Source organism: Zonotrichia leucophrys, chromosome 4A, assembly GCF_028769735.1.
Source record: "Zonotrichia leucophrys gambelii isolate GWCS_2022_RI chromosome 4A, RI_Zleu_2.0, whole genome shotgun sequence".
In the NCBI taxonomy this organism is placed as follows: domain Eukaryota; kingdom Metazoa; phylum Chordata; class Aves; order Passeriformes; family Passerellidae; genus Zonotrichia; species Zonotrichia leucophrys.
In genome coordinates this window covers 15,110,640-15,354,432 of record NC_088174.1, presented here as the reverse complement: position 1 = coordinate 15,354,432, position 243,793 = coordinate 15,110,640, and the positions used below count along the sequence as shown (strand labels likewise).

Here is a 243,793-nt window from a genome sequence, read left to right as displayed (position 1 = left end):
GCACTGCCCCTTGTGCTGTCGCTGGGCAGAGCCGGCACCACCCTCTGGGGACATGTACACGGATCGCGGGCTCCTTCCCCGTCTCTGCCCCCAGCTCTCAGGGATGGCTGTACAGGAGCACTCGCAGGGTGCTGCGGGCCGGGCCCGCGGCGCGGGGGCGGTGCGGGGTCCGGGGGCGGTGCGGGGCTCCGGGGCCGCAGCGGGGCCGGCCCTGCGGCCGCCCCGTCCCCTCACGGTGCCGGCGCTCCCGTGCGCGCCCCCCCGGCGGGCGGCGGGGGCGGGCGCCGTCCGGGCCGCGCTGATCGCAGCGCGCCATTGGCCGCTGTCTGCGCGCACGTCACGATCATGATGAGAATTAATGATCGGGGCCGCTGATTTCATTGTGTGACGCCGGGACCGACCCAGCCGAGCCCGGCCGAGCCCGGAGCCCCCGCGCCGGCCCCGCGCTACACGGTAAGCGCGGGGGAGCCCTCCCGGGGGGAGAGAGCGCGGCGGGGCCCCGAGCGGAGGGGCGCGGCGGGAGGGGAGGAGGAGGAGGAGGAAGATGATGATGGTGATGATGATGGTGATGATGATGCCGGCGATGCCCCCCCCCTCCCCGGCCCGGCGGTGGGGGTGGGGGGAGGCCCGCGCGGGCTCGCGCGCGCGGACCCGCCCGGCGGGCGCAGGCGCTGCTGCGCCTCCCGCCCCCCCCGGCGCGGCCCCGAGCGGGGGGGGCAGCGCCGGGCACGCGCCGGGAGCCGCCGGGGGAACTGCGCGTGCGCGCGCAGCCGCTCCGCGCGCGCCAGGGGGGCACCCGCGCGCCTGCGCCGGCCGGAGCCGCTCTGCGCATGCGCGCCGGGCCCGGCAGCGGCCCTTCAGCAGCGGGTGCCTCAGGCACAGAAACACCGCGGGCACAGGGACAGGGCAGGGACAGAAACACCGCGGGCACACGGCCTGGGAAACACCCCGGCATCCCCAGCACATCGCCCGCTGAAGCAGGCACTCAGTGCCATGTCCAGCCTTGCCTTAAACGCTTCAGGGACGGGTCTCTGCCACCTCCGTGGGCAGACCTTTGCAATGTCTGAGCACTCTTTCTGTGCAGGAATTGTTTATAATGTCGATCCTAAACCTCCCCTGGCACAGCTCCTGCCATTGCTAATTTCCTCATCCCCTGGTGGAATCACAGAATCCCAGAATCACTGAGGTTGGGAAAGAGCTCTGAGATCACCGAGTCCAACCTGTGCCCGATGCCCCCCTTGTCACTGAGTGCCACCTCCATCCTTCCCTGGCCACCAGGAACGGGGACTGCAAACCTCCCCGGGCAGCCCCTGCCAATGTCTTCCCACCTGTTCCATGAAGAATTTCTTCCTAATGTCCAACCTAAACATACCTTGCCAAAACTTAAGACTGTGTTCTCTTGTGTCACGGGTGCCTCAGTCCTTAGTGCCCCGGTGTCCCCAGTGGCTCAGTGTGCCTGTGTTGGCTGGGGTGTGGAAGAAGATGAACTTTAAGGTCCCTTCCAACCCAAACCCTTCTGTGATTCCATGATATCGGCCTGCTGTGGTGCCAGGCACAGCCAGTGGTGGAGAGGGGCCTTGTGCTGCCACACTTTTGCCCCTCAGGTGTTTGAGGATGAGGAAGAGGAGGATGTGTCCATGGCTGTGCTGTTCCTGAGGTCTCACCCCTAGAAGTGCCTGTGTGGCATTCACCTGCCCGAGCAGACCCAGCCCTGTCCCCTGCCCGCTTAGCCCGGGGTTTCTCATTCTGTGCATAACTCACCTAAAGTAGTGCTGTGTCCTCCCAGCTGCAGTCCTGAAGCAGCCCACATGTTCAGAGTAACACTGCATTGTAATGCTTCTTCCCTTTTTTCTGACATAGGCCTTACAAAGCACATACACACTTTATTTAAAACATGTGGCTAATCCAGCTGCAGTCAGGAGTCTCATTTGCATCAATACAGCAGGATGGGATGCATAAACCTGCAATGTTGTGGTCATGGGTTATTATGTTATTAAGTTACTGAGGGCTGTCTAATTTGTCCCTAATAAAGGGCTGCATTTTATAGGTAGGGCTGTAATACAATCCTGCAAACGCTGTACTTAGAGGAGAGGGAAGCAATTATGCTGCGAGTCACGGATATTTAAAGGCAGTTTTACAAGCTGGTGTGTACATTACACTCACCCAAGCATCAGCCTCATCCCCTGCCCTCAGAGTGAGTGCTGGTAACTGGTTTGGCCTGTGTAGGAAAGAGGCACCAACCTACAAATTCACATTATTAAAGGCTGTTCCTTGATGTGTGTCCAGTATCTCCACATAGTGTGTAAGTTGGGGGGTTGGTTGATTGATTGTTTTCTTTCCATTTGGGTTGTGCAAAAAATGGTGAGTTTTTGGCAGAGATGGGAAGTGGATGAGATGGTTTCAGTTCAAGTTTCTAAAGCTGGAGGAATAGTGTCACTACTGCAGTCTTGTTTTATTTATGTCTATAGTAGTTTTCTTACCATAGTTCCAGTTTTGTCTCACATTTATATTGGCACTAAGACTTGTTATTTTTTGCCACTGGAGATCTGTGGAGGGAACAAAAAAAACCCATAAATTTGGAATGTGCCAATTTTCTTGTACCTCTTACAGATGGAAGGACTAAAACAGAAATAGTCTTTGTAAGGTGACTTTTTTCCTAGGAAAATGCATTTTTGGAGCTGAAGTTAAAAAAGAAAACTCTCAGAAACTGATTGCTCCCTTTTATCATTCTGTGTTAATCCCTGACAGTTTTAGAATGTGTTATACCATACATATTTTTTATATTTAGTTACTTCCTGGTGGCTTGTACTCCTGAGTTAATTGATTTATTTATTATTGATTTGATACCAAGACTAGTTTCTATTGCTTTTTGAAGTGAGTATAATTATGGGTTTGTTTCCTATCTTTCAAATTAATTAGTATTAGCATAAAGATTTACCTTGTCAATGTTTACTTGATTCAGGAATGCAAACATTTAAGGACTTTTGGAGGCTAAGGCCATACTGCTGTACATTGTAGGCAGAAATTATTATTCCTTCTTATGCTGCTCCGTTATTTTTTATTTATTTTCTCCCAAGATCTCTCAAGTAACAGCTCAGTAACTCCCGAATTATTTGATTCCATTGTTTTTCCCCATTTCTTTATAGTTCTTTCTTTTATGGTACTCCTTGACACTGAGTTGTTTCCATTAGTTGCTAAAAAGGAATGACCTGGCTTCACCAGGTCTCCCTGGAGAGATGCTGATTTTGGAATGTTGGATGAAGTAAATGGGTTGGAAGGGCTGGGTTGTGCGCTGAGTCCCTGTTCCATGAGGCAAAGCACGGCTTCAGGACCAGCTCTGCTGGAGCTCTGCGTGCTCTCACTGTTCCCAGAGAAGGGATGGAAGGGAAATACTGGGGAGAAGTTGCTCAAGCCACTAAAGAAGCCTGAAAAAGTTCAGCTGTAAGAACAACCCCAATGGCATCTGCTGGGGAGCTGGTGACGGTCACAGGGTGTCCATGGAATTGTCCTTGGGACAAACTGAAGGCCATGAGTTCCCTCTGTGTCCTTTTCAGTCACAGCCTGGGATCTCCCAGTGTCCCCAGTGCCTGACAGCTCTTGGACTCCATTCACACCTCCCAAACCACGACACAGCAGAGGGATCTTACAATGAGCAGATTTTTAAATTGGTGTTCAGTTCAGAAAGGCAGTGAAAAAACATCTTTATATTGCTGGGTTCACAGCAGGCTGAGGGGTGAGACCGTGGGAGTGCAGAGTTACCAGTGATGCTTGGCCTGGGACAGGTAGCAGGGCCAAGGGGAACTTTGGAAACCCTGCTTTTGCAGCTGTCCTGGCTTCTTCTCTGCACTGCCAGAGACACCAACACACTTGGCCAAAGCTGCTGCATTTTATCACAGCAGGCAGATGTTGAATCCTTAAATACAGCTTTGCCACCTCTGTCTTTTATTAAAGTGAAAATTCAACTTACATTCATGGAACTTGTTTGCATAATGCTTTACCTGATTTTTATTAAATTTCACAGAGTTCTTTTCTGTAACAAACTCTCTTTTCAGTGCCAATGTGTTGCCAACCAGCTGGACACCTGGCTTCCCAAAAGCTCACAGGCTTGTTTGCTAAGCTTGGCAAGTCAAGATCAAAATGAAATTATGATAAAAATCCATGTGGATTTCTAACTTGGAGTCTGAGGTTCAAGACAAAGGTGAGAAATCCTGAAGAGACTGGAGTGCTGTGTAGGTGCACAGATTGGGAAAAGGAGTTTATTCCCTTGGACTGAGGTTGTTTTGGATAATAGTCTGTGATGGAGGTGAATGACCTGCTCATTCCTTTCATTCTGATGCCTCAATGCTCAGTTAATTTAGCACTTTGCAAGTTACTTCCTGTGTTAAAGAAAATGTAAGAGCTCATTTCTTGTTCTAATTATGAAAACTGATGCTGAACATGTAATACTTCCCCAAAAAATAATCAGTGTAATCCTTTGATGAACATATCCTGCATTAATTTGTCTCAGAGACAGTAACATTCTGTTCTTACAGCTGTGTGAATATTCTCAGTGTAGGTGAATTCCCAGGTGTGTCAGGCACAGGCAGTGAGCAGAACTTGTTGCCTGTGCAGGTGGGATGTGCAGAGATAATCCAGCTTTTCCTGGATGAATGGCATGGCTCTGGACTCTGTGGTTCTCCAGGGGAGCTCCCAAACACCTATCCTTTGGTTTATTCAACACAGGGTACTGCTTTAGATATTCAGAATCAGCACTTCAGAACTGCTGATAGCAAACTGATTTCCATCTGCATTTACAGGTGACATAATACCAATCAGAGAGCTTTGAACCTGCCAGGGACAGAATATTGCCAGATATCCTTCACACTGGTGTGAAATTGGTGGAAGTGGTACAGAACTGTCTGTTGACTAAGGTTTGGTATATCCATGACACAAAAAGCTTTAATAAATCTCACCTGCTTGTTTGAAGGTTTAGATGTTGTAATGTAAACTGCAGTTATGACTCAGTTCATAACTCTGTGGCTGGAGGATCCTCTAATCTGTTTATTTAAATCAGTTTCTAATGGTCTCTGCAGGGAACCTTTGAGTTCTGCTTTACTGGATTCAAGGCAGAGGCTACCAAGCAATGTTAGCAGGACTTTGGTTGGCAGGTGTAGTTCCTGAGTGATTAAAATGCACTGTAAAAATGAGTTATTAAAGCAGAGCATGACCTCTCCTAAGCTTAGCTGGACCAAGCCTGTCATGCAATGCTCAAGGGTTTATCTGAAGTTCAAGTGATTTAATCAAAATGCTCCACCCTGTCTTTATCTAAATTACAGATGTCAAATACAACAATGAAAGCATTTTAACACAGAAGTGACCTTGGATACAGAAATCCACATAATTAAAAAACATGTCAAGGACCTGACATGGGTCTTCCCTCTCAGGTCATCAGGTCTGGCTTTAAAAATTCATCTTGCCATTGGAGAGTCTCCAGTGCAGTTGGTGAATTGTTTGGAGAGCAGGGTGTGGTGGGCCTGGGTATGGAAATGCTGGAGCTTGGGGTGACTTCAGCAGGATCTGGACAGATGAAGTTTCAGAGCTGTTTCTGATGAGGTCGTTTGTGGGAACTGAGCTCCACTAAATAAAACAGGAGCACTGAAACAGGAGTAGACAGGAGTGGAAGCTGGGAGCTGCCAATTGTGCAGGAGGAAAAAGAATCACAAAATTAACTCTTCTGTGTTCTTTCAGAGTGATGTAAATCATTCAGTGGCCTTGTCATTGTGTATCCACATGGGAGATCTGGAGGCAGCTCTCAACATGAGAAAGTAGATTATGATGAACTTTATTGATTTGTTAATGGACTAATAATTGTCTCCTCTGTTGCTTGCTATAAATTTCTTTAAGGAGTAGATTATTCAGAGCAAGAGTCTCCTTTGGCCAGCTCTGGCTGTGACTGAATAAATGTTGGGGGGAGGCAGAACTTGGGCAAACCTGACTTGTAATGCAGCTGGTGCTGTGTTTAATAATGCACTGGATTGAGAGGGGGAATAAGAGTTGAGAACTGAGGTAAAAAATGTAATTGAAAAATCATCTTCTATTTTATCTGTTATTTCAAAGAAACAGCAAATTATACAAATTGGTAGTTACTGATTTTTCTATTGCCTGTTGACATAGAGAGGAAAGTAAACTCTGAAGTCAAAGCTCTGGCTTACAAGCATTTTACTCCAAATTCTAGATAACAATCTCTTTCTTTATACAGGCCTGTTGAACTCTTAACATCCATTACCATTACATGGTATATCATCTTGGAGAATAAAGTGAAAGCAGTTGGATGTCTACTTATGCTTTTGAGCCCCTAATAATTTTATTTGCTTTATAATAGGAGCAGCTCTTGTGCAAAGATTCAGTAGATCATCTCTCTCCTTTCCATTCAGAATTTTCAAAACTGCTTGCCTACAAAGGGTTCCCTCATCCTCATTATTTTCCTACTGGATGTTGGCAGGTTTCTTCTCCTTTGGTTCATTCTGTATTCTTGTGATTTATGCACTGCATTAAAATAACTTGGGGCTGGTGACGTTTTTGCTTCCCAAGGCACCATGGTGGATGCAGGCTGTTCCTGGCACTTGCATTGTCTCAGCTGCTGGCCTCCTGTCTAGGACAAAAAAAGGCCCTGCCTTGGAAATCTGTGATGATGAGGCTCTTCTTGTCTGATATCTACCCAGAGGATTGCATTCTTTGCCTGTGTAGATTGTGTAACAAGAGCACCAAGCTCCAGTTTGCTCTTAGGATTCTGCTGTGTGCTTGATAATATTGATAATATTGGCAATAATATTTGCCTTTCCCAAGCCAGGGCATGAATTTTCACACATAACAAAGCAATGTCTGGTTAAATGTGTTCATCAAAGTGCTGCCCTGTCCAGCCAGCTCCTGTGTCCTCACAGTGAAGCTCAGGGGGACCCAGGGCTGGGAGCTGACCTGAGGAGTTGCTGCTGGCCCAGGAGGAGCCCAGGCCTCTTGTCCTGGTTGACTTCTGAGCACTGTTGTGTAGAGGTAAAACCTTATAAAAGAAAGGCCTTGTAAAATCAGCCCTTGCTATTTCAGCTGAATTAACAGCTACCCTGTTAGGTTCCCATGAGAAAGAATCATAAGAATGGGAATCAGTTTGCATAACAGTCTATTCTTGCAAGAAGGCATCTATGAAAAATAAGAAGCCTATCCCACGAGAATGCACAAAGAAAAGATGTAAACACCTGTGTAAAGAGAGAGCCTTAGCTTGTGCACACACAAGCACCAATGAATTGAGTGGCAAGAAAGTTCCCAACCAATTAGAAAGTTCCTAACAATTGGAATTAAACACGATAACTGGGAAAACAGGATAAAAATAGGCTGTAACATTAAAGTGGGGTTTTTGCTGCTGGAACTTTGAATATCCATCGTTATTCACCTCTGCTGTTACAGAACACCACTTTGGACAGAGCCAAGGAGCAGGAACACATCCCAAGGTCCTGAAGCCAGCATTGGTTATATCCCAGGAAAACAACCCTTACATGTTCTTAAAAGTCCAGATTTCCAGTCTTCATGGGGTGTCACAGCAGCAGAGCCTGGGACATGGGTGTCCCTCCTCTGTTAAACTGGGTGGGCAGCACCAGGGCTGCCCAAAGCCCTTCCCTGGGGGCTTTCCCCCAGATTGGTCTTTGGTCCTTGATCCTTGTGACTTTGCAGCTGGAGGTGCCAGTACTGACACAGCAGGAGGTTTGGCTCTTGTGGAGCGCAGGAATTGCTGAAGTTGGAGACAGTGGAAACTTTACTCGTGTCACTCACCTTCATTTTATACCAAATTGTATCTGGTTTTTGTTGTTAGGGGTGGGAAACAGACCTGCCAATATTGGAGCTGCTGATGTTTCTCTGTTTTGCCTAATGCCTTTATTTCATTTACATTTTTAAGGGTGAAACTTTCTCTTTCAAACTAGAGCCTCATGGGCTTAGCAATACCATGTAATATTTATTTATTTGTGCAAAGCAGTCTCTGTTGTTCCAAACATCCAGTTCACTGTTCAGCTTGACACAGCTCTGATTGCAAGAGGCTTTCCTGGAAAGTCAGGAAGTGTTGGTAAAAGGTTCTGTAGAGAAAACATGTCAGTCCTGAGCGTTATCACAGGCACAGATGAGAGCTGTGCCTCCTGCTCAGCTCAGTTCCCACCCAGCTTTCAGTGTCTCCTTTTCCTTTCAGATGAATCTGCGCTCTGTGTTTACTGTAGAACAACAAAGGATATTGCAGCGGTACTATGAAAATGGAATGACAAATCAAAGTAAAAATTGCTTTCAGCTCATATTGCAGTGTGCACAAGAAACTAAACTGGATTTCAGCGTGGTCAGGGTGAGTACTGAGGCCTTCCAGATTTGTTAAGCATACACATTCATTGCTTTACATAAAATATAGAGAGGTCTGGAGTCTCTAACTTTATCCTTGTCGTAGATCAGACTTCAGTGTGTGTGTGTGACATTTATTTATACCCAGAGAGCCTATTTAGAGTTTGTTTTCACTGAAATATCTTCACATGACTGTTGAATTTAGCAGGGGCCTGGGTTGCACAAAGAGTGATTTTTGTTGTCTTTTGTTGGGATTTTTTAAGTTATTATTTATTAAATTATAGGATGGCTTGCCCTATAGAAACTTTGTATGATACATTATATCAGAGCAAGGTAATGTTATTAAGAAACTACTTTTAAGCTAAATAAGTTTCTATAAATTAATAATTTTGGGGGAAACAATTATGGAAATATTTCTTTTGATGCACTCTGTCATACTTGTATTCCACATCACAATCATAAATATTGTGATCCTTTGTGGTTATTCACAGTGAGGACATTCTTTTCCTATAAAACAAGAATGTCCCAGTGCTAACAGGAGCTCTTCCAGAGTCTATGAATTCCACAGAAAGGGAAATAATAATCCCTTTGTGAAACACTAGACAACAAAATGGCTGTTGTCCGAGAGAGAGCAGAAATAGAAATCCTGAGGCATTGGATGGAAAAATAACAAAGGGCAGTGGAGCTGCTGTGACACTGAGGAGGAGCAAGTGGGGCCAGTCTAGGTTGGTTTTTAGTTGGTTTAACAGTGACACATTGACAATAACAACCCTGCTCCTAAATCCTTACCTGGATTCCCCTCTCTCAGAACTCTGGGCACATTAAAAGTTGCTTTCTCAGCTGGAGGTGGTAGAAGCTGTGAAAGTCAGGCAGGGGTTCAGGCTCCTGGGGCGGGCAGGCAGTTGAAACAGGAATCTGGATGCTGATGGTGCAGCCGGGGCTGCTTTGCTATTTTTGTGCTGATTGAATGTCCTAGAGGAGGCAGCCCAGCTCCCCTCTCCTTGCAGTTCTCTCCATCTTCATGTTTCCCTTCCCTCTCCATTTCCCTTCCTGCAATCAAGGATCATTCCTTGTTTTCTTCCTGAGCCCTGATTTGCAGCACTTCAACTTTTTCTTACTTCAGAATGGAAACAGATCCAGTGTCTGTCCTGCATTTGTCACATTTTAGCACCATCTTACCTTTCTCTTCTTTACACCCATCATTTCTGCTTCTCCTAAATGCCCCCCTTTTCCTTTTTTTTCTTTTTATCCTGTAAAACTATTGGTCAGTGATTAGTTCTTTGCAAAATGATACTTGAGTTGCAGCTGGCACTTGCAGATAGGATTTTAATAGGCACATGAATTCCCTAAGTACAATTGGTCAGGAGAATGGGACTGCAAAGCTGACCAGTAACTGACATTTTACTGCATGTTACAAATTGTACCTCAAATTAGACATTTTGTAAAATTTGCAAAAAATTAGTAGAGTAGAATAGTGTATGGCAGGGTGTTTTTTTTCCTGTATGAAATCAGTCACAGTGGTGTCAATGAAATAAATCTTGACACTTCAAGACAGGAGGCATCAGGATTTTTGGGAAGCTGGGGTTTTGGAATTGAGGCTGGGCTTGTCCTGTGTATGAGTTGTGGATCCCAAAGAGGAGAGGCCTGGATCTCTACCCTGTATTGTTCAGGCCTGTATTTCCACCCTGTCATGTTCACTGCATAATCAGTACATGATTTACATATTTGTAAACTTACATCTCAACTCGAACATTTAACATGTCATCAGACCTGCTTAAAAATGGAATTGCTAATTTCTTTCTGCCTCTTTGACACCCGGTTTTGTGTTTGTTGGCGTTGCTGCCTCGTTTGCAGACGTGGGTTGGCAACAAGCGGCGGAAGATGAGCAGCAAGATCGCCGTGGAATCTGGGGGCACCCCCCCGAGCACTGCCCCCGCCACTCCCTCCGTGCCCCCGGAGGCAGCCGTGAGAAACGTGGTGAATATTGCTCGATCCCAAAGCCAGCAATCCTCTTGGACCTCTTCTAACAATGATGTGATCGTGACCGGGATCTACAGCCCCGCCGGCTCCTCGGGCCGCCCGGGAGCCGCCAAGCACACGAACGCCGCCGTGGCGGAGCTGCACAAAACCTCCGTCCCACGGCTCCCGGGCAAGAGCGACGCGGACTTCCAGCAGCAGCACATCCCTCTGGGACGGCAGGTGCCCCACTGTAAAAACGCTTCCCTCTTGGTGGGGGAAAAGACCATTATTCTATCCAGGCAAACGAGCGTGCTCAATTCTGCGAACTCCATCTACAGTCACACGAAGAAAAGCTACGGCAGCTCCTCGGTGCAGACGGCGGAGCTGGTGTTACCTCAGAAACCCATGATCTGCCACCGGCCCTGCAGGGCCGAGCCCTTGGCGTGCCAGCGCTTGCACAAGGCCGAGCCCGCGGCCCTGGCGCCGCACGTTCCCCCGGGGCCCAGGGCTCACCCCCGGGAGCCGGGCTGCGGCACCCAGAACCTGGAGATCCGCGAGGTGTTCTCGCTGGCCGTCACGGACCAGCCGCAGCGCCTGGTGCCGGGCAGCGCCGCGCAGAAAGCGGCCTCGCTGGAGGGCAGCTGCCTGTCCATCGCCATGGAGACGGGCGACGTGGAGGACGAGTACGCCCGCGAGGAGGAGCTGGCCTCCATGGGGGCGCAGATCCAGAGCTACTCCCGCTACTGTGAGGGCAGCGGCTCCGGCCGCAGCGGGGACAACCAAAGCACGGCCGGGCCGGGCCGCAGCGGGGGCTGCGGGGCACAGCTGGGCCCTGCCCGCGACGGGCCCGACAATCTCCTGTACCACAGCAGAGAGTTCCACCTGCCTGCACGGACCTCATTGCACACCGCGTCCAGCACGATTTATAACCCTGCCAACGCAGCCAGAAGTACCTTTTCTCCTCATTTTACATCTTCAAGTCAACTGAGGCTGTCACAAAACCAAAATAATTACCAGGTAATCCATCAGTTTCTCTCTGTCTTCAAACCTCAAAGCTGAGGTTGTAGATAAATGCTGTTTCAGAGTTGGTGGCACCTTTCTGCAGGCTGTGCTCCTTTTATGCCTTCCAGTGGAGATAATTCCTTCTCAAACCCAGTGCAGGCAGCATTGCAGTGTGGTAGCACTTCTGCCTGTCTAAATGAACCCCTGGTAGCCATATGGTGAAGATCAGTGAGGATTTCATGGGTTCCAGGCTAAATTTTGGCTGCAGGAGGGTCATACCCATGAGCTGGTGGTTGTGCTGCCCTGGCTTTCCAGCACGTGCCATGGCCATTCCCTGGGTGTTCTCCTGTGGGCACACATCACACGTGGCACAAGAGCACATCACACGTGGCACAGGACGTGGTTTCAGGCTGACATTTGTGCCTTTGCTCACCCCATTGATGTCAGCCTGGAATCCTGTACCCCCTGTGCAGGTGGCAGCCTCTGTGTTCTGTCAGGGATTAGGATCCCCTGTGATGGAGTTAACTCAGCTTCCTTTCCCACAGCATCAATTCAAATAATCAGTTTTACATTCAATCCCTTTATTCCTTTTCCTGTACTAAAATCCCTTTAGTGATACTGAGGGGAAATTAAATGCAGATCATTGAAGAACTAAAGGATGTTTAGGAGAAACTGCAGCACTTGACACATTTTTTAGTTTTTGGTATTACAAGGGGAGAGATACTTGTGCAGGAAACATCCAGATTGGTATTTTTTATGGATTTTTACACCATCTGGCATGACATAGCCTGGAGATACTGAGGTAAAAGTCTTTTAAGGCTGACAGAATGTGATTCTGTGTGTGTCACCTGCATGCACTTGCCTGTTATTGCCTTTTTATTTTCTCCTGAAAATAAACCATGTCGACAGCATATCAGCTTTCCCTGTGCTTTGCTCACCAGGGTAGAGAACGAGACTTTGTGAATCATGGTTTTTTTTAGTTTTTTTTTAGTTTTTCTTTTCCTTTTTTCCTGACTTGTTCCTATCTCATGTGACATTTGAAGGAAAACTTCTGAGTCCAAGTCAGTGCCAGTTTTCACCTGAATTATTACTGCTCTGGGTAAAGCAGAGGTTTGATGGACAGAGGGTAAATTCTGGGGAGTAGATTCACATCAGATGAGCTGTTCTCTACTCTCACACAGTCTCTCAGTGTTTGCTGTTACTTTTCTTACTTGCAGGAGTTATAGGTAGTTATAGGAGTTATAGGAGTATACTTACTTCAGGAATTATAGAATTCCTGAAATGCTGTTTAGTTTTGCCACCCCAGTTTCACAGGAGAGGAAAAGCTGTAAATGTGCAGATCCAGTAAAGGGTTGGTGAAAGTGCTTAAAGGCATTTTATAAAGTTTCAGGAAGGGAAATCCATTACTGATGCCTCCATCAGCTGTATGCTCATAGTGCTTTATTTCACTCTTGAAAAAGCATCAGAGAGATTGATTTCTTCTATTTTAATTTTTTTTAAGTGAAATTAAGAATAACTTTGTTTTGGGGGTTTTATGGGGTAGGAACTGAGTCTTTTTGAAGAGCTAGAACAGTTCATGGTAGATGATATTTTACCTGCTTGTGTGGTGTTTTATGGATCAGAATAAGATCTCTGGAATTTTGTTTTGGGGTATTTTTTACTTCCCCCTGTTGTAACAACACACCTGGTTTTCTGATAAGTGAGGAATTCATCTGTACCCCAGCTGACCTCCATGCCTGTCTGACACCCTGCTCTTTGGATTTGGAGCTTCTGTTTCCTGTCATATCCCTTGTCATTCCAGTTTTAAACCTTGTGAGAGCTGAGCAGGAAGCTGTTAATTCCCTTATTGCTGTGAGCTCACACCCTGTGAGCCCCTGAGGTGACACTTCTGGGTATTACAGACTTCCTAAGGTGCTTGAATCCTTTTAGGCTTGTACAGGATGACATTTCATTTTTTGTAGCCAGTTTATGTTAATTTATTGCCCATGTTTAGCTAATTTATCCATCAGCACAGAGATGAAAATCCTTAAACTTGGGGAAATCTTCTTGAGTTTAAAAATAGATTAAACCTGAGCTAAATGATTATTGGAGTAGTTGAACATCCAAGCAGATGCTTCTTCAAAGTCAGGACTGTGTGATTCATGTTTTGATGAAGCAATTACTGTCATATATTGGTGGGGTATCTAATTAGCAATTAGTTATAGCTTCCTTACTGGTTCAATTAATCAAATTCATGTTAGTGTAACTTAAGACTAAATTTAATTAAGTGATCAATTTTAATGCCTGAGCAGTTTCAGTAAACAAATTCTTCACCCTACTTGCTTGCCTTAGTTTGACTTTGGGTGTGTTGGAGTGCAGAGGTTCCTGTGCTGTCCTCCAGGCTGAGGTGGGAGTTAGTCTTGGTTTCTCCCCCCACCCTAAGGGACAGCAGCACTGCTGAGAATCTGTATTTTTATTTACTCTGTTCCCAAGCCCAGCCCTTGACAAGGGCAGCTCAGAGCAGTGCTGTGCATGTTGTACTCCAGGGAGTTCTCTTGAGATGAACTTGGCTGGTTTTGGCCCTGTCCCTGTCAGAGCTGAGTGCATTTGTCTTCCCAGCAACCCTTAATGCTCTGCCAGGTAGATTTTGCTTTATTCCCATAGAAAATCACCTTTTTTTTTTTTTTAGCCCCCTTTAAATGAGTGAAAAGGAGCTACCTGGGTGATTCCTCAGGGTGCCTTTGCAGTGGATTCTGTGGTGTGAAGCTGTTGTGTGGGATACAGGGGTTACAATAGACAAAGTGTGTGCAGTGCAGAAATTAATATTTTAGGCTCAAACCCTAATGGTCCTTGAGAGGGGAGGGTGCTCCTTTCGTCCCCCTCAACCCTCCTTGTGCTGTCATGAGGAAGTGTCTGACTTTGGGTGACCTCCAAGTGCTTCCAGCTAAAAGCTTGAAGAATAAAAGTGTTTTCTGTGTTTGTACAGCAGCCACCTGTAGCAGGGCTGCTGTGCTTGTTGTGCTGCAGGAGCCTTCAGTGAGGAACTCTGCAAACACAGAAACTCTCAGAGCACTTTGGGTCAGTCAGGAGTGCACAGGTTTTTTCCTCACAGGTGATTGATCTCTCCAGAGCTGTGTTTAGTCTCTCAAGCATTGCTTGTCTGCAGCAGGAGATGAACGTGGAATCTTAAATAAGCCTGAGATATTCCAGGCTATGACACCCCTCAGATGGTCAGGGAAAACGCTCTGAGATTTATTTAGTACAGTCGTACCTCTGGGAATGATGGAGAAGCAGCAGGAATGGAAGCAGCTCTCCTGTGCCTTCACACCCCTTCTCCTTCCTTCTCCATCCTGAAATCCCTGTAGTTTCTGCTGGTACTCAGACCTTTAACATGAGACATTGAACAGCTCAGTGACAAACACGAGAGCATTTTTTCTGGAAGTTGAAGTGAAGCAATTGGAAAAGATGTGAGGGCAGCTCAGTCCTCAGCCCTTGTCTGACTCCAGTCTGCTCATCCTGCCAGATGGAAAAGGAAACTGCTGTTGTGAAATCCAAGTTTTGGGGTACCAAAAGTACAGGAACACCCCAGTTGTCACTGTGTTATCTTGCCCTCACCCAAAGAAACAATGTTTTATTCTTAGCAGTAAAGGTGAGTGGGACTTTGGTTTTCAGTCTTTACCTGTTTACAGACATTGGTGTCAGAATTGAATGCACAGTGCTGAACTCTCAGTATTGGCTCTCACATCAACCTAAACTGCTCTTGTTTTCTGTTCTGTTTCCTCCTTCCCCTCTGCAGATTTCAGGAAACCTTACTGTGCCTTGGATTACAGGTTGTTCCAGAAAGAGAGCAGTAAGTACATTTCCATTTAAGTATCTAATGCATCAAGTGAAGCAATGAAAAGTTGATAAAAATGCATTTTTGAAAATGTCAGTTCTATTTACCTTGGGTGGGTTTTTTCCCTTTTTTCCTTTGATACAAACATTGTCTGCAGGTGCAGTGTCTCAGTTGAGGTGAAGATGATGTCTGTGTTTAAAAGCAGGTCAAGGTTGTAATCCAGTGTGAGGTGATGCCCAGGTAGGAATCATGCTCTTAGCTCAAACACAACATCTGAGTTGATCAGGACTGAGAGGTTGGAGCTCAGATGTGTTTTTTATATTGAAGGTGAAATGGTTGTTAATTGAGGCAACTGAATACTTCAGAGAGTAACTCCCTCTGCAGCTTCTCTGCACATGCACAGAATTAGTCAGTGCTGGCTGTAGGAACTTGATCAAGTCTAATTTTATCCACATAAATGTCATTTCACAGTAGCAGAATCAGCCAGTTTGGTGTCCTCAATTCACAGACAACTCCAAACCATAACACAAGGTATGAAACAACTTTTGTCAGGGGAAAAGAAACCCAAAACCCTGCCCAACTCTAGTTAATGCTCAGCATTTGCAGCTTGTCTTTGAGAAGGTGTCAGTTCTGCCTCCTCACCAGCAAACCCAGCCTCAGGGGGGATGGTACAGCCAGGCCCTGCAGGGCTGCTCTGTCACCCCAGCCCTGTCAGAGGCAGCAACTGGGGAAGTGTCTGCCATGGAAACCAAACTCCCCAGTCTGTGGAGCTGGCAGTGCCCTGGCAATGCCCTGGCAGTGTCCTGGCAGTGTCCTGGCAGTGTCCTGGCAGTGTCCTGGCAGTGTCCTGGCAGTGTCCTGGCAGTGCCCTGGCAATGCCCTGGCAATGTCCTGGCAGTGTCCTGGCAGTGTCCTGGCAGTGCCCTGGCAATGCCCTGGCAATGTCCTGGCAGTGCCCTGGCAGTGTCCTGGCAATGCCCTGGCAGTGCCCTGGCAGTGCCCTGGCAATGCCCTGGCAATGTCCCGGCAGTGTCCTGTCAGTGTCCCGGCAGTGCCCTGGCAGTGTCCTGGCAATGTCCTGGCAGTGTCCTGCAATGTCCTGGCAGTGTCCTGGCAGTGTCCTGGCAATGCCCTGGCAATGTCCCGGCAGTGTCCTGCAATGTCCTGGCAGTGCCCTGGCAGTGCCCTGGCAGTGTCCTGGCAATGTCCTGGCAGTGTCCTGGCAATGCCCTGGCAGTGCCCTGGCAATGCCCTGGCAGTGCCCTGGCAGTGCCCTGGCAGTGTCCTGGCAATGCCCTGGCAGTGCCCTGGCAGTGCCCTGGCAGTGTCTGGCAGTGTCCTGGCAGTGTCCTGCAATGCCCTGGCAGTGCCCTGGCAGTGCCCTGGCAGTGCCCTGGCAATGCCCTGGCAGTGTCCTGGCAATGCCCTGGCAGTGTCCTGGCAGTGTCCTGCAATGCCCTGGCAGTATCATGGCAGTGTCCTGGCAGTGTCCTGGCAATGTCCTGGCAGTGTCCTGCAATGCCCTGGCAGTGTCCTGGCAGTGTCCTGGCAATGCCCTGGCAGTGCCCTGGCAGTGCCCTGGCAGTGCCTGTTCTGTTGGCAGTGAGGTCCAGGCAATGGAAGATCCTTTCCTTGCTTTCTGCTGCTGTAACCAAAACTTTCTCCTTTATTATTTTCAGTTCTTCAGTCTCCCAAAAGTGTGAGTGTGGCAGTGTTTCCTGTGTAAGTAGGAATCTGAGGACCATCAGTTAATGGTGTTTTCTCTCAGACTTTTTCTAGGTCTCAGCTGAAGCACTTCCCATTTCTGCAGAGTTTGGTACAATGACTTCTTTTTGTACAGAGAGCACTTTATAAGAGCATCTCCCAGAGGAACTGGTACTTTTGTACAAATCCTGTTGTGCTCAATCCATCTTCTTTCTTTCCTAAGTGCTAATTCTCTTGAGGAGGCTTTTTAAAATGCAGCTCTTTTCTGGAAGGCTCATTCCCTCTATCACTTAATGACCTTTCAGAGCATCTCACCAAGGAGCTGGGGAGTGTCCTGGGTAGAGTTTCACAGCTAAATGGGGAGGTTTCAGCCAATACCCAGCTGTAAGGTAATCCAGGTGGGGTGTGTGACCTGGCAGCTACAAATTCTGCTGCTGAGGTTGTTTTTAGAGTTCAGTGCTGCTCTGGGGTCAGGTGTGTGCCAGAGCCAGCTCAGATTTGGCAGTGGGAGCTCAGGGCTGGGACTGGGGTGATGTTGGCCCCTGCCTGCAGCACTGGGGGTTGTTGGGCATTGTGGTCATGCTGGATACCTGACCCCAGCAGTAGAAGGCATTTCTGGAGTAAATGTAAACATTCAAGGATGTGGAGGTGCCTGTTCATTAATCATAGAGTCCCTGAGGTTTGAAAATACCTTTCAGATCATTGAGTCAGCCCAGCATCAGCAGGGTCACCACTGAACTGTGTCCCCAAGGGCCACATCCACACTTCCAGGGATGGTGATTCCACCCCTGCCCTGGGCAACCTGTTCCAATGCTTTACAACCTTTTCAGTGATAAAATATTTCCTGATATCCTGGTTTCCAATATTTCCTGATTTCCTGACTCTCCCCTGGCCCAGCCTGAGGCCGTTCCCTCTCCTGTCCCTGTTCCCTGAGCAGAGCCTCCCCTGGCTGTCCCCTCCTGTCAGGAGCTGTGCAGAGCCACAAGGGCCCCCTGAGCCTCCTTTGCTCCAGGCTGAGCCCCTTCCCAGCTCCCTCAGCCCCTCCTGGGGCTCCATTCCCTTCCCAGCTCCCTCACCCCTCCTGGGGCTCCATTCCCTCCCCAGCTCCCTCAGCCCCTCCTGGGGCTCCATTCCCTTCCCAGCTCCCTCAGCCCCTCCTGGGGCTCCATTCCCTTCCCAGCTCCCTCAGCCCCTCCTGGGGCTCCAGACCCTGCCCAAGCTCCATTCCCTTCTCTGTCCCCATCCTCTCAATGTCTTCCCTGCAGTGAGAGACCATTAAGGATGGTAATTAGAGAATTCTTTTTCCTTAGACCTTTACTCATTTGTCTTTTTAATCAATACAAGGTATAAAACCCTTTGGTTAATCCAATCTGTTTGACAACATCTGTGTCCAGATCTGTGGATGCACTTTCCCAGCCTGAGTGCAGATTCAGCCTCCTTCAGGGGGCAAGTGGAGGACTTGGCACTCTGAAACTGCTGTGTACACACAGGGGGAAGACAAGCAAAGGAGAAAAAGCTCCTACTTCCTAGAAACTTTGGTTTCAACTGTGAAATTCTTCTGAATAAAGAGTGTGAGGGAACAGAAATAGAATGGATGGAGTTGTAGAAGTGCCATTATGGCAATTACTGCCATTCAAACAGGAAAAAGGCTAATCTGTATTTTGGTTAAAATGGAGAAGATTGTCTTTTAGATGCTCTGAATTTTTAATCTTCTGCCTTGATGTTTTGTTTCCCTTGCCCTGTCCTTCAACTGTATCAGGAGAGAAATAAAAGCTGTGCAGTTCTGCAGAAACTCTTTCTTGTGTGCTCAGCTCTGCTGTAGGATGATGTAATCCTGATTGTTAATGAATATTAGTCTAGAAATATCACCCTGTCAGTAACTCATGAGAGTGTCTTTGGAATGCCAGAGCTCTGTGTCCTGGTGCATGTGCAGTGGCCTTTATGAATGCATTGATTTTTGGTTTATCACAGGGTGGTGGAAGGATAACAAGGATTCAAAAATAGCAGTGAAGGTACCAGTTAAGGAGAATTAAAAGGGAGAAAATATCTTCACTTCTGTTCTTAGGTCTTGAGTGTACTGACTGTGCTTCAGTTCTGTGTCAGCTGGGGTCTGAGCAGGATGGGCTGTGTTTGGGGTAGATTTAAAGGAGAACATTTATCACACAGGTGCTGGCTCTGGGTAAGCTGGGCTTTAGTGGTGAAGCTCCATTTTGGGGGAGAGAGGGGGAGCTTGTCTGCCCTGAGCTTCACTTTGGGGTGTCTGGGCTCTCAGGCTGTTGTATCTGGGGCCAGGAAAATACTGAAATGGGTGGAGAGTGCTAGATTTGGATTTTTGTGTCACTGTTTGCACATTGGCTATTTGAGTAAAACTGTCACAGGAGTGCAGGCACACTTTGGGCAGGTGGAGGGGCTGAGGTGTGACAGCTGCCCCAGCTGTTCTGGGCATGGGAGCACAGCTGGATTTTTGGGGCAGACACATCAGAACAACCCTAAAGAAAGCTCCTCCTTGGCCTGGGGCGTGCAGGGCTCAGGAGAACCAATGTGAGCTGTGAGCAAACACCTCAGAGCAGCTTCAGAGAGCCCTGGCAGGGATTCATGAAAGCTCCTGCAGTCAGGGCACCTCAGGGTGATTTGTGGCACTGTGCTGGGAGCCTGCAGGCAAGGAGTGCATCCTGCCTGAACTGCAGAACCTTCTGGTCCAGTGTGAGGGATACATTGATAGATAGGGCTCAGAGTGTCATTTCTTTGCTAGACTGTTCATTGCATTGATATCTCTTTTTGGTTTTTTTAAATCTTTTTAGTTGAGTTTGATTTAGAAACAGATATTAACAGAATATCTGTAATTTTGGCTGTGTGCTGAAGCAGTTACAGCTCTTCTTACAATGGGATGCTATGAAATATTTATCACCTCTGCTTCCATCAGAGCAAACTTCACGCTTACCCAGCCAGTGGGGAGAGATGCAGAAAGTCTCTGCTGCAGGAACCTGGCAGGGTGTGAGCAGGAGGAGTGGAAGGGTGTGAGCAGGAGTGGAAGGGCGTGAGCAGGAGTGGAAGGTGTGAGCAGGAGTGGAAGGTGTGAGCAGGAGTGGAAGGGTGTGAGCAGGAGTGGAAGGTGTGAGCAGGAGTGGAAGGTGTGAGCAGCAGGAGTGGAAGGTGTGAGCAGGAGTGGAAGGGTGTGAGCAGCAGGAGTGGAAGGTGTGAGCAGGAGTGGAAGGTGTGAGCAGGAGGAGTGGAAGGGTGTGAGCAGGAGTGGAAGGCGTGAGCAGGAGTGGAAGGGTGTGAGCAGGAGGAGTGGAAGGTGTGAGCAGGAGTGGAAGGTGTGAGCAGGAGTGGAAGGGTGTGAGCAGGAGTGGAAGGTGTGAGCAGGAGTGGAAGGTGTGAGCAGGAGTGCAAGGCTGCCCTCAGACCCCTCAGTGCCTGCTTTGTGCAGCTGTGTGAGCAGCAGTGTCCAGCCTGAGCTCAGCATGGCTGTCGCTGACAGGGGGCAGCTTTGTGGCACTGGTGAAACCTGAAGCTGAAACCTCAGGCTGAGGGAATGTATAATCTGGAACAGCTTTAATGAGGTTAAATATCTTGGTGTGTTAGGGGAAAATGCAGGCCTTCAGAATTTGTATGTGGGAAATCAAGAAATGATAAACTGAAAAGTAAGAACGATACTAAATGGCGCAGATGGGAAAGGAGAAATGTAGTGGAATGATTCAGAAGTCACCGTCAATACATACAAATAAGATCTTGAGGTGGGAATTGATAATCCCTGAAGAAAACAGGTATTAATTAGTGTCAGGGTTCAGAGAGCTCCATGCTGGTGTCACTGGGAAAGGTGAATAAGGCAAAATGAGACTGTGCTTGTACAGGAGAATCTGGGATTTATTCATACCTTGAATACTTTGAGTGCTTCTGATCTTCCCATTCCTCCCAAAATACAACAGAGAAGCAGTGACAGGTATCAAAGGCATGGCAAATTTGTTTGTGAGAGGTTTGTTTGCTAAAAATAACCATTACCTCAGCCCAATTCATCAGCAAGTATCAGAACTGAATGTTGATTTAATATGATTTCACTGCAATTGAAATGAACAGCACACACAGTGCTCAGCTGCAGCATAAATGCAAGTTATGTATAAAACCTCAAGTTCTTCCATTTTTTAGCATGTCTTTGATTAATAATCTGAAATTTGTGGATAGCTTTGTGCACGTGGCCTGAAACATTTTCAAGTGCTGCGTGAGAGCCGCTGTGGAAGCGCAGGCTCTGAGCAGAGGCAGGATGAGGACACTCCACTCTGTGCAATTATTCACCCCAATTATAGACACCGGATTTGCACCACAGAAATTGCTGCTCTGTGGGGGATGAGGGGCTGGCAAAGAGCCAGGAATGTCTCTGATAAACTGGGTCATCTCCTCCAAGGATGGTGTTGTTCCACTTGGGAGGTCGGGGATAAGCCGGGTTTAACCCTGCATGGCACAGCTGCTGATTGAATTTGCTTTTCCTTGGGAATGCACAGGCTGGGTTCTGCTGGACAAAGCCTCTGCTGCTTCCTAAACTGTGGCCAGCAGAAGTGGGAAATGTAAAGGATTCAGCCAACAGCCAGCACTATCAAAGCCAAGCCTTGAATTAGCAAGCTGGCTATCTGAAGAGAGGAAATGAGAATTGTATTCAGAGCTTAATGATGTAAAAAACAAGAACTGAATTACTGGCTTGCCTTCACCTATAAGTATTGTCATAGATAGGAAGCTTTCCAATATTATCTTTTGATATTTTCTCCAATTATGATGGATATTATGATATTTGTAGGGCTCTGAGGTTTTGCTCTTGGTCCCTCATTTCCTCTGATGATATTAAGCACGGGAAGGTTATTAACTAAATTGATGGAAGCTTAGTTACATGCACAATATAGAAATTCTATCCTTTATTTTCTGACAAAAGTCATTATGTAATTTTTAAGCAGTTTATAATGCAGGAGTCAAACTTGGGTATGATCCATGTCAAGGGGATGATCCTGTAATTGAAGGGAGTTTGTGATTTCCCTAAGAAAGTGCTGATAAGGCCCATGGCACAGCGTGTTACAGAAGCAGCTAATCTGGAGCTGAGATTTGGCCATGCTCAAGTGTCATTTCCATCTGCTGAGCTTGGGAGTGACGCTGATCCCGTGATGCTGGTGCAGCTATTGAGGGCAGGGTGTGTAAATGATGGTCCCACAGAGCTGCTCTCACTTGGCAGAGCACTGGGGCTCCTCCGTGCTGGCCTTGGGAGAACAAAATGGCTAAAATGAGACAGAGACTCCAATCAGAAAGTATAAATTACATTAACATCATTATACAGCAGTTATGAGGTGAAAACCATTGAATAGTGATGAGATGGTGGAACTACAGCCAGGAATAGCTCTGAGTGCCTGGTGGGCACTCAATTAATTCGGGATTCATCAAAGATGGAAAGGCCTCCAAGGTCAGCAAGTGCAACCAAACCACGTTTGAATTTATCTGGTGCTTTTTTTTTACTGGGATTAGTTCAGGAAGACAAAAGTTTGATGCCTCTATTTTGGGTTCATACATTGAGGAGACTCAAGTGCTTCTAACATTTTGAGAAATAGTAATTTTTAAGAGAGGAAAATTGCAACAATTACAATATTCTGAAGATTAACAAAAGCTAGAACTGGGAACCGTACAAGATTGTCAAATGATCCCAGTTCTGTAAAATTACTTTTTATTCCACTTAAAATTATTTCTTTCTAACTTTTAACGGTTTTTAAATGAGCAAACCCAGAATTCAGCTATTGAAATCATGAACACAATTCAGCTACTGAAATAATGACACATGTGGCACATGGGCTCGAGTTACCAGTGCAGACTTTGTGGTTGATTTTCTGTCCTCTGAATAGCAGGAAAAGTGAAAAGCATGGTTTGGTGTAATGAAACTGTAGATTTTAGATAAAATTCTGCATGAAAAGCTTTTGTTAAAGCTTGGAAGCTCTACCAGAGAAATACTTTCTGTGCTCACACCAGTTCAAACAGTGGTGAGATGTTTAGGAATTCTTTTTCAGTGTTACTCCTTTTATCACTGATCCATTATCACATGTTTTGATAAACGCAGACAAAGAGTTTGGGAACTCACAGATAAACAGTGGAACCAATTTAAACTCAAGCTCACCACATAAACATTAAAGTATTCCCTTTAGGAAGTCAGAATCCTTTGAATTATGCATGTGTTGTAGTTTGCAGTAAGATAAAAGAACTTTTAGGGGGGAGGGTGAGAAACTTGAAAAGCCTTTAAGGAGTAATTTGCATAAATTGGGTGGAGAGAGTAAACAGCACAAGGGGGAAAAAAAGTTATTTTCAGTAAGGCCTTATAGAATGAGATAAAACAAATTACCAAAGAAATCAGGTGGAGTTGAAACAAAGCTGAAGTGCCTCAAACTTTGTGTTAATGCTGCCACTGCCTTTACAGCAAATCCCAGGGAACTCTGAAGTGCCCTGGATAAAAAAAAGAAATCAAAAAAACCCCAAATTCTTAAGGGAGACTTAAAAGAGAAGAAGAGCCATGGAGACAGTGGAACGTGTGTGTTGCTGTGTGGGAGACCTGTGGACATGAGTGCTCAGGATAAGCAGATTCCTTTTCAATCTAACAGTATTTTTTTTATCTTGCAGTTACAGGACCGCACACAATTTAGTGACCGAGACTTAGCTACCCTAAAGAAATACTGGGACAATGGCATGACCAGCCTGGGCTCAGTCTGCAGAGAGAAAATTGAAGCTGTGGCTGCAGAATTAAATGTTGACTGTGAAATAGTTCGGGTAAGAAATCCAGAGTCTTCCCTTATCTTGTCGCAGGAGCAAAAATAGGACAGATGAAAGGCTTTAAAAATTTCATGAGGAAGCTTGAAATAGATTTCACGTATTACATAATGAATGACCATGTTGGGAAGTTCTCTCCTGCTCTTTCTGCAGTCTATATTTAGTAAAAGCCCTCAGGTCAGGGTCTTATTGATCAGCAGCAGAAGCAGCACTAGGAGCTGTTTGACATTCTCTTGAGGAAGATTTTAAGTAAAAGTGTTACATTTTTGAGGGAGATCCTAGAAGACTGAAAGGTACTATTTACATTGCTAATAAGATACCAAAAAAGGGCTTTTCTAAAGATACAGGGAAAATACTTCTCATTCATGCTTATAGGGAAAAATGTATGAAAGAAAATGCTCCAAAATAGAAAAAAAAAATATGTTACCAGACTGTCTTGAGGGCAGGTTGAGGTGTGATGGAGGAATTCTGGGTCAGCTCTGTTTGATGGTTGCTGTAGGAGGCTGAGGGAGGCCCAGGTGTGCTGGAGATGACCTGGCTCCCAGAATGTGCACATCATCTCCTCCAGAGGCTGGGCTGTGGTGTCACTGTGTCACTGTGTCCTGGATGAGCACACACCCAGCAGCACCCCTGGGGTCTCTGCCCATCCCAGCCTCAGGAAATGGCCCCAGTGTTTGCAGTCAGACAGGGACAGGAGCCCTCCTTTCCCTTGTGACAGGTGTGACAATTGGGATTATTCCTTCCAGGCTTCATCCTCTTTGTGCACCTGTTTCCTGAATCCCTGGCAGTGCTGCAGGAGCAGGGCTGAGCCCGAGACCTCTGCCTTGGTGCATCCACATGGTCCCAAAGCTGCTTCCAGGGCTGAACACCCATCTGGTTTTTGTTTTTGTGGCCACACAGGGATTCTAAAAAGCCCAATTGCACTTTTGGAGGCTGAAGAGAATCACTCTTTTCTCTGCAGAGAGCAAAGCTGCTCCTTGTTTCCCTTTGCTCTCTGAAGGGGAAGCTGTTCCCCCTGCAGCCCCTCCTGCACAGCACAGTGACACCCTTGGTTTGATCCCCCCTGGCACACAGGGCTGTCACTGTGGGGTTCTGTGCAAACCTTTCCTCCTGCTGGAATGTTTCTGTGCCCAGGGCAGGGACCAGGACCCCCCAGAAGGTTCTGCCATCACCTGCACCACAACAGACCACAAATGATGCCATCCACTCACAGACCCTGCTGGAAGGGTTTAAGGATGTATTTTAGATAAAGGATAAGAATATATTATAAGGATAGAGCTCTCCAGCTGATTTCCCACATGGCAATCCCAGTCTGCTCTTGCCCTCACTGTTTTGCTGTTCCAGAATGTTCTCTGTTCAGCACAGCACACAGGATGTGGAACCTTCTCTCCCCCATTTAATTTGAGACACTATCAAAACATGTTCATCTTCTCTGACATTCTCAGTATGTTGAATGAAAGATTTTCTGCTTTGAAAAGCCTGTGAAAAGATCTGCCTTTCCCAAGTGCCTTCTTTACTAAAGAAGAGATAGATTGAATTTTAAATTTTTGTTAGCGCTGTTTGGTAAAATCACAAGATGATGGAAAAATTTAAAGAATGGCAATACACTGCTTGGAAAAAGAGACTCAGATCTCAAAGGGCTGCTTGTGTGGGGGGTTTTCTTTAATTTTTTTTTCCCAAAACTGTAGGTAATAGAAAAAAATGATCTAGGTAGTTCTCTGCATACCTGTTGTGCATTCTTCAAATAGGAAAATCAGCAAGCTGGGAAAGCAAATACCAGCCAACAAAAAAGATTTGCTAAAAATAGTGTTCAGCATGTTATCTTTCAGCTTGTTAGAGATGCAGCTTTAAAAGGCTTGGTTTTTTTTCCAAGGCTGGCACAGCATGAAACTGTGTTTAGTACTTGGGACTGCTGTTAATATTCCTTTACTTTTTCTCTTTGGTAATCAAGGTATTATAAGCAAAAAGTTTTTTATTCAACTTTCTCAGAACTCTAGGAAGAGGAACAGGGCAGGTGTTTCTGAAATAAGGCCAGGGTGATGCTTAGTGTGTCTTTAAAGAAAATCCTGAAACATTTGAATGTCTTGGGTTACTGATTTGGAACAGAGGCCTCATGGAAAGGATGTGCATTTTGCCATGGCCTGGTCGTGTTTCCAAAGGCAGGAGCTGCTGCTGTTTCTGGGGCTGTGGGTGGTGGGAAGGGGATGAGAGCCAGCCCCAGAGAGTGGGAGGGGCAGTTGGTGAAGAAGTGAATTCCTGGCTCTGGGAAGTTTTGGTTGCCAGTGGAGGCTGCTTTGGTGGAATGGAGGGTCTGGGGTACAGGGGCTGTTGAGCAGAGTTGAGATGAGGAGTTGAAAGCCTGGGTGACACAAGGGACAGGAGAGCAGCAGGAGGTGAAGAGTTGCAGACAATTCTTGTTACATCGTGTTAAACTCTGAATCTTTAATAATTTTTTAAGTAAATGTTTCTTCATCAGAGAAGGCAAATTAATGACCAGGTGTACAAATCCACTTGGAGAATTTAGAATGTGGGTCTTTTCTTCTTTTTATTTTCTCCTTTGAAATTCAATTTTATTGATGCAAGATGAACTTAAAGCATCCATCTCCATCCACCATGGCAGGATTTCCAGGTTTCCTGGGCTGGTTTTATCTCCCAGACTGTTCCCAGTGTGCTCCTCTGCACTCACTGCAAACAGCTTTTCCTAAAGCTCTGTTGTACAGCCAAAGGGGATGAAGGATGAGCTGCTCTGAGCTTTGTCCTTCCAGGTTCCTTTCTGTCCTCCAAGGGGAGTGCTGTGGATCTGTCACCTTGGCCAGCTCCCTCTGTGCTGTGGGAAATCCTAGAACAGGGGAGGTGTCTGGGTCATCGGGAGTTGCAGAGTAGGAGAACCTGGACCAGAGATCTTATGTTAAATTTGTTGAATAATTTAGGGGGGCAGAGACCTTACAAAGTCACTTAGTCCTGCTCTTTGTCTGGAGCAGGATTTACTTTGGAATCAAGCCAGGTTTCTCAGGAGGTTGAAACGTTGAGTACCTCAAGGCTGGAGCTACCAAGGCTTCTATGGACAAACTGTCCCTCTGAATCACTGTAAAACATTATTTTTTCTTTTATATTCTCAACTCCAATCAGAACTTCCCTTGCTGCCACTTGTACCTATTGCTTCTTTTCCTTTGCTGTGCACCTTCCTGTTTCCCTTGGAAGGCTGAACCTGGCACAGGATTTGGGGAGCAGCCTCAGGAGGGGGAAACACTGGGGAATACTGAGCTCCCTGAGCTGCTGGCTGCACCCTGGCTCCTGTAGGGCAGATGTCTGATGTCACTTGGTTGGGGGCCTGTTGCTTTTGTCATAGTTTCTGATATCATTCATGTTTATTTCTCTTACAAGACTTGGATTGGGAATCGAAGACGGAAATATCGTTTAATGGGGATTGAGGTCCCACCCCCTAGAGGAGGTCCTGCTGATTTCTCTGATCAATCTGAATTTGTTTCTAAATCAGCACTTAATCCAGGAGAGGAAACTGCTACTGAAGTGGGGGATGATAATGATAGGAATGATGAAGTGTCAATCTGCTTATCTGAAGGAAGCTCACAAGGTATTTGGAATGCAGTTACTACTGTGCCTATATTTTCAATTTTGTGCAGTGTGCATGCTTTGGATTCTGTTGTACACATTCAAAAACGTCTGACAGAGTCACAAGTGCTCCACCCTGCCTGGGCTGAAGGTACTGTTTGGTCTCTTTCTTCTGCCTCTGTGTCTCTGAGTTTTGTTGGGTTTGTTGTACAAAGATTGGAGAAACCTTTGATCATAAGAGCCCCATTTCTGCCAGATTCACCTGAAACAAAGTCAAGAGTTCACGTTCTGCTGGTGCAAGTGAGAGTCAGATTTAGAAAATGCTCTGTGCCAACTGCTCAGTTCTCCCCAGCCAGCTGGGATGGCATTCCATTCCATTTGACACCCATCCCTGGAGGTGCCCAGGGCCAGGTTGGACGGGGCTTGGAGCACCCTGGGACAGTGAAGGTGTCCCTGCCATGGCAGGGGTGGCACTGGATGGGCTTTGAGGTCCCTCCCATCCCAACCCATGATTTCACAGTTCATCCCTGTGATCCTGAGCCACCCCAGACACTGGTGGGGCTGGAGCTGCTGCTGGGACTGAGCATTGCCATTTGTGCTGGCAGGGAGCCCCTCAGCTCAGCTGAACACAGAGCTGCCCCGGCCCCTGCTGCTCTGTCTGACAGACAAACACAACCAGCAGATCAAAGCAGGAGCAGGGCACAGCCAGGAGCCCTGGAGCTGCACACACAGGGGTGTCCTCAGTAAACTGCAGGGTCTGGAGTGGGAAATGCCTCCAGCTGAATTCCCTTTCCCCCCAGGAGCCCATGGGATCGATGTCTCCCTGTCCTCCTGTCCCTGAGCCCAGCACATCCCCACCCACTGACTGCTGCCAGTGCTTGTGCTTAGAGATCAATGGAGCCTTTGCTCTGCAAGCTGAGTCTGACCTTGGGCTGCTGCTGTGCTCTCAGTGTGCCAGCCTGGTCCTGTCATTCCTCAGAACATGAAGGGAAGAGCCAGGGGAACAGGGGCAGCTGGGAATGAGTTTGGGAGCTTTGTCACACTCGAGTGTAGAGGGAATAAGATGGTAAAGAAGTGGGTCAAGTGATTGAAAGCCAAGCGAGATGAGGAGTCTCAGAGTCCTTGATTTGCCTGAGGTGTGGAAGGAGCTGATTTAAGTCAGATCTGCTTGAGAGGAAATGGTGACAAGGAAGAGTCTGAAGTGTCTGCAGATCAAGTGAGGAATAACTCTGTGTTGGCTGAGCCAGGCTTTCACAGGCAAGGTGAGGCTGAACATTTGGGAGCATTATTGGTGCCAAAGCCTAAGGAAGTGCAAGGAAACAGCAGGATTTCCCCAGCATCCAGGAATCCCACCTTCAATCCTTTATTCTCCCACTACAATTATTTCTGTTCATTTCTCCAGTTCAGAGGAGGCTCCACTGCTGCAGCTCAGCTGGGTTTGAACTTCCTGGGAAGATTTCCCCCAATAGCCATGGGTTATGTTCAGTCCCAGATAGGGAATTGTTCCAGTGTTTGAGAACTGTAACTTTTGGTCCTAATTTATTAAAAAAACAAAACCACAACAGCAAAAAACTGCTCTGAAAGACAGACAAAAGCAATTTTTGGTCACCTAATTAGAATGATTAAAGTTGATGGCTTCTGCTTTTAAAATGTAGTGCATAAATATAAAAAAATAAGCTGTGCTGTGATGCAAAATGGATCATTAAAGCTCTCATATTGCCTCACCTTTTTAAATTGTGTGTTAATTGAATCCACAGTGTGTAGGTGGAGGCCATTAGGGCTGTGCTGGTTCTGTGAGCTCAGGATGAATATTGAAGGGGTTGGGAATGCTGTAGGGAGCTGCTTCCTTCAGCTGTGGAATGCAGGGGGTGATGGCAGGGTGACAGAGTTCCTGTGCCCTGCAATGTCCCTGAGCTGTGACCTCACCCTGTCACCTCCTCCCTGCCTTGCTCCCTCTGCTCCCGTATGGAGCTGTGACTGCTGGCACACTGAGCTCATTTGAAACAATTCCCAAGCACATTTGCTCAGTGCAGAGATTTTTAACTTCAAAGTTGTTTAAAACCATGAACTGGCTCTCTATGGTCTGGCCTAAACATTTCCCTGTTTTTGGTAATCCCAGGGAAATCCTGTTAACCCTGTGTTTGTGTGGAGGTGACAGACCCTGGAGTCACCAGAACCTTGCTGCCCCTTCCCTCTTTTTATATTTAAAATGTATCATAGATTTATGTTTTAATATGCAGAAGCCAAGTAAATATGTGAAATAAAGTTCAATTTTAGGGGTAAATAGACTTAACTTTCTTTGGGGTTTGTGTTCTCCTTGGCCTTTAAGGTCAGTGGAATCATCTCATGCTTTGTGGTTGAAACACCAGGATAAAATCTGCTCTGTTTTCAAGTGTTTATACATAAAAAAGCCTTTAGGTTTACTGGGGGTAAGCATTTGCCATAATCTGATCAGGTTTTGGTTCAAAACCCATCAGTGTCTGCAAGGGGGAAGTGGGATTTAAATATGTACCCCAGAATTTCAGGGAATGCAGGATTTTTCATGTAGGAATTCATTTTCATTTAAACAAACCCAACTTCTGCACGTCTCTGATGTGAAACTCTGCATCACCTTTGAATATTCCAACCTGAACCTAAAAATGGGAAGGTTTTGGTGCAGAGAATAACTGAGAGTTTTGTTGTTGTTTCAGGGGGAAGGTGGTTTGATGTTGGCCTGAAATGCTTGTCACAAGATGTCTTTTTAATAAGGCAGATATTCTCTTTATGATTAGACATTGATACCATGACTTTGCTGTTGGATTTAGCAGCTGTGACATTTAGTGGTAAACACCATTAATGGTCCTTCAGCATAAAATTGGAATGAAACCTGACAAAACCAATTTATTTCTGCAGAAGAGACAAATGAAGCTCTTCAAAATGAAGAAATTGGCCACAAAGATGATGACCAGAATCCAGTTTCCACTGATAATGTGGTATGTTTACCTTTCCTTTTCCACCAATTAGTAACTCCTTAATTAATGTTGAGGTTGTTGTCCAGCACTTGTGCTTTTCACTAGGTGACAACTTCAGCTCTGTGTGTTAAAAGTCCTTCCTATTTGAGCTTTAAAGATGTACTAAAAATTCTAAAACCTAGCAGGAAAAACCCTGAAACCTTCAGTAGAAATGGTTTGAAGAGATGGTGCCCAAGAGACTCAGCTCCCCAACCTGCCTGAATTTTGTCATTTGATACAACAATGGAACAAAACCAAGGAAGAGTTTCTGCATACTTTGTTGTGAAACACTGTAACAAAACTTAGTAAAAATGCACTTAAAATTGGACTAAAATACATTGTATTTGCATAAGAGGTTTTCCTATTTGAAATTCTAATCTGTTCCTTCCCCTCCTATTTTAAAAAGTGTGTCTGAGAAGGGGAATGTGAATGTTTGGCGGTTATTTAGGGACTCTTTTCCTCAAGCTGAGTCTGAAACCAAAAATATTGGAGACCCAGTGTTCCTGAGGGTCTGATGGAGCAGCAGAACTCGGGGACATCAAAGCTCTGGGCTGGTGTCACTTCAGCTGGGCTGGCAGACACTGAGCACACAAAATGGGCTTTGTCCTCCCTGCCCTCAGCACAGCCTTGGGAGCTGGTGGGTCCTGCCAGGGAGAGCTGGGAATGCCCCTGGGAGGATTTCAGGGATTTCTCCTCAGTGATTTCAGGGTGTGCAGGCAGGAGGGGCCACATGCTGCAGGAAAAACCTGAATTAACACCTCAGGAATGACCCATGCACATGGATTGGGTCAGTGGGGGCCCTTCCATCCTAAAAAACAGGAAAATTGCTGTAACTTATTATGGACAGGTTCATAAATGTTCACAACTGTCAAAACAATTGAAAACAGTAAAAAAACTTGGGATGTATTTCTGAGTCTTAGTGTTAAGCTTGACCTTAACACTGTGCTTTAGATATCTTTAGAAACCCAGTATAAAAAGCTCCCCAAATTTTTGTGAATTAGGTAAAAATGTCCATATTTATGCATTTGGAAGTGTCCTTTGGACCAGCACCCCTACAGCTGAGGGGATGTGGCCAGGCAGGGTCAGAGGAGAATCCTTGATTTCTTTAGGCAGGAATAGCTGAGGACTTGCTGGTTTATCCAGAGGTTTATTTCCAGACCCTCCTGTGCAGCAGCAGAGCAGAGCAGGGGCTGTGAGGGGATAAATGTGCAACTCAAATTCAAAAAGCTGGGCCAGGGAGCTCCTCCTGTGTAAACAGCTGAGTCTCCATGGCAGCAGCTCCCGCTGGATTCCTGCTGGCTCTCCTGGCTGAGGTGCATGATTGCCATCTAATGGGGCTGCAAGGCTCAGAGCTGCTCAGGAGCCAGCACTGAGCTCTCCTTCCTTCCTCCTTCCTCCATCATTTATCCTTCATCCTTCCCCCTTCCTTCTTCATCATTTACCCATCACAATTTTATCCTTCATCCTTCCTCCCTCCTGCCCCTTTGGGATGTGGCTCCCCGTTTGTTTGTCTCCTCTGTGTGTTGGAATGAACTGTTTGTTTCTGTTTCAGAAAATAGAAATTTTAGATGATGAGGAGAGTGATCTGATCAGCAACTCTGAAGTGGATCAGATGAGTTCTCTTTTGGATTACAAGGTGAGTGGCTGGGCCATGTCAGGGACAGTGGGACAATCCCCAGGGATTTCAGGGGGTGGAGCTGTCAGGAATTCAGCAAAAGCCTGTGGGATCCTGAGCTGCTCTGCTGTTTTCCCAGTGTGCACATCATGCCCTCATCCCCCCTCCAGCCACTTTATCCATGTTTCAACCCCAATGGAGGCAGGAAAACCCCATTTCTACAGAGCTGCAGCTCCACCCCTGTGTCCCAGCAAAGGCATTTATGGAGCCACCCCAGCAGAATTGTTCTTGAAATTCTGCCACACTTTTTCTGCAGTGTGGTGCTGCCAGCTTGGAGCTGGAAGGAATCCTGTGCTGGATTGGGGGGATCTGAGGAGAAGGATTCCCCAGGACATGCTGGGAATGGTGCCTGTGGGAGGGAGGAGAAGCAGCTGGATCCTGGCAGCTCCAGCCCAAGGCTGAGGCTGTGTCTGTGCTGTTCTCCCAGGAGTAACCACAATTCCACCTTGCCTTGAGCTTTTACCTCCACTGCTGATTTTTTACCCATAAGAAACCAGACCTGTTCTCCTGATAATAATCAATTACCAAAATAATGAACAGATCATCTCTTCAGAACAGAAATTCCTCCTTCCAGCAGCGTTTTCCTGCAGAATGAATGAGGAGAGGGAATGACCTTTTCTTAATGTCACCTGTCAGCACAGTGAGAGCCTTGTTGTGACAGTGCCCTGCAGAGCCAGGCTTTGTTTGACAGCCCTGATTACTCCCTGAGTTTTCTGCCTAAATCTGAATTCCTTCCTGGGCTGGGCAAAATCCAGAGCTAAACAGGCAACTGCAAATTATCCATAGGGAAGAACTCAGCTGATTTTTTATGGAAGCTTCAGAATTGCAGCCCAAATATTCTTCTGTCATTCTCAGAGCTGTTATCACCTGGAACAGTGTGGTGAGCAGTGCTTTCACTGAAAAAAATGAGAATTTTCTGGGAAAAAACCAACAAAAATACAACCATTTTTAAAGGGTTGTTGCAAACCTTCAGAGCATCATGTAGTCACAGCTTTTCATGTCAACTAAAGCTGACTTCCAACCAGTGTGAGCATGAATACCATATTTATTTTCATTATTCTCTCATGAGTTGGTGCTATTAAGCAGAGCCCTTCTGCAAAAAATGAGCAATGCCTTTGATCTTGTAACCTAAATAAACAGTTTGATTTTCATGATCTTTGCAAAAGTGAGTAACCAGAGAAAATGAATTTTAGCTCTGCACTAATCAACAGGTTTAGCATTTTGATCCAGTAACTTTGGAAGAGAGGAGATACTTAAAATAAATGGAAATACTTATTAAATCTGAATTTTTAATTAAAGAGATTTGCAAGTATAGATTGGGAAAATGCTTTCTTAGCCAAAGCACACAAATTATTGATATTTCCTTACTTTGTAATATACTACATTCAGTTCCAGCCCAATAAACAACTCTGGAGGTTGGAACTGAATGATCTGTAAGGTCCCTTCCAAACTGTTCTGTCACTCTGAGATATTCCTGTTTATTCTGTAACCCGAGGGATCCTGAGGAGCTTGGTGAGCTGACACTTGATCCACATCAAACCCAGCTGCTGGAGGATGTTATCTTTTAATTCGTGGTAGCTTTGAGGAATTTTCAAGTCATTTTCCCTGATTTTTGTGTCAAGCCTTCTGCTGCAATAATGGAATTTATTTGCTGTCTCTTCTCTCAGCCCCCTGATCACTTCTAGAAATCTGGGCTTTGGCTGTCATTGTCACTACAAATAGTTGAGTTTTAACCCAGGGCTGTTCAGGTGTGGTTATTTCAATGCTTTGTCCTGTCCCCATCCCTGGAGGGATTTAACAGACACGAGGATGTGGCACCTGGGGACAAAGCATTGTCCCCAGGTAAGGGGACAGTGGTGGCCTTGGCAGTGCTGGGGGATGGCTGGGCTCAGCCTCAGGGGGCTTTTCCAGCCCAAAGGATTCCTTGGTTCTGAGATCATTCCCAGCCTCTCTGGTTTCCCCACAGAATGAAGAAGTCAGGTTCATCGAGAGTCAGCTGGAGAGCCACAAACAGAAATACTTTGAGCTGCAGACGTTCACCCGCAGTTTGATACTTGCAATTAAAGCAGATGACAAGGAACAGCAGCAGGTAAATCCTGGAGCAGGTTTAACATGTGTCTTTAATACCAGAAGATGTTTGTCCTTTTGTGTTGTGTCCCTCTCTTGGGTTTATTCCAGAGGCTCAAATTATGATCGAAAAACTCAAACAGTTTTCTCACAGGTTCAAATTATGGTCAAAAAACTCAAACAATTTTCTCACACTTTGTTTAAATCACTGCTGACACAAAACCCACACCTGATAGTGTCTATAGCAGATATTAGAAATGTTTTTCCCTTGTAGGCTCTGCTTTCAGACTTACCTCCTGAGCTGGAAGAGATGGATTTCAACCACACCTCCCCGGAGCCCGACGATACCTCATTCAGCCTCTCGTCGCTGTCGGAGAAGAACGCCTCAGACAGTTTGTGATGCTCTGGCCTGGAGACCCAGCACACACCCCAGGGAGGTGCAGAGCAGAGACAGACACACAGACAGGCTTTGCTCTGCAGTGTTCTCAGCCTGGCTCCTCACAGCCTTGCAGTGCCCAGGAGTTGGCAGTGCTGGCTTTGGGAAATGGAAGAGGTGAGGGAAGGGTGCACTGGGAGCAGCTTGGCCTCGGGTAGGATTAACTTTGATCTCCAGAACAGCTCTGGCTCTGTAGCAAAGTCTTTTTTTGAGCAGGGATGCAAGTGTGGGAAACACACCCAGTGAATTCTCCAGCTCCACGTGCTCCCCAGGCCTGTTTATTATATTTTTCCCCATTTTTACTCAGGTAGGTGGACTAAAAATTGGGGATCCAAATAGAATAACGGGCTTTCTCTGAGTTGTGCTTGAAAACCTGAAATTAAACTGAAGTGGTTTTTGTTTTCTGATTTGAGATTGTTAAATCTTCCATTTTTCTGACCAAAATAGCTGAAAAAACTTTGAAAGGCTAACTGAAAAAATTGAATTATCGTGAATAAATTATTAATGCAAAGAAGCAGTGATAAGTGTTGGAAGAAATGAGGTGGAAATGGGAACCCTGATAGCTGCAGGATACAACTTCCTAATACAGTAGCAATGGGATTGGATGTTTACACTCTTTAGAGTTTAATGATTGTAGTCACAGTTTTTATTTGTCAAAGCCTAAATGCTAAAGTACTGCTTATTATTTTAATTCTTGGGTATATATTTCTCCACAAACTTTGCTCCAGTTTACCAAGCCAGTGAGAATTCCCCAGCTGTCATTGCACCCTGCAAGGTTTCCCGGTGTTGGAAGTGATCTCTGCACATCTGCTTTGAAGCTCTGCCTGGTGCATTTTTTGGCAAATGCCATTTCTAAACTGTGATCTGGATTGCAGGCAGGGGCTGAACTGAATTTTCTTCTTTCCCAGAGCTGTTGGCACTGAATGCCCTCAGTGCTGTGGTGGGATGGCTGTGCAGGGGTGTCCAGGTGGATTCAGGGGGAGTGTTGGGGTCCAGGGAATGCCTGGCCAAGGCAGGGGTGCTGTGCTTGAGCTGACAGGGTGGGGACCAGTCCTGGAGCTCTTCTCCTCCAGGGTGGGTCTGTGGGATGCTGCAGGTGCCTGCCCATGGCATTGATGCTCCAATTCCAACCTGGATATCCCTCAGCAAGCATTTTTCACACAGATACTTCAGTCTGGTAAAAAACCTGATCTTCCCATTTTATGCCAAATAATAATTGTCTCTGAGGAATCCTTGTTCATGCAGTGAGTAACTCCCTTAATTTCAGTGGGAGGTCCAAGATGTAGCTCAGAAAATCCAAAGTGTTGGGGAAATAACACCTTTTGTTCCTTTAATTCTGGGGTTAGACTCAGGTTTTAGGGTTTTCTCAGCCTGATCAGTTCCTCCCTAATCACTTGTACAGCTCTTTCTGTTTAGTATCAGTAGTGAGCTCTGATCTTTCAGGTTTTCAGTCTCTCCTCTCCTTGGGCACGGGGAGCTTTTAGCAATACTGTTCAACACCAGCTGCAGAAAGGGCAGGAATGATTTAAAAGGTGTTCTGAGAAACCAAAATCTCACAGTTCTGCCCCCTGTACCGTTCTGTACAGTTCCCAGCAGAGCCACCCTTCCACAGGGAAATCCAGAGTTCCAGGCCTGTGTTTGAGCTGGGCATTAAAACTCAGAGTGGGAATGAGGTTTGTGAGCAGAGCTCCCAGTGCTGTCCTGCACAGATACACAGGGCTGAGCTGGAATTCTCTGCAAAACTCATTTATAAAGGGTTTTCTGTGCCAGGCTGACAATGGTTTCTATTGCTGTTCTCTTTAGACAGGAAATCTGTGCCACTGACAATGAAACCTCTTGTTTTTTGTGAAATTAACATAAAATAGTGCTGGGAGCTGCCACTGTTTGGCCCCTGTTTTTCTGCTTCTTCCACTTGAATTCCCATGACAGAGAGCAGGATACTCTTTAACAGGACTTCTCAATTTCATGGTCAATTAAATCATCTGCCTTCCTGCAGGAAAAACTTCCATTGATGATTCCTACTTTGCTGTCTTGCTGCTATTTCATACCCAAACAAATGGAAGGGATGAATTTTGAATGAACTGTTTGCTAGATACAAGCAATGATGTCAGTCCCTGTTCTCCAGGGAGCTGGGATCCTCTTGGATTGCAGCTGAGGGGAGCTGCACTCAGGGCCCACCCCATCCCTGGGGAGACAAAACACAGCCTGGCACACTTGACAGCACTACAGGGTAGCCAGGAAAAAAAAAAAAGAGTATAAATTCTATCCCTGAATAAGAGAATCTGGGGAGGAAGATGCTCCACAGCTCCTTGGCTGGGTGTTTTTCAGCAGCAGTGGGTATTTCCAGCAGAGATTGAGTGACTGTGACCATTATTGGTGGTTAAATGTTGGTGCAGAGCAAGGGGGTGGCTCTGGGCTGGGTTTGGGTTCAGGGTGTTTCCCCTGAGTGTAGGATGGTGACAAACACCTGCAGGAAGTGCAGTTCAGCATTCCAGAACCTTCCACAGGAGATGGAGCTCATCCTGTGCTTTTCAGGGTGCCAGAAATCAGCCCCCTGTCTGTCCCAGTGAGTGACTGTAATGTGAATTATCAAGGGCCTCGTGTTGGTGGTGTTATCACCTTTCTGTGGCCAGGTACCAATGTTTGACCATCCTGCAGAGTCTCTCTGTCCATGAACAGTGACTTCCCTGGCATTGTTCATCCCTAAGGCATCCATGGCAGCATCAGTGATGTTTTTCTGAAGGTGGGAAGGCAGCCCAGACACTTCACCAGAGGCAGCACAGGCTCTCCCTGGGGTTTGGATACTGGAAGGTTTGCTCATGGTTAAATTCCCATTTCCTGGAGCTCTGCCTGCTTTCCTCTCCCTGCAGCTGATGCCTCAGTCACATCCACAGGTCTGACAGGAGTGACAGTGGCAGGAAATACTCCAATAAAACAATAAATACTCCAGGAGGTGGATTTGGGGCAGATTTAAAGGCACCTGAGCAGATGAACTGTATGAGGTCTCTGGAGTGCCCAGCCCTGGAGGCAGCTCTGCACTTTAATCTCTCCAAGTATTTCTTTTCACTAAGGCAATAAAAAGTGTGAAATGAGGAGTTTGGGGCTTTGCAGCCGTGAGTGAGGAGAAGAATGTCCTGGTTCTGTCCTCACCTGAGCTGGGCAGCAGCTTGAGAGAGCCTGTTCCCAGGGGCAGAGGCTGGGGGTGCTGCAGGCTCAGGTGAGTCCTGAACAAACCAGCAGCACCCTGGGCATCCTGCTGGGAATGGGAATTGGGGATGGGAGTGGGAATTGGGGGTGGGAATTGTGCTGCAGATGGATCTGCCCTGTGTGCCCTGCACTGAGCACAGAGTCCTGCTCACACTGACTGTGAGGGGGGACAGGAATGTGCACCAAGGGAACAGCACAGAATTCCTGGGGCAATTCACACCCAAAGCTTGATGTCCAAGCTCCAGCCCTGCCCAGCTCCCCCAGAGCAGGGGCTGCAGGGCTGGAACCTGGCCAGATTCTGCCTTTTCTGCCCCAAATCCTCCAGCTTGGCTGGGGTGGTCAGTGAGCAAATTGCACCTGGCTGCAGAGAGCACAGCTGCATTGTGGTGGTTGGTCCCTTTAGTCAAGAATGTTTTCACAATGACCAAATGTGAAATCTGAAAAGTTTGAGGGGAAAAAATAGTCAAAGCAGCACTATAAAATGGGTGTTTTCCATGGAAGAACAGGAGTTTAGAGTGTGAGTGTTTATTGCTCTGAGAAACAGCAGCTGCTTTGGTCAGAAGGCAACAGAAACGGGGCAGAGCCTTGGGCTTGTGGGGCTCTTTTCCCACAAAAGAGAAATCCTCCTGGCTGAAGGAGCTGTGCAAGGATGTTCCTGGAAGGAAAACAGTTCAGGTCAGTGCTTTGGCTCTGGGACAGTTCCCCGTGTCACTGAACTAAGTCAGGAACTCTTTTCCAGCTCTGTTTTACATTTTACACAATGCTACCTCTGAAACGTGACACCCCTTAAACCTACACAGAAAATGTGAACTTAGGAATTTTTTTTTAACCTTTTATAGGCAATAAAGTATTCCCAACATGCATCCTTCAGTTTGTGTTTGGTTTTTGCTGAGTGTGAGCCATCAATTTGCTTTTATTTTAATGCTCTTTTTCTGTATTTGTGCTCATCACAATCTGTGGAGAAGGAAATGATGGAATATTAGGGAGAAAAGCTTAGCATGTGTTAATGGGAGAAAATATTTCTGTTACAGCTGAAGGATGGGGTGGCTGTGCTGGTTTTGGTGCAGTTCCTGTGAGAAATGGGTGAAATCCTTAATTCTTGTATTAATGACATTGGAACATTGCTCAGTTCATGAGATGAGTTAATCTGAGAGAGCAGTCAGTGATCTCAGCACTGCCAGGAAAAGGTTTTACACTTTCTGAGACACCACAGTTCATAAAAACCTCCTCAGATTTTTGTTTCACTTGTTTCCTTTTTTTTGCCATAACTTTATAGAGACCTTGTAGAAAGAATTTTGAAGTGTTAAATGAAAATTGGTCAGTAACAAACTGAGGTCAAAAGTAGATTTAGACCATGTTTGTATTCAAGTTTCATCTGAAAAGAGTTCCTTGAATTTCCCCGTCACATTTCTCTCCCTGGAGCTCAGGGAGGGGTGGAGGATGCACGAGGGGGATGGAGGGAATGAGGCACAAGGAGGCAGAAATGAAGGTTCTGGGTTTTAGTCAGGAAAATCTCAATAAACTGAAAGGTTTCTGTGCTGTGGAAAACAAGAACTTCTGCTTTATCTGCAGATTTTGTGAAATACAGGTCAAAAAGTCATTGGCAAATCCACTGAGTTGTGCTGGGGGAAAATTGTGTTCTCCAGTAGGAATTTTATCATTTCTGGGGTTATTTCTGGAATTACTGAGTGTGTGTGAACACACAGATGCAGATTTACAATGTGCACAGATACACTGATCACAGTAGCTCTACAAAGGTATTTTAACTTGAAATGTTAATGGAATTCTTCTCAAATATATTTCATTTGCTCTTATTTTTGTGTCTTGCTGCATATCAATTGCATAGTTCTGAAAATTAGTCAAATACACCCATACAAATATGGTTTATTGGTTATGTCCTTGCAACTGGTAACTTTTAGGCTTGGAAATTTATGAAAATGCCCATAATAATGATATTTTTAAGTTATCTTGGCAAATAAACCAACTGCTGTATTTATGAAGAGATAATGATAATTTCTGCTTTATTTTCACTGTAGGAATCCGTTTCATTTAAAAAAAAAAAATTCTGAAAATTTAAATATTATTGTATAACTTGGATGCTTTCCTTCGCCTGCAAAACAGAATAATTGATGATTTTAAATCTTTTATCATTTCCTTTTGGGCCAATTCCTTAAGCTTTGTAACCTGAGCATATTCCTAAGTTTCTGTCTGAAATCACTATTTATATTTCATTTTTCTGATTTGTATCAGAACGTGTAGCAAAGAAACTACTACAAACCTTCAACGGAGATACCTCCACTATGGTCCAGGACTCCTGATCTGGGCACTGCCAGTGCCAGGTGCCCAGGGAAACGGTCCAGACGTTTGTATTGAGTTGGTTTTCTGTATATAAAGGGTATTTATAATCTTGTATTAACAGAGTCATCATTGGAAATGCTGATTTCCTGCTTTAGAAGCCTGCTCAGCTATTTTTATATAAAATGTTGGTCTTCGCCTTAATTTTTTTTTTTTTTTTGGTGAAAAGTTGTGCCATAGATATTTTAACTTATCCACAGATCCTTTACAGAGTTTGCTTTGACTTCTCTTAATTAATAGTTAATTTTTTTTCCTGAAATTGTCCTAATTTGTTTTCTCCTCCAAATGCATCTCAAGGTTGGTTTGCTTTCTTAATTTTTTTTTTTTTTTTGAATTTTTGGACGATCCCTTCATCTGCATGCTTTGGTAGCTCAAGTTTTTCCTCTGTAGTTTATTGTTTATAGTTTAGAAGAACCTTTTATTGAAACCCCCTGAAGTAATGCTTGTACAAATGTATTTAGGGTGGCCCAGATGGTCAGAGAAAAGGGCTATTTAGCATTGGTAAATTTGTCTACTGACTCAAGGATATTTTTCTACGTCTGTCAAGTTTGGGACTATGGAGAAATGAAATAAAGGTGAACTAACTCCTTTTCCTATATGAACTTCTCTGTTTCTGTCTTTATTAATGGCTTTGTAAATGCTCAGTTCTGTTCAGAGCAACAAGAATTAAATCCACGTTAGGGCTCAGCCTTAATTCTTCTATTCTCACGATATAAATTAATTTATTATTTATGGAGTGGCTTTTCAGGATTGGAATTTTATAGAGACCACTGGAATTTTATAGAGCACTTGGAGCCCTCTGTCCCAGGAGCAGTGAATGTCCCTTCCCAGAATGGGATTTGTTTCTGATGGAGGCGCTGCACGCCCAGCGCTGACCCAGCTCACCCTGGGGGTTTTTTAAAGCTGTTTTAAAGCTAAACCCGAGCTCTCTGTGCTCTGTTCATCCCATCCCTTGGCATTCCCTAAATTAATAATCTCCAGAGCGAAATCCCATGACCCGTAGCCCGCGCCCCAATCCACTGGGGCTGGGAGGATGGGACTGGGGAGGGTCCCCGGAGCCGGGGCTGGGGAGCAGCGCGGCTGTGCCGGGGACGGGACCGGAACAATTCCAGCCGGGAGCGCTGGGAAAGAGCCGGAGGGACCGCACGGGAAGGGCCCGGTGCGGGCGGGGATACGGGAGCGAGGTGCAGCCCCCGGATCCCGCAGCTCCCGCATCCCGCAATTCCGGATCCCGCAAATCCCGGATCCTGCAATTCCCGGGTCCCGCAACTCCCGGATCCCTCATCTCCCGGATCCCGCAATTCCAGATCCCGCAGCTCCCGCATCCCGCAATCCCCAGGTCTCGCAATCCCCGGGTCCCGCATCTCCCGGATCCCGCAATTCTCGGGTCCCGCAACTCCCGGATCCCGCAATTCCGGATCCCTCCTCTCCCGGATCCCGCAATTCTCGGATCCTGCAATTCCCGGGTCCCGCAATTCCTGGATTCCGCAATTCCCGCATCCCGCAATTATCGGGTCCCGCAATTCCCGGGTCTCGCAATTCCCGCATCCCGCAGCTTCCACATCCCCCACCTCCCGGATCCCTCAATTCCCTGATCCCACAACTCCCAAATCCCGCCATCTCCGCATCCTGCAATTCCAGATCCCCACCTCCCAGATCCCGCAATTATCGGGTCCCGCAATTCCCGCAACCCGCGATTCCCAGGACCTGCAATCCCCGGGTCCCGCAGCTTCCGGATCCCGCAATTATCGGGTCCCGCAATTACTAGATCCCGCAATTCCCGCATCCCGCAATTCCCAGGTCCCGCAATTCCCGGATCCCGCAATTCCCGCATCCTGCAATTCCCTGATCCCGCAGTCCCGGGTCCCGCAATTCCCGCATCCCGCAATTCCCAGGTCCCGCAATCCCCGGGTCCCGCAGCTCCCGGATCCCGCAATTATCGGGTCCCGCAATTCCAGATCCCGCAATTCCCGCATCCCGCAATTCCCAGGTCCCGCAATCCCCGGGTCCCGCCGCTCCCGGCCGCCCTTGGTGGCCGCAGCTCCCCTGGCTCCTCTCCTCCGCTGCCGATTTCCACAATCCCGATTAATTCATTAAACTCTGAACGCTCCAAAGTTACCCAAACTCCGAGCTCAGCCCACCCAGCTCTGGAATTCGGCTGCAGAGAGAGGATCAAACCAGAGAGGACATAGATGGAGAGGAGTTAAATCTGCCTGACCCGAAAGATTTATTAACAAACGTTCCTGGGACCCTGAACTCGGGTGTTTTGGGAAAAAACCAAGTCGGGTTTTTGGGAAAAAAGTGAGCCGGGCGATGCTGCAGCTCCATTGCCACCTGGTGGCAAAAACCCCCGGAACTGGAGAAAAATGCCTTAAACTGTCCCCATACCTCGTATTTCAGAATGAACAACTATTTTGGTCTCAATGAAAAATCAAATATTAAAATAAATCTGGCATTTAGGAAAGAAGAGACTGAGATCAGACTGAAGGTGCAGCCATAAACCAGGAGCATATTCCAGTTTAATTTCCACACGTGGATTTAGGTTTGGGAGCACCAAAGCTGCTCCACGGGATGAGGTGACCAGCAGGGACAGCTGGGGTGGCCCCTCCAGCTCCACGTTCGTGCTGCAAGGATTAAGGGAAAGAGCCGTGAGAGGAGAAAGAAACTGAGGGAAAATGGTGTTTTCTGGTTATTTACTTGCAGTTTTTATTTTAGTGGGGAAGGAAGGGGGAGGAAAGGGCAAGAAATGTGAAAACTTTCATATTTCACCTACTATTTGATCTTGCTTTTTGCTTATTTCTTCCTGAAAATCTGGAATAATCTTGGACTATATAGAATTTTTTCACTAGAAAAAGCTCATTTGGCTTTTTTTGAAGGAAAAATTCTGCCCAGCCTCAATCTTCCCTGGCAATCTCATCTTTTCTGTTAAATGTGAATTTTTCAATTAAAAGCCTTTGACTCCCTCTTTCTTCTGAAGGTTTTGGGCTCAGTCAGAATTCAGGGGAATTTGAAGTGAATTGAAGGAATCACCCAGAAGGTCCCAGCCTTTAAGGATGGACAGAGCAAGGGGAGCAGCAACCACACCTTTCCAAAATACCACAGCCATTTTGGGAAGGCCAAATCCTTGGAGTGGCACCTGGGCACAGACACCCCATCAGGTCAAGGACCTTGAGTTAATTAACCTGAATTTAATGTTCTGTTAATCATTTCACAGTTACAAACCCATTCCCACCAACCCCCCCAGGCTTCATTCCCATAATAGCAATAAATGGCTCACTGTGATCTGAACTATAAACAGATTTCATGAATTCTGCCAGAAATTGAATATTGAATTATTTCTCTATGCCCACATGTCTTTCCTGGTTTGCTTAATTCTGCCAAATATTTAGCTCAGCCTTCTCTTCTCTCAGCAACCCACACTCTCCCAGCTACATCTTCCCATTTTTGGACCATTATTTAAAATTTCAGGCTTTTTACAGAGCCTGGCCAAGGAACCAAAGCTGATCAGGGAGGAATGGAGCAGCTGCAGGATTTCAGCTCCTGGATGGGGATCTGGCTGTGGCTCCTCCTGAGACACCTGCAGGGTTTGCCCCAGCCCGGGCTCCTTGCTTTAGCCCTTTTTGGGAAAAATCCCACTGGAATGGGAATTTCTCATCTGGGCCGTGGGAACAGGATGGACACATTTTTGCATGTTCCACAACCACACTTCGGAAATATATGATTTTCCATTCTTTAAAATATTAATTAATCTATTTTTTTTCATACAAAACCCCAGAGTGTGTGGCTGAAAATGCCATTTCTTGCTGCCCTGGGAGGCTGTGAGCTGGCCCAGGGCTGCTCTGAGCTGTGGCCTCAGCAAGAAGCAGGACTGGCGATTTTCAAAGTGCTGCTGATGGCCTGGAGACAGGCGGAAAATACTGACAAAACAACATCAGCAATGAGCAGCAAACCCCCTTAATTTGTGCAAACATTCCCAAATAAATGGGAATGTTCCCAAATAAATTCCCAAATTAAGACTCCTATCTGTGGTGGTGTCACAGGGGTCTCAGGATGAGGGAAGAGATGAGAATTTTGACTCCATGTTTCAGAAGGCTGATTTATTATTTTATTATATATACTGTATTAAAAGAAAATGCTATACTAAAACTATACTAAAAGAATAGAAGGATTTCATCAGAAGGCGAAAGGAAAGGGAAAGGGAAAGGGAAAGGGAAAGGGAAAGGGAAAGGGAAAGGGAAAGGGAAAGGGAGGAAGGAAGGGAAAGGGAAAGGGAAAGGGAAAGAGGAAGGGGAGACAGGGAAGGGAAGGGAAGGGAAGGGAAGGGAAGGGAAGGGAAGGGAAGGGAAGGGAAGGGAAGGGAAGGGAAGGGAAGGGAAGGGAAGGGAAGGAAGGGAAGGGAAGGGAAGGGAAGGGAAGGGAAGGGAAGGGAAGGGAAGGGAAGGGAAGGGAAGGGAAGGGAAGGGAAGGGAAGGAAAGGAAAGGAAAGGAAAGGAAAGGAAAGGAAAGGAAAGGAAAGGAAAGGAAAGGAAAGGAAAGGAAAGGAAAGGAAAGGAAAGGAAAGGAAAGGAAAGGAAAGGAAAGGAAAGGAAAGGAAATCTTGTGACTGCTCACAGACTCGACAGAGGTGGCTGTCATTGGCCATCAATTAAAAACAATTCACATGCTGGGTAAACAATCCTCAAAATCACATTGTGGAGAAGATGAAGCTTCCCAGCTTCTCAGGAGAAAAGATCCTGGCCAGAGGGATTTTTCATAAAATGTGTCAGTGACACCAATCACCTTTGCAGATTATTTTCAAAGGGTTTTCCCCTCTTTAGTTTAGCAGCTGAGCTGATATGAACCCACGGAGTGCCCTCCCTGCTCCTGCCCTGATGTGCCCTGTCCTGGGCAGCAGGAGCAGCTGGGGCACCCGGGGCCATTCCCTGCTGGGGACGGGGACAGGGATGGGGACAGGGATAGGGATGGGGCTGGGGACAGGCTGGGGACAGGGATGGGGACAGGCTGGGGACAGGGATGAGGACAGGAACAGTGCTGGGGACAGGGCTGGGGACAGAAATGGGGACATGGATGAGGACAGGGACAGGGACATGGATGTGAGGACAGGGCTGGGGACAGGGATGGGGACAAAGCTGGGCTGGGGACAGGGATGGGGACAGGGCTGGGGACAGGGATAGGGCTGGGGACAGGAATGGAGACAGGAACAGGCTGGGGACAGGGCTGGGGACAGGGACAGGGATGAGGACAGGGCTGGGGACAGGAATGGGGACAGGGATAGGGCTGGGGACAGGGACAGGATGGGTACATGGATGTGAGGACAGGCTGGGGACAGGCCTGGGGACAGGGATATGGATGTGAGGACAGGGCTGGGGACAGGGACAGGGCTGGGGACAGGGATATGGATGTGAGGACAGGGCTGGGGACAGGGATGGGGACAAAGCTGGGCTGGGGACAGGGATAGGGCTGGGGACAGGAATGGAGACAGGAACAGGCTGGGGACAGGGACAGGATGGGGACAGGAACAGGCTGGGGGAAGGGATGGGGACAGGGATGGGGACAGGGCTGGGGACAAAGCTGGGATGGGGACAGGAATAGGGCTGGGGACAGGAATGGAGACAGGGACAGGGCTGGGGACAGGGATATGGATGTGAGGACAGGGCTGGGGACAGGGATGGGGACAGAGCTGGGGACAGGGATGGGGACAAGGACGGGCTGGGGATAGGGATGAGCTGGAGACAGGGACAGAGCTGGGGACAGGGCCAGGCTGGGGACAGGGACATGGATGTGAGGACAGGGCTGGGGACAGGGCCAGGGCCAGGGACAGGGAGGGGTGGCAGCAGCAGCTGCTCGCTGCTCCCACGCCACAGCCATGTGTTGATTCACTGTGAAATTGATTTGGGCAGCTCGAGGCAATCGGTTTCCAAGATACCGCATCCCTCAGATATTTCCAAGCCCTCTCTCTCCCTGGCAGGGTATTATATTTAAATTTAAATGTCGATGGATGAGCCGGGCGTGTATTTATAGCCAGCTCAGATGGGCTCTGGAAGGGCTGCCCAGGGATGGGTGTGTGGCTGGAATTCTGAGGGGGAATTCTGGCAGTAGGGCCCCTCTGAGTCACCAAAAAAGTGGAAATATTGGTTAAATTGGTTGAGTATTATGAGACCTGGAGCTGCACACTCATCTTGTGAGCTCGGGGTTTCAATGCATGGAAAGAAAAGTTGTGAGGGTGCAAGAGGGGACAGCTCTGAGCAGGCAGGAGGGCAGAGGTGCCCTGGGAGGTGGCTGGGACAGGGACAGGGACAGGGACACCCCATCGTGGGGTGGCTCTGAGCAGCAATGACTGGAAGTGTCTGGAGAGTTCCCAAACTCCTGCTCAGGGCTCCTCCAGCAAGAGGAACACCCACCCAAATCCCAAGGCCTGGCATGAGCCCAGCTTGGGCAATGCAGAGCTTTCCTTGTTTTAGCCCAAAACGAGCTGTGAAATACACCAAGAATGGAGATAAAACAAAGGATGGGATTTGTGGCCTCCCAACTTTGCCGCTTAGAGGGGGATCCAAGACCCAGGATCAGCCCAAGGCTGGACTCAATCACCTCAGAGCTCTTTTCCAGCTGAGAGGATTCTGTGAAATCTCCCTCTCATCCATCCCTTGGGTGTGTGCAGCCTCAGGAGGCCACAGCAGGAGGGAAACAGGACCAATCCAGCTGGGAACTGCAGGTAACCAAGGTTAAACCGAGACACAAAGGAGAAATGGGAACAGGAGAACAATGAGAAGAGCTGGGAATGCTCAGAGTGCCCACCACGGACACCTAGAGACTGATTGCAGATTTCCCTCACAAGTGATTCCAGATTTCCCACCCAGGGGCTGTGACTGGTCCAGCCAGCTGAGGGACATTTTGTCATTGTGTTTGCTGTTCCTGTCCTTCCTCTGGGGGAGAGAGGAGCAGGAATGGGAATGGGAGCAGAGCCCAGCAAGGCTGGGGTGGCCCTGGCTGACCCTTCAGAGGGCTCGGAGCTGTCACCTGAGGTGTCCCTTGGTGTCACCCTGGGAAGTGTGACGCTGCCAGCACTGCCGTGGGAGGAGCTGTGGGCTGCCATCACGGGTGGTTTTTAGCTCAACCAGGGAAAAAATAAACCCAACCTGGCTTTTTTTTTTTTTTTTGTTTGCTTCAAGCCTCACTATGAGCTGCATATTGTGGAGTTTTCACTGGGATGTTTTAGGAGCGGAATGCACGCGAGGAAAGGAAGATCCGTGCACAAAATCATTTGTATTAAAAGCAGTGTAGTAATAAGCAAAAATTAAAATACAATTCATTAGAAAATCCACTGCTTTAGAGGTTTTAAAAGCTGTTTTTACCTTTATCTACTAATAATGTTCAGTTACTCTTTTTATTTATTTCCTAAAGGCTTTACAATGATGAGTATTTTTGCTGGAAAATGTATGAGAGTCCAGTGTATGAGAGCTTGAACAGATCCCACTCATGCTCTGGATAAACTGAGTCATTCCAGCTTTCTCATGCCAAGCTCTGACCTTTGATAACTTTAATTCACGCTTTTGGGGTGACTCCTTGAACTGCTTCAAGGTTTGTTGTCATTTACAATATAACCAATGAAGATTATAAATGTGGTCAGGGCTGATCAGCCTGCTGGGCAGTGAGGGGTTAAGGACAATGTAAAAGTTCAGACCATGATTTCCAGCTCAAAAACATCTCGAGGGAGGAGGGAATCGGGTCCTTGGGAGGTGTCTGTAGGACAGGTTGGGGTCTATAGGAATAGGTTGGAGTGGAGGGACCTTAAAGCCCATTCAGTGCCATGGGCAGGGAAAACTTTTACTGTCCCAGGGTGCTCCAAGCCCTCTCCAGCCTGGCCTTGGGCACTGCCAGGGATGGAGCAGCCACAGCTGCTCTGGGCACCTGTGCCAGGGCATCACCCCCATCAGAGGGAAGAATTTTTGGCTAATATCCCAGCTTTTACAAATATCCCAGCTGGCCCTGCCCTCTGGCAGTCTGAAGCCTTTCATTCCATTCATTCCCCCTGTCCTGGCACTCCAGGCCCATCCAGTCCCTCTCCATCCTCCCTGGGGGCTCTGGAAGGCCACCATGAGATTTCTCCTCCAGCCTGAACACCCCCAGCCTTCCCTTCAGCAGAGCTGCTCCATCCCTCTGACCACGCTGGGGTATTCCAGGGCTGTTGAGCTGCAGTTGTTCTGGCAGGAGCTTTTCCCAAAGAGCTTTTCCCAGCCTGGGTGGATTCCTCACCAGGAACGGGAGCAGCAGCCAAGGTGTGTGCATGGAGCTCTCCCTGTTTTCCAGCTGTGAGGAGCAGAATGGAGCAGAGGTGTCACTGAGAGGAGCCAGCAGCTCTGAGAAAGCTCCCCCAGAGTCTCCAAGCGAATTTGGAGGAAGCCAGAACGGCGGGGTTGGAGTGGAACTCAGGCAGACAAACAGGGAGTGACAATTTTGGGCTCCCCTGAGCTTTGCACAGCTCTCAGCAGATCCATCAGAGTGACACGAGGGGAGTCACAGGGAAATGCTGGGCAATCAGTGTGGCATTTCATGGAGGAAAAATCCTTTGTGGAGAAAATATTTATGGCAAAATGTTCTGTACAGAAACTTGATACCATGTGTTTATCCCATTAAAATCTTATCTATGGGGTGTGGGGGTCTCCTGCTGGTTCTGTGTTCAGGTAATCATCTCCCTCACTCAAAAAATGCCATTAATTGAATCCACTGGGTGCAAAAAGTACCATTAATTGAGTCCATTGGGTCAACTGAGTCCAAAAAACTGCCATTAATTTATATAAAATGGGTTCATAGTTTTATTTGTAGCATTAATACAGATGGAATCATCTCTGAGTGAAAACACCTTCCACCCAGAGTGCTAAAGAACCAATATTAATAGCTAGGTGCAACATAAAACACTTTATAATTGTCTTATTAAAATGCATTAAGCAATGAGGACTTTGTCATAACGGAAGAAATACATTACTTCTGTTGCTGCCAGCTGAATGATTGTGCTTAATCACCCATTGTTTGGTGATTGAAAATCTGGAAAGGTGTTTTAATTGAAGTTTTGAGGCATTCTCAGAGTTCATGTGCCGCTGAAAGGCATTGTTGGAAGGCAGTTGTGGCACTCACAAAGGCTCAGTCTCACAGTAAATCCAAGTTGCTGCTCCCCCAGCCCTGGCTGCTGAGCTCAGGGACAATTTTAGATATCATTATTTAACAAGGCTGACTTCTTTCTCTGAGTTAATTTGATCTTCAGCCCTTGATCATCTGCCTCTGTTTATGTGCAGTTATCCATCCTTGAAAATTTTCTAAGTAATATTTCGCTGTGAATATTGGAAGTATTTTAATTCTGACTATCTCTTTCAATGGCTCCTGTAATTACAAGGCACGTCATTCATTTGAGATTTAAATCTGCTTCCTTCCCACACAAACCCAACATTATTTCTTTTTTCCTCGAGATTACTGTTAGCAGATTTTAAAAGTGAGGTTTATTATTTTTTTGTGTTAAAAAAGCAGATCCTCCTCTTTGGAAGAGTCCTGTCCTGGTGCTTTTTGCTGGCCTGCCAGGGGAGGTACCACACTGTGTTTGCTGCAGGAAGAAAAATCAAAGATTGTTCCTCCTCCTTTTACAAGGTAAATATTGATGCTCAGAATTAAATTATTTGAACTTGCTTCAAAACACCCGAAACTGGTGAAATGCAATTAGGCTGGAGCTGGGGTTTTGTTGCTTTGTTAGGGAGGTTGAGATGCCCCACTGGAATTATCCTTGCTGCTTACAGGTGATTTCTGCTCATGCTGCTGGGCTGGGCTGTGGCTGAGCCATTCTTTACAAGTCTGACCTCATCCTGTGAGATGTTTCCTGCACTGAGTGCTCTGCTTCTCACTGAAGCCAACTCACAGCATCTACTAAAAACCCTTCCATTAAGGGCAGTGAGATCTGCCTCTCACAAGGCATGGACTGGATTTTTTCCTGATCACTGAAAGTCTGCTTGTCTCCCAATTTTTTACCCCTTTCAGCTGTTCTGCCACAGCTCCACCTATGCCTGGCACAGCTCCTCAGTGACAGGAGAAGCAACTCTTCCAGGGTCAAAGTCAACCTGTAGAAGACTCTTAATAATTGCTCATCCCTGTAGGCTTCCAGCAAAGGAAGAAATATGAGAAAGAAGTGGCAGTGGTGGAGAGCCCTGTCCCTCCTTGCTCAGCATTCCCCCGTGGCTGCTGTTGGTTATGGAGAACAAGCAATGACCTGCAAAGTGTTTTGTGGCATTTCCCTGTAGCAAAGACACCGATCAAAGATCCATTGCCTGGAAATTGCTGCCTCAGATTTGTCCTGGACATGACTGGGACAGCGTTGACTTTGCTGTGCTGTTGGATGGTGTTGGAGGATGGGCAGTGAGCTCCTGCAGGGCAGCACAGGATCCCAAAATCCCTGGGGCTGGGAAGGACCTCTGGGATCATGGAATCCAGCCTGGGACCGATCCAGGGCACTGAGTGCCACATCCAGGCATTCCTGGGACACCTCCAGGGATGGGCACTGCAAACCTCCCTGGGCAGCCCCTGGCAAGGCCTGAGCTCCCTTTCCATGGGGAAATTCCTGCTGATCTCCAGCCTGAGCCCACCCTGGCCCAGCCTGAGGCCGTTCCCTCTCCTGTCCCTGTTCCCTGAGCAGAGCCTCCCCTGGCTGTCCCCTCCTGTCAGGAGCTGTGCAGAGCCACAAGGGCCCCCTGAGCCTCCTTTTCTCCAGGCTGAGCCCCTTCCCAGCCCCCTCAGCCCCTCCTGGGGCTCCATTCCCTTCCCAGCTCCCTCAGCCCCTCCTGGTGCTTCATTCCCTTCCCAGCTCCCTCAGCCCCTCCTGGTGCTCCAGAGCTCCATTCCCTTCCCTGGACATGCTCCAGCCCCTCAGTGTCTTTCTGGCAGTGAAATCACGAGCAGGCTGGGGTTCTGGCACATTGACATTTTCTGTATTTAATACACCTGGCAAGCCCAGCTGAGAGAAACACAACTTGCATCCTTCCTTAGTCTTTTCAACAGCCCCATTGTGGCTCGAGAGGCTTCTCAGCCTAGTAAAGAGTTTCAAGTTAGTTCTAGTCACTTACCTGCTCATCTGCATATAATACTGTTATTTGTCTAATTGTTTCTATTCTTGTGTGTTTGCTATGTAAAAATGCAGCAAAGCCATTATGCAGGAAAAGAAAAGTGGTTGAGATGATTATTCTGTTATCAGTCATGACTAAGATGAAGAGAGATATACTAGCAAGACATTGTTCCTAAAATAGATATCTTGCAAACAAGAAATGTCAGTCAAATGAGGTTTAAATTAAATTCCTGATAGCAATTACTTACAGAATTATCATGCTCCCATTGAAGTTATTATGAATATTGTCACCAGAGTTAATGGGAAAAGAAGTTGGGCTTAAGAGACTGATTCTGAAACATTCCAGAATGTGCTCAGCTTGTGTCCTGCTGAGCCCAAAGTCACAGGGCCACAAAGAGCATCCCTGGCTGAAGAGTGGCTCCAGCCCCAGGGCAGTGGGAAAGGGTGAAACTGAGAGCTGGAAGTATTGAATGGCCACAAACGAGTGACCTCACAGGGAGCAGAACTGATGAAGTGCAGAAATGTGATGTGTGTTCCAAATAAAGAACTGATGAGTCAAGTTGTGCCCCAACTGGAGCAGGAGCAAAGTCAAGGCGGCTGGAAAATAACCTTGATTGTGGTGGAGAAGAGAGAGCAGAGGAGCTGTGGTGACCCCCAGGAGCCCCAGAGCAGCAGGGCTGGCAACTGAGAGCTTGCATTTGGTGTCACTGTGGATCTCTGCCCCTCCAGCATGGGACCCTCTCAGCACTCCCTGCTGCTGCAGCAATGACCTGAAGAGCCAAACTGATATCCCTCAAGTGGCATTCAGGGCCTCCTCCCTGCTCCAGCAGTGCAGCTATTACTCATCCAGTCAAGTCCTTTTGTTACACAATAAGGAGAAAACAACTTCTAAATATATAATTTTAAATTGGTATCTTTATACTGCAAGACACAAACAGCTAGTGCTGAATTATTTCTGACAGATACTAAGTTCCTATTTAATCTTTCAGGTTGAGGCATTTTTCTAAGCATGGCTCAGTAGGAAGTTAATTATAATCTTCCAAAACGGGAAGAATTTTCACCTGGGATGATTAGGATACTGGTTTGAGGCATGGTATGTGGGCTCCTAGCTAAAGTTAGGCACTGGCAACATCTTTGGCTCTCTCTCACTGCAGAAGTAACACCTTCTGCTGTCACAAGAACTACCCTGAAGATGGAGATCACGATGATTTTGGATGCAATCAATCCCTTAAGTATTCATCATTGTTGATACATTTGCATATTGGAACACCATGGTGGTTTATTCTGCGCTCCGAGGCGAAATTCGCTCTGAATTCCAGCTGGATTTTTCAGGCTTGGTTTCAGCTAAAAGAATAAATCAGGTTTGAAGAACCATAACGAAGCAAGTTCTAGAAAAAGACAAAAGTATGTGAGATTCAGTTTTTTTAAAAAATGGATCAATTGCTTGTGGTAGATTTGCCATCTGTTGGTGTGTGCACACTGCTGCAGTGACTTATTTCAGTATTTAATGACGTTTTCTGACTGCACTTGGCTCAGCTAACCTTGGGAGTTTCTGTCAGAAATACACTTGGTCATGTTTTCGTCAGTGGCTTTTGGGAAGAGATGAATTACCAAAGAAATTCCTGTTGATGAGTCCTTAGGAGGAGCTTGGACAAAGCTGGGCCTTGGGGTTTCACTGAGTCATAGTGGAGGCTGCAGGATTCCTGTGGTGTCTGCTGGGCTTTCCTCAGCTCAGACTCCAGAAGTGCCCACAAAGCTGAGTGTCCATCCCTGCAGTGTGAGTCATGGGTGTAAAACCAGGCCCATAATGGGGTAAAATCAGCCCCCTCATGGGTGTGAAACCAGGCCTATAATGGGTGTAAAACCAGCCCCATAATGGGGTAAAACCAGCCACCTCATGGGTGTATACCAGCCCTATAATGGGTGTAAAACCAGCCCCCTCATGGGTGTAAAACCAGGCCTATAATGGGTGTAAAACAAGCCCCATCATGGGGTAAAACCAGTCCTATAATGGGTGTAAAACCAGCCCCATAATGGGTGTAAAACCATCCCTATAATGGGGGTAAAACCAGCCCCCTCATGGGGTAAAACCAGCCCCATAATTGGTTTAAAACCAGCCCCCTCATGGGTGTAAAACCAGCCCTATAATGAGTGTAAAACCAGCCCCCTCATGGGCGTAAAACCAGCCCTATAATGGGGTAAAAACCAGCCCCCTCATGGGCGTAAAACCAGCCCTATAATGGGGTAAAACCAGCCCCCTCATGGGCGTAAAACCTGCCCCCTCATGGGTATAAAACCAGCCCCCTCATGGGTGTAAAACCAGCCCCATAATGGGTATAAAACCAGCCCCCTCATGGGTGAAAAACCAGCCAGTGTGGAGACAGGATACTGCATCTTTAATTTATATTTTTCTTTGAGGAATAGAGAAGAACTGAGATGTGTCAGTTGGCTGATTTGTAGCATTAACTCAGTTTTGGGGGGAAAATATAAACTGTAGGACATTTTATTTCAAAATGTATTTCAAAATTAAGGAAAGCTAAAAGGTTTTAAGTGAAAACAAGTATATACAAGCATAAATAATGTCTAGTAAAATCGTCATTCACTGTGCCTATGTGCAGTTTCCATCTCCTACTGTCAAAGCACTGTGATCAGCAGAGATAAATTCATTGTATTTTCCATATGGCTGAGATATTTCTTGAGCTCATTTTGGACAAATGTGGCAAAATTTGCTGCTAAGTCTGTCCTGTGGTTCCAAAATATCCCCCCAAATATGTTTGTTTTGACGGTGAGAATGGAATAGTAGATCTTTCTTAAGGTGTTGATCTGGGAGCATCATCTCCAAACTGGTTTCCTTTTTTTATCCCTAAGTGAGCTTTTAAAGCCTTGCTACAGCAGCACAAAGACGAGATGGGCAGATGCAATGAAGCTGAGGCAGGGACTCACCAAGGGCCTCTTCCCTCACACTTTGTACTCCGACATAACCACAACAGAGAGGTTCTGGCTGCTCCTCTTGCCTTCACACTGGGGCAAAGCACACAATAAACTGTTTAACAGGTTCACACTCTTTGTGTTTGACACCACATCCCTGTGCATGCACATCCCTGAGCTTGGCTGAGGTGCATATTTTAAATATCAGAATATGCAGGGTGGGATAGGGACTCGCACATTTCTGTCTCATATTCACACTAACATAGCACTGGCTGAAGATTTTGTCATGATGCTGTTCCATGACTGAATCTGTATACAGATGTTTGGTATTGGGATATCAGTGTCTAAAATGGTGAAAATGTTGCTCTGTTTTTGGAAATTGCTCCTTAGGACCTGACTGGAGAGGATTTCCACATTTTAGAGCCCACATGAGATCTCCCCAGGCTCTGTGTGGAGCAGCCCCTCCTCTGGAGCAGCGCTGGCAGGGACCCAGGGATACAAGGACACATTTTTATTGCATCAGGACAGTTGTTTTTCCTCCTGAGAGAGTGAGAGGCACAAACAGGACGTGCTTTGTACCCACGAGCATTCATCCCCACACAGGGAAGAGCTGTGCTGCTCTGGCTCTGAAAACGTGCTGAACTCTATTGCACAACAGATCAAAGGTGAAATGATGATAAACTAGAATAAACTCATCCTGAGGAACCAGCTCCACAATCAATCCTAGAGCTCAGCTTGCCTTGAATCCCCAAAGCCAGATTTGTACCTGTTCCCTTCCACGGGTGTTACCAGAGCTGGAAAAGCAGAATGGAACAAGCAAGGGCAGCATCCTCAAACTTTGCTTTTTGCAGTTTCCTTCCTGAGCTCTTCCAGGGGAAAGCTCTGCTGTCCTTGCTGTGGTTTGGGCTCAGGGTCACTAAGCTGGGGAAGGAGGGGAACAAAAGACACTGGCCTGATGATAATATTTTTATTTTTCTTTTCCTGGAAAAGTTGCTGGGTCAATGAACACAAAATTTACAGGATTCTTCTGGAATAATCTTGTTTAGGGTAGCTACAGATGACCAGAAAACTGGACAGGGAACATCAGTCTGTAATTGGCCTTTCTTAGGAATGTCCTGCTGGGAAGGACATGCAGGAAATGTGCAGGGATTTTTTAAAATTCATAAATAAGCTGTTGTTCATATGTTCAAGTGTGTGATTGATGATTTTCAGGGAAATTGAATAAATAAAGTAAGTATGGATGCTGTCAGGTGGCTGCAGGTGCACAAAAGGGACATCTGAGTGCTTGGATTTCATGTTACTGATACTGAACAAGCTGAATTTTGGCTGCAGATCCCATTTATTACTATACTATTGTTACTTTTATTTTTATTTTTATTCCTTTCCTATTAGGCTCAGTAAAACACTACTCTCAGCAACTTTACCATGCTGTAGAAAGATTTTTGAAGCGAATCTATATTAAGAAACTAATTATTTTGAACCCTTCATCTAATCAAAGTCCCTCAGAGGTTCTCATGCTGCTCCTGCAAGGACCTGCTGAGGGGTGGAATGGGCAGAACCTGCTGAACAGATGAAGGTGCTGAAGTGTCAGAAATATTCAGCTGCAAATTGCTCAGCAGGGATGTGATACCCCCAGCTGAAACCTGGGCACCAAATGAGATCTGATATCCCTACAGGCAGATTAGATGCTCTAGAAATAGGAGCATATAATATCCAGGTATATAATATTGAAATATTAATTTGAAACCCAAGACATGGGGCCCTGCTCCTCCTAAAACAGTGATTTGCTAATGTATTTTTGACGGTTTATTTCTCTACAAAAGACCATTTGAGGGGGATCTTGCTGATTTTTACATTTCAGTGACGTACTGTTGCCTTTTTTATTGAATGCCTGTTGCTTGTTTGGTTGTGAGACCTAGAGTAACAGAAATTCTGAATTTCCTTTCTCTGATATCTACATACATAATAATTTCCCTTTTCCAGCCTTTGACACAAATAACAATCCTAACTCCTTTAATTATTGCTTTCCTCTGAACTTCTCAAATCCCTGGGGATGCAGAACACTTGTTTGCAGCCTGTTATTATTTGGAGCAATGGGAGAAGTCAGATGCAGGAAAACAGCATCTGCCACAGGAGTTTCAGACACAAGTTCTTGTTGAGCACTCCAAGAACTTTCAAAACTCACTTCTCACTTGATTTCCTTTGTATTTAAATAAAATGATGGCACTGATGAAGTATGTACAGATCTAACCTCACAGAAGATTTGGTCACACCAGTGTCACCAGTACAGCCTGCAAATTGTTCCTACCACAACAAAAATAAAGTGACTCAGCCTGAACAATTCTATATTTAAAGCATAAATTCTCTGTCGACATCAACTCCTGTGACTTTGCTCCTCCATTTTCTCACGTGATTTTTATTTTCTGAAGGACAAGCATTCCTGGTACACACCCCAAAACATTTGTCTTTCATGGTTGAGTTCCAGACCCTTAAAAACAGACTTGCAATGGAAGTGCTGAGGTGCCAGCTGGCTGCAGTGGCACATTCACAATACCATACTCACTCTTCATTCACCTTTGGGAATGGGCACCTTTGGGGGACTGGGAATGGCATCTAATCAAGGACTGGAGCAGCACGGCATCCTGTACTTGTCTGTGCACTGCTTGACTTCTGAGCCAAAAAAATCAGCATGGAAAGTGTTTGAGCTGTGGGGTGCACCAGCTCGTTCCCTTGTTTGTGCTCATTTCATAGAAATTATTTGGCAATTAAGAACGGTTTGAGTCTTCCTTTGCTTTATCTAGAGGGCAGGGCTTATTGATAAGTCATGCAGCATGTTCAAATACAAACTGTCATTTAGGCAGCTTTCTAGCCTTTAAAAACACACTTTTGACAGCATCATCTAGTGTTTTGCAGCTCCTAAAATCGAAGGGTGAAGTGGGAATATTATTTTTTCACGCACGCTCCTTCTCCTGCCCCTGTCGGGCAGCGCTGCCGTGTTTCTCTCCGAACACACGCCGGCAAACAAAGGCGGCGGGGCCGGTTTGCTCTGAGCCCGGCGAGGCGGCTCCGGGGCCGGTTTGTTGTGAGCCCAGTGAAGCGGCTCGGGGGTCGGTTTACTCCGAACCCGGTGAGGCGGCTCGGGGCCGGTGTGTTGTGAGCACGGCTCCGCGGCCGGTTTGCTCTGAGCCCGGTGAGGCGGCTCCGCAGCCGCCCCAGCCGCTTCCCGCTGCCCACGGCCCCGCGGGGAGCGGGCTGTGCCTCCCCGCCGCCCGCGCTTCCTGTCCCCACGCCTCGCACATTGGAAAAAAACAAAACCGAACGAAACTTTTGGGTTTTTTTTTTTTTCCTCTTCTTTGTCAGCTCCGTGGGAGGAACAGCCTCGCTGTGCGGGGCGCGCAGCCGGTGCCCCTCAGCGCCGATCCTTGACAGTCCCCTCATCCCAACCCTTTTATCACCAATCCCTTGACCCCCGTCCCCTCAGCCGTGATCCCCCTCAGACTGTGCCCGCAGTTTCGTCTCAACTCCAATCCCCTCACTCCCGTCTCTCATCCCCAATCCCCCTCATCCTGCGTCCCTCACCCTCAATCCATCCGCCCCACTCCCCCTCAGACCTGTCCTTCACCCCCAACGCCTCAATTCCCAATCCCCTCATCCCCAACCCCTCCATTCCCAATCCCCTCATCTCCAACCCTTCCATTCCTAATCCCCTCATCCCCAACCCCTCCATCCCCAACCCCTCCATTCCCAATCCCCCTCAACGCGGCGGCGCCGCCGCCTGCCCGCAGCCCCGGTGACGTCACCACGCGTCATTCCCCCCCTCCCCATGCAGGGGATTCTCCGTCCCGCCCTGACGTCACCGCGGTGCGGCGCAGGCCCCGCCCCCGCGGGCCGCCATGTTGGGGGCGTGCGCGGGGCAGCGCAGCGCGGCGCCGCCCCCGCCGGCCGGCAGCGCCCGCACCCCGCGCTCCGCTCCGCGCCCCGCGCCCGGCCCCGCGCAGCCCCGCACGGCCCCCGGCAGCGGCCGAGCCGCCGCGGCCCCACAGCCGGGACATGGTGCCGTGCGCGCCGCTGGACGACGAGCCGCAGCCCTGCCACAAAATGGAGCTGTACGTGAGCGGCGCCGAGGTCAGTGCGGGGCGGAAGGGGGGGAACGGGCCGGGCCGGCTCCGCGCCCCGCCGGCACCTGCGCCCGGTCCGGCCTCCCGCGGCCCCTCCGCGCGGGGCTGCGCCGGCCTCGCCCCGCTGCCCCCTCAGCCCGCCCGCCGCGCCCCCGCCTCCCCGGCCCCCCGGCCTGCGCACGGCCGCGACCCGCGCCCGCCCTGCCCGGCCCTACCCGGCCCGGCCTCGGTCCCGGCCCGCGGCCCCCGCCCGCCCCCGCCGTCCCGCGGGCCCCGCCGCCGCCACCGCCGCGCAGCCCCGCGGGCGCCCCGGGCCCGGCCGTGCCCCCCGGGCGCGGGCCGTGACACGTGTGGAGGTAGCGGCACCGGGGAGGCCGGGGCTTTGTGTCGCCTCCCGGCCGCTTCGTGTCACAGGTGTCCCTCCCCACGCAGCATCCGAGGGGTTGGGAACTCACTTTTATGGCCGTAGCTGCTGCGAAAAGTTACTTTAAGTTCTGCGGGAAATTTGCTCGCGCTAATGTGGCTGCGCATCCAGGTAGGTTGTCACTACGGAGGTGCCTTTGCCTTCTCCTGGAATAACTATACATTAATTACTATAAACGCAACGAGCAGAGAGAACCAGGAGTGCCTGGCTGAGGTTTGGGTGCTTAAACGTTGAATAACTAACTCTGTGTTGGTTATCATAAATACAACGAGCAGAGAGAGAACCAGGAGTGCCCGGCTGAGGTTTGGGTGCTTAAACGTTGAATAACTCTGTGTTGGTTATCATAAACACAACGAGCAGAGAGAGAACCAGGAGTGCCCGGCTGAGGTTTGGGTGCTTAAACGTTGAATAACTAACTCTGTGTTGGTTATCATAAATACAACGAGCAGAGAGAGAACCAGGAGTGCCCGGCTGAGGTTTGGGTGCTTAAACGTTGAATAACTAACTCTGTGTTGGTTATCATAAACACAACGAGCAGAGAGAGAACCAGGAGTGCCCGGCTGAGGTTTGGGTGCTTAAACGCGTTAAAGAACGAGGAACGACTTCGAGGTATTGCTTAGTGCTCGAGGTGCTTCATCAGCAAGGAGCAAATGCAATTTAAAAGAAAATAAAAGGTAAAACTGGTTCTGTTGCAATGATTCCTGTGCCTCAGCAGAACGTGGTGCTCGAGTATTAAAACTCTGGCACTTTGAAATCAGCAGTGAAGGGTTGTGTATCAGGTATCGTCAGCTATGACAAATAAAAGATTACACCTAGGTCTGTTAGACACACAAAAGATGTTATCTAAACAAAGTTGCTTAAAACTGGTCAGACTTGCTTTCTGTGCACCAGACTCTTCTTATTGCAAGTGAAAAGGGTCTGTAGCAAAACCATCTCAAAGTACAAAATGTGCAAGAGTGAAAGGATGTTCCCTTAAAGGGTGTTGTGAAATTTATTTTCCCTGATAAAAATTCAAAGGGGAAAAACAAACCCCAAATTTCTTTGTGCTTTTAATATTTTGGGGATTTTTGGTACCATTGCCAAGTACTATAATTACTGGATATGCATCAGATATCAGAAAGTCAGCTGAAGTATTAAGGTTTATTTGTTCATATTGTTTTAAAAGCAGTTTGTTGTAATTGAGGTCTGAAACTTAGCGAAGGCCTGAGAACTTTCTTGGTCCTGTGGATCAGTTCTTGAGGAAATATTAGGAGATTATGGTGTATCAGTGGTAGAACAATCAGGAGTGGAGTGTTGCAGCTGGAGTGGGCTGTGCATCCCTGGCTGTTTTGTGGCTGGATGAGCTCCGGGCAGGGGTGTCCAGCAGAAAGGGCTCTGTGTGTGTGACATCTGAGGGCAACTGTTTGCAGCAGTCACTCTTTAAATTGTATTTCCCAAGGTCTGTGGAAAGCTCCTCCAGTTGTGCTCTGATTAAAAGGAGATAAAAAGGTGTTTGTTGTGTCCCTGTTGGGGTTGGCCAGCAGCACTTAGAGCCCGTTTGTGCCAAACCCGTTTCTTCAAGTTGAGTGTGAAGTTCCCAAGTGACAGGAACAAACACTTGTGTTGTCATAACCCTTTCCATAAGTGATCTCAGGGGTGTGCTGCACTTCTCACTTGATGGGTTTCTACATCCATGTGCCTTGGGGATTCAACAAAGGTGAATTTTATGTCAAAATGAATTCTGGTGTGGCCTTTCTCTTAAATTTTACAGAATTAAGTGTAGCTTGTAGTATTATTACAGCCTTGTATTGGCAGTCTGAGAGATCTCTGACCTTGGCCTTGCTGGAGCTGCAGTCAACAGAGCTACTGTGAAATAGGTTTTTATTTTGAAGATTAACTTGTGCCTTCTGGTGCTCTTGTCCATCAGCTGTGGCACAGGAGGAGAAATCCGAGGAATGGTTTTCTCAGAGACTCTGCATGTTGACTGAATTTAGGATTATGTTATTAGCAGTGAGTGCATTTCCAGTAGCACTTGTGTTGACTTGGAGTAAAAACACCTGGCAAGGAAAGGAGGTGAGCTTGAAAGTAGGAAACAAATTTTCATGCTTCAAGTGACAAGAGCAGCATGAACTTTTGGAAGAAATTATTGAAGGTCAGGATTGAATTATTTTGCCCTTTTTGGGGGGGTTCTTTGAAGTGCTGAGGATTTGGGGCTGTGCTGTTCATGTGTTTATATTCCTGTGACAGTGTCACTTGTGAAGCTGTTTTGTGACTCTGGGAATTCCTTAAGCCTAGGTAGGAAGGATCAATGTTGTGCTGTTAAAGCTTCAAATATTCAGTGACTTTCTTTTCCCCTGGATATTGGATTAATAAGTATTTCCATGGTAATAAAAATAGATATGAGGGTGTTGATCATAATCAACTGTTGTAGATTATGAAAATGTAATTACAGTCTACAAAGGAACAGGAAGGTAAACATTAACAATTTACTGACCAAGCTGAATGAAATACAGAAATAGTTGGATTTGGGCAGAATACAGAATTTTGGGCACTTTCTGCCCCTTGAACTGGGAGGATTGCACTTACCATGAGCTCTGTAATTGCTGTAAGCACATGGCTGTTTGCAAGACATGAATATTGTGAATTGCATAAATGCAACCTCCTTCTCAAATACTTACTTTTGCAATAAATACTTCAAGAACCAGTTGCTTAATTGCCTGATTGTGACAAGCAAGACAAGGCTGAAACAAAAAAGTGACTGCAAACTAAAGAAATCTGCTGGAAAACGGGGCTGCATTGAAAGTTGCTGCCCTCCAAAAGGATTTTTCATGAGCTGAGCTCTGCTGCTGTTGTGCATGAGCTGCTCCCTTTGCCAGTTGAGATAAATACATCTTTGATTTTGGCCAGTGTTTTCAGCCCCATCTCTGGAGCACGATCTGAGCCCGGTCTGTCAAAGGCCACTGAATTTTGTCAGTGTTAGGAGTTGCATAACTCCTTTGTGAGTAATTACTGGCAGTGACGTGGATGACTCAGCTCTACCTAGTTCAGTGCATCTCAGAATCTCCACAATGGCCTGGTGTTCTGGCAGGAGAGAAAGTAAAACATTGCCCCTCGTTTGATGCCTCAGCCATTGCTACAATGTACGGATTTTGTAAAGGTCTTGGAGAACAAGTTGCCTTTAAAAAAAAAGTGTGCGCGGTAATGCTCTTAAAGAGAAAACAATGAGTGTCTTTATGCCCTGAGAAGTGCTGCAATACAGTAATAATGCTGGGGGGGTTGTGTACCACCTCTGAAATTGGTTTTGGAAATCTGCTGTAGTATTCTGAGTCTCTGACCAGGTCCAGGAGTGTGTTGCAGGTAGCTCACCTTCCTTACTGCAGAATAACTTTGGAAACACTTCACAATAACCCTAAATCCAAAGAATGATGTGATTTGTTTACTCATCACAGTTAGAATTCTGCTATTTATGTAGTACTTCACTACATTAAGAATAATATGTGAGATAATTGCTTTCCTCAAGTATAAATCTCATCCTTTTCCAGAATTACCTGCCATTAAATATAATTTGGAGCCTGGCTGCTTTGTGCCCTTTGATTGTGGAGTTAAGGTTATGTACACAGGCAGGAATGAAAAGATCTCAAGTCCTGTGCTAATTCAGTGATCCCTGTGCTTGGGGTCAGCTTTGTGTCTTGTCAGAGCTGGGACTTGTTGGAGGCACACGTAATTCTCCCTTGATCTGATAATGGAAAGGATCAAAATGTTCTTTTAAAATCACTAATTATATGTTGCTGAAGGTTTGGTGTCCTGTCTGAATGTATGATTTATTTGCCACAGGAAAAGAACTTTGTAGCTCTCCCTAGTAACTGATTATGGGTTTCAGGTGTTTTAGGTTGCTTTATCTCCCTTTTTCTCTTGGTGTGTTCAAGAGTGTGAGGGAGTTCAGAGGCCTCTTCCCTTTGTGGGGGGAACTGAGGGAGTGGGGCTGGCCCAGAGTTTGTGTAGGTGGGGAGGGAATGTGCCCAGAACCCTCAAACTCCTCAGACCTATCTCAGGAAATCCTCAGTAGGCCAGTGTGTTGCTAATTAAATTAATGGTGCAAACTCTCTATAGATGTAATTAAGAATAAATGAGGAACAAATGTGGTCGTCCTGTCAGGATTTTTTTTTCAAACTCTTTTTGACATAATTGGGATTTCTGATGTAAGCTTCCACTCAAATATTTTGAAATAACTACTTGAAGGGTTCCTTCTGTTTGTGGGGAAGGAAACTGCTTATTCCTGTGTTGATGTGGGAGAACTGGGCTGCAGCTCTGGGAACACCCCATAACTTCCCAAAAGGAGCCCAGGGAAGGAGGAGCTGTGGAGGAGACAGGAGCTCTTGGTCACCCTTGGGTCGAATTTTACCTCTTTGAAGCCAGACAAGATTTTAGGTGAGTGGTTCTGAATATTGCTTTTTACTTCTAATTATAGTATGATGATAAAATTCCCAGTTCTGCTTTTTCTAGAATTTTTAAAATTCTGTTTGAATCCCTCAGCAAAGACATGTAAAACCAGGGCAGGATGCACCTGCTTTACATCTTCCACTGCTTTTCCTGGGATAAGGCATTTTTGCTGACCTTTTGCCTGGCTTCTTTCATCCAAAACCTGTAGACCCACCAAGTCCTAAGGAATTTACCATGTAAACACTGCAAACATCCTTAAAATGGGAGGGGGGAAGATGGTTCCAATCTCTGGTAATACTGGGAATACTCTGTTCTGCTGTTCTAATCAGAGGAAGAACATGTGCAATTGTCATTAAGCTGTTCCCAGCCCTTTGGATATTCTCCAAGGGAGCAGGGATGGTCCCAGCTTTGGGATCCATCTAATCCAGAGGCACATTGCTCCAAAGGGAGGAGAAATGATCCCAGCCTTGGGATCCATCTAATCCAGAGGCACATTGCTCCAAAGGGAGAAGGAATGATCCCAGCCTTGGGATCCATCTAATCCAGAGGCACATTGCTGCCAAGGGAGGAGAAATGATCCCAGCCTTGGGATGTGTTTAATCCAGAGGCACATTGCTCCCAAAGGAGTAGGGATGGTCCCAGCCATGGGATTATTTAATCCAGAGGCACATTGCTCCCAAGGGAGAAGGAATGATCCCAGCCATGAGATCCATCTAATCCAGAGGCACACTGCTTTTAGAATAACAGGGATGGTCCCAGCTATGGAATGTATTTAATCCAGAGGCACATTGCTTTTAGGATAACAGGGATGGTCCCAGCCATGGGATTATTTAATCCAGAGGCACATTGCTTTTAGAATAACAGGGATGGTCCCAGCCATGGGATTATTTAATCCAGAGGCACATTGCTTTTAGGATAACAGGGATGGTCCCAGCCATGGGATCCATTTAATCCAGAGGCACACTGCTCTTTTCATTCATCTTTTCGTGCCCACACTCTATGTTCTGAAGGATAGAGTGTTGTTTCTTCATGGTTTAATCTTAGGGCAATGATGGGATGGATAACATAAACAGTGGCATTACATATGGTAAGCACAAAGGCAGTGGCCACATTAGAAATAGGATCATAGGTGAAATTCACCATAGTCCACCAGGATTAAAACTTCGTTTCAAAATCAATTGCATTATCCCATTCAATTTTCTGAATTTCAGCTGGAAAATTACATTCACCCCTTTCCTATATGATCAGAGCTGCTGTTGCTTGTATCCATAACTGTGCTTGTATACAACTGAAAGCTAAAGACACATTATCTTGAACTATACTAAGTGCTTCTACTATCAATTTGTGGTCTTGGTCCACAAATAGAACAGGGATGTTCCCAGCTATGAATAACAGGGATGGTCCCAGCCATGGGATCCATCTAATCCAGAGGCACATTGCTGCCAGGATAACAGGGATGGTCCCAGCCATGGGATCCATCTAATCCAGAGGCACATTTTCCCCTTCTCCCTGCGAGGCAGCTCCCTCATCCTGCACCTCTGCAGAAGAGTCTGACCTGCCAGGTGCTCTGACCTAAACTTTGAGCTCATCTATTTACATAGTTCCTTTTGTTATTTTTTTACTAATCAACAACTTGGGGTACTTTGTGTCATTTCCACATTGTGTGTTTGGAAAGTGTCGTCAGTGTTTGCCTAAAAGCCTGAGTTCAGTTTGTGTTTTCATGGGAGTTAATATTTAAAATGCTCACTTGTAGGACTTGAGCAGCACTGAACAGCAGAATGATTGAAAGATGAAGGAATCTCCTTCACCATCACAGTATTGGCTTCTTTCACCTGTTCTTTTTATAGAGAGCTGTGCTCTTTAATTCTCAATAATAAATTGTGCATTTGTAGATATTTAGTAAGTAATGACTTAGAGGTTAAAATCGTTCTGTTCTATATGTTTGTGCATAAATATTCATGAATAAATCTCTGAAAGGAGCCTCACTTGGCTGTGGGAACTGCATTTTGTATCTGGTTTCCACAGAGGTGGGAAATAAGTATTAACTGTCACTTTTCTTTTTTGCCAGCTTCTGCTTATTGAAACTCAGCCAATTAAGTGACTGTACAAGGCAGTAATGATTTGATTTTTGTCATTGACTTTTTTTAGCTGAATTACTTAACAAGCCACCAGACTTTGGGTTCTATTCCAACAAGTTTGCAGATTTTTGTTCCTTGGCTTTCTTTAATGGACAGTGACCAGGATTCATAAACAAATATGGCAAAAGTGTAGTTGTGTGTATCAAGCAATAAAAGCAGATTCATGTCCTTGAACATCAAATTGTTTGGACTAGAAATTGGCAGGTGTCCCAGTCTGTATCAGTACAGAGAGACTGGACAGGAAAAAACAAACACAAACCAAGGAGCAACAGTGAAGGGGAAAAGTGTATGATAGGAAATTGTTAATTAAGATGATTACCTGCCATAAAAATCCAATAGCTTTAGTGCACTTGATTTGCCAGCAAGTTGAAAGTACATTAAATGGTGTTCTCAGCAACAACCTAGATGAAATAACACACTGATTTTGGGTTCACAACCCCTTTCCAGCCCCATTTTTTGTATCTGCATTGTTTTCAGTGTATCTATAGTTCTTCTGATTGGTGGTGTTGGCTCCAGAGCTTACATTTAAATAACAAAACTTGGGAAATGTTGCCCATCTTCATAGAAAGAAAAGGTGAAATGCACAATAAAATCACTTTGAATTGGAGTCCATGAAGGAACAATGTTATTACATTTCTGAGCATCAGCAGTAGAAACCCAGTTTAGTTCCAAAAAAGCTTTTTGGATAATTTTGGTGGGCATCACATTGGTTCACACTTGAATGTGATTTATGGTGTTGTGAAAAGAAATTGCATAGAATTGAGGATGGAGGTCAGAGCTGGGCTGAACTTTGGTGTCGCTTCTGGATTTATTCAGTTAATTTGTACAATAACAACCATAGTGAGTGTCTTGTCCCTCCCACTGTCTAATTTGTGAAAAGAAAATGCAAGAAAAGAAACAAGTTATGTAGCAAATGAGTAGCTTTGGTTTCTGGATCCAGGGTAATGCAGGGATGATTTTTGGCTGTTGGGGTGGCAACACATGAGAGATGAATGACAGGCATGGGCTGGAGGTGCATTGGTTAAACTCTATGGTAAATAGAAACTTGTGGAGTGAAAATAAATGAAGCTTTATGCTATTTCCTTAATCTGTTTTTCTGTTTTGTCTTTTTTTTTTTTTTTTCCCAGTGAGGATATAGTCCAAAAATAAGTGCCAGTATCTTGCTACAAAAACTGGAGATTTAATTTTATCAAAAGCATTAATTTGTGAATTAACTCTTGACAGCTCTGCTCCAAACTGGAGTCTGTGGCCGCAGTGGAAGTGGTTGAGGGTTTGTGTGGGTGACAGAGTCGTGGTGCAAACCTGTCCCTGCAGCCCCAGCTGTCCCTGCAGATTCTGCCTTTGGTTGTGAGCACAGGAATCTGGGGGGATTTCTCTGCAGTCCTGTGTTTTACATCTCCCATGCTGACAGCAACACCATATTCCAAAAAAAGTCATTTCCCAGCCGAAGAGTTTAATTGGTTCAACTTGGTTTTCAGAAAAAAAAAAGTTTGAATTTTCTTATGTCATTTCTAGTTACTTTTAACATGAGACCTGTGCCATATAAAGGTAGAGATGCTGAACAATTAATATATAAATAAATTAGCAATGATTACGAGCAAAATCCATAATGGCATTCATCCATTTTTGTCAAGTATTTCCAGTTTTTAATGGCTGCTTTGCATGTCTGAACAGAACATGTCCTTCATATTTCTGGGTTTTGGTTGGTTTTTTCAGTTTCAGCACTGAATTATTTGTAACTTAGAGAGTGCTTAAACTGAGTTTGGGTTTTTTTTCTCTGCAGCTGTGGGTTTGGTAATTTCAAAAAGGCTTGGAATCACTTTTGCATCTTTTCCCTTTAAACTGCAAATTAATTTTCCTTAGAAAACTCTAGGTTTCTGAAAAGCATCTGCAGCATAAGTTACATGCATAACTGAGGAATTCTGCATTAGTGTCATCTTGTAGGAGTGGTATCTAGCTTTTAAAGGAGTTTTAAATTAATCCCAATTAAATAACACTGGCATAATAATAATAATGATGGCATTTACAAAGGAAGATGCTAAATGATACATAAGGGAGATGCTAAATATAACTACTGAGTAGTAGTGTTTGTTTGAAACTACAGCTTTAAATTAGAGCAACTCCACCACCAGCTCTCACTTGTGTGCTCTGAAATGTAAATTGGTCGAATTTTGAACTCTTATTAATTTGAAATTGCTGGGTCTTAATGATGTTTTTCTTTTTCTTTATTTTTGTTTTTTTTTTTTTTCCCTGCAGTTAAATGGCCTTAAAATGGCAGATGAGCCTATGGAAGAAGGTGAACCATATTCCTACCATGTAAGTGTTTGATTCCTGCTCTCTTCAGGCACTCACACAGCAGAATTGCTGCATTCCCTGCTCTTTAATAACTTCTGAACTCATCATTTTATTTGACCAATATCTGAGGAGACTCTAAGTCTCAAGGATGGCTTTGGAAATTAGTACCTGGGTAGGGCCTGTGGTAAATGCCTTGTTTGGGAGCTCTGCTGCAGGAGACAGAGCTTCATGCAAAGGTTCCCTGTGCTGGAGGGACATTTGTGCATCCCTCACCCTCAGAAATGGCCAGGCCAGCCTGGGACCTGTCACACAGAGTGCTGAATGCTGCTCTTGCTGCAATCACTTGGTCTGCCTTGGTAGTTTTTGCTGTAGCTGCTGTACCTTCAGCTCAAAGGTATTTATTTCTGCTTTTTTAGAGCAGAATTAATGTGTACACCAGTGTGTTAATTGTGCTTTATGGAGAAATATCCCAGGTAAGCCCCTCTTGAGGTGGATTTTGCCCCTTGCCTGTTTAGGAGATGCTGAAGTTGGGTGTTGTGTGTGTGGCTAAACCTTGCACTAAACTTGAGCTCCCCTGTGTGTGGTGGAATGCCTGAGTGCCCATGGAAGCCCTGGCCAGCATTTCTCAGCTCACTCCTCCTTGTGTTTAGGGGCACAAAGGTTTCTGTTGCCCAGAGAGTCCCTGGCAGTGCCCAAGGCCAGGCTGGCCATTGGGGTTGACAATAAAATGGATTGGAAAGTTTTTTGACATGATGTAAATAAATCTTTTCCCAAGATTTTTTACTGTATCCTAGAGAATTGTGGGACCTCCCCTGAAGTAGCAAAGTTTGCACTTTAAGATATTCACACTGCTAACACCGAGTAAGCTGGAGCAGAACGTGAAACTGACTCCCATATTTTGACTTGCAATTTTCTTTTTTGGATTTATTGCCTTTTGGTAGGAACCCAACTAGATTTATTTAAGTAGTTTTACACTCATGTAGATATAAACACAAAGCACAGCACATCATTGCATATATAAAGAGAAATAGGTGAAGTACTTTTTGCAGGTTTGGAGCAGCCTGGAGCAGTGGAAAGTGTCCCTGCCATGGCAGGGTGGCACTGGGTGGGCTTTAAGGACCCAAACCAGTCTGGGATTGTGGCAAAATCGATTTTATCACCAGCTGTAACCACTGCATTGTGCTACAATAACAACATTTCTAAGGAAGGGATTTGGAAATGAAGTCTTGGCACAGACCCACGTGCTGCCTGGACATTTCCTGGTGTGGAGTGGGTAAATCAAGTGTCAGAGTGGTCTCACATGCAGCAAGGAAAGCAGCAGAGGATTGTCTGAGTTTTCTACTGCTCTAGAACAGGATGAGGAGGTTGCTGAGCTCTGGAGCCACATTCCAGTGACAAAGCCAGGACTGATCCCAGTGTTCCTTTGGCTCCCTGGCTCCTGGAGAACCTGCTGGGAGCAGGGAGGGGTTGAGTTCCCTCTGGTGCAAGGCCACGGGGTGGCAGCTGGTGCCTCAGCTTGGGAAGAAATTTCCTGCTCAAGCAGCAGAACACAAAATGAGAGAACCAGATTTGTAGTTCGTGGAGGCCAGAGTAGAAATGAAAATGAAAGTGGCTTGGAGCTGCTCAGCTCTGTGTGCTCACTCCTTGGTGGTGATGAAAAGGTCTCTCACACCTCAGTAATGCCAATTTTTAGTACCTTAATGGTATTTAAGTAAGTGAAATTATATAGACATCTTTTGTGAAGATAAAACACTTTATATAAAAAAAAAAACCTCATTTAATCCATCTCAAGTTAGTCTTTATTTGCATGGAAAACATTTCTCTCCTGAGTTCACATTTAGAAATCCTCTCAGTCTCCTCAGCAACCACGTGTGATGTCACAGGCTAATGGCTCGAGGTGGGTGATAAACACAGGAGAGGCTGAACTCTTAAAGAGCTTTTCTCATGCAAAGTTTCACGGTGTTAGGGAATACAAATTAGGATGGTGAAGAAAAAAGGCTTCTAAATAGAATATTTACATATTTCATAGCAAGAAGCAGCCATTAAGTCTGTTGTACAACTTGGTGTGTAATTAGACAACTTGCTGCTTTCATCTGTCATCAGATGGCTTCAAAATGCTGCTCTTCTTACCTGCCTTAAATTAGGCATGTGTTTAAAAAGTGAAGGAAAATGAAAAGATAGGTGTATCTGTGCTCTGAGAGCATAAATGACAGTCAGCAAGGGGCATGGATGAGGGGAGGTTGGGATTTTACAGTGTGTCATCAGGGTTTGTGACCAGTGAGGGAAATCAAGTGGCTTGGTTGTGAATTACAGAATTCACTTTGTTTTCCAGCAGTGCCTGGTGTTCATACCCACCTTGTGTGGGAAGCAGGCAGGACAAACAGGCCTTTCCCAGAAGGAGGATGAAATAAGGGAGGGGAGGGGAAGGGACTGGTGTGCAGCAGCAGCTGGACTGCAGTTTGGGAATACACCAAGATGTTTGTTTGGACTCTCTTTCCCCCTCTGGACAAGCAAAGCAATTAAGGCAGAAGCAATTAATGCAGTGTGATGATTGCTTCTTTTTTTTTCTTTAATTACTGCAGCATGTACAAATTCAGATGAGCAGATATCTACTCTGAATTTCTGTGTAAAACCAGAATTTCATCCAGGTGTATGAACTGTGACAAAGCTGATTGATTGGAAGTTTTAATGCTCAGCTGTGGGCAGTAAGTTCACCTGACTACAGAATGATGTTGTTTCCAAAACTGTTTCATCAGTGCCCAGGCCCTTCCCTGGTGCTGTTTGCCCTTCTCATCAGGGGCTGTAACTCACAGGAGGTTGGTGGGGAGGTTTTCTGGTCTCTGCTAAGAGAAGCTTTCAAAATGAGGCTTGAAGAGAGGACAGGAGACAGCTGATCATCATTTGATCCCCCAAAAGTGAAGTCATGCAAATCAGATGGGATTTTCACTTGTGATTTTGTTGTGTACAAGAATTTTATTGATTTTCTTACTGGGGCTGAGGGTGTTGCTCCTTTTCCACCTGCAAGCTGAGGTTGCTGTTGTGGGCCTCAGGTTTTAATTCCAAGGGTGCTTCTTTTGACACCTTGCTTGTTTTGGCTCTCAGAAACTTCTCTTACACCACAAAAGCTGCAATCCATCATGGGATTTGTGTCATCAGGAACGTTTGTCTTTTCACAACTGGGGCTGCTGTGCCCTGCTTTGCTGAAGGTGAGAGGCACCTGAGGCAGCCAGGAGAACATGAAATCACTCACCTAGCTCAGAATGAACCTCAGCTGTCTGAAGGAGGTCCCCACACAGGATAATCTTCCCAGGAGCTCTGCACCCCAGAGCTGTTTCTTCTCTTGGATGCAAGAATTCTGAGTCCTTAAGATGACTCATCTTCTTATTTATGGTCTTCAAATGCTGCCTGTTCCTCCAGCTACAAATGGATGACCAGAGTTATTATTTGCTGCTGTGAAAAGCAATAATTACCCCAAATGATGAAATTCAATTTGGCTTTCATTAAGACTTATTTCAGGAAGGGGGAAAGATGAGAAGAGTAATCACTGGGAAAACTAAAGCTGCTAAGCAGAGGTGAAGCTCAGAAGTCTTGGTTTAAAATTCTGGGCTTTTATTCCTTTCATGTAAAATAATCCAGCTTTTCTGTAGTTGAAATATTTATGGCAAAAGGAAATGAACATTCTTTGAGAATTTTTCTTCAGTTTAGAAATTTTAGATGAATCTGTTTCAGAAAAGATAGATGGGAAAATTCTTCATTTGAACAGTTTTCCTTTAAGCCTTATTAGAATTTCAAATATTTTACTAAAATAAAACTAAACAAAGAAAAATCCAGGTATTTACATGCACTTTTAACAAGACTTAGTTACTGCAGGCCTGCTCACTGTTGTGTTTTGTTTGCTTTGAAATCACAGGATGAAGGAAGTGTGAAAGAAATTCCTATTACACATCATGTGAAAGAAGGATGTGAGAAAGCAGACCCAGCACAGTTTGAACTACTTAAGGTTCTTGGACAGGGATCATTTGGAAAGGTAAGATGATAAACTTGTTCCATAGACCTGTCCAGACATTCCAGGGAAATAATGGCCAGCAGAGCTGCTGGGAATGTTTGAAAATGTGTTGAGTAATGGAATCCTTTCCCAGCCCTGCTCCAGAGCCATGGGCAGAACCTTCTGAAGGAAATGCTGGTTTGTCTTTGGTGATGGGACTTGACATGCTGGGAATATTTGGCTTTTTTCAAGACACAAAATCTGTATTTATGTAGCTGCAGAAAAGATGATTGTGGCAGCTGGAAACTTAACCTGAAATATTCCCAGTTTATTTACTTTTTCTAGTTTGCTGTATTTATCAAGTGATCTCCACCTAAAAGACACAATTATTCAAATGGCACAGAGAAGAAATATGGCAGAGTGTTTGTTACAATATTTTCCTTTTGTAATGTGCCACTGGGTGTCACTTTGCAGAAATGAAGTTGAAAATCTGATCTCTGTCACTGTGTTGAAACACAGTAGTTGAAATATTAATCCTAGTGTATAGGAAGGTAATTAATTTTTTAAAACCAGTCTCAAACTACATCTTTTGCAACATCTAAAGTAGTCAATCAGCTTTACATTTGTTCCCATTTTCCTGTTCTTCTGCTGATTCTTTGTGTCTCTAGGCAGGAACAAACCTCTGCATAAAACACAGTGAGAGAGGAAGGAATTGACATTAGGGAGGCATTCTGTGCACAAGTGATGGTGTAGAGAACAGACTTGAAATATTTTGAGGTTGCAGAAACATTTCTTTACCTGATAATGTTCATTGCCAATTCCCTCACACACTTCTCGCTGTAGGAGCCTGAAAAGGCTCCATATATTTATTATCCTGTGTCTGGTTTTCGGCTGTTTGGAGGGCCTGGAAAGGCCCGGGGTGGCCTTGGGGCAGCCGCGTATCAAAGGACGAGAAGAGGCTTCAGTTCTTTTCTCGGTCTCGGTGTTTATTAATTGTTTATCTAAAAGATTTTCTCTCGGCCCGACAGAGCTCTGCTCAGCAGCCAGCCATGAGCACACTGTCCCCCCTCCGGGCAGTCACCTATCTTTATACCCAAAGTTACGTGTACAATATTTATCATTTTTCCCCAATACCTTTCACCCTTATTGCCCAGTGCACTTTTAGTAACAACCAATCTCAAAGTGCCACCATCACCACAGAAGATGGAGGAGAAGAAGAAGAAGAAGAAGAAGGACAGGACACGCCCCAATTCCTCCATCTTACTTCTCTAAACCCCCCTGTACAGAAATCCTAAACCCTGTGTCTCACTCTCTAATTAACCAATCCCTTCACCATTCACCCCGGTGAAACCCTCCTATCCTCATACAGGTGTCGTCTCCTGTGTAGGATCAAAGTCCAGCCACCAGACACTTCTGGAACATTCCAGGACTCCCGAGCCCCCCAAGGGTGGTCTCGGTGACACCTCAGTCCTGAGGTGCTGAGATCCCACAATCCTGATTTGAGATGCCTGGAGCCACCTGAGGGCTCAGCACAGCCAGCCCTGCCTCAGATTTGGCTTCCAGAGCTGAGGGTTGTGCCAGCCTGAGGAGGGCTCCTGTTTGCAATCCCAACAGCTGGGCCAGATGTGCTCTGAGGCTTTGGAATGCTGGCAGTGCCTCTCCAGGTGCTGCACACCTGAGCTCAGAGCTCTGTTCTTTCTGTGAGAGGAGAAAACAAACAGGAGGGTCAGTGCCTGTCGCCCTCATGGTGTTTTCTCTTCCAGTTTCTGCTCTCAGGCTCCTTCCTTTGGATTTGCAAACACCAGGAGGGGTTTCCTTGTGCCTGCTTTTAACATCAGTGCAGGATTTAATAATCCCACAGAAATAAAGAGTTAAACCTCCTGAATTACTGAATTTCTCTCTTCATTCCTTCAGGAATGATGTGCCTTTGGAGTTCTGGAGGATTTGTCTGCAAATGAAATACATAGGTGGTGCTTCAGTAGTTTGCACTATTTTTATACTAGCTGAAATTTGTAACTTGCACATGAATTCCTTATGTTCTCACAAATTATTGGTTGTTAAGACTAAAATATTACTATGTACTTATTTTATAATTGTGGTTGTATTAATCTCCAGCTGTTTTCTTAGTTGCTGGTGTTCAAATTACTCCCTATTTTCTATCAGCTTGGCCTATAGGAGAGCACTGTTGTAGGTCAGTTATTGTGCAAAACTTATTAAAACAAAAAGCCAGACAACCTTGAAACATGATATTTTTCTTCTAACCAGAGCTTAAAATAAAAACAACCCCTCTCCCAACCTTGTACAACTTAGTCATAACAGTGCTTGAATTTCTTATTCTAGACTGGAAAATTTGACAAGATCCTTGAAAAAATATATATAATTTCTAGATATAAATAAATTAATTGTAAATGAAAGTCTGGGTAAGGTGAGATCAGAGAGGTAATTGTAAGGAGCTCTTGGCTTTCTCTTGTGACTTGTATGTTGTGGTTTTTTGTTTTTGTAAGCATAACTTATGAATTCATAACTAAAAATTGCTATTACAAGAACAGCAATTTAGAAGTAGGAGCACATATCAAACCATTTTGTAAATTGGAAGATCTGGTGGTTAAAAATTAGTGTAGCTCCATGTCTTTGTACTGCAGTGTTTTATCTAATATGCTTTTCTCAGTGTCGAGTTGTATCCCATCTATCTTTAAAACTCTTCTGGAGAGAAAAAGTAGAAAAACCTGTTGGAGTTGCTATTCCAGAGGGAAAGGGTGCTTTGATCTTAAATGGTGAGGTTTCCTTGCTTTCATCTCACCACTTGTACAGAATTCATTAATAAAAATGAATGTTTGATATTTGAGACTTGGGTCTTAAGCCTCAAAAACCTCTTGGGAGGTGCAGACCAGGCAGAATTGTCATTCTCCAAGAAAGTGATAGAAGGAAACATCTTTCTGTCAGAACTTCTTTGATAAATCAGGAGAGAATCCAAAGTTTCTGGGCAGTGTCATGCTTCAGAGGGCTTGGTGCTTTGCAGCTCTGATCTGATCAAGGAATTTTGCTCTTCCTTTAAAGGTGTGTGCTTGGTGCAGAGCCCTGGAAGCTGCCTGACATTAATGGCAGCTTTGCAAATGCTTTGTGAGAGTTTGGGTTGGATTACCAAGCTTGCAGTGATTTAAAAATGGGCTTTGTATTGCCAGGTCTTCCTCGTGAGGAAGATAATTGGGCCTGATGCTGGGCAGCTTTATGCAATGAAAGTGTTGAAAAAAGCTTCTTTAAAAGGTAGGTTTGTCTTTCAGCTGAGACTTTGGATCATGGGGTTTAGTGCACCTGTATTTAAAAGCTTTTTTTAAATCTTAAATATTTGTCAGTGAGTTCATAACTCTTCTCTGACAGGAGGTTTTTTTTAGAGAAACTTGTAAGTTCATGTTTAAGTATTATTTTAAATCTGGCCAGGTAGCTTTAATTATGTGGTCAGAAATGTTCTTTCAAAGTTTAAAATTGGATTATTTAATTCTGTTTAGACTTTTCATTATATGAAAACAAGTTAATTTCATAAACTGTTTTCCTTTTGTCTTTTGTTAAGTCAGAACTCTGCTGTGGTTAAAATTAAGTCATTCCCTTGTTCCAGGAGCCAGAACAACTTAATTCAGTGTTTTGGCTTTCAGGAGACACTTGAATGGGTGCGAGTCCACTGTGTATAAATAGAGCTTTACTGTTAAAGGGGAAAAAGTAGTCTTAAAAATATTTTATATTCAGGACAGAGAATTAATTCAAAAATTGAAGTTGGGAATGTAGATAAGAGCTTTTTTCTTGAAAGCAATATGGATTATCTCAAAATATGGGGATGTGCTGGAAATGCAATGAGGCAAAGAAGAAAGCTGGGGCAGGCAGGAAACAAGCCAGAGTCCCGCTGTCTGAAAGGAGGGGTTTGTGGGAGGCTTTAACATTAAAAAACAAATCAGGTGATGAGGGAATAGATTCCTTTAGCCAGCAAAGCCTTTCTGTGTGCTACTAAATGCATTTGTGTCCCACTGTTGCTGTTTCTCTCCCTCAGTTCGGGACAGGGTCCGCACCAAGATGGAGCGCGACATCCTGGTGGAGGTGAACCACCCGTTCATCGTCAAACTGCACTATGGTGGGTCCCTGTGCTCTGCCCCTTCCTCCCCTGCCTCAGGAGCAGCTGCTCCTGCTCTCCCTCACGTGTGCAGGGCCCACATTAGCTTCTAGCAACTGGGGAAAATCAAAAAGGAGTGTAAATACATGGCTATAGATGCAGAGGTGAACGTATGTGGCCCGAAGTTTAGAATCCGACTAGCTGAGGGCGAAAGGCCGACGCCCCTCTGCAATTCCTGGCCAGCGCCCTTCGGCGTCTGATGGCCTCGGGCTGTGCTGGCTGCGGACTGGCTCACACCGCTGGTATAGGAGAGGAACGGAGCTGACCATTTCCCGGGGGTTAAACATCGGTTTATTGACGGTGATGCCGCATCCAAAACACCGGGAAACCATCCGGGAAAAAGTTTTTCCATAGGGGGTGAAAACAGGATTATAAAGCAAGGGGGTGGGTACAGACAGAGCCAATCAGGAAAGGTGAGGGGATGAACTTCACAGAACTGACACTCCATGGACACCAATAATCAAAAGGTAAAGGAGGTGTCCTGGGACCCCAGCCAGCCACCATCTCCAGAGAGGAGAAGGTTCTGGAAACCTGGGAGGAGGAAGGGAGTGATTGACTGGACAGGGAGGAAACAACTTTCACTTATGGGGAGAAGCAATTATATATCGGCAACTATGAATAGCAGTTGCTATAGCAACTTAGCTGACAGGCTAGCAGTGGCGGGAAAAACTGGGGGAACGAAACCATTTTACACATAATAGGGGAGAACAATACATAAATTGGGGGAATAACACAAGAAACTTAACAACACACTACCACATATAGAGAAGTTTTGTAGTGGATATTTTCGCCCCCAGTGTCCGGGAGGACTCCATCTTATCAGAAGGCTAATTAATTACTTTATTATCCTATATTATTCTATACTGTATTGCATTACATCTAAACTGAATCTGCCAAGCCTCCAACTTGCACAGAACTCGTGGCTGTCACCCAACAGACCTGACACACACACCTGGCCCTGACAGGCCAAGGAAACAAAACACCCTCACTTTGGCTAAACAGTCTCCATATTGCATTCTACTGTTGCACAAACACAGGCACAGCAAATAAGGATTGTTTTTCCTTTCTCTGAGGTTCAGAGAATGTGAATCTCAGGAATATTCTTGGGAAGTCGTGCCTTGCTTTTCTCTGTGAAGAGAAATGTGGCTACATGCTCTCTTGTAAGAACTTTCTGAATCTTTATGTTCAACTTCTGCAGAGGTTTTGTATTTTGCATTGATTTAAACCAAACCACAGTAATTGATGTCCTTGCTGCTTCCCTCTTTGACAAAGGAGAAATAAAAGAACATTATTTTAATCATCTCTCATGACTAAGATTTTCTTCTGTGAAGAAGCAAGGAATCATTCAATAAATTACCTCATGTGCTGAATTATTTCACTTCCACAAACAAAAGTATTGCCTGTGATTGAAATTTCCTAGTTGTAAAAGCATTCAGATTTGTTTTGTAGCTTTGTCATACAACTATTGATTTTTATTTACTTTTTTAAAATTTTTTTAAGCCTTTCAGACTGAAGGGAAGCTCTATTTAATATTGGATTTTCTCAGGGGAGGAGATGTATTCACACGATTATCCAAAGAGGTAAGTACCTAAAATTTTATCTCCACTCACTCTTAGACAGGGGTTGGGTTTTGTTGGTACAGGGTTGGCTTCTAAACCTGTTTACCCTCTTATTTATTGTCATAGTGAAGTTTTTAATAACTTTTGGGCTTTCCTTACATATCCTAGATTCTGTTCTATCCTTAAGAAACCCGAGTGTTTAGTGATGAGTAGCCCAAGTTTTAATTTGGCATCTGCAAAGTACAGTTCTTTTGTCTAAAAATGTTTTGTTGCTTGGAAACACAACTGAAGTAAATGAATATTTAGCACTGAGGGAAGGGGATGTGTAGTTCTCATGCTCTTAGTCAGCTTAGGTGCTCCTGGAATCCTGCAGCCCTGAGAGCTTTCTGCTGCACTGTAAAATTGCCTGGTGCTGCAATGCCCGTGCTCATCCTGAATCCCACAGAGTGGGAACACAAAATGCTTCTGAGCCCCCTCCCCTCCATCCAGCCCTGCCACACAACTGCACCTTGAATTTTTCATTTCTGTTTTTGTTTCCTGGAGGGAGAGCTCCAGAGGAGGGGATGGGGCACAGCTACGGGCTGTTGTTGTTTTTTTAAAACATTTGCCATCAAATATTTATCACATGTTACCTTAAGTGTTATGAACACGTTTAGAAGACTTTTATTTTCTTATGGCGAACCTTTTATAAAGATCTAAATTTTTAATGGCAGTTTCTCAACAGCTTCACAGCAAGTGAGGTTTTCAGTGTTTTCACCACTGTAAATCCATTTATATTGCCAAAGCACAGCAAAAGCCACTTTCTTAAATGAGAAAACTGTGTTATCTGATTTTTTTCATGGCATGGAGGAGGTTGTTTATTCCCAGTATGTAAGGCCAGGAGAGTTTTTTCCCCTTATCCTTCTCATAAAAATAAGGATTTTCCTTTAGGAACAGGCAAAAGAGAGAGAATTTAAAGGCAGTTTTGTTAAAAGCTGAGATTGGTAACACAGTGATTATATCTAAGAATTTAGTTCAGAATTAATTAATCTGGAAGCTAAAATGGCTGTTAAAAACTTCAAGTGACTGACTTGTCCTGGGTTATTGGAGCAGGAGGTAGGAAAGAGGTCAGGCTTTGATATGGAATGTCCAGTTCCAGAGGGAGTTCTGGAATAGCAGGAGGAGCTGCTCTCTTGCCTGACCCAGCTGGGATTATCCCCTATGGAACATCTCAAATAAAGGATGCCAGGCTGTCCATGAGGACTCTTGCTGGGGGTTGAAACAGAGATGTGTTCCCTGTGGGAATCAAGAATTCATAATCCTCAAGTTTTCTTACTGCTAAGACCACCTGTTTTTTGGAACACTTAAGTTACCTTTTATACTGGCTTTTATGTACATAAATATGAAAAAATCAGGTTTTTATTTTCTGGTGGGAATGGGAAGTAGTTTCAAAAGTCCATGGACAATGCACATGAGGATAAATTCCCTGTGGCATTCCATACTTTGCACACAAGGATTATTTTAAATTCATTTCATATAGTATGAAGTTATTAAAGTTATTGAAGTTATTTGGTTGGTTTTTAAATTCTAATGTGGGCATGAGAGTTTGAGCTGTGGCAGTGAGATGAGTGTGTAATGAAGTTCTTATTGGTAATATTTAATGGAGCTGACTTGCATCATGATTGACTTGACCCAGAGAGCAGCTTTCCATGTCATTATGGGGAGATGGCAGATTAGCATTTAGCATCATTATATTGAGATTTGCATTTTGGCTGCTCCGAGGAGTAGTAATGAAATCCAAGGAGTAATAATGAAATCCAAGGAGTAGTAATGAAATCCAAGGAGTAATAATGAAATCCAAGGAGTAATAATGAAATCCAAGGGGTAGGAATGAAATCCAAGGGGTAGGAATGAAATCCAAGGGGTAGGAATGAAATCCAAGGGGTAGGAATGAAATCCAAGGGGTAGGAATGAAATCCAAGGGGTAGGAATGAAATCCAAGGGGTAGGAATGAAATCCAAGGAGTAATAAATGAAATCCAAGGAGTAATAAATGAAATCCAAGGAGTAGGAATGAAATCCAAGGAGTAGGAATGAAATCCAAGGAGTAGGAATGAAATCCAAGGAGTAGTAATGAAATCCAAGGAGTAGGAATGAAATCCAAGGAGTAGGAATGAAATCCAAGGAGTAGTAATGAAATCCAAGGAGTAGTAATGAAATCCAAGGAGTAGGAATGAAATCCAAGGAGTAGTAATCTAATCCAAGGAGTAGGAATGAAATCCAAGGAGTAGGAATGAAATCCGAGGAGTAGGAATGAAATCCGAGGAGTAGGAATGAAATCCCAGGAGTAGGAATGAAATCCAAGGAGTAGGAATGAAATCCAAGGAGTAGGAATGAAATCCAAGGAGTAGGAATGAAATCCAAGGAGTAGGAATGAAATCCAAGGTTTCCCTCTGCTCTTTTGCAAGAGGTGAAGCCCAGAGATCTCTGGAGGTGTGCAGGTGACGCTGTGTGCAGTGTCAGTCACAGCTGCATTGTTCCCCCGAGGTCAGCCCCTGTCATTATGGGAATCAGGAATATTCTGAGCTGAGATCAGATCACACCTGAGCCATGCAGAGCTCAGGAACCAGGGAGCCCACGAGTGACTGAGTGGCTGCACTGCACTTCTGTCCTGAGCACTCCACAGGTTACTGTAATTTAATATAAAAACTGTGCCTGCTTTGGCTCTTGTCATGTTCTAGAAATTACTGGAGGAGCTTGGAATCCTGCTGGATTCAGCAAATAAAGGAATAGTTCCCTTAAAGCCCGAATTCAGTCCAGCCATTTAAAGATTCCAAGCTCCTCCAGAAATCTGTAGAACATGACAAGAGCCAAAGCAGGCAGAGTTTTGTACATGAAATTAAAGCAACCTGTGGAGTGCTCAGGACAGAAGTGCATCTCTGCTCTAGAAGTAACATCAATATTTCAGTGTCTCACCAGGGTTCTGTAATAGTTTTTTTCCTAAGAGCAGAGCAGGTTCCTCAACTCCCAGGCTGTCTTTGTTATTGTCACCAGTGATTTATTCTCAGTGTTTTTTTCCCAAATGATTTTTCCTTTTTTTTTTTCTAAATCTTGTTGATGTCAATTCACACTCACCCAATACAGCAGCCATATATTAAATTTTATGATGCAGTGGAAAACTGTCTGGGTTTGTGGCAGGAGGAGTGCTGGGTGTTAATGTCAGCAAATATAACAATTCATTTATTAGCTAAAAGTTAATTAATGCTCTGCAGTAATGCTGATGGTTTTATTTAAGTATTGCAGGTAGTTCTTTGTATACTTTATAATTAACAGATATTAGTAAATAATTTCTCTTGGCCGAACTCATGAATTATGAGTTCACAAGGGATTTTCAAAACTAAGTTTGAAATCTAGGCAGACAGGAGTATATATTTTTTAGATTGCAGTTTTAAAAACTGAAGACAAGATCAGAAGGTAAATCTATACAGTTCTTATTAGGTTATGTTTACAGAGGAAGATGTGAAATTCTACCTCGCAGAACTGGCCCTTGCTTTGGATCACCTTCACAGCTTGGGAATTGTGTACAGGGACCTGAAGCCAGAAAAGTAAAGTAAAATGTATTTTACCACTACTATGTGTATTTTGTTGTTGCTTTGCATTTTCCACTGTAAAAAATTACAACTATTTTTGTTAAGACTTTGTAAACAAATACAAAATGTAAAACACCTGTCTGTGTTTTAAATGAAATAATAGTAGCTTGTTAAAAAAAGAACAGAATTTCACGTCATAATTTTTAACTTATATTTAAAATGTTTTCTGTAAGCATTGATCTTTATGTGTTTTGGTGAATGTGAATTTTAATTTTCAGCATTTTGCTTGATGAAGCAGGACATATCAAGTTAACAGGTAGGCACCACTCATTCATACATGTCTTTGTAAATGAGGTTTTTTGAGTTTTTGTATTATCAATTTTAAATGCGTGTAAAATTGCAAAAAATGGTTCTGTAAGGAACAATCCAAATACATATATTCTAGAAATTATGTATATAAAAGACTGTTTAGAAAACAAATTACTATAAAATTCTGGAAGCTTGTAATTACATTGAAGGTGATGATTTTGTACTAGAGATATAGTTTAATCTAAGATATTGCTCTTAGATTCCAAGAGAAAATGTTTTTTAAAGCCTCAAAGACTTGATAGAATAATGGTGATGGAGATCAGGTTTATGAAATGCATACCTTTTAAAATTCTGCTATATTTAAACACAATTCAATCCTAAATTTGTCACTTCCTTCTGAAAGTGGAAACGATGGATGGGAGCATTGATTAGCAATGATTTTCTCCTGTGAAAAAAAGGAATGTTTGAGAGCTGAGCCAGTGTCAAGGACTTGTGTATCCACAACAAGGAAAAAGTGTTCTGGCAGTGAAATATTCTGGGAATGCAGGGCTGTTCTGTACTGAACTTGAGGCAGGTTACAGAACCATGTTGCCTTGTGTAACACCAATATTTTTAGTGTGATTTTATTGATTCATCATTCAGTAAGACCAGACCATGCAGGCTGCATTCCCTTTGAAACTGATTTTTACTTTTATCTAAATTTTTGTGTGAATAAAGCAGGCAGTAAACAGAGAAAATGAGAACTTCTGAGTGTTTTAGAGCTCTAAAGGTGTAGGATTTCAAATGCCACGTTAATTCAGTAATAACTTTGATGGCCAATCATGAATTTAATGACTTTTAGAATGGTTTGGAGGTGTGTAGTAGATGGAATGTGCTCTCTCCAGATACCTGCAGTCTCTTGTTTCATGGAGAGCTGTGCTAATCACATTTCTGAAAATAACCAACCCAAACCTCTCAACGTTTGCATTTTGAATTACCATCTATTGATTTATTTCTGTTCCCCTGCCATTCTTTACTGGCTGTGTTCTTGTGGTGCTGTTGTAGACTTTGGACTGAGCAAGGAATCAGTAGACCAAGAGAAGAAGGCCTATTCTTTCTGTGGTACTGTAGAGTACATGGCTCCTGAAGTGGTAAACAGGCGAGGGCACAACCAGAGTGCTGACTGGTGGTCCTTTGGGGTCCTCATGGTACTGTATTTGCCTCTTGCTTCCCTTGCTAAGCTCACACAAATGCACTTAGAATAAGCTTGTCCAGTTCTGCTTAGGCATGCTTGGGTAAGGGGGACACTGAACTGCTACTGGGTGGAATGAAATTGATTTTTCACCTCTAAGAATGTTTATCAGGCACCTGAAGCATCCTGTGCTGTCCTTTAGTAGTTAAAAGCAGTTGTAGTCAGTGTGAGACTTCATTTTGTATTTATATTTTGCATGTTGCTTGATAGTTAAATTTAAAAACAGACTTGAAGGCTTGGTTTGAAGGAATATTAATGGGATTTCTGTGAGAGTGAGCCTGTGGAAGGAATGCTGGAGTGGAGAAGTGAGATAAGTCAGTAACTGCTGCCACTTTTGTCCTTCCTGGGATGTGTTAGAGCATCAGCCTGACACAGAGATGGACTTGAACAGTAAACCACTGTTCTAGAGTTTACCATTCTTGCAGGTTTTGGAATATGGCAACATCTAAAACTGGTTGTGGAGGAGATTTTATTTCTTTCAAATACCTTCTTGATGTATAATATTCCTCCATCATCATCATGCTAGACTTGCCTCTGTTCTCACCATATAAACTGCACATGAGAGCAGAATTTTAGATTTGGGAACACTTCCATAATCTTGTCAAAGTTCAACTGGTGTGGTGTAGAGGTAGGAAAGAGTGCAGTGTTTAACACTTTGTTTCAGCAGTTGGGGGAAGAAGTGTTGATTTAGATTAACATTTGTTCTTTCCAGTTTGAAATGCTCACTGGTACCCTGCCATTCCAAGGTAAAGATCGAAATGAGACTATGAATATGATTCTGAAGTAAGTACATCTCCTTCCTTTTTCAGAAGTCCAAAAATGTCATTTTAAACATGTTTTAACAGCTTGTTGTAACTCCTTGTGCAGCCTGGTCTTGTGGAAGGTGTCCCCATGGCAGGGGAGGGAACAAGATGAGCTTTAAGGTCCCTTCCAGCTCAAACCATTTTATGATTCTGAGAGCACTGAGCTGCAACAGGAGCAAACAGCAAAGCCCCTTGATAAGCTTTAGATCCCAGGCTGTGAAGTACCATTAAGTATCCCCAGCAATTAAAATCTCAGGGATGAATCTGTACTTTGATTGTGGGCGTATAATGAAGATAAGAACAGTGCAGTGACTGAGAGCAGCTTGATTTACACTCTGTTGTTGTTACACTCCCTTGCTACTGTTACAGCACACCTTGTTTTGTAAGCAGCAGCTGATCAGGTGTTGCTTTGTGTACAGGTGTGTGGAGAGCCCTTACGTGCTCAAATTCTCATTTCAATTGCCCCAGTTACAGCAGAAGCTGTTGGACTGGACAGACTGGGTGAGCTGGTGCTCACTGAGGGGAGCTGTTGGGCAAATATGTTCTCATCTGTCTGTGCTCAGCTAGCACAGTTTCCTCCTGGCACAGGCAGAGCCTTGGGCCCTCTGAGGGGTGATGGGGAAGGAGAGGAGAAAGGAGAAACTCAGTTCTTGTCAGCACAGGGCACTTGGAGCTTGCCCTGAGTGGGAGTTCCTGGTGCTGCTGCTGTGAAAGGATGGCTCAGACCTTGAGCTGCCTCCCTGCAGCTCCCAGTGATGCTGCAGTGCTGCACAAGCATTTCCTGCTTGGCTTTAGAGTTTTCATTAAATACAATAAATGCTGAAGTCAGTGAGCTTTTATATGGTGGCTCAGTGAGCCCTGGAGGGATAGTAGCAATCACCTCAAGGACAGGTAATTGGGGATTGGGTGAGTCTCTTCTGTTACTGGTATTATTTTGGTAAAAACCTCCTGGGGACATGAAGATGCCTTTGAAAACACTTACATATTCCTAAGATAACTATTTTACTCTGTTTTAGCAGAAAGCTCGCTTGGGTGGGGTTTGGTGGTTTTGGTGTGATGTGTTTGTTCTCTGTTGGGTTTTAGTTTAAACCACTCCTATAACAGGAAACTTAAAAAGTTGATGAGTTAAGTGTGTGCTCTCTACAAGGCTCTGGAATAGATCCTTGATACATCAAACTGTGCAGTGAAATCTATGTAGACAGTTTTTGCTAAGATAAGTTTCTTCCTCTGACTTGTTCTCTGTTTTCTTTTAGAGCAAAGCTGGGAATGCCTCAGTTCCTCAGCCCTGAAGCACAAAGTCTCCTGAGAATGTTGTTTAAAAGAAATCCATCAAATAGATTAGGTTGGTTTATTTAAATAATCAACTCAGCCTAACTTTTTATTTCAAAGAAAAGCAATTGCTAGAGACTCTCAAGGTGATCAGTAACATTTGGGTACCATTTCCTGTTAGTTTGGGTCATGGCTTCCTGAGTTTGGCCAAGGAATGGTCAAAATGTGGGATCAGTGACTTAGGAGTGAGCCAAAGGTCTGACAGTGTCCCAGCAAAGAATATTGACACTGTATTTATTTATGGGCTTTTTCTGCTCTCTTTGCCTGCCTGGATATTTTACATCCATGGAATATTTCAGTATTCACAGTCCCCCCAAATAATCACCTCTGTGCAAACTTCTTGGAAATGAACTAATTTTTAGTGCAATCTTCAAGGTCTTTACCCACAAGTGTGTTAAATGCAGTCTTTCTTTTGTTCAGGAGCTGGTTCAGATGGAGTTGAAGAAATCAAGAGACATCCTTTTTTTTCTACTGTTGACTGGAATGTGAGTACAAAAGGATCTGAATGATGAAGCTGTTGCTGATTTTTCTGTGTGTTGTAGCATTTGTAGCAGTATTTACATCTGAATAGGGCACAGCAAACACTGCATTACTGCTGCCTGGCACATCCTGCCTTCTCCTCTGATTCCTTGGCATCTGGAGCTGCAGTATTTACTGCAGATAGAGAGCATTAATTACAAATTGTGCATTTAGTTTTTAAATAATTAAGAGTTGCAGCATTCTCAAGCTGAAATGGTCCATTGGAGCATTTCTAGTTGGGAGAGGCTGCTGGCATTCCAGGAATCCTGCAGGAAGGGTCTGTCCCTTTCCTTGATTTTGATTCATTAGTTGGTTTGTATTTTTAAACTAAAATGTACTGTATGCTTTTGTGCAGGAAGGTTAAATAAAAAAAAAAAAAACTGCAAAAACTAGATCTGAAAGGAGGAGAGAAATAGCAAGGAAATGCTCTTAGAACTTCCTGAATTTTGCATAGGGATTCCACATCTTTTGACATGAGTTTTTCTGTTCCTTAGCTGTAAATGGGATTTATTGCAGATTTGAGATACTTCCCTGATTTATTTGGGTGTATTTGGAAACACCTGGAATAGAGCTTTGAGAATGGGCAGTTCCTTGCCAAGAGGGATGTGCCTGACATGGGTTGAGGTCTTTGTCCTTTACCCTTTATCTTGGCAAAATAACAGCACCCATGGAAGCTTTGGTGACCCTTAAATCTTTCTCCTTCTCTTTCAGAAACTGTTCAGAAGAGAAATTCAGCCTCCATTCAAACCTGCCTCTGGAAAGCCAGAAGATACTTTCTGTTTTGATCCAGAATTCACAGCAAAAACACCAAAAGGTAACTGTGCATGGCTATAAATTGGTGAGGTTTGTGGGACAGGAGGGTCCCATTAATGCTAAAACAACAAGCAGGAAAGCCAGGAGGGACAAAGGTAAAAGGAAAGGATGCACCAGGGTTCCAGTGCTTTGAAGGAGGATGCTCCCCTCAGCAGGTTTCTGTTCTTTGAATATTTTGCTAATCATTGACTCAGGAAGAAAAAAATAAATGGAATATTAAAAGCTGGACTATGGTTTCTAGTTATGATTCAAGCCAGGCATGCAGTGTTTGAGGGGAAGTATTCAATATTAAAATAAACTCAATTGGATTGCAGCAGTGATTCTTTTTAGGGTCAGAATTGCATTGAGAATGCCTTGCTTTGAGAAGCATTAACTATTATCATTATTATTTCTTGGTCTGCTACAAGTTTCACTTCAGGTTTTCTTTTGTGACTTTTTTTCTTTCCTGCTGCATCCAGCTTTTAAACCCTCTTCTCATGATTGATTGGAGAAGGTCTGTGCTCTTAACAGGCTACACAGAATTATTGAGCTGTGCTCACTGTGAGATTTCAGACTGTGAATTCAGAGGTGCACAGAATATAACCTGAGGAAAACTTAATTCTAATAATTCAGGGGTATCTTTTCAGTGAAGATTTGCTAATTGGATATTGTTGTGTTGCCTCACTTGTGCCTTGCCAGCAGCTCATTCACCACTGAAGCAGCACATTCTGTTGTTGCTCTTCTGTGTTACAAAGCTGTTGAACACAAGATAATGATCTTTATTTCTTTTCCATAAGTCGTTCTGTTTCAATAAACTTATTCCTTAAAACATGTGTTCATATATAAATTCCTGCAGTGCTTTGCAGTTTTAGATAAAATTCTGGAATATTTGTGTTACTGAAGTAAGAAAGCACAGATAACAAACCAGAAGTTTTATTTATGTTTTAACATTGGTGTTCCTTTTGCTTGCTTCCCTTCCCTCAAGATGATTTTTGTAACATCCCTGTCCTGAATGTTCTGAACTGGCCTTGCTGGGCTGTGCCACACTAACCCTGTGTGTCTGTGTGCCCCAGATTCTCCAGGGGTCCCACCCAGTGCAAATGCCCACCAGCTCTTCAAGGGATTCAGTTTTGTTGCAACAACTACTGTAGAAGACCATAAAATATCACCCCTCACCAACATCCTGCCCATAGTCCAGGTAATGCTTTGCTTTTTGGGAAACCTCCTTGGCATCTCAAAGACTGATCCATGATCAGTATTTGCAGTTCTTCTTGCTTTGTTGAGGAGACTGTTATAAAATGTGTCTCATTAAATACTTCCATGGGGTATTTTTAATTTTAAAAAGTGAGTTACTGTTTTTTTGAAGGCAGAATTTCAAAGAAGAATTATGAGCAAGCAGGAGAAACTTCTGCTGTTGGTAGCAGTGTAATGACAAAGAGGATCCTGTTGCTTTAGATAACCACTCACCTGTTTTTTTAAAGCAGCTTCATGGAAACAGTGCCCAGTTCACTGATGTCTATGAACTGAAGGAAGATATTGGTGTGGGCTCCTACTCTGTTTGCAAGAGATGTATCCACATAGCTACAAACATGGAGTTTGCTGTGAAGGTACTGGCATCAATTCCACTCTGAAAATATTGGCTACTAGGTTTGAAAACTTAGATTTGTGAGTTTTCCAGTTGCTGTGTTTTTATGTGATTATAAATTACAGTCTTGGAAGCTGAAAATACTGTACAGGAACACCTGAAATAAAGTGAGATTCACAAGGGTGGAACTGGGCTGCAGGGAATTAGTGATGCTTCAGCCCAGTGCATTTCCTTGTTCAGTGGAGCAGGACAGGCTGCATTAATGATGGAATTTTAACAAGGATAGAGCAAGAAATGAATAAATGGGATGAGAAGCTGGAAGATAAATTACTCATGATTAGAAAGAAGTAATGAACTCTAGAATTTTTTTTATTCTGTTGTTGAAATGAGAATATAAATACAAAAAATGTCTATATTTAATAACTTGTTTATGCAAGTTGTTTTTTCTGTTATTTTTTGCAGATAATTGATAAAAGCAAAAGAGATCCCTCAGAAGAAATCGAGATTCTCATGCGTTATGGGCAACATCCAAACATTATTACTTTAAAGGATGTATGTACCTCCTTTTCTGCTGCCTCTTATTAGACAGGGCTGAAAAAATAAATGCAGATGTAGGTAGTTTATTGGGATTCATTAAATCTCTTTTACATAGAAAAATCTACTGGGAGAGCAGCATATAACAGTAGAGGGAGTGTCTCAAAACACAACATTGTCCTGATATTAATTTTTCTGAAGGCTGTTTAAGCAGCTTGAAGTGAGGAATGATATAAAGGTTAGAAATGCCAGATTTCTTCTTGTATCAAAGGAGCAGCCAGTGTGTTGGTAACGTGAGACAGCAGTGGCCTGCAATGGAAGGGAAGAGCAGTCAGGAGTGTGGGGCTGCTCTCCTCTTCCAACAGCAGCTCTTACACTAAAAAATCACTAAATAACTCAGAGTGATGAATTAACAGCTTGAATGGAGAGTGATGAATTAACAGCTTGAGTCATGAGCTCCCAGGGTGACGCAGGAGCTGCCTTGCCCTCCCTGCTCTGGCAGCCCCTGCTGTTTGTGCTGCCCCTGCTGTGGGAGGAGGGGATTTGTGGGCACGTGGAACTGCCCATGTTGGCTCTGTCAGAATGCTCCGAGTGTGAGGGCCCTGTTAAACCTCTCCTCAGGTGTATGATGATGGCAGATTCATCTACCTGGTGACAGAGCTGATGAAGGGGGGGGAGCTGCTGGACCGGATCCTGAGGCAGAAATTCTTCTCGGAGCGGGAGGCGAGCGCGGTGCTCTTCACCATCGCCAAGACCGTGGACTACCTGCACTGCCAGGGGGTGAGTGAGGGAGTGAGAGTGAGTGAGGGACTGCCTGCACTGCCAGGGGTGAGTGACAGTGAGTGAGAGTGAGTGAGGGACTGCCTGCACTGCCAGGGGTGAGTGACAGTGAGTGAGAGTGAGGGAGGGACTGCCTGCACTGCCGGGGGGGAGTGAGGGAGTGAGAGTGAGTGAGGGACTGCCTGCACTGCCAGGGGTGAGTGAGGGATGTGGAGTGAGGGAGGGACTGCCTTGCACTGCCAGGGATGTGAGTGGTGAGGGACTGCCTGCACTGCCAGGTGTGAGTGGGATGCTGCACTGCCAGGGAGGAGTGAGAGGAGGGATGGGACTGCTGAACTGCCAGGGGGTGAGGAGAGTTGAGGGAGGGACTGCCTGCACTGCCAGGGGGTGAGTGATGGGAGAGTGAGTGAGAGTGAGGGGGGACTGCCTGCACTGCCAGGGGTGAGTGACAGTGAGTGAGAGTGAGTGAGGGACTGCCTGCACTGCCAGGGGTGAGTGACAGTGAGTGAGGGACTGCCTGCACTGCCAGGGAGTGAGTGAGAGTGAGTGAGGGACTGCCTGCACTGCCAGGGGTGAGTGACAGTGAGTGAGAGTGAGTGAGGGACTGCCTGCACTGCCAGGGGGGAGTGACAGTGAGTGAGAGTGAGTGAGGGACTGCCTGCACTGCCAGGGGTGAGTGACAGTGAGTGAGGGACTGCCTGCACTGCCAGGGGTGAGTGAGGAGTGAGAGTGAGTGAGGACTGCCTGCACTGCCAGGGTGATGAGGGAGTGAGGGACTGCTGCACTGCCAGGGTGTGAGTGAGAGTGAGTGAGGGACTGCCTGCACTGCCGGGGGTGAGTGAGGGAGTGAGAGTGAGTGAGGGACTGCCTGCACTGCCAGGGGTGAGGGAGGGACTGCCTGCACTGCCAGGGGTGAGTGAGGGAGTGAGAGTGAGTGAGGGACTGCCTGCACTGCCAGGGAGTGAGTGAGGGACTGCCTGCACTGCCAGGGGTGAGGGAGGGACTGCCTGCACTGCCAGGGGTGAGTGAGAGTGAGTGAGTGAGCCCTGCCAGCCACAGCCCTGGCACAGCTTGCAATCACCACTCCCCTGCCCTCTGTGCTTTGCTTGGCTTGTTTTCCTGCTAAGAGGTTTTGTATTTTATCACAAAGGTGAATAATAAAAACAACTTGTGCTGTTATGCTGGCAAAGCCTTTGGACTCTGCATTTTATGAAAACTGCAGATTTTTGTCCTGTTCTTGTTGCCAAATGGTGATGTTGGTTCCAGTTGCATTATGAGCCAGGAGGTTTTTATTATATTACTTGAACTCGAATTTTTGGGTACTTTAAGGTTATATAATTGTTTAATTTTTGGGTAATTTAAGGTTATATAATTCTTTAAAACTCTCATAAGTATATTAATCTAGAGAACAGCTTTTATAAATTGTAAATTACAAACAAATGTACCTGCTCCTCCTAAATGATGGCTTTTCAAATGTCTTTGCTTAAAGGTGGTGCACCGAGACCTTAAACCCAGTAATATTTTGTACACTGATGATTCAAACAATGCTGATTCTATCAGGATTTGTGATTTTGGATTTGCAAAACAACTTCGAGGAGAAAATGGGCTGCTTCTAACTCCCTGCTACACTGCAAACTTCGTGGCACCAGAGGTATTTCAAGCTGCTCTGTTTCCTTTGTGCTGTTTTTGGTGTGTCAGATGCTAAAACTTTTCAGCAATGCTTGGAAAAAAAACCTCAACAATTCTGTTACTTTTCTTTAAATATAATCACACATGCTTTTTAAACATGAGTACATGTGTTTATTATAAACCTGCTTTAAAAACAGCAGAGTCCACCCTCAAAAATAAGATGTGAGCCTGTTGAAAATCTTAAGAGATGATCTGGGAACAAGAAATGTTGGTGGTGTTTACTGCAACTTGTATATTAGAAAGTCAATAATCTCTCACATGATCAGGGATGATCTTACCCTTCCCTAGGCTGTGGTGTTGTTTTGGGGTGTTTTTTTTAATATATGACAAGAATTTAACACTCTTTGTTTCATAGGTTCTCATGAGACAGGGATATGATGCTGCTTGTGACATATGGAGCTTGGGAGTTCTCCTTTACACAATGTTGGCAGGGTGAGAATATTTCTGAGCTGTTTTGTTTACCTTCAATCCCAGAATGTTGCCTGAATCCTTGCTTCCATAGAAATGGTGAGGCATTGGCTGATGGAATGACACAGACACAGGTGGGACAGGCAGCTCTGAGTCAAAGCCAAACAATCCACGTTTAGCTCAGAGCAGGATCAAGGTTTCTCTTCTCAGAGCAGGACTTGGAGGTGCCAGAGACTTCCCCCAGTTTTCAGGAGGGAATTGAGTCTGTGGAAATTAGTGGTGGGTTTGTTTTTACCCTCCAGCCTTTTGTCCTCCCACCCCATTCCCTTAACTCACCTTGTGTCCCTGCCCCTGCTGCATTCCTGTGTGGAACACTCTGGGTTGGGATCTCTGGAGTTTCCTCAGCATCCAAACCTGAGGAAGCTCTAGGAAGCATCTAGTGGCCAAATGAGAGATGTTGGCTGAATCCTTCTCTAGCACAAAAAGAGCAGATTTTTAGTCCTATGACTAAATCCTGTCTATTGGAAATTATTCCCTTGATAAATCTGTACTTCCCATTAGATGTGAGAAATATTACGATTTAATGGCATGTGTATATATTCTGTATTCTGTGTATATATTTATATAGGTAGATATATTTCTGTTGGCAGTGGGATATTGACTGATTATTGAGATTTTACCAATTTCTTGCAGTTTTTATCTGTAACAAGGTGTTTTTGTTGTTTTTTTCTCTCCCCAGCTATACTCCATTTGCCAATGGTCCCAATGATACTCCTGAGGAGATCCTAGTACGGATAGGCAGTGGAAAATTCTCTCTAAGTGGAGGCAACTGGGACACTGTTTCAGATGCAGCAAAGGTGTAAATGTGTTGTGGTTTTATATTTTTGTAGAATTCCCATGAAATCTATAGAGCTTTATCAGCCAGACTGCTCTGTAAGTGGAGTTTGTGTTTATTATCTGCAGACTTCATTGCAGGGAAGGATATCTGCTCCAACATTTTATTTAAAGGCTCCATCTGTAATGAATATAGATTCCCTGGGATGGTGTTGACCCAGTGTTAATCACCAGTGTTACCTTTTAAAAAGATCAGCCTTAATATTAAATATTAATGGTTAAATATTTTTTCCCAGTCCTTTGGAACTGCACTGTTGTTCATTTCAGTAGGAGTGATTCAGAATGCTTGTTGGCTCTTGCTGTCTTAGCATGAGAAATTCACTTCTGTGTATTTAAGAATGCTTCACATTTTGTACCTAAAACAAAGGGAACATTCTGTCAGCTTGCTCATATTTTGGTTTTATTTCAAACTGTTGCTGTCTCTGTTCTGTGCCCTTCCCACCCACCTCTCCTTTGGACCAACGTTGTAATTAATCAGTAGCTTGTTGCTAATGCTTCTAACAGGCAAAAACAAGTGTCCATTGCTGTTGGCTTTATGCTTTATGTGGTTTCTTGCGGGAAAAATTCCTTGCTGGTGTCTCACTGTCCCTGAATTCATTTGTAGGAAGGAGGCAGCAGAGCCCAAAGTGCAGAATGAAAAAGGAGAGAGAGATTTACAAATAATAGCATTCCTCCATAAAATCTGCCTGCTACATTTGAATAGGATTTCTAGTCTTTTAAAGATTATATTCATAATAAACATGAAAGGCACAACAGTGAGTTGCTTTGCAATCAAGGCTGGCTCTGTTGAGCTGCCCCAATAGTACCACACATTGTTCTGAGCTTCTGCAGTGTCAGGGCACAGAATGATCCCGTTTGTGTGCTGCTCTCTGTGTGCTGGCATTGTGTAAACCCCTCCACACAGGGTGCTTCTCTCACTGCTGCCATCCCTGCTGCTTCCAAGGCCACCTGAGATGCTTTGCACTGAGCAGTGTTTGTGTTCCCTGCCCTGCAGGATTTGCTGTCACACATGCTGCACGTGGATCCCCACCAGCGCTACACGGCCGAGCAGGTGCTGAAGCACTCCTGGATTGCCTGCAGGGACCAGCTGCCCCATTACCAGCTCAACAGGCAAGATGCCCCACATCTAGTAAAGGTAAAGGCACCTGGGCTGCTGCTTCAGCTGGGGGCTGTGCAGGGAGTTAGCTGGTTTAGAGCTACAGACAGAAGTCTCATTTTTTCTGTTTGTTTTCTTTAAAGTTACATCGTGAGACAAATTCATGGAGTGGTGGAATGGTTTGGGCTGGGAGGGACCTTAAAGCTGAACCATCCACCCCCTGCCATGGCAGGGACACCTCCCACTGTCCCAGGCTGCTCCCAGCCCTGTCCAGCCTGGCCTTGGGCACTGCCAGGGATCAGGGGCAGCCACAGCTGCTCTGGGCACCTGTGCCAGGGCCTGCCCACCCTCACAGGGCAGAATTCCTTCCCAGTATCCCCCTAACCCTGCCCTCTGGCAGTGGGAAACCATTCCTCTTGTCCTGGCCCTACATACCCTTGTGTGAAGTCCCTCTACAAACTAAACTAGTAAATAATTATTGTTAATAATTATTCCCCCTCAGTGCAGGGTAAGAGATTTTTGTGTGTGGTGTCTGTAAGGCAGTTCTTGAGCTGTATCTGAAGTCAGGACCTGAGTGGGCACTGAAGTGGCTGTGTTGGAGAAATTGGTGCTAATCTGGGTTGAAAAATACAAACTCTGACCTGCATTAACAGGTGACTCCTGCATCTGAGGGATGCAAAGGAAATACAAAAGAAAAAGAGTGTCAGACACCCATGCTTAGACATTGGAAGGGTTCAACAACAGATTTTTTTTCTCCCTAACAAATTTCAGAGAATTCACATGATCTGGCACACAAGTCTGGTTTGAATGGAGTTAGTTGAATATTTAATATTTAACTGTTTTATTTTCTGATTAAAACTTCTACAAACATGAATTATAATGACATATTTCCTTTCTCCCTAGGGAGCCATGGCTGCTACATATTCTGCACTGAATCACAAGACATTTCAGCCAGTGCTGGAGCCTGTGGCAGCCTCCAGTTTAGCTCAGCGACGGAGCATGAAAAAGCTCACATCCACAGACTTATAGATCCACTGGGACACCTGAGCAGACACAAGCAAGGGGGAAACCCAACAAGTGGCTCTATTTTGCCTGACCTGTGATCAAAAGGCATCTATGGTTTCCTGCTACACTACTTGAATTCTGTAAAAGTCCTTTTTTTAAAAAGAAAAAAAAAAATCCACAGGTTCATACTGTGTTTGTTTTACAGGCCGTATCTGTTAAGTTAATTTAAACATCAGGTACACCATAATGAATTTCTCTACACTGTCCTTTGAGATCTGTTGCAAATATTCTTTCACATTCTGTATAGTTTTGCTGGGTTCAGTTAAAAAAAAATGGTTTAGGGGACCGTTGCCAATGACCAAGTTGTACATAAAGTGTCAGTGTGAGTTTTCTTGCTTCACACCCTCAGACCCTGCTGTGAAGGGCAAATTCTTCGTTTTGTAATTGGGCACTTCATTGATTCAACTCAATTCCTTGCCCTTGTCCATGACTCTTATGCAGAGTTGAGCAGTGTGATGTGCCAGAGTTAATTCATCCCTGTTGATTTGGTAGGTCTGTGTTTGCTTGGTGCCAGGAACTGAGGAGAACCAAAGGGATGTGCAAGCTCCTGCACTTAAATTTGATCTCTTGTGACCCGAAAGAAATGCTGGTTATGGCCTCTGACAGGAAAACAGACATTTCTGGTTGTTATCACAAATTGTGTCCTGCACTGAGCTGGAGGAAGTCAATATGTGCATAAACTGTAAAATTCAGGCTCTCAGAAACATTGGTGCCACTTCAAAACAAATCATGCAGCTCAATCCTTTGTTACTTATATTTCCCATCCATTAATACAACTACTGTGTAATTTTCCTCAGCAGTCTTTCCACTAAATACACCCAATATTAGGTTTGTTTGGCATATGAGACAAACTGACACTTTATTATAACCAACTTGGCACTTGGGGTTTATTTTTTATTTATTTTTTTTAATAGAAGGTTGCTTCTCTCTGACTCTCTCGCCGCATGTACAAATATTACAGAACAGAAATGCAAAATTCTCTTTGCCTAACTGTAGGGGTAGCTTGGGAAAATAAATAAGCCTTGCTGTGTGCCCAGATAAGGGAATTCTGATCAAGAAATTTCACAGTTATGGACAAATTCCTTTCAGCATCCTGTGGCCAGCACTCACTCACCCTCTCTGTCTGGTGTTTGGGCTGCAGCTGTTCCCAAATGCTGGGATGGAGAGGAAATTCATTTCAGGGCCAGAATTACCTTGGGGTTCCCTGACTCCAAACCAATGCTAACTGCTGGTAGTTCATTCAGAGATACACTTAGAAGTGTTTTCAAAAGCTGTAGACACTGAGCAGTTGTAGTGACATAGCAGGATGATTATAAATATTAAATACATTAGTGACATTAGGCTGTGAAGTGACCAAAACTCAAACATAGTTCAGACTCATTTGTCATCATTGAATTTTCAAATGCAAGACCCCAGGGCTGGCAGAAATCAGTGTTTTGAGACAGCAGAAAAAAAACTTCCAGGAGAATTCTGGCCCAAGCACCAGGAGTGGTGGTGATAACTCACATCTCACAAGAGGTGTTGGCTGGTCTTTGCTTATACCTGTGAAGGACTTGGTGGTGTTGGAAATACTTTTAGATAAGCTGCTTTCTTCTGTTGTGGTGGGGGAAGATGGACGTTATCTGGCCAAATAGTTAGGTATGAATATTTGTAGATTTGAGATTTAATGATATAGCAAACATAGGTGTGCTCTTTGTATCACGCAGAACATCCCCCAGATGGAATTTCTTGAGTTGATAGATGTTGGAAGCTTTAGGGGCCATCTGTGCCTAGTTTTGAGGTGCCTGTTTGAAATGCTTGAAAACTTATCAAAGAACACAACTGCTTCCTGGAAAGCTCTTTGTTTAATACAAAATCTGCCCCTTTTGCAGCTGCTTCATCCTCCTTTTCCTTAATGAGGACTTTTTCCAGCAAGAATGCCTGGAAACCTCTTGTCTAACACTCTGTCAGGGTCATTTTAATATAAATTTAAAGATGACTGCCAGAAGAATTTGAATTCACTCGAAAAAAAGGAAAAAGTGCTGGAAGTTAAACCCCCTGAGCCCAGGTCAGGGTGTACTGTGGGTTGAAATGTAGTCCTAAAAGCTGTGTTGGGGATAAGAGGTAATGCAGGGCCTGGAATCCAATGGAAATATCAAACCTGAATTGTCTTCAGCTTTCCTGTAAGGCAGCAGCTGGTCTTTAATGGCTTTACCATGAATCATTTAACAGTGTTTCTGTTGGTATTTTCTTTTAGCTTGCTTAGAAGCACCACAGAATAAGCACCTTAAAAGCATTTTGCACAAGAGCAGTTGGAAGCAGCTGAAGGGACTCAAGTTGTTCTTGATGTGCAGCACAAAGGTGGTGAGAGGAAAAGAACACAAACAAGATGGATGTTCTGATTCATTGCTGAGTATTTAAAACATTTCCTGGAAAGTTACCCCTGTTTTATATCACTGCTGGCCTTTAGTGCAAGTGGTACTTCAGGGGTAAAATAACATTACAAGATTGTCTTATTGTGGGGAAAACATATGGATGTGTTATATCTGACAGGCCAGTGTACCCTGGTATGCCACTTAGAATCCTTATTTAGGGGGAAAATTCCCTTGCTCTATTTCAGCATATCAGTCCTGGAAATATTTGGGATATGCAGGAACACAGAGTTCACTTGCAGTTTACTTTTACTGTATTTAAGGATCATCTTTGTGAGGCTCCTTTGGGAATTCCTTGCCTGTTTCTCATCCCTTTCTTTCCCAGCTTAGGTTTTGATATCTAAAAGCAGCATGGTCTGCTCATGAGCTGTCAGGCAGAGGTTTGAGATGGAAGAGCAGGTACTGGGAAAGTTCTCTGGCTGCAGTGAAAGGTTGGTGAAAATTATTTCTGTCATCTGGGCACAGTTCAAGTTTATAAACTGGTGATGTTCTTACTGCCTTACTGAGTCAGAAAAAATGTTAAATTTTCACAAAGGTTCATAATTGCACAGAAGTAGGCATTCAGACTAAAGGAATTTCCACAGAACTTAATTTTAAATTATAGAATATTTTGGCCGTGGCTTCCTGCCAGAAAAGCTCCTGCTCTGGTGTTTGGTGATGATCATTATCAGTTGCAGCTCTGGTGCACACAGACAGCAGATTCCCCCTGGAGCTGGAGTGGGCTCAGGACTCTTTTACTGTTCCTTCACCCCAGGATATCTCAGTTTGTACCCTCAGTTATCCCTTGGATACAGAGGGAGGAGCTCTGTTGTATTCCTGTTCCACGTGCAGAAGCTGCAGTGGCACCACAGTGAGCCCATGGTGGGGTCACAGGGCCCTTCCTTGGAGCTCTCCTGGTTGGGTCCAGTCCAGCCCTGATCTGGGGCTTGTGTGTGCTTTTCTTCTTTTTCCCATTTTGTTCAGAATCAGTGAATTCCCCTTGCCCATGGCAGGAGGTGCAGGGGCTGAGCCTGCTCTTCCTTTGGGGCCTCTGTTGTTGGAATGTTCTTGCAGCCAGAGAAGGCATCCAAAACCTCACCCAAGTCACTCATGTTGAGCTTGAATTCTGTCTTCCATGTTTTAATTCCTTTTCCAAAGCTGACCTTCAGCTGACCAATAGTTAAAATAACCTCTGGCAAACTTCAGCAGGTGGGAGTTCTTGCAGTGTACTTAGAGACTGGTCTGTAGAGCTGTGTTAAATTAATTACACAAGGTTATAATAATTCTCCTGGTTTGTATCAGTGAAATTATGCTAAAACATCAATGCAAACACAGGGTTTTATGTATTTCTGTAGCACTTAAGCTTTTCATTCCTAACCAGAACTAAAAGTTAGCAAATATTTGTGGGAGGGGAGGGAGGAGCAGTTTTTTCTTTCTCAAAGTTTCCAGAAAGCTTCTGAAGCTGTGATCATAATAGAGTCCTTATGTAATCCTATAGGAGCTCTGTAGGGTTAAAAACATAAAATTCTCCTTAAAAGTTTAGGAACTCTTTTGAGGTGTGCACTGATAGCTGTTGGTGACACCCCTGCACTTCATTCACACCACACCAACCTTCTGCATCAACATCTGTCCCTGCTCCAGTTATTTTTAAATATTTGCTCCTCCAATTTCTACTGTTCCTTGGGAATAGAAGAACAGATACAAATTTGAAAACCCTCACCCTTAATGTATGGCTGAAGCTGATTGAGTATTACAATAATTTGCATATTTAGAAAAGTCTCCCACAAAATCAGCAGCAGCTGGTTTTCTTGAGATTTTTCCTGTGTAATGAAAGCAAACTTTCTCTGAAAGCTTTAAAAGATATAATCAATTAAGTATCTCTTAATTATTCATTTTTGGGCAATATCTTATTACCAATAGTGAGTTTGAATTACCCTGAATTCTCTGGTGGGGTTTTTCACACGAGGATGCTGGAGGTGGATCTGCTTTGCAGGACCAAGTGTTGAGGTTTGGGTGTTTTCATTAGGCTTTTGAGCAGTGTTTGCTAATTAATTCATTAATTAATTGCATTGTCTTAACGTCCCAAGCACTTTGGCATCTTGCACTGATGCTCTGGTTAGAGCTGAAACTCTGCTGGCACGTGGCTGAATCTCCATAAAGGGCATTAATTGAGAACAGTGTGCAATGAATTCCATGCTCTGAGGTACTTCAAAGATGAGACTCTACACAAGGTCCCCGTTCTCAGATATTGTAACTGTCATTTCCTTCTCTTAAGCATATTGTGGATTTTGTATCATACTGTATTTATTTCATTTAATTTTAAAAGAAATGTTTTCTTTAAAGCTCTGTATATATTGACATTAAAGTTTGCATTGTACTACGTTCTCTTCTTCTTGCAAGGCTGGGTCTGGCAGTGCAGTGGTGTTTCTCTTGGCACTGCTGCCTTCAGTTACAGCACACCAAAGACAACCTCAAAATTGTATTTATTTTTGTCAAACTCCCTGAATAATCGTAAAGGTACAGTTTTAATTAGCTGGCAGTTCCTTGAGTGCTAGAATAAAAGAGTTGCGAATTCATAACATTTGGTAATTGACAGAAATCCATCACTTCTGCTTTGGAAGTTTGCTTGCTTCTGTTTTTCAAATGGATATAAAAAACAATGAGCAAACATTCCTAAATTAAATGTATATGAATTATTTCATAAACCTTGCCAAAAATCTCACATACATCGAGCTATTTATAAATTGATATTCAGTCAAGTGTTTCATGCCATACTTGCAGCAAAACAGGCATTCAGTGGTAGGATTGATGTATTACCTCAGGGTGGGATCATCTACCTCTGTGCTTTTTACATATAAAATCTATAAAACTTGTCTAATAAAGTCTATTAAATTTGACTTCATATATTAAGAAGAAATAATTTCCCTGCAAAAATCTGATCCTTTGAAAATAGACACTTGCATTACAAGTGGCAGGAATGACATTAAAAACTGGGTTTAAAATCCTCCTGAGGTATTTGATAAGTGCTGGTGCTGTTGGTATTCACAGTGGTTTATAGATACTTTATTTTTTTGAATGCACAGGAAGGTTTTCCCACCTTTGCCTCAGGTGCTGTTCGCTCACACAAGACACTGGTGGCAGAAGAAGGGGGGCACTGGAGCCACAGAGGAGGTACAAGCAGGTACAAGTTTCCCAGATTGTGATAATTTGTTTGATTTCATTCAAGTCAGGCAGGAAAAATTAATCAAATTGGACAAGACCAGTAAAATAATTTTTAAAAGCCCTGAGTCTCAGGTATTGAGATCTGCAGGCTTGGTGAAGGTGTTGCTGGGTGGGAGGAGACAAGGCATGGATTAAAAGCCAACCTGACTGAATTTGGAGAAACCAAGGACAGGGATGAGCCAAGTGTTAAAAAAGACTCCAGAATGTGCCTTAATTACGTCCTGCTCTTTGTTTTCCTGCAAATTTTGGTTCTCAGGAGCTGTTTTCCCCATGATTCATCTCTGAAGCTTTATGACTGTAAGAGGCACCTTCCCACATCTCTTTTGGGTTTTTTTATGGGGTGCAAAATGTTTTAAGGTAAAGATGTTCCCACCTTTGCTTGCCCCAGCTGTAGGAGGAAGAGGTAGCAAGTGTCTGCTGGCAGTTTTGCCAAAATACGGATTTAACTGTATTTATTTTGAGTTTTGTTTAACAATTTCCATCCAGAACCTCTGGGGAACTTCTCTCAGAGGCATTCCCGGTGTTGGCCGTGTCGGTCGGTATTCCTGGTGTTGGCCTTGCCGGTAATTCCCGGTGTTGGCCGTGCCGGTATTCCCGGTGTGGGCCGTGCCGGCATTCCCGGTGTTTGCCGTGCCGGCATTCCCGGTGTTGGCCGTGCCGGTATTCCCGGTGTTGGCCGTGCCGGCATTCCCGGTGTTGGCCGTGCCGGCATTCCCGGTGTTGGCCGTGCCGGTATTCCCGGTGTTGGCCGTGCCGGCATTCCCGGTGTGGGCCGTGCCGGTAATTCCCGGTGTTTGCCGTGCCGGTAATTCCCGGTGTGGGCCGTGCCGGCATTCCCGGTGTTTGCCGTGCCGGTATTCCCGGTGTTGGCCGTGCCGGCATTCCCGGTGTTGGCCGTGCCGGCATTCCCGGTGTTTGCTGTACCCGGTCCCGCTGGCCCCGGCGCAGCCGCTGCTCTCCCCGCAGCCCCCAGGAGATGGAGGCAGGGCCCCGCAAGCGGCCCCGGAGCCTTCCCGGGCATTCCCGAGCCTTCCCACCGGGACCGATCCCGCCCGGAACCCTCCGGGCCTGAAGGATGCACGGCCGGGAACTGCAGTTCAGTTGCACTACTGGAATTAGTTCATATTTTGTTATTTTTTGAATTTATTTCTCCTTCTTGAGAATGTCTTGTTCTCCTGGTTCTCTTGTTTTCCTGCCTGTGGGATGAGGTTGTGTGATCCCTTCATGCCCAAATCCCAAAGTATTAAATGGAACAGCTCCACATCTGCTGCTCCTGGCTGAGGGGCAGAGAAGCAGCACCAGCAGGACCAACCTTGGAGCATCTCCCTGAACCCAGAGGTCCCACCTTGGCGAGGATTTCCCAGTACTGGGAAAGGAGGAGGAGCAGGAATAATGAAATCAGAGATGGTCCTGAACTGGGAGGGATCCCCGTGGATCTCTGAGTGCAGCTCCTGTCCCTGCACAGACCCCACAAATCCCACCCTGGGCCTGGGAGCTTTTCCCAACCTCTCCTGGAGCTCTGGCAGGGTTGGGCTGGGAGCATTCCCAGGGAGCTGCTCCATGCAGAGGGAGGACAGGGATCCTGGGATGTGGAACTGCCCTCTGCAGCCCTTTGCTCCATGCAGGAGGGAGGACAGGGATCCTGGGATGTGGAACTGCCCTCTGCAGCCCTTTGCTCCATGCAGGAGGGAGGACAGGGATCCTGGGATGTGGAACTGCCCTCTGCAGCCCTTCCTTGGCTGGAGGATCCTGGGGTGTGGAAATCCCTCTGCAGCCCTTCCTCTGCTCCTCCTGAGCAGCCAGAATTGGTACAACCAAGCACAAAAACTTCCGATTCGGAAACAGCAGCACCTGGCAAACCTGGAAGTTTCTCATCTAGAGCAAAAACCTCAACATGCAGATTTTTGAGGTAAATAGAAATATTTTGGGTCCAAGTAGAGATCAGGTATATATTTTTAGTGATTTTTTTTTATTTCAACACCTGTATGCTTTTAAACAGAATTTTGTGCATGTTTACGGATTTCATTAGGAAATTTATTGCAATTTAAAATGCTCTGGTACTCCAGGGTTCAGCATCTGGAGTAAACTGTACGGTAGAAAAACTCTCATTAAATTCTGATAATAAGACAACAATTTAGGAATAAAAATTAGTTAAGATCTCGCTTTGCCAGGTTAGAAAATCACATTATGATCAAGCTGAAGGTGTTCCTGCTCATGGCAGAGGGGGGTTGGACTAAATGGGATTTAAAGTTCCCTTCCAACCCAAAAGAAGGGATTTCCTTGTGCTGCTCAGGCTCCTGCTGCAGAGGGGGGAGCAGAAAATGAACCTCAAGTTAATTAACAGCTCCAGCTGCTAATTCCCCCCGCACCAGCCCAGGAAGAGTGAGCTTGTTCATTCCCTGTGCCCCATGGAAAATGATCAAACTCCAAAATAGCTGAAAGAATTAATTTGCATGAGCTGGCAGTGCTTGTCAGGGAGGGAATAAGGGCAGATTTGAGGAAATTAATAACGTAACTCAAAGTTCCCAGCAAACTCCTGGCAAAGGCAATGTAAACTTGGTTTCAAATTAATTATTGCAAATAAACATTTGAAATGCTACAGGCCAAATTAATATTTCAGAATTCTTCACTATTTATTACTGTGCTTAATTTTCTTACTTAAATATAATTTGGGCCTACGGCTGTTAAGAATTTAATTTTTGAGGTACTTTAATGAATTATAAAACATGTTTTAAACAGAAATGAATAGCTAATAAATGCCAAAAGTGATTAATTTTTTGAATTGTGCAAAGGCCTTTGTATTTAATTTTTTTAAAGTGCCCTAAATTATTGGAAAGTAAAGAGAAAGAAAATACAAAGTGGATCAATTGAAGTCTGGGATAATTTACTAAATCACAAATAGTTTTACTGTGGCCATGTGTTCTTCCATGAGTCTCCTGTCCTTCCAGGAGTGTCCAATCCGTATTTTGTGTCCTTCACACAAGGTGGTGACAAAAAAATGCTCTGGAGACACCTTGCTCTGAACCCCAGCTCCCTGGATGAGCAGCACTCTGCCCTGTTAAAAATTGATATATCCAAGCTTTTCCTGGGATAATACAACATCAAAGATACATGTTTTGATCAGCCCATGACTTTCTGATTATTTTAATGTGTTGGGGTTTCTTTAAGTGAAAATGAAATAGTGAGAATGAGGTTTTCATACTTTAGGTGAGCTTTTAATATAAATTTTGAACCTGGGGCTTGTGTGATGTGTAAAATTCCACGAGGTGGGATTTATGTGCACAGCTCCCTGCACAGTGGGACGGCAACACCTGCCATTAATTTTTTGTGGCTTGAAACTGAGCTTGATTTAGATGCTTTCATCCCAAGGGAAGAGACATTTTCTGAAATCAGCCCAGTGGTAATTGTTTGGAGTTGAGAGTGAACTCACTGAGATTCCCCATGAATCAAGGGTGTGCTGCCAGTGATTTATGTCCCTGCACAGGCCTCCAAACGTCCCCACAAATTATCCAGGGCTGAGGAGGGGATGATTTGCTGCCAGTGGCACTTTGGAGTCTTTTCCAGCAGCTCCTGTTGTAGGAAACTCCTGCTCAGCAGTGGGGTCAACAAAACAGGAATTCCTCCCAAATTTCCCTTTTTTTGTGAGTGCACAAATGCACAAACATCCCATCATCTCTTCAACAAGGAGTAACCTCTGAGCAGGGCTGGGTTTGCTCCTCACAGCTCCTGTTCCTCCTCAGCAGAAAACACAAAACCTTGGAGAACCAACAAGGTGAGAGGTGACCTGGGTGTCCTGCTGCTTGACAAAGATAAACATTATTTGGGATGCAGCGATAAAAGGCCACACGGATTTCCAAAACTATAGGAGACTAGAAAGGGAGATTTACAACAAAACAACAACAACAAAAAAATCCTTAAGGGCTTAGAGGATAAAGTTATTCTAAAAAGCAACACTAGGAAATATCTACCTGTGAAATTTCTTGGCAAGTTTCTTTACCCTGCTATATTTCTCCCTTATTTTTAAGCTAGGATTTATAGAAAATTATTAAGTCCTATTTTTTTTTTTGTCCTCTGGGCTTTGAAATTATTTTTCTTCGGAGCCTTTTGAATGCTGGAATCGATTTCTGTTTCTTTTCTTATTAATGAAACCATTCATCCAAGAAAACTTTGGAGAAGAGAGATCTAATTTCCAGCCCTACCCCAGTGAGAAGAAATCAGGTGAACAATCAGCTGGACCATCCAAAGGATTATTACAATTGCAACATAAGCTCTTTAAGAAAATGTCTATGGGGAAATATCTGGAAATGTAATAACTTAATCCTAAATACCAGGAAAACAAAGCAAATTACCGAATAGAACATAAAAATGGAGAGTGGAGCAGAGGCAGGTGCTCACCTGGGACGTCTGTTTTAGGCAGGCAGAAAGTTTTTGTTTGGCAGCAATTTTGGGCTGAAGGTGGCCAGGGTGACACTCATGTTGCTGTTTTTTGGGGGAAAAAACTCTTTTTTTAGTGTTTGGATGGTGTGGGACTTGCATATGATGTGCTGTAAGGGGTGATTGATCCTAAAGGTGAGGTGGAGTTGAGTTTGCTGTGGCAGGTGCTGAGTTTCTGATTGAACTAGGGCTGATACTTAAATAGAGAAATTACCCTAGCTTTGAATATTTCAAATGTCAGAATATCAAGGATCCAGCTCACTCTTTGTTAACACAATCCCTTATCCTGTAGAAAGGTTCACATTCCATCTGGGCTGATTTGTAGGGACGTGTAAGCACATCACAGCTGACCTAAGAGTTGCTTTCATTATTTATTGCCTTCAACCAGCGTTTTCATCCCCCCCTTTAATTAACTCTGCCAAAAATGGCTTCTCTTTCTGGCTAATCATGGAGGAGGGACGTGAAGCTGAATCCATGAGTTCATTTTAGGGTGGAGGAGGAGGAGGATGCAGCCCCAGAGAGGGGAGGAGGGAGTTCATGCTGTTTGATCAGTTATGGAAGCAGCCACAGGTTGGAAGGGCAGGGCTGTGCCTGGATTTGGGCCAAGGGGATGGAGGGAGCCAGGGAGGGGATGGAGGGAGCCAGGGAGGGGATGGAGGGAGCAGGGACCAGGAGATGGAGGGAGCAGGGCCAAGGCATGGAGGGAGCTGGGACCAGGAGATGGAGGGAGTGGGACCAGGGGATGGAGGGAGCAGGGCCAGGGGATGGAGGGAGCAGGGCAGGAGATGGAGGGAGCAGGGTTAAGGGATGGAGGAAGCAGGGGCAGGGGATGGAGGGAGCAGGGCAGGAGATGGAGAGAGTGGGGCAGGGGATGGAGGGAGCAGGGTTAAGGGATGGAGGGAGCAAAGCAGGGGATGGAGGGAATGGGGCCAGGGGATGGAGAGAGTGGGGAAGGGGATGGAGGGAATGGGACCAGGGGATGGAGAGAGTGGGGCAGGGGATGGAGGGAATGGACAGGGATGGAGGGATGGGACAGGGGATGGAGGGAATGGGACCAGGGGATGGAGAGAGTGGGGCAGGGGATGGAGGGAATGGGACCAGGGAATGGAGGGAGGCTGCCTGGGCTGGGAGTGTCAGGAAAACCTGTCCCTGCCCACTGCCAGCAATTATTCATGCTGCAGACCCAATGCTAGGAGACATGGGCCCGGGCAGAGGGAATGTCTAGCGCTGGTAGGACGAGATCATTGTGCTGCAAGTTGAATGAAAGGAGGTTTTTTTTTCATAACAAAGATAAGACAGGCAGTGAAAGACACTTTTTTCCACGAAGGAAGAAGGCGTTATCCTGCCTAAATGATTTAGACAGACTTTATTTTCTTGGAAAGCCTTGGGTCTCTTCATGGATCATTGTCTCCAAGCTGAGTTGCTCAGTGAGACTTTCATCGATGGCAAAGAGACCCAAAGGGACTGAAGGGAGCCTGTGACCTTCCACCACTGCAAGTCTGGAGCCATAGAAATGTTTGTCAGCTTTGAAAAGAAATGGCTGCACTTGAGATCCTTTCCTTGGAAAAATCCCTCAATCTGGAGCCACAATGAGGCGTGATTTTAGCACAGATCTGCCAGGACACATGGGTTCCTTTCTCCTTTCAAATAAAATATGGAACTCAGCTGGGGTGTCTGAGCTTTTGGGATATGACAAGGAAAACATTCAATCTTCTTATTTTTAATTCAGGCGAGGTGAGCTTTGTGTGTAATTGGTTTTTTGGAAGCAAAACAAATATGCTTTTAATTCTGGGAGAAAAACAGGGTGACAAATGCTCCATATGAGAATTTGGCATGGAGGCCTCTCCTCTGGGGAGCAATGCTTGTGTGCAGAGAGAAATGCCCAGGTCCCAGCTCAACCCAAACACGTGGCCACCAGCCCCAAAGGCACTTCTGCACTGATGGAGATGGAATCTGGGCTGATCTGCAGCATCACTTGCTCTGGGTGAGATGAAACTCTGGCGTTAATGCAAACGTAAGTGTCTCTTAAGTTTACTTCCCATAGTCTGTGATCCCACTCTGGTCAAAACCAAACTCTCCTTCCTTGAGCTGGAATTATCCTTTTCTGCTTCTCTCCCCTTCCTTCCCTGTTCTTGGCACATAAAAATAAATTGTGCTGCCCTAGGCTGAGCTGTGGACTGACATTGTGTGGAGTTCCTATTTCCAGTAAACCAAATTCCTGCTTCTCACTTGCAACACTCAATAATTCCTGGTTTGTCAACAACAACACCAGAAAAGTTGTTTTGTTTTGGGTTTTAAAAACTTTTTCTAAAGCAGGACAGCATCTCCAGCCCACACACTGTGGTGACCCTGCCCAGAGCAGGGAGTTGGAACCTGATGATGTTTTAGGTCCCTTCCAACCATTCCCAATGGTGTTAAAACAACAGGATTAACCTGCAGAGTTCATTTCTCCATATCACAGAATACAGATAACAAACAAGGTGAGAGAACAGATCATTTCATGCCAGTCTTTATGTTTCTGCCCATTAATTTGCTGTTTATTGTGGGATTGAAGCAGAGGGCTTTGCTTGGGCTCGTTCTGAGCCCTCACTGCTGTCAGGGAAACCCAGCAGGGCCCTGGGGCTCATTGCATTTCCATGCCAGGCTCCATCCAGGGAAAACCCTCAACAGCTGCCCAAGGGATGCCTGAGAAATGTCTTTTTAAAGAAATCTGTATGAAAATGGAGGCCATACACTGCCCTGTAGAGGAGGCTCTTTTCTGTGGGGGATAAAGGGATTTTTTTCTCTTTGGAAATGGTTGGAAATTGCTTTGTTTGGTAAAAACATCATTTAGTCATGTGAGTGATCCATGATGGGAATTCCTCCTAAATCATCACTTTGATGTCAATAAATTGGCTAATAATGACTCAAAACCTGCGTGCTGAATCTTGACCTCTGTGTAAGGCAAAATTTGGAGCCATCACATTTGTTTGAAATCAGGCTGTGATGTGACCAGAGTGGGGGCTCCACTCAGGGCAATCAGAGCAGGATGAGTGTTACAATGGAAAATAAGTTGTTAAACTCATTTATTGGCTTATGTATCCATAAACTTTGTCATGTTCAGCATTTTTGTGTAAGAAGGCTCAGAATTTTGCAGAGAAAGCAGACACAGGCTTTTGTAGCAAACTACAAAATAATGATGTTCTTTTCACTGCTGGGTCTTATTTAAACAATATTTACCTACTTAGGATATTAGAAAATCATTAGAAAATATTTACCTACTTAAGATATTAGAAAATCATTTACATTAGAAAATCATCCATAATACCTTTGGGTTTTTCTTCACTTGTTTCTTTCCTGGAGTTTGTTTTTCAAAGGCTGCACAAAGGATTGAGGCTCCAAAGAGCTCAGGGGAGCTGGGGGTTTCTCCTTCCTTCCAAGCCTTGCTGCTGCTTTGGGTTCCCCCTCCATAAATCCCCACCCAGTGGGAAACTGGGATGTGTCCTTGTGGGGAATGGTTCCTACAAAGAGTTTTGTCTTTGGCTGAGGAGGCTCCTTCTTCCAAGCAGCAATTTCCTTCCTTCCTTCCTTCCTTGTCTCTTGTTTATGAGGAAAACATAAAATCCCTTTCTGCGCTTAAACTCATTCTGGAGATGCTCTAAATTCCACGCTTAAGGATGCATTTAATTAAAGATTGACTGTGGCATAAAATGGAGGTTAATTAAATACCAATCAATCCCTGTATAAAATTCATCTAAAGGGGCTTTGGCTCAGGCAGTAAAAGCACCTCCAGTCGGAGATTCCCCTCCTGCTCACTGTGCAGCTGCAGAGCGGCTCCCCACCCTCTTTTCCTGGCTGTATTTGCCATCCAGGGTACTGAAGCCCTGCAGAAAAGCTGTTTTGATGGAAGCAAAGCCATGGTGTGACCCACTCCTGCTGTTCAGAAGAGATTTCACAGGGACTGTTCCATCACCACTTTGTTTGGTGTAATTAGACAAAACTCTCATTGATGAAAGAATATTTTTCTTCTCCCAAAAATTTTTGAGAAGGTCCTTTATAAGGGCATCAAATGAATCCAGAGTATCCAAAGTTAATAAAACTAGATGACATTTCATGGAACATATTAAGCTCTATGTGCCTTGTTGTAGGATGTTGTGTATGCTGAAATTGAGGGGAGCTGCAGGGAGAAGCTTTGGAGGACCTGGAAGAGGAGTCCAACACAGGAGAAGCCTCATGTAATTTTAATACTCTTTTCCCCTGTTCTGTGTTCCCATGAGGGAACGTTTTGGGAATTTTCAGAGAGAAATCTGGAGTTTGTGCTCCTGCACTGGTGGCTTTTAAGCCATGGACAGACTTGGAATAAGAGGCCTAAAAGTTTACACTGGATCAAGAGCAGAGTTTAGTCTCTCTCTATCCAGGCCTAGTTCTTTAGGAGACCCTAAAAGAATAATTTAAACATCATCCCTGTCCTCCATGCTCTGGAGTGCTTCAGGAACATTGAATGGTGAAAAGCAAAGTTTTCCTGCTTCAGAGTAGGGCTTTCTTTAAAATAATTCAAAAATCCTTGATTTTCAAGTTATTTAGTAGCTTTTTATTGGACATTCTCATGTTTAAACTACCAAAACTAAACAGATGAGCTTTTGGCAGGAGCAAAATAATAAAATATCAACATATTTTAATTTTAAATGCTCTATTCCATTAAAAATATCATTGTTCTTTTATTTCTCATAAATCCCCTGGAACCTGAGCTTTTCCCACTGAGTCTTTCAGAGATTTCCACCTTATTCAGAAATCTGCTTTACAGGGCTGCAGTGATGTCCTTACAGGGAGCTCAAGGCACTTGGTCAGCATGGCAGGGCCTCTTAAAATTATTTTTCCAGCCCTGCAGAAGGAGAAAAGTGAACTCCAAGGCAGTGAAGAAGCAGCCTGGGATCCAGCAGCCCCTGCCACGTGAGGTGCAGGCTGCAGAAATGAAGTTGGAAGTTAATTGTTCCTGCTGCTGAAGGGCCCAGGTTAGTTGCTGTCTTTACACTAATTTTTGTACCATCCCAGTGACCTTCATATCATATTAACAGTTTTATATTATGTTAGCAAATTGCTCTGCCAGAGCTGCAAGTCTGATTGCATTCTGAAGGTCATTAATATGATATGAAAATATTATTGTATTCTCTCCTTTCATATTTTATTAGTGATATGGAAAGCAATAAAGGAGCTGATTTTTGCTGGGAGGTTCCCCAGGGAAAGTTGCTCTACAGCACTGGTGTCCCACATTGGCTCCTAATCCAATCTCAATGGGAAGTTCAATTTCCTCATCATTAATTATTTAGCTGTATTTAACTGCTGTAAATTCTCAGATTAATTTTTTTTTAACTGTTGAGTTTGATGACCTCCAAAGACATTGGTATTAACCAGTGCAAAATGAAATATTGCTTCACACAAGTGGAACACACTCTTCCACCAGGGCTTGTGTCAAGGTGTAATAATGGAAAATTTAATTTTTCTCCTGCAGGAGGGAAGGCTTATTTTATTACTACCTTTGGTGCAATTCAGAATTGCAGCACAGAGGAGTTAGGTGGCACAGCTGGGACATTCCTTTAGGGGTGAGCTGGCACTGGAGCTGTCCCAGGACATTTCCAGTGGTCACCAGACCAGGGACAGCTGCTGTAACCCCCAGAGCTCAGCTTGGACCCAAAAATTTCATTTACTAAAAGTCCTGACACAAGTGAGCAATGGGTAAAACTAGGCAGTCACCACCCAGAGCCAAGGGTGAAGGCAGGAACTTTTGGGCAGGTTTTGGCTGTTATTTAAGAACAACAAGGTTTGGACTTGCAGAAAAGTGGGTTAGAAACTTTAAAAGAGATTTTAATAGAAAAGAAAGGTCATTGCTTGCAGATACAAATGATTTTTGAGGTGACAGATACTTTAGAGTGACTTCAGCCAGGAGGGTGACTTTGGTAAGCAGCAAGTTGAATTCTTCAATGCTTTAACAGCCCTTAGTTCACCCTTAGAATGACATCTAACAGGAGTTCACCAAATGTCACCCACAGCAATACTGGATTGGGCTATCACAGCAGCCAGATATCAGGGGTTTAACATGGTTTCACCAAGCAGAATGTTTAAATGTTTGAGTTTAGGCCTTTTCTCTGCCACAGTGTGAGGCTGCTCCGTGTTCATCGGCCTCAGTTGTGTGACACGGAGAGTTCTCAGATTCCAGAGTGGGTTTGTCATCGGGTTATTGGTGGTCAGAGCTGGCAGGAAAGTCAGTCTGGAGGCTCCCCCGGCCTGGGAACATCCCAGAGGGCTCCTGAGCAGTGCAGGAGAGGAGGATGCAGCACAGGGAAGGAAGATGCAACACAGGAGAAAGGATACAGCGATGCCTTGTGCAGGCTGACCTAGAGCAGAGACTAGATGGAGCTAAAGAATAAAACAGGGATTTATTAAAAGGCCTCGTCCTCAATGGGAGCGGCTGCAGATGGCGCTGCTGCACCGAGAGCGGGCGGCGCTGCGGGCCCGGCACCGGAGCGGGCCCGAAACGGCTCTGTGCCCCAAAACTGCCCTGACACGGCACCGGAGTGAGCCCCGAAACTGTGCACGCCAAAACTGCCCTGAAACAGCATCGGTGTGAGCCCCAAAACTGCCTCTGGACCCCAAAACTGCCCCGCACCCCAAAACTGCCCTGTGCCCCAAAACTGCCCTGAACACAGCGCCCATCCTGCACCCAGCACTGCTGAGCAGCTCAGCTCTGATTCTGCACTTGGCACTGGTCCTGAACAGCTTCTCCCCCCTGAACCCCCTGCACCCCAACTCTCCCAGCCCCAGAACAGCCCCTCACCCTCTGTACCCCCTGACCCCAACTCACTCAGCCCCTCACCCCCTGCCCTCACAGCTCTGCCCCTCCTGGCTCACCCAGGCCCACAGGAGAGGCTGTGGCCGATCTAATCTAACCCTGCCTTCTGGCAGCAGAAGCCATTCCCCGTGTCCTGTCCCTCCAACCCTTGTCCCCAGTCCCTGTCCAGCTCTCCTAGAGCCCCTTTAGGCCTTGGCAGGGCTCTGAGCTGTCCCTGGATGTTCTCTCCAGCTGAGCACCCCCAGGCGTCCCAGCCTGGCTCCAGAGGGGCTCCATCCTCGGAGCAGCTCCGTGGGCTCTGTTGGACTCACTCCAGCAGCTCCACATCCTTTCTGTGGGGATCCCGGGTCAGGATCCCACCTGAGCAGGGCAGAACCCCCTCCCTGACCTGCTGGGGGTGAGCCCAGGCCATGGCTGGCCAGGATTGTCCCTGCCAGTGCCACCCTGGTGCTACCACAGGGCATCACCAGGTCACAGCCACATCCCCATGGCACTGCCTGGCCTCAAACATGGGCTGTAAAACTCCAGGAGAGCTGAGGACAGAACAGGCAGAGCCACGCTGAGCCCCAGGAGGAGTTTTATGGGCAATAATAAAGTTCTGTGGTGTCTCTTACAGGAGAGAGGAGCGTGTCAAGTGCGATGCTGCTTAACGTGTCTGAGACAACAGTGTGAGAGTACTGAAGGTAAGACCCTGTGGACTGAGCCATATTTCATCACAAACAGAGCCCTTTAACCAACAAACTTGTTCTGGGAAAGTTTCCAACTCCGACAATCTCTGGCGTTGTGGGGTGGTGGGATCTCTCATGCTAGGAGCATCAAAGGAGTCTCTGGAGATGCTTTAACAGAGGACAGGAGCCTGGGAGGGAGACTTCAAAATCCTGGCAAGGGTACAAATAAAATACACTTTGGTCTTAAATTAATGTAAAATTTTATGAAACTGTCTCTCGGAGATTATTCCCAATGCGGAGTTAAAAAACAAACAAGCAAACAGAAAGCAACAACAACAAAAAACTCCCTGGCTGGTGTCCACAAAGAACAAGTGCTGTGGTTTCCAACCTCTGAACGACATTATCCTCCAGGAACTGCCTCTTTGGGAAGATTCCACATCACCAGACTTTATCTGCATCCTCTGCTTAAAAAAAAGAGATATCCCAGGTCTGTGGAAAAAAGAGAACTTGTCCTTTACCTAAACACTGATTTATGCCAAGGCTTTCCCTGGTAAGTCCTGCCTGTGCCCTGCCAGGGCTGTGTCCCCTCTCTGGACGTCGTGGGGCTCTGTCAACTCCAGAATATTCATCCTGAATATCCAAACTCCCCATCCAGGGCCTCCCTGTGGCTGGAGAGCTGGGGTGGGACGTGTCCATCCTGGGAAGAAAACAAGAAACACAAAGGAAGAGGAGGAAAAAAAAAAACCAAAACAGAAAAAAACCTAAGCTCGAGAAGAGAAGGAATTAAAAGAACAGATAATAATAATAATAATATTAATGACAAATTTTAATTAATAAGTGGCTAATTAATTTTCTAAGCACCATAAAATTGCCATAGCAGCCTAATTGCTTTGCTGCTCTTGCCACCAGGCAGGGAGGAGGTGACGAGTTCTAATCCCCTGCATTTCCACGTGGGAGGTGCTGATGGAGGGGACACGCTGGGCTCTGCAGGGGCGGTGCCACCACACGGGGCCCTGCCCAGGTGCCACTGTCACCTGAGCAGGAGCTGCCACCAGGAGCAGCAGGGCTGGGGCGTTGCCTCTGACCCCAGCAGGGACACAGGGACCACAAGGGGCTTGCAAATGGATTTCCAGCTTGCCACGATTCTGGAAGAGCATGAAGACACCATGGGATTACTGCAGCTGCTCTCATCCTCTCTTTCAAACACTCTTACCCTTTTGAAAATATTTTTTTGACTCAACGCCAGCACAGATTATTGGTTTTATGCTTCTTGCTCTGTAACAACCACGTACTTATAGGAAATTACTTGTAGGAACTCACTCAGAGGAGCTGGGGATGTGCAGATAGCAGCTTGCAAAGGCACAGGAGCTCCTCTTGGTGGAGAAGAATCCACAACACCTCAGGCTCCTGGGGTTTGCTCCTCTGGCTGCCTGGTGCAGCCACCCCTGTCCAGGGCACATTGAAACTTTGGATTTTTTTTTCCTGGGCTGTTTATGCCATCAGTTCTGTGATGAGCAATTCAGATTTATCTGAAATTTGAATTTTTCTGAAATTTGGATTTATCTGCACTGACCCCTCTCGTGCTGGGTGTGTTTTTAGGAATGAGTCCTTCCTTTTCCTGAAGCTGTAATCAATGAAACCACATCATCATTTGCCATCATCTTATTACCTAATGAGATTTCATATCTTCCTGCAATTCCTGAAGAAAAAAAGCAATGTCTGGCTGGGGGCTCTGGGCTCTGTGGGGTACAGCACAAATTCTATTATTTCACACAATTTGTGCTGCTGACTCCTCTGCCTCTGCATATTTATCTTCCTTCCATTCCCAACAAACTTGTTTTTTCAGCACTTCTTTGTCATAAGGATGATGAGGATTAACTAAATGCATGTAAACATAACCATAAAAAGGGGGGAAATTACACTGCATGAGCAAACCTGATACTCTTCCCAGTTCATTAGAATTTAATGAAGAAATACTCAGTGCCCAACAGGGGAATCCTAATTCATTATGTCTTTTGAATTCTCATTAAGCATATGCATGGTGACTACTGGAAACCTGCACCCTTTCAGCTCTGTTGTCCATTACCCTGACTAATAAATAGTCATTATACTTAAATACTGATGAGGAGACTCGAGGAAGTTTTATTCCTGTAATTAATTTTCCCTGGTTAACTCCTGATGATTTTCCAGAGCTTCTGCTGGTGGCTGAATCAAAATCCTGGCACAGGTGAGGTCGGAGAGAAGCTGCTCTAAAAGTGATTTGAAGATGGAGAAGAGGATGGACTCAGGGCCCCATTCTCCCCACCTCAAGGATGCTGCTTCAGGCTTGAGGGGCTCTGCTGCTTTTTTATAGGGGGGAAAAAAGCTTTTTATCCATCTGAATCCCTGGAGGTGTCCAAGGCCAGCCTGGACAGGGCTTGGAGCACCCAGGGACAGTGGGAGGTGTCCCTGCCATGGCAGGGGGTGGAGCTGGATGAGCTTTAAGGTCCCTCCCAGCCAAACCAACCTGGGATTTTAAATGCTGTTTGCTATTTTGGGCCCAGTACCTGAATGATGGTGAATTTTGGCTGAAGTTTTCCCAGAGCTGATGCTTTGCACAGTTTTCCACACTCTTGGGTGAAAGCTTTCAAAGGAAGGCTGTGCCAGGGAATGTGGAATTACTAAATCCTTCTGGCTTCTTATGTAGCTTAAGGCAATGTTTAAAATGTTTAATTGCTTGGAGCTGTATTTTACTCCATAGGTGGCAAAGGGTTTGTTCATTCCTGTATCTCTTCCCAGTTGTTAACACTTTTTGTCTTTCACCTTTATTACTAAAGCTGGCTGATAGCTCTGGGAGGAATCTCTGGGGTGCTGAGCCAAGCAATGACTGCTTTTATCCCAGCTGCTTTCCAGGGGAGCTCCCTGCTCCCTGCAGCTCAGCTTTGGGGGTGTGGGAGGAATGTTCAGGGGCAATGTTTGTCTGTCAGGTGCTCTGGGGGGTGCCAGCCCCCCAAAATCCCCAGCTCATGATGTAAATGCCAGCATTGGTTCTCTGGTGTGGGACAGGACCTGGACCCGGGGCTGGGGAAGTTTTATCCAGGTGGGAATTCTGCAGTTGTTCAGGGATTGAAAGGCAGCTGATAAACTTGAACTCAGAGCCAGAGTGGTGACAAATGGCTCATCCAGGAGCTCCCTGTCCCCTGGAAGGTGGGATGAGCCATTCCTGATGCTCCCTGCCCCTGGAGCAGCCAGAGGAGAGGAACACTCGAGCTCTTGTCACAGAGCCCGGGCTGCCCGTTTGCCATGGGCTGGTGCTTGGCATTGGATCAAAGCGGATCCTGAAAGGAGCACAGTGGGAATGACAACCCCGGAGCACAGAGGGAATGACAACCCCGAAGCACAACGGGAATGACAATCCCGGAGCACAGAGAGAATGACAATCCCGGCTGCCGCAAGGGACGGACCCGGCTCCGGCACCGGGGCCCTCCGGGGATGGAGCATCCCGGCTCCCCCAGACAGCTCCAGAGCATCCCAGCTCCCTTAGACTGCTCTGGAGCATCCCGGCTCCTCTGTGACTGCTCCAGAGCATCCTGGCTCTCCCCAGACAGCTCCAGAGCATCCTGGCTCCTCCAAACATCTCCAGAGCATCCCATCTCCCTTCAGACTGCTACAGCTCCGTCTGTGTTGATGGAATTCTACCTGAAATTAGAGCTCAGAGCCCTCCCAGTGCCCAAAGAGGCTCCAGGAGAGCTGGGCAGAGACTTGGGACAAGGGATGGAGGGACAGGACACAGGAATGGCTCCCACTGCCAGAGGGCAGGGACGGGTGGGGTATTTGGGAAGGAATTTTGGTCTTGTCCTTTGCAGGGTGGCTTTAAGTCATTCAGTGTTTTCACAGTTCTGTCAAACCAGGGGTTCTTCAGTGCATGGAAAATCATCAGTGTCTCCGACCTGCAGTCAATGGATTAAAGAGGAATTGATCCAAAGCACACTGGAGTTAATGGGGGTGTTCTGACCAAGCCCAGGGGTTGCCCCAAAGCTTCCCAGCAGCCGTGCAGAGATCCAGGTGAGTTCCCTGGTGGAGATGGAGCTGGTGCCCACAGGCTCCTCATATTATTGCCCAGATATTCCTCATGGGAAGGGCTGGCCAGCCCTGGCAGAATTCCCAGGGCAGGGGTTCAGTCCCCATCCCTGAGGAACTCAAGCCCTGTGGATGTGGCACTTGGGGACATGGCTCAGTGGTGGCCCTGGCAGTGCTGGATTAATGATTTGACTGGATGATCTCAGAGGGCTTTTCCAACCTAAACAATTCTGTGGTTCCATATTGTCCTGGGCTGAGATTCCTTCACTGCTCCAAATGACATCCACTGTCCCACGGCATTTGAATTCTTCTCAGATTTTTATTGCTTTATATTAGATTTTATTTTGCTTATAAAGGTGTAAGCGAGCACAGTAAATCTGTATATAAAAATAAACCACATTTGCTAAAATATTCTAACCCATGGACTGCTCTGGACATGCCCAGGCTCTCTCTCACTCTCTAGGCTTTAAGAATCAGTCATTATTTGTGTCACTCCAATGACAAATCACCACTAGAATGAGGTTTTATCCTTTTAAAACAAAATAACTTGTATTAATTCCTTGATTTAATAATTGGAGCCTTGACTTTTAAAGGGGGGGCAGGTGTTTGTTGTGATTAATAGGAACACATTCCCTGCATATCACAGAACTTTACTAAATCTTAGTAATGGTGTGGGGGTCAGTGTCACTGTTATTATAGAAATGATAATTATATCTTTGGGAAGCTGTCAGAAAAGTATCTTTTCCAGGAGTCAGAGCAGTGTAAACAGACTGTACAGGCAGGCACTACCCTTTCCATCAATAGGTAAACAATCTTTGTTAAGCTCATCTTGATAGTCTTATTTTGTTGCCACATTTTAATTACTCATCCTGTCTGTTTATATTCCGCTGCGTTTTGCTGAAGATACAAGCTTTAAAAATCATTGGTATTTAGGAAAATCCAAAGCTGGGGTGATGCATGCTCAGGTGCTAATTTATTTACATCAATTAATTTCAGGCCCCTGATGTAAACCAATTAGTATTCAACACTTAATGGAGTCATTATCTGTCAGATTAGCTTTTAGAAATGCTTGTCACTGCTACAGGACCAGGCAGCAGAACTTTGCTAATAAAACTAGCAGAATTAATGGAGTGAACAGCATAGATAATGACTTAATGTGGAACATACAGTATAGAAAAGAGACTGAACAACTGTCTTCAAGAAATTAAGATATCATTGAGCTGGCTACTTTATTCCAAAACTGAGCTCAGATGGGCTCTTTGGAAACATCAAAGGTGTCTTGCTAAGCCTTTGCAAAGTTTATTTCATAAGAAATAACTTCCACCCTTTGTGCCTCACATGCTCCAGCCCAGCTTGGTGTGGCACACAAAGAGCAGCTCCCTGTGGTCCCTCCCTGCTGTCACTCCAGGCTGCTCCTTCCCAAGCACTGGGAATTACTGGGAGCACCCAGGCTACAGAGCTGCACCTGTGGGTGCCTCCTGAACTTCCCCAGGTGAGCCCTCCTTTGGGGATGCACTGATCACCTGCTGTGAGGGAATGCAAAATGAGTTCTATTTGGGCAGCGATGTTTGCCCATAGTTTTGTTTTTCCAAGTTAAATTTCCCTTTATTGTTGTGTTTTGTAATTTTCCGTGTGCGCTTTGAGGTCAGTCTGGTCGTTCTGGTGCCTCGGGGACAAATGACACCTGTGCTAAAGTCATCCCTGCATGGAGGGAAATCACAGAGCTTAATTCCTACTTAAGCTTTGAAAAAGAATGCAAGTAGATCCTAAAGGATCCGAACGGTGTATTTGTACAGCAATTCCTGTGATTTGTGCTTCACTGGGAACTGTGGCACCGACCTGCAGGTGAGTCTGGTGACGCTGCTCTCACTGCAGGGACAGTCCTGCACCTTCAGCCCCTCTCGTGTCCTGACTCGGGGATTAGGGGCTGGTCTGGGGGCCATGGGGTCTCCAATATGTCCACAATGGCAAGAGGAATTCCCTACATCATTGTATCTGTGACTGCATTAGAAGAAAAGTCACTAAAAGTGGCTAAGCCAGGGCGATGATGTTCATGTTCAGGTGCTCCTTTCCTTGTCCCAGCACCAAAACTTGAACTCTGCCACAAAATAAGAGAGAATAAAGCTGTTGTAAAGCTGTGTCATTTACTGTTCTGAGAACAAATTGTGATGTCCTGCCAGCTCTGTGCTGCTCACCTGAGCTCTTGTTCTTGCTGGGTAACCAGAGCAGTTCTTACAGCTTTAGGTTATGCACCTTTTAGGAAACACTGTGGGAGAGTTGTCTTCAACCACAGGGATAATTTCACACATTTTTAAAGTCTTCCTTCTTTAACTAACTGCCTTAACACTCTGTATATCACCCTATCCTTAGAGAATTGATGTACATTGATGGCCATTTATGCCTAGTTTACAATTATATTGGTTTTTGCATTGATTGTGGTTGTTCTCCTTGATGGTTTTCACCTTTCCAGAGGGACTCAGTTTCTGGCACAAAATCAACATTTACATTTGATTTTCAGCACGGCAAGTGGCTGCTGAGAGTGACTGAGAGGGAAATGGGTGCCTGTGTACCTTCCTCCAGGAAAACCATCTCATTTCCTTCATCTCCACTGCCCAAGAACCTTCTCACCTTCTCCAGCTCCAAGGCTTCCTTCCAGGACTATTCCAAAGGAGGAGGGAGACCAAATGTGGCTCTCAGGGTGTAGGGGAGGTGATGTTGCACTGCCCTAACTATTGGAAAAAGCCCTTGATGACAGCTAGACAGGAAATATCCTGTCCCTGTCACATCCATCCCCCATGGAACCACAAACATCTGCTGTCCCAACACCCCTGTGCCAGAGGTTTTAGGGATATCACTGACAGAGAGTATTTGTGGATTTGTTTTCCAGTCATTGCAGCAGAAAATCCTCAGCTGTGTGATTTTCTCCTCCAGCTGTTTGTCTGTGGGATCCCTGGAGTGGGAGACCTTGGGCCATGAGGAAGGAGAGGTTTGGAAGCAGCCTCAGGAAGGTGCAAGAGCGGCCAGAGGGACGTGCTCCATGTCTGGGTAAGCTGGGCATCATCTTGGAGGGGTGGAGAGCCAACAGCCAGAGCATCTCTGTCATCTTTGGGAGCAAAAGAAGCTGATTTTATAAACTCCTGGCTCAGCTGAGCTTAATTTTAATATCTGTAAAGAAATTTCAACCTGGATTAACCTCCACTATGCTCAGATTTCATTGTGAACATTTTTTACAGCTGTTCAGTGTTTTCTGCTGTTGCAAAGAACAATTAATTTGGTGAACAATAATTCCTGGCTTCAAAGCCTATATCCATATGGCCATCAAGGCAGTTTGTAATTCCATAATTGAAATCATAGATGACTGCTGCAGCATCCTCAGTGGGGCTGGGTTTTTTGGAATGTTTTTTTGTTTTCCTACTACTTCCCCTTTCTCATCAGCCCAAATATTTGCTGGTCTTACCTCAGCACTGGTGATGTGACCCCACTGTGTCCTTTGTAGGGCACAATTCGAGGTGACACCACTCAGATGCTGCTTTGTGGTCCTACCTACTGGAGATGCCCCTCTGAAAGGAGAGGAAATTGCTGTTGGATAACATCACTGCCTCCATCACAGCTGGCACTGGCTGGTGCAGATACATGTTTACATTTTGCTTGGAAGATGTAAACACTAATTAAGCATTAATGTTAATGGGGCCTGGGCCCCTGGCTCTGCCCTGGCTGCTGTCCATCTCACCCTGCTCACTATCTGTGCTTCCTGGCAGAAAATAAGGATAATTATTTATTCCTTTCCAAAGAGGGAGGGAAGGGACACCGGGGAGGGTCATGTAAGGACAAAATACTGTGTTACTGGGAATAAAACCAAATCCTATCAGCCTGAGAGGAAGGCAGGAGTGGTTGTTATCCCAGGTTCCATTGAAGATGTGATCACTCAATGCCCTCTGTATTTCCTGTCCTCAATTCCTGCCTCCCAGCTCGGGCAGTTTGCTGGGAAAAGCCTCTCCAGTTTGCCATAACCCAGGGACAGGATGGATCAGCACTGAGTGCAGGGGATGTGAAGCAGCATCCAACCCTGCCATGGTGCAGAAAATCTAGAAAATCTACTTTTTGGTTTTAATTCTCTGTAAAAAAGCCTTTCCTGTTCCTGTTCCCTCTTTCTGCACTGCTGTGGGATGCACTGGTTGTGGAGGAGCCTCCAGCACAGCCTGGCCCTGCCGTGGTTGTGGCTTGGCCATTGCAGGGCTTTGATGGCAGATTTTCCATTCTCCCTTTGCTCGGCCCCGGCGAGAGCCAACGCTAATTAGGGAGGGTAATTCCTCCCAAACGGGTCCTCTCCCTTTGTGAGCCCGTGGGTTTGCCAGGAGAATAAAAGCTCCCTGATTGTCCCCTCCTTTCAGCCCTTCCCCTGATGAGGAGTGTTGCTACACCTAATAAATTAAAGGACACAAAGTTAATGAATTTTTCATTTGAACTCACAGCTAGGTATGGATTAGCGAGGCTGACGTTGCTGAAGAGCTCAGAATTAGGAAGGGTCCTACAGGGACATTTTCCTCTTTGCTCAAATCTTTTCATTCACCTTTTCAAGCATTATCTTGCTGGGCAGAAAGAGTTCTTTTCACGCCGTATAGCCCGTGGGGTCTGCTTTTTTTTCCACATAAATGTGATCATTCATTTTGTTTGTCTAATGGATAAAAATAAAGGGCAGTGTGAGTGACATTCAGACAGCTTTTCTCCTCAAAGAGAAGGGATTCATGCGATCCTGAGCAGCACTCTGGAGCACACTGAGCATTCAGAGTCCCAATTCCTTTAAATTCCAGTTGACACCAGTGGAAAGTTGGTTTTCCTCCCACTTGAGCAGGGCTGGGAGCTGCAGGCAGCTTGGCCTTGTAAATAAAACTACACTCCATTTATTTAAAAATTAATTTTAAGTTAATGTCAAAGGACCTGAATGATTCAGAATTATTTGCTGAATGTGAATTTCAAAAGATTGCAGCTGCTTTTAGTATGCAAAATGATTTCTGCTTCCTGGAGCCAAACCTGCACATGCTCCGTTTGGAGGGAAACATTAATTTGTTATCCCTGTATTCCTTGCCCAAATTAAACCTTTCCCTAAGAACTCCAGTTTGCTTCACTCGCCTTTTGACACTCTGAAAGACTCATTAAAAGAGTGAATCAGGTTTTTGGCTAAAACAGAAGCTGTTGAAGTGCACAAGAGGCTGGGGAGGATGGGGGGACGGGGGTCACTTCCCTCATGGGTCCTTACTCTGGACCAACGCAAAACCCCAATCCCAGTGAGCTCTGGCTTTCCCACACCCCAAATTCATGGCTGAATTAACTTAGAGATCATTTCTAGTTAGAACAGAACCAAGAGGGATCTTTTGTGATGCTTCAAGATGGGATGGGGAGGAGGGGCAGAAATTATTGAAAAATTTAAAAAAAGGGAAAAACCCCACAGTAAATCCCACCAGCCTCTTGCAGGAGCCCTGGTGTCTGACATGTAGATCCATGGGGAAAGGGGGAGCTGGAGGTGCTGGGATCCCACTGTCTCAGTTTCACTGTTCAAACTGGAAATGACATTTTTATTCAATTTCTGCCCGAAACCTTTAAGTTTTATTGCTGAGCGCTTTTGTAATAACTGTATGCTGCACCTATAAATGCATTTCAGGAGCAGATTATTTTATGCAATAGAGGTGCAAAGGCCTTTGGGAAGAACCTATTGCCCATTTCAAACAGAAACACTCCATGCAGGAGAGATTTCCCCACTTCATAAATAATTTGGGATCAAAGATCCTGGCACTGGGTTAGGCAAGGGTGAGCGTAAATCTGGCTTTAACTGAGATTCATGTTTCTATTAAAAAGTAATTGCAAGGAACAAATCCTGATTGTCTTAATAACTGATATTTATGTCCCTCAAGCAGCAGAATGGATCCATCATTTTATACACAGCTCTGAAAAAAGGATTAGCACTGCTTGTATCCCTTTTTCCACTGCTGCTCCTATTCCCTTGTCCTGGATCTCCCAGAGCTCATACAAGTTACCTAGAATTCCCTTTCCAAACCTAGAAACTGCTGTCACCTTCCAATTCAGGTAAGAAAGAGCTGGAAAATGATCCCAAGTAAGGGAAATTTAATTTCTAGTCTTGGTGGCAAGTTTCAAACCCCCAGCACGAGTGGTGATGAACAATTCCCGTGCCTGTGGACCTGCCTGTGTTTGCACCATCTGCCAGTGGGAGTATTTGGAAAACTTTTGGGGGTGGAGGGAGGTTGTTCTGGAGGGAAATATTCCTTTAGGGATTAATTTTGTGCAAATCTGGCTGTCAAACACTCCAGAAGCTGATGCCCAAGGTCTCTCCTGCTCTAATGGCAAAGGAGAAGGTTCCCCAACAGCTGCCAAGGGGGCACCTTGAAGGTACAGAGAAAAGTGGCAGCGATTAATCAAAATTATTAGTGAAAACTAATTATAAATGATGTCTCTGGGATTCAGGATTTTTGCTTATAGATTAGGTTGATTATTTCCTTCTGACTTTTTTTTAAAATTCTTATACGAAAAGAAAGTTATTACAATCTGTTGATGGCATCAGGACAGAGTGGGAGTGATATTCCAATGATTGCTTCTCCAGTTAAAATATTTCCAAGTGCTGCTCTTCCCTCTTTTTCAAGGATGACTACTCTTGCTGAGCATCTCTGTGGGTTGTTTTCTGATTTTTTTTTTTTTTAAGTGAATGTAACTTCTTGGAGCAGAGAGAATTTCAGTGTATACATTTGCTTTGTGGCACTTCCTAATCTGTCCAGGCTGATTTGCAACTCAAACAGTAAAAAAAAAATTATTTCTAAAAGTACTTTTTAATGGAACCAAAAGGGATTCCAGAGGAAATATTCAGAGACAGCCAACACTTCTGCATCACAAATGTGCTGTGTTTCTTCCTACTTCCCCCATTCACTATTACACTTGCAAACAATTCGTCGTTGATAATTAATATTAATTCCATCTGCTTAATTGACAGAATTACCAGGGGGTGACGAGATCGGCTTCCCAGTATTAAATAATTTTTACCAATTTGTAGTGCTCAGCTTGCTGCTCTGCTGATTTCCCAGTTGCTCCATCTCCTGCATCTCCAGGCAGACACAGGGGGAATCACAGAGCTCTGGAATCCGGGCTCGGCAGCCGCAGCTTCTCTGGGAGAGCTCGGAGCCCGTGCCTGATTCCCCAGCCATGGGATCCTCCTGCTGCTGCTGCAGCACCAGAGACCTCCACAGTGTATTGCTTGGGCACATCCCACGGTGTTCAGCACTGTGAAAAAACCACAATTTTTGTCTAATCAGGAGCTTTTCTGCTCAGCTCAACAGCACTGCTGTGCACCCTTCATCACCATCATCCACAGCGCTGTTTGCTGTGGGGACACATTGCATTAATGTTTTCATGTTCAAACACAGCAAAAATTGCATGGACAGCCTGAGTTTTTCTATGCAAGAGCTCAGACACTTCTCCCTGAAAAATTTACCAAAAAAAATTTAATTTCTGTTCTAGAACGCTGACCAAATATTTAGCACGTGGAATGGAGCGAAAAAAATCCTGCTTGAGGAATTAAGTTTATTTTTTTAATTGAATTTGTAAAGGCTCTTTTCTGTAGTGCAAGAATAGTTATTCCTAAAAGGAAGTTCACTGATGATTTTGCTGCACAGGTGGTTCTGGAGTGCAAAGGCTGCAGTAGCACCATGGATGTTCAGGAACTGCAGCACTCAGTAACAGCCCCAAACATTTGCTGAACCCAGCACGGCCCTTGTACACCAAAGCACTCCCCATGCTTCAGCCCACACCCCAATTAATGTTTTTTTTCTCTTTTTTAGTGTTGTTTCTCATTTTTAGGTCCCCTAGGCTGTGCTGTGCCACAGCACACCCAGCTGGGCACAGGTAAGGCTGAACCCCCCATTTCCTGCCTGACCCTTTTTTCTCCCCTGTTCCCACCCCTCTCATTCCCTTCCCTCCTCCCTCGTTTTGCAGAACAGGAGGAATTTCCCTTGCCCAGGAGGACAATGGGAACCCATCACTGCAGGGCTGGGATGTCACCAAGGAGCTGCCCCAAGGACACCTGGCCCTATTTGGGAATTTCAGTTTTTTTCAACACAGGAGGTAAATGATGGACAAAGCCTAAGAAACAGCACTGAATTCCTGTGGCCATGTTTAAAAGGCTGTGAAACCTGGTGGAACTTTCTTTTTTAATTTTCTTTCCTTTCTTTCTTTAAGCTTTTGGTTTTCATAAAGCACTTGGGATGTAAGGTCTGGGATAACTGATTTAACCAAGCACCTTTTCTAACCTATCAGCCCAGTTCTTCCTGTCCTCTTCTCCTGTGTCCAGGGTCTCAGTCCCTGCTGGGTGCCACCTATTAGTTAACATTAAATCATGTATTTCCATTTATGTGATACTAATCCTGGCTTGGTGCCTACACTACATTCTTAATTCTTTGCAACTGATAACATTTTATGTACATATATTTATTTTTTAATACTCTATTACAAGACAAATAAAAAAGGGTGCTAGTGATATAGCAGAAAATAAAATAAATATCAATGACATCATTATATTTAATGTTTTGGCTTTACTTTTCATACACTTGTAATAACTGCCAATTTAATGACCTGTTATTTTCATTACCAACTATCAGATCAGATGTGATTTTGAAAAAAAAAGTGTAATTTTCCAGAGTAATTTGTTTGGGGTAATAGTAGGAAATAATACACTTAATGATTTTGCATATTTTACTTTCACAGCTCTTCTTAAACAGGAGTTACCTGGAGCTTGAGGTAACTTTGAGCATCTCTCAGTAGCCCAGGGCTGCTGCTGGCTTGGGAGGTTTTGTCCCCAGACTGAATTTCTTCATCCTTTAGAGTTGACAGAAACTTTCTTTTCCTGCCAGGAAAATTCCATGTGAATCCAGTGATTTGTGGTGTTTGTTATGGGAATGAGGTATCATAATTTTAATTCCAGGTATGGCCTGTGAAAGTCCATAAACATTTAACAGACCCATAAACCCTGACTTTAACCCTTTTACTGTGCCACAGCTGGACTGGCCCCACTGCCTGGCATCCCCCAGGTCACCACTATGGACACAGGGATCCGACAGCACCAATCCCAAAAGGTCAGAGCAGCCTGGTTTGTTATCCTCTCCCTTGGAATAGATGAGGTGTTACAATTCCCACAGCATTTTCCTGCCTTAGGTTGGAGCAAGAGGAAGAAATGGCACAGAACAAATCCCTTGGGAAGAGAGTTGTGTGATGGGGATTGAATCAGGCACCATGAACTCATCCCTTTTACCACTCCTGTGCCCACAAGAATTATCAATGACTCAGGATGAGAGGTGGAAGTGTTTTCTGTAGGAACTAAGGAAAAAACCCTCAAGTCTTTTCTGCTAAAAGAATTGTTTGGTATTCTTTGTTTGATGTGCTTCATATTGGACAAACCATCAAAAAAGTATTTTATAGTCAAGGATGAAGAATGTTACAGAGCAGGAAATGTTCACAGTGAGTTTGACACTTGGAGTTCATCTAAACTGGTGTGCAGCACAGGAAATGGGCACAAAGCTGGGCAGAGTTCAGTTTCTAACCTGGATTTGGGATGGAGCTCCTGTAACAAGGCAGAATTTAACCTGGATTTAGGATGGATGTCCTGTAACAAGGCAGAGTTCAGTTTGTAACCTGGATTTAGGATGGAGCTCCTGTAACAAAGCAGAGTTCAGTTTGTAACCTGGGTTTGGGATGGAGCTCCTGTAACAAGGCAGAGTTTTGTTTTTAACCTGGATTTAGGATGGAGGCCTGTAAGGGGTGCTCTCTCTCACCAGGCTGGGCTGGAATTGCTCCAGCACTGTTTCTGTCCAAGAGTGGCACCCAGAGAGATTCCATAGGGAAGGGAACTCCTGCCCAGAGGGCTGAGAGCCAACGTGGGTGTGGGATGGGCAGTTTGCTGTGCCCTGAACACCCAACCCCATTGAGTCAGGGGCAGGAGAGCAGATCCCAGGGAGGGGAGCCCAGGACCTTTCCCAGTTGTGCTCATCTGCATCCCATCCTGGGATGGCTGGGAAGGGGCCATGATTTTCCCAGGTCCAGCTGAGACAGCTCCAAGTGATGCTTTACCACAAAGGTTCTCCACCACAGGGAACTGGGAACTCAGAAAAACTCAGGGTTTGTCATTTTCTCGTGCACCATCCTGAAAAATCTTTGAACTGGGCTTTGTACTTGAAATCTAATCCTGTTATAAATATCTTACTATGCAACAGCATGTTTTTTTTTCTGAGCAAACCACTGCCAGCCACATCACCATGTATTCATTTCTGCAGAGATCTTGTTACAAAGGCAGATTTTCTGAGGCTCTACTACAGCTTTACTACACTATGAAGAACATACGAGAGTAAACCCCACACCATTACATTTTCCATTAGGAACTCCTCGTGGCTGAATAACTGGGAGTGTGTTGCATCCTCTCCCTGCTGCAGCTGGGAGAAGTTTGGGCTGAGCAGGGCAGGATTTTGTGTTTATAAGGTGCTGTGCTGGGTTTGTGTAGAATCAGCTACAGATCTGCCCACTCTAGTGAAAAGCAGGATTGTAAAGAAGGATTCAACCCTGGAAAAGCTTGACATGGACAGAATTCCCACTGCTGAACTGTTTCCTTTGTGAGGAATTTATATCAAAGATAATAAAGTTTTAAATCAATAGTCTGAACGTATGCAGAGCTATAATCTTTGTAGATTTGGTAATCCCCCGTGACATTTACAGGACAGTTTCTGCAAACTCAGGATTCCAGAGCTGAATTAGCATTTCTGAGGTGTAGGAGATCCCCTGTGTCCGTGTGATGTGTGTGGAGCAGCAGAGAATCATAAACTCACGTCTGACAGTGTTTGTATTTAAGCTTTAGCAACTCCATTTCAAGATTTAGAGTGGAAAAAAGGAGGCTGTGGCTGATTTTCCCCGTCTGGGAGAGTTTTCTGGCAGGATTTTGATTCTTTCCCTGTCTCCCTGAGCCGTGTGGAGCCTTGGGAAGCCCGGCACAAGGCCAGCCCTGCTTTGCCCCTGTAACTCACAGAATTTGTGCCACGAAGTCGGACCCCCAGCACCTGCTGGGCGCCTTTCAAGCTGCTTTAACTGGATCACAAGTTCCCAACTGTAGATAGATGTAACAGAGACTAATCCCATAATCTGGACAGAAGTACAAGCCCTGGATGGGGAGCAGCTCGTGTTACCTCCAGTTGTCCTTCAGTGATGGCAGGGGAGCTCAGACACTCTCATCTCCCCCAGCCACTTTTTGGTGAGTAAGATCTGTGGGCTGATTTGATTTCATTTATTTGATTTGATTTGATATGATTTGATTTTTCCTTCCTAAAATCTGAAGATGAATATGCAAAACAAAACTTCATGCTTTGGCCAAATAGGAAAACAACTTGGGTTCAGAAATGGCGCTTCTATGCTGGGTAAATATTATTTGTACTCGAGGCACAGAAGTCAAGGACCGGCATAATTTAAAAAAAAATAAAAATAAAATCCAGTGATGGAATAATAGAGCAGCATTTTGGGTGTCTAACTAACACCAGGGGTGGGGAGAGCTGCTGCCCAGCTTTTCCCAGTCCCTGTTTGAAACATCCCCATTCCCAAAGGTCCCTCAGCAGCCCCCAGCCCTCGGCGTGGTGCTCTGTGCCAGCAGAGCATCGATCAGGAGCCGCCGAGCCCGGAGCCGCCGGTCGATGGCTCTGCAAACCCAGAGCTCCCAGAAATGAGATTTACCACTGCCTTTTTAACTTCTTGTTGACAGGCTCTCGCCACTGACAGCTCTTCCTCGCTCTCCTCTTTCTCTCCCATCCCAAGATTTAATACTGTTTTACCACTCTAATTAAGGACGTGATTCTACAAATATTTGCAAGCCGCCGAGGCGCTCGCTGGGAGTCGGGAGCCACGGATCCACCCACAGATCCCATCTCAGGCATGTGCAAACCATCCCCACTCCCATCCCACCACCAAAATGGGAGTTTTAAATCCTTTTGCTTGTTCTGTTTTCCCAAGTCTTTCAAACTTAACCCAAAACCCACTTGGGGTGAGATTTCCCCTATACTGCTCTTCAGCATAGAAGTCTGGCTTTCTTTCTGTGACATAAAACCAAAAGTTCTTTACTTTGGTCCTTTCCATCTCTTACAGTGTTAACAAAAATAGATGCTTATTGCTTTAATAAAGGTTTTGATTTGGAAATTATTTACCATTTAGACTTCGTATGCTCTAATTGCTTTTGATTCTTTGGAATATCTCTAATGCAAAGCAGCTGAAAGACTGAGGTTTAAAAATGGGCTCTTGCACATTTGAAGTAAATTTTATCCTGCAATCAGTCATAAAGATCTTAACTGCAGCTATCACATATCCTAAATATGTAATTGCTGTGGAGCCTTTCCAGTCTATTGGTTACAGGATGCTGGAAAAAGGGGAAACTGAGTACAAATGTAGGCCCTGATGTCTGTGGGTATTTTGGGGGGGATATTGAGCAGATTGGTCACCTGCCTGAAATATTGTATATCCATTTTTTCCTAGGCTGGAACCCTGGAATGCAGTTGTGCAAAGATTAATTAATAACTCCATTTGCATGGTGAGCTCACTGATTGCTCTGGTGAGTAAACAATTAATTTTGTCTGGGTTTTGGGATCAGGGCATCCACCCCCAGCCCCATATGCTCCTGGGGGAAGGACTGAGGTTTCAAATGTGCCTCCATCCACACGTGGATCTGCCCTAAAATCAGTGGTGGCTTTGGTACATGGACTCAGCCCAAAGTTGCTTTCATCTGTTCTGCCTGAACCTATGGAATCAACACCTAAAAGTACAGAAAAAAAACCCCTTGAAATATTTCATTTTGAGAGATTTTAAAAACATCTTGGTCAAATGTAGCCTAGGTATAGATTGACTGGTCCATAGTTTGAATGATCTGTAGTGACCAACCTAAAGTGAAATGACATCTCTGCTTACTTCTTGTAATCTTTTGCTTTCAAGAGAACCCTCTCCCATGTCCTGGCCATCTTTAAAGAGCACAGCTTACAAATATTGAAAACTTAACTCAAAGGAAGCCTCTGGTTGGTTTTTTTTCCAGTATAATATGGAAAGCATGGAAGATTCAGCCCCAAAAATTGCTAAAGACGTTTAACACTCACCATTAAAATCACAAAAATGGTGCAATTTATTGTCATCAGAGAAACACTTGCTTTCAGCCCATTCTTTAAAGGATAGTGTGGGATATTTACATACTAAATTAACGTGAATGGCTGCTAAGTACACACCAAAATTCTTCCAGCTGGGAGACACGGGTGTGCAAAGGCCAGGCCACTTGGGTTCTTGAGGAGAGCGGAGGGAGAAGCTCCCCCAAGCCCAGAGGCTGCTGAGATGGAGCTTGGGGGTGGGCAGCTTACATAAACCCTGGATGTGCTCGTTCTGCAGCTACTTTTTTATAACAAAGCCCAAATTTGGAGTCTCTCAATTCTTATGATTCTACCCCGTGCTTCTCTCCACCCCCTCCTGAGTTCTTTTTAAAAAAAAAAACTCCCTAAATTCAGAAGGTAACTGTGAAGCTGAAGTTTCTCTCTCCCTGCCCTTGGTTTGGTGGGACTTTGGGATGCTGAGCTCCACCTTGATGGGCTCAGCACCCCGAGGGCTCCCCACGCTCACCATGGATGATGGGCAGCAAAGAAGACAACAGTGATCTGTACTTAACATTAGGTGGCACAAAAGAGTTTCCTTTTGCTCACAGGAACACTGAAATCGATGGGCAATAACCAGCAGAGATTTTCTTTTCTTTAGACGAAATTCTCCTATTTTCTCCGGCTTTCCAGCAGCCTTTGAAGTGCTTCTGTTTATAAACTTACTTGATTTCGTCTTTCATTGCATCCCTTTTGTCTCAACCTAATTTGTTTAAAAATAAGACATAACCCAGCCCTCGCTGTGGTTGTATTTACAGAACAGCCAAAGGGCTCTAAAACGCGCTAATTTCACTGAAACGCCTTCTGTCCCTCCTCCAAACCAAGGCTGCCTTGAGGAGCTTTGCCTCCCTGGGCCCAGAGGCACCGTGAGTTTGCAGGGCTGGCTTTAACCTGGGCTGGTTTTAACCCGGGCTGGCTTTAACCCGGACCTTCTCCATCTCCTCAGCTGGGGCTGTTTACAAACCACGGCTCTTTACTCCTGCTTTGGTCCCCACGCCACATTCATCCTGTTCCTGGAGCTGACTGAAAGATCGGCCTTTTGGGGGTTATATTTCCTTCTGCTGCTGCTGTAATCCTTCAGGAGAGAGAGCTGGAGGTCGCGGTCCCTCAGCGGAGCCACCCGGGCCCTGCTGCCCAGCGCAGGGGCGGCCGCAGGCCCGTTGCCCCCAAGGCCGCGGTGCTGCAGCTCACAGAGATTTAGCAATGAAATAAATCAGTTTTACGGTTCAGGAACAATGCATGGCCCACTGTTCACATCCCAAATCCCTCTCGCTCCCAGGTGCAGGAGGGGTGGCGTGCTGGCAGTGCAGTGGGAAGGCGCCTGTCCACTCGCGTGCTGCTGCTGCTGCTGCTTATTGAAGACCAGAGCTCGCTCCCTGCTCGGGCCGCTCCTCAGGATTCCTAAAGGTAATTTTTTTCCCCCCTACACTGCTGGCAGAAGGGTTGGGTATTGTTTTCTCCGAGGTTCGGCTTCAGAAAGGGGGAGAAGAAAAGAAAAAAATAAAATAAAAGCCCATTTCGCTGGCGATCCCTTGAAGTTTTTGCTGCTTCCCTGCCTCCCCCTGCACCCCCGGCTGCCGGGGTTGCCCCGTTCCCCCGGTGGATGTGATTAAGGGTTATTGTTCCTCCGCTCGCTGCCCTCCCCGCCGGGGGAGCGGCCCGGGGCGGGGACGGGGCTCGGCGCCGCGGCCCCTCCGCTGCCGGCGGCCGCTGCCCGGCCACGGTGGGCGGGGGGACGGGCGGAACAAAAGAAACTTGCCCGGTACCCGGTGCCCCGCTCGCGGCCGCTGCACGGGGCCGGGACCCGCCGCGGGGGCAGCGCGGGGACGGCACCGATATCGATACACACGCACCGCAGCGGCTCCGCCGGTGGACACACGCTGCCCTGCCCCGCCGAAGCCGCACGGATCCTTTTACCGCCCCAAAAGCGCTTTTTTCCCACCCCACAGCCGCGGCAGGTGCCAGCGGCACTGCCCGGACCGGCCCCTGGAGCCCCCCGGCCGTGCCCGGGGCTGAGGGGCCGGAGGAGCCCCCGCAGCCCGGCCCGGCCCGCGCACAAACCACGCACCCGCAGGTTTCCAGCTATTTTGTTTTTCTTTCGTAAAAATGTTTATTTAAACCTTTTGGTTTTTTTTTTAATTTTTTCTTTTCCTTTTACAACAATAAAATATTGCGTCAATATAAACCCCTTGACTAAAACTGGTCGACAACCAAACGTTACAGCCACTCGTGTGTTTCGTTATTATTTTTATCCGACACCCATTTAGGCTTCTTTTTTTTTTGTTGTTTCTTTCTGAAACGGTTTTTTTTTCTTTCTTTTTTTTTTTAAACATAATGCGGAATTTATTGAAAATAAATAATTGTTGGCAACTGCAATAGGCAATTTTGGATAAAATAGTTGAAAAAAGCAACCTTTAATGAAAATAGCGTTTATTATACATCAGTTACTAAATGAATAAACTAAATGATCTTTCTTTAAATTAATAACTTCCAAAAAACGTTTAATATACAAAACTGTACAGTTATAAAGTTGGCAGAAATAGGCAGGTCCTCAGTGTCGAGTTATTTTTTTTTTCTTTTTCTCTTAATTTCTTTTTTTTTTCCTATTTTCTTTTTTTTTTTTTTTAGCGCTTACTGAAAAATACTTGAAAAATATAAATGTCGAAAGGAAAAAATCTGGAGGAGGGGAAGGGTGAGGGGGGAGAGGAAAGGAAAGGAAAGGAGGGGGGGATGCTGTGCGGGAGCTGCGGAGCGGGGACCGGCCCGGCCCTCAGGGGGCCGCGGGTGCAGCCCCGGGAGCGGGGGGGGGGGCCCGGCCCTGCCCGGCGGCCCTGGGGGTGCGGGGCTCGGGGGGGGCGCACACACACGGACAGACAGACACTCACACACGGACAGACAGACAGACACTCACACACACTCACACGGCCACCGCGCCCCCCGCCCTTGGGGACAGCGCAGCCCCGGGCTGGGAGGGACAGGGGGAGAGGGGGGCGGGTGCAGCTCAGCACTTCCCTGCGCCCGAAAAACGGCGTTTGCATTTTAGGGGATTTGTTTTGGTGGTAGAGAGTTTGTTTTTTGTTTTGTTTTTTGTTTTGTTTTTTTTCCTCCCTGTTTTGTTTTGTCGTTGATTATTATGATTATTTTTTTTTCTTCTCCCCCCCTCCCTGCCCTCCCCCCTAGAAAAGCTTTTCCACAAATCCAGCATCTCCCTGCGACGCGGAAAGAAGCTCAGCGTGAACCAAATGCGGGCGTTTTCTGTCCTCTTCCCTCCCTCCCTTCCTCCCTCCCCCCGACACCTCATTCCTCTTCACTATCGAAACAAAATACAGAGAAACCGATTTCCGAAGCGAAAGCGCAGAAGGATAAAGGTGTTTTACTACAGACCTCTCAGTCTGGCGCTGATTAAAAAGCCCAACTCATCTTCGGAAAGAAAAAAAGACTGGCAAATGCCACGGGTTTGGTTGTGATGCTTAATTTCGGGTAAATCTCCTAGAAATAATTATTTTATATATTTATATATATAATTATTTTTTTTTTCCTTGCGAGAAGAAGGGAGGGGGGGAGGTCAGGCTTGTGACCCGACCGTTTTACGGTGTTGGGAAGTTCTTGAAAAGGAAGAAAAAAAGCTGCAACAAATAAGCCCGTTCTTCACATCGGTGCGGGGCTCCGCGGGCGCGGAGGGAGCCCCATCTCCTCCGGGGGGGTGAGGAAGGGCCGCGGCCACCCTGCCCCGGCCCCGCTCGGTGACATTGCCGGCGCTTGGGGAAGGGAGGAACGTTTGGACTGCTCAATTCGATACAAATTAGGTCACAAATATTGTGTACAGTTTGTAGTAAAACACCTCAGACATTTAAAAACGCTATATAAGTCTTTAAAAATGCAAAACTAGTCTATTGTAAAACAGATTCACCTGAAATACAGCTGATATAACCAAGGCGCTGGAAGGTTATTCATAGGCACACATCTGTCTTTCCTTTTCTGTCGGGTTTTTCGTTCTCTTTTTTTTTTTTTCATTTTCTATTTTTCCGTGGGTTTTCCCTTTTTTTTTTTTCTTTTTCTCGGTTTCTTTTTTTCCTTCCTTTTTGTTTGGGTTTTGTTTTGCGGTGGGGTTGGTGAGGGTTTTTTTTTCTGTGTGTGTCTTTTTTTTTTTTTTTCCTTCATCCTAGCGGAGACCGAAAACAAACCTTGTCTGCGAGTAAACACCGTGTGTGACCAGGTCGGAGAGAGGAAAAAAAAAATATTGCCGAGGCGGCGGCGGGCGGGGACCCCTCGCCGCGTCTCCCGAAACCATAAGTTAAAGCCCATAGTGCGGGCGGGCAGTGCCGCGGCCGGGCAGTCCCGGGGCCGAGCCCGCGGTCAGAGGTCGTGGCAGGCCGTGTCCGTTTTCACGCCGTGCGAGTACACGTCGTGCTGCGGCTGCTCGCCCGGAGGGGTCATGCGCTTCTCCTTCTGCCGCCGGTTGCAGAACCAGACCCGCACCACCTCCTTCTCCAGCTGCAGGCTGTCCGCCAGCGAGGAGATCTCCTGGGCGGCCGGCTTGGGGCACTTGAGGAAGTGCGTCTCCAGCACGCCCTTGACACTCACCTCGATGGAGGTCCGCTTCTTCCTCTTCCTCCCCTGCGCCGCGATCTTGTCGATGCTCGTGGGGCTGCCGGTGGAGGAGTCGGCCTCCTCCAGCCACTTGTTCAGCAGCGGCTTCAGCTTGCACATGTTCTTGAAGCTGAGCTGCAGGGCCTCGAAGCGGCAGATGGTGGTCTGCGAGAAGACGTTGCCGTACAGGGTGCCCAGCGCCAGCCCCACGTCGGCCTGGGTGAAGCCCAGCTTGATGCGGCGCTGCTTGAACTGCTTGGCGAACTGCTCCAGCTCGTCCGAGGTCGGCGTCTCCTCGTCCGAGTGGTCCTGGCAGTGGTGGCCGCCCAGCTCGCCGTGCTCGCCGCCGGCCTCGCCGCGCAGCCCGGGGTGCAAGCCCTGGCCGGCGGCGGCGGCGGGCGGCGGGGTGAGCCCGCCGTGCTCCAGCATGCCGCCCACCGCGAACCCGCCCTGCGAGTACACGCTCAGGGGCTGCCCGGCGGCGGCGGCGGCGGCGGCGGCGGGGGGGGCGGCCAGCGAGGCGCTGTGCGCCGGGCTGGCGCCCCAGGCGCTGGGGTGGTTGGCGTGGGGCGAGTGGTGGGAGACGTGGGGCGAGCGGTGGTGGATGATGGCGCCCAGCTGCAGGTCCTCGCGGCCCGGCTTCACGTCGGGCTGCTCCAGCGGGCCGCCCGCCAGCGCCGCGGGCCAGGGCGCGCCGTCGCTCAGGCTGGTCACCCAGTGATGCCCCAGCGGGTGCCCATTGCCGGGGACGCCCTGCAGGTACTCGCTCTGCAGCAGCTTCTGCGGGCTGCGGAACGGGCTGCCCTGCTGCATGCCCGCGCCCTCGGCGTGGGCGAGCGCGCCGGCGCCCAGCAGGCCGTAGGGGTTGGAGGCGGCTGTGGCCATGGCCGCGGCAGCCCCACGAGTTATACTGTGCCGCCGCCGCCGCGCCAGCCTTTGACATCCACCGGCACGGCGGCCCGGCGGCGGCCGCGCCGCGACTGGCACCCGCGCCGGCCAATGGGGGCGCGCCGCCGGCCGAGCCGTCCAATGGACGCGGCGCGGGGGCGGGGCGAGCCGCGGCGGGGCGGGGCCGCGGTGCCGCGCGGGCGCGAGGCAGGAAGTGAATCACTCCGCCGGCACCGGGGGCCGGGCGCGAGGCGGCCCCGCCGCTTAACTCCTTCCGCGCCGGGCGGGGAGCGGCGGGGCTCAGGGGGGGGCTCGGTTTAAATGGGGAGCGCCTGGGAACGGGGGGGCGCGGGGGGCACGGCTTAAATGGGGAGCGATTAGCGGCGGGCAGAGGTTAAACGGCGGCGCCCCGGCGGCAGCCCCGCGGGACCACCCCGGCGCTGCCCCCGCCCGCCGGTCCGGGCGCGCTCCGGGTGCACGGCGCCCGCTCCGCTCCGCTCCTCCCCCGGTGCGGCTGCCCCGAGCCGCGCGTCCCCGCCTGCCCCGGGCCGTGCGGCACCGCCGCGCTTCGTCGGCAGGAAAAAAAAAAAACCAACTGAGAAAAGCCCCAAATAATAAAAATCAGCCCCAAAAAGGGGAGCTTCCCGGCCTCGCCGCCGGTAAATCCCGGTGGATGCTCCTCAAAGTTGGCAGCGCGGGCGCGGTGCGCCGCCGCTGCGCGCCTGGCGGGCGGGCTGCAGGGCAAAACGGGGAGAAAAGGAGGAAAAGTGGAGGAAAAAAAGTGAGAAAAGAGAAAAGAATGGGGGGAAAAACGCGTGCGGTGCCCGGGACCCCCCCGCGGCAGGAGCGGGGGGAGCGCGGAGCCCCGGGCCGGGCAGAGCTCCGCACCCGCGCAGCCCCGGGACCCCCGACCCGCCGGCGAGTTCCAAAATGACCTTTCCCTGCATCGTTTTGGAGGTAACCGAGCTGCGTAATTATATTTGCACTTCCAGAAGACTGCATCAGAGTCCCCTTATTGGTTTGAAATTCCATTAAATATATTGCAAGAGCTCCTAGGTTAAGCTTGATTTAAATTTGCATACATTTTCATATATTTAGCAGAAATAAAAGAAGGCTTGCAGCTACCAGAAAGTCATTAAGGCATTAGTTTCTCTGAGAAGACAGATCTGAAGAAAATTCAAGAAAATGAGAAAATAGATCTAAATAAGGTGAGCGCTCCTCTGGTTCCTTCCGAGCCGGGTCCCATCGCTTTCCTCATTATAATAATAATAATCACAATAATTTCTCGCCGGGGCAGCGTGTGCGAGGGGTACAGGCAGGGCTGGGTGCTGAGGAGCGCAGCGGGCCGGGGCAAATCGCGATATATCGGCGACTCCGCGGGTCCCCGCCGGGCGAGCGCTGCGCTGCGCGCCCGCGGGGGTGCGGCCGGGGGGGGGCGGCTCGGGAAATAAATCAGAAATGAGGAAAAGTAAATAAAAGAGTGAAGTTTGCGGGCGGGGGGGTCGGCGGGCGGGCCGGAGCCGGGGCTGTCCCCGCCGCAGCCGCGGTCCCGGTGCGGTCCCGGTGCGGGCGGTGCGGGGCGCGCAGCTCCGCGGCCGAGCCCGCCCGAGCGCGGGGAGGGAGGGCAGGGAAGGAGTTACAGCAGCGGCTTCTTCTTCCTCGTTGGTTTTTTTAGCCTTTCCTTTTTATTTTTTCCCCTTTCCTTTTTTTTTTTTTTTGTTCCCCCCCTCTTCTTTCCTTTTTTTTTTTTTCCCACTCTCCGCCTTCACAAGCTCCTCGAAATAAACATCACCGCAGCCCGCGGGGGAAAAAAAAAAAAGGAAAAAGAAACCTCACCAACCCCCCCCCCCCAACAACATCAAATCCGCACTGTATAAAAACGTAACTAAATTATTTAAAATTAATTTGCACTTTAACTTCCGAAACAATTTTTCAAATCCCATTGCCCGTGAAAATAGATGTTCAGATCCGCCGTTTAATTAAGGCAGAGTCTCTGTCAGGGAAATAAAACCCCGAACGTCCCATTTTAATCTTTGCTGCAAATGTAGCTAAGGCAGAGCCCGGCTCTGCTCCTGCCGAGGCGGCTCTCACCTCGCCTATAGCAGAGTATGGTGGATTTTATAGTGTTTTTATCTGCATATAGTTAAATCTTCTTGCTGTTCTAACTAATCTGCTGGAGAGGGTTTCTTTAGCTCTTTCCTGTCAGTCTAACTTCCCAAGTGTAACAGATGCCGCTCTCAAGCGGTCCTTTCTGCTGCTTTTCTTTATTCAGCCTCGCATTTTTCTCCCCATGATCTGGGTTTCCATAGAGAGAGGAATAAAAGGGGGACCATGGCCACAAATCCCCTGCCCCATGCAGAATAAAAGAGCCTTATTCAATAGCCGACCCCGTCTGGACATGGGAGAAAAATAAGTACATGCAAAGCTACTGTTGCAAGAATTTGTAACTTATTTTTCATAGACCGAAACCCAATAAAGTTTTTTTTTATTATTAAAAAAATTGTAAAAAAAAAGTTTTTGGGTTCGGACTGTGCGCTGGAGCCCTTTGGCTCTGGGTGCCCCCGCCCCGGAGGGACCCGCGTTTCCTCAGCAAATAACTCGCTTTAATATCTATTTTTCCTGCTAAATCTTTGGCGTGAAAAAGCTCTCACAATAGCTGGAGGCAGCCACCGTCCTGGGGCAGCGAGAAGTCGCTATAGAGAACGCCCCGCTTTGAAGTGCGGGAGCTGCGATTGTGTCGGGTCCCCCTGGCAGCGGCGGCACCGGGGCGCTCCGGGGTCACCGCGGCCGTGCCTCGGTGGTGGCGGCGGTGTCACCCGCGTGGGGCAGCGCTCGCTGTCCCCTCTGTCCCCTCTCCGTTCCCCTCCAGAGCTCCGCTGGGGCCGCGCTCCTTCGGGCTCTCCCCGCGCTGGAGGTTGGGACCTGCACCCACCAACGCCGTTATTATCGTGACAGAGCTGATTTTATTATATTTAACCGATTTTTATTTTTTTTTTTTTTACCCACCGCACCACCACTCCTCTCATTGTTCATCCGCGGGAGGGGAAGGAGAGAGAGAGGGGAAAAAAAAAAAAAAAGGTCTAAAAGGGGTTCGTTTTGATTGTGTTTAATACAGCATGAAGCTCGGAGCGGTAAGCTGTGCCTCGGTGTCGTGACCTCTGTATTGAAAACTTCACCTTCAACACAAGTTCACTTTAGAGACAGGACGAGTTAGATTGCGCTTGGTGGGAACAAGTGCAAATTTAAAAACAGAGTCAATCATAACGGGGGTGGGGGCTGGGAAAGGGCAATTTAACCGTTTCTGGAGCCAGGAGTTAAGGTTTGCATTGTGTACATCCAGGCGCTGGGGCTCCTGCTGAAGCCCAGCGGCTCCTGGAGCTCCGGAGAGGCTTTGGGAACACCTAACCAGCGTGGGGGAAGCTTAGGAAGCAAAAAGGAATTTACAGAGTATTAGCAGAAATTAGCCAATACCGACACAAGCTCAATTAGTTCCTTTTTTTTTTTTTTTTTTTTTTTTTGGTCTCTGTTGGCTGCTCTTGAACGTGAGTAAATGCTGTGCAGGGAGAGAGAGGAGGGAGAGAGCCACACAGCCATCTCCGAGCCACGGCCAGGAGATGGACTGACAGACTGCAAATTAAACTAGTCCTAATGTACGAATGAATGCGGCCCCCCCAAATCTCTCCCAGCACCAGCCCGGCAGCAGAGCCCGGCACGGAGGGAGCGTGGCTGCGGCTGGGCTGGTCCAGGGAGGGACAATAAAGCCAATCCCGGGCAGGAAAAAATCACAAGGTAAATAGTATTTGTATTCTAACTGCTGCGGTTTGGGCGACTCCTTGCTCCTCTGCTCGAATCCCCTGTTCTTGTTATTATTATTATTATTATTATAATTATCATTAATATCTTTTATTCCACGTTGTTGATGTTTGAAAAATGTACTTGCTGCGGGAAAAGAAAAAAAAATGTCGTTCATTCTTGCACTGCCCCGTCTTGCTCAGGTCACTGTTATTTTTGAGCTGGGTCGGGTTTAGGAGGTCTTGCCTCGAATATTTGGTTGACGGAGTAAAAAACCGTAAATATTCCGGGAAGTCTCTCCCCAAAGCGCCCATTTTTGCTGCGGGAGCGGTCTCGCCGTGTGTGACATCCACGCGTTGGGTTGGTTGTGTCTGGCGGAGAGCGCGGATGGGGCAGGGCTGCGGCCCCGCTCCGTGCCCGGCTCGGGCGCTCCGGGGTCACGGCGGGAGCCCCGACAATGCCGAGCCCTTCCCTTTACCCAGGCACTTTCCTCCCCGTGCCACTCAAACCGGCGTGATGACAAGAACGCGCTGCTTTCATCCCGGACCGAAATCCCGTGGTGTTTGGGTCGTTGCTTGTGTTTTGTTGTTGTTGTTTTTTAATTTTTTATTTTCCGGTGAAGCTTCTCCCAGCGAACGGGGGGATGCGCTCAGAGATGGGCACCCCCAGCTCCTGCCATCCCAGAGGCCGTCCCGCCTGTGCTTTAGAAATAATCCAAATACAGTTCCCGAACGGACAGAATTCTGCTCAGACACGTTTAAAGGAGAATGGGTTGGATTTGAGCACTGGCTAGTTAACCTCTGTTGACTAATGAGACACTGAAGACAAATCGCTCTGTTCCTTGGATGACAAATACCTGCGTTGCTGTTTGGTAGCTTACCGAGCAATTTCCATGTGGGGTTTGGGTTCATGTGTTGTGTTTTCCCTTTCATTTAGTTATTTATTATTTATTTAACTATACGCTTTTCCATCTGTAGCAGTCGGCGTGCAAAGCATCCAGCGATGCTCCTGATCTCGCAGAGGGATTGAAACGCCTCCTGCATTTTGAAGCGCCTCGTCATCCCTAGATTTACGTTTATAAATACGTAGATGCTGCTGCTAATTCTTGCTTTTCTCACAGACTTTCGTGTGTTTACGGCTCGGTGCAAACTTTCCTCCCCGCTCCCTTCAAATCGCGCCAACCAAAGCTGTGATAAAAATGAACTTTCAGGCCAGGCTGCTTTGCTAAAAGATGTTTCCTTATTGAATCGAGCTTGGGCAGTGCAGGATGGTGATGGTGGGGCAGGCTGGGTGTTGTCCCCCCCCAAAAAATCCCCACCAGCCCCACCACATCTCCATGCGCTCCATCCCCAGCGTGTGCGGTTCCCTGGCACCTCCTGGCAGGTTTTTTTCTCTCCCCCCTGCCCAGCAGAGCGCCGGTGCAAGGCTCTGGAGGCTGCAGCATCCCTTCCCCTCCTGCCCTGCCCGTGCCCGGGGGCTGCGGGCGATAAATCACCGCGGGGCCCGGAGCGCACACGGCAGAGTCGCCATCAAAGCGGGGGAGGCTGCCCTGGGCTGCGGGAAATAAATGGGAATAAATCAAAGCGGGGGCTGCCCGTGCCAGGGGGTGCCCGGGGCCCGCCCCGCTCCGCCCGAGCGGAGACGGGCAAAGGCGCTCCGCAAACTTTTAATGAAATCACCGGCGGAATCGATTTTTGTGGGTTTTTTAACCGCGTTTCAGACATTGCAAAGTGTCCCTCTGGGGATGGGGGAGGGGGCAGCAGGCAGCGGTGCAACGCCAGCTGTATTGGATATTGAGTTATTTCATATTTTAGAAAATCAACGGCGTCTCTGAGGGTCCTCCAGCGAGGAAAGGACTCCGGGAGGGGCTGGAGCCAACCCGCAGAGCTGGGGCTGAGCCATGCAGGTATCGGTTTGCAGTCCCTTCGTGCAGCTCTAGGGGCCCGTGTTATCCCCGCTCCCTGATGGAGAACCCCGGGAGAGCCGGCTCTCCCCCTCGGACAGCGCGTTCTTCAAGTGCCACATCCAAGTATTTCCTATCCGCCTCTTCTCCAAACTGTTTAGAAATTACTAGTAGCGGATAAGTAAATTGCAAGTAAACCTAGTGAATTAGGATGATTCTCTATCAGTTTAATTTATGTTTTATAGTTAGTTTAGCCTTCTGATTTGATTGCCTTAGTAATGTGAATTGCCTACAGCTGCTGATGATACAGCTTTAATTCTGTTTTAAAGGTCATGTAAACATGTGCCTGTAGCATAAGGAATGCAAATTCAATTCCCTTTTAATGCTTCCTCACATTCACTTCACAGCCTTCACCTAGAAAATTAGCAGGATTTAATAGGGAGCCGTGTGGCTGTTGTGATTCCATTAAAGCCCCTCTCCCCCAGGCGTGGCTCTCCCGGCCCACCCCACCCCACGCCCGTGAGGTGCTTCCCACGCCCGTTTTGGTGGAAATCGAGGCATTTTCCACGCCGGGACGGACTCATCCCTTCACCTGGATGCTTTATTCGCAGGTAACTGTGCCAGGGAATTTCCCCTCCCCATCACCCAGGTGTACACCTATGCGTAAGGCTGTAGTACTGCCGCGTGTTCCTTACGTCACGGTGAAAACGGTGCTGGGAAAGAGAAAAATGGATAAAAATTCTAGTTTTGGGCCGAGGTGGGCTCTCCCCATCAGCAGGAGGAGAAGCTGCACCGCGATGCCAAGGTGATAGGTGTGAATGCGAGGAGGCGCCTGCGCCTTGCACACGGGCATTTTCGAATTAATTTTTAAACGCAGCCGGCTCTGAGTTCATCAGAGATTGCTTCACCCCACTGCAGGGATAAAAAAAAAAAAAAAAAAAAAAAGAAAGAAAGAAAAGGTAGAGCCATAAAAAAAATTATTATAGCACTGTCATCCCCGTGGTTCAAAGGGTTTTAGTGAAGTTGCTGGGAAGTTTCGCCTTTGAACGGGCGGGCTCTAACGAGCGGGGAAGAGCCTCAAAAAAAGGCACTCTGGAGTCGCTTTGAAAAGGGAACGGTGTGTGTGTGCGAAGCGAGCCGGGGTGAGAGGCGATCCCGCGGCCCCTCCGGCCGCAGGGACCCGGGGAGCCCGCACCGAGAGCCGGGCACTGGGACCGGGCACCGGCACCGGGGAGCGGCGGCACCGGCCCCGGCACCCCGCGGGCTCCTCCCGGGACAGCGGTGTCGCAGGAGGTGCCCACGGCCCCTTTGGGTGTTTTCCTGCGCTCAGGGGGATCCTCTGCGTTACCCCAAACCCTTCCCGGCCGCCCGCGGGATGCGGCAGCATCCTCACCTCATCTTCATCGCCAGCACCCCTGCCTTCATCCCATCACCTGTGTGTCCCCTCAGCTTCATCCCCATCATCATGTGTGTGTCCCTCAGCTTCATCCTCATCACCTGTGCGTCCCCACAGCTTCATCCCCATCATCAAGTGTGTGTCCCCCACCTTCATCCCCATCACCTGTGCTTCCCTCAGCTTCATCCCATCACCTGTGTCTCCCCCTGCCTTCATCTCCATCACCTGTGTGTCTCCCAGCTTCATCCCCATCACCTGTGTCTTCATCCTCATCACCCCTGCCTCCCTCTATTTTCATCCCCATCAGCCCTGCCTCTCTCTCCCCATCACCCTTGCCTCTCCAGCCTTCATCCCCCCCTCTCTGCCTCCCCACCCCTCCCTGTGCCAGGCCCTGCTGGGCCATCCCGTTCCCCACTCGCTGTGAGAATGGTTCAGGTGCCCTCAGGTGCCCCCCGGAGGCTGAAGGAGCCGCGGTGCTGAGGGCACCTGCCCCCTTCCCTGGCAGTGGCAGCGAGGAGCCCACCCTGTGCCCGTGTCTTCCTTGGTGAAAATGAGCGTTTTTTAGCAAAATCTGAATACTTGCAGTAACAGCTCATTGGTGATTCTGCTAATGTTGCACACCTCATTAAATAGCCCCAAACACAAGGAGGTTTAAATGACTTTATTGAATTAAAAATAGCATAGGAAATCACCTATGGTACTTTCATCAAATAATTACTGTAAACTCTATACATACAGAGAGAGATCCCTTTTAACAAATCCATTCCTAAAGCACGGGGGGGTTCTGCTTAATGGCTGAAATAACTCAGAGCAGCACAACCCGCTTGAAACATTGAGCCACACTCGGGCACTTCCTAATATGTTCCTGTGTGTTTCCCTGAGTGTTTTTCTTCCTTATCTTTTTTATATCTGAAGTTCTATTCCCCTCCTCTACTCCATGTATTTGATCATTTTTTCAAGTCCCTTGGCTGAACCAATCTCTTTTCATGCAGAGGATAAAAAGAGAAAAACTTCAAAGTAGGTTCAGGTAATTAACAGCTGAGGGGAATATAATCTAAACCATAGGCCCTGCTTTGCACCCAGGTCTGCTTTCAGAGCCAGCCGGCAAGGGAGTGCCTATTCCCTATAGCATCCAAATCTGCTTCCTCTGAACAGCTTTGCCAGGCCTCCAGTTATCACATCTGCATTTCAAACACCATGTCTCTGGCATTAATTATTAATTAGCCTACAGTCACCCCAGAGGATTTAAGTTCCAGCCTGCACATACTTATTCATTGACCTCTATCTTAGTTTTTGTTGGAAAAAAACCCACTAGAATGCTTAATAATTTCCTTTCTCTCAGACCCTCTGTTCCAGTTTCGTGGCAGGGAAACAGTATATTTTGAGATGGAAAATCACAGGGTTGTCTAGAAATTTGTTTAGAGCAAAACGCTATGTCAAGAGTTTGAACAAACCATTTCAAAAGATTTAGAAGGAGTTTTGCTGGAGCATTTTTACCTTTGACAAATGAATTTATGGATTTCCCAGAACTGAGAGATGGTGGAGACAAATGCAAGGCAGTTGGGCTCAGCGTGGAGCAGTTCTCCATGTGCACTTTAAAAATACAAACTGGATTTAATTACTGGGTAGCGCATTTAGAGGATCAAACCGAGGCAAACGTTCACGTGGAAGCTCTGGGGTTACCCTGCTATTGACACTGGTAAGAAGGAAAATAAAAATGCTGTTGCAAGGCACAGGAGTGCTTGGGCATTAAATCTGAGCTCTGTCCTCAGGAATATGGAGCTGAAGGAGCCGATTTCTGTATCAGTCCCAAGGCGGTTTGGAAGAGCTCCTCAGCCATTAGAATGAGTACATACCTCACTGCTGCTTTCTTTGCCATTTTGTGTCTTGAGATTGATGTTCCAGAAGTAAAAATATCAGAGCAATCAGGTAGAAACTGAGTTATACGATTCTCTTTTTTCTCAAAACTCCATGAAATCCAAAGTGCCTGTTTAGAGTTTGGATGAGCTGTTTTTTGAATACTCCCCTTTGTTAATGGATTTTAATGCTGCAATATCCCACCCCTCTTTTAATTCCTCATGCAATTATCCCGAGATAAACTTTTAAAAATGTCGCCGTGGTTTCTCGTTTTTATTTGTGATGCTGCTATCTGAAATAATCACTGAAACATGAAATATTTCTCCACTTTGCTTCCTAAGGAAGTGTTTAGTCTGTAATCACGAGGTCAGACTGGTTGACTTCTGTGCCAGCCTAGAATTGATTTTTGAAAGCATTTAATCTGCGCCTAAGACTCTTTGAATTCCTATTTAGTGGAGGATATGGAAAAGAGCTCTGAGACATAAACATTTGTACTTAAACTGCCTTGGGAAACAAAAATGCCTTTTTCCAAAATTGCGGCTAAACCAACCCTTTCAGAAAATCATAAGCTTGTGCTGAAATGAGCACCTGAAAATAGATGTAGGGGCCAAAACTGTTGACTTCCATGAGGGATCTCTCTCCTCAACCTCCCTGAGAGTTTTTGAGTTGGTTTGTTGCTGCTCTTTTATTATTTTCACATTTTATGAGTAGATCTGGGGAGCGTTCAGCATTTAGTAATAACTATTTTTTTCCTCTGCTTCAAATATTTAGAATATTCCTTAACATTCAATTTAAACAGCAAAAAGTGCCTGTATTTCACAAGGAAAAGAGGAACAGGCAATACTTCAAATTTAATTTCCAGGAAGATGGTTCCCATTTATAAAACAACAGATTGTATCTTGGTGCTGAAGAGGGAGGTAGATCCAGACTATTTTAATGAGACATCCAGGACCTTTTAATCACTTCTGCAGTGATACTAATACCAGTAATAACAGTGATAATGGAAAAAAAACCCTGGTGTGAAACCAGGGCTGGAATCTGTTCTCGGTAAATGTCAGAATGTTTCTGAAATTAAAACTTAGTGTTAATGTAGCTCTGTTCCATATGAATATTAAAGAGGAATAGGGGCTGAATTTCTTGCACAGCAGAGTGAGATGTTGTTTTAGAAAACAGCCACATGGCAGCTCGATCTGCAGGGATGGCTCTGGGGTGGTTTTGGGGGGTGGCTGAGGGTGAGGGCAGCTGGGCTGGGTTTGAGCCCTCTGTGCTGCCTCCTCCTTCTGCCTTTTGTTTACTTTTATTGCCATTTATTAACCAGGTCCTTGGGATAAAGGTTCCATGCCCCAAGATTGGAAAACTGTTCCCAGTGCTGTTAAATTACATTTCTGTGTGGTTATAGAGCCAGGAGTGAGGAAAGCATGAATGTACAGATACAGTGGGTTTGACATGTTGTGAAATATTTGTACTGTTCATGTTAGGAGAGATGAATTTCTATAAGAAGCCTATTTTATGCTTCATTTTATATATATTTGCATTTATAGCTTTCTGTTAAAGCTTAAATATTTTACTCTGTTGGTGAGATCTAACCCTTGGCAAGTCTGGAAATGCTTTGACCTCCATTCTTATTACACCCTTCGCTTTTTTTTTCATTTAAAATAACACCTGCAATAGTTTTCCAGCCGTGCCTGACATCCACCAAGGACTGAGCTGGAGCTGCATTTTGTATTTCGAATGTTTCACACGAACATGTTTGGAATTCAGATTTGGAGGGTTGCAGATCACTTTTTATGTAGAGAAGCCACATGGGTAATTCTGATTTTCAATTACTTGAAGAGTGATTATGGTAAAAGACTGTTGATTCCTTGTGTGCTCGGGGTCCATGGGCATCCCTTGATGAAGCCCTGGGTGCAGTTTGAGGGAGGCTTTGCCACCTGTGCACCTGGAGGTGGGAACAAAGCTCTGGTGGAAGGGCTGGGTGAGGTGGAGATCTCTGCAGCTGTTGCTGTGTCAGCAGAAATGGGGTTGGGTTAGATTAAATTAAATTAGATTAGAGAAGAATGTTGGGCTGGACCTTGAGCTGACATCACTGACAGCACAGGGTGGTGCTGAAATTTGGGGAGCAAGGCTGGGTGGCAGGAGCAGAGGGTGTGTGCAGTGCCACCAAAGGCTGCATGAGTGACATCAGAATGATTTTGGGTAATGTTTGAAGTAATCAAAGCCTCTGGAAGATCCTTGTTCTCCTCATTGGTTTTGCCTGGCAATGAACGTGCCCTGGATGTGCAGCGTGTGCAGAATTGATGTGATGAAGGGTTAGGGTTAGCAGATCCCTGTGCCCAGAGGTGCCACAGATCCTCAGCAGAGGGTGACTGGGGACTTGGGCATGGTGACCATCAGCCAGCTATTTCTGTACTCAGCCTGAGCCCATCCTGAACTTGCTGTTTCCCTGACTAAAACCTGACCATTCCTGCCCTCCTGAACTTTCCTTTCAGCCACGTCAGCCCTCAAGCCCCAAAATGTGCCATCCTCAGAGTCCTCACTGACCCTGCCTGGTGCCTCATCCTGTGCAGCAACCCCGGAGTGTTTTGGCTCTTCCAAGGCAGGGGAGGGCTCAGGATGAGCCTGACAGTGACCACAGCCCCTGCTCATGGTCACAGCCCCAGCTCGTGGTCACAGCCCCAGCTTGTGGCCACCTGTGCAGGGTTTTTGGGGTGTCTCCTGTGCAGGGTTTTTGGGGTGTCTCCTGTGCAGGGTTTGTGGGGTGGCTCCTTTGCAGGGTTTTGTGGGGTGGTTCCTGTGCACGGGTTTGTGGGGTAGCTCCTGTTGGTGCCCGTGCAGGGTTTGTGGGGTGGCTCCTGTGCAGGGTTTTGGGGTGTTCCTGAGCAGGGTTTTTGGGGTGTCTCCTGTGCAGGGTTTTTGGGGTGTCTCCTGTGCAGGGTTTGTGGGGTGGCTCCTGCCAGGCACCCCTGGCACAGCCGGGCACATCCTGCTCCTCACCCACCACCTTCCCCTGAACCCCCACGCTGTGCTGGGCACTGAGCTCTGTGCCAGCGCCCCTGTGCAAAGTTTAGAAGACTTTTTAGAGTTCCCCATCCTCCCACTAATATATTTTCCTTTCTTTTTTCCTAATTTATTTTAGTTTCTCTTTCCCTCTCCATGCAAAAATTGCCAGGGCTCCGTTTGCTGCCCTTGCTGGGAGTTTGCAGTGGAACAAGTTAATGGGGCCAGGTTTAAGGTGAATTGTCACAGTTTGGGTGACTTCAATAATGCAAATAATGTGCTTTCTAAAATAAAACCTTTCATCACAAAAATCATAGAATATTGGAATGGTTTGGGTTGGAAAAGACCTTAAAGATTGTCTCATTCCAGCCCCGCTGCCATGGGCAGGGGAAAAAAATATGAGCAGCATTTAAAAAACCATTTATACATGCAATCCAAAGAATAAGGATGATATTTGGGAATTTTTGGCTTTTGTTATCATTGCTGTAAGTTTTGTAATCACAAACCTGAGTGTATGTGTGTGCCATGTAACTGCTACCACCAAATCACATGGAACACTCCATGGTAATTGTGTTCATAATTATGGAGTTAATTGAATTTCTGCAATAGTTAAAAACGGGCACATAAAAGTCTCTCAAGATTAAATGTTTTAGTTAGGGAAGAACACACTCTTTTGGAATATTGAATAAAACAAAAGCAGTTCTCATATGCAAGTGAGCTTAGGACTGATGAAATAACTCCCAAAACAAACCTGGTCCATAAATGCTGCTCCAAACTGGGGTCACACAGGAGCCAGGGATTTTTGCATTGCTCTAAGGAGGAAAAGCTGAGTGTGTGGAGGTGTTTGTGAGCTGGAGAGCCGCTGTAGAGGAGCAGCAGCCTCTGCATCTGCCAGGCTTGGGAGGTACAGGAGTGCTCTAAAAATGCTCTGCTGCCAAATTAGCCCTGCTATTGACAGGGTAATATTGGAACAACGTGTTAGAAAGTCAGATTTTGCTTTAGCTCTTGGAAAGGAGAGGTAGCTCTTTTTTTTTAAAATTTTTATTTTAAATTTTGTGATCTCATTGGTGTTTTTGTGCCACTTTGGGCTAACTTAACTCTCTGATTCCACAGAGGAGTCACGAGATGGAACACCACAGAGAATGTGAACCTGTGGGTCTGCTGTCTTTGTCCTGTGTGTTATCAATTGATTTATCTTTGGAGAGAAAAGAATAAGGGCAAGAATTCTCAATGTGTTTGATATTAACCTGGATATCTCACCATGGGCAGAGTCATCCTCCTGAAAATGAGAAAAGATTGATAAAAACATATTGGAGTCCTCTTCTCTTCTCTTCTCTTCTCTTCTCTTCTCTTCTCTTCTCTTCTCTTCTCTTCTCTTCTCTTCTCTTCTCTTCTCTTCTCTTCTCTTCTCTTCTCTTCTCTTCTCTTCTCTTCTCTTCTCTTCTCTTCTCTTCTCTTCTCTCTTCTCTTCTCTTTTCTCTCTTCTCTTCTCTTCTCTCTTCTCTTTTCTCTTCTCTTCTCTTCTCTCTTCTCTTCTCTTCTCTTCTCTTCTCTTCTCTTCTCTTCTCTTCTCTTCTCTTCTCTTCTCATAACCACTCCTTTCCCCCCCCCAGAAAAATAATTTTATAAGTTTACTCATTGCAAGAACTGACAAACATTTTCAACAATGAAATAATACACATTTGTTAAAAACAGCCCCAAAAGTCAGCTAGCACAGCAATGCCCCAGCCCTGTAGGAAATCCAGCTTTAATACCTCTTTTCCAAGGGATCATGTGTGGGGTTTCATTATTTTCTAGTAAGATTCACAGGAGACTGTTTCTTTTAATATCCTGTTTTTCCTACTGATGAGATTGGCTTGAGTGGGTAAAATATAAAATATTGATAATTAGACCTCAGGTCCCTCCTCTTTGGCAGCTGAGAATTTCCATTCACTGCTCTTTTTGTTAAAAGTTGCCCCGCTCCTTTCGACGACTGGGCTTTATTTTAAATATCACTGATGGAGTAAAAAGCAGATGAAGTCCCCCCAAAGTCCCCCAAAGTGCAGGGGCTTTATTGGTGAGGTTTGAGGCTCGGCAGCCCCGCTCCCCTCCCCCAGCAGCGCACTACAAAGCGTGTTGTACAGGGACTCCATTAATCCTACATTTCCTAGATGGTATCTGAGGCACAGTGGGTTTCCACAGAAATTAATTTGTCCTGACAACAGGCCTAAAGATTGGAGTCCAGGGATCACTTGGCAAATTCCCTTTAAACTGAGCACAATAATAAACAGAAAGCTGATAACGACAGTTCTGAAAGACCACACAGAGGCCGGGGCCCGAGCCGAGCGCTCGCCGCGGATCCGCGGATGCCGCCGATAACGGAGCCGGCAGCTCCAGCGCCTGATAGGAAAATGAGCCCCTGATTTATGCACTCTTTCATATCCCAGCGCTGGGCAGGGCCTGCTCCAGCTCCAAAGAGCATTTTTAACTCTTTTCTGGAATCAAAGGCAAAGTTTGAGGTTGATCCGGTTCTGCCCGTTCTTATTTAATTTTCATTTTTACAGCTCCAGGGGGGGTTTTGTGTCTTATTTCAATACAGCCCCAATTTCCTCAGTGCATCTTCCACATGTAAGCATTAGCAAAAGTTGGGCAGTGAGTAAGATTATGTTTCAAGGAAGGAACCAAAAAAGTTCTCCATCTAAATCTATTTTCTTTCAGACAGCTTAGGGTTCAATCATCTCCTCTGTGGTAATTCCTCCTTAAATATAGCAAAAAGCATTTTAGACAGAGTTATTGCCTGTTTGCTTGGTTTTATTTATCTTTGCCTTTGCTTATTTAAATGCTGTTGTTTTCCCAAAGTTAAGGTCTGGAAATATATACTGATATAGGAAGTGAATAAACAAACATTCAGTGGATATTTTAGAACTTGTCAAGATAAGAGCGTTTCAACCCCTGATATTCATTAACATAGAATTTAGAGTTTTGATGATAATTAGGATTTGTGGCGTGTCAGGAAAGCTCTGCCAGTTGCATCTCTGAAAAAAGTAATCATAATATTAAGAGTTAGGACTGATAGGGTGATGTTGAGTAAGAGAGATGTTGTGTAACTTTTCACTGTTCAAGCACATGGTATATAACGATTTAAGCAATGAGTTTAAAAAAGGAGGACAAGCTAAAAAGATGTGCGGAAAAATAGATTTTATTATGGAAAGGTATCTTGAAATTAAAGGCTAATTTTGTTCTCGATGTCCAAACTATGAAATAGCAGCCTGTGAGGCAGAGGGGACTGTGTAACTATAAAAGGATGATCCCAAAGGTCTTTCCCAGCCTCAGCCCCTCTGTGATTCCCCAAGGCAGGTAGGTATGGCTGTGCACCTGAACAGCAGGAGTCCTGTTTGATCACTTTTAATGGGGCAGATGTTCCTCTGGAGAGGAAAACCCAGCGCTTGAGATATCCACACTCAGTGATCCTCAAACACCACGAGCTTCCCCACCTATGGCAGCACTGCTGGAGGGGAGCAGTGATGAGGAGCTGTGGTTGGGTGGTGCCCAGAGGGCAGAAGCAGGTGGGTGCTGTGTGCCCATCCCTCCATCCCTGCTCCAGAGGGGTGGCAGGGGATGGCATCTCCATCCCAGCTCCAGAGGGGTGGCAGAGGATGGCATCTCCATCTGAGCTCCCAGAGGGGTGGCAGGGGATGGCATCTCCATCCCTGCTGCAGAGGGGTGGCAGGGGATGGCATCTCCATCTGAGCTCCAGGAGAGGTGGCCAGGGGATGGCATCTCCATCCCAGCTCCAGAGGGGTGGCAGGGGATGGCATCTCCATCCTGCTGCAGAGGGGTGGCAGGGGATGGCATCTCCATCTGAGCTCCCAGAGGGGTGGCAGGGGATGGCATCTCCATCCCAGCTCCAGAGGGGTGGCAGGGGATGGCATCTCCATCCCAGCTCCAGAGGGGTGGCAGAGGATGGCATCTCCATCCCTGCTGCAGAGGGGTGGCAGGGGATGGCATCTCCATCTGAGCTCCCAGAGGGGTGGCAGGGGATGGCATCTCCATCTGAGCTCCCAGAGGGGTGGCAGGGGATGGCATCCCCATCCCAGTTCCAGAAGGGTGGCACGGTGCCAGTGGCTGCGTGGTTACGGGCTTGGAATGTCCCAGCCCTCGCCATTTGCCACGCAGAGGGTTTATAAATAAAAAAAGTTGTGCCTCACGTGCTTTTCCAGCACAGCCAGTGCCCAAAGTACCCCTGACTTGGATAAAGGCAGCACAGGATTTGTTAGGTAAGAGCTTAACGAGCTGAGAGGTGGGACTGCGTCATCCTGGCAGAGCGGGGTGTTTGCACCCCACCTCCCTGCTGAGAAACAAACCCTTTCACTTTCACTATTGGCTGCAAATTAGTTTGTACACTACAAATTAATCAATTACTGCCACCGTGTTTTGGAGATGAAATTCTGGCCGAGCAGGGCAATTTGTATTTGTCACACTTAAGGGACTCTATTGTACCCAAAGGCAGAGGATTTGAGAACAACTGGGTTTAAAGCTGTCGAGCTCCTCTTCCTAGGGCTGCTGCAGCAGCAAATTGACTGGCTGTGCCTCTCAGTTCTGCAAAAGAACAAACCCAAAAACTCCCCTCCACTTTTTATATCAAAACCACTCTGTGCATTCCAGTGTACGAGCTATTAGTTTTTTTGAATTTGGATCAAATCAGGCGTTTTTCCCCCAGCAAATAGTCCTCCAGTGTGCTTTATGCATTTGATTCAAAGGCCTGTGTATTATTTGATGTTCTTAGGAGATAAACAATAAACTTTTGAATATGTTTTTTCCATTTGAATACAAGCCTAGGGATGCTTCACCCTGCATCCTAAAGCCTGATTTCCCCTGGGACTCATTATCATGCAGCTCACATGTTCAGTCACCTACACTGTTGAACTTACTATCAAATAACCTTCGAAATGTTACTAGTTATTACGTGTCAGAGGGCAGATTTATGATAAACTAACTTTGAAACAAAATAATGAATTCTCAGCGTTCTGTTTCCAGCAGCATTTCTGGTAATTTGGCCGGATTTAAATTTTAAAACAGTAAGTTGCCTTTTTCTCTTATTCTGTCATATAAAACAGCTCCCTCCCCTCATGAAATTTCTCCCTCTTTAAATATGGTTTACGAGGATTTGAGCAGTGCCTATAAAGAATAAAAATGAGAACATTTGTCTGGGAGCTACCAAACTGCCCACTGGAGTTCATTTGTGATTAAACTTTCAGAGCTTTCTAACTTGGTGAAAGTTAAATTAACTTAACCCTTAGCACAGTCCACCTGTGTCCAAAACACAGCTGGGCAGTAGATGTTTGCAGGCAAAAAATATTTTCTCCTCGTGCCTTCTACTGCCAGTATTTTAAGGTTTTGAGTGGTGTTCTTGTATCGGGGTGACAAAAATCAATAGTGTTGTCTTCTCACAGAGCTGGTTTATGGCAGACCAGAAAGGTTTTCCAAGAGGATATTCTGAATTTCAGCCCCCAAAGTCCATATTTAGGGAACTAAATAATTGGCCAATTTTCATGAAGGCTGAGCATGACTTCAGGGGATCTGTGGGCACTTGGCCTCTTTCAAATGGCAGCCGGAGCCACGGTGACTTTTAATGAGATTATATCAGAGGGAGGAAATGCAGGTAGATAAATGCCACGCACCCGTTTTTGGAGGTGATTAGAGGAGCAAACATCTGCAGATGAAATTTAAAAGCACTCACTATGTCAAAAATAAAATCTGGCTAATTTGGGGGGAAATCGGCGCGGCTCTTCTTGGCACTGGCGGGGTTTTTGTGGCTGCATTTCAGATGAGCGCGGGGCAGATCAATGCCTGCAGGATTTTCATCTCCTACCAGACAAAGTCGAGGCTTTGAGGTGGTGCTGATCTGTGAGACTGACCCGGGGTGGCTCTGTGAAGCTGGGGATGGAACCTCCATCTCCAGGGCTCCCTCTCATCTCCTCGGCTCCCCTCGCCGTGACTGTGGCTCTCCAAGGGCACCACGGGCAAAAGTTCCATAGCAGGCTGTCTATTAATATTTATGCAGCAATTCAGGAGGTAATGCATTGTTAAAATACAAGTTGGAAATGCACCAAATTTAATCACTTTTAGTACTAGAAATTATCTGTTTCTACGTCAGATAGAAGGCAGGGGGGGGGGCATCATTATGATATTTTATTTTTTAACCAAGTTATTTGCCAGTTCTGACACAGCTTGAATTAGAGGGCAGAAAACGATCTCGTGCAGATAAAGTTTTTCTAAGGAATGCAAGATATCTCTGTGAAATTTGATGTGAGGAGTTAAAAAATATTTAAAGTGAGCCCTCCGTGAGTCAGGAGGTGCAGGGATCAGCACGTCAGCCAGGCCCTGTCTCCATGTGCTGGATCTGGTGTGCACAGAGGCCACTGGGATTTGCCCTTTGCTTCCATGCAATTCCTCCTGCCTGCATGGAGAAAGAATATTTTTATCACTGATATCACTTCATTTTTGCAGCTGTCTGCTGGCATCGGGTTAGCAATATAAACTCTGTCAGGGAGCAATCTCTGCCTTCCACAGGCTGGAAAATCCACAATTATTATTTAGAGTTAACCTCCTCAGAAAGCAGTCCTTGCTGAAACTGTTCAACCCCAAAAAGAATTGTTAGTTATTGTTATCTGAGGACCTCCTACAGCCTTCCCTTGGTCAAATAAAGCTTTTTTTTGTTTTCAATAGGACTTTTTTCTTAGACCAAGCTCTGAGCTTGCATGCAAGTAACATAAATCCAGTGAAAGTAAAACATTAATTAAAATGTATTAAAGAAATAAAAAAAGAAAACGTTTGAGAAGAGCGTGGTGCTCAAATGGAGCACTTTTTTTTCAGGTCACTTGGCTTTCTGATGTCATTTCTGGCAGCTTCGTTAGCCTGGCTCCATCACGTTCTGCTCTGAACGATAACGTGATGGGAGATGATCAAAGTGAGAATGCAAAAGGCTCAGGACATTTAAAAAATGTTCTATTCTGGAAATTGTTCTAAAACTATAAACAGATTACATTAAAAATCTGTCTTACCCAACATGGTTGCTCATCATCCTTTTTTAGAAGGAGCTATTGAGAAGTTTGGGTAAACAGCCTTGAAGTCTTTATGATGGCAGGCTGGAAATTTCTCCGGAATTTTAGGCAACCCGAGCCTCTCTGAAATGGAATGTAACCCATTTCTGCTGCTAGGTGCCTTGTTTTAATCTTCACACTTAAAAGTGGCAAAGCATATGGGTCAGATCACCCATTCCTGCTAATGGACACAGTTCCCTTGGACTTGGGTGTCCAATTATGCCAGCTAAAGATCTGTCTGTTGCTGGGCTTTATTTCCTTATTTTTCTTGTCTTCCTGATCCCTGACCCTTTATCAAAGGAATGCTGTCTATAATATGATAATAACATGAAATTCTGAGCTCTCTTTCTAAGAATATACCCCAAAGAATTGTCAGGATGCTCACCTTTATGGGAAGAGCAGCTGATGAGCAGTTTCAGCCTCACAATTGTCTTTTCCTGGCACGGGGAGAAAGTTTGGTACCTGTTCCTGGCCTTGTGGTGGGATATTAACCATTTCTGCTTTTCCAGTTGCTCTGTGGGCTGAGTGGGTAAATAAACTCATTGGCAAGTCAACAAAACGACAGGAGGCCATTTTCCCTGATTTTAGCTGCATTGTAGTGCTTGGGAAAGTGAGAAAATTGTGAGGTTTTTAAGGGCTCCATCCTCTGCTCTCAATGAGTGTGAGGGTGTGGCTGAATCAGGAGGCAGAAACCCACAGGCTCTGTGATACCTTGGGTATGGAACAGAGCTACACGGGAGGATTTTGTTCTCCAGGCAGGATTTGACTCTCTGTTTTGATTTATGGGCTAAATATAAATGTGTATTTTAAGGAGTCATTAGAGTTTGTGGTTTGAAATATGCAGGTTTGTGTAGGAAAGGGTGCCTGGGCTCCTTGTACAGCCCCACTCACTTCTTTATAGGAGAAAAATGGCAGAGAATTGTGTGAAAACCCTTCACCTCAGGCTCTTTACACCAACTAATGATGGGATGGTCAGAAATGCCATGATCCATGAGAAAGCAAGGGAGGAAAATAGGGAATACCTGTGCTGGGCTTCATTGTGAAACATCTATTCCAGGTGTATTTTTATCCAAATCAGTTTTGATGGTGTTGGTAGGGAAGTGCTTGAGAAGTGTTGGGGCTTGTAGGTGCAAATTAAGAAAGGCACAGCAGGAACATCCTAAATGCTGGGAGAGACACATCAGGACAATCCCGTGATAAGCACAGGGAGAGGTTTTGTCACCTGCCAGGCTCCCCTGTCCCCATCCTGCTGCAGCTGGAGCTCCTCTCCTTGGGTGGCAGCAGCACTTGCAGCTGGTGACCCCCGTTTGGTGCCCTTTGGCTCCAGCTCTTATCATGTGGGTAAATGCTGCTCTTGTTTACAATAATGGCAATCTGGAGCAGCCCCTCTGCCATTTCTCCAGCACAAATATTGCACTGGGGGTGATTCCCATCTCCTGCTCGTGCAGATGGAGCCTGGAGGGCGAGGGAGGCTCCTTCCCAACATCCCCACGTCCCTGCTCTGCCAGCCCCAGGTGACTGAGCCAGCCACACAATTAATGTGTGAGCATGGGGGAGCTGCCCTTGGGCTTTTGTGCCCCTCTCATGTGCAGCACTTCCCTTCCCAGCTCCAAACCCAGCTGTGGGTGCAGCCCCCAGTTTCTTCCCACACCTCGTGAACTGAGCCTGGAGAAAATGCTGCCTGGCCATGACAAACCGAGCACCGTGATTTGTGTAAGCTCGAATTTTCCACTAATTCACTTATATATCCTGGATGGAAAACACAGCCCCAGGGCTGCTATAAACCATGCTGCTGGAGCCACAAAGGGCCGACCTGCCAGCTGGGAATCGCTGGAGCATGCAGGGCTGGGGCAGGACCCAAACCCAGGGGATGCCCTTGTCAGAGGGGCCGTGGGGTGGGAGCAGCTCCAGCCCTTCCTGGGGTGGCTCCAGCCCTGGGCAGTGCAGGACAGGCAGGAGCCAGAGCTGTGTCCTGGCCACCACGCCGGCTCTGGTCGGTGCCCGCTGCCTAAAACCAGCCCCTGGTGAGGGCTGTTTGGTGGCAAACATCCTGGCTGGCTGTGCTTTGCTCTCCTGCAGCCTCCGTGCACCCCAGGGCTTTGTTTTGTGCCGTGGAGCAATTCCCCAGCATTAATTTTCTCCATAAGCCACCCATAGATAATTTGAGAGCGTTTTCTTTTGAGCACAGCGAGAGTGGCACATCGGCTGATTCCCCAAATGATTGCTTGTCTTGTGACAGAGAGCTGTTGACCTGCTCCTTTAATGTTACAAGTCTGCATCTAACTGCTCTCTTAATCCAACCTACTTCCTTCTTTTTAATGAAATTGTCCCTTTAGCCTTTTTCCTGGGCTGCCTTTTCAACACTAACATTAGAAACAGGCTGCTCAGTTCTTTCCTCTGCTAACATCTTGCCCAGAGCTAACTTGCAGCTTCCCTCTGTCAGCTGTAAGATATAGATATACTGTTGTCTTAATTACTCATATTTCTCCTGCTGCTCATAATTCTGCTTGTTCCACCAAAGAGCTCTTCAGAGAGCTTTACCGCTTCCCTCTGCCTTTCTTTGGGGGTTTAAAGGTTGTCAGATATATAAACGATCCTTGTTGCAGAGCTTTGGTGGTGACAGTGTCCTTTGTGGAGAAGATTTAGGGGGATGGGAGGGCTAAATACGATGGCTGCTTTTAGGCTCCATCTCTGAGGAAGGAGAGAACACACATCGTGCTACCTTGCATAACAGAGCGCCAGGGAGGGTGTTTGGCAAATCCCCTCTCTAATGAACAGCCAGGCAGCTGTTTCTTCTGCAGCTTAAAGTGCAGATGCTGATTGTCAGGAGAAGGGTTTTCTTTATCCACCACTGATTATCCGTAGCTGTATCTGGCTGGCTGCTAGTCCTCTAAAAATGCTGTTGAAAAGGGACTGGACACTTAAAAAAAAAAATCACTGCTGTGCCACAGGGAAGCTGTAGTCCTTTGTGGTTTCTGCTCTCTCTTTTATGATTATATACTACTGTTTCTGTTATCTCTATTAATTAATCTGTCTGCCACAGCAAGTATTGCATGTTGAGTGATGTAGAGCAGGCTGACAACGTGACGTCCACAGTTTTTTGGCACAGGTTGGAACAAGTTTTGTCACCTCTAGCAAGTTAAACCTTTGGCCAAAGTCCCTCTCTCGTGGCTACTTTGGGTCCACTCTCCATTTTAGCAGCCCTCAGCTCCAAGGTGGCTGAGTGGCAGAGCAGATTTTAGTATTCAGCTGGTTGTCTCAGTTCAGCTGGCTGACAGGTTCAGGACGCAGTACTGTGAGTTTATTGTTAATTGAATAAATTAGGAGCCTGTCAAACTGCTGTGGTTGAGCCTGTTTCCCTCATACAACTTGTGCTGGTGAAGTGCCTGGAGGTGGGACTGTGCTTTCCATGAGTGGGGCTTAATCCCCTCACTCCAGGTTTTGTTGTGGTTCTTTTATATATTATTTTATATATTTATATAATTTTTTCAAATAATTATTGGTGAAAATGCTGTGCAAGAAATATTTGAACATCAGAGTGGTGAGAGGTGGTGACACCAAAGATAACACACAGGTTTCACCTGATCTGATAGCAGAAACAGGCAAATAAACACCAGGCTGCAGAAAGTCATGACCAAACTCTTGCAGTAGCACAGACGTGACTAAAGAATCTGTTAGAGGAAGCAAATGGAAACAGATGAGAGAAACTGCTGAGAGAAATTAGAAATAAAGAGTAATTGGGTTCTGTGTGGAGGAATTGCATGGGGGAAATAGATTTTCAAGTCAGTGCTCTGCTCTTGAAGAGCTGAAAGGGATCAGAGGAGCTGTGTGGGGCAAGTCAAGTTCCCAGCAAGGTCACAGCATTGAGGACATGAGGGAAATCCTGGCAAGGTGTCTCAGCTCAGACCATTGCCTGTAGGAAACTCAGAGTCAGGGAGCACCCTGTGGATAACCCACCCTGCAACCCCAGGGCACCAGGGCAGGGCACCAGGGCCCTCCAGAAGGACTCTGGGGCCACCATGAGCCTGCCTGGGGCCAGGCTGCCCCACACCTCCTGCCTGGGCAGAGCAGGGCACCAGGGGCATCAGGACAGGGCACCAGGAGCACCTGGGCAGGGCACCAGGCCTCCTCCAGAAGCACTCTGGGGCCTCCCCTGAGCCTGGCACTGCTCTGAGGCCTGCTGGAGGCTGCAGAGTGCACAAGGTGAGCTGTGTTTGGCTCTATTTACTCAAGGTTTCCTCATGGAATCCCAGATCTGCCTGCTGGAGCAGCCCTGAGGGTGCAGGGCTGGGTGGGTTGGTGGCCATGCAGCTGCTTTGGCTCCCTGGCCACTCTCTCCCCTGCAGAGCTGGGCAAAGGCTCTGACCTGGTGCCTCAGCTCTCCAAATATAGGGATGTTTCCCCATGAACTCCTCTCTGCAAAGCCAAGGGCTGTTAAAAGAAGAAGGTCTCGTGACTGTGTGGTACTTGGATGCCATGGCAATGTAATTAGCTGCAGAGCAATCTTGCTAAAAATGTCCTTGGTGGAGGAGAGGACGGGGTGGGAGAGGATGGATGTTAAAGGGGAGGAAGTTTCCAGACCTGTGGCTTCACCACAGCTTGGCTGCTCCAGCCAAGTCCTGCAGTTTCAATGTGAATGCAGAGTTCAGAGCACAATGTTTACTACAGTGTCCACGTGGGAGAGAAAGCTCCACAAACTCTTGGAGGTGTTAAGGGATTATATAACAGCTTCCCACCCCCAAGCCTTTCCAAGCCTTTGGAAAATTTTATAAAATATCTTAGGCTAAAAGCCTTTTTGAGCTGCTGGATAACTTGAAGCAAACTTCAGAAAAGTATTCCCATTACTTTTCCCTTGCTCTCTCTTTCTTCTCTTCAATGTTATCTATGGATCCAGGGACTCCCAGGCTGCCTAATCCAGAGGAGGCAGGCACGGGGTTCTGCATGGAGCAAAGCTGGGCTGCTGATTCCTTTATCTCTGTTACTCTGCCAAACCCTCTGAATTTGGCAACCTGGCTCTCTTTATATCCGTCAGGCCTTTTTTCCTCCCTCCTCCCTCATGACCTCTGCGGCTGCATTTGCCAAAAGTTCCCTGTGTTAGATATGAGGCTGTGTATCAGCATCCACGGGGCAGATGCTCCCAAGCTGCTGGAGGACTGAAGAATTCCAGAATACTGGAATTGTGTGAAGCATTTGGAGCTCAACTTGAGCTCTGGTGAGCTGGAAGTTGCTGTAGAGTAATTTCACCAAGTTCTGCTCTCAGCTGTGTCCTCTGGAGAGGAAGAAATCAGTTTCTATTGTTTATGGTTAATCCTATTGCTCATTTATATAAGCAATTATAGATTTTATTTTTGGGTTTAATGAAGATTGTAGTAATAAAAAGTAAGGTTTCACAGAGATATTTTTTTTAAAATTAAGTGAGATAGTGCAGTGATGCAGTGGAAGGTGAGCTAGGATTTGGTGGCATTTTGGTGGATTTCTGTATTCAGACATTGTTCTCCTTTATTTGAATTTTCCTGCACAAGGCACAGCCATGTTTTCCATCCTGATGAATGGAACAGAGCTCAAGGAGTTGAGCTGAGATTGGCTTCCCCTGCAAGAAAATTTCTCTCTGTCACCTGAATTATAATTTTAAAGCATGAAAAACCTTCATCAGGACAGCAGCATTTTAACTCCTTACATTTTACAAACTGATCTTTGCACAGCTAAAAGAAATCCCTGTTCCCTGAAGCTGTTCAGAGTTTGCTCGGTGTTGTAAAAGTCTGTAAGGTCACCTGGATTGCTGCACATCAGTGAGGTCCCAACAGGGAGTTCTTGAGGAGACAACCAGTGCTGTGATTTAATCCAAATCTGTTTAATCACAAATAATCCACACAACTCAGATGTGCTCACCCAGGATCCAGTTTCAGAGCTGTGCTGAAGGGAGGGAAATCTTGTGTTGTCACAAATCCTGCTGACATCAGTGGGGTTTCTCATTGATGCAGGACTTAGTGCTGGCACATGCAATTACAGCAAAATTTGGGGTTTAGCATATTTGCAATTTACTGTATTTTTAGGAAGCTCTTGTTTGGAGGTGAGTGAGTAAATGAACTCTGGGCCACATCCAGCAAAATCTCAGCCTGAAGAGTTGTGCCAAGTGCCAGGGAAAATCATACAATAATCTGAAATAATTTGTGGTGTGATTTAAAAAAACTGCAAAGGTTTGGTTTGTATTTTTGTCTTAGAAATGTCACTTGCTGCAAATGAAAAAAGCTCCTGTGCTTCCCTCCAGGCATTCTGTGTTGGGTCAGAAATGTTTCAACAACAAAACCCATAGGATTTGTCAGCAGAAATAACACCCAGATGTTATTGCAGTGTTGCTGGTTGTGATTTTCATCTCCAAGATCCCAAAATCCACTCAGGCCCCGTTACTGGGATGTGCACACAGCTCTGGGGCCTTGGAGCCCTACATCCCAAAATCTGTATCCCCAAATCCTGCATCCCCAAACCTGCATCCCAAAATCTTCATCCCAAAATCTGCATGCCAAACCTGCAAACCAAAATCTACATCACAAACCATGCATCCCAAACCCTGCATCCCAAAACCTTTTCAGAGCCAGGGGAGCTGTAAACAGCTAAGCAATCCTGGTGAACAGAGCCCACACAACTGTGCAAAGTAATCCCAAAAAAAATGATGGAAAAGGCAAAAAGAAAACACCAGAATTTCCAAACCACGGAGACCCCAGCCAGGCTCTAAGATAAATAGTGAAATAAATAAATAGTGCATGATCTGAGAGGCTGAATCTGTACCCATACCCACACTTTGTTGCTCATCCAGTGAAATGATAAATACAAGGTGAACTTTTTTCATCCTGCAAACTGTGTCACCTCTGGTGCATTTCTGACGTGACTATTTTTTTTTTCTCTGTGGCCATTTTGCAATTTTCTCTGGGTTTGTTTTGATTGTAAATAGGCACACACATTAGCTAAAGCCAGATAATTTTCTCCTGGCCAGCTTTGCCAGTAAATCACTGAGCTATGTAATTGGGTTTATATAAAATTATGCACTGCAAACTTGGGAATAAGTAAAACAGAAACAAAAAGTTGATTTTTGTAAATAGTACCATTTTTTTACACTCAAAACTTCTCTTTGCCTCCATTTTTTTATTTCCTATCATGATAATTTTTTAAATCTTGAATGAGATTCCAGCTACGGGATAAATTCAAGCAGAACTGATAATAATTTCTGGTTTGGCTTGTAGGTGGAGTTGAATACAGTGGTTAACTGCAAGCAATATGTTCTGAAGATGATGGTGTTCAGACAAATACCCAATTTGATTCTGATAAATTGGATGCAAGACTTTGACCAGCATGAGAAGAACAGGTGAGAACCCTTGAGACTGATGCAGAAATAATCACTATTTTGATGGTCAGGAAAAATATTGCTCCAGCAGCACAATAGATCTTCTATTAGAAACTCAAAATACTAATTACAATCTGCCTAAAGACTTATTATAAATGAAGTGGAGATGGAAACATGTTTATATTATGGGGAGGCGTATTTGCAGATAAGCAGGAAACCAGTCACACATCTTCACAAACATAATTTTAGCTGTTTTAATTAGCAGGTTTGCTTTGATTTAATTTAATTCAGCGATTCCTTCTATCTTCCCTGACACATGTGCAAATAAAACGGGCTGACCTGGCTCCTGACAGGCCGTTTCCTTTTTGGTTTCTGGGTTTGTTGTTGTTGATTGCGGCGGTGTTTGCGGCGCGGCGATGGGGTCAGCCCTTGCTCCCTGCACATGGAGGGTGGGGATGACAACTCTGCCTCTGAGGGGGCTTTTCCCCCCCAGCTCTCCTCATTCCCGAGGTGCTGGGTGTCAAAGGCCAGCGGGAGTCCCAATAACCTCCAGTTCCCAGTTCTATTTAGGGTCGGAATGACAAAAAATAGAGTTTTCCTTGTGTAGTCGTGGCAAAAGTGAAGCGACCTTTTATTATTTGCTGTAAAGCCAGAGCCTGGAAAGAAACCCCACGTGTGCATCAGCTTTGGGTGGAAAAACAAGCTTTAAAGCTGTCAGAATTCATAGATTTAATGTTTGGAGATTTGGTGGGTTTATTTAAAAGTGAAAGTTGTTATTGACAGAATAAGAACGCGTAGTCCAGGCTAAAATCACAACATTAATACGCTGACAAAACCCCAATCTGTGTTGACTTTGTTGAGCTTTTTGTTGGTCTGAGGGCTTGGAAAGTATTTTTTCTTCTTTGTGTCAGAAAAAACATTGTGAATACGCCAGGTGTTGTTCTCCCTCCCTCTGCAGTCTCACAGCTCTATGATAGGTAATTAAAATAATCACTGAAATGTTTCAAAGCTACTGCAGCCTTTACTTGACTTTTAAAATTCCTATTTGAAGAAGAATGTTAAAATTAATTTGTATCTGGCTCAGCAAAGTGCTCTTTACTTGAGCAATGGACTTTACAACATTGCCAACAAAAAGAATGGAATTAATATTATATTTGCCTTTATCTGGGGTTATTCTGTTAACTGTTTTATACTGGAAATTAATTTCAATATCACACAGATGCCTACAAGTCTTGAATGCAGCAGTTTTAGCATGCAGCCATAGCTCTCCTAGTTCATAATCGTGGTAAAAATAAGAATTCAAAAGAAACAAAGTTGCCAGGACAATTAAATGATTCTACCCCCAGATAATGGAAGGACAAAGTTTGTATTCTTGGACTGTAAAATCCGTCAGAGGGAAAAGTGTTATTCAAGAAGCATTGTGTGGTTATTTTGAAAAGAATGGTAATTTTACAAGTTTATCTTTCTGCTGAGGAAAAATACTTTGGAGATGTTGGTATAGGAGCATTTTTGATGTGAAGACATTCCTCTGTTTTTCTTCCCTTTCTCTATTTTTCGTATTTCAGTTCCCTGCTTCTGTAGGCCTTTGGAAGCCTTGTAATTCATCCTTTCTGGAATTCTTGGTCTATGGGACAGGATTTTATTACTAAAATAAGATATCTTGCAATGTATTCTTTTTGATCCTTAAAAAACCCCTAATCTTTACAAATGAGTGTTTTGTGTCCCTGTAGAGGGGATCCTTCTCCCCTCCTTCCCTGACTTGTCCCTCTTTGGGATTGGCACTTCCCTGGCATGGACAGGAGGGGTGGCAAGAAAGGACAGGCTGAGGAATTTTTGGGATAAATGGAATAGGTTCAGGCTTTGAAATGACTGATTAAAAACCAGAAAAAGCCAGGTAGGATGGAAGGTTTTGCGTCTCCCTCGTTGGTGTGTGGGGAATCCTTGCCTGGTGTGGAAGTCAATATGTGAATAAAGCAAATGTTTTTTCTTGTTTACTTATGGAAATATGAGAGATACCAGGGAACAGGGTGCAAACCAAAAATATCAATAGTGACAAATTCAAATAAGGACTTTTTACTATTAAATTTCAAATATAGCACTATTTGTGCAAACATTTCCCATTTAGGAAAGAGAGCATAACCTCTGGTTTTGTTCCTTTGCAGACACTTTTAACTCCTTCATGAATGTTTCTAAATCCTTTTCTTCTAACCACACACAGGCATGGCAGGCAAATTTACAAATGTGGATAAAAATACAACTTAAATTCTCATCTGCGTCCTTGTGTCAACACAACTCAATCTGACAGTGTGTTTTTGCCAGGTGGAACAAAGAGCAATAAATTAGTTCTGAACATTTATGATCTTGCATTATAAAGACTCCAACAGACTGTGTTCAAAATCAATTGTCAGAGTGATGGGGATTAATAACTCTGGTACTGTAACCTTTTCCATATCTGCAGCCTGGCTAAGGGCACGTTTCAAGATCTGCTGCCATATTTCATTATTGCAACCTCCATTTGAAAGACCTTTTTGATGCTTAAAAAAAAGAAACAGATTAGTTTTTAGTAGGGCTGGATGAATAACTCAGAATTAATAATTCACTCAGTGAATTTTCCTCTTTTTCTGTGGGAAGAATGAAGAAAAAATAGTTGTCAAAATTTTTCTAGTGACTCATTGGGTTTTTTTATTAATCAAAAGTAGAAATCAGAATTCAGGCTGTGTTTATGTATTTGTGATTGATCAGTCAGGTGGTATTGGTTTAATTCCACAATTAATTAAGGACAAATACTAGAATAAACTTCATGATTAAATATTTGAGGAGACAGTTTTAAAAAATCCCTTTCCACCTTCACACATGCTTAAAATCAGGTTTGGAAAGAACTCCTGAAAGCAAAAATCCGAGTGCACGAAAATTGTTGGAAAGGAAACATAAATAAGGCAGGAATGTGGCCAAGCCAAGTTTATTACAAGACACAAATAAGTTTGAAGCTTCCACAAAGTTTCCCTTCTTAACTCCAGCACCTGTTTTGGGAGCAGAGCAATAAGTATTGGGATAAATATGGGAGCAAGGTAAATGAGAGGTTTATTGAATTTCCCTGCCTCCCCAGCCCCTGTGCTGTGCTTTATGGCAGTGAAGTGTTGGATGTGAGTGAAGAATTGGCACTTTTGGGCTCTCTCTGCCTCCCAGCTGGAATCTCTGCATCCCACCCATGTCTTCTCCTGCATTTTCCTGCACTTTGCTTTGCTTTCTTCCCAAATAGAGATAAAACAGTTAAATATTTCCCAGGCAAATGCCCACATGTGATCTGCAGGGCTGTGCATACCATCAAACTGTCATTTCCTTCGATTAACCTGCGCCTGACCTCCCTGCCCCGGGCGCTTTCCCAGCCCTTCCTCCTCCTCTGCAGCCTGCTGCTCTCCCAGGTGAGAGCCTCTGTCACTCAGGGCTGGACACGCTCCTGCAGAACCCAGGCGAGGCGCTGGCATAGAAAACTGGACAGAATTTACCCCAAAATACACAGCCCAGGGTGTGTCTGGATGTGCAAAGGAAGCGGTTCTCCGATGAGAGCGGGTGAAGAAACTTGAATTTTAACAGAGTCTATAAAGTGGCTTATGAATATTGTGAAATATTTAAGATCATAAAAGGTTCATGAGTGAGATCTACAGGACTTTTGGGTTGTAACTCCTTCATGCTCTCAGGAAGGGCCAGTTTGTTTGCCAGTTTTTGAGAATACAATCAGGACCAGGAGAGGATCAGAGTTATTGAGTCACCTCCCTACAGCAACAGAGTTTGGAAATTGCCAGGGTCATCTATTTCATCATTTGATACCCAAAATGTCTGTATTTCATCTCAATTTTTATCTACAGGTAGCAAGAAAATTAAAATTAGGAAGCCCAGAAAAAGCGAAAAATTTCAAAATTATTAATTCCTACAAAAATTTCAGTGACTCCAAACTGAGCTTTTTTTACCTGGTGGTTTGCAAGAAATGCTGATGTTTGTGTCAGCTTGGGACAATTTTATTTTATTTTTTTGTCCTGAGATTCCTCTAGAGAGAACTATATGGAACTGAGATATCATGAATCCAGTCATATCGTGCTTTGGGCTGACAGCAGAGAAAGCAAAGCCTCCATTGAACCCATAACTTCTGCTTATGCAATAAAATATATTTTGGGATGATAACAAAGGCCATGTGTGGTGAAGGATCTCTTCATCCCAAGGTAAGCTGGTACAGTGGCACAAGCTGAAACTAAGCACTTTGGTTCTAGGCTTAATTTGAATGTTAAATCCCATATTTTTTTGCTGAGAGATTAAAAATGTGCCATCAGAAGCCTCAGCTTCACATCAATTCCTATGGATGAGGATGGTTTATCCCTTAAATCAGTCTGTGATGTAGCAAATAGGTCAGAAAATTCCTCACCATTTCATAACCAGGCATAATTTACAGATCTTACAGGATTTTTGTAGATAGAGGACCCTGGAAATGTTTAGTTGGAAAAGACCTTTAAGACCATCAAGTCTCTTTTTTTCCTGAATACAACTTTTCCCCTTTTTTAAAAATTATCCTGTTAACACTTAAAGAACAGGATCTAAGTACGCAGCATTCTATGATTTCTACTCCACCCCTGAGATCATGAAACCTGTTGGAAAACAGTTTTAAAGCAAGAAAAAATTGCAATGTAAGATTCCTGTGCAAACTCTGGATCCATTCCTTCTGCCAAGAGTTTGTAATCTATTTTTTAAAGTTTGTATTCATGCTGTCTTTTGTTTTTCCCCCATTCCATAAATCAGGTGGAAGCAGATATTGCAGATGTACAGTGGGGATGTTGGTGAGAATTTGGTATGGCATGGTTGGTGAACCAGTAACACCAAGTTCCTGCAGTGGTGGGAACTGGTGTGACTGGTCCAACTCTGCTTTAATTAATACCTAAAAAAATAAATCATTCTATAATTCCACAAGGATTATTAAAAAAATCCCACTTTTGGAGTAAATGTGACCCATTATTGTCCATATTGAGGTTTTTCCAAATGATTCTCCAGAAAAAAACCCCAATATTTTCTGTGCAATCCTCCCCCAAACCAATCTGCAGTGACGGGGCTCTACTCACCTGCTGGAGTGGAGAATTTAAATGGAAGAACAAAAAGAAACTGAAATTGCCTTAGGGATTGAGGTCAGGTGAAGGTTAATCAAAGGAAATGACGGTAAAATGGCATTCGGGGCTCTTGGTACATTTTTAATCATTCCTCTCCCTGTCGCTCATAAAAGACACAAAAGATGTCCAACTTTTTGCCATTGTATTTAGTTAAGGATGGCTTCTATTTTTGTCTCTTGATTGTTTTAAAATAGCCTTTCTTTTTGATTTCTCTCGTAGATTTAGCTCCTGAAAACTTGCACTGCAGAGCCTTCAAGATGTGTGTGGGAAATTGGGAATGTGTGTGTGGGGGGAAGAAGAATGTTAAGAAAAGGGAGTAATTTTCCCCAGAATATCTCTCATTTTAACTTCTCTTTCTCAAGTGATAGATTTTGAAGGATTTCTAGAAGTCATGAGTTTAGGGAATAAATACTCAGGAAAGCTAAATATTCACATTATTACACAAGTGTCAAGCTAAGTGAAGTTCATGATTGCAACTACTGGAAACAAGAATAGTTTCATACTCTGCTATATACAAGCTATTTTTCTGGCTTTAAATCAAAATATTTTTTTTATTTTTTGTAAAAAATATTAGAATAATCTCCACCATTGCTATGAAATTGTGAAGTCCTGTCTGAATTTGCAGGCTGTTGGTTTTATTCTGATTTTGTGTAAGTGAAAAGGCCCCGTTTGGGAACTTTTATTCCCCAAGTTTGGAGCTGTCACTTTATGCCCGTCACCTCAGATAACTTTGGCATAACTACAACAGGAACAGGAGCAACTTTATGTAACTTATAACTGCCCAAGGCGACTTTTAAAAAATGTGAGCAATGCATTTTTCTTTTTTTTTTCCAGCTCTGTTTGTATAGACTCCCTTCCCCCTGTAACACAAAAGGTCCTAAAAGGGATGGATTAAACCCAAACAGCTTTTAACTGAGGTAACTTGGTGTAGCAAATGTGTTCTCCCTGCTCTTTTCATCAGGGTTGTGCACTGAGCCCCTTGAATGATGCAGCTGGAGCTGAGCTTAGGCAGGACCTTGAGCCAAGTTTAGGCAAAACATTAAGCTTTTGGAGAGGTTTAAAACCATATCCCTGCAGCCCCGTGCAAAGAGTTGCAGGAAAATGAGATTTTATGCATAGGAGATGCTCCACACTTTGGGGGAAAAAATTAAATAGTCTGGAAATGATTTCCCTGTGTGTCCTGTGCTGGTGTGGCTGGGATTGCCACTGGGAATGTGGCACTTTTCCTCCAGATCCCACTTAGCAGGGGCTGCCACATGGATGCCAGATGGGCTCTTTGCCAGCGAGGAGGAGGAGGAGGAGGAGGAGGGAAAGCCCTGCCCACCCTGCAAATGCTGCTGAGGAAAAGCCTGACAGGGAATTGGTGTAAAAATTGGGGAAAATGGGAAATGTGTGTCAGGAGTGGCTGAGCACAGGTTGGGTTCGCTCCCAGGGAAGGGAGAGGAGCAAGGCTGGGCTCTGGTGCTGGGGGTGCAGAGCTCCCAGTAACAAGTGCTTGGTTTTGCAGGCACAGAGAGATGAGGAACGTGAGGATTTCTGTGCTCCCAGGGTCTGGCTGGGGTTTCTGCTGCTGTAACAAGGCCAGAGCCAGGTTTATGGAGGGCATTTTCAATGCAGCCTCAGCCTGAGCAGCCAGTGCTGCCCCCGTAACTCCCTGTCTGGAAAAACCTCTGTCCTGCTAACAGAAACCCAAATGTTTTTGGTGTGTTTTTGGCAAAACAGGAATACCTGTAGAAGTAAAAGAACAAAATGTGAGAGAGATCTTTTAAAATGAGAACTGGCACCTGAGTGTAAGGCAGCATTGACTGCTGACAGCTGGAACACTCTTGGAATGAGGGAATCTGATTTTTCCTCCTGGTCTAGTGGAAGATGCCCCTGCCCATGGCAGAGGAGTTGAAACTGGATGAGCTTTAATGTCCCTTCCAAACCAAACTGTTCTATGATTTATTTTTTTTAAATAAACAACATGACCTCAGAATTTTGCTGAAATCAATACCAAAGAATCATGGCCAGATCATATCTCTATTTTTAAAACATCCAATAAAAATATTCAGTGTATTACACCCTTGCATGCCCAGATTATTCTAATATGGCAAAGATCAAGTTGGTTTGAGCATTTTTTTACAACTAGTGAGATCATCTCTCCCTCTCCTGCCCATGGAGCCCATCCTGGATCAGGGCTGCTTTGAGGACAAGAAGTTATGATCTGATTGTAGCTGGATTAATGGGTTTGGGTGTTTGCCATGTTGTGGGATAAAACAGGAGTATTTAGAGTTTCCCCATGGGTGGAAAGTGGGGTTTGTGGGCAGAAAGGGGGGTCTGGTGTTCAGTCTCTGCTGAAGCTGAGGTGAGGGCAGTGAAGCAGCTGAGGGGAAGCTCTGCCCGGTGTCTCACAGTTTTTCAGGCTGGTTTTAACATCTTGTACTGAATTACAGCCTGAGAGGGTGGCTCAGGGTGAGGAACCTCACTGGAGCATCAAAGGAATATGATAAAATATGATGGAGGAACAGCAACAACTGATGGCTTTGCATTTCCTTTCCCTCCCTGTTTCTGGAGAGAAACCTTCCATGCGAGTATTCTCAGGTGATGCCTTGGTTTCTGTTGGAATAAATTGCTTGTCTCAGTTTGATCCCTGAGCCTTTTGATAAAAATAATGTGGTTTTGTGCCTTATTAGAAGCATGGTTGAGTGCAAACCCTGGCAGGGCTGTGCTGGGTGTGAGGGATCAGGGAAGGTCAAGGATGTGCTGAGTACAGAGGCTCTGGCAAACAGAGGGTTTGTCTCTGTGCTCTCAGCTTTCCACCTTCATTTCCCACCCTTCCACCATCAAGATGCAGGGATGTGCAGGAGAAAATTCACGCTGTCTAATTTTAGATGTCCAATTTAGGTTGCTCCTGGCTGTAACAAAGCACAAGCTCTGCTTGCTGCAAGTCCCTTCAGTCAGTTTTCCATTTGAGCAGAAAGCACAGTGGGAGCAGCTCCACATCTCAGCCCTGCTCCCCTCCAGAGCTGTCAGCAGGCCTCTGGGCTCTCACTGAGCACCCAAATCAGATCCCCTGTAGGGGCAGAACCAGTCATTGCATGGCAATTTTGTTGTTGAGGGAGCTCATTTTATTGTGGAGGTTTCTGTGATAAATCCTCGACGTAAGCAAGGCTTGAGGAAGAAAGGAGCCAAAGCACTTCTAAGTGGGAAAGCTTCACAATGAGCTTGGGGTAAAGCTCAATTTTCAGCATATGCCTGGAAGGGTGGGAATGATTTCCATGATCACCTGCTGGGTCATCACTTCTCCTGCTGCTCTGTCCCATTGGCTCTTGCAGCTCTGGGTCAGTGAGCAGCAGAAGGCACCAGCTCTGTGCTCAGATTAGGGGAGGTAGGAGCCTTGCTGGGGTTATTTCTTGTATCACCTTAAATTAATTTAATGCTTAAAATAGAGACAAGCCAGTTTTGAGGGATTTAAACCTGAAAATGCCCTGGGAGCAGCCACTCCCTGCACTCTGGATGGGCCCACCTGTGCCCACCCTGTGCCAGGTGCTCCAGGAGAACCTCCCTGAGCAGGGACTGGCACCAGTGGTGTCTCCAACCTCACCCATCACTCTGGGATGGTCTGGGGGAGGGCAGAAACAGCCAGGACATTTCTCTGTGGGGCTGGTCTGGAAGCAGGAGCTGCCTGGAGGGAGATCTCTGCAATCAGGGAGGTTCTCCTTTCTCATCCCCAGAAATTTGGGAGGTTTGTGGCAGCCTGGGCAGCCTGAGAGGCTCTGCACCATTTGCTGGGGCCACCTGTGGTTGTGGCTTTAGAGGATGTGTCACCATTTCACTCTGGCATCCGTTCAAAGTCCTAATTCTGTGCATCAGTGTCTTTCAGATGAAGAAAGTGAAATCCTTTCTTGCCCCTGGTGCCTGAGTAAATTGATATCAAATTCTCTAATGAAAAGACAACTGTTGTCAGCAGAGGCAAGCAACAAGAAAATCTGGGACAGGAGGTAACTTCATGATGGATTCTACATCCTCAGGGACTTTCTAAGCTCTGAGGATTAATTTTCTATTATATCCACGTGTGGGGCTTCCCTTAAATACACTTCCACTAACAACTTAATACTTTTTTCAATTACAGTATCATAAAATGCTACAACTTTTTTTGACATTCTGCCACTTGGAGGCCAAAGCTTTCACCACTGTGACTGATGTTACCACCTTTTGCTTTTCTTAAATGAAGCATCTTTTTGCTGCCCCACTGAAGCCACAGTTTTGTGGAGAAAAAGGGAAAAACAGAGAAAAACCCCCTTGGGAACTGAACTTCTGCAGGGGCTTGCACTCCATGAGCTTGATCTTCAAGTCCTGATGGTCTTGCAAATCCTTCAGAAGTGCCTTTTCTCAATATTTTAGCTCAGTTGCCTCAGTTTACTTTATTATCTTTATTTTTTATTAGATTTTTTAATCTATTCTTTATTTTACCATCTCTATTTCCTGTACAGTAAGTCTAAGAGAGCTTTCAGACAAAAAAAGAGTATTTTTACTTGTCCACATTCTTGACTGTGTGAGACAAAGCCAGAGCTCCAGAGATCCAGAATTTCCAGCAGTGCATCAGAATTTCATAATGCATCTAAAAATGAATTGCTCAGGGTATGTGCCAATGGCTTATCAACAAGAAGAATTTGGAGAACTACAATTTATAACCTGTTTTAGGAGAGTGGTCAGTGGCTCATTTAGCTTGGAGTTCTCCACCTGGAAGTGTAAGGAGTTGGAGAAGGAAAAATAGTGTGAGGTGTCTGAAAATGAGCTAAGGGGAGGCTCCAGCATTGGTGGGGCTGTGTTCCCCTTTGGAACACTGATGGATCAGTGCTGTGGGGCCACTTCTGTCAGAACAAGGCTTGAGAGGACTTCTTCACCTGGGAACTCACAGAACCCTTTTGATTTTGTTGGCACTGAGGAGAAAGGATGCCCTGATTTCACAGGACAGCTCAGAACTCTGTAATTTTAGGAACACTACCCCAGTTGCCCCCAGGTAAATCAGTATTTTTTACGTTTTTATGATTTTATAACCGAAATTAGATATCCTTAATGCAGATACATGATTTTACAGCAAAATATTACTAAATCAGGAGAGGATGAATTGAGAAGCTGGAGGTGATTGCAGAAGGAGCTTGGGCAGGTGTGGAGATTCCCATGGGAGAGCAGAAGGCTCCTTGTGCAGGCAGAGACCAGGAGCTCTGTCTGTCCCCAGCCAGGATGGAATCATGGAATGGTTTGGGTTTGAAGCACCTTAAAATTCATCCAGTCCCACCCCTGCCATGGAGGGACACCTTCCACAGTCCCAGGTTGCTCCAAGCCCTGTCCAACCTGGCCTTGGACACTTCCAGGGATCCAGGGGAGCCCACAACCCAAGGACTGAGTCAATAGAAGTGTTGGAAAACAAGGCTGCCCAGCTGCTCTCCCACATTTTCCATCTCCTTCAGTGAGGGAAAGAGGGAAAAGCCTTCCTGACACAATGTTCACAGGGGACACGTCACCGAGTGTCAGCGCAGGGAACATGAACTGATCCCAGTTAATCTTCCCTGCTTCCTTCTGCACCTCCATTTTATAAACTGAAATTGGCAGGGAATTATGGCCACAAAACCTGATTTCTGCCTCAGTTCTGCTCCTCGGCACAGAACTACCTGACAATTAATATTTGTGTATACCTTTTGAAATCTGTGACCTTTGGGGAGTTGACAGAGCTATAATATTGGTCTTTGTGTGCTCGCCTGGCTTTTAAAGTCCCTGCCTGGTGGATGTAAGTTCAGTGGATACAGATCTGAAACTTGATTTCCTCAGTATAGCTGCATTAGCATTCAGCTGTGGGTATGTAAGATAATAGTATTAAAAGCAACCTTCCATCCTGTTGTCATGGATGCAGCACAGCCCAATCCTGGGAGCACTACACCACCAGTCTTTGTACAATCTCATTTTTATCTACAAATTTTGATTTAATTATACCAGAAATTCTGCAGCCTTCTATAATATATGATTTTATTTTCCATTTCAAGCATAAAAATGTAAGAATTGAGCAGCTCGAGCTCTTTGTCCAGCGCTCTTTTTTTTTTTTTTTTTGCATTCCAAGTATCTGTCAGTATTAGTTATGAGACTGTGTGAAATAAGTAGCCATGAAAGATGCCTGCTTTTATGACAGAATGAGTGGTTTCATGAATTTTAAAGGAGCACATTTGTATTTTCTGTTCTTGAACTACATGGGCTACTCGCAAATATGACAGAAGATAATTGTTTGAGGAATTATGATGCCTTTCAAGATTTTGCGGGATATTACTATTTTCATAATCTTTCATTTATCAGCTCCTGCTGCCTTGATTTATTTATGGGTGTAATTTGGAAATTAAAGTACTCCCACTCTGGCAGCAAAGGTACATGTTTGCCTGGCGTGGCTGGTGCTCCCTCCCCTCGGCAAGGATAATGCATGTGCTAATTTTTGTGTCAGACACCCGGGGAAGGTGTCAGGGCTGGGGGCAGCCAGGTGTGATCCCAGCCCACGTGAGGCACGAGGGGAGAGCCTGGAGCCCTGGGATGAGCGGGGATTTCAATCTGCAGCAGCACCCATGGCACCAGGCAGAGCGTGTGCTGCGTTTGTCAGGGTTTAAATGAAGTTTATCAGGGTTTAAATGAAGGCATTGTTAGCAGGGATTTGGTGTGAGCGAGTCGAGGCTTCGAGCCTTTAATTGACTCGGGAAATCTTTTTAGTTGTGATTAGAGGGACAGATACTCAGCTGGTGAGGACTGATGGCGCTCCATTGAATCAATTTTCATACCCTGTCTGGAGTCAATGGAGCAGGGCTCATTTATAACCCTGTACCTGGCCTGTTATTATAAAAAAACATTCCAAGCCTGAAATCTGAGTGGTACAGTAACCTTTTATCAGGGAGATGCTTGGCTCAATTTAAAAAAATTCATCAAAATCAGGGGTAAAATCCTTGGGCTAATAAATTCAGTGGCATGAGTTATTTCCATTTGGCTGGGAATTTAAGTGTGGAAACCTATGGCTGTGTCCTATTTGCTTGAAAGCTCGGTGATGGATCTGCCATACTTTCATATTTAGCATAAGGTTGTCTTCTTAAAGACTAAAATGAAGCATCTCTATATCTATATGAAGCATCTCTATATCTGTATGAAGCATCTCCATATGAAGCATCTTTTAAAGACTAAATGAAGCATCTCCATATTCTTTTCTGGTTTAGCCTTGAAGTATTTTTATTTTTTTTCCCTTGGCAATATTATCTCACTTTCCATCCCGTGATAACTGCATAGAAGGATTTTATTTTATGGTTTAAAAAAAAAAAATCATCTGGATATCTCTCTGTAATAAACTTGTCCCTAACATCTGAATATTATCACTGAAGATCCCCTCTCGAAATTCTGTGCATGCCCGTAATTAAACTGCTCTGAAAGGTGCAGTCAGGAGAACCAGGCACCAACATTATGGAGTGAAAATTAAAGAGGCAAAACATCAGAGTGTCTACTGTATGTGCCTGCTGTTAGACACTCAAGCATGGAGAACAGGATACACCTCTATGGATGGATGGCTTTCCTTATTAAAAAAACACAGTAGGACTCACAGTAGGGGAACACACTAAAACAAGGCTTTGTAGTAATTTCCTTGAAAGAAATTTCCCAAGATAGCAACTTAAAAAAGCTTTTAATCTCACAACTGGCTCTATAGTGAGTTTTACTGGAGCTGGGATAAAAAAGGCCGTTAGATTGCAGCTGATCTGGTGGAGTTGGTCTGAAGCCTCTTCCCTCCCAAGAAAAGGATTAGACTTCCCTTGCACCAGAACAAGGGTTGAATAGATTGATGTGATTCTGGCATATTTAAGAACCTTAAACACTTATCTCTCAAGTCTGAAATGATGTGGGAAAACAGAAGTCCCCTTTCCCAGCTGGAATACTTGGCCAACCACGCTGCCGCGCGGCACCAATACGTTAGAGCAAGGTTCCTTCTTCATGTCTAAATTTGAAACCACTGTCCCTCGTGATTTTGAGCTGATGTTTTATTTTGGGTCTCTGAGCAGTGTCCTTTACCACTTGGAAGGAACATAAAGTGCTTCTCATGAATTTCTGAAGAAGAATCCAACAGGACCATGTCCTGCAGCATCTCGTTGTGCTGCACTGGGCCAGGAACTCCCTCACTGAGATTTGCCTGACCTGTTGTCTATTCTACATGACAATTAAACACCAAAGTAAGGGGAAAAAAACCCCAAAATCTGGCCAAATCCCCATGCAAATCTACTGGAAGTCTGTCCGGTGTGTTTCAGTTACCTGATAACTCTGAAACTGCTCTGGCTGCGGCTTTGTGCTGCTCTTGGTGTCCAGGGCCACACTCTGAAATCCTGTGGTTTCTCCTCAACCTTCTGTTTCCCTGTTTTGGTGCTGTGGCCGTGGGGAGGTGGTCCCATGGGTCTGGTAGAAGGGGCTGGAGGCTGGAGGGGCAGCAGGAGCTGCCCACCCTCCCTGCAGGCAGCACCAGAGTGCCCAGCACCGTGTGTGAGCATCGGCAGAGGAGAGGGAACATCTTGTACCTATCTTGTGTCAGCAAGCTGAGAACAGGCAAGGAACATGTCTGATAATGTGTTTCACATTGAAATAATTAAAGAGAATTGTTGCTGGAGGGAAATGTGCCTTTAAAAATTAACCCTGACATCTCTCCGACAATTTGGCGTATTACAAGAGATCCTTTTTTCCCCTCTCTTTTTTTTCCCCCTTCTTTAGTTTTACTAAACTTGATATGCATTTTTCAGCACTTTGGAAAATGCAGAGCCTTTGAAAACTTCCCTGTATGAATAGTCTATACTTACAAGAGCAGCCCATCTATTTTCCACTGAACTACTGCTAGGAGTGATGTTTAAAGGAACGGGGCTGAAGTAAATGACACGTTCTGCAATGCCCTGGAGCCTCTGCTAGTTATTATTGTTTGAATCTCTGTCTTGATTGCATATATTGCAGTCTTCTATCACACAGGGAGCCAGTTTTGAAATCTGAATGTTGTTCCTCAAATAACCATCGAGTAGCTAGCTTTATTATTTCTTCTTACGCTGAAAAAATATCCTTGGAAATTGAAAGTAGTCATTTCCATAAAGCACTCAAAGTTTAAAAATGTTCTTTTTGAAGGAGCTGGAGTATTTGAAAACAAATGTTAATGTCTATAAGTGCAATATTACTTATTTTTTTAAAGTTCAAGCTGTGGCAACACCAATTACTTTCACATTTTTGTCATCTGCAGGAAGTTAAATATACAAACAGGTATCAGTGACTGGGAAGTTTGGCTTCACTATATCACGGCTATAAAGTTATTTACTGGTTGAAAAATTGTGCAACTTTTTATTGGGGTGATTTTCTGTATTTTCTGTTCTCCATTAGATCATAATTTGTTAGTCCAGGGGTAGGAAATGTTGGGTTTCTCTCCCTTTATTTACTGATTTGAAGCTGCATTTCCAGCCTGGAAATGGCACAGGAGGTGGCAGGGCTGGTGAGGCTGCTCAGGCTGCTTTTCCTCTCCAGTCTGGCTGGGACCATGGGAGTTTTCCAGGCTCTTTCCCTGTGCTGGTCACCAGGAGGAACCTGAGGCTGTTATTCCAGACCTGGTGGCTGGAATCCTGCAATTCCTCAGTCTGAGGAATGGCTGAGGGGCTGCTGAGGCATCCCTGGATTTCAATTCTGCAACTAAGGAAGCAGGCATGCAAATCGTCCTTCAGATGCGGCAAAGTCTTTTTGGTTTTTTTTGGTTTTTTTTTTTTTTTTTTTTTTTTTTTTTTTTTTTTTTTTTTTTTTTTTTTGTTGTTTTGTTTTTTTTTTTTTTTTTTTTTTTTTTTTTTTTCTTTTGAATAATGTGTGACCCGATGGGAGGCAAACACAGTGCACTGCACAGGAGCAGGAACACACTTTTAATTTATACCTGCAGTTCCCAGGTTGCAGGGCAGATTCCTGGGTGACACTCTCTGTCCTGGAGCACCTCAGTTTGGGGTTTACATTGACAAAATCACCTTGCAGCATCCAAACCTTCCTGCTTTCCTTAATCAGGGAGAAGAGATTCAGCCTCATATTTGCTCTTCCCTTGGACTTTTGACAATTTGGTGATTTTGGGCACAATCCTCCAAGATGCTGAATACCCCCATGGGTGTTTAACCAGGACAGCTGATGGTTTGTGATGCTTCCTGTGACTGGGTGCTTCCTTAGTTAAATTTAAAATACAAAATACTTTAAAAACACTCCTTAAAAATATTTCTCTTGGCTTGGGAAATATTTTTGCCCTTTTTATAAAACCAGCAGCTGAAGAAGTATCTGTTAGCTGCTGGGCTATGTGCTATAAACCTGGCTGTACACAATATTGCTGGGATGTACTTTTTGGCTATTAAAGGCTCATTAAAAAAATTAAAGTCCCTACAATTTACAATATTTTCCATTGAAATAGCATGTTAACACATTTCTTTAATCAGTGTGTAACTGTCAGGGGAAAGAACAATTCATCTAGTATATGCATACATTAGGAAAAAAAATTATCAGATTTAATTTTATTTGTTTTATATTCAGGGCTTTTTTGAAGGAATTCCTGCAGGGAAATGGTTAATCTATTTTTAACTAAAGCTTACTTTTGTAATCTATCCAGTGCTTAGAGTTCTGTCATTGATCTATGATTTATGTGATTTAAACCACCTCTTGGCTGTAACATTGGTTTCTATCCAAGATGCTGAGCTGAATACTAATTACGAGATCAAATTTATGCTGTTGGGCTAAGCAGCTGAAGGAGCTTTCCATGCAGGACTCCCTTAAACCACGCCACCGTTCAGCATTAGTGGAATATTTGGTGAGGGGGATGGGGAAAAAAAGCTGGAAAAGGGGGAAAAAAAATACAGCAAGAAAGCTGAAGTGTCCTTTGAAAGCTTTATTTTTAGTTCTCTTGAATGAGTGCACAGTGCTGGATGCAGAAATTCAGCGTGTGAATATGCACATGGGGCTGTTTTTCCAGCAGAATCTCACTAATTCCCCCTAACGACTGGGAAACCCACTGAGAAAAGCCAAATGGCACCAGCGAGCAAACAAATAAATATGATTGAGGAGATTTTATTCCAAGATGTATTTTATGCCTTTATTTTGACAAGTATCACGTTGTCAGAATGATTTATGGTATTTCAGAGCATACCAGTAAATGCACTGTAGGATGGGTCCTCACAGGAAGAAAGTCTGGGTAACAATAGCTTTGCTTTGCCTCTCCTCAAAGCATTTTTGCTGAGAAATCAGGCAAGAGCACCAATTTTATAGAAAACATAGGTTTCCTCCAGTAAGAATGAGTACCAATTCTATTCTCCTGCATCACCTTTGCAGAAGAGGTTGGGATGGCAGCAATTTTCTTAGGGAGAAAAAGAGTCAAAACCTGCTCCAAAGAGCTCAGAATCCAAACCCCAGTCTGAATAAAAAAGAAATTTCCTATTGGAATTTTATTGGTTATAATGAATTTGAGAGGAAATGTGTTCCAATGCACCATTTGACTTCCATCTCTGTTGGTGTAATGTTGAGGTGCTTCATTTTGATGATGCTGTAATATTTTAGATTTTTCAGGCTTCTTGTACTATTTTGTTTGTTTGTTTGTTTATTTGCAGTGTGATTTTCCTGTTTCCCAATGCTTTGCCTTACATTTTGTTCCAATTGGGCAACTGGAACATTTTCAGCCTCCCACTGCACCTCGTTAAAATGGAACATTTCCATAAAACGCTTTCCCAAATTCAGTTTCGCCGGAATCATTTTAGGAACTTTTTCGGAGATCTTTTAAGAAACACTGAGGAAAATACTGGGATTTCTCACAGAATTCCATGTTGTGACCATTTCTCCTGCCTTTTTAGCTGGGGAGGGGCATGTTCTGGTTTGGGAAATGCCTTGGCCAATGGATCAGCGCATGGGGGTGTCCCCAAGCACGAAGCAGGGGAAGGATTTGGATGCTCTGCTGTTCCCCTGTGATATCCATGCTGCCACTGGTGAGGATCAGTGCCTGGAGCCCTTTGGGGCTGTGTCCCCTCCCCTGGCAGAGGTTCCTGCAGCCAGCAGGTCTCCCTGCTCCGGCCGTAGGAGGCCCTTTGGTGGGGAATGAGTTTCCTTTTATCCTTATTCCTGCTCGCTTTAAAAACAGAACCCAAAGCAAATAAAAAACCAGAAACTGAAATAAAGCAAACAGAAAACCTTGAAGAAGTTCCTTCCAAGGGTAATTTTAGACTAATGACCTCTGGTTGTGTATCTATTGCTCATGATTTTCCTCATTTATTATTACTCCCATTTCTAATGTGGAGAAACTCATATTTCAGTTAGATCCTTTTTGCTTTTCAAAATGATATTATTTATAATCCACTTGATGTCATACTTGCTTTTAATGTGCATTGTTATAAGCAATTTGCAATGTGGAAATAACCCACATTGTGCACATTTGGGGAAAAGCTTTTGAATATCCATATGCACACGTGATGCTGAAGTAGGATGTGCTTGGGGACAGGTTTATGAAGAGGTGCCACAGTTCATGATCCCATTTGTGTGTTTTGCTGTCCTGTGATGCCATCCTTACCTGCCCTCTCTGTACCTACAGCAGATCCATCCCTAATCTTAAAATAATGAATTTCCTCACAGGCTTCAGTCTGCAAAAGGGACATTATTAAGAATCCTGGATGAGCCCAGGGACACTGGAGGACCCCCACGCTGTGGCTGTGATTGCAGTCAGGTCACTTTGGCAGCTGCATGTGAGACATTCCCTCACTGCTTCTGCAGGGAAATAATTTGCACCCTCGGTGATGTTGTTGATCTTGAATGATCTGAGGTAAAACAACAGAAATGAGGATGGGCCTGGAGTTAATTGCTGTCATGGTCTGAGGGACTTCAAAGGGATGATTTTACCAGGAGCCTCATTAAATGGGTTGGATATTTTGCTGTGCTGAACAGGTGGCTGGAGTGCTCCAAAGGGAGTGTTTGAAGATGGGAAGCCCCTCTGGGATCCTCTGTGCCCGTGGAGCTGCCAGGGCAGGGAGCAGCTCCAGCAGAGGCTCCCAAGGTGGGCCAAGGCCTGGATGTGTGTCAGGGGAGGCTTGTTGTGACCACAGAGCCCAGGCCACACCACTGGGGTCCCAATCCTGAGCAGGAGATGTTTCTTTGGAGCCTTGGCTTGTGGGACTGGTGCTGTGGAAGCCACATGGACCTGTGTGGCCTTGGGAGGGTGGCTGTGCCCTTGGCCAGGGCTCTGGGTGCCATGGCAGCCTTCCTTCCCTGCACCCTCACCTACACCTGCCTCTACACAGCTTATACAGAGCAAAACTCACTGAGGAGCAGAGAAATCCTCCATAAACCAGGATAAAGTAACATTCTAGAGGAAAGATATACAAAACTCTGAATATATATATGTATATATGTGTGTGTGTGTGTATATATGTGCACACACTAAATATTCGTTCTGTTTTCCTTTTTATTCTCTGCAGCAGAACTGTTAAATTCACAATTATGGGTTTGGCAGTGAGCTGAGGGGATTTTCAACTGAAATTGCAGGAACTAAAATTGGAGAGATGTAACACATCTCTGTGCTTACACCTGAGTATCTAAAATGTGATTTATGCCTGATAGATAAGCAGGTATTTTGTGTATCTTCATATATATATCAATAGAACACAAGGGGATTTATTTTCTCAGTCACAGAACAATAATAGAATGGATCATCCAAGGGCAGGGACAGCTCTCACTATCCCAGGTTGCTCCAAGCCCTGTCCAGCCTGGCCTTGGGCACTTCCAGGGATCCAGGGACAGCCACAGCTGCTCTGTGCCAGGTGATCATGCCAGGGGAAATCCAGATTTTCTCTGCTTCCATAGGGATGCTTCCTAATCCCAGAGATGCAAAATTGATGAGTAAAAGGAGTTGAGCTCAACTCAGGCTGCTGAACATTCAAGATGAATGTTCCCACCACACAAATCAGTTTTTTGTCCTTGGGAATCCATTTTTCAACAGCACCCAAAAACTTCTTTTCCTTAAGTTTAAATCCCAGCAAACAAAGAGCAGAGAAACCCAAACCACACCAGGCATTTGGGATGCCCTCCTTAAGGAAGTGGCAGCCCTGGAAGAGCTGAAGTGCCTTTAAAGCACTGCTGGGTTTTCATGGAAAATGATTACAAGTTCAGAGATAATTTATAAAAGAGCGTAGGAGCTCTGTAGTTTCTGCAAACCAGTGGAAATTAATAAAACCCAAGGCTGGCTATTAGATAAAGCCGAGCAGACAAAGTGTGTGTAACTACCCGTAGAGGGGCTGACATGATGAATGATGATGGATCCAAAGCCATCTGAAGTTTTTTAGGAATAATAGCAGCATAAAGTAATTTCTATAGGGTACCTAAACGTGCCTGAAACAACATTATATTGAAGGTTGCATATTATGTTAAGAATGACAAGTATTTATGATTGGAAGATGTCTGGGCTGGGAATATCAGTTTTTGTAAACCTTTTCTCACTTCTTTAATCTTCAATTTAAAGACTCATCCAGAGATTTTGTTTTTAAAAAGGCCTGATTCATAGAATTGTCCTGCAGAAATAGTAAATACTCTCTCAGCTCAGTACCTACACAGGTGTTTTCCTTCTGGAGGAATGAATGTCTTCCTTGGGAAACAAAAGGGGAGAGTTGCAGGAAGGTGGGTGGGCAACAGTTCAGCTCATTTAAATCCAGCTCTGCTCACCTGATCTCCTTCCTAGGACTGGGAAAGAAAAATCCTCCTATCCTCCTGTGTGGTGCCAGTGGTGTTGAGTGAATTTTATATTAATGCAATTGTAAGTGTTGTTGAGTTTGCTATATGGGGAGCCTTTAAAGTGTTGTTTGTTTTTTTTTTTTTTTTTAATTTATGGTCACAGCACTTGCGGTTAAATGTGGCAGCTGTAGAAAAATAATGCAAAGTGTAGAGAATGGACAGAAATATGTGTAAGCACCAGGGGCATGCAGTGGAGTTTTAGAAGTAAAATGCTCTTTCTGCTGTCTTCCAGTTGTCTTTGTGCCTCTGAGTGTTGTCCTGTTCAGATGAGCAAGAGCTTTTGATAGCAGGTTATTCTGGGAGCACAACAAGCACAACCTGTGTTTGTCTCAGGTTTAGAAAGAGAGAAACTCTTGTGCCAGGCACAGATTGATTTCCAAAACCTGGGGGTCTCCAGCTCTCCCTAACCTTTGCTAGCACACTGCAGCAATGTGTTCTGTGACCATGTTGATTCTCTGTAAGAGCCTTTGAGACAGAGCTGATTTTTTCAGTGTTGACTGTGGGGATTTGTGACTTCAGATGTGAATGTCCCTTTCTCAACCCTGCTGCCAGTGACCCACTGCACTGCAAGTGTCTCACATCATAAAGTGCTTATTCACAGAGGGCTCTGACCAAGGCTATCTGGAGGGTGGGAGATGCTTTCCTGGCAATGGGATGTGAACATCGTGGGGCAGATCTTCAGCTGGGATAAAAATCCTGTGGCTCAAAGGACGTCTGTTAATTCATGTGGAAAATTCGTGACCCCAGAGAGATCACAAAGTTCAGTGTCCTTGAGCAAGTGCCACACTTTGCAGTCAAGATCAAAATGTCTTTCTCACTCGAATTCCCTTGAATTTTAACTTTTATAAAAGTCCTTTAAATTATTTTATACTGAAACCTACGGTATTATCCAAGGTAACTCTGAGAAATGCTGTGTGTGTTCTCCCTTTCTCTAAGTTATTGAATTTCCACACTGGTGGGAAGCCCTGAGAGCTCACCTGGCTCCTCTGCTCATGGGCAGTGCTCATCCTGTGCTGAGGCTGAGCTCTGTGTGGCCATTACCCCAAAAGAGCCATCCAGGGATTTATTTGGTTATCCTTGAAAGAGCCTCAATCTTTGATTTCCAATTTAGTTACACCAAGTATTTGAGGAAAGTCTCTCAGCTGGAGGATTTTGGGGAGCAGATCTGGAGGATTTGGGAGCTGGTTTGCCTGCCAGAGGTGTGCTCTGGGCACTTTTCTCTTGTGTTTTGGTGGTGAATTGAGAGGTGGGATTGCCTTGTGCTGGAGCAAATCCCCTGAGCAGAGGATTTTCAGGCTCCTTGGCATCAGTGCAGGGCAGCCAAGCAGCCTCCGGGCAGTGCAGCTTTCCTCCTCTCTTTTGGAGAGCAGCAAGGCACTTGGAAAAATGAATCATCTCCTGGCACAAAATCTTTCCTCCCTTGCTGCAGGAGTTTTTTGTCCTCTTGTTGGGGCACCAGACTGCTGATGTTGTGTTGCTCTCAAGGCCTTGAATTCCTTTGCCTTGAATCCAAACCAACAAACCCACGAGGGCAGCATTAACCTGGGGGCAGGAGGGACCATCAGCATCACTTCACACACTTGGTTATGTAGGATTGGGGATAACAGCTTTTACTATTGCCCCAAAATGCCTGTGTTCAACCAGGGAGTGAACCTTTTGTCCATCATTCAGATGTGTCAGAGGATCTTCATCTTCCTTTTTAATCCCTGGTCTGTGCTGGAGCTGATGGCAGGTATGGGGTGCAGTCCCATGAGGTTCCCCCTCATTAACACCTGGGTTTCCTCCCCCTCAAACCAGCCCCCAGGACAGAGTGCAGTGTTCACAGCACTGCTTCGTTTGATGGAGTTTGTTACTTCTGTGGGATTCTTTCTTCCTTTATTTCTTTAGTTTCAATCTGTTGCACAAATGCACACAAACATCTCAGAGGCTTCCCCCCCTTCCCATCAGCTCCTCACCGTGGCTTCTACTGGAAGTCAGGCAAAGTCCTCTTTACTACTGTGAATTTTATCAACTTGAAATACAAACAATTAAAAAGAAGTGGTTTCAGGCAGCAAGGTGGCCCTTGAGTGCCTCAGTCAAGTGTTGCATTTATGCACTGAACTTTTAATTATTTTTTTCACATTATTCTCTTGCACTTGTTGCTTTATGTGAGTCCATGGAGCTGATGAAATGAATAATATTGGGAGGAAATGGGCTGCTGGTGTCAAGTGGATGGAGGTTTAGTGTTTCTCTGCCCATCCCTTCCAATCTTTATGGTTAATAATGACTTGCCTTATTACATAAAGCAACTGCAGACCTAGAAAATGGCAGGAAAGCTTAAGTTTGAAAATCTGAGTACTCAGGGTGGGAGAAAACTTTGCTCTGGAGAGGGTCTGTCACCTTTCCTTTGACTTACAAAGTGTTTCTCTCCAGAGGTCAGTGTTGGGAAGGTGCTGGGAGCATGGCTCTGTCCCGAGCAGCATAAATCCATAAAATATAAACCCTGTAGTTATTTGAGAGCCATGGTGCCATTAACAGATGGGCTTGATGATTAGGCCTTTTCCAGCCTAATTGGACCTGTGATTAGCAGGACCCTAAGAGCCCACAGTTTCAGCTGTAGGAACATCAGTGCCCTGTTCCCAGGGGTGACCCCAGAGCAGTGCCCCCATGGCAATGTTCTCCAGACCTTGCTCCTTTTCCCACCAAGAGGCTTTTTCTCCAAGCTGATGCCAACCCTGCTGTCTGTGCCAGCTCACCTTGTGTGATGCATTTCCTAATTTGTGCTATTTTGGCCTTCTCCAGCAGAAGGTGTGGTAGTCCTTCAGTGCAGGGCTGTGGAGGTGCCCTCAGGTCCTCAACCAGTGAGTGCCCTGCAAAATTCTTCCTTTCCTGTTGTCTAAAAATCAGGATTGCTTTGCCCCGTGCTGCCACATCCCCTGGCCAGCCAGCAGGCTCTTCTGGAGGCTTCTTGGATTCCATTAACATTTTGTTAATGAAATAGTGCTTTGTCAAAGAGTCTTGAAAACTTAAAAGGGTATTTAAGCTTCTTCCGTGAGTCAATACCATGTAATGTCAACATTACCACGAAGGGATAATTCAGAGATGTCACACAAAGCTTGTGTTATGCCATTTGCAGTCTGGCAAAACAGCTCAGCATTTATGTTGTTTAATCCATCTTCAGAAATCTTTTGTTCTGAAAAAGTTGGAGATCAATCTTGTCAGTATTTAGTGACACAAAGCTGATGTAAGTCACTGTGCTCCTATTGACTCCATCTGAGTTGTAATGATTTACCCCAGGCTCGAATTAAGCCCAAATTAGGCACATGAAAAACCCAATACCAAACTTTTAGGGAAGATGGAGCTGAATGGCACAGATCTTGGAAATGGGAATGTGGATGGAAATAGACTGGAGGAAACAGTTTGCAATGAGCTGGGACAGTACAGACACCATCTGAAGAGACTGAAGGAAAAAGAACCTTTTCTAAGGCTTTGCATTGATGGAATAATGGACTTTCCTGGCTAGAAAGGAAGAGGAAATACAGAACTGAAGTTGGGGCCATAGGGACTGAATCCCACACTGCACGTGCTGCAGTGTCCTGGGCTTGTCACTGTCACAGCCATTCTGGTCAAGGTACATGAAACCTTTTTTCCCTTTCTCCTCCCTTTCTCTTTTTAGCAATTCTCTAATCATACCCACCACAGAAGGAAGCTGTTTCATCGTCCTGGGCACTGCAGTGATGCTGTTTGTTTTACCTTTGTACTTTTTAATCCTTTTCCATTAAAGCTCTCTGTAATTGATGTATTTGAATGTAGTGAGCAGTGGCCTCAGCTTGCTTTGAAGAAAATAGACTGCCTTACTTCATCCTTGGCTGAATCCAAAATGCTTTCCTGTGATTATTTCTTGGCTGTGTTGAATCTATTTCCCTTTCAGACTCTACAGATAGATGGGGTCAGCTCCACAATGTCTGAAGGGATGTGAAGTTTTTTAAAAATTATTCACATATTTTGGTGGCGAAGGTTTAGTGCCTCATTCACATGCAGGATTTTTGTTTCCAACCAGGCATTGTGGAAGCAGGCAGCATCCCAGATCTCTGGAGGAGCTCAGCAGGAGGAGAACAAGTGGGGGAAAATATTCCTAGTGTTGTGTTGCTGCTCAGGTATGCTGAGGTAATTTGCAGGTTCTTTGGGAGAAAGGGAGAGTTTCTGGCTCAATTGCACACAGCAGGAAGAAAAATAGTGTGAGGCTCTTCATTTGTACTTTTTTGCTGTTTTACAACCTGGGAAACATTCAGGGCACAAATCAATTGCTCTTTCAGCAAAGGGACACAGAGGTCTTGCAGCTTCCTTGCTCCAGGTGAGGTCAGTGCAAGAGCAATGGGAGTGAGGATAAAACATGGACAAAAGGGAACACAGTGCCAAAGCAGGATAGGAGACCCTCTGAGAGCAGTCTTGAGCACACAGTGTGTTCCTTACAGTGTGAAAGGGCCTCAGAATGCTCAGCTCTTCTGGAGAGTTGCTTTGTCCAAACTGGGCTGTACCTGGGTATGCACAGCACTAGGATATTTTGGCAATTAAATTAAATTTTAGCCTTATCTCACAGATCCCAGAATCAGATGCTTTAAAGGATTAATGCACTTGCTAAGTAGGAAAATGTGAAGAAACCCCACAAACGTTACATGAGAAGCAGAATCAGACATAAAGTTTATGATCCATCTTGGCCTGCTGTTATAACCCAAACGTGGAGGGAGCACAGTGAACCTGAAACACCACAGTCAGCACTGCAGCAAAATCAAGCATGGCAACGGAGGGGAGGTTTAAATTGAGGTTAAAAGAAAAAAAAAAACAACTCAGGGACTACTAATAAAAAAGAGAAACTTGGTGTGGGGAGTAATGCAAGTGTATCTGTGAAGTGCCGTTCAGGCACAGGCTGTCCCAAAGGCTTTGCAGCTTTTAATAAAAATACAGTGTGAATAGGAGGAGACTGAGAAAGCAGTGCAGGATGATGTGCATTTTAATCCAGCATTTAAAAAAAAGGGGAAAAAAGTCCTTGGAGACAACAAAAACTGAAGAACTGTTACAGGTGGGAGAAACTGTGCAGAGATGGGATTTGTGGCTGTGCTGTGGATGTTGGAAGAGGAGGGATGTGAGCACATCAGGTGTGTGATGGCAGCAGGGAACAGGGAGAGAGACCCTGCGAGCTCAGGACAGTGGTGATCAATCCCAGAGATGGCACTGCCCTCTCCCAGTGTCAATAGGAGATTCCCTTGCAAATGCAGAGCTGCTGCATCTCATGAAATCAGATGTTACAGTGATTTAATTGAAATTGTTTTTAAAAATACCAAGTGCCTGATACAAAGACTCTGCAGATAATACATAAAACCATTATGCTTCTCTTTCTCTTAATCCTTTTCTTATTTTTCTTACTTTCATCAGTGATATTAAGCATCTCTACCTGAACCTGCACATCCCCTTGTCTCAGTTTTCTGTGTATAAATTTCAGACAATACTTTCTTCTGTACTTTTCTATATTTCCTGTGCAAATGATAAATTCTGGGGCAAGTAGCTCTGAATTATTCTGTGTTCAGACAGTGCCCATCCAAGAAGAACCCTTATGTTATCCAGGGGCTTCCAGCTCTGATCATGGTAATTTCTGAACCAAGCAAAATATTCCCTTCCATTGCACTAAATGGGGCAATTGAAAGGAATCAGTGTTTTTGCTACTCCATGCTGTCCTGCACAAGTGTTTATTGTGGTTTCCTTGTTTCAGGCAGTTTGACCAGGGGCCTGTGGTGGTCCAGCTCGTTGGAAACTTTTGTGCAGAAACCAGGAGGATGCTACAGCTGGAGCTAATCCCTGAGTAAGTTTTCTGGAGGCCATTATGTCTCCCAGAGTTTGGAGGTTTTCTCTAAAGGAGACATTGCTCTGTGTGTGAGGCACACAGAGAAAGAGCATCGCCTCAAGGCTTTCAGTTATCACACTGCCTAAATAGCCCTTATTTTTAGTCAGAGTCTTCTGAATATGAGATCCCACTACAGGCAGGTGAAGTGACCTCTTTGGGTTTGAATCTGCTCCTCTGTGGCGGATGCAAAGCTGCAGCTTTGAACAGGAGCCCCCTCCTGCTCTGTGCAAAGCTCTTTGAATTGCCCCTGATAGGTTCTGAGGCTCCCCGGGTGCGTGCCAGGCTCTTTGAAGATGAATGCCCACAACGAGGGGAACATGAAACAAAACTCGACTCCCTTATGTCAGAGTGAGCAGCAGATTCCTCAAAGACCTGCAGCACAATGGTGCTCTTTGCTGGGTGAGAGGAAATGGGCTGTGGTTCACCAGCTTGTCAGAGCAGAGAATTGCAGAGCAGGGCTGTGCTTTGGGTGGTAGAGCAGCAAAAGGAAAGGTTTGGGGGCTCCACAGTATTCAAGTCTGGCAGAACTTGTTTCAAGTTGGCTTTGTTGGGTCTCTCTTCGTGAAAGGAAATTTATTCTTATTAATTTTTCTTCCTGCAGAAGTTTGCTGTGTGTTCAAGATGTGCCACATCTTCTTGAGGGGAAATATTTTCCCTTGTCTCCATGAAAATCCTCACCCCAGCTCCTTAAACTCTCTGTATCCACCATAACTTTTTGGTACATTTTGGTGGTGACCACCCACAGTCCTGGGAACTGAAGGCCCCTTGTGGAGCGGCACAGCTGTAGAAAGATTTGTTATTTGTCTTATTCTGAATATTTCTGTGACAATTGACCTAAAAATACCCATTAGTGTCTTTTTTAAAGCTGATGGATCAGTTCTTCTGGCTCTAGTGTGTGATCCAAAAATTTTCATTAGCCTCAGATAGATGAACCCATTTCTTTGAGGGGTTAATGGACTTGTAATGCAACAAAATTGAACTGATATCTCAGGAGAGACTGGGTGTGGGAACAGAAGGGAAGGGAACAGGAAAACAGATTAAAAAACACCAAGAGAGATTTGTTAATAGTGGTTGGAGAGATTCTTCTCACCTGTCCTGGGTGACTGCTCAAATGCAGATGTGTGAACTCCTGTAAAGCAAATGAGGAAAAGCAGAACCCTTTGGGCCATAATTCTTTTCCATATGTGATAGATCCCTCTTCCTTCCAATCAATTAATTGCATCCTAAAAACATCTATTTCTCACCATTGACTTTAAAGGGATTTTAGATGAGTGGCTCAGATATAGCTGTCTACACAGTAAGTGATTAAAGTTGGGTTAGATGAGCTGGCAGACTACACGGGATTTTTTTTCTTCCTTCATGCCAACCCTAAATCAAAAGGCATCTCATCAGAGTATTATAAAATACAGCCTTCAGAGGGAGAGGCTTCTACTTCCATATTCTGGCATCTGAAGGGAGGAGGGAGACTCCCATCAATTTAGAGAGAGGTAAAGATTTCATCTCCCTCTAGAAATCATGGCCATAATGGGAAATTCAGACATTTATGAGATTTGCTTAGCCAAGGCAGAGCTGAGCATGTGGATGCTTCTGTTTGTAGTGTTGCAGCAAAAGCAGAATAAGAGACTATTTTTAGGGGTTGTTTTCATTCTTTTTTGCCCCTCTTTGATTAAGTTAATAGCCCATCTTATACCTGGGGTGGGGCAGACACAGTGTGTGTCACCTCACAAAATAAAAGCATTTATGAGCCCTCTCCCTGCGACTGCAAAATGGGAGTAAACTGGGAAATAGGGCTGATTGCAGGTGTTTATTAAGGGGGAAACTCCCAAAGAAGCATTTACCAATTCACCAGAGAGGAATTCTCACCAAAATCTCTTGCAAGTTGTGCCAGGTTTATGTTTCAATTTTAAAACCAGGTAAGGTTGTAAGAGAGATGAGCAAGTTACTGGCAATTGGTGAATATTTCCCTTGGATTTCAAAAGTTGGCAAACTTTGAATATTCTATAAATACCTTTTACATACCATAAATATCTGTATATTTTAAAGCAATGTGAATTCCAAGGACAAGAGAAAGCAGAGCAAAAACTAGCTTAGTTTTAAATCAGAAAGGGACATGCATTTGTTTCCTCTAAATGATAATTCCTCAACATAATGGGTAAAGTATCGAATTATTATTTAAACCCACAAATAAAGTGCAGGTCCCTTTTCCCATCTCTAAGTGATGTTCTCCTGCCAAAGGATAGGCATGGCTGTATTTTTTCCTAATGGAATCTGCATTGCTTTGCCCTGATAGTCCACTTCTGAATATTGATGGTGCAATAATTGGCTCTTTATTGGTATATTGTGTTTTCTTGGAGATTTTTCCACTTCCTGCAGTAAATCCTTTTTGAGTTTTGCTCCTTTTATGGTTTGGTGTTTACAAAAGTTGGTAATTCTGGTGGAACAGCAGGACTGTGAATAGGACTCAGGATTTTGATTTGTTGTAGGTCATGAATTGGTAGCTGATATCTTTCCTTTTATCTTTTTTAGTAGAAATATCTCAGTTGTGGCTGTCTATATTTAGCAGGAGAGCTCAATCTCTCTCCTCTATCTGTTTTCTCCTATTTGTCCTGACTTGAAGGGTTGGTGGCACTCAGTGGTGGATAAATGCAAGGAAATCTAATAATGCCTTTCTAATATACCCATTTATCTGCTATCATATTTTATTTTAACTCTTCATGCAACTGTGCAATCATTGCTCCATTGCTATAATTGGATTTCAAAGTATATTTGTGCTATTTAATTATATCTATAGCTTCTCTATAAGTGCATTCAGAGTAATTAGTAATCTTCTACTTTTTAGTGGAATTATATTTTATATCAACTGTGCTCATTTTTCTCTTCAGATTCTTCAACACATTTGCACCAGTTTTGCTTTTTACACTGGAATTTCTGGCATAAATAATCATTAAGGGTTTTTTTTCCTCCCCACTGTGAATGTGAACAGAGTCTAATCCAGCTTTCACTGGAGTCAATGGTAATCTTTTCATTTCCTTCAGTGAAAACTGGATCAAGTTAATAGATTGCAAATTGCATTCAAGGCAAAGTCACATCTTATCATAGAAATAGTTGTGTAGCAACTCCTGGGGTATTGATGAAAGGTGCAAAATTGATTGTTTCCATTTTTTCTTACGGGGTTTTTTATAGATTCTCTTATCCAACTTTATTAATTTTTTAGCCCATAAGTTACAGCATTGCAATAACATTTAAAAGATTCACTTTAACTTGATTTTCATGACAAAATACAAACCTTTTCATTTGAAGATTTTTGTGAGTAGCTCTAGAACTTTGCTTTCCAGACCCCAAGTTTATATCTTCATCTCCATTAGGATGTTTGACAATGGACATTTTTAAGTTTTAAAAATATTTTATCTTAATTTTTGATTGCAAGCCAAATATTTGACAATTTTTTTTGCCATTTCTCTTGTGTGGCTTCAGAGCTGTGTCAGTTCATGGACAGATTTAGTCCTCTTCCTGATGAATATGAAAACCTGCAAGCACTTCCCTCTAAAACTGTAATTCCAGCAAATTACATTCCCAAGTAGGCAGAAATTTATGATGTTCACTTTTTCCAAAGTGTCAATTTTGCCACTGTGGGATGGTAACTGTATGTACCAAGTAAAATCTTTATTTTTAAAAAGAAAAAATTATTGCAACTGGCTCGTTAAGGAGTCCTTTTTCTCTTCTGCACTGCTCCCACTCTGTTGATTAGAGGTTTGTTGCTTTGGTAATGTGCTTCTCCTCCAGGCTGTTAATGATTACAGACACCTCTCTAACCTGTAATTTTGGGGGAAGGTTATTGACAAGGTGAGATGACAACAATTGTAATTGTTTCTATGGCTTAGAAATGTCCTTCATCTCTGCTGGCCACGTGTCAGGGCTCGGGATTTAGAGTGAAAGTGGAGCTGATGCCCAGGATTAGAGACTGTTTCTTGTGCTATTTATTCCCAAATCGTGCCAGTTCATGAGGTGAGAAAGAGCACTGTGAAAGATGATAAATTGTTATTTAATTCCTAATGAAACATCAATGCAAATGGTGCCTACTTCATCCCCAGCAGAAGGTGACTTTGGTAGGGTGAGAATGGAGCCTCTTGGATCTCCAAGGAGAGATGATCATCCTGGTTTGATTTTAGAGCCTCAGGAACCTTTGTGAGCTGCAGCATCTTCAGCTTCAGAATACAGGATAAAGATTATCTGTTCACCCAGCCTTTTGATTGAAAAGAGAGACATTGAACTATTTGTGTTGGAGATATTGTTATATTTCCAGCGTAGAAAAATTGCCTTAACTATGATAATAGTAACAATTATAACTATAATGGTTATAACTACATCATAGTTATATAGTTACTATATAACAGAAATTAATAGTATTTCATTACTAATCATTTGAATGGAGCAGCATGAGCATCCATGCACTGGAATTCAAACTTTGAATCCTGCAGGTATTTCCATGTGAGAGGTGCCCCTCCACTGATGGGAGCCACATTCCCACATCACAGGGCACTCCTCATCAGAGGCTGGATTTTTCCAGTGGATGCCTTTGAGCATTTTGCACAGAAATTTTGTCAAAGAATGACTGGTGTTTTGCCACTTTAAAACCATGGAAACATCACAATGTTCTTTTAGAAATGACTCCGGGAATTAATTGCGAATGACTTATTAATGAAACAAATATTCAGCTGTCACTGGAACCAAACTCCACGAGATGCTTAATGATTATTTTTTGAGAAAACACTTTTGTGTTTGTTTGATCTGCCTCGTGTTAACAGCAGTAGGAAAGGAGGGAAGCATTTGGTGTCGGAGTGGAAACTTGAAACTGGCAAAAGGGAGAGGAAAAACATCAGCCAATGACTGGGAAATAGGTGAGAAGCCCAAAGAAAGAGCAGATCTCTAACAATCATGTTGGAAAGCTGCTCCCCTGGCAGGCCTGGTTGAGTAATAAGGGTTAGATCTGGGGGCAAACTGGGGAATCTGGAAGGGAAGGGTTTCACAGTAACATTAATTTCATTGCATTCCATGTCTGGAAAATGAGCATGAAAGGATTTGCCTCGTATGGGGTGGGTAAATGTTTGCAAACCGCAGAGAGCCTCTCAAATGAATGTGAAATATCAGCTGCAGCTCTGCAAATGACAATAAAAATGAATGTTGCTAATTAGGGATGTTCATTGCTCATGGCTGTGGCACTGGTCTGGGATGCACCCCCAAATTCCCTGCCCAGCACTGTGTGCATGGACCTTCCCCAGTGCCCATGGCCACCCAAGGGAGGTTCTCTCACAGGCAGCTGGCTGAAGCCATGCATTTTTCCAGGAGTTCTCCTTTGCAAGGGCCAGCTGTAAATAGGTAATCAAGCTTTTCCACGGCTGCTGTTTACAAGAGCAGGAACATGGGGCAGGACAGAGCGCGGTGGATCCGCCCGCCTCGGGAACACATCTCAGGTGTCCTTCTGCTGGTGCTGCTAAATTATTTACCACTCAGCAAGCCTGTGCCTGCGTGAGATATTGAAAGGAGGGAATCTGAGGTGAAACCCCATCCGTTTACCCAGAGCTGACACTGGAATATTCATTATCACATTAAATCCAACCACAGTGAAAATGAAGGCTTCCGTTGATTATGTGCTTGCATAAAAGGCTTCTTTGGTGGCAGGCCCGTGTGCCAGGGATCTGAATATAAAATCAAGTAAGTGGAAACCATTTTTTTTTATGGTAAATTTGCCTTCTTGGAAGTTATGAGACTTGGCAGGTTTAAATTATGTTTTAAACCTGCGGTGGATTATGTGATTTTTCTAACTGGCCGCAAGCAATACGAGAGGAGCGCACGCCACCCCAATCCCAGCCATGGGCCTGAGCCAGGATTTCCAATGCAAATAAAAAAGAAATGCAGATTTTATATGCAGGGAATGGTGCATATTTATCTCAGTGCAGTGCTGGTTTGGCAGGGTTGGTGGGGAGGTCTCCTCTTCCCAAGTGCTGGGTCTGCACTCACCTGCTTTCCCTGTCCTTCATCCTGAGTTTGTGCTGGAGCACAGCTCAGAGAGGGGATTGAAAGAGCACATTGGATTTATGGATGTGGAAAAATGCAGGAGAATACATAGGATTGACCAAAAAAAGGCATGAGGTTTTTATCCATCCATCCATCCATCCATCCATCCATCCATCCATCCATCCATCCATCCATCCATCCATCCATCGCTTGCTCCTTCCCTGTATTCCTCCTCCACCAGGGATCCTGTTGAATAATTAAAGGCTCAATTAAATCTTCTCTGGGAGGAGAAGAAAACGTAGAGATGCTGAGATGGAGCAGCACCATGTGGTGAGAGGCCATCTCTGGAGCAGGATGTGCCACTGGAGGAGGAGGGCTGGAGGCTCTGGGTCACTTGTGGCTGTAAATGAGTTCCCAGGAAAACTGGCACAGCAAGGGCTGGGTTTGGTGTGGTGGTGGGCATGTACAGGGATGTGAGAACAAAACCTATTTCTGATGGTGCTGAGAACGAGGATTCGCCCACCATTAGTAATTTATTGAGAGGTGTGACTGATTGCATCAGCACAAATAATATAAAAATAGATTTAAAAAAAAAAATCTGTATTCTCCATCACATAATACTTACAAAAGACTTTCTAATTTGGCAAACAACAGGTAAGAAACAGAATGATCGGAAACCAGCTTTGCCTGGTCAAAGAAGGAGATGGGTAAATCTTGATTTGGAGCATGGTTGAGGTGAAGCCATCATCTTGCAAGAAATCATGGGGGTTTTTTATGAGAATGCCAGAGATACTTTGTGGCACATTCTTCCCTTTCTGCCTCCTGTTTTCATCTGTAATTGGAAATGTATTTTGTGAGAGGGAATAAAACAAACATCCAGTAGATACAAAAGCAGCCAGGACCTTCAGCTTTGGCTAATCCCCGTAGACAGCACAGAGAGAAACAAAATGTTCTGTAGCTATAACTGAGAGGCAAGGAAAAAAAAGAAATCTATGTTTAATAAACATTTAAAGGAAGAATTACATGTGCCACAAATCCCCTTTTATATTGCACTTAAAATCTCCTTACCTGCCCTTTAGTTTTCATGGTTTTCCTTATCTTCAGTGTCACTTAATCATATTTCAACAGGATTTGCTTCCTCGCTGCCCATCTGCTCTTCCTTTCTAGTGCAGCATTAATGCCACAACACCATCCCAGTAGCTCCCTTCTATGCCACTTTGATGTCAGACACCCAGGGATTCAGGATTTTTTCATTCAGGTTCAGACAGAAAAGAAAAATACCTGGTTTGGAGGAGTGACAGATCCTGATTTCAAATGGAAATGTCCAGAGCAGGGCGGGGGATGAAGGGGCAGCGAACGAAACTTGGACTCCTGTGGATGGGGAATGTTGGGATCCAGGGGTGGAATGTCCTGATGCTCCATGGGGAGCTTCTCCTGGCCCTGGGGAGATGCAGGCATTGCTCTGCTTCGAGCCTGGGCTAAAGAAGGGTCATACTCTGAGGGTATTTACAAAATTAATTAATTAGGGCAAGGCTGGCTTCACCCCTGGGCACCCACCTGGCTTGTGTGGGCTGCACAGCTGGATCTGTGTTTGCTGAGTTAGAGACATAATTTGGAGAGTCTTCATGTGGTTTATTAATCCTAAAAGCATTGAATTAATAATCTCTGTATTTATACCTTTCTCATTTTCAGAGTTAAGGAAGACTTTGTGTATTGTGTATCACCAGTTTAGGAGCAGAATGGTGTGGGAAGGGCTCCTGGAAAGGGGAGAATGTTTTTCTTTAGTGTTGACAGGAGCTCTTTCAAAAAAAGTTATGTGCTGCTTTTTGCACTAAAAAATGTAAAAAAAGAAATATAGAAATCCATTCTAATTCCTCATGTAATTGTAAATTAGTTCTTAGGTCATTGATGGGAACAGGTCTGTGGTACAGCTGGGGATATAATTCTCTCTCACACCACTACCTTTGCTGGACATTGAGCTCTTATGATAATTCATAAAAAATCCTTTTTTAGAGCTATCTGATGCCTGCAGTGATCAATACTTGAACCTCTATTCTTGAAACATTTTTAAATTAAATATAGAGTTGGGGGTAGGTTTCTTACATGAAAGTTAAGCCAAAGTGCAGTTAATCCAAATTCTGAGGTGTTGGTGCCAGCAGAAGTCACTCTTGATATTTCCAATTAATATTTGCTCAGATCTCAGGAGGCAGAGCAGGGCTTGGTTGGCTGCAGGATTCCAGGAATTCCTCTGTCTCTGAGTGGGGATCAGGCACAAATGCTGCTCATTCATGCTGGGTGCTGTAAAGACAAAATACACCAGAGACTGGGTGTGCTAAAGCAGTGCCAGAGGCTCTGCCCTTCCCTGATGGAACACAGCTCTGGGCTGGCTCCATGCTCACTCTGGGGTTACCTGAGCTGGTTTTGGTGGCAACAAACCAAAATGAGGTGAGGCCAGCCCAGTCACACCAAGGAAAGGTGCCAGGAGGTGACGGGGACAGAGGGACACCTTAAGGACAAGGTTAGCAAGAAATGGTGGCTTGGAGGAAGATGAAGGTGCTTTTCTTCAGGACACGGAGGTGACAGTGAGAGGGAAGAAGGCAGAAGCAGGTGAGGAAGATGAAGCAGAGGTTGAAACCCTGAACCTTGAGAGGAAGGAGTTTGTTCCACTTTGGTTGGGTCAATGAATGTGGGGTGAAGGCAAGCACAGGTTGATTATCTGGGGGAGGAGGTTTGAAGAGCAAACGTGGGGCAGATTTCTGACCGCCACAAGGCTGGTCATGGGGCTGGCACAAAGGAAAGGGTTAGACAAGGAGGGGTGGCTTTAGCAGTGGAAACAGGAATTAGCAAGAAAATGGAAAATTAAATCACTCTGAGCTACATGGAAAGCATTGTTTATTGTTATTATTAATTATTGTTATTATCATTATTACTTTTATTGCATTAACTACAGACTGACTTGAATCTTACAAACAGCTTCTGTCAGAAAAGAAGAAAACAAGTTTTAAATGTTGACTTTTAATTCTACCCTGTTTATTAAGGACCATTAGTTCTGTTTTGCTAATATCTTGTAAGTAAACAGAGAGGGAAAATTCAGTGGGATAGAGATGATAAAGATGATGAACCACTGAAATTTGGTTCCACACTGAGCACATAAGGGAGAAAAGAATGCCAATTAATGCATTACTAAAAGAGAAACACTACTAGAAGTAATAATAATGGTTCTCTATTATTTATGGTGGATTTTAGAAGAGAGAGAGTTCGTGTTTATCCCGGAGCAGTCGACACGAAGGAAGAGAAAAACCCTTTAACCAAGCAGAAATTTCACTTGTGAGCTGTTAAAGGAAGTCGAGCTGAATGCTGAGGAAAATTCAAAAAGATAAAAATGACTCCAATTTGGTAGTTCTTCACTGGTTCTGCAGTTTGGCAGCTGTCAACATCTCAAAATATCATCTCACCCAAACTGTTGAAAGAAAGAAACCCTTTGATTTTTCCCTTGAGACTCCCAAGCTGAAAATGGACTCTTTGTAGTCTCAGCCTCATTTCAGACAGTTTTTTTTTTTAAAAACATTCTTGCTGGCAGAAACAACTAATTCATAAATAGACTCTCTGTTAATTAAATAAGTTTTATCATTTTAACTTGCCTTTTAAAATGAAAAAGAAAGTAAATCTCTAACATTTCTTGCTTTATTATGAATCTTAAGGGACTAAGCATCACATTTCTTGCATCATTAATAATGCAAATTAGTTTTTGTTTGCATCTCCTATAAGTTTATAGTTAGAAGTAAATATTTAATGCACAGATCTGGGAAATCAAATCATGGCTAGTGGAAATTTTCTCTTAGAGTTATTGAAAGGTAATGTAAGAAAGATGGGAGGCACTGTGGTTTCTGTTTATTTAACCTTTCTTGCTCTTGCTTTCCTTTCAGTAGAACTCTTTGTGACTTGTCATTAAACACTTCTCTATTCCTGCAGTATCTGTTTTTATTATCTTTACAGTAGCCACAGAATTCAGCTTTTAATACCATTTAAAGGAGAGGTTAAACACATCCGTAGCCTACTTAGGGCTATAAGGATTATAGTTTGGTCCTGATTACTGGCAAGAAAACCAGGTGATTATTTCTAATAATATCTAAAAACTTGTTGACTTTGTAGTAGTTTTCCTCTGTTTGCTTAATGAAGCAATGGCTAAATCAGATTAAACTTGGTCCAGGGCCTCTAGATCGTGCACAGAAATGGCTTGGGAGGGTAAAATACTCTGAGCTGTTTATTTGTTAGCACAGGACAGACTTAATTTAGTGAATATATCCCATATTAGGCTTCCCTCCTTTTTTTACAAATACTCTTGCAAATATTGTGCCACCCTCCTTATGAAATGTCTGTAGGGATGAGATTATTGCAGACAAATTACAGCTGTTTCCTCACCACATCTGGGCTTGCTGCAGTGACTCTTCTCGTGTGTGTGGTGGATAACAAAAAATAATAAGTATCCTGTTATTTTGGGCGTGAAATCTGATAGTGAAAAACACACCAGGGAGAATTCTTTGGTGATAAAAATTTAAATAGACCCATTTATCAATATGACAGAGATTTGACCTGAAAGTTAAAGTGTTTGGGAGTTAAGTGGGGCTGTGTAAAGAAAGTTGAGGCTGCGCTACAGATAGACCATGGGGTTTGTAAGTTATTAAATCAAAATAAAAGGTATTGACAAAACAATAAATTGCCTGGATCACCCCATCTAATAGGTTCTGGGAGCACTAAATACATTCTCCACGCTAAAGATGTGTGAAGCTTTTTCCTTTCTCATACTTTTGTTCTTCTCCTTGAAAACATTTGCACCGTGGTTGGTTTTGTAACAGACTTGGCACCAGATTGGGCCTGGGGATGCTTTGCCAGGGATCTGGCTCAGAGCAGTGGTGGGGACAGAGCAGGGGCATTGCTCTGCTACCAACAGGATTATTGGACTTTGCAGGTGGGGTGCAGATCACTCTCTGGGGGATTAAAATAATAACAACAAACCTAATATCTTTACTGGGAGAGGTATTTTAGTAGTATTTTCTGGGCAGAGAGCACTGCAGTGCTGTTTGTTCTCCTCAGCTCCATTTCCATGCTGGAAATCCGTGGGATTGAGGGGCAGCAGCACCTGGCAGTCCCTTCCAACAGGGATGCTTTGGGAAGCAGGTAATGCCACCTCCACATGTCACCCCCTAAACCTTTCAGGGTGACCAGCATCTTCCTAGGAGAGGGGCTGAGCTTGCTCATGGAGGAAAAGGAAAGTACCTGTGGGACAAGATGGGATGGGAAGGTTGGGAGTGAGTGGTGGGGCAGCTCTTCACCGCCAGAGTCATCAGCTGGGCTCTGCTTTTCCCAACTCCACGGGGCTGGGGGTGAGCACCCCCTACCTCCAGCTTCCCTGCCGAGGAGGGAATGAGGCTGGCTCTGTTTGCCTTGAAAATGACACAGATTTGAGACTATTTCCCCTCCTGCAGATTCCTCCGTTGAGAGGAGCATGGAAGACATTACTATTTATAGTGCGCAGCGCGTGTGCCCAGCGGGACGTCCCCGAGCAAACATCCTACCAGTTTGGAGGTGGGATGGTTTCCAGCTCCCTGGCCCCCAGATGCCCTGTCCCCTCTCCCAGGGAGGTGGGAAATCACACAGGGGCACCTCCCGTCTCCCCTCCTCAGCTCTGCCTTTCTCTCTGTTCTGCTGAGATGAGACGCTCACTCCCTGCCGCGAGGCTCAGAAGAAAAGCAAGTTTTCAGCACAAATAATGCAAGTTTTAAGGGAAGGAAAGGCCCCCAAAAAATGAAGGTATAAGGGGAATTTAGAGAACCTGCAGAGCTGGTTTGGGGATGGGCAGCTTGTGTGTGTGTGGGAAATGAAGATGGAAACTTGGTTTAATGGAAAGGGTTTGGGAGTTTCAAGGGGACAAGGACCAGCAGTGGGACCTGGGTCTGTCACTGCCACTCCCTGCCTGACCACCTGGGTGTTCCTGTATGGGTTTGGGATATCAGAACCTCTTCATCTAAGCTTAATCTTGATATGGAAAAGATAGCTGACAATGGCAATAAAAATAACAGTAAGCAGTTGGAAAGGCCCAGCTCAAATCGTGCTCTGTCAACAGCTTTGCAATCTGTATAAATATGAGAGGAAAGACAAACAGCTGTGATTTCTCTTTAAGAATGTGAGTATCCATTGTCACAGATTTAAATTAGGATGTTTTACTTGTACTGTATGTAAATTCCTCCTTGGCAAATAACCCATGTCCACTAATGTATGTGTATTTTGGGTCTGTATAGTTTGGGTCTCTGTGAAATACAATGAAATTTGATAGCACACAGAAATACTTGCATGGAATGTCAAGTTTTTTGTGTGTGCTTCTCACATATCCATAAATGAGTTTACACATTTCTAATTACTCATTCAAAAAGAGACTTTACAGCACTTTTAAAGGAGAGCCAATTTTTTCCCTACTGTGTTCTGTTTTTACAGCTTGTGGAAAGCTTATTTAACGAAAGTTTAAGTAATCAGCGAAAGTCATTTCTGAGCAAAGACTGACAGATATGAAGCCTCTTTTCACACTTCATAAGAGGTGGAGAGGGTAGCCATAAAATTTACAGCTGAATAGTACTCTGTTCAGCTTAAGTTATAGAATTATTAGTGTTCCAGGCATGCGAGAGGTTTTAGGGAGATGAAGTATTTAAAGTGATGCTCTATGTTTTGTGTAGCTGAGCTCTGAGTGCAATACTAATAACAACCCACCCTTCCAAAGGCAGCGACCTGCACGTCCCATGGGGCTGATGTTGTGCTAAAAATATGTGTTTGCAGCTAACTGAGCTTCATGATATATTAATAAAACCCCAGCACCGTGTTCCCTTTGCAGAGACTCACCTCTGGCTATGAAAGTATGAATTCCCAGGATATGGAAATGAGAGCACACAGTGTGTGGGTGAGGAAGGAGTGGGGAGGGAGGTGGCACTGTCAGCATCTCTGTGCCACCCCTGCAGCACAGGGACAAGGTTTTGCTGTGGACAGGCCTGGATAGAGAGTGGTGGGCAATCAGTGACTTCTGCAGGTCAGGACCAATCGTGTTTAAAAAATTGGAATAACAGAGGAAGAGCTGGGCTGTGTTATGAGACTGAGAAATGGGAAATCTCCATCCCAGCTATACAACTGAGCATGGCTTTTAGAGGCATTTGAAGGCATTTTGAGTGTGAATTGTTCTACATATCATGAGGTGGCCACATGTTGTAATCATGGGTATTGCATACAAATATTTGTCATTGAATCAGAGAATGGTTTGGGTGGAAGGGACCCCTCAATGGCATCCAGTCCAAGCCCCCTGTCATGAGCAGGGACATCTTCAGCTACACCAGGTTGCTTAGAGCCCTGTCCAAGAAACCTTGAATCTTTGCAGGGACAGGGCACCTTCCACCCCTCTGAGCATCCTGTGCCAATTTTGGTAAGAAAATTCTTCCTTATGACAACATTAAGCAAACAGAAGCAATTACTTAAGGAGTTGCAATATTATACTTGTTTTTCCATCCTTTCAACCTGCTGGGTTTTTGTTGATTATTCTGTTATGCTTTAGCAGTACCTGCTTACCCAGAAACAAACAATAGAAAATCTTTTGTAATTCTTTAAAGCAAATAGTGTGAGATGGACTAAGTGTCATTGCAGCCACTCTGAGGCTGGCCAAGAACAGAATTGGGGAGGAATCTTCCATCCTCACTGCTCAGCCCTGGAGAACAGAGACACAAGGAGGTGACCTGGTGTACAGCTGCCTCCAGTACATGGTACAAACACACATAGTGCAAGGTTTATATTTTTTTAAATTCGCTTTTATGTGAGCCAAATACAAGAAGCCTCGTAAAGCTCACTCTTGCACCAGATTAAGGCGTCCTGGTAGCGTTTATTGGTGGTTCATAAATCATGGTGGCACTTTGTGACTGTCCACAAGCTGGTTTTGCAGTTAAAGGTTTCAGTCAAGAAGATGTACAGTATTATTCCAGGCACAGTTGTAGTCCTACAGAAATTATGCTGAGGTGTTTTTGGAGGCCTGAAATTTGTGGAAAACCTGAGTGTGTGGAGTGATTTTGGAAAGCTGAGTACTTTTGCATGTACTGAGTACCTGTAAAGGTACATGGGTACCTTTAGTTGCTGTGTTAAGAAGCACTTAAAATACACGAAATATTGTCCTGTGTCTTTACGCAATTCAGGAAAATCTCTCATCATGCCAGGGTGAATATTCCCAGGGTTTCCCTCTACTTCAACCCAATTTAAGGTTTTCTGGTTGCTGATCACTTTGATTTCAGGTAAATATCTCAGTTCCAGGGGCAGTGACAGGATTTGCCAGACCCTACAGGTTTCCAGCTCAGGTTGTTAATACCAACAATTCCCAGCCCCATTCCCTTGACTCCAAACTGTATTCGGGAGGCGCTCGGTGCTCCTGCATTCAAACAGTTAATTTTCACTATGTTCTGTTAAAGAAAAGGAAAACTGTCACCCTGTCATTTTAGAGTCTGACACTAAGCTTGTCAAAAGAGACAGCTGTTAAACTGAATTACTGTTGACACGCAGAGAAACGGCCCTTGCCAGATGTAAAGGACATCTGCGGCAATGAAGTGGTACAGGGTGGCTTTTAAAATGTGGTCATACTGGTATTTGAATAGAGCTCTATGGCATTAAAACGTGGCCTTGACTCAGACAGTTTAAGGCAGCGAAGCAGAGCCAATGCCAGGCACAAAGAAGTGCTGATCTGTTGCTGTATCCATAACTTAGGCATGAATATGAAAACAGTGCAGTGTCAAAGCTATTAAGCTCTTATCGTGTATCCAGGAGGATGTGGGTTTAAAACACAGTGGGAAATATTTTGTATTTCTGGCTCCTTGGCTGTGCGGGTAGGTGAAGTGGAAATTCATAAGGTGGATTATGCGGGGAATGAATGGAAATAAGTCGTCTTGTCTTCAGCTAACAACTGCTCAGACAAGAATTGCAGAGGGCTTTAGGCTTAGGAAGGGAGGCTGGATGTGCCTTGCCAGCGTTCCTGATAACGCTCCTGGGATCTGGAGCACGTGGTGGGTGCTGGGGAGGGTCCCCTCTGGAGAGGGGAGAGAATAAAATAAAAAAAAAATCATTGCACAGAGATACCTGTAAAATTATGCTTGGGCATCTTAATGTGCTTTCCCTAAAAAAAGAATCAGGATACCAAGTTAATGTTGAAAAAAAATACAGTTATTATGAATATTTTAGAATTTAGCAATTGAACCAACAGTAGGGAATTCTGCACATTATATAAGAGTGCAAGTCTTTGATTTGCATGTCTTTAGTGTAGGAATAAAGCTGTTTGGGGGAAAAAAAGTATCAGTTAAGCAATTTTGCTAAATGTATGAAAAATGAAATGTTATGAGATGAAGCATGTATTCATTATGAAATGAAATTGATGTTTGAAGCTAAAAAAATATTCAGGCCAAACATTATTTTGAATATGTTAGCAGATCATATCTTGATTTAGTTGTGTGTTTAGTGAGAGCAGAAACCAAAGAGTTTCCATCTGGAGGGAAAAAGGCAAATGGTATTTCCAAATGACACAGGTTAACGTGCTCCTTTCTGCAGGAAAACAGCACCACCAGCAACAACAGTTTGCTCTAGACAAGAAAAAAGGTGGAAGAGGTGGGGCTGAGAGGGGTTTTCTCCTTCAAAAGAAGAAATGTGGCTTTCCAGGCACCTGTGTGCTGAAATGGATTGAGATGCAGGTGAGGTGGACTCGCTCCTCTGCAGGGTGGGGGAAAGGGCAGAGTTTGTTCAGGTCTTGGGGTGGTTTGGGCTGGTGCCCTGCATTGCTCTGAGGGCATCCCTTTCCCATGGAGAACATCCCATTCCTGTGGAGAACATCCCATTCCCGTGGAGAGCATCCCATTCCCACAGAGAGCATCCCATTCCCATGGAGAACATCCCATTCCTGTGGAGAACATCCTATTCCTGTGGAGAACATTCCATTCCCACAGAGAACATCCCATTCCTATAGAGAACATTCCATTTCTGTAGGGATCATCCCATTCCCACAGAGAACATCCCATTCCTGTAGGAAACATCCAGTTCCCAAGGAGAACATCCAATTCCCAAGGAGAGCATCCCATTCCCACAGGGAACATCCCATTCCTGTAGGGAACATCCCATTCTCATGGAGAACATCCCATTCCCACAGAGAACATCCCATTCCAATGAAGAAGATCCCATTCCTGTAGGGAACATCCCATTCCCACAGAGAACATTCAGCATCCCACCCCCACAGTGCCAAGAGGTGTAGGATCCGTGCTTGTGGTCCAGCTGGGAGCCTCCAGATGGGCAGAGACACGAGTTTAGTGTGTGATTTATGGAAGGGCTCTGGGCAGGGCTGCTGCCAAAGCTGACCCGAGGCCACCAGCAGGTGTGGCCAGCAGCGCTCCCACCACTCCATATGGCTGTGGTTGGTTGGGTCACAGCAGGAGAGGGTGTAACAGGTCCAAAATCCATGACTGAACATGAAATCCTGAAATCTCATTTATCAGCAGCTGGCAGAGCTCTGCCATGTTCTCAGGAGTGTCAGGGTTTAACCTCCGTGGCACAGGCAGCAGGCACAGAGTGTTTGAGCAGCCCCCAGGAGCCAGGGCATCCTGCTTTGTCCCTGCTGGGGGACACAGGAGAGGAGCAGCCAGGATGAATGTGCTCCCCTGTGGGTGTGTTTTGGGGTTCAGGAGGCTGGGAGAGCTGGTTCCCCAAGAATAGCTTTGATGGATAAATTTTGAATGTGTTTTAGCCTGTGGAATGCCAGGAGCAGGTGGCTGCCCAGCAGGACCATCCCTGGGAGCCACTGGAGCTTCCAGCCTGGTGGAGTAAGGACAAGACAGATTTAGGAGGAAATTCCTCTACAAAACACTGGCACAGGCTGCCAGGGGAGGCGGTGGATGCCCCATCCCTGGAAACATTCAAGGTCAGCTTGCACAGGGCTGTGCCAGGACAGGGATAATCCTCACCCTGCCTAACACAGGAGTTATTTGGGCAAAACCTCCTGTTCATCTCTAGAAGGAGGTTTTATTCTGCTATAAAAAGGGCTGTAATCTCCAACCCCCTTTTCAGTGCTGCAGGTTTTAGCCAAAGCAGACTCACCTGTTTCCACAGGTTGAACTTTGCTGCAATGATTAACTTTTTACAAACAAGCACAAAGTGGAACATTTAAATAAACAGGAACAAGCTTATGATTAGATGGCAGGTTTTTATTTGATAGCTCTTATAATGTCATCGTTAGTTTATTAAAGCTTACCAGGAAAAATCTCTTTCTCCTAATCTAAGCTCTTTCATACAGCTTCCCGCTTTGATTGACACCAAAATAAAATAACTAACCTATAAATTATAATGTACGGTTTAAATGATGGATAAATGCATTATTTGTAAAGCATTGCAAGGATCAACATATGCAATTTCTAGAAAATAAAAAATATTTTACAAAGATAATAATAGGGCAGAACTCAGCTCTTTTTGTGAACATTCTCACTGCATACTGGTATTAGGTGATCCTTAAGGTGCCCTCCAACCCAAACTATTGCATGATTCTGTGCTATTTTTAGTAATCAAACAGATCTGGGGAAAAAAGCCTGGTGTTATCAGCCATCAACATCAGCATCATCTAAAAATCTAAGTCATAGAGTCACAAAAGGGTTTGGGTTAAAAGAGATCCCAAAGATCACCTCACTCCAACCCTCCTGCCATGGACAGGGACCTTCCACCAGATCAGGCTGTTCCAAACCCCAGCCAGATGGGTTTGAGCACTTCCAGGGATGGGGCAGCCACAATTTCTCTGGGTGAGCTGTGCCAGGGCCTCCCCACCTCTGCATCCTTCCAGAGACACTCCCAACTTTGTGAGCTCCCAGCAAATAAATTTCTGTCACTGAAATCCCCCCAAAATCCATGTCTGTAGATGCATTCCTACTCACCTGTCAGCTGATGCTGGAATCTTTCTTTCTTTCCCTTCTTTTCCATGGCAAGGAGTGAAACTCTCTGAGCTCCTGTGTTCCCTGGGAGAGGTTCTGAGCCTGGGCAGGGTTAGAGCAGCTGGAGATCTCTGAGCCTGGGCAGGGTTAGAGCAGCTGGAGATCTCTGAGCCTGGGCAGGGTTGGAGCAGCTGGAGATCTCTGAGCCTGGGCAGGGTTAGAGCAGCTGGAGATCTCTGAGCCTGGGCAGGGTTAGAGCAGCTGGAGATCTCTGAGCCTGGGCAGGGTTGGAGCAGCTGGAGATCTCTGAGCCTGGACAGGGTTGAGCAGCTGGAATCTCTGAGTTGGACAGGTTGAGCAGCTGGATCTCTGAGCTGGCAGGTAGAGCAGTGGAGATCTCTGAGCCTGGGCAGGGTTGGAGCAGCTGGAGATCTCTGAGCCTGGACAGGGTGAGAGCAGTGGAGATCTCTGAGCCTGGGCAGGGTTAGAGCAGCTGGAGATCTGTCCCCAGGCTGGAGTGTCCCCTGCACTGCTGCAGACACAGGAACGAATCATTTACCAGCAGAAAATAATGCACAATGGCTCCTTACAGTCTGCCTGTTTGTTGGGAAAACAGGGATCTCCAGGGAGGGAAGGACTCCCTGCTACTTCTTACACACCCCATTTTGGGTTGAGGTTTTTAATTCAGCTTTTATGTAGCCTGATAACTGCTCCTCACTGGAAGAAGAACCTTGGATAAATGGCATTTGCCCTGGCAGGGCTCTGCCTTGCTCAGTGAGGCCACCTCAGAGCTCTGGTGAGTGCCATTAATGGGTTTAAATTTGACTCTGCAAGTCCCAACATGGAAAATGTGCCTCTTGTCCCCAGAGCTTTGCAGCTTAAAATGAGTTAATAGGCTATATCAGGCTAGATCTGAGTGCATATTATAAATGACTAATTTACTTCTCAAATTTAGCATTTCCCCTGCTTAGATTGTGATTTCTAGGAATAATTTCCTGTATAAAGGTATTTTTTTTCTCTCTTTCTTTGCAGTGTGAATTGAAGAAATATTTGAAAATGGAGGTGATTGTTAAGTTTCTGAGCTTGGGTGTTCATGGAGTGTTTCTGGCCAACACCTAAAATTCAGTTTCCAAGGCTGGAGGCAGCAAAAGGCAAGTTTTGTAAAGACAAAATGAGACCAATGAAAAGAAATTTCCTCCCAGCACATTGGGAACCCTTCTCAACAATAAAAACCACCAAATAACTCTGATGTTTGTGGATTTTGTAGCTCTGTGTTCAGTCCAAATACGAGGCAACATTTCCCCTGGATTTATGGAGTTTAACACTGCAGGGAGTTTGGGATCTTCGCAAACTATAACCATATTTTACTGGTGCCAAATCTTTTGTGATCCAGGCTAGTTTGTGATGAGAATGGGCTCAAGGTAAGGTCATGAGGAATTACATTATTTTATATTGTTTCTTTCTTTCCTCTGTGTGGAATTCTCAAAAGCCGGTTGCTGACTGGGTTGGTAAATCCCATCCTGCATAAATATATTGATAAATACCAAAAATTACTCCTTTTCCATCTTTGTTTGCATTGAAGAGGTTTCTTGTTTCAGTGACTTTTTCCTTAGAATATCTTTTTGCAAGCCCTATGAAAAGCCAGGTAACATATCCTCACATATCCTTAGTCTTGTCCCATGTCCATGTTTTAAGATCAATGTCACAAACATCTTTCAAACATTGCCTTTTTTCTCTTTTTGACCTTAAATGTTAATGTACTCTTTCTTCTTTATTTTTTTTCAGAAATTCTTTTATTATTTGAAATGAACATGCAGCAGATATAAGTTTTCTCTAAATTAAGTGGAAACCCCATTTTTTGCATATATTTTCTCATGTAATTAGCCATCAGGTTGGTAAAGGGAATCTGATTTTCAGCAGAGGAACAGAGGTTTCTTTATTTTTGCTTTATCTAGAGGGATTTTCCATATTTTATAAAAGCTGTAGGCGCAGGTAAAGATAAGGAAAGAGGAGGGCAGGTATTGGTGTGCTCACTGAGTAGCAGATTTAGAGAAATGGGGGTCCCCTGGGCCTGACTTGCAACCAAATGACCAAAACACTTTGCCTTTTATTTATTTATCCAGCTACTTAACACTTCTTACTGTTTCTCTTAAATGAATTAATTTACCCTACAAAGCACTCCTCGCAATAATCAATGACTCATTACACTGAAAGCCCGCAGGAAATACTAATTAAATGAAAAATGTGCAAGAGGAATGTGCAACTTTTGTGTTTCTAACGACCCAGATACTCAGGGCTTTCTTTTTTTCCCAAGTTCTCATAAGTTACAGGAGAGGTTTTCGCCTTCAGCCACAGGGAGCTGAGGTGGCTTGGAGGGTGGTGATATTTCCCAGACATACCAAATCCAGTTCATTTATCATCAATATCCACAGGAAATAATAATCTGTTTATACATCACATTTCTCTGAGCTCTGTGAGGTTCTAGTTATGAATTCTTTCCAGCTGCTTTTCTCATTCCCACAGCAGAATTGCCAGGGAAGGGTTATCCCTTATCCATCACTTACTCCAACAATTATTGACTGATAGCCACCGGTAATTCCAACTCTCTGACAATCTTTGATAAAGATTTTGTGTTGTTATTGTGCTCTCAAATGTCTCCTCACCCATAAAGGCCTTGAACTCCAGGCTGGGTACTTGGCACAGCCACCTTTTTGGGATCTTTGAATGGGAAGAGCTTAATGATATGGAAGATGAAGGTTTTACAAGGATAGAAATGCCAAAAATGAGAGTGAGTTCAAATCTCCTGGGAGGAGCTGTGTCCTGCTCCCTTTGGTGAAGGGATGTCTGGAGCAATCAAGGTTTCTTTTATCCTGGTCAGTGATTTTTGGAGAAAGTGTGTGAAGCCAAGCCATGAAATAAAGCAATCAGAACAAGGTAAAGTAAAATCCCCCAAAATCAACACCAGCACTAAAAAAACTCCAATAAGGACAAAAAGAACAAAACAAAAAAAGCAGGGGCCCAGCTCCTTTCCTTCAGATGCTTTGCACTGATGGTTTTGTAGGATACCAGCTTTCTGTTCTGGTTTTCTCCCCACCAAATCACCCCTCAGATTCGTTCCTTCCCTCAAATTTGTTTACATTTTTTGCAGATTGCTGTTTCCTTTTCCATCAGTCCATACCTGCATTCAGGTACTGCTGCACCCATGTATTTTAACAGGTGACCCAATGCCAGCCTGGGGCACTCCCCATCCTGAAAAAGGTCAAGCCACAAACACCAGAAATAATTATTTTGCTTTTTTAAGTAACATGGGAAAAGAGGGAGAATAAGAGAGGAATTAATTCCCTACTCTGTTTTAAGGCAGCAAGAATTTAAGTCAATTTAGCTCCTTGTTCTAATTAATATTCCCAAAGAGCTGTAAAATGTAACAACAGAGAGGATGAATTATTTAAAGTGGAGGTGACCAAGAGAAATCTGGATGAACATGATACTGCCTCTACTTTTGGTTTTCAGGCAATAAATTGCATTAAAAAATGTGGCAATGTATTGAAGATTTTGGTAAAACTTTGTTCTCAGCTGTAAGGAATTGTATTCTGTAGAGATTTCCTGTGCTGCAGGACAGGGAAGGCAGGGTAAATTAGGGAGAAAAGAAGATTTTAATCCCAAAGAGATAGAAATGCCTGGCTTAGCCCCTAACTCTGGAATTTTAGAGAGAAAACAAATGGTGGTAGTAGGAGTAGTTATGCACTGAATTTATTTATTCTGTAAATCAAGAGCTGGGTATTTTTCTTGCTCCTTTGTGAAGGAAAATTATAGAAATCTTTTCAGTGCTTCAGGGGATTGATACAGGTTACATTCCTGGCTTTCAGTCTAGTTTCTCCCTCACCAGCCTTTGGAATTCAGTGGGACTGATGGATTACATCATTTCAGGAATTAGGCCCTAAATTCTGATGTCTACAAAACATAAAAGAGCTTGCTTGAATTGTGTATATTTTCCCCTCAACCTGCAATATATTCCTTGAAGACAATAGAAAAAAAATTCATATAAAGTTGTCTCTTTATTTGGAGGTACTTTAATATCAGAGGAGATTTGCTTCCAGCTAAGAAAACATTTGTTACAGAACTAAAAATGTTTGATATGCTGCTGTATTAGATAAAGTTTGTTAGTTCACAGTGGCACAGTGCTGATAATTGAAGAACTCGCAGGATTTTCAGCAGTAAAAGATCCCCAGTGAGTGCTGAGCTCAGTGGGAAAATGTGATGTATAAATCTGCAGTGAGAGCAGAGGAACAGGAGGGGAGCAGCTCTGGGAGCCCCACACCACCACCAAAGGACGTTAAAGAGAAATAAAAGGGAAGAGATGATATCTTGGGGCATAAAAGCTGTTTCCAAAGAATTTTCTTGTTAAATATAATGTTGGACAAGAGCCCACGGAAATTCTCAACTCACTGGAGACTCCTGCTGTCGCTTGGCATGGTCTGGTCTAGTGGAGGAATCAGCCTCTAGCCCTGTCCTGGAATATCTAATTCCATGAGGAGAAGTGGTCACAGGAGATGAGAGAGATGGGAAAAGTCCAGGCAAGACAACCATGGCCAAAGTTGATGGATAAATTGGTTTTGTGTGATGGGATGAGGAAAATCAGCTTGTGAGGAACTGATGGCTACGATGAGGGTTTGTTATATCCCAGGTTAGCCAAACCTGGATGATCCCAGAAGGAATGATGAAGGTTTGTTTGTCACTGTAGGACACAAAACAACACAAGGGCACACTGCTGCTCTCAAGGTGAAGAAAACAGGAGTTTATTTTCTGACTCCAACATTTATAGTTTTCCAAAAGTGACAGTAGATTGAAGGGTGAAAGTGCCACCTCTCCAATGACACTGGGCAAACCAACAGTCCATCAAATTTCTCCTCCTCCATAAAAGAATGCAAAACAATTAGTTATTTATGGAAAGTGTGTGAGAAAGTTTGCTACAAGAATGTCAACATCAGAAGGCTTAGAAAATCTTAAAAAATCAGGGCAACATTTGTTATATCCCAAGTTAGCCAACCCTGGATGATCTCAGAAGGAATAATGAAGGTTTGTTATACCCCAAGTTGGCCAAACCTGGATGATCTCAGAAGGAATGATGAAGGTTTGTATATCCAATTGGCCAACCTGGATGATCAAAATGATGAAGTTTTTATATCCCAAGTTAGCCAACCCTGGATGATCTCAGAAGGAATAATGAAGGTTTGTTATACCCCAAGTTGGCCAAACCTGGATGATCTCAAAATGATGAAGGTTTGTTATATCCCAAGTTAGCCAACCCTGGATGATCTCAGAAGGAATAATGAAGGTTTGTTATACCCCAAGTTGGCCAAACCTGGATGATCTCAGAAGGAATGATGAAGGTTTGTTATATCCCAAATTGGCCAACCCTGGATGATCTCAAAATGATGAAGGTTTTTTATATCCCAGGTTAGCCAAACCTGGATGATCTCAGAAGGAATGATGAAGGTTTGTTATATCCCAAGTTGGCCAAACCTGGGTGATTTCAGAAGGAATTATGAAGGTTTGTTATATATCAGGTTTGCCAAACCTGGATGATTTCAGCAGGAATTATGAAGGTGAGCCTGGAAAGAGCCAGAGAGGGAACAGCAAAGCCACCAGAGGAATGTGACAACAAACTCCAGAGAGCAAAGGCAGTGCCATGGAGGGGGAGGCTTGGGCACCTGTTGTGACAGCTGTGACTAAGCATACAATGACCAGATCAGGGTGAATAATGAGACAATCTGCTCATTTAAGAGTGGATATACAAACCCAGCAGGGACATGAAACTGTTTTGCTTTGTTTTACTGATAATGTGTTATTGGAGTCATGTCTCTGGCTGTGTCCTAGAGTGGGTTCAAAACAATTACTTACATAACACAGGATATATTTAAGTCAGGGAAAAGCAGGGAGGGAGAAATGTGTGTATCTCAATTTCTGGTTAAGAAGGAAAATGAAATTATGTTTTTCCCAATAGATTTATTGATTCCCCTTTTTCCAGCACGGGAATCTCCATCTCAAGGGCTGGATCCCCCTTGCAAAACTTGAGCTGCAAAGTAATCAATGAACAAGACGAAGCCCTGCATCCCCCCCTTCCCAGCTGCTGGTTCCTACCCTAACAACCATTAATTATTCTAATAGCAAACTCCTTAAAAATAACTCAATCAATGCATTCTCCAGAAGTTGGAGCCCATCTCTGGATGCCTCTAGCCTGGTCCATGGTGGCCAGGCAATAATTGATGCAAGCCCTGAGGTGCTGTTCCCTTGTAGTGCTCTGCTTTAGGAGGGGTCAGATGTCTTCTGGATCAACTTTGGGGTAGATTTTGAGGTGGCAAATGTGCTGCTTTCACAAAATTTCTTCCACGGGTGAAAGAAAATTGTGCTTGCTGCTCACAGAGCAGAGTAATGTGCAAAACAACAAAAGGAAAAATTAAACTCACAAAGCCAAGAAACAGCAAAGTCCAGGGCAGCTGCCCATGCTGCAAACCTGATTCACAAGTGATGGCATTCCATGAAATAGTGACCACCCCTGCTTTAATTTCAAATTAAAACCATATTGAGAAACTTGGAATACAAAGACAAGATTTGTGGGATGTAAATACCTGGTGTGTGCAGCCAACCAGCACAAAATATCTTTGGAGGGAGCTCAGTCCCTGCTGGAGTCCCTGTGCCTACAGATCATCGTGTACAGGGAGTAATTACAGCAGGGTTTGTCAACTAATTTGGTGGAGGGATGAATTCTTTATCTATTAATCAATGTAGGGAAGCATGAAGCACCTATAAACCATTCATCTCACTTTAGCTTCTTGTTTACCTTTAATTAGAGTTGCTCTGATTTGATTGGGGAAAATGGAGGTACCTTGGAATAGAGAGGTGTCAGCTGGGGCATCTTGGACAGCCCTTCCTGCTGTGGGATCCTCAGGGAAATGGGTTGGCTAGTTTGGATTTTTATTTCCAAAATGTGCACCGATAAAATGTTCACAGGGTAAGACCCCTAAATCAGAGGTAAATAAAAAGATGGTTACAGTGCCAGCACCTCACCAATGAGAAGGAAGTTTATAGCGGTGTGAATTAATTAATGTCTCATTTACATCTGCTATGGGTCATCCCTCTTTTCTCGTTTTTCCCATTCCTTTTTTATTATATTTATGCACAAGGAGGTTATTTATTAGGAAAATTTCATTTCTTTGCCTATTTCTTTGTCTACAGTTGAAAGAGAGTAAACCAATGTTTTTATTATGCTTTTATTTTATTTTTTTCCCTTTTAAAATTGTTTACCTTCTTCCCAGAGTTTCCAGGAGGATTATAGGTAAGGCTGTGACACCTATACAGAGTTATGGGATGTTTTATAACTGATGTGTTATGTGCGATGCAGATAAATGCAACTGCAAGCATAGGAAGTCCCAGTGGGTCACTCACATTTCATTTCATTTTAGCTTGACTTTAAATCAGTGATATTTAATATTTTTTTATAAGAGAACTCTTAAAAATGCTTTTATAAAATGAAAAGTCCTGGTTAAGCCTTGGAGTCCTACACGGCAGTGTGGAAAACTGCAGCTTCACTAAAAACCATGCAGTAAATGTGCCGTTCCTTGGTGCATGCTTATTATGGGTAAATATTGTTCTCTGGGTAGTGCCTGGAAATTGTAATTAATTTCAAATACTCCCTCTTTTTGTCCACGTATGCAGATTTCAAATCTGTGCCTGCGCCGGTTTTGACACCGTGCAATGAAGCATCCGAGCTCTCAGATGTCTGGCTCTTCCGAGTTGTGAAATGAGAAAACAAACAAACCCAACCATTCCAGCCCTGTCAATCTCCTTCTCAGTGGACAGATGCCCTGGTGCCAGAAAAGCTTCATCCCATGATCCCACACCTCTTGGCAGTGCCAAAAGAAATGCCAGAGATCTACTGGATGCAAAAGCACGACGGTTCCTCACCCCAAAAATAGGATTTATGGAAAAATGGGCCACACTGGAGCTCCTGGGTGAGGCTGTGTGGGGAAATGTGTGCAGCCTCTTGTTCTGGCATTCCTGGTCTCCAGATCATCCATCTGATTTGCTCCTGGAGCAAGGTGCCTCTGGGCAGTGATGGATTAACTGGAGAGGGTCCAGGTTTCTGGAATGAGCCAGGTACGTTGGTAGAGTTTGTGGATTGCATTGTTAATTAATTAAATAGTATCGTTAGTTATGGTTTTACATATATTATTGGGTGCTAATCTGATGGGAATCAGCTAAACTTTCTGAGGAAAATGGAGAGCTTGGGTGTTAACACAGACAGCTCTCTGAGCTTCCTGTGGCCAAGTCCCTTGAAGGCCATCACTGGGGCTCTCAGGTCAGGTGTCCTGTTGGGCACAGGATTTTTTGGAGGGGGATGAGGCTTCAGTCTCATCTGTCCAAGCAGTCCAGGGAACATCTTGGTGGGCACAGTTCCAACAAAGCCCAGCCTGGTGCTGCCAAGCCCCCCAAGATGGATAAAACCACCCTGGAGTGCCCACTGCATTTATTGATCTAATTTCAGTAAAAAAAGACCCTGTAAATCCCACTGCTGAATTTATTGTACAGCAAACTGGCACTACCTGAGCCAATGAGCTGCTTTGGTACAGGCGAGGTTTTCTTTTTGGCTAACGATTTGTTTTCAGTTTCAGTCACATGTGGCATCCCAAGAAGCTGCAGCATTCAGGGCCTTTTTAATGAATTCCTATCCTTGCATATTAGTGGGAATATTTCCACTGCAGCAAACACCATAAACAGTTTCCACACTGGGGTGTGTTATACTGCCACCAGAATTGGTTCTTCTGATGGTTCATTTCTTTTATGCTGAGAATTCAGGACCAATTCAGCTTGGTTTTATGCATCATTAGAGATTTACAATTACTTTGCTATAGTTTCTTTCTGGAAGCCTATCTCTCATGGTTAATGCTATGGGAGTCCTGTTGTGTAGAGGCTGCTATGAGCCACCTTATAGCAATAAAGCATTTGAGAAGGATTTGGAATTATGAGTGGCTAAATTCTCCATGCAGCGCCTGTAATGCTGTTATCCCTTGCTGAGCTTGGGTTGAAACCCTTTTTTTTCTTCTCCCCAAATTAGAAAAAAAGAAGTGCAGTTTCTTTGAGAGGTTTTGAATCATTTACATGTAATTTTTTTTGTTGTTGTTGAACTGCTGCAGTCAGAAATGAGGAATTGTGCAAATTTCCATTTGGATTTCATGATCCTTAAAATACATTTAGGTTGTATTAGTATATAATGAAATAAGGCCTCCTCATTGTTTTTTTAATCTCACTTTTAAAAAGACTAATCATTATTTGGGACTTTATTTTGGCTTTTTTTTTTTTTGGATTTTATGTGTGTTGCTAAAGCCTGTAAATTCCACAAGCTTTGTCCTTGCACAATAAGCAGGGGATCTGCATGTGTTATAATCCACATAACTCACACTTTACATAAATACACTATTGCACTGAAACAAACATGATATGCAGTGCATAATATGGGCCTGATCTAAAGGCCATTAAAATCAATGAAAAGATTTCAAATTAACTTTTATAGCCTTTAGATCAGGCTCTAAATGGGCAAATTACAGTTATGGAGTTTCCCATTTACATACCTGTGTGCTGCATTTAATGTATTTTATGGAATTGAAATTACTTGGTCCTCTTTTTCATGCTTTTTTAGGCTAAGAATTTGCCAAGGGCATCAACAGCAGTTTTCCCAGGCTCCAGCACAAGGATTATGTAGTCAATCCACAAATGACTCAAATCTTTGAAGAGAAGGACATGGTTATCAGAGAGGCTTTGACGACAGCAAGGACGGGAGTGCTATCTGCCTTTTTCCATCAGAGATCCCCATTCCCTCTCATTAACATACCCCGGACATCAGCACAGCCATCGGCCCGAGGGAATCGCTTCCAGCTTTTAAGGGAATATTCACAAGACCTCGCCCCTGCGTTGTCTCAGACAGATCAAACCAGATTTGCCTCGTGTAAGGTGAGAAGAAAGGCTGGGGCACAGCAGCATTAGGGGAGGCATTCAAAGGTTGCAGGGAATTTTCAAATCTATTGTTACATCTTGAAAATCTTTCTTCCTTTACAGGGTTTTTCAGTCCCACTGAAGATGTGATGTGAAAGCTGCTGCTGCTGTAAAGTGGGGAGAGGAGATGCCTCTACCTGCTCCCTGCCAGTGCCCTGCAATGAAAAATGCTTTTGGAGCAACACTGGAAATAAGCCATCAAAATATCTGATTAAACCTCTTAGGAAACTCTCACTAATCACCTTCTCTGCTCTTGATGGAATGTATTTATGCATTATAAATATACTTACTATGTGTGTGTGCTCCATAAATCACACCCAGCACTTGTATGTGATGTATAAGCACATTCTATAGAACACACACAAATACAGATGCCAAGCTCCCACAGAGTTCATCACTGGAAAGTGTTTGAAGGATCTGATCCTTAATATTTAATGAGCAAGATGCTATTTCCTTCCTCAGCTTTTATCTCTGGTTTGGCATAGTCATTAAATTTGTTGTTTCCTTGCAGGATTATATAATTTATGACCTAATTTTAGACTTTTGTGTAGCCGCGTTGAAACACTCGTGGCGTATCCCGGTTTCTCCACACGGAGTGTTCCAGCATCAGCCACCAGCTCCAGCACGGATTCTGTGAGCTGCCTGTCAGCAAGGAGTCACAGGCATGAAAGGAAAACAGCCCAACAATATCCAGGCGGCATTATAAGATTAGTTTGTGGGGGGTTTTGCCCTGCAAAAAAATATGATTTAGCAGCGTTTCCAAAGCTGTCTGCAGTGCTGGCAGGAATCCCCAGGTAAGACAGGCAGCCCCCAGCAACTCTTATTGCTGAAAATATTTAATTCTTGTGACTTTCAGGCTGCTCTGGGACAGCAGTGCAGGGAGGGCTGTTGGAGGTGGGGAAGGATGACACTCAGGGCTTTAGAGCCACTGCCAGCCCTCACATCTGGAATTTTCCCCCAGCACCAGCCTGGCTAATGGGCTGATTTTTTTGCTGCACCAGGTGCTGCCGGATAACTCCAAAATGAATTCTTCTAAAGCTGCAGCCACGTTTTTTTGGTGCTTTCTGTGTGTCCAGAGTAATTGAGAGATGCTGTAAATAGTGCCATGAGCTTCAGTTATTCTGTCAATTTAAACCATATTGTTGGGACCAGTCTTTCATCAAATTTAATATATTGGCTGTTGCATTAATGCACTTTGAGAGCATTTTATCCTGGTGTTCCACAGGGAAGTGGCTTGTGGCTGAGGAAGGATTTGATGCTTCCTTTGTGCCTGCAGGGCTGTTTGGAGGAGTTTTCCTCTTTTTCCACCTTATCCAGAATATCCAGAATTGGGGTGCTCAGACCAGCAGCAGGAACACAAGGGACACTCTCTAACACAACTTCATGTACAGGGTGAGGAAGGAAAAAGAATCCTCACGAAAAGGGGACATTAATTCTTGGATTAAACAAAATTGGAGAGTTTGTCTCCTTGGCTTTAATGGAGCAGTTCCAGGAAAGCAGCAGAGAACAAAGTGTTTTCAGTATCACATAATTCAAGAGTAAAATAATAATTCCAATTACCACTGCAGGCACTTCTGGCCTTGGGAAACCTATGCTAATATTTATTATTATATGATTGACCTCTGATTTCTTCATCATTTACATTAGCAACCCTGATATTCTTAGTAACATCCTTTAAATCATAGAAGCAGGTGTCAACAGTGCACAATGAAGTCACATCCTTCAGACTTTTTATTTACTTAGCCCGTTTTTTCCTGGTTAAATAACATTGTGAGATGCAGAATCTCACCTCCATGGATCCTCTAGGGGTGTATATAATCATGGAATGCATTTTCTATAATCTGAAAAAATGAGTCAATCCTATCAGAGGTCCAAGCAGTTTTACAAAGTCAGTATTTCACTCCCATCACTGCCTGACATCATCTTCCACACAGCACAAGAAAATATTTACTTGGCACTTTGACATGAATTGTCACAAAGCCTTTGGAATGGAAACTAAAAAGTGAGAATTAAAATGGAATAACTTGGCTTAATGAATTTAGCCTATTTTCTGTGTGCTGGATTTAGATGCCAGATGATTTCTTATAATGTCTGGGATGGACATGGACACCTCCAGTCCCTGATCTTCAGTGAGGTGCCTACACACGGATCACAGAGCTGCCCAGAATACCCAAAGCTGGAAACCGATCCTCTTCTCCATCATCTGAATATTTTCTTTGCATAAGTGAGCATTTCTCTGGATGAATTAAGACACTGCATTAATTTTCCAGGTGCAGGTGAGGTGCCAAGGGCTGCCTGGGGCTTTTCACTGCCTTCAGCAGAGTTGATAAAATTGTATTTATCCACAAAGAGACTGAATTTTTCTTTTCAGATTGTTCTGGGGATGAGTCAAAAAGTTTAAACTCTCTGTCTCCCATATCCACTGCTCATTTCCTGCTGCTGTTCACTTCCAGAGAGCACAGCCAGGGGCTTTTCAGCATCTCCTCGGGAAATGTTCCCCATCTGTGGAGCTGGGGAAAGAGGCACCCACCCGGAGAGGGCTGTCCTTGATCATCCTTGTCCCTCATCCATCATTTTTTTACTGAAATTAGATCCCTCTGAACCCACATTGCCTTGAAGGGTTTACCTGGCTCAGCAGGTGACAGGATTTGGGATGTTCCAGACAGATTTTGCATCATTTGGGACAAATCTTTATGGTTTGTGAGCCTCATCCAGTTGTCAGGCAGGTGAGTCCTGTTCCCCTCTCTGGATGCACAGCCCTAAAAACCCCCTTTGATTTCTGGCTGTCAGTGATGGAGCAGGGTCAGAGCAGCCCCAGATCCTGCTCCTGAGGGCTGTCGGTGTGCAATAACCACCGGCAGCCCCTGCGATGACACAGCCGGGCACCAAACACCTGCAGGGGAGCTCCTCGGGCCAAATTCCCCCCGGCTCCAATCAGGATTTTTCCGGAGCTGGGGCCGCTCAGGGCGATCCCGCTCCTGGCTCAAGAGGCTCTTCTAATCGACTGCTGAGAGACTTATTAGCAATGTAAAAAGGAATCGCGAGCAAGGAAAGTATTCTTCCTGGCTGAAATGCGCTTTGTAAAATTAGTTTTGCTGACAGGAGTAATTGGGTTAAACTCCTCGCGACTGTGGGTGCTATTTGTTGCCCCTTATCTTACCCGAGCAAAGGGTACCAAACTCTTTGAACTTTGTAAATAATTGTTTCTGAAGTGCTGGATTTTTTTTTCTCTCTATAAATTCTTTAGAGAAAAGCTGGTTTCTAGTCCTCTCTCTGCCAATGCTTTTACAGCCTTTTCCCACTCTTGATTTATTTTCCCTCTTTAGATTTGAATATTTCTTAGATATTATAAAAATCTCTTTTAAGGGAGAGTGCAGAGCTTTTGCTCAGATTGGGAAAATCATTCCTAGAGTTTTAAGAAACTGGAGAGAGAGGAAAAAAAAATAAAATAGAAGCACTTTATTGTGCACTGTGGCAGATGTTGGGCTGTGGTGTGATGTGTGTCCAGTGCAGGCTCCTGGATTCAGTCTGGATTTTTCTCACTCCAGATTCCTGAAGGGTGAAGGGGTTGGACCTTTCATTCCTTCTGAGCTGAACCAGACCCTGGATTTGCTCCTCCCTCCCCAGCCCCACCTTGACATTGCTGTGTCCCTTCTGTGCTGAGGAGAGGGACATCTTTTTCTTGCAAACACAATTTTTTCTCAGTTTTATTTCACTTTTGCATCCACAGTAACAAACATTAATGCAGAAACAGGACAGAAACTGTCACTGTGTGCACAGTGTGCAGTGCCAGAGCCTGCAGGAAACCCATAAACCTGCAAAAACCCAGGCCAACCCAGGGAGGTGGGAAAACTGAAATGCTGGATTAGCAAGACATTGTTTTCTCCATCATCCTGGAAAGTTGTATGTGAATTCTTTTAGTTATCTGCTATTTATTTCTTTACTTATTTTGGCAAAAGACACAAATAATGAGAAATACCAATGACAGATTCAGAAGCCAGCCAGGGACAAATGTTTCACCCAGGGTCCCTACAAAAATCAACCTTTCTGCTCATCTAAAACAACATCTATTAGTGGGTTTATGCTATTCTTGGGTTCTGCAGCATGGGGGAAGTAATCCCTGAGAAGACCAGCTGGGACATTTCCTTCTTGTCTTCAAGCAGAGACTCAGCTCTTCCTTGATGTCAGGGGGCTCCCACAAAGACTGATCTTCCCTCCTTCTCCTTCAGAGCCAGGGGTTTCAGGTATTGGATCTCCAGCAGATCTTCAGATGCTTGATGATGGTCTATTCCCTTCTCCAGCTGGAGCAGGAAGGAATTTAAAATTTAGAACCATGGAATCATTCAGATTGGGAAAAAATTTTAAGGTCATAGAGTCCAGTTGTCAACACAGCAGCACCCCCATGTTCACCACTACACCGAGTCCCCAGGTGCCACTTCCACAGGTTTTCTGAGCACTTGCAGGGCTGGTGAACCCATCACCGCCTTGGGTAGCCCATTCCAATGCTTTACACCCTTTCCATGAAGAAATATTCTCTAAAATCCAACCTGAGCCTGCCCTGGCCCAGCCTGAGGCCGTTCCCTCTCCTGTCCCTGTTCCCTGAGCAGAGCCTCCCCTGGCTGTCCCCTCCTGTCAGGAGCTGTGCAGAGCCACAAGGTCCCCCCTGAGCCTCCTTTGCTCCAGGCTGAGCCCCTTCCCAGCTCCCTCAGCCCCTCCTGGGGCTCCAGAGCCTTCCCAGCTCCATTCCCATCTCTGGATTCACTCCAGCCCCTCAAGTTCTCTCCTGCAGCGAGCGGCCCAACACCCACCGCAGCATCTGAGGAGGGGCTGGAATTTTTTCCCCCTGAAAAAAATAAACAAAAAACTGAAAAACCAAGTAAATAAATCTCTTATTTTTGCAGAGGCACCTTCCAGCAGAGCCCGTGTGGGAATGCTGGCATTCAGTGCCATCCCTCCCACAGGACCGCTCTGGCTCTCCCTGCATCACTTTGGTTTGTGCTGCTCTGAAATCATTTTCCTTGTTCCTGCAGCTCCTGTAAAGCCAGAAGAGCTTCCTCTATATTTGTTTCCAGGATGCCTTTTTCTCCTCTGCTTACAACTATAAAAGCAGCTTTTCATGCTCCAAATCAGAGATAAATGGGAATTGCTGCTGAAGAAATAAAACACAAGGCTAATCAAACTGTGGCATGGGAGGCAGCCTTCAGCCAGTGCACTTTTGAGAGCTATTTTTAGACTCATTTTTATTTTGTCACTCCATATGGGAAGTCAAACCCATATGGTTTGGTAGAATGGAAGGTTGTGCTTTTATAGTGATCTCACAAACTATCCCAGCTCAGCTTTGTCCTTAAACTCCTGCTCAATTCCAATTGTCTGAGGTGGGACTGGAGGTTGTACCATCACAATTCCCTCCTGAGGTGTAAAACTATTCTACATCTGTTAAACCAGCCTCCAGTTAACTCAGCTCTTCTTAGTTACAACTTTTCTCATTCTTACACCTTCCTTTTTTCCTTTTTAATTTCTTCTTTTCTGCTCCAATGTTCTGAAGGCCTGCTGGGTGAGTTTGGTCCAGTTCCAGCCAGGATGCAAAGCTGAGCATCCACAGCCATCACTCTCCTGCTATTGACAGTAGATTTTGCTGTCTTCCAAATATCCAGATTTTATTAATAATGAAAATTTTGAGGAATAGGACTTTATTCTGCCCACAACACTTTGTAAATTCAGAGTATGCTGATTTGAGCAATAACTGGCTAGAAAAGGTGTTTTCCTTCTGTCAACCTAAATGAATAAAATTGGAAATGTATCCTCAGTGTTCATCCACCAGAATATACACTTTATTAAGTGTTAAAAGTTTTTCATGATACTGAACCAAAACTTATGTGTCTTTTAGGGATTTTTGCGGCATGGTTAAAAATATTGACAGGAAGTTTCTAATGTGGTAAATTTCAAAGGATCATTTTATGAGTTTTTCAATTGTGATCCTGGAGTTTCTTCCCTTTCCATTTTCAAAAGGTGGAATTAAACAAACCCAAAAGACAGGCAGAAGCAGCTGGATGCTTTTATAGGTAAAATAGTGAGAAGAGGCTCAGAAATGTGGGTGATTTGGTTTAGTGGATGTGGTGGAATTGGGTCAAAGATTGGAATGGACAATCTTGGAAGTCTTTTCCAAACTTAGTGATTTTGTGATTTTGTTGTGTGAATTACAGAGGCTCAGGGTAGCAAACACCCCATGGAGCTGCTCTGACTTAGGGAAAATTTCTTTTCTATATTAGTTTTGATTCCAGAGTTGTATTTAACCTCAGTGTAGAAGCAGAGCTAAGGGAAGAGCAGGCCATTGGCACTTAATGTTTTATGCCTTTATTTTTTTCCTTTAGGAAACAAATCTCCCCTTTTTGAGGGGATAAAGTGCAATGGGAATAGGACGGCTCAGTGGAGAATTCCTTGTGGCAGAAGGATGGGCAGCATGGAGATTTCTGAGATGGCTTGGATGTCACTTCCATCAAGTAGAAGGAATGTTATGCTAAACTCTTCATCAAAACTGAGACCTCACGGATTATTTTGTTGGAAAGTCAAGAAAACAACAACTGATTTTTTCCCCAGGGCAGAGATTTTGTGTTAGAGGAGAAAATGAGAAAACAACCAGACCCCAAAAGAGGGAAAAAGGGAAAACCTGAGATTAGAGAAGGGAAAAGGTATCAAAAGAAATTTGATGAAGCCCTAATTGTGTCCAAAATCCATGATTGTTTGGAAATCCAAGGAACTACTGTTGCATTATCTGTTCAGAGGGGCTCTATAATCAGAAAATCCTCATCTTCTGTATCCAGCTTTCAAGAGTTCAGTCTATTCAGTTCTGGAATCTCAAAAGACAGGGAAAACACCTGGATTTATGGTGCTTGGGAGTATTGGGATTAGATGCAAGCAGCTGGGTTTTCCAGGAATGTTATTCTGGAATTTTTGAGAACAGTGCTGGGGGTGGTGTGGGTACAGGAGCACTGTCAGGTGGACTTGAAACTGGAAAGATTCCTTGTCACATAACTGATCCCAAATTTCACTTGGGATTTTTTTACCAAGTTTCCATTCCCATTGCAAATATATGGATAACATGTTTAGGCACTATCCTTAAAAAAGTAAAGAAATAATTTCTTTAAGAGATGGGTGATCTGTAGAAGACATTTATGTAATTTTACATTCTAAATGTGATTTATATTTATAAATAAATTTGCATAAAATCTCCAGCTCTCGATGTCATAGTTCTAGTCTATCTTTAATTCAGATGCTCCAAAAATGTAAATTGTTTTTACAGCTAAATAAAAGCCATACAAAGCTTCCAGGAGAGAATAATGAGATACACATTGTGCCATGCAGCCATGATAAATCAAGCAGCACCATGGTTACAGCCAAAGTGGGAGGCCACCAGAAACCAAGGAATATCAGCACACAGAGATTCCTCTGGTTTTGCAGAGTAATCTGAACTGAGGGAAACTCATGACACATGTTGGTAAGGGAAAATGTTTACCTTTAAGACCAACAAGCCCCTAAAATGAGGAGGAACACTTGGTTTAAATGGCAGGAGTTTATTATATTTATTATATAATTTATACAATATATTTATCAGCCATATTTGGACCAGGCTCTGCATATATGCAAATTAAAGATACCAGAATTCTTGTAACACAGGGGGGTTTGCCAATGAAGTACAGGCTAATAAAATATGGTTTGTCCATGATGATGGACCCAGGGAGGAGGGGTATAGGCATTCCTCAGTCATTGGGATCCTTAGTCAGTAAAGGGCTCCAAATGCTGCAGATCTGGATTAACCAACAGAATAAAAACTGGGTCCCCCTCATCAATATTTAACTCAAACATGAGGAGATAATTATCCCAAATGAGGGTGTGAAAAACCTTTGGGATGGGAGTCATAGAAGGGTAAACAAAAGGTCAGAGAAGGCTCAGCCTCCTTTCCTGATGAAGAGGTTCAAGGAATAATTTACCTGGATTTTCAGGAGGACAAGCCTTGCATTCTGTGACTTGCTGTGGCTGATGCAGGTAGGTCTCATAATTCTCTGGTTTTATCTCATCTGTGGCTATGTCTCCCAGTAAAACTGAGATTTTTTGCTGTTTGTCTGCTGCTGGAAATGTCTAAATCCTGCCTGCTCTTCAAAGCTTGTGTAAAACACACTAAAGCCGATTTTCACAGCACTGCTGACTTGTTTGCTGAGTTATGCTGGTCTTGCTTTAATTAAGCTCAATATTAAGGTCAAACAGGGTCAGTATTAAGGTCAAACACTCCAAGAGTCACTTGATGATTCTGCAGGTCTTTTCCAAGCCTGATGATTCCAGGTTTCTAAGAGTGGCTCTCCAGGAGCTGGTGGCTGCTCCAAGGCCCTTTGCAGGAGGAAAGGTGCAGAGGAGCAGGAGTGATCAAGGAATGTGTCCAGTGTGTCTGGATGAGTGACCACAGGGAATTCTTGGAGGAAGCAGCTGTGACAGGCCCTCCTGTAGAGCCCAAATTTTGCAGAATGTTTGCTCTAGAGCTGCCACTTTCCAGTTTCATTTTGTGTACAGCAAACCTGGGTGTGTTGGGGCCTGCTGCTTTTCCCTTGGGGTTTCCTCGTCCACACAAAAAAAGAAGCACAGGTTTTGTGCTAAATTGCAAACTGGCACCAGCCAGGCCCCTGTGGGATTCTGAGCCCCTCGCTGAGGAGGTGCTGAGCTGTTTGAGCCCCATGAGCCCTCAGCATCCTGCAGGAGAGATCCCTGTGGATCCCCTCCCAGGCACGTGGGCAGTGAATGGGGACAGCCCCAAACCCCTCAAAAGCAGAGCTTTGTTCTGCTGAATTGGGCAGTGAATGCTCTGGGCATCCCAGAGAGCCTGGCCAGCCCTGTTGACTCCTAAGGGCCACTCGTGTGCCTTAATTGAGGCAGTGCCTGAATGCTTTAACTGGGTGGGATCAGCACAAACACCCCTGAATGTCAAGCTCTCTTCTCTGTTCTCTCTTCTGTCTCTGTTTTCTAAAGCTAATGACCACCAGGCATTAAAAACACAGTTCTGGGCTTTGGAGATGCTGAAGCATCTTGTTTCCTATTAATGAAAGTGAATGCCTTCACCTTAAAATAAAATGTCTTTACTTCCAAGACGTTGGAGCATAGGAAAACAGAGTGCTGTACACTTAATGCCCTCAGGAGTTTTCAGCTATATTAAAATGTCCATAACTTTAAGAAAAAAGAAAAAAATATGCTGCTTAGAAATACTTAAAAAATCACCCTCAGCAGACAGCTCTTATGACAAGGCTCTGCCCAGAGTGAATTTTTATGCTTGAGTTATAAACCCTTGAAAAATGGGGATCCTAATACAAAAGCTGACACAGCTTTAACTAAAGCAGCTCTAGTAAGTGCTGCTATAATTATTTGCTCATTAATTACAAATTTTGCAAGACATGAGAGTAACACAAATTGGAAAATAGGAATAATTATCAGTAATAACGCCACAGAAGCTGGACACATTGAAAGTATCTTCCTCTTTAAATTTAATAATAGCAAGACAGCTAGAAAACTAATAAGAAATACATAATTGAAAATTAACCTTGCAAATCTGCTGTTAATAAACCATGGTACTCTTGCACTACAATAATTTTACGCAGCCCTTAATTTGCATTTGAAGTGTTATTCCAGGTAATACTTTGTGCCTTCACAACAATTAATGTGTCTTTGAATTAAAACAAAAACGCCAGGGTTGGGTTTGGGATAGCTGGGGAGGAGGGAATGGTTTATCCTGTGATTTTTAGCAGCTCGAGGCTGGGATGGCTGGAAATCAAATGTACAATGGGGATTTTTGTGCTGGGATGCCTCAATGCCGTTTTGTTGTTGTTGAATCCGGGCATTGTGGTGCTCTGTGCTTTCATCCCCCCCTTGTGTAATCCACCAGTTGGGATCACTTGCACTTTCTCATCCTCCGAGGTGTGAGACTTGATTGCTTGGGGATGATTTAAACATCCAGGGCCCAGGGAAGGGGGAGTGTGTGGTCCTTGAGCTCCCCTGCTGCAGCTCAGGCTCTCGAGTGGATTTCATGGATCTGATGGGGGCAGCGCTGGAGGCACTGGGGTTTGTGGGCAGGCAAAGCCAGTGCGGCCCCTGGCTCAATGAAAGGAGCTGCTGGCACCTCGTGCCTGAGGTTTTCTCCCCACTCAAAGGGAAGTGGCACTTCCTTCTGAATGTTTTATATCTGTTAGCAATTGACAAAAGCCTCCAAAAAAATCTTAAATCAATCAATTTGCATGTAAAGATGAAGAGAATTGTTTACTCAAAACGCAGACTGAGTCAACTGCTCTTGCTAAGTATCTCCCACTCACAAAATAAACCTGATATATATCTCTGCCTGCACAGAAAACTCGGAGCCAAGAAGTGTTTAATAATTTTGGAACACATATCTAGCGAGCTCTGAGCGCTCAGCTGAAAGAAAGGACAGATTCTAGGAAAAAAATCATGCCTGACAGCTGACTTGTATTATATTGCAATACTAATGGTAGTGGAAGTATATCCAGGCACTCAAAGTTGTGTATGACCAAGCAGCTTTTAAAAAAATAAAATAAAAATAGAAAAAATAACCCAGAGACCTCCAGTGTTTGGCATCAGAAAGGAGGAACATTGTACACAAACAATTGGGTTAAGAGTGTGCACTCCAAACAGGGTTTCTGCACAATTCCAAACTCCATCAAGGGCTGCATGTAAAATGTTGGCTTCTTTGTGCAAACCCACAAATCCTGGGGAAAAGGCCACGTGGGGTCAGCAATTCAGCTGTTTGCCTGCTCACTTTATGTAAGAGGTTAGCAGCAGTGTGCTTTTTGTCCCAAGCCAGCAATAGCAGGAACAGCTTGGTTCTGAGAGGGCTGGGGCTCCCCTCGTAGTGCTGGAGAAGGGGTCCTGAAGTAAACCTTGATGGGGATAGCCTTGGGTTTGACCTCTTCTGCATTTATCTGGCTGTGTGTGTTCATCTCCCATTGCTCCCCTCAGCCTGTAAAGCTCAGGCACCACCAGCACAGGTACTTTGCTTTTGTTTCAATGTGTTTCGGGGGTTTTCAAGCACATGGCAATGTAGGAAAATAAGGAATTTTGGGTGCCTGAACTCTTCCCCCAGAGGAGCTGGAGGGGTTGGATGGAAAGAAAATCTTCTATCTGCTCACAGCTCTGGGTGAAATCCCAGCAGCATCCCAGGTCTCTGTGGCTTCAGCCCAAGGAGGGAGAGGATTTCTCCTTCCAAATACCTTTGGAATTGGATACACAGTAAAAAAATAGAAAAACGAAAAATTTCTTTAAAATTTCTTCTGCTTTGGGACAAAGCTCTTTGAGCAGTGGAGTAGAGCTTGTTTTAGGGGTGTGAGCCCTGGCACAGGTGCCCAGAGAAGCTGTGGCTGCCCCTGGAATCCCTGGAGGTGTCCAAGGCCAGGCTGGACAGGGCTGGGAGCAGCCTGGGACAGTGGCAGGTGTCCCTGCCCATGGCAGGGGTGGATTAGTTGGTATTTAAGATTCCTTCCAACCCAAACCATTCTCTGATTCTATAATTTGTGTGGATTCAGTGTCACCAAGCTTGAACTTGCTGACATGAAGGAGGTTTCAGTTCATCCATCAGGATTTGGGAATGGAAGAGAGCAAGGATGGGAGTCCTCAGCTTAACCCTGGTCAGGGTTTGACCCCTACATTTGTGAATGTAAGAATTGATGGTAAGAGCTGGCCAGGGAAGGGCTGTGGAAGGCTGGGTGGATAAACCTGCACTTCCACGTGTGTCTGTAGGTCCTTCTGAGAGTTCCATGCAAGCCCAGAGGGAGTTTTGGGGCTGTGCTGGTTTTGGTTTGGGATTTCAGAATCTCAGCCAGCCCATGGCACCTCTTGGACAGAGACAGCCTTGAGATGAAGAGGAGCAGGGAATGGGCAGCCACAGAGCCAGCCTTGGGGAAAAGGAGATGGAAAAGTCCTTCTCCTTCTGAAAACCAGCAGGCTGGGGGAGAAATGTGCCTCTACTGCAGCTCCTGAGGCTCCTCTGCCAGTGGATCCCAATCAGTATTCTGTTCATCCCTGCTTTCTCAAGGAAAGACATAAAGGAGCAGCATAGCCAAAAGGAAGCTATGCTTCTTCTATTTTTAGAAGATGGAGAGATGATTCCCCCCCCCACCAAAACCATTCTGCTGTTATTTATGTTGCGTGGTTCTTGAGTTATTTATTTCAGTGGGAGTTGATGCAAAGTGGGATGGGGTTTAATGTGTGGAGGGATGGTGAAATCCGTCCTACAGCTGTCCTTGCTATTTCAGGGCTGGCTTCAAAAGTCTTTCCAACCTGCACATTGGATGATGGCTTTTTGGATGTAATCAAGGTGGTGCTGATGGCCAGGGGTGTTTGCTGTCCCCAACTTCCAGTGCACTGACCATTCCCCAGTGGCTGGCACTGCAATATATTCTAACCTGGCACTTAAGCCACCCATACACATTTTTAAAACACTAAAAAGGATCATTCCAAGTGTGCTCCAAGGTAAAAATAAAAGATGTTAACACTTTTCATCGATCAAAAGCTAATTTATGCAAACTGGGCTCTGCTGGCAACTGCAGCAAGGTATAAATGGTGACATCATGGAGCGTGAGCTCTGCCAACCTGGGGTAGTGCTGGGTGACAATGGAGTGATTTAGCTATTATGAGCTCACTTAATATTTCATACTTAAAGTGGAGCCCAACCTGCAGCTCAGGGTTATGTGAAGTGCACGTTGAGGAGTTGTTTCAGAACAGATTTTGACACAAACTTTGCAGTGAAGGGAAATGTTTGAGTGACACACATATTGCATATGCTGTTACTCTGCAAGGCTGGTGAAAATCCTTTCAGAAAGGAAAACTTACTGGGGAATGTTTTCTATTTTCTGTATATGTGTGCATGTACATAGACACATGCACACCAAAGGGTGGAAAATCTGGAATGTTGTCTTAAGCTTTCTGCTATGAAATCATCACAGGAGAAGAAAATCACTTGGATCATACAAATATAGCTGCAGTTTTTAAATCCCGAACCCTGTCACTTTCACAACAATGACAACAAAACACTGTAGATGTGATGGGTCATGAGTTTGAACTTTTAACACCAGTTTGAGATTCCAGCCTCTTTTACAGAAACAGTGCTGAAGTGACCTCCCATTCAGTGAGGAAAGCACTGCAGCTGGTCTGAAAAAACATCAAGTAAAGCACCAGGAAAAGAAAAGCTTGTTGTAGTTGATGCTTTGGCTCCCCAGGTTTTCAGCTGATGAGAGAGGATGTGCTTCTCTCCAAGCCTCAGGGGCAGCCCCTGCACTGAGCCTGGGAGCCTTCTGCTGCATTGCTCTTCTTGCTTTTAAAACATTTTATTAGTAATTGTCAGAGAATTGGAATTACATTTGGAATAACTTGTTTTCCTGCTTAGTGCATGATGAGAAGAGGCAGAATTTAGGCTGAGTGTGTTGGTGAGGAACAATAGAACAATACCCAGATATTTGTGTCCAGGTTGTAGGACAGTGACAAAAGAGCAGGTGGGGACTGGGATTCTTCCTGTTAAAACCATGGCAGGATGCTTTTATATATTTGGGATAAAACACAGGGGTTGTAGCAGGGATAACTTGCTCACCTTGGCCCCTGCAGCAGGAGGTTGGGACAGCTGAACCATGGGAAGGTTTTCATATTTAGGTGGGTTTAGCCACTTCTCAGACCCTTTAAAGGACAGGAAGGCATCCCTTAGGTTTATCCCAGGAATATGGTGACGTTTGCACCTTCAGTTCAAGTCTAAGATTTGCAAAGTTTTATCCTTGATGACCTTAAGGATCAGTGTTGCTGCTCTTTTTTGGCAAGGACAATGAGTATCCCAGAAGAGATGTGGCCCAGCCCTGAGCCTGCAAAGTGCCTGGAATTGTCTGGAAAAATGACTTTTTTACCCTTCAAGTCTGTTATGCTCATCAGTGCCACAAAGCCAGGTCTGGTTGCACATTGTTGGCCACCAGCAGCCTGTGTTTGAAAGCACATTTTGGGGGTTACTCTGCATGTCTGAGACATTCCATATTTAGGGAAGGTGCTAATCTTTCCTGCACCCACATTTGAAGCTGTTTTGCAACACCTTCCACAGCAGTGAAATGACTGTGCCACTGCTATAAACACTTATTCAAAGCAATCATTATTGGTTCAAATATTTAAAATGTAGTGACGCAAGAAATATTTATCAGTACAATTCTTTAAGTTGAATTAGAACAAGACAAAGAAGTGCAAATCCAGAATTGTAGGATTTTTAGTTATTTAAATGCTGCTTTAGGATCTTTTCCTGCCCACAATGAATTTCCACTGTTCCTTACAGCTGATTCAAAATTTTATGGTTTTTCAATCAGAATTAGTTCAGGCCACTAGAAAACATCCTTTGTTCCTATATTGATAGGAATGCAGTATTCTCCTTTCTTCCTGTTTGGCCTCCTCTGCCCTGGATGCAACGGGAGTAAACACAGTGCAAGGATTTGTGTTCCAACAAAGAAGAACAATTGCAGCAGTGTTTAAATTCACAAGGTTGGAGGATTGTAACTGGAGTTTATTTGAGCGTGGGGGGAGGAAATGTTTATCCCACTTCATTTTAGAGGCTCTCCCTTTGCCACATCCCTGCTTATCACAGAGGGACAAACGTCCTTCCCTGTAACGGAAATAATTCCCATTCTGTTCCAAAAAACAGCCTCGGAGCCACGGGATCCCAGGAATAGGCTTCTCCCTCTAGTGGCAGCAGAAAGGGAGATGCAGAACTCTTGCACCAGGTAGTTCCTTTTTCTATTTTTCTCCTCTGGGAAATCATATGAGGTAAAAGAGCTGCTGTTTATTTACAGCTTCAAAGAAATATTAATATGGTACAAAATATCTGCAGCTGCCTCCTGGTTCTCTTTAGTCATTAAAATACCTTAAAACCAATACTCTGAATGGTGTTTTCTCTAATTTTTAAGACCTTAAGGCTAAAAGTACAACAGAGACAACTCGAGGAACACAAATTCTGGTCAGTTTGGTGTCCTGCTAATTCCTGGTGGCAGAACAGTGGAAGGTGTCCCTGCCATGGCAGGGGTGGCACTGGATGGGCTTTAAGGTCCCTTCCCACCCAAACCATCCTGGGATTCTATAAAACCTACATCTTCTGTCTCATTTCTGCTTTCCATCTCCTGATGGTGCTTTAGCTACCCAAGAAGAGCATAAACCCACTAATAGATGTTGTTTTAGGTGAGCAGAAAGGTTGATCTGTGGAGGGAGCCTGGGTGAAACATTTGTCCCTGGTTGGTTTCTGAATCTGTCACTGGTGTTTCAGTCCCCATGACTCAGACCCTGCTTCTGCTGAGGATTTCAGTGTACACTCTCACTTTAATAGATTACATGAAGGAAAGGTGGAAACAGCATCTTAAATCCAGGGAGAATGTGTCCTTCAGGCTCTGGTGCTGAAAATAGTGTTGAGCCAAAGATGTTCTGTTATCAACAGAAAACACAAGACACCCTCATCCCCATGTGATTGGGGTGCAGCTCAGGCTCCCTTTGATGTGGGGCTGCAGAAGAAGTGTCCTTGGCTGGTTTGGGGTGGAATTTGTGTAATCTCCCCCGTGTCCTTGGGAAGCTGCACCTGGCTCTGGGTGTGGGGAGCTCTGCAGTGACATTATTGCATCCTCGGGACACAGGAAGGGTCTCCCTGGCCTGGGAGGTCACACGAGTTAGACCAGGAACAGGAAAGCCTTCCATGAGGGAGGAGCTTGGTGACTTCAGAGTGAAGCGCAAACTCTGCTCCTTCCAGCTGGGATTGATAATTGTCAAGGCAGCCAAATTCCAGCTCCTTTCTTCCAAAGTTGGTGATTTTTGTGTCCTTTCTGAGGGCTGTTTCTCTGGGCCTGTTCCCTGTTGGGGCTCTCTGGGGAGAGGATGAGGCACAGGAATTCTGGCAGGGCTCTGGTGGCTGCCTGGGCTGACCCAAGTGGGGAGACCTTGTCCAAGAGTTGTGTTTTGCTGTCCCCCAATCCTCAGGACCAGCTCAGCATTTGCCCAGGAGCTGCCTGGGGGGTTCCTAAGGACAGAAAACTCTCTGGGATTTATTTCTTCCATACTGCCTTCTGTGAGATTGTCTAAATTTTAGTTACTTTCCAAATCACTGAGCAATGCTTTAGGTTTTTAGCACCATCACTTCTTTGGGTAACACCTTGCATCTGACTCTGGCAGGTACCTGGGCTGCTTTTCCAGCTTCTTGTTTCCTCCCTGGACCTGAAAACTGTTCTAATTTTATTTTACCTCCCTGTAAAGTTTCTTTTCATTCGCTGCCTTTGCTTTTCTTATCGCTTTTTATGCTCTCAACTTCATTATGCAATTGTTCCAACCCTGCTCTGTATTTGATGTTTTATAACTCGTGTCTGCCTTTTCTTCCACTGTTGATTACTTTTACATTTTGATGTTCCTTCACACTGGCTTTACAGGAAAAAAAAAATAGAAAAAACAACTTGAACATTCCCTGTGCAATTACTGGGAGGTGGCACACACAACCCCCGGGCATACATTAATTTATCTTTGAACACTTTCTATTTCCTCTGTGTCCTTTCTCTCCCCAGCTTTATCATGTTGAATTTCACCCTGCACTTACTCTCCCAACTTTGCTCTGCTAAAATCTAATCTACTTGTTTTCTAACTTCTGGTTGAACATTAATCCTGGTGAAATCCTTAAGGGCTGAGCCCAGAGTCTCCCCCACACTCGCATCCACTCACAATTGCTGGTGCAGGAGCCTTGCTCAGGAATTACCCTTACAAAAAGCCACCTTCTTCCCAGACATACTGCAGATGAGGGAAAAAAATATGTGGTGGGACCCTCTGCATTGTAAAGAAATTATTTTTCCCCAGATCCCCAGGTGTTGCTCCCTCTTCAGATTTGTATTTCTCCTTGATTTGATCCCAGCTGAACATTTCAGCCTCTGCCTGATTTTGAGCAACTGGGACGTGGGGCTCAAGTGCTGCAGTTCTGGGGCTTCCATAAATTTCCTAACAAACAACCAACTTGGATTACTAAGCAAGAAGCCTTCACGTTAATCAACAGAAATCTTGAAACACTCTGGATGAGCTCTGGACCTTTCTAAACCTGTAAATCTATTTTCAGGAAACCCCTGAAGGTTATTCCCATTAAAATCACTTCCTTATACCCACATAAATTCCCAGTGCATATAAAATTCTATCAGGGTGGAAACTTTGAGTGTGTTTGTCTTTTTCTTCCATATCTTTATCTAGTTATTATATTATATGTAATTAACACATTTAATACTGACTTTAATTGACCTCATCAATGTCATGGTTTATTAAGTTTTTTATTGTGTAATGTTCTTTTTTTTTTCTATCTTTATAATGATCACATACATTTGTTTATCATAAATTGAATGCATTGGAAAATAAAACTGAAATGCCAAGTGCTTTTCAGAAATTCTTTCAAGCACAGTAAAAGAGATACCTGGGTGTAGTTAAATTTTTATAAAGTGCAACATGAAAACATGTCTTACCTTCATTGCTTTTTCTGTCTTCCACCTACTGCTGGTTTTTTCCCCAGAAAGGCAGCTGACAAAAATAAGAAGGAATATTTCTTGTGCTAAATGAAAACAATTTAAATATCTTTTTATTTATTTGGTATTTAATCTCAAGTGGAAACTTGCAATCAGAACCTGTGCTTTCCATTCAAACTGGAAAAGAATTCTTCACAAATAAGTGTTTGTTTGGAGGGGGAGAAAGCTCTAATTGTAACTGCTGGGTCTCACAATAAATATTTCTGTAGTGAATTTGAATTGATTAATCTGTCACTTTTTTCAGTAAAGTGCAAAATCAGATCAGCCCCCATCTTGCTTATTTACACGGTCAGCTTTAATTTGTCATTAGTTCTATTGAGTAGCAAAGCTTTTAGTGCAGAAGATACCTCTTCCACTTAATGGATAATCATTTAGTGGAATATAATTTAGAAGGATTTATCTGGTCTCTCTGCCATGCCTGTAACCTAACCCCAGCATGATAAACTTTCTCCAGGAGAAGGATTAGCACTTTCTGGTGGCTTTTGCTCGGGAATTTGTTCAGTCATTAGTTCAACACCCAGCCTGGCCAAAGTGCCCTGGGAGCTGCACTTGGGGCCTTGACACAGTGAAAGTGTTCCTGGGTTTGGCTGCACTTTGCATTAGAACATTTGTGTCAGATTATTCAATAGGTTTTCAATCCAGATCCCTGCCTTGCTTTATTTGGAATACAAGAGCAAGAAATTCAAGGCAGAGGCCGAGAGAGTTGGAAAGGTTTTGTGTGAGATAAGGGGGCAGGAGCACTACCTGAAAAAAGGGAACAGCAAATGAAAACAAGTTCTTGAGCAAGTTATGGGAGGAGACTGGACACATCATGATAAGAATTTTGACTTGTAGTGAAGGGCCATGAGGGGAAGAGCTGCTTTTTCTCAGGAGCTGTATCCCCCCAACCAGAGGGATGGGAAGGTCAGCCCTCCCAGAGAAGCACCCTTAATTAGGGATGCAAGTTGCTGTAATGTTTTGAACTCTTACAATCTGAAATGATGAAGAATCCTGCCTTCAATCCATTTTGTTTCTTCCCCATTGCTGAGCTCAGGCACTCCTGCAAAGTGACAATGGTGGCACTGCAATTCTGTGAGCTCCAAAACCAGGGCAATTCATCTTGGTGCCTCTTCTGCACAGGGCAGGTGGAGTTTGTATTAAGGGGTGAAGGATTTTCCCAGGAAAATCTGCAGCAGGAGCAGAGGAGCACTGTATAGGTCCAAGTATGACCTTTCCTTCAGGGAGTGTGTGAGGATATTTTCAATGATGTTTGGATTGATGTGCTGGGACAGTGACAGCTGAAAGCTGGATCTGGAATCCCCAAACTAAACTTTGGAATCACCAAACCAAAACTTTTGGGCAAAAACTTTGAATTAATACATCATTAATAACTGAACAAGTGGAGCACTCCTCATCAGCATGGACTGACCTTGCTTTTAGTGCTAAATGTGAAAAAAGCAGGCTTCCCAGGTCTTTAGTTTGGTTTTGCTTCTTTTATCCCAAATCTGCCTGGGTTCCAGAGCTGTCACCACTGTGGAATAGGATCATTCCAGCTCCTGGTGAAGCTCTGTCAGCAGGGCATGGCCAGGGTTGATGACAGATATGACAAAAGCATTTTGGTTGGGTTTTTTTTGAACCTGCTGCTTTCCTCTAACTCTTCTATTCCTTTAATTTCTAAAAGAGAAGTTTTCAACTCCCAAACAGCAAAAACCAAACACCCAAACAGCCTCTTCAAAACTCCATGTTGCATTTTTAATGATCTTTTTTGTTTGTGTAATAATCCAAGGCAACATTTTGGAAGCTTCATTTTTGGAAGGGATTAACAGGGACTGTTTTAATCTTTCCTGTAGTGTATAAACTGCTGGAAAGGAATCCAGCAATCCAGAGGCAGTTATGTTTTCACTGATGCCTGGAATTGAAATACTCGATTTTTACTTTCTTTTTTTTTGGCAACATTTCTACTCGAGGAAAGAACTTGAGTGCAATCAATTAAAGAAAGGATCTGATTTGCTTTGTAATTGTTTTTCTGTCTCTATGAATGATGTAAGGGCATTTTGGAAGAATTTACTTCACTACTCTGTCTTTTCTAAAATAACAGGTTTACTGGTTGATTTATGGGTTGTTTGTTTTGTTTTTGTTGTTCTGTCTGTAGGTGAGAAAAAGGTTAATTTGCTTGAGAAATCATGTCTATGCCAGAGAAGGTCAACTTGTTCCATCATCGTGTTCTGCCATTGGAGCTGACCTCAACCTAAACACGGCGCTTTAAGGCAGGAATTAGACATCCTGTTTTTCTCCATGCTTTTCCCAGCACTTGTTTTCTGCTGTTGTCGTAGTTTCTCAGAAAAGGCAGGAGGGTGTGACTCCCAGGAATTAATTCTGTTCTCTCTAAAGTCGCTTTTTTGACGTTGCGCCTCAAAAACTTCGATTTTTGCTGTGGCTGTGCCAAGCTGTGTCAGGTGCAACTGCCCGCGACCCAAAACACCAAATCTATTTGGGAATTGTGTCAAAGGCAGAAAAAAAAAACTGTGGAAGCATAAAAATTGGGAAAGACTGGGAATATTAACTTTGTCCAAGTGGATATCCATGGATATCAAAGCACAGTGAGTCCTGGGGACGTTCCAGCTCTTCTTCCTGTGCTATTTCCATGATTTGTAGGATGTTGACCACAAAGGATGGACCAAGGGATCCAAATCCTTGGATCCAATCCAAATCCAGAAGCTCCTGCTTCTTGGAGCTCAGATTCAACTCTTGTCAAGGGGAAATATTCTAGGAAGTGATTAAGAAAGATGAAGCAAACTCTCAATAATGTTTAGCTGGAGAGGTGGTGAAGGAAATATTAAATCAAAATGTTTGATCAGTCTGTAGGATTCACTCTAGATGTGCCAGAATTCATGTTAGCATCTCCCTATTTCCATTTCTTGTTCCAAAGTCGCCAGAAGTTTGGAAATTGGCTTGGAGGTTGCACCTCTCATGCTAAATCTGGCTTGGAGAGGTTGTGCAGCTGGAGACTCATCTCCATCCAGACCCAACAGTAGTTTTGGGAAATTATTGGGAATGCATTTTGTGACAATTTGGTGATAAAGTGGTGGTTAAGAGGGTATTGTCAAATTTGAGATGCAAGTCAGTAAGAGACAGTCCTTGTATGTGTGCAGTTTTGGTGTGTTCTATGTTTTTTCCTGGAAGATCCACATGGAAGAAGAAGCAATTCAATAAATTAAGGGTTTTTTCCTAGTTAGTCTCATACATGGAGTGATACTTTGCTTTTGTGGATATGCATTTGCTGTTAAGTTACCAGGGATGCTGCAGGGGCGGACTGGAAAGAAAATAAGCTTTCCCCCCCTTTCTTTAACTGGATAAGAGTGAAAAATGTGATTGGAGTTTGTCAGCATGGAAACAAATGTCTGAATTTACTTGCAAAACTTGGATATCTTCAACTTTTCCAGGTATAAAACCCCCTGCAGTAAAAGGCAAGTGCACAGGATTTTACATAATTTACTGTTTTTGATGAAAAATCGCACCAAAGTGACACCTGAGGCACCACATCCATTGCCCTTTGATAAGAGATGGAAGTTGGTCAGTTTTGCTCTTGACATTTATTAGTGCTGATTCCCAGGGCCAGGGAGTGGCAGGAGGAGTTGGTTGTACAGGAACTTCTGAACTGGAGTGCAGAGCTGGTATTAAAGGTCTTGGGTTTGCTTTAGGCTTCCTGTACATCAGTATAAAGCTGTGGTGGGCTCTTCATGCACTTGCAAGTCAAAACACTTAATATTTCTTTCTTTTTTTGGTAGTTTCTTGGCTTTTAATTTTTTATTTTTTTGCAGTAGTTGTTCAAATGGTTGTAGAATAAGTGCTGAAATTAAAAAAAATATTTGTCCATCCATTTTAAATTTCAGCAATGCACAGTAGTTCTTACTGTAGGTTTTACCAACCTGCAGAATTGCTCTTGGCTTTCCCCTCCTCAGGGCAGATTATGTATGTTAAACACCCTGTTTAACTCCTTCAACAGACACACGAAGAAATTTCACTTCTACAGAGCAATCAGACCTCCCTCTGCCCTTGAGCCTTCACGGGGAGGATGTATGAGTTGGGATTTTCAAGTACATATTAAGAAGTTTATTGCCAGTGGAGTATGCATAGATCAATATTCAATATAGCTGTAAACACACGTCCTTCACACGGATGCTGGATGCCCTTCCTTGGCCCTGCAGCTCCCTGGAACACCTCTTACACCTCCCATTTGATTTTTTAACATGAAATATTCAGGTGATCAGAGGTCTTTCCCCAGTATTTTGCAGCATTTTTTCAGTTCTGGCATTTATCAGCAGTTGGTGTTTCCTGTTTGTTGGGGCAAAAACCAGACCAAGTGTCACGTGTAGATCTTTGGGATTGGTGATGGAGAAAGCCCTTGGAAAATTCATCTGAAGGTCAGCTGGGGCCACAGCACTAATCTCTTAATTAGCATCTTCCAGGAAAATTATCAGAAGTTGGACCAGTCCCATCCAATAAACCACAATAACTGCAAATCTTTGGGAAAAAGGCTCTCCCAACCCAAAAAAGGCTCTTTATCTTGCCCCTAAAGTGAGGGTTACAAATCCTTCTCTGTTAAACTGAAGGGATTGGTTATAAAAGTTAAACTGCTGTGTAAGGAATTTCTGCTTATTTTGCTGTATCTTGTTCAGCTTGAGATTGTTTTGAACTGGACAGGGAGTTTGTAGGGATTTGAGTGCTGTCATAGCTGAGAATTGGGCTTTTTATAATGCAGAAGAGTCTTTATTCAGTTGTTTATCCTGTGTCAGAAGGGCTGTGCATAAGAAGTAATTGCCAGGGGATAAAACTCCTGGCAGTTCCCCCTGAACCCATGGCACATGCTTGAAGTGCCATCCAAGCCTAAACAGCACTCAAAATAAAACAGGGATTTGTTCCCTTCTGAGTGGATTTCCTGGTCTGAGATATCTTGTCAGGCTGGCAGAAATAATTATTACTGGGAGAAGATGGGAATTCTTCCCTCCAAGATTCCTCATTCATCCACTCGCCAGGAGAACAATTAATGACAACTCACTAATGGCTGCAGCACTTTATTTTCTCTTTGCAGTGGCATGTGCAGTCCCAGGTTCCTGAGTGCTGGGTACTCCCTGCCTGGCCCCAATTACTTTGGCAGGGAGGATGGGATGCTGCAGAGCTTCCCCTGGCAAGGCAATTCCCAGCCAAGAATGGGCTGGAGCTGCTGGCACTCAAGTGGTGCCTGGGAGCAGCTCTGGGTAGTGGGAATCACTGCCTGGCTCCAGCAAAGGAAGAGCAGTTGAGGTTTTAAATGTGTAATTAATTACCACAGATTGGGATGGGGAGAGGGGAGAGAATTTGGGCTTCAGGGCTGAGTTGAAAATATCAGAGACTTCCCAGTTGACCAAATATTTCCTGTAAGATGAAACCAATGAGAGCAAGGGATAGAAAGATGTTAAAAACAAATATGGTATAAAATTAAAATAAAGCCAAATTTGCTCCATCCAGTTTCCTTGTCAAGGTTTTGCCCTGAGTCTGCAGGTAGAGCATGGGCTGGAATTGGTCTGTGGCTTCAGGCTGGGAGTCACCAACATTCCCTGGTCTGTTTTTCTGACCTGGTGGCCCAAAAGCTGCAGAGCTGAGCTGGAAAATCCCCCTTTGGTCAGTCTGGAGCCTTTTGTCCTGGGGCATCCACCAAGCCCAGCACCAGGGCAGGGGGAATTGAGCAACACAACCCAAAACCCCCCTCCTGCACCTCTGACATTGCAGAGATGAGAAACCAACTGCCTTGGCTGGGACAGCACCAAATGTTTCCAAAATCCTGGTGGATAAATTCAGTACCTTCATATCAGAGGCGTTGGTGGAGGCCAGGAGCTTGTCTTTCACGTCCACTGGAAATGTTATTTTTAGTGCATTACATCTTCAGACTTGAAAGGAGAAAAGCCCAACACTAGCTAATAATTAAGTGATTAACTGTAATAATATGCTGCACATTTTGAAGTGAGCAGTATAGGTTCAGATGAATCAGGAGTGAATTTATACATTAATACTTATTCAAAAGTGTGTTTTATGATTTAATTACAGTTCTAAAGGAACCAGCCCAGAGAAGGAACATAATGCCCTGATGTTTGCATTATTCTTACACAAGAAAACATTCAAAGTTTGACTGTTAATTAATGGATTCTGTGTAATTTATTTGTATCTGTACTGCCTTTCCCATTATGCTGCTATGGATGATCTTGGGAAGCAGAGAGGGGAGATTGGAGTTCAGGAAGGGATCACTCCTCGTCCCAAAAGTGCTGCTGTAGCAGAAACTGCCTTTGATCCCAGAGAGATGGTGGTGAGATTTAGGACTTGCAGCGTTCCCATTGCTGAATATGTAATTTAGGTCACTGAACTATGTTTTGGTGGAAGATACTTATCTATTCCACTTCTTGCTGATGTCATGTGCTGGGAAATCAGATGTTAAAGTGCAAAAATACATGAGAGGCCAGGCTTAAAATGGCATAAAATATAAATGTCTCTGTGACTGGCTGCAGTTCCTGGTGGTGCTTGTTGGGGATGAGGGTCGCATCCTTTCTTTTCTGTTTCATTGTCCTGCTCCATCTAAATTCTGATAAAGATTAAAAATTCTGGTTTATTTCTCCTTTGATTCTTTGTGCAGAAGGGGAGCAGAGAAGCCCTAATCCACTGTCTCCTACTTTCTCTGCTCTAACTCTTCTGCTCAATTTGGAAAAGCTGAGAGGGTGTTAAATTCAGGTGTTTTCTCTGTATCTCCAACAGAGATATTCACTACCAACAAGAAAGGTTAATTCAACCCAAAACATCCCTCCCAAAGAGAATGAGGGATTTAAAAGGTGTGTGGATACCTTGTTTTGAGAAGAATTTGTTAAATCCTGTCCTGGTTTAATGCAGTCATGGCAGGCAGTGATGGTCTGTAGGTAAATTCCCCTCCCAAGGTTTGCTGTGTGCGCTGTCAGCTTCTTCTGTAGTTTTCCAAACTGTATTTTCCCTTCTTCCCCTTTCCCCTTTGAAATCCCCCATATTTTTACTTTAGGGAAATTGTTAATAGGGAGCAGACTTGGAGGAAGATATGGAGGGGCTTATCTTAGTTGTAAAAGTACTCACAAGTTCAACTGATAAGAGCAATGCAAATTTAAATAAGTAATAAAACCCCTCCAAACCTCACCCTTGGGTAACAAAAAGCAAATATGGCTCTGAGATAATTCATCAGGCAGTGCTAAGCAAAAACAAAGAGAAAAATATTGTTTTCCCCCCTAATTCTTTCAGGGTAGAAGGAAAAAAAACCCAGGAAGTTTTTCTCTTCTATCTATGAAGTTCTAACAAACAGTGATCAGTAAAGCAGTTGTGAGAAATATCAGCTACTCTTGCTAGCTAGTATTTGAAAATCTCTAATTTATTGCAGCAGCTGATGCCAAGATAGCAGCCTGGATTTTGCAGATCAATCTCCTGTCGCTGCTGAGATCTGATGTATCAGAACTACCAAGTTCACATTTTCTGTATTTTTCTTTATCAGATTCCAACCCATCTGTAAAAGTCCCCAGCTTTCTGACACTGTTCCTATCGAACAACATAATCCAGGGTGCCTACAAATCATTAATGGTTCACCTTTGCAGTGAAACCTGAAGATTTTGGAGCAAGATTTTCCTCACTTATGATCTTCCCCCTGTTCCCTAAAGATGAACATACTGTAAGAATTTTTATATAAATAATGTCTACATAAGCATTATATACAAATGCACATACTTATGTTTATTATTAGTTGGCTGTACTTATTTGTTCTCACTAATGGCTAATTAATTTGGGAGAAACTGACAAAGCTAATGATGTAGATAGTGCTAAATTCCATGCTAAATCAAAGATATCAGCCTAGAATTTACTGTGGGATGGTAATTGCTGAGGTTATCAAGTAGAAGGTATCTGCAGTTTGGCATAATTTGTCATTTATAACAACCCTTACTAAAAGTTCCAGGATTTACAGATGAGTTGATCCAGATCACCTTTGTACAGCAGTTAATTATTAGCTCCTGCACCACCAGCTTTCACTTCTAAATTACCTCCTCGCTCCTTCAGTCTTCCTTTTAAAAACAGTTTAAGATTATATTTGCCACGAGGCTGCTGAATTTATCTTGGGCACTGGTGACTCAAACTCCACACTGAACTCTCTCAGCACTCCTCGGAGTGAAACTGCTGCTCAGAATTTGTCTCCAGAATTATTAAAGGGAGTTAAATAAACTTTTAGGATTTTGAGGCATAAATACTGATGATCTCCCTGACAAATAAAAGGCACAAATAACTGCTGATCTCAGATAAATTCCTGGAGTTTCCCTTTTCTTCAGTAGCTTGCCGTAGTGAAATTAAAAAAAAATGTCCAAAATAATTAGGAAGTGTCGGGGAGATTTCCCACACCAGCAGGGACGCTGCGGAATTCAAACTGCAATTCCAAATGTTCCTGAGCCTCTTCAAACCCTCCCTGATTGCTACAGAGGGGTGGAAAACAAACACAGGGATTATTCACCAAACAGAAATTTAAACTCATAGTCCGTGAGACGAGGGTGAGATTTTGCTGCTGAGGTGGGAAAGGGGAGCAGGCACATCCAGGGATTTTCTCTTTAGCACTGCAACTCAATTTCTAAGTTGAATATATGTTTATTACGGAGCAAAACAAAAGTCTTTTGGAGTTCCTTATCTCAATAATTTTTTGTTGTTTTTTCTCGGATTACAGTAACTTTTTGTTTGCTGGTAGTTGGTTTCTTTAGCAAGTGAGATATATTGAGACATAATTCAATTTGACAGGACAGGAGTAACCAATACACGGTGCACAAATGACTCCCTGTTAACATGTCACGTATTACATCCTTTATTAAAACCAGCCCCTGCTCCGTGTTGGCAAACAGCATTTCCAGCCATCCCCCAGCACTGCTTTATGATGGATTGTCCTGGAGCTTGGTTGTATGTGGAGTAAAATATCAGCATCCATATAAACACACAGTGTTGTCATAATGGAGGGTTTTTTCCTTTGTATTGTCTTTGTAGGGATTTCCATTCAAACAATCTTTTTAATCACAGCTTGTAGTTTTAAATAGGCTTCCCAGGGCAGCCTGGATTGCAAAGCTTGGAGGTATTTCAACATCCCTCTTCTGCACAATCAATTAATCTGAGAGTTAAGGCATACCTGACCAGCTGTCTGCCTCAGGTTTGCAGCTTCCTTGAATTTTTCCCATTATCCTGAGTTTTTGTGCAGCTTCCCTTGTACCTGGCACTGTGACTTTTCAAATAATATTTTTCCCTTTTATTGTATGTTTCTTTTATATAATTTATCACTTGAATTCCATTTAAAAAACAAATAGAGCTGTGCATGGATCCCAAATTGCTCTAATAAGGATTCAGAATTCCCTCATGCTCTGCTCAGCTTTACCCTCTGTGCCCAGCTCTGTTTCCTTTTGTGTTGAAGCTGAAAAAATCCTGACTCTTTATTCCGGTGTCAGTGCAACAGATGTCTGAGTCCCATCCTCAGCTGGCATTTCTGGTGCAGCCAGTGAGTAGGGATGTTGTTAGTGCAGGATAAGGGAGGAGTAAGAAATGACGGGTTTTCAAACCCTGTGTGTTTGTTCACAAGGTGCCCGGCGTTGTTTTAAAGCCGAGCCTATAAACAAGAATATGTGTTATTATTTATTGATAACATCTCTTATGCAATGTGAAAGTTTTTATCAGAAAAAATTGTAGGGCATTATCTTTACAAATAGCCAAAAAAACCCCCAAACCCTGAGGGGTGTGTGAGTGTGGGGAAGAGGATGGAGAGGGAGCAGAAGCAGCGGATCCCACCTCGGGTCCATCCCTGGCAGCTCTCCATCCCACAGCAAGCCCAGCACTGGAAAAATGCCCCATTCCCGTGGTGAGAAAGGTGATGGTATGTTTATCACACAGCCAAGAAATAAATGGGAGCCATTACAAAGGTGTATAATTCAGCAATTACAGTTATTTGTTTTTTCTGACACCCCCTGCAAACAGTTATCGCTTCAGTCAAACATAATCAAATTATCTTTTTTTTTCCTTTTTCCTGGTACTGTACATTAACAGGGCAAATAAAAGGGAAAATAGTGCAGTCCCTTGTAATAAAGAAAACAGCAGCAAACTATTAATGCTCTTTGAAAAGAGTAGTTTTAACAAAGTAAGCAAGAATCATTTTCTTTGGTTGAGTGTTGATTCCCCAGTGTGCTCTCAGTAAGTAATTAGAATGGCCCAGTGAATGTCAGCATCAGCTTGTTTATTCTCATTATTTTATCATTTTAAAAACCCTCTAGGTGATGAGACATGCAGTATAGAACATAATTACCATTATTAGCATACTAATTGGACACAAAAATAGGCCAACTACAAGGTAGCCAACTGAATAATTTCACATTAATCAAACACCATAGTGAATAAGCCTATTGTTAAATTGACAGCTACAATAATTGGCAATATTTCGCTGCGCAATATAAGAAATTCCTTGTAATATCTCTGCCACATTATATAATTTAGTAATTTCCCACATTTCCAGCCTTAACTTTGTACACCTAGTTCAAGTTCAAGAAAACATCATGATAAGATTATTAGTCTATTATCAAGTGGACAAAGTATATAAAGACCTGCTTGTTAGCATTCAGGAATAGATTTGCTCGATAAGGAAACAAAAAGGCTCCCAATTTAGTTACTTGTTGCTTCAGCATTGAAAACGTATAAAGGTTCTTGATAAGAATTTTTTAGCTGTATATTAAAGTCCAGCTCGCCTGTTTAAGAAACAGAGAAAATGGTAAAGAAATTTTAAAATGTAAGTGGCAAAATTAAATAAAATTAAATGAAAAAATAAAATGAAACCCAAGTGGGAGCTGTGACTTTCAGCCTCCAGGATAATTTTTCTGGTTGGGATTTGTCTGGTGCCGTCCCCATCTCGTCGAACGGCGAACTGGAAAGTTGCAGAGCCGCCACCAGAAGTGGGAATTCATGAACTGCTCAATTAGCAGCAGGCAGGAAGGGAGAGCTGGCCCTGGCTGGGCTTCCCTTTGAAAACCTTGGGGGAAATAAGACAGGAAAGGAGTGAGTGGAAAGGAGAGGAGAAACAAGGGTGGGGAAGGTGGGAGAGGGGGAAAGCGCGGTGGTGGCAGAGGGAAGGAGAGCGATAAGGAGAACAGAACCAGATGGTGAAACCAGAGCAGCAGAGGCAGGAGAGGACGAGAGGAAAGAAAAACAGTGAGGAAGAAAGAAAATAGTCATCAAGAAGAGGGAGGAAGAGAAGGTAAGGTGAGAGTCGGGGAAGGCAGAGCAGATTTGGAAGAGTATGAAACAATATTCTTCTTTTAAGAATTCAAAGGCGAGGGGAAACAGGCATCTTGCTGAAAGAAACGTTTCCTTCCCACTCCCTGGGCTTTGGGAGCTGTGGAGGCTGGGAAGAAAGGCAGAAAGGAGTCACTGAAACCTCTGTTTATTTCAATAAGGAAAATACTTTTGGAAAATTGTTATAAAATTGAGGTTTCAAGCCGTCGCTCATGAGTATTTGGTGCCTGTTAAAGGTGTGGCACATGGAATAGGACAGGTTTGGAACCCCCCAAATATTTCTGTGTGACTTCTTGGTTAGAAATGGCTTGATGAAGTTCTGAACTGTGTGGTTATACTCGATGGTGTGCTATTTTAAAGAAATGAAAAGGAGGGTCAGAATAAGAAATAAGAATATTATAACCTGTATTAAGAATATTATATTATAACCTATAATAAGAATATTATAACTGTACAAAATGCCAGTTTTCACAGAACCAGACTTGGCCTCTCTGGCAGCACGTGGAGAAGGGAGACTGCATTGAGCATGGGCCAGCAGCTGCCTGAAATACCCTACTTTCAGTTAAATAATGGAATTATTTCAAGTTCAGTCACCAAAGGGGCAATTTTTGCCAAGGATTGGTTCTGGTAGGGGTGGCTCTTGAGGATCCACCAATGTAATTAAAAGCAGAAGAAGTTTTCTGGAAGAAAGGACATCTAAGTTTGTTGAAATTTGGCTGCTTATTTTGAATT

General features: G+C 44.7%; 3 protein-coding genes across 5 annotated transcripts; 2 read left to right on the top strand and 1 right to left on the bottom strand.

The window, feature by feature from the left end:
- Positions 1-306: 306 nt before the first annotated feature.
- Positions 307-39,566, top strand: HDX (highly divergent homeobox). 2 transcript variants are annotated; one of them, XM_064712699.1, is made up of 11 exons: positions 307-453; positions 4,053-4,198; positions 8,210-8,356; positions 10,204-11,325; positions 15,086-15,139; positions 23,468-23,614; positions 26,999-27,206; positions 30,077-30,156; positions 31,727-31,810; positions 33,816-33,938; positions 34,191-39,566. In XM_064712699.1, exons 3-11 carry the CDS (start codon positions 8,210-8,212, stop codon positions 34,314-34,316), a joined length of 2,091 nt encoding a protein of 696 aa, XP_064568769.1. In that variant the 5' UTR covers positions 307-453; positions 4,053-4,198; the 3' UTR covers positions 34,317-39,566. The 2 variants fall into 2 exon arrangements, with proteins under 2 accessions (XP_064568769.1, XP_064568770.1); XM_064712700.1 differs by lacking the exon at positions 4,053-4,198.
- An 18,332-nt stretch (positions 39,567-57,898) lies between these two features.
- Positions 57,899-98,406, top strand: RPS6KA6 (ribosomal protein S6 kinase A6). 2 transcript variants are annotated; one of them, XM_064712698.1, is made up of 22 exons: positions 57,899-58,065; positions 67,296-67,355; positions 71,245-71,361; positions 74,502-74,583; positions 75,359-75,439; positions 76,979-77,058; positions 80,514-80,620; positions 80,884-80,921; positions 81,959-82,101; positions 82,858-82,928; positions 84,202-84,290; positions 84,698-84,762; positions 85,508-85,610; positions 86,662-86,786; positions 87,073-87,195; positions 87,636-87,725; positions 88,329-88,487; positions 89,977-90,138; positions 90,532-90,608; positions 91,324-91,441; positions 92,473-92,613; positions 93,478-98,406. In XM_064712698.1, the coding sequence occupies exons 1-22, from the start codon at positions 57,991-57,993 to the stop codon at positions 93,601-93,603; spliced, it is 2,232 nt and encodes a 743-aa protein (XP_064568768.1). In that variant the 5' UTR covers positions 57,899-57,990; the 3' UTR covers positions 93,604-98,406. The 2 variants fall into 2 exon arrangements, with proteins under 2 accessions (XP_064568768.1, XP_064568767.1); XM_064712697.1 differs by having other exon boundaries at positions 87,070-87,195.
- A 29,418-nt stretch (positions 98,407-127,824) lies between these two features.
- On the bottom strand, positions 127,825-133,975 carry POU3F4 (POU class 3 homeobox 4). Its single transcript, XM_064712696.1, has one exon. The coding sequence runs from the start codon at positions 133,919-133,921 to the stop codon at positions 132,803-132,805; it is 1,119 nt and encodes a 372-aa protein (XP_064568766.1). The 5' UTR covers positions 133,922-133,975; the 3' UTR covers positions 127,825-132,802.
- Between the last annotated feature and the right edge of the window lie 109,818 nt (positions 133,976-243,793).

Bases quoted from the DNA above. Each gene is read 5' to 3' on its own strand.
- HDX (XM_064712700.1), top strand. From the start codon at position 8,210: ATGAATCTGCGCTCTGTGTTTACTGTAGAACAACAAAGGATATTGCAG. The intron at 11,326-15,085 runs GTAATCCATCAG...TCCCCTCTGCAG, and splicing joins AAAACCAAAATAATTACCAG to ATTTCAGGAAACCTTACTGT. The intron at 27,207-30,076 runs GTATTTGGAATG...TTATTTCTGCAG, and splicing joins ATCTGAAGGAAGCTCACAAG to AAGAGACAAATGAAGCTCTT.
- RPS6KA6 (XM_064712697.1), top strand. From the start codon at position 57,991: ATGGTGCCGTGCGCGCCGCTGGACGACGAGCCGCAGCCCTGCCACAAA. The intron at 84,291-84,697 runs GTTGGTTTATTT...TCTTTTGTTCAG, and splicing joins AAATCCATCAAATAGATTAG to GAGCTGGTTCAGATGGAGTT. The intron at 87,726-88,328 runs GTATGTACCTCC...ACCTCTCCTCAG, and splicing joins ACATTATTACTTTAAAGGAT to GTGTATGATGATGGCAGATT.
- POU3F4 (XM_064712696.1), bottom strand. From the start codon at position 133,921: ATGGCCACAGCCGCCTCCAACCCCTACGGCCTGCTGGGCGCCGGCGCG.